This window comes from Bombina bombina, chromosome 1, assembly GCF_027579735.1.
Source record: "Bombina bombina isolate aBomBom1 chromosome 1, aBomBom1.pri, whole genome shotgun sequence".
Classification (NCBI taxonomy): domain Eukaryota; kingdom Metazoa; phylum Chordata; class Amphibia; order Anura; family Bombinatoridae; genus Bombina; species Bombina bombina.
Genome location: NC_069499.1, coordinates 1,152,343,270 through 1,152,610,070, shown reverse-complemented (window position 1 = coordinate 1,152,610,070; position 266,801 = coordinate 1,152,343,270). Strand labels below are relative to the sequence as shown.

General features: G+C 41.4%; 3 protein-coding genes across 6 annotated transcripts in view; all 3 read right to left on the bottom strand.

Moving 5' to 3' along the window:
* Positions 1-32,085: 32,085 nt before the first annotated feature.
* Positions 32,086-144,457, bottom strand: LOC128663638 (E3 ubiquitin-protein ligase DTX3L-like). The gene is made up of 3 exons (XM_053718066.1): positions 144,419-144,457; positions 35,792-36,000; positions 32,086-32,471 (listed from the first exon to the last, which is right to left on the bottom strand). Exons 1-3 carry the CDS (start codon positions 144,455-144,457, stop codon positions 32,402-32,404), a joined length of 318 nt encoding a protein of 105 aa, XP_053574041.1. The 3' UTR covers positions 32,086-32,401.
* Positions 144,458-144,468: 11 nt separating this feature from the next.
* Positions 144,469-217,983, bottom strand: LOC128663630 (uncharacterized). Its single transcript, XM_053718053.1, has 4 exons — positions 217,715-217,983; positions 194,449-194,630; positions 192,952-193,056; positions 144,469-147,369 (listed from the first exon to the last, which is right to left on the bottom strand). Exons 3-4 carry the CDS (start codon positions 192,967-192,969, stop codon positions 144,469-144,471), a joined length of 2,919 nt encoding a protein of 972 aa, XP_053574028.1. The 5' UTR covers positions 192,970-193,056; positions 194,449-194,630; positions 217,715-217,983.
* Positions 217,984-264,262: 46,279 nt separating this feature from the next.
* IFI35 (interferon induced protein 35) overlaps positions 264,263-266,801 on the bottom strand; it is a 202,666-nt gene continuing 200,127 nt past the window's right edge. For all 4 annotated transcript variants that reach the window (XM_053699580.1, XM_053699583.1, XM_053699579.1 and 1 more), the window contains one exon: positions 264,263-264,643. In XM_053699580.1, the coding sequence (XP_053555555.1) occupies positions 264,458-264,643 (186 nt within the window). In that variant the 3' untranslated portion in view covers positions 264,263-264,457. The remainder of the gene's footprint in view (positions 264,644-266,801) is intronic.

Below are 266,801 nucleotides of genomic sequence, written 5' to 3'. Positions count from 1 at the left end.
ACACATTTAGATAGAGAGCACTGTCCTTTGACAGGCCACAATAGGATTACAGTACTTAAGATAACAAGTTTACAAGTTCATCTTATCAATTAGCAGTCTGGCTCCAGAGGTGATTAGACAATAGTTTCTAAAAGCTGAAAAAAAAGAGTTAACTCTTTATGAAATGAAACTTGTTACAGTTTTCTTGGAGCCCTTCTTAGGCGCTGGCTTGCTGGTTCAGGCATTGCTGCTGGGAAATAAGCTCTTCATAACAAAATAACTAATGCTTCTGTAACATTGCTCCCTTTCTGTGGAACACTCTGGCAGACACGGTCTGACCCCTTTTCGGGGCAGACTAAGGCTGTCCAGACCGCTGGTTATGCGGGGCTGAGGTCGGTTTGTCTGGACAACCCGTCGGCGTTGCCATTCTGTTTCCCAGGTCTGTAAGTAATGGTGAAATTGAAGGTTTGCAACGATAAGCTCCAACGTAATAGCCTGCCGTTATCTCCAGAGACCCGGTTCAGCCACACCAACGGGTTATGGTCGGTGACCAGAGTGAACTCCTGACCATATAAATAGGGAGTCAATTTCTTTAATGCCCACACCAAAGCCAAACACTCCTTTTCGACCGCTGCATAGCTGACTTCGCGGGGCAGGAGCTTCCGGCTGATGTAGGCAACTGGATGCTCCCCTCCATCTTCGCCTACTTGGCTGAGGACGGCTCCCAGCCCGAACATGGAAGCATCTGTATGGACGATAAAACGTTTGTTAAGGGCTGGGGCCGCCAAGACAGGAGCGTTAATTAGAGCATTTTTGAGAGCCTGGAAAGCCGTTTCACAGTGGGGAGACCACAGGACCTGTCGAGGTAAGTTCTTCTTGGTCAAGTCAGTCAGGGGTTTGGCAAGTGTGCTGTAGTCTGGTACGAACCGTCTATAGTACCCTGCCGTGCCCAGGAAGGCTAGGACCTGAGTCTTAGTGATGGGGGTGGGCCAATTGGCGACAGCTTCTATTTTGGCCGGCTCTGGTCGCTGCTTTCCACACCCCACCCGGTGACCCAGGTACTGTACCTCGGCCATCCCAAAGTGGCATTTTTCTGGCTTCAGAGTCAGGCCAGCAGCCCGGATCTGATCCAGAACCATTCCCACATGAGCTAAGTGGTCCTCCCAGGACTCACTGTGGATCGCTATGTCGTCCAGGTAGGCGCAAGCAAAACTCTGGAAGCCATCCAGGAGCCTATCCACCAAGCGCTGGAATGTAGCTGGGGCATTCTTCATCCCAAACGGCATTACCCTAAACTGATATAAGCCGAATGGGGTGACGAATGCCGACTTGGGGATAGCCTCCGGGGCCAGGGGAATCTGCCAGTAACCTTTGCAGAGGTCAATAGTGGTCAGGTAATTTCCCCTGGCTATACGATCGAGTAGCTCGTCTACCCTGGGCATAGGGTAAGCGTCCGTCACGGTCTTTTCATTGAGCCTCCGATAGTCTACGCAGAACCGGGTGGTCCCATCTTTCTTGGGCACCAAGACAACTGGGGAGGCCCAGGGACTATCGGAGGGCTCAATTACCCTGAGCTGGAGCATCTCATCGATCTCCTTCTTCATTCCTGTCCTAACTGCTTCGGGGATTCGGTACGGAGCCTGGCGCAAGGGAGCTTGTCCCGGAGTATCTACCTGGTGGGTGGTTAAAGTAGTGTACCCTGGCTTCGGGGAGAAGGTGAGGTGTTTGGACTGGAGGAGTTGGTTGAGCTGCTCCCTTTCAGTGGGGCTAAGTCGGTCCCCTATCTGAACCTGCGCCACTATACCTGTGGGGAGGCTCTTTTCTAATAGGTCTGGAATGGGTAAACTGTCGGGGTCTTCCTGAGGGGAACAACATACGGCCGTCACGTTCTCTGGTCGCTCAAAATATTCCTTGAGCATGTTTACATGGAATGTCTTTCTAAGATTGTTGTCGTGGCAGCTAGCTATCACATAAGTGGTGTCTCCCCTTTTTTCTACGATCTGGTAGGGACCCTGCCAGGACGCCTGCAATTTGTCTGTCTTCACCGGCTTAAGTACTAACACCTTTTGTCCTATGGTGAAGATTCTCTTTCGGGCCCCCCGATCGTACCATACTTTCTGTCTTCTCTGGGCCAACTGGAGATTAGCCCGCACGGATTTGGCTAATTGCTCCATTCGGTCCCTGAGTTCCAGCACGTATGGCACAATTGGGACACCGTCAGCCTCCATCTCTCCCTCCCAGTGCTCCCGGATCAGGTTTAGGGGTCCCCGTACCTTTCTTCCGTAGAGCAACTCGAAGGGAGAGAACCCTGTCGTTTCCTGGGGCACCTCCCGATAAGCAAATAGGAGGTGCGGCAGGAAGCGTTCCCAGTCTCGGTATTCCTGAGTGAACGTCTTGAGCATTTGCTTGAGGGTCCCATTGAACCTCTCACACAGCCCGTTCGTCTGGGGGTGGTATGGGGAGCTTAGGAGGGACTTAATTTTGCAAACCTGCCAGAGTTGTTGGGTCAATTCAGCCGTAAATTGGGTGCCTCGGTCGGATAGGATTTCTTTTGGAAATCCTACCCGGGAGAACACCTGTACTAGTGCATTCGCTACCGTATCCGCTTGTATGTTGGATAGGGCGACAGCCTCTGGGTACCTGGTAGCGTAGTCCACTACGGTAAGAATGTATCGCTTACCGGAGGGACTAGGGGTAGCCAGTGGTCCCACTAGGTCAATAGCAACCCGGCTGAAGGGTTCCTCTACAATGGGCATATTTACTAGCTGGGCTTTAGGGTGATCGCCTCGCCTTCCTACTCGTTGACACACATCGCAGGTGTTACAGTAAGTTCTAACGTCAGCGTGCACCCCTGGCCAAAAGAACGTGTGAGTAATGCGGTGTAGGGTACGGGTAACGGCTAGGTGGCCTGCTAAGGGGATGTCGTGGCCTATTTTGAGGATTTCTTGACGATATTTGTGGGGCACTACCAGCTGTCGCCTACGCTGTCCCCTTTTCTCTGTCCAGCGGTATAGTTTCCCTTTTTCCCATAAGAATGTTTCGTTATCTGCCCCGCCCCCTCCGGTCTCTGCTCGTTCCCGGTACTTTTGTAAGGTCGGGTCAGTCTTAGACTCTGCCTCGAAGGCATCTGGGGTGTCCCAGGGTATGGGGCCTAACCTGTCAGGCAAGGTCGGGGTAGGTCTTACCTGTGTCTCCCGCACTGGTGAGAGCTCTCGCTCCGTCCGGGCTTGGGCCCGTGTAGTCACTGGGTCCGCCTCGTTGTTGCATACTGGAGCATAGGCAGAAGTCATGGGGCCCAAATCGTTGCCCAGTAGTACTTCGGCAGGTAAATTATCCATTAGGCCCACGTTCACAGCCCCCTTTCCCGCTCCCCAATCAAGATGCACTTTAGCTGTTGGAATTTTGTACACATCCCCCCCCGCCACTCTAACGGCCACAGTCTGTCCGGATCGCTTGTGCTCTGGCACCAAATGACTCTGTACCAGCGTGATAGTAGCCCCTGTGTCTCGCAATCCCTCGGTAGATCACCCCTCGAGCCATACCCTCTGCCGATGGTGCTGGCGGTTATCTGAGGCAGCATATACAGGGTCTGCCTCGTGAAGAGGCCCCACATATCCCTCCATAGGGGCCTCTTGGTTAACACAGAGGGCCCGGGCCGGACGATAGGACCCAGAGGGGTAATTGTAATTCCTGGGTGTCTGGTGCGTATTAAGGGGGCAGCTAGCCATGAAATGCCCTGGTTGCTTGCATCGGTGGCAAGTCGGTCTGGGACGCTCAGAGCTGTTATTGGGTGGTCCTGAGTGTCGGACGGGCCCTGTGGGCACCGGGGCTCGGAATTCAGCACGAGGGGGTGCACGGTAAACCTCTCTGGGTTCGACCCGTGTTGGAGCTCGGTAGTTCATGGGTTCGTGAAGACGGGAGTCATAATGTTCATCGGCCAATTTGGCTGCTTCTTCTAAGGTAGAAGGCCGCCTGTCTCGCAGCCATTCCTTCCCTTGCTGTTCCATGCCATTATAAAAATGTTCTAAGAGAAAAATTTTTAAAATTTCCTCCCCAGTCACCGCTTTACTTCCGCTCAGCCAGTGATTTGCCGCTCTCCGCATTCGGTGCGCCCATTCCATATGGGTATCGTTAGGCTTCTTTTCCGTGCCCCGAAACTGTCGGCGATACGTGTCCGGAGTTACAGCGTACCGTCGCAACAGTGTCTCCTTAACTAGCTCATACTGTGTCACTTCCTCAGCACCCAGAGTACGAAAGGCTTCCAGGGCTCGCCCGGATAGTTTCCCAGACAATATCGTGGGCCACTCTCTGTTGGGAATCTGGTGCAGGGCACATTGCCTTTCGAAGTCCGCCAAATATTCATCAATCCCTGTCTCGCTCTCTAGGAAGGGTCGAAATGCCGCATAGGGTATCTTGGGCCTCCCAGCATTTTCGACAGGGATGATTACCTGCGGGGCTTCAGCATTGCGGTGTGCGTTCGCTAGGTTGAGTTCGTGGGCTCGAGTCTCTCGTATATCCTCGTCCGCCTCCGCCATCAACTGCTGTACCAATTCCATGGAGGGGTTCGGCCCGTATAATGAGAGCCTTTCCCGAACAATCCTGGTTTTTTCGTCACTAATCGTGGTCGGTGTTTCCGCCATTGTGAAGCTCTGATCCAGTTCGGTCAATTCTGCGATCAGCTCTCTCCTCGGCCGGTTGCTGGCGTACCCCCCTCTGCTTTCAAGTAAATCCTTTAGGGTTGTACGCTTCAATTTTTCGTAAGCGCTCTCCATCCGTTCTGTACCTCTCCTAGGAAATCCAGGAAAATCCCGCCGCTGCCGCCAAATGTTACGGTTACCCTTAGTCTCGCTGAGAGATGGACCGCTTAGTAGCCTGGATCCCTATTGCTAAAGAGGGGAGAAGCTGCTTTCCATAGTATTCTATATGAGTCTCGCAAATATAGAATAATCTCCCTTAGCTGCAGTACAGCTAGGATACCCTTCTGCCCACAAAAACGAGTCAACGCTGCGAGTGAGGGTCAAACAAGAACTCAGGACTGGGATGCCCAGCCTGCTTTTTATTAAGGTTACATGCACACAGGGCACTCCCAGGGGGAGAGGGGGGGAAGCACAAAATCCCCCATCACACATTTAGATAGAGAGCACTGTCCTTTGACAGGCCACAATAGGATTACAGTACTTAAGATAACAAGTTTACAAGTTCATCTTATCAATTAGCAGTCTGGCTCCAGAGGTGATTAGACAATAGTTTCTAAAAGCTGAAAAAAAAGAGTTAACTCTTTATGAAATGAAACTTGTTACAGTTTTCTTGGAGCCCTTCTTAGGCGCTGGCTTGCTGGTTCAGGCATTGCTGCTGGGAAATAAGCTCTTCATAACAAAATAACTAATGCTTCTGTAACACCCCCGATCTGGGTTCGGATCAAGTTGGGGGCAGACTTTCTCAGTTCTCTCTAGCATGGATACGGGATGTTCCAGATCCTTGGTCCGTGGACATAGTATCCCAAGGTTACAAATTGGAGTTCAAAACTTTTACTCCAAGACCAGATAAAAAGAGGGGCTTTCTTGAAATGTGTACAGGATCTTTCCGACCTGGGAGTGAGTTCCAGTTAAGGAACAGGGTCTAGGATTCTACTCCAATCTGTTCATGGTTCCCAAAAAAGAGGGAACTTTCCAACCAATTCTGGACTTAAAATGTCTAAACAAGTTTTTCAGGGTACCGTTCTTCAAGATGGAAACTATACGTTCCATTCTTCCCTTGGTCCTAGAAGGTAAGTTCATGATAACCATAGATTTGAAAGATGCGTGCCTTCATGTTCCCATTCACAGGGTTGGGGAGCAGTCTGGGACTCGTTGAAGGCGCAGGGACTCTGGACTCAAGAGGAGTCAGCTCTCCCCATAAATATTTTGGAGTTGAGGGCGATTTTCAATGCTCTGATGGCTTGGCCTCAGCCTTAGCCCAGTCAGACAATATAACTTCAGTGGCTTACATCAACCACCAGGGAGGAACTCAGTCCCTAAGCCATGAAAGAAGTGCTTCGGATTATTCATTGGGCGGAAGCTCACAACTGCTGTCTATCTGCCATCCACATTCCAGGAGTGGACAACTGGGAAGCGGATTTTCTGAGGAGACAGACTTTTCATCCCGGGGAGTGGAAGCTCCATCCAGAGGTGTTCTCTAGCTTGACCCTCAAATGGGGGGTGCCGGAGTTGGATCTGATGGCGTCTCGGCAGAATGCCAAGCTCCCAAAGTACGGTTCGAGGTTAAGGGATCCGCAGGGCGCTCTGATAGATGTGCTGGCGGTTCCTTGGAATTTCAGGCTGGCATACCTATTTCCTCTGTTCACTCTCCTTCCACGAGTCATCGCTCGTAAGTAAGAGAGAGCGTTGATCATTCTCATAGCTCCTGCGTGGCCTGGCAGGATCTGGTATGCAAACCTTGTGGAGATGTCGTTGTCTTCCACCTTGGAGACTGCCTCTGAGGAAGGACCTTCTACTTCAGGGTCCTTTCCTTCATTCAAATCTCGTTTCTCTGAAGCTGACTGCTTGGAGATTGAATGCTTAGTTCTGTCTAAGCGTGGGTTTTCTGAGTCGGTCATTGAGACCATGATTCAGGCTTGCAAGCCTGTTACTAGGAAGATTTACCATAAGATATGGCGTAAATATCTTTATTGGAGTGAATCCAAGGGTTTCTCTTGGAGTAGGGTCAGGATTCCTAGGATTTTGTCTTTTCTCCAGGAACGTCTGGAGAAGGGTTTGCCAGAGAGTACTTTGAAGGGTCAGAGCTCTGCCTTGTTTATTTTGCTACATGAGCGTCTGGCGAATATGCCAGATGTGCAATCCTTTTGTCAGGCACTGACCAGAATCAGGCCTGTGTTTAAGTCGGTTTCTCCTCCTTGGAGCCTTAACCTTGTTCTTGAAGTTTTGCAGCAGGCTCCGTTTGAGCCCGTGCATTCCATAGATATTAAGTTGTTATCTTGGAAGGTTTTGTTTCTTGTTGCTATTTCTTCTGCTCGGAGAGTCTTGGAATTCTCAGCTTTGCAGTATGATTCTCCTTATCTTACCTTTCATGCTGATAAGGTGGTTCTTCATACTAAGTAATTTTTTTTTCCTTAAGTTGTTTTGCATAGAAATATTAATCAGGAAATTGTTGTTCCTTCTCTATGTCCTAATCCTCCTTCTCATAAGGAATGTTTGTTACACAATCTGGATGTTGTGCATGCTCTTAAGTTCTATCTAGAGGCGACTAAGGATTTTTGCCAGTGTTCTGCCCTGATTGTTTGTTTTTCTGGGAAACTTAAAGGTCAGAAAGCTACAGCTTCTTCTCTTTCTTTCTGGTTGAGAAATATAATTTGTTTGGCCTATGAGACTGCTGGACAGCAGCTTCCTGAGAGAATTACAGCTCATTCCACTAGGGCTGTCTCTTCTTCTTGGGCTTTTAAAAATGAAGCTTCTGTGGAACAGATTTGCAAGGCTGCAACTTGGTCTTCCCTGCATACTTTTTCCAAATTTTCTAAATTTTATACTCTTGCCTCGGCTGAGGCTTCTTTTAGGAGAAAGGTTCTTCAAGCGGTGGTGCCTTCTGTTTAGGTTCCCTGTCTTGTCCCTCCCTAATCATCTGTGTCCTCTGGTTCGGGTATTGATTCCCAAGAGTAATTGATGATCCCATGGACTCACCATATCTTAGGAAAGAAAACAAAATTTATGCTTACCTGATAAATTTATTTCTTTCCGGATATGGTGAGTCTACGGCCCGCCCTTTATTTTAAGACAGTTATTTTTAACTTTAACCTCAGGCACCTCTACAACTTGTGTTATTCCCTTTTCTCTATTTTCCTTCGGTCGAATGACTGGGGTTTTTGGGAAGTGGAGTGATACTTAACAGCTTGGCTGTGGTGCTCTTTACCTCCTCCTGCTGGCCAGGAGTGATATTCCCAACAGTAATTGATGATCCCGTGGACTCACCATATCCGGAAATAAATAAATTTATCAGGTAAGCATACATTTTGTTTTTTATTCAATAAAAAAAAAAATTGAGTTGACGCTCCCTTTTAATAATATCAGACTGCAATTGCCTGGGTTTATGTTGCAGCAAATATTGCCAGATTAATTAATTACTAGTCTGATATTGTATTGCAACATTATTGAACTGCAGGCAACCTAAAAGTAAATTTATTTTAGGGTTAAGGTTTTACATCCGACTCCACACCCAAGTATTTGGCAATTCTATTTAATTTTGAGGAAATTACGTTACCAGGAGCAAAGCAAGTGACCAATGAGAACCCAGAGTTTCCCCATTGGGTGATTTAAGAATGGAGGGAGGAGCTACATCAGACAAAAATAATCAACACTATGCAAGAGGGGTAGACTCACATTGCTTGGTGGCCTGAGACTGACACTATTTGGAGACTGAAAGAGATTGCAATTTGATTCTGGCTGGCAATTCACTTCTTGGCAATATTACCATTGGGGACACACTCTTTTGTGGAAAGAGAGATACAACTCTGTGATCATCTACTTCTTGCAATATAGTTGTATAATCCTCCATGTATGACTGTGAAGAACCCTGAGTATTGAAAAGCTCAAACCTTGCTATTTGCTAACTGGTAACGTATAGCGAGCAGTGTTAATTTTGACGGCAAATTTCAATTTAGTCTTAGTTTTAGTCTTTTGACTAAAATGCCGTTTTAGTCGCATTTTAGTCATCTGAATTGTTTTAGTTTTAGTCTAGTTTTAGTCAACTGAATCTCCAGTAGATTTTAGTCAACTAAAATCTAAGGGGTTTAGTTAAAGTGTAATGCATTATTTAAGCATTTATCTATAATTTGAAAACTGATGATATACTCCAGAGTAAAATTAACACCTGTTATTATTTATGGTATTAAGGTTTACAACATGCAATACAGACAGAGATTTACCCCTTGTGATATATAACATCTTAATTAAACTTAAAATGAAATAAAACCAAGTTTCATAAACAAACATAAGTGCAACTTTAAAATATAAAAAAACCCTGTAATCTATATTATCTGTACTGCACATATTACCCAATATAAAAATTTTAACAGTTCTCTGTTAATAATTAAAACAAGTATCAAGTTTCAGCAGCTAGCACAGGCACAGCATAACTTAAACCCATACTCGTGGGTTATGCTTATTTCTATAGGAAGAATCAATTCGGCAACGATATTAGCACTGCTCTAGAACTTCCAAACTCATTATTTATCTTAAAATGTAATAAAATTAAGTTTAGAAAATTTGACAAAAGAGCAGTAATTAGATATGGATTGATTATAACACCTTGCATAAAATGTTTTTGTCAGCAAATTTTGATTTAGTTTTAGTCTAAATGTCATTTTGATTTAGTTTTAGTCATAGTCTTTTGACTAAAATGCCATTTTAGTTTTAGTCGTATTTTAGTCATTACAATTTCTTTAGTTTTATACTCATTTTAGTCTAGTTTTAGTCGACGAAATTAACACTGATAGCGAGTGCATGTTTTATAGCTAAATATTCTTTATAGCAATTGTGTAATAGCTGAATCTTTGATTTGAAGGTGCATCTTTTATTTATAATCTAAAATTAAATAGTGTATTCTAGATAATTATATTAGCATTAAGTAAATTTATTATTGAGAAAAGTGGTTAAGTATTAATACTCATAAATTCATTATTCATTATTAATGCTGTACTGATAATATATTGATTTATTAATGGTGCATAAATCTCTATCGGCTAGATAACGAGTCTTGCGTTATGAGTAAAAAAAGCAGCATTAAGCCTCTTAACGCTGCTTTTTTTTTACTACCGCTGGTATTAAGCGTCTTACAGATTTAGGGGCACCGCACACTTTTTTGGCCTTACGCAATTTGCGTATAGTCTTTTTTTCAATGGAACTTCCATAGCGCCGGTATTACAAGCTTGTCCTGGGAGGCCAAAAAGTGAGCGGTACACCCTATCCTGTCAAGATTCATACCGCATTCTAAAGTCAGTAGTTATGAGTTTTACACTACAATGCCGTAGCATAAAAAATAACTAAAGTGCTAAAAAGTACACTAACACCCATAAACTACCTATTAACCCCTAAACCGAGGCCCTCCCGCATCGCAGACACTAAAAGAAAATTATTAACCCCCTAATCTGCCGCTCCCGACATCGCCGCCACTATAATAAACATATTAACCCCTAAACCGCTGCACTCCCGCCTCGCAAACATTAATTAAATATGATTAACCCCTAATCTGCCATCCCTAACATCGCCGCCACCTACCTACATTTATTAACCCCTAATCTGCCGCCCCCAACATCGCCGCCACTATATTAAATTTATTAATTTACTCTACTCTTGCTAAACGCACTACTATTCCTACGGCAGATAGTACTTCTTTTAAAGATCCTTTAGATAGGAAACTTGAATCTTTTCTAAGGAAGGCTTATTTATGTTCAGGTAATCTTCTTAGGCCTGCTATTTCTTTGGCTGATGTTGCTGCAGCTTCAACTTTTTGGTTGGAGGCTTTAGCGCAACAAGTACCAGATCATAATGTGTATAGCATTGTTAAGCTTCTTCAACATGCTAATAATTTCATTTGTGATGCCATTTTTTATATCATTAGAATTGATGTCAGGTATATGTTTTTAGCTAGAAGAGCTTTGTGGCTTAAATCTTGGAATGCAGATATGACTTCTAAGTCAACGTTGCTTTCTCTTTCTTTCCAGGGTAATAAATTATTTGGTTCACTTCTCAGTTGGATTCTATAATTTCAACTGTCACTGGGGGGAAGGGAGCTTTTTTGCCTCAGGATAAAAAAATCTAAGGGTAAATTTAGGGCTGCTAACCGTTTTCGTTCCTTTTGTCAGAATAAGGAACAGAAGCCTGACCCTTCCCCTAAAGGAACGGCTTCCAATTGGAAGCCTTCTCCGTCTGGAATAAATCCAAGCCTTTTAGAAAATCAAAACCAGCCCCCAAGTCCGCATGAAGGTGCGGCCCTCAGTCCAGCACAGCTGGTAGGGGGCAGGCTACGATTTTTCAAAGATGTTTGGATCAATTCAATCCAAAATCATTGGATTCAGAACATTGTTTCTCAAGGGTACAGAATAGGTTTCAAGGTAAGACCGCCTATGAGAAGGTTTTTTCTCTCACGCATTCCAGTGAACCCAGTAAAGGCTCAGGCTTTCCTGAAGTGTGTTTCAGACCTGGATTCTTCTGGGGTAGTTGTGACAGTTCCATATCTGGAACGGGGTCTGGGGTTTTATTCAAATCTGTTCATTGTACCAAAGAAAGAGAATTCTTTCAGACCAGTTCTGGATCTAAAAATGTTGAATCGTTATGTAAGAATACCAACATTCAAGATGGTGACTATAAGGACTATTCTGCCTTTTGTTCTGCAAGGGCATTATATTTCCACAATAGATTTACAGGATGCTTATCTTCATATTCCAATTCATCCAGATCACTATCAGTTCCTGAGATTCTCTTTTCTAGACAAGCATTACCAATTTGTTGCTCTTCCTTTTGGCCTAGCAACAGCTCCAAGGATCTTTTCAAAGGTTCTCGGTGCCCTTCTCTCTGTAATCAGAGAGCGGGGTATTGTGGTGTTTCCTTATTTGGACGATATCTTGGTACTTGCTCAGTCTTTACATTCTGCAGTATCTCACACGAATCAACTTGTGTTGTTTCTTCAAGAACATGGTTGGAGTATCAATTTACCAAAAAGTTCCTTGATTCCTCAGACAAGGGTAACCTTTTTAGGCTTCCAGATAGGTTCAGTATCCATGACTTTGTCTTTAACAGACAAAAGACGTCTGAAATTGGTTTCAGCTTGTCGGAACCTTCAGTCTCAATCATTCCCTTCAGTAGCTATGTGCATGGAAGTTTTAGGTCTCATGACTGCAGCATCGGACCTCTTCAGCTTTGCATGCTGAATCAATGGTGCCGGGATTATACAAAGATATCACAATTAATATCCTTAAATCCCAATGTTCAACACTCTCTGACGTGGTGGTTAAATCACCAGCGTTTAGTTCAAGGGGCCTCTTTTCTTCATCCAACCTGGACTGTGATTTCAACAGATGCGAGTCTTTCAGGTTGGGGAGCCGTCTGGGGATCTCTGACAGCGCAGGGGGTTTGGAAATCTCAAGAGGCGAGATTACCAATCAATATTTTGGAACTCCGTGCGATTTTCAGAGCTCTTCAGTTCTGGCCTCTTCTGAAGAGAGAATCGTTTATTTGTTTTCAGACAATGTCACGACCGTGGCGTATGTCAATCATCAAGGTGGGACTCACAGTCCTCAGGCTATGAAAGAAGTATCTCGGATACTTGCATGGACGGAATCCAGCTTTTGTCTAATCTCTGCGGTTCATATCCCAGGTATAGACAATTGGGAAGCGGATTATCTCAGTCGCCAGACTTTACATCCGGGAGAATGGTCTCTTCACCCAGATGTGTTTCTTCTGATTGTTTAGATATGGGGGCTTCCAGAAATAGATCTGATGGCTTCTCATCTAAACAGGAAACTTTCCAGGTATCTGTCCAGATCCAGGGATCCTCAGGGGGAAGCAGTGGATGCGTTGTCACTTCCTTGGAATTATCAACCTGCTTATATCTTTCCGCCTCTAGTTCTTCTTCCAAGAGTGATTTCCAAAATCATAATGGAACGTTCGTTTGTACTGCTGGTGGCTCCAGCATGGCCACACAGGTTTTGGTATGCGGATCTTGTTCGGATGTCCAGTCGCCAACCTTGGTCAGACCTTCTATCTCAAGGTCTGTTTTTCCATCAGGATCTCAAATCATTAAATTTGAAGGTATGGAGATTGAACGCTTAGTGCTTAGTCATAGAGGTTTCTCTGACTCGGTGATCAATACTATGTTGCAGGCTCGTAAATCTGTGTCTAGAAGGATTTATTACAGAGTTTGGAAGACTTACATTTCATGGTGTTCCTCTCATAAGTTTTCTTGGCATTCTTTTAGAATTCCAAGAATTTTACAGTTTCTTCAGGATGGTTTGGATAAGGGTTTGTCTGCAAGTTCCTTGAAAGGACAAATCTCTGCGCTTTCTGTTCTGTTTCACAGAAAAATTGCTAATCTTCCTGACATTCGTTGTTTTGTACATTCCAGGCCAGAGGGAGAGATCATACAGGAAGTAATAAAATGTATGGGAGAGGACGAGGTAGAGTAAGGGGACGTGGACGGGGGAATTATAACTCAAATAGGACACATTGTTTTAATTGTTGGGAGCAGGGTCACTGGAAGAATGAATGCCCAAATCCCCCCATTAATTCTGGCCCACCTTACAACCCTCGACAATATAACAGACATCCTTATGTCCCCAAACCCCCTGCGCTTGCAGATGCACCCAAACATAACATACAATGGCCATAGGGGTGCCCGGAAGGTAGCACTCCAATTTTTCCAGTGGTGTCCACAACTTATTGCGAGCAACCATACGTAGTCCTAGAGGTAGAGGGACAATCCCTACTGTTTCTAGTTGACACCGGAGCTACATGCTCCGCTTTATGCTCAGATATGTATGAGGGCACTACTGGAGAAACTGAACCTTCTCTAGGGATTAATGGAGTGCTGACTCAGACTTGCATCACACCACCACTTGATGTCAGGGTACCCAGTATTGGCCAATACATTTCTCGCCCGTTTCATATTATAACAGGGTGCCCCCTGAACCTTTTGGGGCGGCATCTTATGGGTCCCCTGGGAGTAAAAGTTACTGTCACTAAAAAGGGTGGGTTAGTTGTAAGCTTGGGAACCACTAACTTGTGTTTTTACAATGACTTATTGGGTGATGTCCCACCTTCAGTATGGGCATCTTCTAAACTAGATGTCGGGTTGATTAAATGTACCCCGTACAAGGCTAGGTTAAAACCCAATACCACTCGGTTTACATCAAACAATACCCATTATCCAAGGAAAAGATAGAGGGTATCAAACCTATGATAGAGGAATTCCTTGATAAAGGAATTCTTCGTCCAGTAGTTTCCCCCTATAATACTCTGATAAACCCAGTCCCAAAGAAAGATAATGAATATAGACTGGTGCAGGACTTAAGGGCCATTAATGATATAGTAATACCTATTGCCCCTATTGTCCCTGATGTTACAACCTTACTCACGGTCATTCCACATGACGCCCGTATATTCACAGTAATTGATTTAGCTAACGCATTTTTCTCTGTCCCATTGGACCCTGAGACATAATTACTTATGGCTTTTTGTTATGGTGGGCATCAACTAACGTGGGCCTGCCTTCCTCAAGGCTACGTGTCATCACCGGCGGTTTATTTGCTGGTGCTCCAACATTCCTTAAAGGGACAGTCTAGGCCAAAATATTCATGATTCAGATAGAGCATGTCATTTTAAACAATTTTCCAATTTACCTTTATCACCAATTTTGCTTTGTTCTCTTGGTATTCTTAGTTGAAAGCTTAACCTAGGAGGTTCATATGCTAATTTCTTAGACCTTGAAGCCCACCTCTTTCAGATTGCATTTTAACAGTTTTTCACCACTAGAGGGTGTTAGTTCACGTATTTCATATAGATAACACTGTGCTCGTGCCCAAGAAATTATCTGGGAGCAGGCACTGATTGGCTAGACTGCAAGTCTGTCAAAAGAACTGAAAAAATGGGCAGTTTGCAGAGGCTTAGATACAAGATAATCACAGAGGTTAAAAGTATATTATTATAAATGTGTTAATTATGCAAAACTGGGAAATGGGTAATAAAGGGATTATCTATTTTTTAAAACAATAAAAATTCTGGTGTAGACTGTCCCTTTAAGGTCATGGACACCCAGCCAAGGTTCCGTCCTCCTTCAGTACGTAGATGACCTACTGTTGTGTAGTCCTAATCAGGAGGCAAATACAGCAGACACCATCAGTCTACTAAAGCACCTTGCTGCTGAAGGTCACAAAATAGCTAAACAAAAATTGCAAGTAGGAGTGAAAAAAGTAGAATACTTGGGTTTTGTACTTTCCCAAGGTCACAGGTCCATTAGCTCCAAACGCATACAGGCCATACAAAGGGTCTTCAAACCGCACACCAGAAAGGAAATGCTCACCTTTCTAGGCATGATTAATTATTGCAGACAATGGATTCCTGAATGCTCCCATCACAATTCCATACTGAGACAGGTCACAATAGGGGACAGCCCAGAACACATACAATGGACCACAGACATGACTAAATCCTACATTGCGCTCAAAACCAGCATTATCAGTGCCCCTGCTTTAGGACTACCTGATTATTGTAAACCATTCCATTTGTATGTGAGGGACAATTGTAAAACCATGGCTGCTGTCTGTGCCCAAGAACAAGGCAGAGGCAATATGCGCCCCGTAGCTTTCTTTTCCAAAGTAGTCCCAATACCTGTGCAGGGGATGCCGGCGTGTCTCCGAGCATTGGTTGCATGCGCCATAGCTGTAGAGATGCTTGAAACAATTACACTAGGTCACTCGGTAGTATTACATACAAGTCACCAAGTCTTACACCTTGTAAAAAATGTTACAACTCAACACATGACGGCCCAAAGACTCTGGCTATTAATGTATATTGTTGAATAATACAAATCTGACTATCAAATATAGCAATATCAACTCGGGTCCAGCCCAGATCCTGAATGCCCTACTTTTAGGCTCACCAGATTTGGCAACTGACCATGACTGATTAGAGGTAATACATCATATTACTACGCCACAACCGTATTTAATGGACAAACCTTTTGACCATGCAGATACCGTATTTGTTGACGGCTCTTGTTCCCAACCTAGCGACGGGATTTACAAGACAGGATATGCCGTTGTGCAGCTACCAGACATTGTACTAGATTCAAACCCTATTGCTTATCCTTCTGCACAGGCTGTAGAGTTAATAGCCCTTAGGAAAGCATGTAAAATGGTTAAGGATAAATCTGTTAATATTTACACTGACTCTTGCTATGCTTTTGGGGTTGTGCATGATTTTGGAATGATATGGAAACAACGTGGGTTTGTTTCAGCAGATGGCAAGACCATCTCTTCTACCGACCTCATTAATGACCTTTAAGAGGTGACAAGGTATCGGTCACTCCTCACAGAGAAGAAGAGTGTGCCCTCCTAAAGACACAGACCACAGATAGACTGTTGATGGATGGTGGGGACAGTATTTTGGAACCTCATACTCGGCACCCTATTCCAACCACCCCGACACCAGATCTTTCTACGGTAGTGTGTGCACCGTGGGGAACAGATAACATTGATACTACCCCAAACGGGACACCACTTACAGTACCACCTATTCCATTCAATGAACTCTGAGCCCTCCCGACTATTCTACCTACCGAACCTCCATCCCCTAGTTTGGCAGATTTCAATATCGTCCCTCACGTATTTTTAGTCCCTAAAAACCCTCCCCCAGAGATCCCAGCGAAACCTATAGTAGCCACTACTTCAGCTGCACTTACCAAGTGCCTAAAAAATAGAGAGAAAGGGGCAAGGGGGTCCGCAAGCACTGCTGGGAAAAAGGTTAGACATAATTTGGATAGAGAAAGGAATGACCTTGGCTGTCAAGGGTATTGTGGTAGACTAAGGGAACTATTTAGCCAGGCCCAATATAACGGTTGTATTTTAGAGGCACAAAGGGACTGGCTGCTAAAGGAATTGGGACAGTGTTACAGAAGCATTAGTTATTTTGTTGTGAAGAGCTTATTTCCCAGCAGCAATGCCTGAACCAGCAAGCCAGCGCCTAAGAAGGGCTCCAAGAAAACCGTAACAAGTATCATTTCATAAAGAGTTAACTCTTTTTTTTCAGCTTTTAGAAACTATTGCCTAAATACACATTTTTGCTGGCCTCAGCTCTAAGTTTAGGGATAACCAATCCCATTGTCTAATCACCTCTGGAGCCAGACTGCTAATTGATAAGATGAACTTGTAAACTTGTTATCTTAAGTACTGTAATCCTATTGTGGCCTGTCAAAGGACAGTGCTCTCTATCTAAATGTGTGATGGGGGATTTTGTGCTTCCCCCCCCTCTCCCCCTGGGAGTGCCCTGTGTGCATGTAACCTTAATAAAAAGCAGGCTGGGCATCCCAGTGCTGAGTTCTTGTTTGACCCTCAATCGCAGCGTTGACTCGTTTTTGTGGGCAGAAGGGTATCCTAGCTGTACTACAGCTAAGGGAGATTATTCTATATTTGCGAGACTCATATAGAATACTATGGAAAGCAGCTTCTCCCCTCTTTAGCAATAGGGATCCAGGCTACTAAGCGGTCCATCTCTCAGCGAGACTAAGGGTAACCGTAACATTTGGCGGCAGCGGCGGGATTTTCCTGGATTTCCTAGGAGAGGTACAGAACGGATGGAGAGCGCTTACGAAAAATTGAAGCGTACAACCCTAAAGGATTTACTTGAAAGCAGAGGGGGGTACACCAGCAACCGGCCGAGGAGAGAGCTGATCGCAGAATTGAACGAACTGGATCAGAGCTTCACAATGGTGGAAACACCGACCACGATTAGTGACGAAAAAACCAGGATTGTTCGGGAAAGGCTCTCATTATACGGGCCGAACCCCTCCATGGAATTGGTACAGCAGTTGATGGCGGAGGCGGACGAGGATATACGAGAGACTCGAGCCCACGAACTCAACCTAGCGAACGCACACCGCAATGCTGTAGCCCCGCAGGTAATCATCCCTGTCGAAAATGCTGGGAGGCCCAAGATACCCTATACAGCATTTCGACCCTTTCTAGAGAGCGAGACAGGGATTGATGAATATTTGGCGGACTTCGAAAGGCAATGTGCCCTGCACCAGATTCCCAACAGAGAGTGGCCCACGATATTGTCTGGGAAACTATCCGGGCGAGCCCTGGAAGCCTTTCGTACTCTGGGTGCTAAGGAAGTGACACAGTATGAGCTAGTTAAGGAGACACTGTTGCGACGGTACGCTGTAACTCCGGACACGTATCGCCGACAGTTTCGGGACACGGAAAAGAAGCCTAACGATACCCATATGGAATGGGCGCACCGAATGCGGAGAGCGGCAAATCACTGGCTGAGCGGAAGTAAAGCGGTGACTGGGGAGGAAATTTTACAATTGTTTCTCTTAGAACATTTTTATAATGGCATGGAACAGCAAGGGAAGGAATGGCTGCGAGACAGGCGGCCTTCTACCTTAGAAGAAGCAGCCAAATCGGCCGATGAACATTATGACTCCCGTCTTCACGAACCCATGAACTACCGAGCTCCAGCACGGGTCGAACCCAGAGAGGTTTACCGTGCACCCCCTCGTGCTGAATTCCGAGCCCCGGTGCCCACAGGGCCCGTCCGACACTCAGGACCACCCAATAACAGCTCTGAGCATCACAGACCGACTTGCCACCGATGCAAGCAACCAGGGCATTTCATGGCTAGCTGCCCCCTTAATACGCACCAGACACCCAGGAATTACAATTACCCCTCTGGGTCCTATCGTCCGGCCCGGGCCCTCTGTGTTAACCAAGAGGCCCCTATGGAGGGATATGTGGGGCCGCTTCACGAGGCAGACCCTGTATATGCTGCCTCAGATAACCGCCAGCACCATCGGCAGAGGGTATGGCTCGAGGGGCGATCTACCAAGGGATTGCGAGACACAGGGGCTACTATCACGCTGGTACAGAGTCATTTGGTGCCAGAGCACAAGCGATCCGGACAGACTGTGGCCGTTAGAGTGGCGGGGGGGGATGTGTACAAAATTCCAACAGCTAAAGTGCATCTTGATTGGGGAGCGGGAAAGGGGGCTGTGAACGTGGGCCTAATGGATAATTTACCTGCCGAAGTACTACTGGGCAACGATTTGGGCCCCATGACTTCTGCCTATGCTCCAGTATGCAACAACGAGGCGGACCCAGTGACTACACGGGCCCAAGCCCGGACGGAGCGAGAGCTCTCACCAGTGCGGGAGACACAGGTAAGACCTACCCCGACCTTGCCTGACAGGTTAGGCCCCATACCCTGGGACACCCCAGATGCTTTCGAGGCAGAGTCTAAGACTGACCCGACCTTACAAAAGTACCGGGAACGAGCAGAGACCGGAGGGGGCGGGGCAGATAACGAAACATTCTTATGGGAAAAAGGGAAACTATACCGCTGGACAGAGAAAAGGGGACAGCGTAGGCGACAGCTGGTAGTGCCCCACAAATACCGTCAAGAAATCCTCAAAATAGGCCACGACATCCCCTTAGCAGGCCACCTAGCCGTTACCCGTACCCTACACCGCATTACTCACACGTTCTTTTGGCCAGGGGTGCACGCTGACGTTAGAACTTACTGTAACACCTGCGATGTGTGTCAACGAGTAGGAAGGCGAGGCGATCACCCTAAAGCCCAGCTAGTAAATATGCCCATTGTAGAGGAACCCTTCAGCCGGGTTGCTATTGACCTAGTGGGACCACTGGCTACCCCTAGTCCCTCCGGTAAGCGCTACATTCTTACCGTAGTGGACTACGCTACCAGGTACCCAGAGGCTGTCGCCCTATCCAACATACAAGCGGATACGGTAGCGAATGCACTAGTACAGGTGTTCTCCCGGGTAGGATTTCCAAAAGAAATCCTATCCGACCGAGGCACCCAATTTACGGCTGAATTAACCCAACAACTCTGGCAGGTTTGCAAAATTAAGTCCCTCCTGAGCTCCCCATACCACCCCCAGACGAACGGGCTGTGTGAGAGGTTCAATGGGACCCTCAAGCAAATGCTCAAGACGTTCACTCAGGAATACCGAGACTGGGAACGCTTCCTGCCGCACCTCCTATTTGCTTATCGGGAGGTGCCCCAGGAAACGACAGGGTTCTCTCCCTTCGAGTTGCTCTACGGAAGAAAGGTACGGGGACCCCTAAACCTGATCCGGGAGCACTGGGAGGGAGAGATGGAGGCTGACGGTGTCCCCATTGTGCCATACGTGCTGGAACTCAGGGACCGAATGGAGCAATTAGCCAAATCCGTGCGGGCTAATCTCCAGTTGGCCCAGAGAAGACAGAAAGTATGGTACGATCGGGGGGCCCGAAAGAGAATCTTCACCATAGGACAAAAGGTGTTAGTACTTAAGCCGGTGAAGACAGACAAATTGCAGGCGTCCTGGCAGGGTCCCTACCAGATCGTAGAGAAAAGGGGAGACACCACTTATGTGATAGCTAGCTGCCATGACAACAATCTTAGAAAGACATTCCATGTAAACATGCTCAAGGAATATTTTGAGCGACCAGAGAACGTGACGGCCGTATGTTGTTCCCCTCAGGAAGACCCCGACAGTTTACCCATTCCAGACCTATTAGAAAAGAGTCTCCCCACAGGTATAGTGGCGCAGGTTCAGATAGGGGACCGACTTAGCCCCACTGAAAGGGAGCAGCTCAACCAACTCCTCCAGTCCAAACACCTCACCTTCTCCCCGAAGCCAGGGTACACTACTTTAACCACCCACCAGGTAGATACTCCGGGACAAGCTCCCTTGCGCCAGGCTCCGTACCGAATCCCCGAAGCAGTTAGGACAGGAATGAAGAAGGAGGTCGATGAGATGCTCCAGCTCAGGGTAATTGAGCCCTCCGATAGTCCATGGGCCTCCCCAGTTGTCTTGGTGCCCAAGAAAGATGGGACCACCCGGTTCTGTGTAGACTATCGGAGGCTCAATGAAAATACCGTGACGGACGCTTACCCTATGCCCAGGGTAGACGAGCTACTCGATCGTATAGCCAGGGGAAATTACCTGACCACTATTGACCTCTGCAAAGGTTACTGGCAGATTCCCCTGGCCCCGGAGGCTATCCCCAAGTCGGCATTCGTCACCCCATTCGGCTTATATCAGTTTAGGGTAATGCCGTTTGGGATGAAGAATGCCCCAGCTACATTCCAGCGCTTGGTGGATAGGCTCCTGGATGGCTTCCAGAGTTTTGCTTGCGCCTACCTGGACGACATAGCGATCCACAGTGAGTCCTGGGAGGACCACTTAGCTCATGTGGGAATGGTTCTGGATCAGATCCGGGCTGCTGGCCTGACTCTGAAGCCAGAAAAATGCCACTTTGGGATGGCCGAGGTACAGTACCTGGGTCACCGGGTGGGGTGTGGAAAGCAGCGACCAGAGCCGGCCAAAATAGAAGCTGTCGCCAATTGGCCCACCCCCATCACTAAGACTCAGGTCCTAGCCTTCCTGGGCACGGCAGGGTACTATAGACGGTTCGTACCAGACTACAGCACACTTGCCAAACCCCTGACTGACTTGACCAAGAAGAACTTACCTCGACAGGTCCTGTGGTCTCCCCACTGTGAAACGGCTTTCCAGGCTCTCAAAAATGCTCTAATTAACGCTCCTGTCTTGGCGGCCCCAGCCCTTAACAAACGTTTTATCGTCCATACAGACGCTTCCATGTTCGGGCTGGGAGCTGTCCTCAGCCAAGTAGGCGAAGATGGAGGGGAGCATCCAGTTGCCTACATCAGCCGGAAGCTCCTGCCCCGCGAAGTCAGCTATGCAGCGGTCGAAAAGGAGTGTTTGGCTTTGGTGTGGGCATTAAAGAAATTGACTCCCTATTTATATGGTCAGGAGTTCACTCTGGTCACCGACCATAACCCGTTGGTGTGGCTGAACCGGGTCTCTGGAGATAACGGCAGGCTATTACGTTGGAGCTTATCGTTGCAACCCTTCAATTTCACCATTACTTACAGACCTGGGAAACAGAATGGCAACGCCGACGGGTTGTCCAGACAAACAGACCTCAGCCCTGCATAACCAGCGGTCTGGACAGCCTTAGTCTGCCCCGAAAAGGGGTCAGACCGTGTCTGCCAGAGTGTTCCACAGAAAGGGAGCACTGTTACAGAAGCATTAGTTATTTTGTTGTGAAGAGCTTATTTCCCAGCAGCAATGCCTGAACCAGCAAGCCAGCGCCTAAGAAGGGCTCCAAGAAAACCGTAACAAGTATCATTTCATAAAGAGTTAACTCTTTTTTTTCAGCTTTTAGAAACTATTGCCTAAATACACATTTTTGCTGGCCTCAGCTCTAAGTTTAGGGATAACCAATCCCATTGTCTAATCACCTCTGGAGCCAGACTGCTAATTGATAAGATGAACTTGTAAACTTGTTATCTTAAGTACTGTAATCCTATTGTGGCCTGTCAAAGGACAGTGCTCTCTATCTAAATGTGTGATGGGGGATTTTGTGCTTCCCCCCCCTCTCCCCCTGGGAGTGCCCTGTGTGCATGTAACCTTAATAAAAAGCAGGCTGGGCATCCCAGTGCTGAGTTCTTGTTTGACCCTCAATCGCAGCGTTGACTCGTTTTTGTGGGCAGAAGGGTATCCTAGCTGTACTACAGCTAAGGGAGATTATTCTATATTTGCGAGACTCATATAGAATACTATGGAAAGCAGCTTCTCCCCTCTTTAGCAATAGGGATCCAGGCTACTAAGCGGTCCATCTCTCAGCGAGACTAAGGGTAACCGTAACAGACAGGTCCAAGGCCTTAATAGAGCACTTATACGTACGTTGCAAGAACATTCTTGGATTTGCCATCTAATCTAGTGTCCAGAACTCACCGCTATTGATCTGTCTCCATCCCACCCAGTTGCCACGTTTGCCCCTATAATACCTGCGGCGGCGATACCGTCCCACAATATCAGCTACCTCATCCAATGAGCTCTGAGCCCTCTGTTACTCTACCTCACGAGTCTCCCACCCCCAGTGCGCCTCACGGACAATGTCTATGGACCACATGCTTCTTTAACTCCAGGGACATGCCACACCTGGTGACATTTCCTTTTGGAAGACCAAGGGATTATCTTTAGATGAGAATGGGTTGTTTTCCAAAGAGGGGAAGGTGGGTATACCAGAAAGCAGTGCACCACTTTTTATAGCACAAGCCCATGGTGTAGGACATTTAGGGATAAAACCAACAATCAACTTGCTGAAACAGTCTTTTATATCAGAAATATAGCTGAACATTCTGGAGGAATCTACACCTTGATGTCCGTGGGACTCCAGAGGCACCAGCAGCTTCAAATATCTGTTTGCTGCTATGTAATGGTATTTTAGCAGCTGCTCTCTTGATCCGATGCATGGATCTTCCTCAATGTGCCTTTATCTGCACAAACCCGTCTGTGCTCTGAATCAGCCACAAATCTCTTAATAGTGTAATGATCACGCTTAAGTTTTTGTGAAATATCTAATGTTTTCATACCTCGTCCAAGGCATTGAACTATTTCACTCTTTTCGGCAGCAGAGAGATCCTTTTTCTTCCCCATATTGCTTGAAAATGCTGCTCTGCTTAATAATGTGGAACACCCTCCTTTAGTAGTTTTTCCTTTAATTGGGCTCACCTGGCAATCTAATTATCACAGGTGTCCGAGATTGTTTTCAGTGATCAAAAGAGCCCTGAGACACAATGCCATCCATGAGTTAAACTGAAAAAAAAAAATGTAATCTTTGTGACACTGAAATAGAATTTGCATAATAATTTGGAACAGGGTGTATACGTTTTCTGTTCATCTTGTGAGGTAAACTTATCACCCAACTTAAGGTAAGAACAAGTTTTACAGCGATTACTCCCACAACTGAAAAAAACATATTTACTGGACAACCAGTGTCTTTTTTTCTTTCTCAGGTAGCATCGATGGTGATAACGAATTGCCCAATGTTTTTGCTCTCCTACTAGAGAAATTGAAACACAATTTTAGAAATTTGTGTATCTGTTCAAAGAATAGGTAAGGCATTCCTGATGATACCACAGATTATATTGTACTGTCTACTGTATGTAGTAACAAAATAAGGTTTAGATTCAGTTAATCTAGTTGTTTGTCTTTTCTTAGGGATTAATACAGCATCTCTATTCATTACATCAACTTTATTTTTAGCTTTTAATAATGGAACTTTTCCATAACCTCTATTTAGAAACCTGTTTGTGGTTTCTTCTGCCTGTTGCTCATATTCAGTTTGAGTGGTGCAGTTTCTCTTAACCCTCATGTACTGTCCCTTAGGAATCGCTTTAATAATATGCCTAGGATGACAAGATTTTGCGTTCAGCAGAGTGTTACCTGCTGTAGGCTTCCTATAGAGACTTACTTCAATTTTCTTTTTTTGACTGTCTGATTTCAGACTTACATCAAGATACGATATGGAGTCCCTATGAAAATCCATTGTAAAATCCAAATTCATTTGATTATTTTTCAACAATTTGAGGAATCTATGTATACCTGATTCACTGCCCTTCCATATAAACAACAGGTCGTCGCTATAGCGACCATAAAAACCAATATCTTCCCTGAATGGATTATCACCTCCAAAGACGTGGAACAGTTCCCACCAACCCAAATACAGATTGGCATATGTAAGGGAAAACTTTGCCCTCATAGCTGTTCCACGTCTCTGGAGGTAAAAATTACCATTAAACATGAAAAAATTGTGTGTTAACAAATACTCCAATGATCTTAGTATGAATTCTTTGGTCTCCAAATCGTATCCTGAGTATGTATCCAGGAAAAATTCTATGACCTTTATAGCTTGTGCGTGAGGAATGGAAGTGTACAAGGACACCACATCAATTGTTACAAAGTGATATTCCTCATTCCATTCAATTTTTTCTACCGGTCTTATTAAATCTGTTGTGTCCTGCAGAAAACTTCTCAAATTCCTCACAAGAGGTTGCAAATATACATCGATTATCTCCCCTAAAGATTAATTCAAAGACCCAATTCCGGCAATAATGGGTCTTCCCGGAGGACTGTCCAAACTTTTGTGAATCTTGGGGAGATAATGGAAGATAGCTGTAATAGGATGATTTTTAATTAGATATTCAGCATTCTTTTGACTTAGTAGTTTATATAATAAACTGTCCATATCTATTCTAGTTTCTTAAAACTTCTAAAAAGTAATAAGATAGTATGATTGTTGTATAGCAGCATATCTAAGTATACATAGCTTTCGTTAGAAAATGTAGGAAATTGTTTAAATACATATAGAGCAAGTCTACGTTTCCTCCAACTTATATGTGTGAAAATCATCAAAATATTATGATTATACAGAAACATTATGAGATTTGTATAAGTATTTATAAGAAACACATTGACTCTTGACATCCAATGGTTCTGCAGTGCTTTGGGCACAAGTGATTTAAAGAAAAATATGGAGGAGGGATATATTTTTATTACTTTGCATGGATACAAAGAGACAAAACAAAAACTGTTTATTTACCTATTTCATTCATTTATCCTGTAGTTCAAACATAAATTTGTTACGTCTCTCACTGAGGATATCTGACAGCTTAAAAATTCAATCAAATATAGATTTTTAAATAGGGTAAATACAGACTGCACTTTCTTTTATAGGGTAAATATAGAATGCATATTATTTCACAGAACAAATATAGACTCCATACAGGTAGAAATATGGGGTGAGAAATAATGTCAAGTTCAAGCAATGTAAAACAATTATTTCTCTATCTACATATACATAACATAGTTACATCAGGTGAGGTTGAAAGAAGACAGAAGTCCATCGAGTTCAACCTAGACTAGCTGATATACACTAATGAAGCCAGGGGCGTATTTATGCATAGGCCAACAAGGCCGGTGCCTATAGCTGTAGATTGAGAGGGCGGCACTGGCACTATGTTGCCAAGGTTGGCGTTAACCGGTTATTATTATTTTATTAAAAAACAAAAAGTCTTCCCCCCCCCCATTTCCCCCTCCCCTCTCTGTCTTCCTTGATGCCCTTCCCCTTCGCTGCCTTCCCCGCTCTCCCTCTCCCCCCCCCCCTCTCTCTCCCCCACCTCCTCTACTGCAACTGTCTGGAAAAATAATTAGCTGGAGAAGATAGGTCATGTATAATTAGCCTAAATCCCTCCCCGCTTAGCGGAATATCCCTTTTAATCAGCATATCCTGTAATTTTTATAACACTCCCTTAGAGGGTATAGCATTCATTACTGTAGTTTGCTGGCCTTGTATTGAAATAGCCAATAAGGCAGTATAGGCCCCCACAACTGGGGAATTAGTCTGCTGGTAGATGAAGTCGCGCCGCAACTTACTTGATTCGTTCTATAGTTTTTGACCAGGGACTTCAGAATGCAAGAAGTAATGGGGAGGGTCAAAATGACATGCTTTGGGATTTTAATTCAGAGCAACTTATATTGAGGGGTGGGCTGGCTACAGTCTGGGTGGATGTCAGAGTTATATGTTATCATTGTCCATGTTCCAGCCTAATGTGTATCGCGTGTATTGTCACATGCCTTTGTGTATTCAGATGTCTCTGACTTGTGATGTAACCCAAAGAGACATAACTGTTTCTCCTTTTTTTTTTTTTTTATTGAGTGTTGAAGATATATATACAGGTTTCTTATAGTAAGGTATATACAGTCATATGTCCTATATAACAATATATTATCAAAGAAATTATTAAAGACAATGGACACACCAGAAAAAGTTGTAACCCTTAGAATAGAAGGGTAGGAAATACCTGTTATGCAGAATATAGAATTTCACATGTCAACCCTCATAATTTTCCCGACCCCTTCAAACTAATGAGGCCACTTATGGACCCCTAGGCTAAACAAATTGTACATTAAGGGGGTGATAACAATATGAGGCCGCTTAAGGACCTCCTGAACGCTATTAAAACATATAAAAAATAATAATAAATGAATATGAATGCACCTCTAATGCTTCAACAGGCCCCTCATGGACCTATGTGAACTAATTGACTTAGATGAGGTGCTCTAGTATATAATACGGTCACTCATGGACCCTTAAAATATGGGTGTTTTGAACTATAATCACACTGAGAGCATACTATATCAATAAAATGACATGAAAAGTTCAGCAACAGTACAATATCAGATAGACATATAATAATAACCATAGGGGGAAAAATCAGCACCTAATATCAAACAGGAACAGTTGTTGGTAGCAGCTAATCTCCCCTTCAATAGTATATAGAAAGGACATCAATGTGAGCAGTCCAATGCTATAGGGACAGAGTGTTACTGAAGTGAATCTATTGCATCTAGCTGAATGAAACTATGCACCGAGAACACATTAAAATATGGGAGTAAGACAAAAACTTACAGACCAATTTTTGGATTTAAGTACAATCTGAATATGTACTCTGAAAGGGAGCTAATCCCCAATGTACTTATTTCTCAGCAGTCAGTAAATAGAATTAAGGGTAGGGTTAGACTTATAAACTAGGGTAGCAAATAATCTAAAGGCAAAGCACGAGGGTTATATAACAGGCATCAATATATGTTTGGTTTAACTTAGGGGGAATGGCTCTGGAACTTAAAGTAAACATAAAGTAGTATTTAATGGTACAAACAGGGGCCCTACTTACACAGTGAAAGATTCCATTTGTATTAACAGTGCTCTGGCGCTACAGGACAACAAAAGCCCCTCCTGAATAAATCCGTATTTGTAAAAGTGTTAGGTCGAATATGGGGATATAAAAACTGTAACCCGTATGATGGAGTGCTCCCTTATTAAACCATTCCCAGCCTCAAGAGATTGTATGACAAGGCAAATGATCCATAGATCGGGCACGAGGCGCTCTATAGCACATAACATTCACAGTTTACACTTTACACTTCAGAGGCGCGTTACTAACCTAAAACACATCAGATTGGTATTATTTAACTGCCTTCACACGGAAACGTCACTAATAAAGGAGGCATCAGGTTTGCCATTTTAACTAATTTCGCACATTTAGCATGAAGATAAACATAAAATGTTCACATATATGTAAAAATAACAGACATAAATGCACAATAATAAACACATCTTGGAGTAAGGGTTATTAGAGTGTTCAAGGACCGATATGGGGTTTTTTAGATGGCACGCAACCCTCTCACATTTGGCCTTAAATAGAGTAACTGGTTAATAACAATGGCTGGGAGACAAGCAGAAAAATTGACTCGTGGGTGTGTTAAAAGAGTATATGTTCCCAAACATACGGCAGCTAGACTTTGCCATCAGCCCATACTGTACCGTCTCAAGATTAACCCACTCCTGATTTCAGGCACGACACCGAAGTAGGCACCGGCTCTCCCACAGTGTTCAGCACAGATGAGTAGCGGACCTTTGAGTCTGAACTGTCCAGATCCGGGAAAAGGCTACTTGTCGCAATACTTAATTTTCTGGGATGTAGCTTACGTTGATCCAGGGGCCCACAATAGAAAGTATGTCCGGGGGCCATCTTGAAAGCGCTATGTGAGGAGGACATCTGAACCCACGAGGAGGGAGGGTGCCCTCTCCTAGTCTCCGCATCTATTACACCTGCCATAAGTCTATCTCGCTTCCTGCAAGAAGCACGATCTCGTCTCATCTTTGGGACACCCACTCTGTCGGCTGTGAGCACAGTTTTCTCCCCCCGGTCCAGTGCGGGTAGTTGATCACAACCCCTGCCTGGGTAAGTAACCACCTGTGTCTGCTGCTGAGTGGCAATGATAGCGTCCCCTATACTCTGTGCTTTATGCTCGCATTGGATGTTCAGTTGCTGCTTTGTGTTCCGCTGGTCCGCCATAAGAATATAGGACAGCTTGCTTTCAAGCTCCAAAAAGTGAGCGTTGAGCGATTTGAGCAGCGATTCCTGCTAACGCCATCTGGGTCATCATCAGGGCCAGTAGTAGCTAGTGTAGCTGAGGGCAGAATGTACACCTAAGGTTTTAGGTAGAAATGTTTTGCAGTAGTAGTAAATAGTACTACTCGTAACCCCAGTCTCCTAGGGGGGGAATATGCGGCAGCCCCGGCTCCACAAACCGGCAAACACTATGTGAATGCAGTAGCCGTGAGGCCTAACTGTAGAGCATAGGCAAAGATTAATCCTGAAAGTTCCTCCCAAGATTGACAAATTCTTGAGTGTTGTAATAGTTAGCTGGGTTCTAGGTGTGAAGTAAACTCAGTTTCAGAGGAAAACAGTAGAAGTTTCATGCAAAAATACAAAGTAGAGCCAGGAGCTCCCTCAAGACACGTCTTGCCGCTACAGCTGTAGGCTCCGCCCCCTGTTTCTCCTTTTTAATATGTTTGTATTCAGTTCAGTTTCCTTCAATAAAAGAAAAATATTCCTTAAAAAAAAAAAATAGAGATTGAGGGTGGAACTGTCCTCTATGTCAGGTTATTAGTTTTCTATAGTTTAATGTATACCACTTGATATTGTGCATTATATTTGTAGACACAACAATGTTTTGTCTGCTACAAAAGAGTTATAATGTTAAATGAATAATAGAGCCATCTAGTGGTATGTTAATATATAAGTAAGCAATATGTGTTTGTTTGGCATGGCATGAGTAAGGGATAAGACCCTGAAACGTTGCCTTTTTGTATTGTCTCTAACTATTGAATAAAGTTACTTTGCTGTAAAAAAAAAAAGAATTCTCCGTGCAGTGGTCACGTGACCCAGCTTTTGCCCACGCCATGTGACGCTTTCCTACTTCCGCCTGCCTTCCTGTCAGCTCACACGCCGCACATGTATGGAGGGCACCACACATGTGCACACGTGATCTCTGAGCACTGTGAGCAGGCAGGCAGGCAGGCAGGCAGGCAGGCATTGGACTCCATGACCTCCATCATGCGGTGACTAGTCACAGTGGTGACAGATGTGAGACGACGTCGACGGTGTGTGGAGCGGAGCGGAGCAGAGCCTGGCTGAGAGTGACAGAGGACTGGACATAGCTGAGAATCAGTGCACTGCAGACACAGACGGTCACGATGACTCATGATGCAGTACTAGAAAGGTATTTTTTGCTTTCATTGGGAGTCATTGCGCCTCGGCTCTATTCTAAGCTAATGAGTAGTACTAGTAAGTTTAAGGACAACAAAGTGTAAGTCAGAGACTGTGGCTAGCAGCTATTACAGAGATCATGGCTGCCGCTGCGCTGATGGCTCTGTCGGATGATCATGACAGACAGACTCTCTGAGTCACTCTGAAGTACACACAGTGTGTGACATGTACTTCAGAGTTCAGAGTGACTCAGAGAGTCTGTCTGTCATGATCATCCGACAGAGCCATCAGCGCAGCGGCAGCCATGATCTCTGTAATCGCTTAGAGCGATCACAATGTGATAATATAATTTATTAATAATTTCATTGTGACTTAAATTTTGTGTTTGAATTTTGAAAAAATGTGAGCCTGGGGGGGCCAAGGAAGGCGGCAGGGGCCGGGCACACAGCCACACAGGCATCATAATGGAATAATATGGGCTGTGGGCAGTCACTACACGTCTGTGTCTGGGGACCCCATCCTCATTTACCGACTGTGTTTGCTGGGAATGTCATTTATTTATAAAATACTTGTCCCTAGCTTGTATGTTAGATATATACATCTGGATTAATCAGTTACCAGTCTTATAGCCATATAGGACATATCTATGTCCATAAAGCTTGTATCATCTTTAACCGATTGCAGGTAGTAACCCAGCGCAATAGGAGTGACTAGTAACTAAGCATGGGGGGTAAACTAATCCTATTTAATATTACACTGTATGTGAATACTCTGTAGCTAAATGTAGAAATGTCCCTGCCAGAGAGAAGTTGTCTGCAGCTTGGTATTATTACTGCATTCAAAAAGTGATAATGCTTTAACCGTACGTGTTGTCTGCCAGGGAGGATGCCAGCGCCAAGATATTTATGCAGGAATAACAGAAGCCCACTAATAATTTACTTGTGATTTTTTTTTCCGAAATCCAGAAATATCAGTCTGAAACGTAAAACACTTGTGGCTAACTGATAATGATAGTAAAGTTTTGTTGTTAACATGTCTGTGTCTGGGAGGCCATGTGGTTAGAAGCTATCTGTAAACATTAATACTGCAGACTTTGATAGGGTGATCTTAACAAATGTCTTTTTTTTTATTTCATTGAGCAATTGTGAATGAGTATCATGTGTAAAAGGAGATATGAACGGTGTGTGAATGGCCGGTAACAATGGTTGAAGCCTTGCCGTGGCGTTACTGCTCACATGTATACTGTGTGTGTACACATGTGCTAATTCAACCTACCTGAGACTGTATGCAAGCTTTTACGAGCCCTGGCTGGGGAAAATGTAATTTTAAAATGCAGCAGCAAAAAAAAAAAAAAAACAACAACTCCCTAACCAAAAAATTATATGGCCAAAATGACCTAAATCCAGGGGGGGAGAGCAGGATTCCTAGGGCAGCACAAAACCTAAATACGCCCCTGAATGAAGCAAATAATTGAAATTACATTTAACAATTAGAAAACTGACCCATTTAACACCAGCAATCATATCCCTGAATTCTGTTTTTAGCTAGAAATATATCTAAGCTATTTTTAAATTTATCTAATGTATTGGCATTCCCTAATTCCTTAGGCAAAATGTTCCACAATTTGATTGCTCTTACCACTAAAAAACATTTACGTTGCTGGAGATTACATTTCCTTTAGCCTAAAATTGTGACCTTGTGTCACAAACAACTAGAATACACATATCTTCTGCCATCTCTGTATATGGGTCTTGAATTTATTTATATAAAGTAATCAAGTCACCTCTCAAGAGCCTTTTTTCTAGTTTAAACACTCTTAATTTGGCTAACCCCTCTTCATAGTTTAACCCCTTCCTGTCGGTACTTATTTGTTACATCAGAACAAGGTACCGATCTAAACAAATAAGTAAAAAATGTAAATCACGTAAACAATTACTAAACATACATTCGATTGCGTGATTTCAATAATGGGATTGGGTCTGGGGGAAGTGCCTATGATGCTAGGCACGCCCTCCAGTCTGCGATCCCAGTTAGGAAGCCGTATCTGCTTTAGTACAGCAGAACGGCTAGGACGTTCCTTGCCATCCTAACGGCCCTAAAGCTCAGTGCAGTTAGGACGGCATGGAACGTCCTAATGGCGGGAAGGGGTTAAATCCTCCTTTCCCCTTTTTAGTTTTGGGGTCCTTCTTGGTCCTCAGAACTGCGATACATACTCAAGGTCAGGTCTTACCAGGGATTTATACAACAACATAATTCATAATTATGCTTTCTTCCCTTGCATCAATGCATCTTTTAATACATGCTAGTATCTTATTAGCCTTAGAAGCCTCTGCCTTGCATTGTACTCTAATTTTTAGCTTGTTCTCTATAAGTACGCCGAAATCCTTTTTTCCCATTCAAAGAATGACAATTTTTTTTTAGGAAACTATTTTAATCTGTTATGTATAATTTAATTTGCTCACTTCAAAACAAAATTAAAAAAACAAGCAATTTAACATCACAAAATCAATTGATTTCCTCTTAAGTATTAAAGACATCCAACTGCTGCAAAGGAGTAAATTAAACACTTTATACAGTTGCTACCATTATATACATTCTATATTAAGGTTAAGTTATAGATATATAGATTTTATTCTGTAGAGCTTTAAATCAGGATTATACCAAAAATATGTTCATCCATGGATCCTGTACAGAAATATAGATTATAATGCTGGTTACGGTCATTTTTACTCAATTCCATACTGCTTTAACACCATTTTCAGGTTTTTCAAGTAGATGGAATCTGGGAACCCATTCCTAAGGAAACATAGGGAAAATTGTTACTTGTCTGATATTACTTGTGTAGAACATATATATATGTGAGACCGAGAGCAAGAGAGGAAGAGAGGGAGATATGATCCTTTTAAAATATATATAGACAGATAAATGTGGCACTATAACTTATGTTCAAAGTAATTTATTCTTGATATCTTTACTCATAACATAAGGTACATTTATATTAGTAAAAAACTCGTTAATTTAAATGATCATTGCATGTAAAGTAAGTGATCTGAAGAGAAAGATAGAAGGAAAGACGTAAGCAGTAGATTGGCATGAGAGATGGAAGTATTTTCCTTTTATGATAATTTAGGTCCAAAGGAAAACCGGCATTGGTAAAAACTTGAGCTTTATTCTTTGTAGTAAAACATAGCAACAGGCTTAAAAACAAGGCACAGACAAGGATAGACTAGTCTAACATGTTTCGGCCTTGGCTGGCCTTAATCAGCTGTGTGGCTTTATACCACTCCCTAGAACTTGATTGGCTGTCTGTGATTTAATGCTATTGTACTACTACCCTGAGTATCAGATAAAGCAATTTCCTATCAAGATGTTTACTAATTAAAGTGTGCTCATATAGCTCTATTAGACTTTGACCATATCCTGTCTATTATTGTACTCTATTCTCAATGTCATGCTTAACTTCAGTAACATTTGTTAGTGTAGAAATAGGTTAAGAATTAGAGGTATTTATATCGACTGTCATCGTTACTATACACATACCCTGCTGGTAATTGACAATAAAGTTACTGTGACTAAACTCAAATTTATGCCCAATTAATTCTTAGTTTTGTCTAACATTTAGATAACAATTTATACAGAATCAATGTGAGTAAAAAAACAAAGACAATAGTACCTATGTCAGTAAAGTTAAATGATTGGTAGATGTTTGATATTGCTGTTGTACCCAGTGTATATACATCTATATACATATTTCCTATCTGATTTGACAGATTACCAGCCTCATATTGCAATTTTAAGCATACTTGAAACTGCATTCATATATATGCATATATGTATATATACACATAGATACCCATACACCACTGTTAACAGCCTTAGAAGAACCCAATTTCAATTAGAAGTTCCTAAGTGTAATTCTTCATTACCAACTGTTCTAAACAGTATCAAACCATATCTAGACAGATATTTATGCTCATACATATGTGATTATTAAGTTTAATTTGAATACTCTTGTAATAATTTGGGGAGAGATGGGATTTGTTTTATTATACTTTAGCATCTTCAAATAGGGGAACAGATTATTGCCAGTAATTGATCAAATCTCCCTCAATGTTCATACCATTTGGACTGCGTGTATATAATTTGAAGATCCAAAAAGCCTCCTTTTTATATAGCTCCATAATCCTACTTCCTCCCCTTGGTTTATTCTTAATCAAATCTATAATCATCCAAGTGAATGTCTTGACGTTTCCGTCATGCTCATAAATTAAATGTTTTGACGCTCCTGTCGCTGTCCTCCCTCTCTGAATATCATTAAGGTGTTCACGTATCTGCTCACGAGCCTCACGTGTCGTACACCCTACATACTGCTTTTCACAAGAGGTACAAGTTATAACATAGATTGCAAACTCTGAGCGAAAATTAGGTGTCAGATTGTAGCCACTTGTACGGAAGGCTTGCATTATTTGTTTTATCAGTGCTGTACATTAGCACAATTTGTTAACATTAACTGCACAGTTCAGAATTATTGTGTAGTAGCAGGAAACATAGCAAAAGGCCTGTTGTGCCTGAGTAGCTCTGCATACAGTCATTTACTAAGCGACATAAAAGCAGACACTGAGAAAATGGTGTCACTTTATTAAACTAATCAATCACATTAACACATTTTTGAATAGTGAACTAATTGTGGTATATAAGACTCTTGCACACTGACTATCAACTTTAAAAAGCTTGTATTGCAATATCAAGATAGCACAGTTTTAATGCATGAAACTAAAAATGTAATTTAAAATTTAAATAAATGTTTTAATATTTTACGTGTAAGCTAGGGGGCACTGATGATGAGTTTATGAAACCAAGGGGCAGTGGCTGGGAAAAGTTTGGGAACAATTTCTAACAATAGAAGAGTTCAATTCAACAAAATTAATGGAGGGGGGGGGGACACAATATTATAGTAACAGAAAATGAGAGAGAAAAGGTCAAAAAAGAAAAGGAAAAAGGAGAACTGGGGCTATAGGGATGACAGAGGAAAATGAAAGTGTATGCAGATGTATGGGACATGATTTTCACAGGGTGGATGTGTGGCCAGGAGCAGTGCCCTATGGTGATTTGAAGGGTACAGGAAGATATAGGGTGCAGATGAAGATAACTGCAAAGGTTGTTGGGGGCTGGAGGGTGCAATGCAGAAAGGAGTTAATTGCAGTAAGGAGGATAATGTGATGAAAAGGTTTTGTCAAATCAGTGGATTCCCCCGATATGTTGAGATGTCACTTGTACTGCACAGATGCAAGTGCTTTTTTATTGGTGTATTTTTTAATTGTGGGCGGAGATGGTCCTTACAGATGGTTACTATAGCTACAAGAGAAGGACTATTATATTTCCATACATACTGTGGGCTATATTGTGTCCTTTTACCATCTTGACGATTATCTTGCTTTGGTCTAGAAACTTAGTCACTAAGAAAATTATTCCCTAGAGGGGCATTAAGCAATTTTCTTTTATCATTTTCATGTCCATTTTTTCATTTCAAGTCACTTATTTTTCATACTAACCATAATTGTCTAATGCTTTAATTATGCTTTTTCAGATGCACTTTGCAAGCATTAATCAACTCCTTCATATACCAGTAATTGAGAAATATTTAACTCTGAAGAGCTACATTTGTAATGAATATAGACTACTGTCTAAACAAAACATTTTGTTCTAAACACAGTTTTGACATTCAGCTTTTATACTACTCAATAAGGCGGTTTTCACTCTTCTACTGCAGCTCTAGACCAGATTACCACAGTTCTGCTGAGAAGGTGTTAAATTATTCTGGGATTTGTGATATCTTGAAGAAAATGTTATAGTGACATCTGGATCCAAGAATAAAATCATGTTCCTTAAACTCTCTATCCACTACAGTCCAAACCCAACCAGAGTCAGTTGTCACAGATTGAAATTTCCCTATGTGCTGCCTCTTGTAAAGTGCTGACTGGGTCCTGTAGTCCCACCTGGTTCAATTATAGAGCTGACCCTGGGTGACGCCATCCCAGAGTCCAATACTATAAGGACTTATTAATATGTAATCACTTTATATAGAACTGCAGTCTATATCCAGTAAACTAACTTACTTTTGTCTTCCACCATTTAGGGAAGTCTTATGTGGGATGCAGTTCCATGTCACACAGTCCACTGGATCTTTTTCCTGGATTTTGAATGTAAGCCCATGCTTAAGAGCTTTTTCCAATGGAGACAAAAGGTTCCTCGCTTCAGGAATATCTGGAAGATAAGCTTCAAATCTGCCACCTTGGTATACGCTTCCCGGGTGAGGGTGACCAACCTAAGCCAAATTAGAGTCAGTTGGTTAAATTAATGATTGATTCATCAAATTAACTTACTCTTCTGCAATTTCTTACATGTGCAGGACTAATGGAAATTTCTAGCTGTGTGTGTACAGTAAAAACAGAATTTATATTTACCTGATAAATTCTCCTACGGTGTGTCCGGTCCACGGCTTCATCCTTACTTGTGGGATATTCTCTTCCCCTACAGGAAGTGGCAAAGAGAACACACAGCAGAGCTGTCCATATAGCTCCCCTTAGGCTCCGCCCCCCCAGTCATTCGACCGACGGTTAGGAGAAAAAGGAGAACCATAGGGTGCAGTGGTGACTGTAGTTTGGAAAAATAAATTTAAACCTGACTAAATGCCAGGGTGGGCCGTGGACCGGACACACCGTAGGAGAAAGGAATTTATCAGGTAAATATAAATTCTGTTTTCTCCTACATTGGTGTGTCCGGTCCACGGCTTCATCCTTACTTGTGGGAACCAATACCAAAGCTTTAGGACACGGATGAAGGGAGGGAACAAGTCAGGCAACCTAAACGGAAGGCACCACTGCTTGTAAAAACTTTCTCCCAAAAATAGCCTCTGAAGAAGCAAAAGTATCGAATTTGTAAAATTTGGTGAATGTATGCAGTGAAGACCAAGTCGCTGCCTTACAAATCTGTTCAACAGAAGCCTCATTCTTGAAAGCCCATGTGGAAGCCACAGCTCTGGTGGAATGAGCTGTAATTCGTTCAGGAGGCTGCTGCCCAGCAGTTTCAGAAGCCAATCTGATGATGCTCTTTAGCCAGAAGGAAAGAGAGGTAGCAGTCGCTTTTTGACCTCTCCTCTTACCAGAATAGACAAACAAGGATGGTGTCTGTCTGAAATCTTTAGTTCCTTGTAAATAGAACTTTAAAGCACGAACCACATCCAGATTGTGTAACAGTCGTTCCTTCTTAGAAACTGGATTAGGACACAGAGAAGGAACAATAATTTCCTGGTTAATATTCTTATTAGAAACAACTTTTGGAAGGAAACCAGGTTTAGTACGCAAAACAACCTTATCTGCATGGAACACCAGATAGGGTGAACTACACTGCAAAGCAGACAATTCAGACACTCTTCTAGCAGAAGAAATAGCAACCAAAAACAAAACTTTCCAAGATAGTAACTTAATATCTATGGAATGTAAAGGTTCAAACGGAACCCCCTGAAGAACTGAAAGAACTAAATTTAGGCTCCATGGAGGGGCCACAGGTCTGTAGACAGGCTTGATTCTGACTAAAGCCTGCTGCCAAACGCTTGTGTAACAAAACAGACAGGGCAGATATCTGTCCTTTTAAAGAACTAGCTGATAGACCTTTCTCCAATCCTTCTTGGAGAAAGGATAGTATCCTTGGAATCTTAATCTTACTCCATGCGTAATCCTTGGATTCACACCAGCAAAGATATTTCCGCCATATCTTATGGTAAATCTTCCTGGTGACAGGCTTTCTAGCCTGGATCAGAGTATCTATGACTGATTCCGAAAATCCACACTTCGCAAGAATCCAGCGTTCAATCTCCAAGCAGTCAGTTGCAGAGAAACTAGGTTTGGATGTTCGAATGGACCTTGAGTTAGAAGGTCCTGCCTCAAAGGTAGCTTCCATGGTGGAACCGATGACATATTCACCAGGTCTGCATACCAAGTCCTGGCCACGCAGGAGCTATCAGAATTACCGAAGCCTTCTCCTGTTTGATCCTGGCTACTAGCCGGGGGAGAAGAGGAAACGGTGGAAAGACATAAGCTAGATTGAATGACCAAGGCGCCACTAAGGCATCTACTAATGTCGCTTTGGGATCCCTGGACCTGGACCCGTAACGTGGAACTTTGGAGTTCTAACGTGACGCCATCAGATCCAAATCTGGAATGCCCCATAGTTGAGTTAACTGGGCAAAAACCTCCGGGTGAAGTTCCCACTCCCCCGGATGGAAAGTCTGACGACTCAGATAATCCGCTTCCCAGATGTCCACACCTGGGATGTGAATTGCTGATAGATGGCAGGAGTGATCCTCCGCCCATTTTATGATCTTGGATACCTCCCTCATCGCCAGGGAACTCCTTGTTCCCCCTTGATGATTGATGTACGCTACAGTCGTCATGTTGTCCGACTGAAATCTGATGAATTTGGCCTCCGCTAGTTGAGGCCACGCCTGGAGCGCATTGAATACCGCTCTCAATTCCAAAATGTTTATCGGGAGAAGAGATTCTTCCCGAGACCATAGACCCTGAGCTTTCAGGGACTCCCAGACCGCACCCCAGCCTAAGAGGCTGGCGTCGGTCGTGACAATGATCCACTTCGGTCTGCGGAAACTCGTTCCCTGAGACAGGTGATCCTGAGCCAACCACCAGAGGAGTGAGTCTCTGGTTTTCTGGTCCATTTGTATTTGGGGAGACAAATCTGCATAATCCCCATTCCATTGTTTGAGCATGCACAGTTGCAATGGTCTTAAATGAATTTGAGCAAAAGGAACCACGTCCATTGCCGCAACCATTAGTCCTATTACCTCCATGCACTGAGCTATGGAGGGTTCTGGAATGGAGTGAAGAACTCGGCAGGTGTTCAAAAGTTTTAACTTCCTGACCTCAGTCAGAAAAATTTTCATTTCTACCAAGTCTATTATTGTTCCCAGAAAGGGAACCCTTGTAAACGGGGACAGAGAACTCTTTTCTATGTTCACCTTCCACCCGTGAGACCTTAGAAAGGCTAGAACAATGTCCGTATGAGCCTTTGCCTTGTGAAAAGACGACCCTAGTATTAAAATGTCGTCTAGATAAGGTGCTACTGCAATGCCCCTTGGCCTTAGTACCGCTAGAAGGGACCCTAGCACCTTTGTGAAAATTCTGGGAGCAGTGGCCAATCCGAAGGGAAGAGCCACAAACTGGTAATGCTTGTCCAGAAAGGCGAACCTTAGAAACTGATGGTGATCTTTGTGGATAGGAATATGCAGGTACGCATCCTTTAAGTCCACAGTAGTCATATATTGACCCTCCTGGATCATTGGCAAGATTGTCCGAATGGTTTCCATTTTGAATGATGGAACTCTGAGGAACTTGTTTAGGATTTTTAAATCCAGAATTGGCCTGAAAGTTCCTTCCTTTTTGGGAACTACAAACAGGTTTGAGTAAAACCCCCTCCCTTGTTCTGGTATCGGAACTGGGTGTATCACTCCCATCTTTAAAAGGTCTTCTACGCAATGTAAGAATGTCTGTCTCTTTATCTGGTCTAAATATAAGCGAGACATGTGGAACCTTCCCTTTGGGGGAGAGTCTTTGAATTCTAGAAGGTACCCCTGAGAGACAATTTCTAGTGCCCAGGGGTCCGGAACATCTCTTGCCCAAGCCTGAGCAAAGAGAGAAAGTCTTCCCCCTACTAGATCCGGTCCCGGATCGGGGCTAATCTTTCATGCTGTCTTGGTAGCAGCAGCAGGCTTCTTGGCCTGTCTACCTTGTTCCAGCCTTGCAATGGTTTCCATGCTGGTTTGGGCTGGGATGCGTTACCCTCCTGCTTAGTGGCTGAAGAGGTAGCAGCTGGTCCGTTCCTGAAATTGCGAAAGGAACGAAAATTAGACTTGTTTTTAGCCTTGAAAGGCCTATCTTGTGGGAGGGCATGGCCCTTTCCCCCAGTGATATCCGAAAAAATTTCTTTCAACTCTGGCCCGAATAGGGTCTTACCCTTGAAAGGAATGTTAAGCAATTTTGTTTTGGACGACACATCCGCCGACCAAGATTTTAGCCAAAGCGCTCTGCGCGCCATGATTGCAAAACTTGAATTTTTCGCCACCAATTTATCTAACTGAAAAGCGGCATCTGTAATGAAGGCATTAGCCAACTTCAGAGTGTGAATTCTGTCCATGACTTCATCATAAGAAGTCTCCTTCTGGAGCGAGTTTTCTAATTCCTCAAACCAAAAAGACGCTGCCGTGGTTACAGGAATAATGCGAGAAATTGGTTGAAGAAGAAAACCTTGATGAACAAAAATTTTCTTAAGCAAACCTAATTTTTTATCCATAGGATCTTTGAAAGCACAACTATCTTCTATTGGTATAGTCGTGCGTTTAGCTAGTGTTGAAACTGCTCCCTCTACCTTAGGGACCGTCTGCCACGCGTCCTTTCTGGGGTCAACAATGGGGAACATTTTCTTAAATATAGGGGGGGGGACAAAAGGTACACCTGGTCTCTCCCATTCCCTAGTCACTATATCCGCCACCCTCTTGGATATCGGAAACGCATCAGTGTGTACTGGGACCTCTAAGAATTTGTCCATTTTACACAATTTTTCTGGAACCACCAAAGGTTCACAATCATCAAATGTAGCTAGGACCTCCTTAAGTAGGGTGCGGAGGTGTTCTAGCTTAAATTTAAATGCTATGGTATCAGGCTCTGCCTGCTGAGAAACTTTTCCTGTGTCAGAAATTTCTCCCTCAGACAGGTCCTCCCTCACCGCCAAATCAGATTGATGTGAGGGCACTACAAATAAATTATCCTCTGCGTCTGCTTGCTCATTCTCTGTATTTAAAACTGAGCAATCACGCTTCCTAATAAAGGCTGGCAGTTTAGATAAAAATGCTGAAAGAGAGTTATCCATTACTGTCGCTAACTGTTGCATGGTAATCATCATTGGTGCGCTAGATGTACTGGGCAACGCTGGCGCTGGCATAGCTGGTATTGACACAGAAGGAGAGGATAGCGAGCTATCTTCACTACCTTCAGCTAAAGATTCATCTTGGGCTATATCTTTAAGTGTGATTGAATGGTCCTTAAGCTGCTTGGACACTATGGCACACTTCACACATAAATTTAATGGGGGAACCACCTTGGACTTTGAACATACAGAACATAGGCTATCTGAAGGATCAGACATGTTTGACAAACCTTAACAGAACTTCAATGCAATAAAAATAATTTTTTACAAAAACGTTACTGTCTCTTTAAATAATAAAAGTGCACACTTTATTACTGAAACATCAAAAAACCATTAAATACACATCCGATTTTAATGAAATTTTCACCACAGTGTCTTAATGCTTTGAAAAGATTGCACACAAATTTTCAGACCAATTAACCCCTCAGTGCCCAAACCGGAGCTAATAACAGTTATTAACCGGTTAACACAGTACAGTCCCCTGCCACAGCTTCCACTGTAGCCTTTACATTCCTTAGGGATAAATTTGGTAGCAAATAAACCTGTCTGGAGTCCTTTTCTGAGCCTCTGGACTCCCCACGTGAAGCTGCATGAACTGCCTAGTCAAAAAATGCTGCGCAATTGAGGCGCGAAATTGAGGCTTCCTTCCTCTTCATTCCAGAGTGGAGGGGCCTTTCTGACTAGAATAGGTGTCTAACCAAGTGCCAGGCGCAAATTAAACCCCAAAAGTTTTTTAAGTTTAAAAAAAACACCTTATTTATAGCCAAAAATGTGCTAAAAAGCAATCGATTAAGCCCACAATTAGTGTCAACCAGCATAGAGCCCTTAATATAAGCCATCTATTTATACTGTGTAAGAAAAATGGCTTACCTATCCCAGAGGGATTTTCTGACAGTCTTCTAGCATTACATGGTCTTGTTAGAAAAATGACTGATCATACCTGAAGCAGATAAGCCTGCAAACTGTTCCCCCCAACTGATGTTCTCTGGTTTCAACAGTCCTGCGTGGGAACAGCAATGGATTTTAGTTACTGGTGCTAAAATCATATTCCTCTTAGCAGAAATCTTCATCACTTTCTGCTGCAGAGTAAATAGTACAAGCCAGCACTATTTTAAAATAACAAACTCTTGATAGAAGAAATAAAAACTACAACTAAACACCACATACTCTTCACCACCTCCGTGGAGGTGCTACTAGTTAGAGCGGCAAAGAGAATGACTGGGGGGGGCGGAGCCTAAGGGGAGCTATATGGACAGCTCTGCTGTGTGTTCTCTTTGCCACTTCCTGTAGGGGAAGAGAATATCCCACAAGTAAGGATGAAGCCGTGTACCGGACACACCAATGTAGGAGAAACTGGGTTCACCTTAATCTGTTTACAATGACTTATTATACCAAAAGAAGAGTATAAAATGTATGAGATATTGCTTCTTTAGGTTTATTTTTGTATATACAATAGCTGTTTTTGTTATTTGAAACCGCAACCCATTAAGAGCCAACTTCAAAGATATTGGTTTATTGACCCTGTTTGTGCGCAACAGAAGTAGTGCAAATTAGAAGTTGAAAGTAAACGCATTTATGTGTGCGCAATTGAATTTAAACGCGTGTCGGGTTAGCTCTAGTTAACTGTTATGCTCGAATAAAATGTTGCACAAAAAACAAAGTACATTTAAAAGTACAGTTACACTCATAATAACACTATCTTGTAAAAAATTGCAGTAAAAAGTTATAAGGGCTCAAAGATATCAGGTTAGAAAAAAAAAAAAGGACTGCAAAGGGCTTTAACATAGAGATACATAAATACACGTCTAAATATGTATGTGTGTACATATGTATTTATATGTTTATTTACAGGAATTTATACACATATAAACACATAAATACATATGTATACATATATAGACATATATATAAGTGCACTGCAGCACTTTGCAGTTAAGTAGGTGAAAATATTTTTATGCAATATTCATATATAATAAAGTTTTTGTACTGTAAATATTTCAAATTCCAATGGTCTTTACGTAGGGGAATATATTCCTATATTTATTTTTATATATATATATATATATATATATATATATATATATATATATATATATATATATATATATATATATATATATATATATATATATATATATACACACAGAGAGAGAGAGGCAAAAGAAGGAGTGCACTCACCAGGACTTTTTCGTGGGTTTAGCCCTTTCCTCAGACATACAAAAACCAAATTTGTAGTAGTAGAAGAAGTGCTTGTCTTCTTCTTTGCATCTATATATACAGTATATATATATATATATATATATATATATATATATATATATATATATATATATATATATATATATATATATATATATATATATATATACACACAGGTAGCCCTCAGTTTACGCTGGGGTTAGGTTCCAGAAGGAATGGTTGTAAATCAAAACCGTTGTAAATTGAAACCCAGTTTATAATGTAAGTCAATGGGAAGTGAGGGAGATAGGTTCCAGGCCCCTCTCAAAATTGTCATAAGTAACACCTAATACATTTTTTTTAAAGCTTTGAACAGCATTATAAACCTAATAAAATAATCACACAACACAAAATATATAATTAAACTAAGTTAAATGAACAAAAACATTTGCTAAACAGCATTATAAACCTAATAAAATAATCACACAACACAGACTTCACTTGCATTTTTCTGCAAACAGTTCTTTCTATGCATTCCAATCTGGACTGAGTTATAGACAGGAAGATCTTGTTCCTTTGAAATCTGCTCGATAGCTCAGGTGTGGTTAAACTGATTAATTTCAGCTTGCTTGGCTTTGCTGCAACACAAGCAGACAGCTCCACCTACTGGCTATTTTAATAAATACACTGCTTCTCAATGCTTTTCAATAGCAGTCACATGACTGGAAAAAAACAGAATTTATGTTTACCTGATAAATTACTTTCTCCAACGGTGTGTCCGGTCCACGGCGTCATCCTTACTTGTGGGATATTCTCCTCCCCAACAGGAAATGGCAAAGAGCCCAGCAAAGCTGGTCACATGATCCCTCCTAGGCTCCGCCTTCCCCAGTCATTCGACCGACGTAAAGGAGGAATATTTGCATAGGAGAAATCATATGATACCGTGGTGACTGTAGTTAAAGAAAATAAATTATCAGACCTGATTAAAAAACCAGGGCGGGCCGTGGACCGGACACACCGTTGGAGAAAGTAATTTATCAGGTAAACATAAATTCTGTTTTCTCCAACATAGGTGTGTCCGGTCCACGGCGTCATCCTTACTTGTGGGAACCAATACCAAAGCTTTAGGACACGGATGAAGGGAGGGAGCAAATCAGGTCACCTAGATGGAAGGCACCACGGCTTGCAAAACCTTTCTCCCAAAAATAGCCTCAGAAGAAGCAAAAGTATCAAATTTGTAAAATTTAGTAAAAGTGTGCAGTGAAGACCAAGTCGCTGCCTTAAATATCTGATCAACAGAAGCCTCGTTCTTGAAGGCCCATGTGGAAGCCACAGCCCTAGTAGAATGAGCTGTGATTCTTTCAGGAGGCTGCCGTCCGGCAGTCTCGTAAGCCAATCTGATGATGCTTTTAATCCAAAAAGAGAGAGAGGTAGAAGTTGCTTTTTGACCTCTCCTTTTACCAGAATAAACAACAAACAAAGAAGATGTTTGTCTAAAATCCTTTGTAGCATCTAAATAGAATTTTAGAGCACGAACTACATCCAAATTGTGCAACAAACGTTCCTTCTTTGAAACTGGATTCGGACACAAAGAAGGCACAACTATCTCCTGGTTAATGTTTTTGTTAGAAACAACTTTCGGAAGAAAACCAGGTTTAGTACGTAAAACCACCTTATCTGCATGGAACACCAGATAAGGAGGAGAACACTGCAGAGCAGATAATTCTGAAACTCTTCTAGCAGAAGAAATTGCAACCAAAAACAAAACTTTCCAAGATAATAACTTAATATCAACGGAATGTAAGGGTTCAAACGGAACCCCCTGAAGAACTGAAAGAACTAAATTGAGACTCCAAGGAGGAGTCAAATGTTTGTAAACAGGCTTGATTCTAACCAGAGCCTGAACAAAGGCTTGAACATCTGGCACAGCTGCCAGCTTTTTGTGAAGTAACACAGACAAGGCAGAAATATGTCCCTTCAAAGAACTTGCAGATAATCCTTTCTCCAAACCTTCTTGAAGAAAGGATAGAATCTTAGGAATTTTTACCTTGTCCCAAGGGAATCCTTTAGATTCACACCAACAGATATATTTTTTCCATATTTTGTGGTAGATTTTTCTAGTTACAGGCTTTCTGGCCTGAACAAGAGTATCAATGACAGAATCTGAGAACCCTCGCTTTGATAAGATCAAGCGTTCAATCTCCAAGCAGTCAGTTGGAGTGAGACCAGATTCGGATGTTCGAACGGACCTTGAACAAGAAGGTCTCGTCTCAAAGGTAGCTTCCATGGTGGAGCCGATGACATATTCACCAGGTCTGCATACCAAGTCCTGCGTGGCCACGCAGGAGCTATCAAGATCACCGATGCCCTCTCCTGATTGATCCTGGCTACCAGCCTGGGGATGAGAGGAAACGGCGGGAATACATAAGCTAGTTTGAAGGTCTAAGGTGCTACTAGTGCATCTACTAGAGTCGCCTTGGGATCCCTGGATCTGGACCCGTAGCAAGGAACCTTGAAGTTCTGACGAGAGGCCATCAGATCCATGTCTGGAATGCCCCACAATTGAGTTATTTGGGCAAAGATTTCCGGATGGAGTTCCCACTCCCCCGGATGAAATGTCTGACGATTCAGAAAATCCGCTTCCCAATTTTCCACTCCTGGGATGTGGATTGCAGACAAGTGGCAGGAGTGAGTCTCCGCCCATTGAATGATTTTGGTCACTTCTTCCATCGCCAGGGAACTCCTTGTTCCCCCCTGATGGTTGATGTACGCAACAGTCGTCATGTTGTCTGATTGAAACCGTATGAACTTGGCCTTTGCTAGCTGAGGCCAAGCCTTGAGAGCATTGAATATCGCTCTCAGTTCCAGAATATTTATCGGGAGAAGAGATTCTTCCCGAGACCAAAGACCCTGAGCTTTCAGGGGTCCCCAGACCGCGCCCCAGCCCACCAGACTGGCGTCGGTCGTGACAATGACCCACTCTGGTCTGCGGAAGCTCATCCCCTGTGACAGGTTGTCCAGGGACAGCCACCAACGGAGTGAATCTCTGGTCCTCTGATCTACTTGTATCGTCGGAGACAAGTCTGTATAGTCCCCATTCCACTGACTGAGCATGCACAGTTGTAATGGTCTTAGATGAATTCGCGCAAAAGGAACTATGTCCATTGCCGCTACCATCAAACCTATTACTTCCATGCACTGCGCTATGGAAGGAAGAGGAACAGAATGAAGTATTTGACAAGAGTTTAGAAGTTTTGATTTTCTGGCCTCTGTCAGAAAAATCCTCATTTCTAAGGAGTCTATTATTGTTCCCAAGAAGGGAACCCTTGTTGACGGAGATAGCGAACTTTTTTCTACGTTCACTTTCCACCCGTGAGATCTGAGAAAGGCCAGGACAATGTCCGTGTGAGCCTTTGCTTGAGGAAGGGACGACGCTTGAATCAGAATGTCGTCCAAGTAAGGTACTACTGCAATGCCCCTTGGTCTTAGCACCGCTAGAAGGGACCCTAGTACCTTTGTGAAAATTCTTGGAGCAGTGGCTAATCCGAACGGAAGTGCCACAAACTGGTAATGCTTGTCCAGGAATGCGAACCTTAGGAACCGATGATGTTCCTTGTGGATAGGAATATGTAGATACGCATCCTTTAAATCCACCGTGGTCATGAATTGACCTTCCTGGATGGAAGGAAGAATTGTTCGAATGGTTTCCATTTTGAACGATGGAACCTTGAGAAACTTGTTTAGGATCTTGAGATCTAAGATTGGTCTGAATGTTCCCTCTTTTTTGGGAACTACGAACAGATTGGAGTAGAACCCCATCCCTTGTTCTCCTAATGGAACAGGATGAATCACTCCCATTTTTAACAGGTCTTCTACACAATGTAAGAATGCCTGTTTTTTTATGAGGTCTGAAGACAATTGAGACCTGTGGAACCTCCCCCTTGGGGGAAGCCCCTTGAATTCCAGAAGATAACCTTGGGAGACTATTTCTAGTGCCCAAGGATCCAGAACATCTCTTGCCCAAGCCTGAGCGAAGAGAGAGAGTCTGCCCCCCACCAGATCCGGTCCCGGATCGGGGGCCAACATCTCATGCTGTCTTGGTAGCAGTGGCAGGTTTCTTGGCCTGCTTTCCTTTGTTCCAGCCTTGCATTGGCCTCCAGGCTGGCTTGGCTTGAGAAGTATTACCCTCTTGCTTAGAGGACGTAGCACTTGGGGCTGGTCCGTTTCTGCGAAAGGGACGAAAATTAGGTTTATTTTTGGCTTTGAAAGACCTATCCTGAGGAAGGGCGTGGCCCTTGCCCCCAGTGATATCAGAGATAATCTCTTTCAAGTCAGGGCCAAACAGCGTTTTCCCCTTGAAAGGAATGTTAAGCAATTTGTTCTTGGAAGACGCATCCGCTGACCAAGATTTTAGCCAAAGCGCTCTGCGCGCCACAATAGCAAAACCAGAATTTTTCGCCGCTAACCTAGCCAATTGCAAAGTGGCGTCTAGGGTGAAAGAATTAGCCAATTTGAGAGCATGAATTCTGTCCATAATCTCCTCATAAGAAGAATTATTATTGAGCGCCTTTTCTAGTTCATCGAACCAGAAACACGCTGCTGTAGTGACAGGAACAATGCATGAAATTGGTTGTAGAAGGTAACCTTGCTGAACAAACATCTTTTTAAGCAAACCCTCTAATTTTTTATCCATAGGATCTTTGAAAGCACAACTATCTTCTATGGGTATAGTGGTGCGTTTGTTTAGAGTAGAAACCGCCCCCTCGATCTTGGGGACTGTCTGCCATAAGTCCTTTCTGGGGTCGACCATAGGAAACAATTTCTTAAATATGGGGGGAGGGACTAAAGGTATACCGGGCCTTTCCCATTCTTTATTTACAATGTCCGCCACCCGCTTGGGTATAGGAAAAGCTTCGGGGGGCCCCGGGACCTCTAGGAACTTGTCCATTTTACATAATTTCTCTGGAATGACCAAATTCTCACAATCATCCAGAGTAGATAACACCTCCTTAAGCAGAGCGCGGAGATGTTCCAATTTAAATTTAAATGTAATCACATCAGGTTCAGCTTGTTGAGAAATTTTCCCTGAATCTGAAATTTCTCCCTCAGACAAAACCTCCCTGGCCCCCTCAGACTGGTGTAGGGGCACTTCAGAACCAATATCATCAGCGTCCTCATGCTCTTCAGTATTTTCTAAAACAGAGCAGTCGCGCTTTCGCTGATAAGTGGGCATTTTGGCTAAAATGTTTTTGATAGAATTATCCATTACAGCCGTTAATTGTTGCATAGTAAGGAGTATTGGCGCACTAGATGTACTAGGGGCCTCCTGTGTGGGCAAGACTGGTGTAGACGAAGGAGGGGATGATGCAGTACCATGCTTACTCCCCTCACTTGAGGAATCATCTTGGGCATCATTTTCTCTAAATTTTGTGTCACATAAATCACATCTATTTAAATGAGAAGGAACCTTGGCTTCCCCACATACAGAACACAGTCTATCTGGTAGTTCAGACATGTTAAACAGGCATAAACTTGATAACAAAGTACAAAAAACGTTTTAAAATAAAACCGTTACTGTCACTTTAAATTTTAAACTGAACACACTTTATTACTGCATATGTGAAAAAGTATGAAGGAATTGTTCAAAATTCACCAAAATTTCACCACAGTGTCTTAAAGCCTTAAAAGTATTGCACACCAAATTTGGAAGCTTTAACCCCTAAAATAACGGAACCGGAGCCGTTTTTATATTTAACCCCTTTACAGTCCCTGGTATCTGCTTTGCTGAGACCCAACCAAGCCCAAAGGGGAATACGATACCAAATGACGCCTTCAGAAAGTCTTTTCTATGTATCAGAGCTCCTCACACATGCATCTGCATGTCATGCTTCCCAAAAACAAGTGCGCAATAGAGGCGCGAAAATGAGACTCTGCCTATGATTAGGGAAAGCCCCTAGAGAATAAGGTGTCCAATACAGTGCCTGCCGGTTATTTTACATAGTTCCCAAGATTAAAATAATTCCTCAAGGCTATGGAGTATAAAATATGCTTATATATAAATCGTTTTAGCCCAGAAAATGTCTACAGTCTTAAAAGCCCTTGTGAAGCCCTTTTTTCTCTTCATGTAATAAAAATGGCTTACCGGATCCCATAGGGAAAATGACAGCTTCCAGCATTACATCGTCTTGTTAGAAATGTGTCATACCTCAAACAGCAAAAGTCTGCTCCCTGTTTCCCCCAACTGAAGTTAATTCCTCTCAACAGTCCTGTGTGGAAACAGCCATCGATTTTAGTAACGGTTGCTAAAATCATTTTCCTCTTACAAACAGAAATCTTCATCTCTTTTCTGTTTCAGAGTAAATAGTACATACCAGCACTATTTTAAAATAACAAACTCTTGATTGAATAATAAAAACTACAGTTAAACACTAAAAAACTCTAAGCCATCTCCGTGGAGATGTTGCCTGTACAACGGCAAAGAGAATGACTGGGGAAGGCGGAGCCTAGGAGGGATCATGTGACCAGCTTTGCTGGGCTCTTTGCCATTTCCTGTTGGGGAGGAGAATATCCCACAAGTAAGGATGACGCCGTGGACCGGACACACCTATGTTGGAGAAAAGGTTGTTATTCTGAAACGGTGTAAATTGAACCGTTGTAAAACGAGGGGGAGAGAGAGAGAGAGAGAGAGAGAGAGAGGGGGAGAGAGAGAGGAGAGGAGAGGGAGGAGAGAGAGAGAGAGGAGAGAGGGGAGAGAGAGAGAGAGAGAGAGAGAGAGAGAGAGAGAGAGAGAGAGAGAGAGAAAGGGGAGAGAGAGAGAGGGGGAGAGAGAGAGAGATATATATTGGGGCATATTTATGATTGTGCAAGCGGACATGATCCAATATAGCGGATCATGTCCGCTGCACATTGATAAATGCTGACAGCATACGCTCTCTGCATTTATCATTGCACCAGCAGTTCTTGTGAACTGCTGGTGCAATACCGTCCCCTGCAGATTCGCGACCACTAGCAGGGGGTGTCAATCAACCCGATCGTATTCGATCGGGTTGATTTCTGTCCGCCGCCTCAGAGCAGGCGGACAGGTTATGGAACAGCGGTCTTTAGACCACGGCTTCATAACTTGTTTCCAGCGAGTCTGAAGGCTCGCCGGAAACACGGGGCATCAAGCTCCATATGGAGCTTGATAAATATGCCCCATTGTAGCTTCGGCTTTTTGTGTGCCTGGAGTTAGCCCACGAGGGAAAACATTTTACTTTCAACTTGTAATACGTGCGGTATTGGACACTAGCAAAACAACAAAGTCAAGTGCAGTTAGCTGGTGAGCAGAAGCAATAAATAGTCTAGCCCTTATACTTTTATTTTGTTAGCAAAATTTACAATGTTTTGAAAATCAAGATAATTTCAAGAATACATATCTTGAAAAAGCCTGGTGGAATGATAAGATACTTGTTCCACGCCTTGTTATATGAGATTGTATTCTGATCTAGCCAATCACTGGGTAGAATGGAGCCTGCATTTTAAAGCTAAGGCAGGCAAAATAAACAATAAATTTATATTGCATTGTTTTATTTACAAACAACTAGATTACAATTAGCTAATAGAATGAGAGTTGCTTAAATCCTATTGGCTGATTTGAACAGCCAATAGGATTTTAGCAGCCCTAATTCCTATTGGCTGATACAAATTTTTCAGCCAATAGGAATGCAAGGGACGCCATCTTGAATCGCGTCCCTTGCATTGAATATTCAGTGTACAGAGGTGACCGTATGAAGAGGGTGCTCCGCGCCGGATGTCTTCAGGATGGACCAGCGCCGGCTGGATGAAGATAGAAGAGGCCGCCTGGATGAAGACTTCTTGCTGCATGGATGATGACTTCCCCGGCTGGATGAAGATCCTTCAAGCGGGACTTCAACAACTATAAGTGGATCGTCGGGGGTTAGTGTTAGGTTTTTATAAGGTTTTTTATTTTAGGGTGGGTTTTTTTTTAATCGGTATTAGAATAGGAATAATTTATTTATTTTTGATAATTTGTTTGTTATTTTGTGTAATGTATTTTTTTAGGGGTGTTTTTTTTTTTAGCAAAAGTGTTGTTTAACTTAGGGCAATGCCCTACAAAAAGCCCTTTTAAGGGCCCCCCAAAAGTCCCTTTTAAGGGCCCCTGGTAGTTTGGGGGGTGGGGGTTTGTATAGTGTTAGGGGGTGTTTGTATTCTTTTTTTGCAGCAAAAGAGCTGTTTAACTCAGGGCAAAGCCCTACAAAAAGCCCTTTTAAGGGCCCCCAAAAGGCCCTTTTAAGGGCCATTGGTAGTTTATTTTAGAGTAGGGTTTTTTTATTTTGGTGTCTTTTTTTTAAAGGTATTAGAATAGGATTAATCTTTATTTTTTTGGATAATTTAATTTAATTTTTTTTTAATGATTTTTTTTTTGTAATGGAAGTTTTTTTTTTTTTGTAATGGTAGGTTTTTTTTATTTTTTGTAATGGTAAGTTTTAGTGTAAGGCAGGTTAGGTTTTATTTCACAGGTAAGTTTGTATTTATTTTAACTAGGTAGTTAGTAAACAGTTAATAACTATTTACTAAGTAGTCTACCTAGTTAAAATAAATACAAACTTACCTGTGAAAAATAAAACCTAACGGCTAGATTACGAGTCTTGCGTTACGAGTAAAAAAGCAGCGTTAAGCCTCATAACGCTGCTTTTTTACTACCGCTGCTATTATGAGTCTTGTAGGTACAGCTGTCCTGCACACTTTTCTTGCCTTACCGCAAATCAAATTATGCAATTTGCGTATAGTCTTTTTTCAATGGGACTTCCATTGCGCCGGTGTTACAAGCTTTTTTTTTTAGGCCAAAAAGTGAGCGGCACAGCCTATCCCGCAAGATTCGTAACACATTCTAAAGTCAGTAGTTATGAGTTTTACATTACAAAGCTGTAGCATAAAACTCATAACTAAAGTGCTAAAAAGTACACTAACACCCAACTAAATACTTACCTGTAAAATAAACCCTAAGCTAGCTTTAATATAACTAATAGTTACATTGTATCTAGCTTAGGGTTTATTTTTATTTTACAGGCAACTTTGTATTTATTTTAACTAGGTAGAATAGTTACTAAATAGTTATTAACTATTTACTAACTACCTAGCTAAAATAAATACAAATTTACCTGTAAAACCTAACCTAAGTTACACTAGCACCTAACACTACACTACAATTAAATAAATTACCTAAATTAAATACAATTAAATAAATTAAATACAATTACCTAAATTACAAAAAACAAACAAACACTAAATTACACAAAATAAAAATAAAAATTACAAGATATTTAAACTAATTACACCTAATCTAATAGCCCTATCAAAATGTAAAAGGGCCCCCCCCCAAAATAACCCCCCCCCTAGCCTAAACTAAACTACTAATAGCCCTTAAATTGGCCTTTTGCGGAGCATTGCCCCAAAGAAATCAGCTCTTTTACCTGAAAAAAAATACAAACAACCCCCCAACAGTAAAACCCACCACCCACACAACCAACCCCCCAAATAAAACCCTAACTAAAAAAACCTTAGCTCCCTATTGCCCTGAAAAGGGCATTTGGATGGGCATTGCCCTTAAAAGGGCATTTAGCTCTATTGCAGCCCAAAGCACTAACCTAAAAATAAAACCCACCTAATAAACCCTTAAAAAAACCTAACCCCCTGAAGATCCACTTACAGTTTTGAAGATCCGACATCCATCCTCAACGAAGCCGGGAGAAGTCCTCATCGAAGCGGCAAGAAGTACTCAACGAAGCCGGGAGAAGTCTTCATCCAAGCTGGGAGAAGTGGTCCTCCAGACGGGCAGAAGTCTTCATCCAGACGGCATCTTCTATCTTCATCCATCCAGCGCGGAGTGGGTCCATCTTCAAGACATCTGTCGCAGAGCATCCTCTTCGAACGAAGCCTTCTTCCTGAATGAAGGTTCCTTTAAATGACGTCATCCAAGATGGCGTCCCTTAGACTCTGATTGGCTGGTAGAATTCTATCAGCCAATTGGAATTAAGGTTGAAAAAATCCTATTGGCTGATGCAATCAGCCAATAGGATTGAACTTCAATCCTATTGGCTGATCCAATCAGCCAATAGGATTGAGCTTGCATTCTATTGGCTGTTCCAATCGGCCTATAGAATGCAAGCTCAATCCTATTGGATCAGGATTTTTTCAACCTTAATTACGTTTGGCTGATAGAATTCTATCAGTCAATTGGAATCTAAGGGATGCCATCTTAGATGACGTCATTTAAAGGAACCTTCATTCGGGAAGAAGACTTCGTTCGAAGAGGATGCTCCGCGCCGGATGTCTTGAAGATGGACCCGCTCCGTGCCGGATGGATGAAGATAGAAGATGCCGTCTGGATGAAGACTTCTGCCCGTCTGGAGGACCACTTATCCCGGCTTGAAGACTTCTCCCGGCTTCGTTGAGGACTTCTTGCCGCTTCGATGAGGACTTCTCCCGGCTTCGTTGAGGATGGATGTCGGATCTTCAAAACTGTAAGTGGATCTTCAGGGGGTTAGTGTTAGGTTTTTTTAAGGGTTTATTGGGTGGGTTTTATTTTTAGGATAGGGCTTTGGGCTGCAATAGAGCTAAATGCCCTTTTAAGGGCAATGCACATCCAAATGCCCTTTTCAGGGCAATGGGGAGCTTAGTTTTTTTTAGTTAGGGTTTTATTTGGGGGGTTGGTTGTGTGGGAGGTGGTTTTTTACTGTTGGGGGGGTTGTTTGTATTTTTTTTTCAGGTAAAAGAGCTGATTTCTTTGGGGCAATGCCCCGCAAAAGGCTAGATATTCTATATTATTAATGTTAGCCCAACTAATTACTACCTTCTAACTTAAAATCCTGGCCTGATTATTTTAATATTATTTTCTCTAAAAATGTTTTGCACTTGAATTTTTTAAATCTCTAAAGGGACAAGAAAATTTAAATTTTTCTTTCATGATTCAGATAGAGAATACAATTTTAGAAACAACTTTCCATTGTATTTATTTGATCAAATTTGCTTAATTCTCTAGGTATCCTTTTTTTTAAGTAGCAGCAATGCATTACTAAAAATTAGCTGAATACATATGACAATGACAAGAGGCATATATGTACAGCCACCAATCAGCAGCACCTAAACCTACAAAGGTATGCTTTCCAACAAAGGATACTAAACGAACAAAGTAAATTAGATAATAAAAGTAAACTGAAAAGTTGTTTAAAAATATAATTTATGCTTATCTGATAAATTAATTTATTTTATAGTGGTTAGAGTCCATGATCCATTACTCCTGGGACTCACACTCCTGGCTTCCAGGAGGAGGCAAAGACTCCCCCCCCCCCCCCCACGTTACAGGAAAATAATCTGACCTATACCCAAGCAAGAAAAAGAAGAAAAGTAGGAAAATAAATAAGAGCCACAAAAAAGGAGTGGGGGAAAACAGAGGTGCATAATAGAACTGCCACCAGAAAGAAAAATAATCAAAAAATATTCATAAATAATGGGTGAAGTCTCATGGACTCTCACCACCATGAAAGAAAGAAATGTATCTGGTGAGCATAAATTATATTTTCTTTCATACAGGTGGTTAGAGTTCACAATTGATTACTCCTGGGAAACTAATACCCAAGCTGTGGAGTCCATGAGTAATTTGTATTAGGCAAGTCTAGCAGGGCTGGGGTAAGTCTACATTGGATTTATAAGTGACAAGAATAATTGCATGATGTATAGATAATTCTATTTTATATATATATATATATATATATATATATATATATATATATATATATATATATATATATATATATATAACAGATTATGTAGCTTTTTTAATGCTAAAAATACATACACTATAAAATCTAATGACCAGAAACAACTGCCTGAAGGGCTTTCCTACCAAAGGATGCTTCAGAAGGATCAAAAACATAAAAATGGTAGATTTGGTAAAGGTATGTAAATAAGACTAAGTAGATGCCTTGCCAACTTGATCAACAGAAGCCTCATTCTTAAAAGCCCAAGATGTAGCAACTGATCTGGTAGAATGTCCAGTAATCCGTTTAGGAGGAGACTGACACCTGGCTCCAAGTAAGCCTTAACCAAGAATCCAACGAAACAGCAGTAGCTTTCTAACCTTTTACTAACCAGAAAAATAAACAAACAAACTGGAGGATTGTCTAAAATCCTTAGTAGCCTGCAAATAGAACTTCAGAGCTCTGACCAGATCCAGATTATAAAATAGTCTCTGCTTAGAATTATTAGGATTAGGACAAAAAGAAGGACCAACAATCTTTCGATGTATATTGTCAGAAGTAACAACTTAAGGCAAAACATCAAAATTAGTCCTCAAACCAGCCTTAACCTGATGAAAAACAAAATAAGGAGGGTCACAGCCCCAAGGCAGAACATGCAGTGATCTGAGATGTCATCGCAGAAAATGCATCATGTCTGCAGAAAGAACAGAACACATGCAGGAACTGTTAGCGCTTTAACTTTGCAGCGCTGTTCTCTTTAAACAGAGCTGTAATCTGGCTGCACTTTGTAAGTTCTCCTTAACACAGTGCATCCAGAGCAAAGTGCTGTTTGAAGTGAACAGTCCATTGATTTTTAACTGGCTCTCTGATTTTTTTTCAAAACCGCCCCCTAGCCTTTCCCAATTTGCAAAGCTGTTTTTTTTTTTAGTTTTTTTTTTTAATGTAAGACATTCGTATAAGCAATGCACTTTTTTATTACTTCATTACTATATTATAAAACTTTAAAAATTGTTTTATTCTCCAGTTAACAAACACATTGCAATTGTACTGGTGCTTTAGTGTAACTGCCTACTTTATAATTGAATTTTATTTAAAAATGACCTGCAGAAAAAATTTTACTTAACAAATTTCATTGCAGAAAGTGAAAAGAAGTTCTGCCTCTGGGGGTCACAGGAAAGGGTAGACGATACAGAATTTTTTCTAGCAGAAGAAATTGCCAAAATGAACAAAACTTTCAAAGATAAAAGCTGAATGTCCAAATTATGCATAGGTTCAAAAGGAGAAACCTGCAAAACCCTTAAAACCAAATTAAGATTTCAAGGAGGAGAAATTGGCCTTATCACTGGCTTAATCCTGACTAAAGCTTTAACAAAAGTTCTGAATATCAGGACGCTTTCCAATCTTCTTGTGAAATAAAACTGAAAGAGACGAAATCTGATCCTTAAAAGAACTGGCAGATAAACCATCCTGAAGAAACTGCAGAATTCTAGAAATTTTGAAAGAATGCCAAGAAAAACCATAATCCACACACCAAGAAATAAAAACTTTCCAAACCTTATGCTAAATCTTCCTTGTCACAGGTTTGTGAGCCTGAATCAAAGTCTCTATCACAAAATCAGAAAAAGTAAATTTATGCTTACCTGATAAATTAATTTCTTCTACGATACGACGAGTCCACGGATTTCATCCTTACTTATGGGATATTAACCTCCTGCTAACAGGAAGTGGCAAAGAGCACAACAGCAGAGCTGTATATATAGCTCCTTCCCTTCCCTCCACCCCCAGTCATTAGACCGAAGGTATAGGAAGAGAAAGGAAAAGCTAAAAGGTGCAGAGGTGACTGAAGTTATAAAAAATAAAATATAATCTAAATCTGTCTGAAAATGACAAGGAGGGCCGTGGACTCGTCGTATCGTAGATGAAATTAATTTATCAGGTAAGCATAAATTTACTTTTCTTCTACAAGATACGACAAGTCCACGGATTTAATCCTTACTTATGGGATACAATACCAAAGCTACAAGACACGGATGAAACGGGAGGGACAAGACAGAGACCTAAACGGAAGGCACCACTGCTTGAAGAACTTTTCTCCCAAAAACAGCCTCAGAAGAAGCAAAAGTATCAAATTTGTAAAATTTTGAAAAAGTATGAAGAGACGACCAAGTCGCAGCCTTGCAAATCTGCTCAACAGAAGTATCGTTTTTTAAAAGCCCATGTGGAAGTCAAAGCCCTAGTAGAATGAGCCGTAATTCTTTCAGGAGGCTGCTGTCCAGCAGTCTCATGTGCCAGGCGGATGATACTCCTCAGCCAAAAAGAAAGAGAGGTAGCCGTAGCTTTCTGACCCCTTCGCTTTCCAGAATAAACAATGAATAATGAAGATGATTGACGGAAATCCTTAGTCGTCTGCAAGAAAAACTTCAAGGCACGTACCACGTCCAGGTTATGTAACAGACGCTCCTTCTTAGAAGAAGGATTAGGACACAAAGAAGGAACAACAATTTCCTGATTAATATTCTTATTTGAAACAACCTTAGGAAGGAATCCGGGTTTGGTACGCAAAACCACCTTATCAGAATGAAATATAAGATAAGGAGAATCACATTGTAACGCTGAAAGCTCAGAAGCTCTACGAGCCGAAGAAATAGCAACTAAAAACAAAACTTTCCAAGATAATAATTTAATATCTATGGAATGCATGGGTTCAAACGGAACCCCTTGAAGAACTCTAAGAACTAAATTCAAACTCCAGGGAGGAGTAATTGGTCTAAATACAGGCTTAATTCTGGTTAGAGCCTGACAAAAAGACTGAACATCTGGAACATCTGCCAAACGTTTGTGAAGCAAAATTGACAAAGCAGAAATCTGTCCCTTTAAGGAACTTGTTGATAATCCTTTCTCCAATCCTTCTTGGAGAAAAGACAGAATCCTGGGAATCCTAACCTTACTCCATGAGTAACCCTTGGATTCACACCAAAAAAGATATTTACGCCATATCTTATGATAGATCTTTCTAGTGACAGGCTTACGTGCCTGTATCAAAGTATCAATGACTGAATCTGAGAATCCTCGCTTAGATAAAGTCAAGCGTTCAATCTCCAAGCATTCAGCTGCAGAGAATTTAGATTTGGATGTTGGAAAGGTCCTTGAATGAGAAGGTCCTGTCTCAAAGGAAGTTTCCACGGTGGCAGAGAGGACTTGTCCACTAGATCCGCATACCAAGTCCTGCGTGGCCACACAGGCGCGATCAGAATTACCGAAGCTCTCTCCTGTTTGATCCGAGCAATCAAGCGTGGAAGGAGAGGAAACGGTGGAAACACATAAGCTAGGCTGAACGACCAAGGTACTGCCAAGGCATCTTCAGTTCGGCATGGGGATCCCTCTACCTGGATCGGTATCTTGGAAGCTTGGCATTCTGACGAGATGCCATCAGATCCAATTCCGGTCTGCCCCATCGGAGAATCAGTGAGGCAAACACCTCCGGGTGGAGTTCCCACTCCCCCGGATGAAAAGTCTGTCGACTTAGAAAAACATAATTTATGCTTACCTGATAAATTTATTTCTCTTGTAGTGTGTTCAGTCCACGGGTCATCCATTACTTATGGGATATATTCTCCTTCCCAACAGGAAGTTGCAAGAGGATCACCCAAGCAGAGCTGCTATATAGCTCCTCCCCTCACATGTCATATCCAGTCATTCGACCGAAACAAGACGAGAAAGGAGAAACTATAGGGTGCAGTGGTGACTGGAGTTATAATTTAAAATTTAGAACCTGCCTCAAAAAGACAGGGCGGGCCGTGGACTGAACACACTACAAGAGAAATAAATTTATCAGGTAAGCATAAATTATGTTTTCTCTTGTTAAGTGTGTTCAGTCCACGGGTCATCCATTACTTATGGGATACCAATACCAGAGCTAAAGTACACGGATGATGGGAGGGACAAGGCAGGAACATTAAACAGAAGGAACCACTGCCTGTAGAACCTTTCTCCCAAAAACAGCCTCCGAAGAAGCAAAAGTGTCAAATTTGTAAAATTTGGAAAAAGTATGAAGTGAAGACCAAGTTGCAGCCTTGCAAATCTGTTCAACAGAGGCCTCATTCTTAAAGGCCCAGGTGGAAGCCACAGCTCTAGTGGAATGAGCTGTAATTCTTTCAGGAGGCTGCTGTCCAGCAGTCTCATAGGCTAAGCGTATTATGCTACGAAGCCAAAAAGAGAGAGAGGTAGCCAAAGCCTTTTGACCTCTCCTCTGTCCAGAGTAAACGACAAACAGAGAAGAAGTTTGTCGAAAGTAGAACTTCAGGGCACGGACCACGTCTAGATTATGCAAAAGACGTTCCTTCTTTGAAGAAGGATTAGGACATAACGATGGAACAACAATCTCTTGATTGATATTCCTGTTAGAAACAACCTTAGGTAAAAAACCCAGGTTTAGTACGCAGGACTACCTTGTCTGAATGAAAGATCAGATAAGGAGAATCACAATATAAGGCAGATAACTCAGAGACTCTTCGAGCCGAGGAAATAGCCATCAAAAACAGAACTTTCCAAGATAAAAGCTTAATATCAATGGAATGAAGGGGTTCAAACGGAACACCCTGAAGAACTTTAAGAACCAAGTTTAAGCTCCACGGAGGAGCAACAGTTTTAAACACAGGCTTAATCCTAGCCAAAGCCTGACAAAAAGCCTGGACGTCTGAATTCTCTGCCAGACGCTTGTGTAAAAGAATAGACAGAGCAGAAATCTGTCCCTTTAGCGAACTAGCGGATAAGCCCTTTTCTAAACCCTCTTGTAGAAAAGACAATATCCTAGGAATCCTAACCTTACTCCATGAGTAACTCTTGGATTCACACCAATATAAATATTTACGCCATATCTTGTGGTAAATTTTTCTGGTAACAGGTTTCCGAGCCTGTATTAATGTATCAATAACCGAATCCGAAAACCCACGCTTTGATAGAATCAAGCATTCAATTTCCAAGCAGTCAGCCTCAGAGAAATTAGGTTTGGATGGTTGAAAGGACCCTGGATTAGAAGGTCCTGCCTCAGGGGTAGAGACCATGGTGGACAGGACAACATGTCCACTAGGTCTGCATACCAGGTCCTGCGTGGCCACGCAGGCGCTATCAGAATCACTGATGCTCTCTCCTGTTTGATCCTGGCAATCAGTCGAGGTAGCAACGGAAAAGGTGGAAACACATAAGCTATGTTGAAAACCCAAGGGGCTGCTAGTGCATCTACCAGCACCGCACCCGGGTCCCTGGACCTGGATCCGTAACAAGGAAGCTTGGCGTTCTGGCGAGATGCCATGAGATCCAGATCTGGTTTGCCCCAACGACGAATCAGTTGAGCAAATACCTCCGGGTGAAAGGTCTGTCGACTTAGAAAATCCGCCTCCCAGTTCTCCACGCCTGGGATGTAGATCGCTGACAGGTGGCAAGAGTGAGACTCTGCCCAGCGAATTATCTTTGAGACTTCCAACATCGCTAGGGAACTCCTGGTTCCCCCTTGATGATTGATGTAAGCTACAGTCGTGATGTTGTCCGACTGAAATCTGATGAACCTCAGTGTTGCTAACTGAGGCCAAGTTAGAAGAGCATTGAATATTGCTCTTAATTCTAGAATGTTTATCGGGAGGAGTCTCTCCTCCTGAGTCCACGATCCCTGAGCCTTCAGGGAGTTCCAGACTGCTCCCCAGCCTAGTAGGCTGGCATCTGTTGTTACAATCGTCCAATCTGGTCTGCGAAAAGTCATTCCTTTGGACAGATGAACCCGTGACAACCATCAGAGAAGAGAATCTCTGGTCTCCTGGTCCAGATTTAGCAAAGGGGACAGATCTGAGTAATCCCCGTTCCATTGACTTAGCATGCATAGTTGCAGCGGTCTGAGATGTAGGCGCGCAAATGGCACTATGTCCATTGCCGCGACCATTAAGCCGATTACTTCCATGCACTGAGCTACTGATGGGCTTGGAATGGAGTGAAGGACACGGCAAGCATTGAGAATCTTTGATAACCTTGACTCCGTCAGGTAAATCTTCATCTCTACAGAATCTATAAGAGTCCCTAGAAAAGGGACCCTTGTGAGTGGTAACAGAGAACTCTTCTCCACGTTCACTTTCCACCCATGCGACCTCAGAAATGCTAGAACTATCTCTGTATGAGACTTTGCATTTTGAAAACTTGACGCTTGTATCAGAATGTCGTCTAGGTACGGAGCCACCGCTATGCCTCGTGGTCTTAGTACCGCCAGAAGTGAGCCCAGAACCTTTGTAAAAATTCTCGGGGCCGTAGCTAACCCGAAGGGAAGAGCTACAAACTGGTAATACCTGTCTAGAAAGGCAAACCTTAGGTACCGATAATGATCTTTGTGAATCGGTATGTGAAGGTAGGCATCCTTTAAGTCCACTGTGGTCATATATTGACCCTCTTGGATCATGGGTAGGATGGTCCGAATGGTTTCCATCTTGAACGACGGAACCCTTAGGAATTTGTTTAAGATCTTTAAGTCTAAGATTGGTCTGAAAGTTCCCTCTTTCTTGGGAACCACAAACAGATTTGAATAAAACCCTTGCCCCTGTTCCGTTCGCGGAACTGGGTGGATCACTCCCATCACTAAGAGGTCTTGTACACATTGTAGAAATGCCTCTTTCTTTACTAGGTTTGTTGATAACCTTGACAGATGAAACCTCCCTTGTGGAGGAGAAGTTTTGAAATCCAGAAGGTATCCCTGAGATATAATCTCCAACGTCCAGGGATCCTGTACATCTCTTGCCCAAGCCTGGGCGAAGAGAGAAAGTCTGCCCCCCACTAGATCCGTCTCCGGCAAGGGGGCCGTGTCTTCATGCTGTCTTAGGGGCGGAAGTAGGCTTTCTGGCCTGCTTGCCCTTGTTCCATGACTGGTTGCCTTTCCAACCCTGTCTGTAACGAGCAGTTGTTCCTTCCTGTTTTGGAGCGGAGGAAGTTGATGCTGCTCCTGCCTTGAAATTACGAAAGGCACGAAAATTAGACTGTTTGGCCTTTGATTTGGCCCTGTCCTGAGGAAGGGTGTGGCCCTTACCTCCAGTAATGTCAGCAATAATTTCCTTCAAGCCGGGCCCGAATAAGGTCTGCCCTTTGAAAGGAATGTTTAGTAATTTAGACTTAGAAGTTACATCTGCTGACCAGGATTTAAGCCATAGCGCTCTGCGCGCCTGTATGGCGAATTCGGAATTCTTAGCCGTAAGTTTGGTTAAATGCACTACGGCATCCGAAACAAACGCATTAGCCAGCTTAAGGGTTCTAATCTTGCTCAAAGATTCATCCAATGGTGCTGTGCGAATCGCCTCTTCCAGAGACTCAAACCAGAATGCCGCTGCAGCAGTGACAGGCGCAATGCATGCAAGAGGCTGTAATATAAAACCTTGTTGAACAAACATTTTCTTAAGGTAACCCTCTAATTTTTTATCCATTGGATCTGAGAAAGCACAGCTATCCTCCACCGGGATAGTGGTACGCTTGGCTAAAGTAGAAACTGCTCCCTCCACCTTAGGGACTGTCTGCCATAAGTCTTGTGTGGTGGCGTCTATAGGGAACATTTTTCTAAATATCGGAGGAGGGGAAAAAGGCACACCGGGTCTATCCCACTCCTTGCTAATAATCTCTGTAAGCCTCTTTGGTATAGGAAAAACGTCAGTACACACCGGTACCGCATAGTATTTATCCAGCCTACATAATTTCTCTGGGATTGCCACCGTGTCACAATCATTCAGAGCCGCTAACACCTCCCCTAGCAACACGCGGAGGTTCTCAAGCTTAAATTTAAAATTTCTTAATCCGGTCTCCCCGAATCAGAACCGTCACCCACAGAATGAAGCTCTCCGTCCTCATGTTCTGCAAATTGTGACGCAGTATCAGACATGGCTCTCGTGTCATCGGCGCGCTCTGTCCTTAACCCAGAGCTGTCGCGCTTGCCTCTTAACTCGGGCATATTGTATAATACTTCTTTCATAACATTAGCCATATCATGTAAAGTGATTTGTAAGGGCCTTGATGTACTTGGCGCCTCAATCTTACGCACCTCCCGAGCGGGAGACGAAGGTACTGACACGTGAGGAGAGTTAGACGGCATAACTTCCCCCTCGTTGTCTGGTGATAATTTCTTTATCGGTACAGATTGACTTTTATTCAAAGTAATATCAATACAATTGGTACACATATTTCTATGGGGCTCCACATCGGCTTTTAAACATAATGAACAAGCAGATTCCTCTGTATCAGACATGTTTAAACAGACTAGCAATGAAGCTAGCAAGCTTGGAAATTACTTCAATAAGTTTACAAGCAATATAAAAAACGCTGCAGCGCTTTTTTAAAAAACACAATTGAATAGCAAAGAACTAGTTCAGTTATAGTCAACAATTCTTTAAATGTATTAATTAGCAGAGGATTGCACCCATTAGCAAAAGGATGATTAACCCCTCAGTACCCAAAAAACGGATATCAAATTAAGATTTAACGCTTTTATCACAGTCAAACACACTGTCACAGGTCTGCTGTGACTGATTACCTCCCTCAAAAACGAATTTTGAAGATCCCTGAGCTCTCTGGAGACGTCCTGGATCAAAGAGGAAGAAGCAGGAAGACTGTGCTAGAATTTTAACTGCGCAACAAGGCGCTAAAAAAGGTCCCTCCCACTCCTATTACAACAGTGGGAGACCTGATATAACGGTTTCTATGCAGAAATATACGTTAGCCGTGTGGAAAAAAATCATGCCCAAAAAGATTTATCACCAAAGTACCTCACAAAACGATTAACATGCCAGTAAACGTTTTAAAAAACAACATTTCAGATGCTGTGTAAAGTTATTACTAAGCCTGCTACCAGTCGCTTCTACTGCAGTTAAGGCTCACACATTATATCAGTATTTACAGTATTTTTTCAGTCAAATTCTAGTCCCTAGAAAATAACTCTACTGTGCATACATTTATCAGCCTGATACCAGTCACTACTACTGCATTTAAGGCTGTACTTACATCATACGGGTAACAGCAGTGTTTTCTTAGTCAATTCCATTCCCAGAAAATATTGTACTGCACATACCTCATTTGCGGGAGACCCCGCATGCTATTCCCATTTTCTGAAGTTACCCCACTCCTCAGAATGTCGAGAACAGCCAGTGGATCTTAGTTACGCCTGCTAAGATCATAGAAAACGCAGGCAGTTTCTTCTTCCAAATACTGCCTGAGATAGAAAAACAGCACACTCCGGTGCCATTTAAAATAACAAACTTTTGATTGAAGAATAATTAAGTAAAAACTCCAGCTCCTCTCGCGACCTCCTTCTTTGTTGAGGGTTGCAAGAGAATGACTGGATATGACATGTGAGGGGAGGAGCTATATAGCAGCTCTGCTTGGGTGATCCTCTTGCAACTTCCTGTTGGGAAGGAGAATATATCCCATAAGTAATGGATGACCCGTGGACTGAACACACTTAACAAGAGAAATCCACTTCCCAGTTCTCTACTCCTGGGATGTAGATTGCCAACAGATAACAAGAGTGGGCCTCCGCCCATCGAATTAATTGATATAAGCTACAGTCGTGATATTGTCCGACTGGAATCTGATGAATTTGGCCGAAGCCAACTGAGGCCATGCCTGAAGCGCATTGAATATTGCTCTCAATTCCAGAATATTGATTGGAAGCAGAGATTCCACCTGAGTCCATACACCCTGAGCCTTCAGGGAATTCCAGACTGCACCCCAGCCCAGGAGGCTGGCATCCGTCGTCACTATCACCCATGAGGGTCTGCGGAAACACGTCCCCTGGGACAGATGATCCAGTGACAACCACCAAAGAAGAGAGTCTCTGGTCTCTTGATCCAGATTTATCTGAGGAGATAAATTCGCATAATCCCCATTCCACTGACTGAGCATGCACAGCTGGAGTGGTCTGAGATGAAAACGAGCAAACGGAATGATGTCCATTGCCGCTACCATTAATCCAATTACCTCCATACACTGAGCCACTGATGGCCGAGGAATGGACTGAAGGGCTCGGCAAGTATTTAGAATCTTTTGATTTTCTGACCTCCGTCAGGAATATTTTCATATCTACCGAGTCTATCAGAGTTCCCAAGAAGGGAACCCTTGTCTGTGGAACTAGTGAACACTTTTCTAGATTCACCTTCCAACCGTGAGTTCTCAGAAAAGACAACACTGTGTCTGTATGAGATTTTGTCAGATGATAAGTCGACGCCTGTATTAAAATATCGTCCAGATAAGGAGCCACTGCTATGCCCCGTGGTCTGAGAACCGCCAGAAGGGACCCTAGAACCTTTGTGAAGATCCTGGGTGCTGTGGCCAACCCGAAGGGAAGAGTCACGAACTGAAAATGTTTGTCCAGGAAGGCAAACCTTAGGAACTGATGATGATCCTTGTGAATAGGGATATGAAGGTATGCATCCTTCAAGTCCACGGTAGTCATATATTGACCCTCTTGGATCATTGGTAAGATTGTTCGTATAGTCTCCATCTTGAACGATGGGACTCTGAGAAACTTGTTTAGCCCCTTAAGGACAAGGCCATTTTTCAATTTCTTTCCCTGAAGGACCAGGGCTATTTTTAAATTTCTGTGGTGTTTGTGTTTAGCTGTAATTTTCCTCTTACTCATTTACTGTACCCATACATATTATATACCGTTTTTCTCGCCATTAAATGGACTTTCTAAAGATACGATTATTTTCATCATATCATATCATTTACTTTTAAAAAAATGATAAAATATGAGGAAAAAATGGAAAAAAACACACTTTTTCTAACTTTGACCCCCACAATCTGTTACACATCTACAATCACCAAAAAACACCCATGCTAAATAGTTTCTAAATTTCGTCCTGAGTTTAGAAATACCCAATGTTTACATGTTCTTTGAGGTTTTTTTTGCAAGTTATAGGGTCATAAATACAAGTAGCACTTTGCTATTTCCAAACCACTTTTTTTCAAAATTAGCGCTAGTTACATTGGAACACTGATATCTTTCAGGAATCCCTGAATATCCATTGACATGTATATATATTTTTTTTAGAAGACATCCCAAAGTATTGATGTAGGCCCATTTTGGTATATTTCATGCCACCATTTCACCACCAAATGCAATCAAATAAAAAAAATTGTTCACTTTTTCCCAAATATTTTCACAAACTTTAGGTTTCTCACTGAAATTATTTACAAACAACTTGTGCAATTATGGCATAAATGGTTGTAAATGCTTCTCTGGGATCCCCTTTGTTCAGAAATAGCAGACATATATGACTTTGGCGTTGCTTTTTGGTAATTAGAAGGCAGCTAAAATGCCACTGCGCATCACACGTGTATTATGCCCAGCAGTGAAGGGGTTAATTAGGGAGCATCTAGGGTTAATTTTAGCTTTAGTGTAGTGTAGTAGACAACCCCAAGTATTGATCTAGGCCCATCTTGGTATATTTCATGCTACCATTTCACCGCTAAATGCGATCAAATAAAAAAAAAAAGTAAAATTTTTCACAATTTTAGGTTTCTCACTGAATTGATTTACAAACAACTTTTGCAAGTATGGCATAAATGATTGTGCATGCTTCTCTGGGATCCCCTTTGTTCAGAAATAGCAGACATATATGGCTTTGGCGTTGCTTTTTGGTAATTATAAGGCTGCTAAATTCCGCTGCGCACCACACGTGTATTATGCCCAGCAGTGCAGGGGTTAATTAGGTCGTTTGTAGGGAGCTTGCAGGGTTAATTTTAGCTTTAGCGCAGAGATCAGCCTCCCACCTGACACATCACACCCCAGGATCCCTCCCAAACAGCTCTCTTCCCTCCCCCATCCCACAATTGTCCCCGCCATCTTAAGTACTGGCAGAAAGTCTGCCAGTACTAAAATAAAAGGTATATTTAAAAAAAAAAAAAAAAATTGTATAGCATATTTACATATGCAGCTGTGTAGGATCCCCCCTTAGCCCCCAACCTCCCTGATCCCCCCCCCCAAACAGCTCTCTAACCCTCCACCTCTACCTTACTGGGAACCATCTTGGGTACTGGCAGCTGTCTGCCAGTACCCAGTTTGCAAATAAAAATGTTTTTTGTTTTTTTTTTTCCTTTTTTCTGTATTGTAGCTCCCCCCCCACAGACCAATCCCCCACCCGCTCCCAGATCCCTTAGATTTACTTTTATTAGGGATTTTATCCCCCCTTACTGCCACTTATATCAAATGTCTTTTCTGTAGTGTAGCGGTTCCCACCCGCTCCCTCACCGTGCACGCGCCCGCCCGCCGCCCCCCGTGCACATGCACGCTCCCGACAACCCCGCCCCGATCTCGTCCCCCTCTCTCTTCAGTCTTTCATCGATGGCCGCCCACCCGCTTCCCACGTCAGCTCCCACCCACCAACGATTGCGGCCATCGATGCCGGTGCAGAGAGGGCCACCGAGTGGCTCTCTCTGCATCGGATGGGGGAAAAATGTTATTGCAGGATGCCTCGATATCGAGGCATCACTGCAATAACCGTAAAGCGGCTGGAAGTGATCAGGAAAGATTTGAGTAAAACCCCTGTCCCTGTTCCAGTCTTGGAACGGTACGAATTACTCCCATGGTAGAAAGGTCTTTTACACAGCGTAAGAACGCCTCTCTTTTTATCTGGTCTACAGACAATCGTGAAAGATGAAATCTCCCTCTTGGGAGACAATCGTTGAATTCTAGTTGATACCCGTGAGCCACAATTTCTAGTGCCCAGGGGTCCTGAACATCTCTTGCCCAAGCCTGGGCAAAGACAGAAAGTCTGCCCCCTACTAGATCCGGTCCCGGGCCGGGGGCTGCCCCTTCATGCTGTCTTTGTAGCAGTAGCAGGCTTCTTGGGTTGTTTACCCTTGTTCCAAGCCTGGTTGGGTCTCCAGACGAATTTGGACTGAGCAAAATTCCCTTCCTGCTTTGTGGAGGAAGAGGAAGCAGAGGGTACTCCTTTAAAATTTCGAAAGGAACGAAAATTATTTTGTCTACCCCTCATCTTAACAGACTTATCCTGAGGTAGGGCGTGACCTTTACCTCCAGTAATGTCAGAAATGATTTCCTTCAACTCAGGCCCGAATAGGGTCTTACCCTTGAAAGGAATAGCTAAGAGCTTAGATTTTGATGACACATCAGCAGACCATGATTTTAACCATAACACTCTATGCTCTAAAATGACAAATCCTGCATTTTTCGCCGCCAATTTAGCAATTTGAAAGGCGGCATCTGTAATAAAAGAATTAGCTAGCTTGAGAGCCTTAATTCCATCTAAAATGTCCTCTAAAGGAGATTCAACCTTTAGAGATTCTTCTAGAGCATCGAACCAAAAAGCTGCTGCAGCAGTGACTGGGACAGTGCAAGTAAGAGGGGGTACCACAATGACTTCTAAACACATAGAGCAATTAGTTTCCTCAATGTCAGACATGTTGAACAGACTAGCAATAACCACAATAGTCGTAAAACACCTTATTTATTGATTTAAACCACTTTTTGAAAAATGTGTACTGCGCCTTTCAGAAATAAAAAGCACACAATTTTTCTCAGATTGTCAAAAAAACAGAATTTATGCTTACCTGATAAATTACTTTCTCCAACGGTGTGTCCGGTCCACGGCGTCATCCTTACTTGTAGGATATTCTCTTCCCCAACAGGAAATGGCAAAGAGTCCCAGCAAAGCTGGCCATATAGTCCCTCCTAGGCTCCGCCCACCCCAGTCATTCGACCGACGGACAGGAGGAAATATATATAGGAGAAACCATATGGTACCGTGGTGACTGTAGTTAGAGAAAATAATTCATCAGACCTGATTAAAAAACCAGGGCGGGCCGTGGACCGGACACACCATTGGAGAAAGTAATTTATCAGGTAAGCATAAATTCTGTTTTCTCCAACATTGGTGTGTCCGGTCCACGGCGTCATCCTTACTTGTGGGAACCAATACCAAAGCTTTAGGACACGGATGAAGGGAGGGAGCAAATCAGGTTACCTAAACGGAAGGCACCACAGCTTGCAAAACCTTTCTCCCAAAAATAGCCTCCGAAGAAGCAAAAGTATCAAATTTGTAAAATTTGGCAAAAGTGTGCAGTGAAGACCAAGTCGCTGCCTTACATATCTGGTCAACAGAAGCCTCGTTCTTGAAGGCCCATGTGGAAGCCACAGCCCTAGTGGAGTGAGCTGTGATTCTTTCAGGAGGCTGCCGTCCGGCAGTCTCATAAGCCAATCGGATGATGCTTTTAAGCCAAAAGGAAAGAGAGGTAGAAGTCGCTTTTTGACCTCTCCTTTTACCAGAATAAACAACAAACAAGGAAGATGTTTGTCTGAAATCTTTAGTAGCCTCTAAATAGAATTTTAGAGCACGGACTACGTCCAAATTGTGTAACAAACGTTCCTTCTTTGAAACTGGATTCGGACACAAAGAAGGTACAACTATCTCCTGGTTAATATTTTTGTTAGAAACAACTTTAGGAAGAAAACCAGGCTTAGTACGCAAAACCACCTTATCTGCATGGAACACCAGATAGGGCGGACACTGCAGAGCAGATAACTCTGAAACTCTTCTAGCAGAAGAAATTGCAACCAAAAACAAAACTTTCCAAGATAGTAACTTAATATCTATGGAATGTAAAGGTTCAAACGGAACCCCTTGAAGAACTGAAAGAACTAGATTTAGACTCCAGGGAGGAGTCAAAGGTCTGTAAACAGGCTTGATCCTAACCAGAGCCTGAACAAAAGCTTGAACATCTGGCACAGCTGCCAGTCTTTTGTGTAGTAAGACAGATAAAGCAGAGATCTGTCCCTTTAGAGAACTTGCAGATAATCCTTTCTCCAAACCTTCTTGTAGAAAGGAGAGAATCTTAGGAATTTTTATCTTATTCCATGGGAATCCTTTGGATTCACACCAACAGATATATTTTTTCCATATTTTATGGTAAATTTTTCTAGTTACAGGTTTTCTGGCCTGAACCAGAGTATCTATTACAGAATCTGAAAACCCACGCTTCGATAGAATCAAGCGTTCAATTTCCAAGCCGTCAGCTGGAGGGAGACCAGATTTGGATGTTCGAATGGACCCTGAACAAGAAGGTCCTGTCTCAAAGGTAGCTTCCATGGTGGAGCCGATGACATATTCACCAGGTCTGCATACCAAGTCCTGCGTGGCCACGCAGGAGCTATCAAGATCACCGAGGCCCTCTCCTGATTGATCCTGGCTACCAGCCTGGGAATACATAAGCTAGGTTGAAGGTCCAAGGTGCTACTAGTGCATCTACTAGAGTCGCCTTGGGATCCCTGGATCTGGACCCGTAGCAAGGAACCTTGAAGTTCTGACGAGACGCCATCAGATCCATGTCTGGAATGCCCCATAATTGAGTTATTTGGGCAAAGATCTCCGGATGGAGTTCCCACTCCCCCGGATGGAATGTCTGACGACTCAGAAAATCCGCCTCCCAGTTTTCCACTCCTGGGATGTGGATCGCAGACAAGTGGCAGGAGTGATCCTCCACCCATTGAATTATTTTGGTCACTTCTTTCATCGCCAGGGAACTCCTCGTTCCCCCCTGATGATTGATATATGCAACGGTCGTCATGTTGTCTGATTGGAACCTTATGAATTTGGCCTTTGCTAGTTGAGGCCAAGCTCTGAGAGCATTGAATATCGCTCTCAGTTCCAGAATGTTTATCGGGAGAAGAGACTCTTCCCGAGACCATAGACCCTGAGCTTTCAGGGATTCCCAGACCGCGCCCCAGCCCACTAGACTGGCGTCGGTCGTGACAATGACCCACTCTGGTCTGCGGAAGCTCATTCCCTGGGACAGATGGTCCAGGGTCAGCCACCAACGGAGTGAATCTCTGGTCTTTTGATCTACTTGAATCATTGGAGACAAGTCTGTATAATCCCCATTCCACTGTTTGAGCATGCACAGTTGTAATGGTCTTAGATGAATTCGTGCAAAAGGAACTGTTACGGTTACCCTTAGTCTCGCTGAGAGATGGACCGCTTAGTAGCCTGGATCCCTATTGCTAAAGAGGGGAGAAGCTGCTTTCCATAGTATTCTATATGAGTCTCGCAAATATAGAATAATCTCCCTTAGCTGCAGTACAGCTAGGATACCCTTCTGCCCACAAAAACGAGTCAACGCTGCGATTGAGGGTCAAACAAGAACTCAGGACTGGGATGCCCAGCCTGCTTTTTATTAAGGTTACATGCACACAGGGCACTCCCAGGGGGAGAGGGGGGGAAGCACAAAATCCCCCATCACACATTTAGATAGAGAGCACTGTCCTTTGACAGGCCACAATAGGATTACAGTACTTAAGATAACAAGTTTACAAGTTCATCTTATCAATTAGCAGTCTGGCTCCAGAGGTGATTAGACAATAGTTTCTAAAAGCTGAAAAAAAAGAGTTAACTCTTTATGAAATGATACTTGTTACGGTTTTCGTGGAGCCCTTCTTAGGCGCTGGCTTGCTGGTTCAGGCATTGCTGCTGGGAAATAAGCTCTTCACAACAAAATAACTAATGCTTCTGTAACAGTGCTCCCTTTCTGTGGAACACTCTGGCAGACACGGTCTGACCCCTTTTCGGGGCAGACTAAGGCTGTCCAGACCACTGGTTATGCGGGGCTGAGGTCGGTTTGTCTGGACAACCCATCGGCGTTGCCATTCTGTTTCCCAGGTCTGTAAGTAATGGTGAAATTGAAGGGTTGCAACGATAAGCTCCAACGTAATAGCCTGCCGTTATCTCCAGAGACCCGGTTCAGCCACACCAACGGGTTATGGTCGGTGACCAGAGTGAACTCCTGACCATATAAATAGGGAGTCAATTTCTTTAATGCCCACACCAAAGCCAAACACTCCTTTTCGACCGCTGCATAGCTGACTTCGCGGGGCAGGAGCTTCCGGCTGACGTAGGCAACTGGATGCTCCCCTCCATCTTCGCCTACTTGGCTGAGGACGGCTCCCAGCCCGAACATGGAAGCATCTGTATGGACGATAAAACGTTTGTTAAGGGCTGGGGCCGCCAAGACAGGAGCGTTAATTAGAGCATTTTTGAGAGCCTGGAAAGCCGTTTCACAGTGGGGAGACCACAGGACCTGTCGAGGTAAGTTCTTTTTGGTCAAGTCAGTCAGGGGTTTGGCAAGTGTGCTGTAGTCTGGTACAAACCGTCTATAGTACCCTGCCGTGCCCAGGAAGGCTAGGACCTGAGTCTTAGTGATGGGGGTGGGCCAATTGGCGACAGCTTCTATTTTGGCCGGCTCTGGTCGCTGCTTTCCACACCCCACCCGGTGACCCAGGTACTGTACCTCGGCCATCCCAAAGTGGCATTTTTCTGGCTTCAGAGTCAGGCCAGCAGCCCGGATCTGATCCAGAACCATTCCCACATGAGCTAAGTGGTCCTCCCAGGACTCACTGTGGATCGCTATGTCGTCCAGGTAGGCGCAAGCAAAACTCTGGAAGCCATCCAGGAGCCTATCCACCAAGCGCTGGAATGTAGCTGGGGCATTCTTCATCCCAAACGGCATTACCCTAAACTGATATAAGCCGAATGGAGTGACGAATGCCGACTTGGGGATAGCCTCCGGGGCCAGGGGAATCTGCCAGTAACCTTTGCAGAGGTCAATAGTGGTCAGGTAATTTCCCCTGGCTATACGATCGAGTAGCTCGTCTACCCTGGGCATAGGGTAAGCGTCCGTCACGGTCTTTTCATTGAGCCTCCGATAGTCTACGCAGAACCGGGTGGTCCCATCTTTCTTGGGCACCAAGACAACTGGGGAGGCCCAGGGACTATCGGAGGGCTCAATTACCCTGAGCTGGAGCATCTCATCGATCTCCTTCTTCATTCCTGTCCTAACTGCTTCGGGGATTCGGTACGGAGCCTGGCGCAAGGGAGCTTGTCCCGGAGTATCTACCTGGTGGGTGGTTAAAGTAGTGTACCCTGGCTTCGGGGAGAAGGTGAGGTGTTTGGACTGGAGGAGTTGGTTGAGCTGCTCCCTTTCAGTGGGGCTAAGTCGGTCCCCTATCTGAACCTGCGCCACTATACCTGTGGGGAGGCTCTTTTCTAATAGGTCTGGAATGGGTAAACTGTCGGGGTCTTCCTGAGGGGAACAACATACGGCCGTCACGTTCTCTGGTCGCTCAAAATATTCCTTGAGCATGTTTACATGGAATGTCTTTCTAAGATTGTTGTCGTGGCAGCTAGCTATCACATAAGTGGTGTCTCCCCTTTTCTCTACGATCTGGTAGGGACCCTGCCAGGACGCCTGCAATTTGTCTGTCTTCACCGGCTTAAGTACTAACACCTTTTGTCCTATGGTGAAGATTCTCTTTCGGGCCCCCCGATCGTACCATACTTTCTGTCTTCTCTGGGCCAACTGGAGATTAGCCCGCACGGATTTGGCTAATTGCTCCATTCGGTCCCTGAGTTCCAGCACGTATGGCACAATTGGGACACCGTCAGCCTCCATCTCTCCCTCCCAGTGCTCCCGGATCAGGTTTAGGGGTCCCCGTACCTTTCTTCCGTAGAGCAACTCGAAGGGAGAGAACCCTGTCGTTTCCTGGGGCACCTCCCGATAAGCAAATAGGAGGTGCGGCAGGAAGCGTTCCCAGTCTCGGTATTCCTGAGTGAACGTCTTGAGCATTTGCTTGAGGGTCCCATTGAACCTCTCACACAGCCCGTTCGTCTGGGGGTGGTATGGGGAGCTCAGGAGGGACTTAATTTTGCAAACCTGCCAGAGTTGTTGGGTCAATTCAGCCGTAAATTGGGTGCCTCGGTCGGATAGGATTTCTTTTGGAAATCCTACCCGGGAGAACACCTGTACTAGTGCATTCGCTACCGTATCCGCTTGTATGTTGGATAGGGCGACAGCCTCTGGGTACCTGGTAGCGTAGTCCACTACGGTAAGAATGTATCGCTTACCGGAGGGACTAGGGGTAGCCAGTGGGTCCCACTAGGTCAATAGCAACCCGGCTGAAGGGTTCCTCTACAATGGGCATATTTACTAGCTGGGCTTTAGGGTGATCGCCTCGCCTTCCTACTCGTTGACACACATCGCAGGTGTTACAGTAAGTTCTAACGTCAGCGTGCACCCCTGGCCAAAAGAACGTGTGAGTAATGCGGTGTAGGGTACGGGTAACGGCTAGGTGGCCTGCTAAGGGGATGTCGTGGCCTATTTTGAGGATTTCTTGACGGTATTTGTGGGGCACTACCAGCTGTCGCCTACGCTGTCCCCTTTTCTCTGTCCAGCGGTATAGTTTCCCTTTTTCCCATAAGAATGTTTCGTTATCTGCCCCGCCCCCTCCGGTCTCTGCTCGTTCCCGGTACTTTTGTAAGGTCGGGTCAGTCTTAGACTCTGCCTCGAAAGCATCTGGGGTGTCCCAGGGTATGGGGCCTAACCTGTCAGGCAAGGTCGGGGTAGGTCTTACCTGTGTCTCCCGCACTGGTGAGAGCTCTCGCTCCGTCCGGGCTTGGGCCCGTGTAGTCACTGGGTCCGCCTCGTTGTTGCATACTGGAGCATAGGCAGAAGTCATGGGGCCCAAATCGTTGCCCAGTAGTACTTCGGCAGGTAAATTATCCATTAGGCCCACGTTCACAGCCCCCTTTCCCGCTCCCCAATCAAGATGCACTTTAGCTGTTGGAATTTTGTACACATCCCCCCCCGCCACTCTAACGGCCACAGTCTGTCCGGATCGCTTGTGCTCTGGCACCAAATGACTCTGTACCAGCGTGATAGTAGCCCCTGTGTCTCGCAATCCCTCGGTAGATCGCCCCTCGAGCCATACCCTCTGCCGATGGTGCTGGCGGTTATCTGAGGCAGCATATACAGGGTCTGCCTCGTGAAGCGGCCCCACATATCCCTCCATAGGGGCCTCTTGGTTAACACAGAGGGCCCGGGCCGGACGATAGGACCCAGAGGGGTAATTGTAATTCCTGGGTGTCTGGTGCGTATTAAGGGGGCAGCTAGCCATGAAATGCCCTGGTTGCTTGCATCGGTGGCAAGTCGGTCTGGGACGCTCAGAGCTGTTATTGGGTGGTCCTGAGTGTCGGACGGGCCCTGTGGGCACCGGGGCTCGGAATTCAGCACGAGGGGGTGCACGGTAAACCTCTCTGGGTTCGACCCGTGCTGGAGCTCGGTAGTTCATGGGTTCGTGAAGACGGGAGTCATAATGTTCATCGGCCAATTTGGCTGCTTCTTCTAAGGTAGAAGGCCGCCTGTCTCGCAGCCATTCCTTCCCTTGCTGTTCCATGCCATTATAAAAATGTTCTAAGAGAAACAATTGTAAAATTTCCTCCCCAGTCACCGCTTTACTTCCGCTCAGCCAGTGATTTGCCGCTCTCCGCATTCGGTGCGCCCATTCCATATGGGTATCGTTAGGCTTCTTTTCCGTGCCCCGAAACTGTCGGCGATACGTGTCCGGAGTTACAGCGTACCGTCGCAACAGTGTCTCCTTAACTGGCTCATACTGTGTCACTTCCTCAGCACCCAGAGTACGAAAGGCTTCCAGGGCTCGCCCGGATAGTTTCCCAGACAATATCGTGGGCCACTCTCTGTTGGGAATCTGGTGCAGGGCACATTGCCTTTCGAAGTCCGCCAAATATTCATCAATCCCTGTCTCGCTCTCTAGGAAGGGTCGAAATGCCGCATAGGGTATCTTGGGCCTCCCAGCATTTTCGACAGGGATGATTACCTGCGGGGCTTCAGCATTGCGGTGTGCGTTCGCTAGGTTGAGTTCGTGGGCTCGAGTCTCTCGTATATCCTCGTCCGCCTCCGCCATCAACTGCTGTACCAATTCCATGGAGGGGTTCGGCCCGTATAATGAGAGCCTTTCCCGAACAATCCTGGTTTTTTCGTCACTAATCGTGGTCGGTGTTTCCGCCATTGTGAAGCTCTGATCCAGTTCGGTCAATTCTGCGATCAGCTCTCTCCTCGGCCGGTTGCTGGCGTACCCCCCTCTGCTTTCAAGTAAATCTTTTAGGGTTGTACGCTTCAATTTTTCGTAAGCGCTCTCCATCCGTTCTGTACCTCTCCTAGGAAATCCAGGAAAATCCCGCCGCTGCCGCCAAATGTTACGGTTACCCTTAGTCTCGCTGAGAGATGGACCGCTTAGTAGCCTGGATCCCTATTGCTAAAGAGGGGAGAAGCTGCTTTCCATAGTATTCTATATGAGTCTCGCAAATATAGAATAATCTCCCTTAGCTGCAGTACAGCTAGGATACCCTTCTGCCCACAAAAACGAGTCAACGCTGCGATTGAGGGTCAAACAAGAACTCAGGACTGGGATGCCCAGCCTGCTTTTTATTAAGGTTACATGCACACAGGGCACTCCCAGGGGGAGAGGGGGGGAAGCACAAAATCCCCCATCACACATTTAGATAGAGAGCACTGTCCTTTGACAGGCCACAATAGGATTACAGTACTTAAGATAACAAGTTTACAAGTTCATCTTATCAATTAGCAGTCTGGCTCCAGAGGTGATTAGACAATAGTTTCTAAAAGCTGAAAAAAAAGAGTTAACTCTTTATGAAATGATACTTGTTACGGTTTTCGTGGAGCCCTTCTTAGGCGCTGGCTTGCTGGTTCAGGCATTGCTGCTGGGAAATAAGCTCTTCACAACAAAATAACTAATGCTTCTGTAACAGGAACTATGTCCATTGTTGCAACCATCAATCCTACTACTTCCATGCACTGCGCTATGGAAGGACGAGGAACAGAATGAAGCACTTGACAAGAGCTTAGAAGTTTTGATTTTCTGACCTCTGTCAGAAAAATCCTAATTTCTAAGGAATCTATTATCGTTCCCAAGAAGGGAACTCTTGTCGACGGAGACAGAGAACTTTTTTCTATGTTCACCTTCCATCCGTGAGATCTGAGAAAGGCTAGAACGATGTCCGTATGAGCCTTTGCTTTTGACAGGGACGACGCTTGTATTAGAATGTCGTCCAAGTAAGGTACTACTGCAATGCCCCTCGGTCTTAGAACCGCTAGAAGGGACCCTAGCACCTTTGTGAAAATCCTTGGAGCAGTGGCTAACCCGAATGGGAGGGCCACAAACTGGTAATGTTTGTCCAGAAAAGCGAACCATAAACACCAAAAAACTCTTAACCATCTCCGTGGAGATGTTGCCTGTGCAACGGCAAAGAGAATGACTGGGGTGGGCGGAGCCTAGGAGGGACTATATGGCCAGCTTTGCTGGGACTCTTTGCCATTTCCTGTTGGGGAAGAGAATATCCCACAAGTAAGGATGACGCCGTGGACCGGACACACCAATGTTGGAGAAAACGTTAATAAATGCTATACAATTAAATATTTATATTCAATTGGCCCAAACATTATTGCACCCTGTAAGGAAAATGGAAATTTACCCTCTAAGAGACACTTTTAAGCAAAGAAATATGTTTGACTGAAAAAATGACCCCTGCACCTCGCCACAACTCTGCTGTGGCGCCTACCTGCCCCCAGGGTAATTCAAAAAGACTTGACAATGATCCGGTGAACAGAACAGAAGTAAACTGCGCGTCTGAGCGCGAGAAATAGGCCACGCCCATCATGGACGTCGTGCTAACAGTCTGAACAACCGCATGGAAAGCGGTCTGAAAACAAGCCATGTGGTCCCTTAGTAAATAAAGAAAATTGCAGCCCTTGTTAATAAACTATAAATTCACAAGCTGCCTCTCCCAGTGTCAAGCCCCATATAGTATAACATTATATGTTAGACAATATGAATAAACATAGGTCTCTCAGTAACACCCTCAGTGTACAGGTCTACTGCTTACCCCTTCCCTTGCAGGGAAAAAATGTCAGCCGGCTCTGATATACCAAGTCTCCTCAGAATAAAAGACTGAACATACCTCAATGCTGCTTGTAGCATGACACCGTTCTCCACACTGAACATAGGTCTCTCAGTAACACCCTCAGTGTACAGGTCTACTGCTTACCCCTTCCCTTGCAGGGAAAAAATGTCAGCCAGCTCTGATATACCAAGTCTCCTCAGAATAAAAGACTGAACATACCTCAATGCTGCTTGTAGCATGACACCGTTCTCCACACTGAAGATTTCTCTTGCACTACCTTCAGAAGTTCTGTGGGAACCAACATGGATCTTAGTTACATCTGCTAAGATCATCAACCTCAGGGCAGAAATCTTCTTCTCATATCTTCCTGAGGAAAATAGTACTCACCGGTACCATTTAAAATAAAAAACTTCGGGGGCGGAGCTAGCCTGAGAGACGAGCAGACGTGACCTGAAAGAGCTCCTGCTTACTTTTATTATTTTCAAAGTCTGTAGGTAGTCTGCTGTATAGTTTTGGGGACACCTGCACACATATGGGTGTTTGATGAGCTGTGGAAGCAGAGCGCCTAGAAATTTACATTCTGTTCTCCCTGCTGGAGGAGATATTGGAACCGGCACTATAACTACCCATCTAGCAGAGCGGAACCCAGAGATCCCACAGACCCACCTGCCAATTCTAACTACAGAGAAAGCGGCTGACTGGGGGAGTATAGGTGAGCTGGAGCGGCACTGAGTAAGCTCATTCTCTACTTGTTATCCTCTCTGGCAGTGCGGGGCTGAAAGGGCGCGAAAAGCGCCATTACTCTGTGATGTCACGAAGAGGCACCGGAAGAGAAAGTGCCTGTTAATACCAGAGTGAGACCCAGCAGGGCAATCTAAGATCTAGCCTTGCGGCTACGAGACAGGAGACCTCCCGACACTCACACGTTACACTAGGTCATCCTGCTCCTAAGTGGAGAAATCCAACAGGTGCTACTTACACGCTCAAACCGCAGTACTGTCTGTTCCGGAGGGTCGGGGCTCCGCTCCGGAACGACATCTGCGCATTACAGCTGTTCCTGGGACTGGCTGAATGCCAAAAAGTTGCACAATACATTAAATCTAATAAAAGGTGTGTGTGCCACATTCTACTTACTGTCACCTGAATCAACACCAAGCACATTGACCTGTAAAACAAGTGAGACTTGCGGCCACCTACCCTCATATACAGCACACTAATAACAGGCTATTATCATTTCAAGGGCTCTCTCACTCAGCTAGACCCATATCTTGGCCCCTACATTCCCATGAGCCTTTTTGACAGGGTAGCCTTGCTGATATAATATAACAGGGCATAGCTTTGCTCCACATTTGAGAGAGTTCAACCCCCCAAGGGTGTTGCATATCCTCTGACCCTCCATCACCTCCAGAAGGACCAAAAGCTCCTTTATTTACACTTAAAGGCACATCATTTAATATTTTGGTCTGTTGGAAGTACTTTCTTTACTGGGGACCCTGAAAGACTCAAATAGATGTCCTAGCTTTAACAGCTCTAACAAACTGTAATAAATATTTCCGTGGGCGACAATCCATCTAGTGAACAGCTAGATTACGCTACCTGACAGAAGATTTAATAAGCTGAATTGTGCACACGGTCTGCAGCTCCCATAGCAACTGGATAGCTTCACATAACTCTCGCTGCATAACTACAGAGTTTGCTCACAGAGACACTAAACATTATTGAATGCAAAAACTCATTGCCGGACTGGTCTTTATCCCCTTCCTTTCCTGCTGAACGCAGTGTCAGTGGGTCATACCCTAATATCCTTGCCCGTCTCTGTCCAGTGGGGACAACTGCCCTGGGGTATAGAGACCAGTGGGGCTGTCCAGACCTCAAGCTACAAGATAGATGAACGCATGGAGACCCATGTGCACAAAACAAAGCCACTGAGATGTTAAAGAACTTGAAGATGTAAAGCTGTGTGTTAGAATGGTCCAACAATACCGCATAGACTAAGACAAATTAGTACAGATGTAAACGGAATAGTGCCTTTTCCACCTCACACTATTCGTCCCTCATGATATCACATATATATACCATTTAAAGCACTCTAAGAAGAAGGAGATGTAAGATAAATATACAGAATCACGCCCCTAACCATATAGAGGAGGAGGGTTCTGAAAAGGGAAATCAGTATTATAACCTTCAATACGTCAAAGAACGTCAAGAGATCCTAGTTTTTATTATCTCCTGCAAGATTCCCTAAACTACCTAATTGACCCACGGAAGGGGGTGGTCTGAAGAGATATTCAGAATGTCGACTAGGAAAGGGAACAAAGCAGATAAAGTGCAGAAATCCGCATCTATGGAGGCATTCTTTAGAACACCCAGAATCCATAAAAATAAAGAGCTTCTCTCAAATGAAGCTGAGGAAGATCCTGAATCTGAAAATGAGGGAGATCTTGAGGACATGACCCCTGTGACTAAGGCGGACCTCCATGCCTTGGTATCCAAGCAGGATATTGCGTCCAACTTCGATAAACTCTGGGAAAAGATGGATAACTTCCAAGAAACAATTACTAACAGTCTCACTGGTATCAAAACTGAGATCTCAGAACTAGGGACTCGGGTGGATTCCTTAGAAACCGCAACTGATGAAATGGGCGAAGAAATGGCTGAAGTATCTCAAACACTGACAACCCAACAACAAGCAATAACAGAGCTGGAAGAGAAAATTGAAGACATCGAAAATAGGAGCAGAAGATCCAATATTCGACTTAAAGGGGTTCCCGAGACAATCGGAGCCGAAGACCTATATGAATACCTCCAACAGCTATTCAGGGCAATATTGGGAGCACCAGCCGACTCTGAAATCCAAATAGAAAGAGCCCATAGGGCCCTCAGAGCAAAGCCTAAACCAGAGCAACCCCCGAGAGATGTGATACTTAAGCTTCTGAGATTTCCTGACAGAGAAAAAATATTAACAGCTGCCAGACATAATCCCACGTTTAAATTCCAGGGTAATGTTGTCCAGTTTTTCCAGGATCTCTGCATCAAAACCCTGCAAAGAAGATTTACCCTTCGACTGCTCACCCTCCTCCTCAGAAAGCACCACATTCCATATAGATGGGGTTTCCCCTTTGCCCTGCATGTTATGAGGAACGGCAGAACAGCCACGATCAAATCCACAGCAGAAATACCTGATATTTGCAAATTCTTGGAGCTGGACCCGCCAGAAACTGTAGAGGGGGAAGCAACAGCCGGCTCTTCGGAACCCTCTCACTCTCAAGCAAAACCTCAGAGACCAAGATGGAAAAAAGTTACTAAAAAGAAAGCCAAAACCTGAGACTCAGATATAAACAGAACAGTAACCCACTTGAAATTTTTTTTTATTTTCCTGTTATAGGAATATGAGCTATAGAGGAAGATTCTTAACCTCACGACAGAGAGAGGGGTTGAGGAGGCACTAGGTCTAAAGAACGACTGTATGTTCATTAATACTTGATAATTATTATTGTGGTTTTTGTTGTGACCGCGTACGGAACACACACCGTGGTGGTATTGACACATGTTGTGTAGTACATTATTTTACAATGTTAAGTTATTAGTTATATTAATGTTTATATTTTCTTTGTTGTTTGGAGTCACGGGATGCCTTACACGCACACAGAGCTCATCAATTATGAGTAGATCGGCGAGATTCTGGGAGAGGTCTCATCAGATGGTGATTAAGGTACCCTTTAAATTTTCAAATATCTGTAAGAAAAGAGTAGAGTACAACCATACCTTTAAGAATGTCATTACCTAGAATTACATTACTCTCACACAACGCGAGAGGCCTTAACACTGACATAAAAAGAAGGACTGCAATGACTAACTATAGGCGACTGAGGGCTAATGTCATTTTCCTTCAGGAAACACATTTCCTACACTCCACCATACCAAAATACTGGGCAAAGGATTTCCCACAGCAATTCCATTCCACAATAGACTCCAAAAAAAGAGGAGTTTCTATTCTTATTCATTCTTCCATTCCCTTCACACACAAAGAAACAATAGCAGACAAGGAGGGCAGGTACCTCCTGGTGTCTGGCCAAATAGGAGGAATAGATATACTCTTCTGTAATGTGTACGCTCCAAATGAGCAACAAGATAAATTCTTCCAAAACATATCCCACCTGCTGACTGATTGGTCTAGGATACGTATAGTTCTGGCAGGAGACTTTAACATAGACATACAAGCATTAACAAAAGACACGGCCAATTTGCAATCTAAAAAGAAACAAAGACAGAGAGGGGTAGCTAAAAACATAGGGGGAATGCTTGAGCAGCACACACTGCAGGACACTTGGCAGATACTCCATGGGGATGCCAGAGACACTACATTCTATTCATCAGCACACAATAGCTACACGAAGATAGACTATATATATACGAGTCAGATACTCCAATCAATATTACAACATATAGATATTCTTCCTTGTGTATGGTCAGACCATTCAATCACTAAACTCAATTTAGGTGACCTGTTAGACCCAAAGAGAACGAAATCTTGGACATATGATCCATCCTGTATCAAAAACCCGATCATCAAGGATAAAATCCTTAAAGATCTAGAAGAATATTGGCGGATTAATCTAGATACCACAAACAATCCTATCATACCATGGGCGGCACATAAGGCAGTGATTAGGGGTGTACTGATTAAAGAAAAGACAACAGCTAGGAAACAATATACCCTTCTATTAAGGCAGCTATACTCTGAGATTACTTCATTAGAAAAGACACACAGAATAACTAAATCCCAAAATATATTGACACAACTGATAACCACTAAAAATAAGCTACAAGCCATATTGAACGAACAATCCGTAAAGGCAGCACACAGATTGAAAACAAATTACTTCATTTTCTCCAACAAGCCAGATAAATACCTAGCGAAAAAAATTAGAGACAACTATCAGGCATTATCAATCCCAAACATACAGAATTCAAACGGTCATATGACATCCCACCCACAGGAAATTGTGGACACATTTGCACAATTTTATAGTGAACTGTACGATGGGACTAAAGTGCAACATTCCCCCCAGACGGACAAACTATTTGACTCTTTCTTACATAAAGCAAACCTGAAACCAATTACTGAGGCAGATAGAGAGACCCTTAATGCTAAAATTACTTATGCAGAGGTCCGAGCAGCTATCAAAGATCTTAAGCCAAGCAAAGCCCCGGGCCCAGATGGTTTCTCGGGGGAATATTATAAAGCTTTCAGGGACACTCTAATACCTCACCTAGTAGTATTTGCCAATCACATTATGGAAGGGGGAGATATACCTATAGAACTGCTTCAGGCCAGGATAGTGGTGATACCAAAACAGGGGAGGGACCCTCATTTTTGCGCTAATTATAGACCGATTTCCCTTATCAACCAGGATCTTAAAATAGTTACCAAAATCTTAGCCAACAGGCTGAAACACATCCTACCCTCAGTCATACACCCTGATCAAGTTGGATTTGTTAAAGACAGGGAGGCCCCTGATAATATTCGAAGGATGGTATCGGTCATTGACTTTCTCCAGGATAGGGGGATGCCTTCTCTGATCTTATCTTTAGATGCGGAGAAGGCATTCGACCGGGTTGATTGGAAATACATGCTGCGATTGCTGACATTAATGGGATTTAAGGGACGGTTTATGAACGCTATTGAAGGACTATATTCGACACCTACAGCCCAGGTCAGAACAATTGGACATCAGTCAAAAACCATACATATACTCAATGGCACACGGCAGGGATGCCCTCTGTCGCCCTTGATTTTTGCGCTTTGCATAGAACCCTTTGCTGCATATATACGCAACTGCCCGGATATCTGGGGACTAGAGGTAGGGACGATACATCATAAGATTACTTTGTTCGCAGATGATGTGCTACTAACCATCTCGAAACCACTGATCTCACTGCCACATGTATATCAGGCCATACAATTAATTTCTCAGATATCGGGTTATAAAATTAATGTGGATAAATGTGAAGCACTTCCCCTGTCGATACCTAAACATACCATTAAGACGATTGAGACAAACTTTGATTTTAAGTGGGTTTCAGAGGGGCTAAAATACCTGGGGATAAAATTGACCACTCACTCCTCAAAGTTATACGCCGCAAATTACCTTCCCATATACAAGGCAATTAGATCAGACTTAGGAAAATGGAGGAAGATGAGTTTTTCTTGGTATGGGAGACTATCTGCCGTCAAGATGACGATTCTGCCCAGAATCCTCTATCTATTTAGGGTCCTCCCAATTAAAGTCAATAACTTAGATTTAGATAATCTTCAACGAGACATACATAGATTCTTAAGGGACAACAAACACCCGAGGATTCCACATCAAATTCTGACGAGACACAGACAATTGGGGGGAGTGGGGGCCCCCAACTTACATGACTACTATAAAGCAGCTAGACTGGCGCAGGACTCAATACTTGCGAGAAGACAGAAAGATGTTCTCTGGCCTGCTTTAGAAGCAGCTTTGGAGGGGATGGAGGAACCTGACGATATCCTCTGGGGTATTCTAAAGAATAAAGACACAGGGGTTTATCAAAACAAAACTACACAAATGACCAAGCAACAATGGACTAAGATACAAAGGATAGGGAAGCTGATACCTAAACAATCTCTACTGATACCATTAAAACATTTGATAAAACATAATTTATGCTTACCTGATAAATTCCTTTCTTCTGTAGTGTGATCAGTCCACGGGTCATCATTACTTCTGGGATATTACTCCTCCCCAACAGGAAGTGCAAGAGGATTCACCCAGCAGAGCTGCATATACCTCCTCCCCTCTACGTCACTCCCAGTCATTCGACCAAGGACCAACGAGAAAGGAAAAGCCAAGGGTGAAGTGGTGACTGGAGTATAAATTAAAAAATATTTACCTGCCTTAAAAACAGGGCGGGCCGTGGACTGATCACACTACAGAAGAAAGGAATTTATCAGGTAAGCATAAATTATGTTTTCTTCTGTTAAGTGTGATCAGTCCACGGGTCATCATTACTTCTGGGATACCAATACCAAAGCAAAAGTACACGGATGACGGGAGGGATAGGCAGGCTCTTTATACAGAAGGAACCACTGCCTGAAGAACCTTTCTCCCAAAAATAGCCTCCGATGAAGCAAAAGTGTCAAATTTGTAAAATTTGGAAAAAGTATGAAGCGAAGACCAAGTTGCAGCCTTGCAAATCTGTTCAACAGAGGCCTCATTCTTGAAGGCCCAAGTGGAAGCCACAGCTCTAGTAGAATGAGCTGTAATTCTTTCAGGAGGCTGCTGTCCAGCAGTCTCATAAGCTAAACGAATTATGCTACGAAGCCAAAAAGAAAGAGAGGTAGCGGAAGCTTTTTGACCTCTCCTCTGCCCAGAGTAAATGACAAACAGAGAAGACGTTTGTCGAAATTCCTTAGTTGCCTGTAAGTAAAATTTTAGAGCACGGACTACATCCAGGTTGTGCAGTAGACGTTCCTTCTTTGAAGAAGGATTTGGGCATAAAGAAGGAACAACAATCTCTTGATTGATATTCCTGTTAGTAACTACCTTAGGTAAGAACCCAGGTTTAGTACGCAGGACTACCTTATCCGAATGAAAAATCAAATAAGGAGAATCACAATGTAAGGCTGATAATTCAGAGACTCTTCGAGCCGATGAAATAGCCATTAAAAATAGAACTTTCCAAGATAACAACTTTATATCAATGGAATGAAGGGGTTCAAACGGAACGCCCTGTAAAACATTAAGAACAAGGTTTAAACTCCATGGTGGAGCAACAGTTTTAAACACAGGCTTAATCCTGGCCAAAGCCTCACAAAAAGCCTGGACGTCAGGAACTTCTGACAGACGTTTGTGTAACAGAATGGACAGAGCTGAGATCTGTCCCTTTAATGAACTAGCAGATAAACCCTTTTCTAAACCTTCTTGTAGAAAAGACAATATCCTAGGAATCCTAACCTTACTCCAAGAGTAACCTTTGGATTCACACCAATATAGGTATTTACGCCATATCTTATGGTAAATCTTTCTGGTAACAGGTTTCCTAGCCTGTATTAAGGTATCAATAACTGACTCAGAAAACCCACGTCTTGATAAAATCAAGCGTTCAATTTCCAAGCAGTCAGCTTCAGAGAAGTTAGATTTTGATGTTTGAAGGGACCCTGTATCAGAAGGTCCTGTTTCAGAGGTAGAGACCAAGGTGGACAGGATGACATGTCCACCAGGTCTGCATACCAAGTCCTGCGTGGCCACGCAGGTGCTATTAGAATCACTGATGCTCTCTCTTGTTTGATTCTGGCAATCAATCGAGGAAGTAACGGGAAGGGTGGAAACACGTAAGCCATCCTGAAGTCCCAAGGTGCTGTCAGAGCATCTATTAGGACTGCTCCTGGATCCCTGGATCTGGACCCGTAACGAGGAAGCTTGGCGTTCTGTCGAGACGCCATGAGATCTATCTCTGGTTTGCCCCAACGTCGAAGTATTTGGGCAAAGACCTCCGGATGAAGTTCCCACTCCCCCGGATGAAAAGTCTGACGACTTAAGAAATCCGCCTCCCAGTTCTCCACTCCCGGGATGTGGATTGCTGACAGGTGGCAAGAGTGAGACTCTGCCCAGCGAATTATCTTTGATACTTCCATCATAGCTAGGGAGCTTCTTGTCCCTCCCTGATGGTTGATGTAAGCTACAGTCGTGATGTTGTCCGACTGAAACCTGATGAACCCCCGAGTTGTCAACTGGGGCCAAGCCAGGAGGGCATTGAGAACTGCTCTCAATTCCAGAATGTTTATTGGCAGGAGACTCTCCTCCTGACTCCATTGTCCCTGAGCCTTCAGAGAATTCCAGACGGCACCCCAACCTAGAAGGCTGGCGTCTGTTGTTACAATTGTCCAGTCTGGTCTGCTGAATGGCATCCCCCTGGACAGATGTGGCCGAGAAAGCCACCATAGAAGAGAATTTCTGGTCTCTTGATCCAGATTCAGAGAAGGGGATAAGTCTGAGTAATCCCCATTCCACTGACTTAGCATGCACAGTTGCAGTGGTCTGAGGTGTAAGCGTGCAAAGGGTACTATGTCCATTGCCGCTACCATTAAGCCGATTACCTCCATGCATTGAGCCACTGACGGGTGTTGAATGGAATGAAGGGTGCGGCAAGCACTTTGAAGTCTTGTTAGCCTGTCCTCTGTCAGGTAAATCTTCATTTCTACAGAATCTATAAGAGTCCCCAGGAAGGGAACTCTTGTGAGTGGAACGAGTGAACTTTTCTTTTCGTTCACCTTCCATCCATGTGACCTTAGAAATGCCAGCACTAACTCTGTATGAGACTTGGCAGTTTGAAAGCTTGAAGCTTGTATCAGAATGTCGTCTAGGTATGGAGCTACCGAGATTCCCCGCGGTCTTAGTACCGCCAGAAGAGCACCCAGAACCTTTGTGAAGATTCTTGGAGCTGTAGCCAATCCGAATGGAAGAGCCACAAACTGGTAATGCCTGTCTAGGAAGGCAAACCTTAGGTACCGATAATGATCTTTGTGAATCGGTATGTGAAGGTAAGCATCTTTTAAATCTACAGTGGTCATGTACTGACCCTCTTGGATCATAGGTAAAATTGTCCGAATAGTCTCCATCTTGAACGATGGAACTCTTAGGAATTTGTTTAGGATCTTTAAGTCCAGGATTGGTCTGAAAGTTCCCTCTTTTTTGGGAACCACAAACAGATTTGAGTAAAACCCCTGTCCCTGTTCCGATCGTGGAACTGGATGGATTACTCCCATTAACAAGAGCTCTTGTACGCAGCGTAGAAACGCCTCTTTCTTTGTCTGGATTGTTGACAATCTTGACAGATGAAATCTCTCTCTTGGAGGAGAGTATTTGAAGTCCAGAAGGTATCCCTGAGATATTATCTCTAGCGCCCAGGGATCCTGAACATCTCTTGCCCAAGCCTGGGCGAAGAGAGAAAGTCTGCCCCCCACTAGATCCGATCCCGGATCGGGGGCCCTCAATTCATGCTGTTTTAGGGGCAGCAGCAGGTTTCCTAGTCTGCTTGCCCTTGTTCCAGGACTGGTTAGGTTTCCAGCCTTGTCTGTAGCGAGCAACAGCTCCTTCCTGTTTTGGTGCAGAGGAAGTTGATGCTGCTCCTGCTTTGAAATTACGAAAGGAACGAAAATTAGACTGTCTAGTCTTGGCTTTGGCTTTGTCCTGAGGCAGGGCATGGCCTTTACCTCCTGTAATGTCAGCGATAATCTCTTTCAACCCGGGCCCGAATAAGGTCTGCCCTTTGAAAGGTATATTAAGCAATTTAGACTTAGAAGTAACATCAGCTGACCAGGATTTTAGCCACAGCGCCCTGCGTGCCTGAATGGCGAATCCTGAATTCTTCGCCGTAAGTTTAGTAAGATGTACTACGGCCTCCGAAATGAATGAATTAGCTAGTTTAAGGACTCTAAGCCTGTCCGTAATGTCGTCCAGAGTAGCTGAACCAATGTTCTCTTCCAGAGACTCAATCCAGAATGCCGCTGCAGCCGTGATCGGCGCAATGCATGCAAGGGGTTGCAATATAAAACCTTGTTGAACAAACATTTTCTTAAGGTAGCCCTCTAATTTTTTATCCATTGGATCTGAAAAAGCACAGCTATCCTCCACCGGGATAGTGGTACGCTTAGCTAAGGTAGAAACTGCTCCCTCCACCTTAGGGACCGCTTGCCATAAGTCCCTTGTGGTGGCGTCTATTGGAAACATTTTTCTAAATATCGGAGGGGGTGAGAACGGCACACCGGGTCTATCCCACTCCTTAGTAACAATTTCAGTAAGTCTCTTAGGTATAGGAAAAACCTCAGTACTCGTCGGTACCGCAAAATATTTATCCAACCTACACATTTTCTCTGGTATTGCAACTGTGTTACAATCATTCAGAGCCGCTAACACCTCCCCTAGTAATACACGGAGGTTTTCCAGTTTAAATTTAAAATTTGAAATATCTGAATCCAGTCTGTTTGGATCAGAACCGTCACCCACAGAATGAAGCTCTCCGTCCTCATGTTCTGCCACCTGTGACGCAGTGTCTGACATGGCCCTAATATTATCAGCGCACTCTGTTCTCACCCCAGAGTGATCACGCTTACCTCTTAGTTCTGGTAATTTAGCCAAAACCTCAGTCATAACAGTAGCCATATCCTGTAATGTGATTTGTAATGGCCGCCCAGATGTACTCGGCGCTACAATATCACGCACCTCCCTCTGAGCGGGAGATGTAGGTACTGACACGTGAGGCGAGTTAGTCGGCATAACTCTCCCCTCGTTGTTTGGTGAAATTTGTTCAATTTGTACAGATTGACTTTTAGTTAAAGTAGCATCAATACAGTTAGTACATAAATTTCTATTGGGCTCCACTTTGGCATTGCAACAAATGACACAGGTATCATCCTCTGAATCAGACATGTTTAACACACTAGCAAATAAACTTGTAACTTGGAAATACAATTCAATTAGAATAATATTAAAACGTACTGTGCCTTTAAGAAGCACAGAAGATCTATGACAGTTGAAAATTAATAAATTGAAACAGTTATAGCCTCAATCCTTGTAAATAACACAACTTTAGCAAAGGTTTAATCCCATTAGCAAAGATAACAAATTCTGAAAGCAGGAAACAAATTACAGAATAAACGTTTTTTATCTCAGTCAAACTATAATTCTCACAGCTCTGCTGAGAGAAATTACCTCCCTCAAAATAAGTTTTGAAGACCCCTGAGCTCTGTAGAGATGAACCGGATCATGCAGGGAATACAATAAGTTGCTGACTGAAATATTTGATGCGTAGTAAAAGCGCCAAAAAACGGCCCCTCCCCCTCACACACAGCAGTGAGGGAGAACAGAAACTGTCAGAAAACAGATTAAGCAACTGCCAAGTGGAAAAATAGTGCCCAAACATTTATTCACTCAGTACCTCAGTAAATGAAAACGATTTTACATTCCAGCAAAAACGTTAAACATAATCTCTAGTTATTAAACAGCTTTATGTATTTCTTACAGTGTAATTCTAGTGAAGTACCATTCCCCAGAATACTGAAGTGTAAAGTATACATACATGACATTATATCGGTATGGCAGGATTTTCTCATCAATTCCATTGTCAGAAAATAAAAACTGCTACATACCTCTATGCAGATTCATCTGCCCGCTGTCCCCTGATCTGAAGTTTACCTCTCCTCAGATGGCCGAGAAACAGCAATATGATCTTAACTACTCCGGCTAAAATCATAACAAAAACTCTGGTAGATTCTTCTTCAAACTCTGCCAGAGAGATAATAACACACTCCGGTGCTATTTTAAAATAACAAACTTTTGATTGAAGATATAAAACTAAGTATAATCACCATAGTCCTCTCACACATCCTATCTAGTCGTTGGGTGCAAGAGAATGACTGGGAGTGACGTAGAGGGGAGGAGCTATATGCAGCTCTGCTGGGTGAATCCTCTTGCACTTCCTGTTGGGGAGGAGTAATATCCCAGAAGTAATGATGACCCGTGGACTGATCACACTTAACAGAAGAAATAAGGAATTTATATACCATATAAAGAAATGGGAAAACAAAGGCCTATACAGGGTGGCAGATATGCAGTCACAAGGTAAATTATTGACCTTTACACAACTTAGACAGAAGTTAGAGCCTATACAGATACAATGGTTCCTCTACCTACAGGTCATTTCAGCTATACAACCATATATCAACAGGGCCAAGACACATAGTCAAAGGACGACTCTCGAAAACCTATGCTCAGCAGCCATTAGACCCAAGAAAGCAATTTCTAGGTTATACATATCACTACAAGAAAATAACAATGTAACTAAATCTACACTGCTGCTAAACTGGGAGGAGGATATTGCTGGAGAGTATGCGATTGACAAATGGAATGATATATTTTATTATGCTAGTAAAGGCCTTATGAGCGCAGACCTTAGAGAGAACGTACTGAAAACAACCTTTAGATGGTACTTAACACCCATGAAAACATCTCATATGACACCGGGAAACTCTAGACTATGCTACAGAGGGTGTGGGATCAGAGGAACATATCTCCATATGTGGTGGGAATGCCCTAGAGTCCAAACCATTTGGCGAGAGTTGTCTCTATTGCTGAGCACCCTGTTAACCGAACAGATCTCGCTCACACCAGCCCAGGCATTGTTGCATGAGACGGTCCCAAGACTAAACCCACACATAAACACTTTTATTCGAATTTTATGTACCACTACAAGAATAGCTATAGCTAAATATTGGAAAAGCGAGACACCGACGTGGACAGAGGTCCTTAATAGAATACAGATGGTTTACTTAATGTACGAGACAGCAGCTTATATACAGGACACAGGGCCTACGTTCCAGAAGATCTGGTTTTACTGGATAACTAAAGAGGGTGCAGAAATAAGGTAGGAAGAAAGACAGGGATTCCTTTAGAGGAAGATAGTCGCTGATCTGACACGAGAGATTATTTAATATAAGGAAAATTGATGAGGAAGCTACTAATAGCAATATAAGTGAGATAAAAGGCGTGAGGTACCCGTGACTCCATTAGTTTAATTTGTTATGTTATGAGAAATGTTGAGTTTTGTTTATCTGTTCTAATTAGATTAACGATAAAGCTAAAGTTATGTGAATCTGACCCCCCATGACTAGTTACTTCTAACAAAGAGTCATATATCCAAGGATGTATAAAAGAAGTAATGGAAGGAAAAATATGAAAAGGGGAGAAACCTCCATATACACTGAAACAGACTACAGCATAGGTAGCAGCATAATTTAATTGGAGATATCTTATAGACATGAGGATAAAAATAAATACAGAGGGTTTTATTGGAAACTCTGCTCAACTGTCTTCAGCTGGGAACCATTCGCACCTTATTATATAAGTATGAGTAAGGTATTCTTTATCATGCAGCCGAATGTTTTTCTCTGTTTTTTTTTGTGCTTTTCTTTGTGCTTGCTTAATGTATCCTACATGTAATGTATCTGAAGTGTAATGAGGAGGTTTGTGGTTTAATAAAAAAATATTTTATCTAAAATAAAAAACTTCTTGATTGAAGAATCTAAAACTAACACCTCGCTTTACCTCTTCCTATTACTAACACAGGCAAAGAGAATGACTGAGGGTGGAGGGAAGGGAGGAGCTATATATACAGCTCTGCTGTGGTGCTCTTTGCCACTTCCTGTTAGCAGGAGGTTAATATCCCATAAGTAAGGATGAAATCCGTGGACTCGTCGTATCTTGTAGAAGAAAACCTCTCTGTTTAAGAACTAAGCATTCAATCTCCATGCCATTGAGTTGAGAGACTTGAGATCCTGATACAAAATGGACCGAAAGACAGAAGGTTGTGGCGCAGAGGAAGAGGATAACTGGACATCTGCACCAGATCTGCAAACCAAGTTCTGTGAGATCTAGCTGGAGCAATCAGAATTACTAATGACTTCTCTTGCCTGATCTTGGCAGAGAGGAAATATGTAAGCCAGTTGAAACAACCAAGCAGCTACTACAGCATCCACAAACTGCCCCCAGGGTACTGCAAAAAGACTCGACAGCGATCCAGTGAACAGAACAAAAGTTTAGGCCCCACCGGAGCAAATGTCTGCTGCCTTCTCAGTCAGAGTAAACTGCGCGTCTGAGAGTGAAATAGGCCACACCCATCATGGACGTCGTGCTAACAGTCTGAACAACCGCATGGGAAGCGGTCTGAAAACAAGCCATGTGGTCCCTTAGTAAATAAAGAAAATTGCAGCCCTTGTTAATAAACTATAAATTCACAAGCTGCCTCTCCCAGTGTCAAGCCCCATATAGTATAACGTTATATGTTAGGCAATATGAATAAACATAGGTCTCTCAGTAACACCCTCAGTGTACAGGTCTACTGCTTACCCCTTCCCTTGCAGGGAAAAAATGTCAGCCAGCTCTGATATACCAAGTCTCCTCAGAATAAAAGACTGAACATACCTCAATGCTGCTTGTAGCATGACACCGTTCTCCACACTGAAGATTTCTCTTGCACTACCTTCAGAAGTTCTGTGGGAACCAACATGGATCTTAGTTACATCTGCTAAGATCATCAACCTCAGGGCAGAAATCTTCTTCTCATATCTTCCTGAGGAAAATAGTACTCACCGGTACCATTTAAAATAAAAAACTTCTTGATTGAAGAATCTAAAACTAACACCTTGCTTTACCTCTTCCTATTACTAACACAGGCAAAGAGAATGACTGAGGGTGGAGGGAAGGGAGGAGCTATATATACAGCTCTGCTGTGGTGCTCTTTGCCACTTCCTGTTAGCAGGAGGTTAATATCCCATAATTAAGGATGAAATCCGTGGACTCGTCGTATCTTGTAGAAGAAAATTTCTCTGTTTAAGAACTAAGCATTCAATCTCCATGCCATCGAGTTGAGAGACTTGAGATCCTGATACAAAACGGACCTGAAAGACAGAAGGTTGTGGCTCAGAGGAAGAGGCCAAAGAGGATAACTGGACATCTGCAACAGATCTGCAAACCAAGTTCTGTGAGACCTAGCTGTAGAAATCAGAATAACTAGACTTCTCTTGCCTGATCTTGGCAGAGAGGAAATATGTAAGCCAGTTGAAATAACCAAGCAGCTACTACAGCATCCACAAACTCTGCATAAGGATCCCTGGGCCTCGCCAAATATCTGTGTAGTTTGCTGTTTAACCGAGACCCCATAGATCCCCAATCTGTTTGGAAACATCTGTATGAAGGGATCACTCCCCTGGATGCAGAGATTAACAGCTATGAAAATATGCTTCCCAATTGCTCACCCCTGGAATATGAACTGCAGAGATTAAACAGCAATTGATCCAGGGGGGGATCGCAGCAGCGATCGGACGTGTTTTCCAGAGGCTCCCACTTATAACCACATTATATTTATTTATATTAAGAATCCTGTGGAAAAAATATACACTATCTTTTTAAAACATCACCTCCTAGAGCCTGTGTTTGCTAAGACGACATATTTGGGTGATTGTTCAGTACGGGAGCAGTGGCGCAGCACTCCTACATGAAGCGGCCCTGACAATGGGAAACAGCGTAAATCTCTTGCGGACTTACTCCTATCTGCTTGTAGAGTGGAAATACTACCTGGTGTGATCTCCCTTCATCTACAGTCCAAAGGACTGCTGTTTTTGCGAATAGGGCTGCTGAACCCCCTCCCTCTTCCTATTCTCCTGACAATTGGCACTGAATAATATACACAGAAAACCTAAACTGGTGAGCCCTATCATATACCCTATAAACAGATCGAAGGCCATCTAACTCAGCTACGCAGTAACATGAACTTGCTAGGCAGATGGGAAAGCTTAATCCTACAACACATAGAGAATCGTTTTGAAGGCATCAAACAGAGCCTAGATAGCATCCTGGAACATGTCCAGCAATTCTTAGAAATTATACTGCCTCCATCTAAATATGGCGATCAGCGTGACCAGCCCATCCCTGCAAGTATATCGGATGGAAAAAGAGACAATCTTATCTATCAGGATCTGTCATCTACAGCAGCTGATCCACCCTACACTTTGTTCTGGGTCCCTTGCTCTTAGGCCAACTCTCTTAACCCATACCGGACACTAGCTAATGAGGACACGTTGCTCTGCGGTTTCAGTGTCTCTGGAAGAGACCCTGCAATCTATCTCCTGGTGAGCAGGGGCAGAGAACTGGCCTAGAGTTAGAATCTATCTATACCTACATGAAGTGGCCCTGACAGTGGGAAACAGCGTACATCTCTCGCAGACTTACTACTATCTGCTTGTAGAGTGGAAATACTAAGGGAGATCACACCGGTTAGTATTTTCACTCTACAAGCAGATAGGAGTAAGTCCGCGAGAGATGTATGCTGTTTCCCACTGTCAGGGCCGCTTCATGTAGGTATAGATAGATTCTAACTCTAGGTCAGTAGTTGTGTCTGAAAGCATATATTACTTGCTTGTGAGATCAGTGCAGCATGTGTAGTTCCCTAAGTGTGGTAGTTCATAAGTGTAGGGAGTTATAAAAAGGGAGTTATTATTATATATGGATAACAAAATATACAGAACAGCGACTGGAATATAATTGGAACCTATCTGGAACATATTTGAAACCCTGCTTACAACGCTCTCTCTCTCTCCTCTCTCCCCAGGTATGTGTGAAAGGACAGAATCCATTTTAACCCTGCATAACACAATATAGCTGCCTTTTGCCCCTACAAATCTTAAATCTTTGGTATGTGTGAATTACCTTAAAAAACTTTCTTTTCTCTGTCTTCCAGTTTGATAAGAAAGGTGTCATCTGCATTTATTGATCAGGCCATGTTTGATCCTGCTTTAATTTATGACCTTTGCTAATTAGGCTCATACCTTACCTTTACATTGTACACTCTTAGCTTGTTACATCAAGATTGCTTGTGAGATCAGTGCAGCATGTGTAGTTCTCTAAGTGTGGTAGTTCATAAGTGTAGGGAGTTATAACAAGGGAGTTAGACAATGGAGTGGACAACACAGAAACAAGTGCATTTAAATCTCCCTAAATTAACTGCAAACATGCTACACTTTCTAATGTCTGCATTAACCTTTTCCTCCCTTCTCCTTAAAGTCACAGCTCTTCCTTTCACAAACAGCACTCAGACAATTCATATTTCTCCTTCTCTTCTCCCTTCCCCCTTCTACTACACATATGAACTCTATTCCTATCTCACATCCCTCAGCCAGCCATGCTTCACTGATCCTAAACTTAAACACTCACATAAGACATCTTTTGCTCACCATCTTTCTTCTTCTTGCAGCTGGGGATGTCTTGCCTAACCCAGGTCCCCCCTCTGCTTCCCTCAGCTCACTACCCCAAATGACACCTCATACACCTTACCCACGTAACCCTCTAAACCTCATTAACTGCACCTCTGTTAGTACACCCCAATTCTCGTGTGCCCTTTGGAATGCACGCTCTGTATGCAATAAGCTTACATCTATTCACAACCTATTTATTTCAAGTTCACTTAACCTGTTAGCCCTCACTGAAACTAGGCTTTCCTCCTCTAACACAACTGCTGTAGCCTCTCTGTCCTATGGCGGCCTGCACTTCAGCCACACTCCCAGGCCAGGAGACAAACAAGGAGGGAGAGTAGAAATTCTCCTTTTTCCACACAGTACCTTTCACTGCATTCCTTCACCCCGCTCTCTCTCCTTTTCATCTTTTGAAGTTCATGCTGTCATGCTGTCTAGCTCTTCGTGTTGCAGTTATTTATCTGCCCCCTGGCCCAGCATCACAATTTCTGGACCACTTTGAAGCCTGGCTTCCAAATTTTCTATCTTGTAATGTCCCTTCTCTCATCCTAGGGGACTTCAACATACCCCTTGACAATCCTAACATGCCTGCTGCCGCTAAACTTCTATCCCTTACCACCTCTTTTGGCCTGTCACAGTGGACAACATTTCCAACCCACCGTGAAGGCAACTCCATAGACCTGGTCTTCACTAATCTCTGTGCCGTTTCCAACTTCCTTAACTTTCCCTTTACTCTCTCTGACCACCATCTACTAACTTTCTCTCGTACTCTACCTGCTACATCTTTGCAAGCCCCCAAGAAACTGCTACCTGACAGAAATTTAAATGACTTGGATCTCATAGAGTTTTCCACTCAACTGAATCCTCTGCTGTCTGACTTTTCATCCCTCTCTTGCCCAAACCTGCTTTACAGTATAATTTGGCACTAAAATCTACAATTGACAAAGCTGCACCCTCCACTTTTCGTCGTACATCAATCACTCAATGGCAACTGTGGCACACCACACAAACCAGATATCTTCAGCGATGTTCACAGGATACTGAACGGCAGTGGAGGAAATCATGTACCTGTGCTGATTTCCGGCATTATAAATTCATCCTTAAGTCCTACAACTCTGCGCTCAGCCTGGCCAAACAGGTCTATTTCTCCTCCCTTTGTCATCTCATGCATCTAATCCCAGAAAGCTGTTCTCAACCTTTAACTCCCTTCTATGTCCGCCTGCACCCCTGCCCACTACCAACCTCACTGCTCAGATTATTGCTGATCACTTAAAAAATAAAATTGACACCATTAGAAAAGATATCTGCACCTCACATCCTTCATACACAGCAATCCTACCCACCTCTTCTATTAACAAAACTCTATGCTACTTCCCTCCTGTAACAGAGGAAGAAGTCTCTGTACTCCTATCCTTGGCTCATCTCACAACCTGCCCACTTGACCCTATTCCTTCACGACTTCATCCCTCTCTCTCTGCTTCACTAACCCCTACCCTATAACATCTCTTTAACCAATCTCTCACCACTGGCACATTTCCGGATACATTCAAGCATGTGTCAATCATACCAATCCTAAAAAAGCCTTTGCTTGACCCCTCCACGCCTTCTAACTATCGACCGGTCTCCTTACTTCCCTTTGCTTCAAAATTATTGGAATGACTGGTCTATAATTGGCTAACTCAATTTCTCAAACTAACTCCTTACTTGATCCACTACAATCTGGTTTCCACCCTAAGCACTCAACAAAAACTGCTCTTGCTAAAGTAACAAGCACTGACCAAATCCTGTCAATCACACCTACGCAACATTTCCAGAATTCATACCTTCCTTACTCAAAAAACTACAAAAAACAGAATTTATGCTTACCTGATAAATTTATTTCTCTTGTGGTGTATCCAGTCCACGGATTCATCCTTTACTTGTGGGATATTCTCCTTCCCAACAGGAAGTGGCAAAGAGAGCACACAGCAGAGCTGTCCATATAGCTCCCTCTCTAGCTCCACCCCCCAGTCATTCGACCGAAAGTTAGGAAGAAAAAGGAGAAAGCATAGGGTGCCGTGGTGATTGTAGTTTAAAAATAAAAATCACCTGTCTTAAAATGACAGGGCGGGCCGTGGACTGGATACACCACAGGAGAAATAAATTTATCAGGTAAGCATAAATTCTGTTTTCTCTTGTAAGGTGTATCCAGTCCACGGATTCATCCTTTACTTGTGGGATACCAATACCAAAGCTTTAGGACACGGATGAAGGGAGGGAACAAGACAGGTACCTTAAACGGAAGGCACCACTGCTTGTAAAACCTTTCTCCCAAAAATAGCCTCCGAAGAATCAAAAGTATCGAATTTGTAAAATTTTGAAAAAGTGTGAAGCGAAGACCAAGTCGCAGCCTTGCAAATCTGTTCAACAGAGGCCTCATTCTTAAAGGCCCAGGTGGAAGCCACAGCTCTAGTGGAATGAGCTGTAATTCTTTCAGGGGGCTGCTGTCCAGCAGTCTCATAGGCTAAGCGTATTATGCTACGAAGCCAAAAGGAGAGGGAGGTTGCCGAAGCTCTTTGACCTCTCCTCTGCCCAGAGTAAACGACAAACAGTGAAGAAGTTTGACGAAAATCTTTAGTTGCCTGTAAATAGAATTTCAGGGCACGGACTACGTCCAGATTATGCAAAAGTCGTTCCTTCTTTGAAGAAGGATTAGGACATAATGACGGAACAACAATCTCCTGATTGATATTCCTGTCAGAGACTACCTTAGGTAAAAACCCAGGTTTAGTACGCAGAACTACCTTGTCTGAATGGAAAATCAGATAAGGAGAATCACAATGTAAGGCGGATAACTCCGAGACTCTTCGAGCCGAGGAAATAGCCATCAAAAACAGAACTTTCCAAGATAAAAGTTTAATATCAACGGAATGAAGGGGTTCAAACGGAACTCCTTGAAGAACTTTAAGAACCAAGTTTAAGCTCCACGGAGGAGCAACAGTTTTAAACACAGGCTTAATCCTAGTTAAGGCTTGACAAAAGGCCTGGACGTCTGGAACTTCTGCCAGACGCTTGTGCAAAAGAATAGACAGAGCAGAAATCTGTCCCTTTAAAGAACTAGCTGATAAGCCTTTTTCCAAACCCTCTTGGAGAAAGGACAATATCCTTGGAATCCTGACCCTACTCCATGAGTATCTCTTGGATTCGCACCAATACAGGTATTTCCGCCATATCTTATGGTAGATTTTTCTGGTAACAGGCTTTCGTGCCTGTATCAAGGTATCAATAACTGACTCGGAGAAGCCACGCTTTGATAGGATCAAGCTTTCAATCTCCACGCAGTCAGTCTCAGACAAATTAGATTTGGATGATTGAAAGGACCTTGTATTAGAAGGTTTTGCCTCAAAGGTAGAGTCCATGGTGGACAGGACGACATGTCCACTAGGTCTGCATACCAGGTCCTGCGTGGCCACGCAGGCGCTATCAGAATCACTGATGCTCTCTCCTGTTTGATCTTGGCAATCAGTCGAGGGAGCAGAGGAAACGGTGGAAACACATAAGCCATGTTGAAGAACCAAGGAGCTGCTAGAGCATCTATCAGCGTCGCTCCCGGGTCCCTGGACCTGGATCCGTAACAAGGAAGTTTGGCGTTCTGGCGAGACGCCATGAGATCCAGTTCTGGTTTGCCCCAACGATGGACCAGTTGAGCAAATACCTCCGGATGGAGTTCCCACTCCCCCGGATGAAAAGTCTGACGACTTAGAAAGTCCGCCTCCCAGTTCTCCACGCCTGGGATGTGGATCGCTGACAAGTGGCAAGAGTGAGACTCTGCCCAGCGAATTATCTTTGAGACTTCTAACATCGCTAGGGAGCTCCTGGTTCCCCCTTGATGGTTGATATAAGCCACAGTCGTGATGTTGTCCGACTGAAATCTGATGAACCTCAGTGTTGCTAACTGAGGCCAAGCTAGAAGAGCATTGAATATTGCCCTTAGCTCCAGAATATTTATTGGTAGGAGTTTCTCCTCCTGAGTCCAAGATCCCTGAGCCTTCAGGGAATTCCAGACTGCGCCCCAGCCTAGGAGGCTGGCATATGTTGTTACAATCGTCCAATCTGGTCTGCGAAAGGTCATGCCCCTGGACAGATGGACCCGAGATAGCCACCAGAGAAGAGAATCTCTGGTCTCTTGATCCAGATTTAGTAGGGGGGACAAATCTGAGTAATCCCCATTCCACTGACCTAGCATGCACAATTGCAGCGGTCTGAGATGCAGGCACGCAAATGGCACTATGTCCATTGCCGCTACCATTAAGCCGATTACTTCCATGCACTGAGCCACTGACGGGCGTGGAATGGAATGAAGGACCCGGCAAGCATTTAAGAGTTTTGATAACCTGGCCTCCGTCAGGTAGATTTTCATTTCTACAGAATCTATAAGAGTCCCTAGGAAGGAGACTCTTGTGAGTGGTGATAGAGAACTCTTTTCCACGTTCACCTTCCACCCATGCGACCTTAGAAATGCCAGAACTATCTTTGTATGAGACTTGGCAATTTGCAAGCTTGACGCCTGTATCAGGATGTCATCTAGATATGGAGCCACCGCTATGCCTCGCGGTCTTAGAACCGCCAGAAGAGAGCCCAGCACCTTTGTAAAGATTCTCGGGGCCGTAGCCAACCCGAAGGGGAGAGCTACAAACTGGTAATGCCTGTCTAGAAAGGCAAATCTTAGGAACCGATGATGATCTTTGTGAATCGGTATGTGAAGGTAGGCATCCTTTAAATCCACTGTGGTCATGTACTGACCCTCTTGGATCATGGGTAGGATAGTCCGAATAGTTTCCATTTTGAATGATGGAACTCTTAGGAATTTGTTTAAGATCTTTAGGTCCAAAATTGGTCTGAAGGTACCCTCTTTCTTGGGAACCACGAACAGATTTGAATAAAACCCCTGTCCTTGTTCCGTCCGCGGAACTGGGTGGATCACCCCCATTACTAGGAGTTCTTGTACGCAACGTAGGAATGCCTCTTTCTTTATCTGGTTTTCTGATAACCTTGAAAGATGAAATCTCCCTTGAGGAGGAGAAGCCTTGAAGTCCAGAAGATATCCCTGAGATATGATCTCTAACGCCCAGGGATCCTGGACTTCTCTTGCCCACGCCTGGGCGAAGAGAGAAAGTCTGCCCCCCACTAGATCCGTTTCCGGATAGGGGGCCATCCCTTCATGCTGTCTTAGGGGCAGTAGCAGGTTTTCTGGCCTGCTTGCCCTTGTTCCAGGACTGGTTAGTTTTCCAGGCCTGTCTGTAACGAGCAACGGTTCCTTCCTGTTTTGGGGCGGAGGAAGTTGACGTTGCTCCTGCCTTGAAGTTTCGAAAGGCACGAAAATTAGACTGTTTGGCCTTTGATTTGGCCTTGTCCTGAGGAAGAGTATGACCCTTACCTCCAGTAATGTCAGTGATAATTTCTTTCAATCCGGGCCCGAATAAGGTTTGCCCCTTGAAAGGAATATTAAGCAATTTAGATTTAGAAGTCACATCAGCTGACCAGGATTTAAGCCATAACGCTCTGCGCGTCTGGATGGCAAATCCGGAGTTCTTAGCCGTTAGCTTAGTTAAATGTACAATGGCATCAGAAACAAATGCATTAGCTAGTTTAAGTGCTTTAAGCTTGTCCATAATTTCATCCAATGGAGCTGAGTGAATGGCCTCTTCTAGAGACTCAAACCAGAATGCCGCCGCAGTAGTGACAGGCGCAATGCATGCAAGGGGCTGTAAAATAAAACCTTGTTGAACAAACATTTTCTTAAGGTAACCTTCCAATTTTTTATCCATTGGATCCGAAAAAGCACAACTATCCTCCACCGGGATAGTGGTACGCTTAGCTAAAGTAGAAACTGCTCCCTCCACCTTAGGGACCATCTGCCATAAGTCCCGTGTAGTGGCGTCTATTGGAAACATTTTTCTAAATATAGGAGGTGGGGAAAAGGGCACACCAGGTCTATCCCACTCCTTGCTAATAATTTCTGTAAGCCTTTTAGGTATAGGAAAAACATCAGTACACACCGGTACTGCATAGTATCTATCCAGCCTACATAATTTCTCTGGAATTGCAACTGTGTTACAGTCATTCAGAGCCGCTAAAACCTCCCCTAGCAATACACGGAGGTTCTCAAGCTTAAATTTAAAATTAGAGATCTCTGAATCCGGTTTCCCTGGATCAGATCTGTCACCTACAGAACGAAGCTCTCCGTCCTTATGTTCTGCAAACTGTGACGCAGTATCGGACATGGCTCTTGTAGCACCAGCGCGCTCTATTCTTACCCCAGAGCAATCGCGCTTGCCTCTTAATTCTGGCAATTTAGATAATACTTCTGTCAGAGTATTATTCATAATAGTAGCCATGTCTTGTAAAGTGATTTGTATGGACGTCCCTGATGCACTTGGCGCCACAATATCACGCGCCTTCTGAGCGGGAGGCGAAGGTACTGACACGTGAGGAGAGTTAGTCGGCATAACTTCCCCCTCGTTGTCTGGTGATAATTCCTTTATAGATAAAGACTGACCTTTATTATTTAAAGTAAAATCAATACATTTAGTACACATATTTCTATGGGGCTCCACACTGGCCTTTAAACATAGTGAACAAACAGATTCATCTGTGTCAGACATGTTTAAACAGACTAGCAATAAAACTAGCAGACTTGGAAAACACTGTAAATAATTTTACAAGCAAGAAAGAAAAACGCTACTGTGCCTTTAAGAAGCACAAAAAACTGTCACAGTTGAAATAACAATGAACCAAATCAGTTATAGCAATCAAATTTTCACAGTAAATGTATTAAGTTAGCAGAGCATTGCAGCCACTTGCAAATGGATGATTAACCCCTTAATACCCAAAACGGTTTTTTTATAAGCAGTAAAGAAAAAAACGTTTTTTAATACAGTCAAAACCACTGTCACAGGTCTGCTGTGACTGATTACCTCCCTCAAAATGACTTTTGAAGTCCCTTAAGCTCTCTGGAGACGACCTGGGTCATGCAGGAAGAAGCAGGAAGACTGAGCCTGAATTTTTACTGCGTCAAAAAGCGCTAAAATAGGCCCCTCCTACTCAATATTACAACATTGGGAGTTTCAGTTAACTGTTTCTATGCAGAAATATCGGTCAGCCATGTGGAAAAAATGTATGCCCCAATAAGTTTTATCACCAATGTATCTCACAAACGATTAAACATGCCAGCAAAATCGTTTTAAACATCCTTTTTTTAAGGAGTATGTATCTTTATTGATAAGCCTGATACCAGACTTCCTACTGCATTTAAGGCTTATAACATCACTTCAGTATTAATAGCATTTTCTCAGTCAAATTCCATTCCTTAGAAAATTACTTTACTGTATATATTTAAATCAGCCTGCTAACAGTCGCTCTCACTGTATTAAAGGCTTTACTTACATTACATCGGTATCAGCAGTATTTTCTTAGTCAATTCCATTCCTTAGAAAAATAATTTACTGCACATACCTTGTTTGCAGGATACCCCGCACGCTATTCCCTTTCTGAAAGTTACCCCACTCCTGGCGAGAACAGCCAGTGGATCTTAGTTACTTCCGCTAAGATCATAGAAAATGCAGGCAGATTCTTCTTCTAAATACTGCCTGAGAACAAACAGCACACTCCAGTGCCATTTAAAATAACAAACTTTTGATTGAAGAAATAAACTAAGTATAAAAACACCACAGACCTCTCACAACCTCCTATCTAGTTGAGTTGCAAGAGAATGACTGGATATGACATGTGAGGGGAGGAGCTATATAGCAGCTCTGCTTGGGTGATCCTCTTGCAACTTCCTGTTGGGAAGGGAATATATCCCATAAGTAATGGATGACCCGTGGACTGAATACACTTAACAAGAGAAAATATATTTTTGCCAAATCTTATGGTAGATTTTCCTGGTGACAGGCTTTCTAGCCTGAATCCGGGTATCAATAACTGACTCAGAGAAACCATGCTTTGATAGAATTGGGCATTCAATCTCCAAGCAGTCAAACGCAGAGAAGTTAGATTTGGATGTTTGAAAGGACCTTGTATTAGAAGGTCCTGCCTCATTGGTAGTGTCCATGGTGGAACAGATGACATGTCCACTAGGTCTGCATCCCAGGTCCTGCGTGGCCACGCAGGCGCTATTAGAATCACCGAAGCCCTCTCCTGCTTGATTCTGGCAACCAGACGAGGGAGGAGAGAAAACGGTGGAAAAACATAGGCCAGATTGAAGGACCAAGGCGCTGCTAGAGCATCTATCAGCACCGCCTGGGGATCCCGGGACCTGGACCCGTAAAGAGGAAGCTTGGTGTTCTGACGGGACGCCATCAGATCCAATTCTGGAGTGCCCCATAGCTGAGTCAGCTGAGCAAATACCTCCGGGTGGAGTTCCCACTCCCCTGGGTGAAAAGTCTGACGACTTAGAAAATCTGCCTCCCAGTTGTCTACTCCTGGGATGTGAATTGCTGAGAGATGGCAAGAGTGATCCTCCGCCCACCTGATTATTTTGGTTACTTCCATCATTGCTAGGGAACTTCTTGTTCCCCCTTGATGATTGACGTAAGCTACAGTCGTGATGTTTTCCGACTGAAATCTGATGAATTTGGCCGCAGCTAGCTGAGGCCATGCCTGAAGAGCGTTGAATATCGCCCTCAGTTCCAGAATGTTTATCGGGAGAAGAGCTTCTTCCCGAGACCATAAGCCCTGAGCTTTCAGGGAGTCCCAGACTGCACCTCAGCCCAACAGACGTTACGATGATCCACTCTGGTCTGCGGAAACACATTCCCTGAGACAGGTGATCCTGAGACAACCACCAGAGATATAATCCCCATTCCATTGTTTGAGCATGCATATTTGCAGTGGTCTGAGGTGTATCCGTGCAAAAGGGACTATCTCCATTGCCGCTACCATTAGAATGATTGTCTCCATGCACTGAGCTACAGATGGCCGAGGAATGGAATGAAGAGCTCGGCAAGTAGTTAAGAGTTTTAACTTTCTGACCTCCGTCAGAAATATTTTCATTTCCACCGAGTCTATTAGGGTTCCTATGAAGGAAACTCTTGTGAGGGGGGATAGAGAACTCTTTTTGATGTTCACCTTCCACCCGTGAGACCTCAGAAAGGCCAATACAATTTCCGTGTGAGACTTGGCTCTTTGGAAAGTCGACGCCTGAATTAAGATGTCGTCTAGATAAGGCGCCACTGCTATGCCCCGCAGTCTTAGAACCGCCAGGAGGGACCCTAGCACCTTTGTGAAAATTCTGGGAGCAGTGGCCAACCCGAAAGGAAGAGCCACAAACTGATAATGCTTGTCCAGAAAGGCGAACCTGAGAAACTGGTGATGATCTTTGTGGATAGGAATGTGTAGATACGCATCCTTTAGATCCACGGTAGTCATATATTGACCCTCCTGGATCATAGGTAAGATTTTCCGAATGGTCTCCATCTTGAATGATGGGACTCTGAGGAATTTGTTTAGAATTTTGAGATCCAGGATTGGTCTGAAAGTTCCTTCTTTCTTGGGAACCACAAACAGGTTTCAGTAAAAACCCAGCCCTTGTTCCGCAATTGGAACTGGGAGGATAACTCCCATTGTATGTAGGTCTTCTACACAGCGTAAGAATGTCTCTTTCTTTGTCATGTCTGTAGACAGACGAGAAATGTGGAACCTTCCCCTTGGAGGAGAGTCCTTGAATTCTAGAAGATATCCCTGGGATACAATCTCTAAGGCCCAGGGATCGTTTACATCTCTTGCCCAGGCCTGAGCGAAAAGAGAGAGTCTGTCCCCTACTAGATCCTGTCCCGGATCTGGGGCTACCCCATCATGCTGTCTTGGAGGCAGCTGCAGGCTTCTTGGTCTTGAAGGACTTGTCCTGGGGGAGAGCATGGCCTTTTCCCCCAGTGATTTCTGAAATAATCTCTTTAAATTCAGGCCCGAAGAGGGTCTTTCCTTTGAAAGGGATGTTCAATAGTTTGGATTTTGACGACACATCGGCCGACCAGGACTTTAGCCATAGCGCCCTGCGCGCCAAAATGGCGAAACCTGAATTTTTTGCCGCTAACTTAGCTAGTTGGAAAGCGCCATCTGTGATAAAAGAATTAGCCAGCTTAAGAGCCTTAATTCTGTCCATAATGTCCTCATATGAGGTCTCCGTCTGGAGCGCATCTTCCAGCGCCTTGAACCAGAAAGCAGCTGCAGTGGTTACAGGAACAATGCACCCAATAGGTTGGAGAAGAAAACCTTGTTGAACAAAAATTTTCTTAAGTAAACCCTCTAATTTTTTTTTATCCATAGGGTCTTTGAAAACACAACTGTCTTCTATAGGTATAGTTGTGCGTTTAGCAATTGAAGAAACAGCCCCCTCCACCTTAGGGACCGTCTGCCAGGAGTCCCGTATGGGGTTAGATATGGGGAACATTTTCTTAAAAACAGGAGGGGGAACGAAGGGAATACCTGGTCTATCCCACTCCCTAGCAACAATATCCGCAATCCTCTTAGGGACCGGGAACACATCAGTGTAAACAGGAACTTCTAGGTACTTGTCCATTTTACACAATTTCTCTGGAACCACCATAGGGTCGCAGTCATCCAGAGTAACTAATACCTCCCTGAGCAATAAGCCGAGGTGTTCTAGTTTAAATTTAAAAGCCAACGTATCTGAATCTGTCTGAGGAGAAACCTTTCCTGAATCGGAAATTTCTCCCTCAGACAGCACATCCCTCGCCCCCACTTCAGAGTGTTGTGAGGGTATATCGGATACGGCTACTAAAGCGTCAGAATGCTCATTATCTGTTCTTAAAACAGAGCTATCACGCTTTGCAGGTAACACGGGCAGTTTAGATAAGAACACTGAGAGGGTATTATCCATAACTGCCGCCAGGTCTTGCAAGGTAAAAGAGTTAGACGCACTAGAGGTGCTAGGCGTCGCTTGAGCGGGTGTAACTGGTTGTGACACTTGGGGAGAGGTTGACGGGCTAACCTCGTTACCTTCTGTCTGAGAATCATCTTGGGCCACATTTTTAAGTGCAACAATATGTTCTTTAAAGTGTATAGACATATCAGTACAAGTGGGACACATTCTGAGAGGGGGTTCCACCATGGCTTCTAAACACATTGAACAAGGATTTTCCTTGGTGTCAGACATGTTTAACAGACTAGTAGTAATATAAACAGGCTTGGAAATCACTTTAATCAAATAAAAACACTTTGAAAAAACTGGTACTGTGCATTTAAGAAATAAAAAAGGCACACAATCTTGCAAAAACAGTGAAAAAATGCAGCAAACTTTTCAAAATTTTTACAGCATGTACCTAAATCATTAGTAAGATTGCACAACTAGCAATATAAGCAATTAACCCCTTAATGCCCAAACCGGATCGACAGTAGTCAAAAAAAACGGTTAAGAAATTTCAGCACCTTGCCACAGCTCTGCTGTGGCCTTACCTGCACCCTTAGGACCAGATTTGTGGGGAAAAAGCTTCTTATAGGCCCTCAAACTGTAGCAGGACCCTCCATGTGAAACAGCCTGAACTTCTAGTCAAAATAACTGCGCATCTGAGGCGTGAAATTAGGCCCCTCCCACCTTACTCCGGTGCTTGTGAGGCCTAAAGAAACACTCCCAAGTGTTCTAGTAATAGCCATGTGGGTAATAACCCCTGAAAGAAACCCAAAGGAACCTTCAAAGTGTCTCAAAAACGAAATTTTTCAATAAAAACCGTTTTCCATTAAGTAGTGTCAACAAGCATAAACTAGCCCTGTAATGTAAGCTTGCAATTCCATACTTAGTCTCTGAATACAGCTTACCCTTCCCTCATGGGGATATTATCAGTCTCTTCTAGCATTGTCACAGTCTTGTCTAGAAATAAATGACTGAACATACCTTATTGCAGCCTAACCTGCAAACTGTTCCCCCTAACTGAAGTTTTCTTGCACTCCTCAGTCCTATGTGGGAACAGCAGTGGATTTTAGTTACAACATGCTAAAATCATCTTCCTCCCCGCAGAACTCTTCATTCCTTTCTGCTAGAGAGTAAATAGTACACACCGGTACCATTTAAAATAACAAACTTTTGCCTGTAGAAAATAAAAACTACATTTCTAACACCACATTCACTTTACCCTTCCGATTGCTTAGAGCCGGCAAAGAGAATGACTGGGGGGTGGAGCTAGAGGGGGAGCTATATGGACAGCTCTGCTGTGTGCTCTCTTTGCCACTTCCTGTTAGGAAGGAGAATATCCCACAAGTAAAGGATGAATCCGTGGACTGGATACACCTTACAAGAGAAATACTTATTCACTAATTTTTTCACAAATTAATTATTGTAATCTACTCCTAAATGGCCTTCCAAAACACCGCCTCTCCTCCCTCCAATCTATTATGAATGCTTCTGCTAGATTTATCCACCTAAGTCACTGATCTACATCAGCTGCTTCGCTCTGCCAGTCTCTACACTGGCTCCCCATACACTCCAGAATAAAAATTTAAAGTATTAACCCTAACTTACGAAGCACTAAACAGTCTAGCTCCTAACTATATTTCCTCTCTCATCATGAAATGTTCCCCATTCCGTCCTCTTCGATCAACCTCTGACCTACGTCCCTCCACTCCTAACCTGTCCTAAACTTGTAGACTGTGACCTCTCCGGAGCAGGGCCCGCTTCCTCCTGTACTAGATTTGTTTAGTTTTGTTATGTTTTGTATTTTATCAAAAATCTTTGTTATTGTATACCCCTATCATTGTACCCAGCGCTACGGCAACATACTATACAATATAGGAGTAAGGTACATCAATGTTTGTTTTTTATTTTTTTGTTGTTTTCGTGGGGGGGGGGGGGGTTTGTGGGACTCAAATACCAGGTAAAGATGTAGCCCTTCCATCTAATGAAACCTCTCCCTGCAGTAATGTACATTTGTCCACCCTGAGCTCCATGCTGATATGTGATGTTTCTTGTTTTACTATATATTTTCACATTTTAGAAAGTTTCATGAGCTAGCATATATATTTATAGTCAACTAGGACTAAGTAATTTGTCTTTTATAAACTCTAGTGCTATCTAGGGACCATGTTACTAAATAGCAGCATTAGTTACATTTATGTTACTGGTTGAATGGGTACACCTTGACGTTATAACTTACAGTGTCCCTAAGCTTATAATAATTCTACATCTCTTTAATCAACATACTATATCAGATACAAATTATTTCTGCACTAAGGTCCAAGAGTGACCGTTATTAATGCTAACCTCCCTCTTTCTTGCATTTGAGCTCAGTCAGGTCCAAGAGTGGCCTTCCAAGAAGTATGGGGAGTGTTTACTAAAATAAAATAAAAAAGGTGGTTTCAACCTCACATATCTAATCCTATGTTTGGCACATATGGTAGTTAAAGTTCATAATATTGCTCACTTTAATGCATAGTATTTGTAGGTTATATTGGTTTTTATTATATACTCCATCCAGCCGGAATATTGTGTATGTTATCATTACATTTTGAGAGCAGTTTTCAGGGTGTATGTCATTTTTCTCTGGGTTAGTTTTCTATCCTGTGTACCGCTAACTTTTATGAGCATTCTAGACTATTGTGCTGGAATAGATATGTAACTTTGCATCTATTGTACCTGGATAAATATTTTATGCTGTATCTTATAAAAACCTCAATAAAAGATCTATAAAAAAAAATCATAAAAATAAATAAAAAAATATAGTGCATAAGTCTAAAGCATGCTATAATAATCTAGCATGCAGTAAAATTTGAAAAAGAATGTGGTGTCTTGATATCACATACTGCCAAGGGTGTAAGAAATTCACTTTAGTTTTGCCCAACCTAATAAAGTACTTGTGTTATAAAAAACAAAAAAAGACAAGATTTGAGACACTTCCCTCATAGCCAGGGAACTGATGATTTACATATGCCACTGTTGTGACATTGTCTGATTAAAAATGCAGATGAGTCTAATTTATCAGTAGAGGCCAACTCTGAAGAGCCATGAAAATTGCATGGAGTTCTAAAAGAATCTAAGGAGAACAGAATAGAGGGCGCCACATAGTGCAGATCATAAACAACTTGGAATAGGTAGCGATAGGAACTAAAGAATCCTACTCACACAATGTAAAGCACTGATGTGCAATACCAGCAGTCCGGAACCACACGTCGTCCGGTAGACCAGAAGAAGATGTCACCAGTAGGGATCCTCGTCTCACCAGGGAGAGTCCAAAGATGCCCAGAGTGGAATGGTCAGGATGAACCTGTATAGCAGTGGTCAGCCAGCAAGTCCAGAGACTCTGTGTAAAGTGTCCAGAAGGTCCGGAGGATATTTTGCAGGAACAGAATTAATAATTCAGCAGCAGATGGAGAGTTAAAAAGGTTTAAAATGTATTATAATAATAAAAACAACAGCAACGCGTTTCTCAGTGTAACACACTGTTTCATCAGGCTATACAAACAAATTCTCAGCTGCCATATTTAAAACCAGATAGAACCAATCATGGATCAGGAAAAATACACACCCCTAACAGAACATACCAAAATACATGTGGCAGGGGTGAAGAATTAACATGAATAAAGGTGATATATTGTAAAAAATCATTGTTGTAAATCATATAGGCAAAACAATGTTTTTTTTACAATATATCACCTTTATTCATGTTAATTCTTCACCCCTGCCACATGTATTTTGGTATGTTCTGTTAGGGTGTGTATTTTTCCTGATCCATGATTGGTTCTATCTGTTTTTAAATATGGCAGCTGAGAATTTGTTTGTATAGCCTGATGAAACAGTGTGTTTTATTATTATAATAAATTTTAAACCTTTTTAACTCTCCATCTGCTGCTGAATTATTAATTCTGTTCCTGCAAAATATCCTCCAGATCCTTCTGGACACTTTGCACAGAGTCTCTGGACTTGCTGGCTGACCACTGCTATACAGGTTCGTCCTGACCATTCCACTCTGGGCATCTTTGGACTCTCCCTGGTGAGACGAGGATCCCTACTGGTGACATCTTATTCTGGTCTACTGGACGACATGTGGTTCCGGACTGCTGGTATTGCACATCAGTGCTTTACATTGTGTGAGTAGGATTCTTTAGTTCCTATCGCTACCTATTCCAAGTTGTTTATGATCTGCACTATGTGGCGCCCTCTATTCTGTTCTCCTTAGATTCTCTTACCTGTGTTGTGGCACGACACCCTGGAGGAGCGGCCTACCATTCCTGGATGCACTTTATTTGAAACCTCCTGGAATTGCATCTAGCAGGACTGTTACAATATTATATATTATTCACTGGACTATTTAGTCTGTATATCCCTTTTTTCTCCCTGCCATTTGTCCTTTTTGTTTTGCTTTATATCCTTGTATATTATTGGAGTTTTATATCCTTGCATATTATTGTTGCTTCATAGAATTATTTAGTATCCTAACATACTGCTGTAGTATTCGTATTTTACAGTGTCACACTTATTTGCTCCTAGGCGCCTCTTAAAAGTACCCTGGTGACGCTTGCTGTCACTAAGTGTACCAGTTGTTGATATGGAGTTCTAAAACATTTATTTGTAACCTTGCTTCCCAAGGAAACCAAACTCCTTGTGCCTTCTGAGACCCCCAACCTGAAATACTTGCATCTGTCATGATCACAGTCCAAATAGGATGAACAAAGGAAGCCCCTTGAATAATGGATTAATGATCCATCCACCAAGACAGAGACTGGCTTGCTTTGAAATCCAACCAAATCTTTTCCGAAATCTGAGTATGATCCCTGCACCATTGAAGAAGCATACAAAGCTAAAGAGGCCTTATGTTAAACCAAGCAAACGGAATAGCATCTGATGCTGCTATCATTAGGCCTAACACCTCCGTGCAAAGAACTACAGAGGGAAAAAGAACAGGCTGAAGATTTAAACAATCTGAAATAAGCTTAATTCTCCTTCGATCTGCTAGAGCAAAATCTCATGGAGACTGAATCTATTATAACACCTAAAAAGGTGACTCTGGTCTGGGCAAAAGGGAAGTCTTTGGAAAATTGATTCTCCAACCATGCTGTTGAAGAAACAACAAAAGCTTTTGGTGTGAGATACTGCTGAATGTAGAGATAGAGTTTGAAGATCAGATACTGTCCAGGTAGATAACTGCTAAAGCACCCTGGGCTCTTATCACACACACACAAAATCCCAGAACATTTGAAAATGTCCTGGAAATAGTAACAAGACCAAATGGAAGAGCAACAAACTGAAAGTGTTTGTCTAGAAAGACAAATCTTAGAAACTGGTGATGATCCCTGTGAATAGGAACATACAGGTAAGCGTGCTTTAAATCTTTTGTCAAAATAAACTGCCCTCGTTGAACAAGAGGCAGAATAGTCTGAATAGTCTCCATCTTGAAAGAAGCAATCCGGAGGAATTTGGTTAGGGTTTTTAAATCTAGAACCGGTTTGAAAGTTCCTTCCTTCTTTGGAACATTGAATAGATTGGAATAAAATCCAAAAACCCTGTTCCGTAATTGGAACTGAGACAATTACTCCCATGGATTCCAGATCTAAGACAGACTGAAAAAGGCCTTTGCCTTCAAAGTATTCTTTGGAACATGAGACAAAGGAAACCTTCCTCTGGGAGGCCGCAACCTGAAACCTAATCTGTATCCCTGAGAATCTGTCAACGTTTAGATGGAAGGCTATTGAACAAGTAGTCACCCCCAAAATGGGTGGTGACAAAGAGAAACTCCTGTACAAAAGGGAGATGTATTGGATTTTCCATTTGGAAACCCGATACCCAGGGGGTCTAAATTCCTAGGAAGATTTAAATAACAACTGGGAAAAGGTTGTCCATTATTATACTGGGTACCCACATGCCCCACAAATTGGGCTATACTAACTACAATTTTTTATTGTACAATACAATCTCCATCATTAGAGCACTTTTCCTAATATGGCATTATTCACTATAGCAGCATCTAAATTGCCAATTGGCCATCCTTGTATTAACAATAATATATGTATCATATTATAGGTCTAGGTGTTCTACATTGTACATACTTTATTAATTTTGTTCATATTGCTGTGTTTTCTGATATTTTAATTTTTATATCTTCAGTGAAGTTGGTGTTCTTTGTTTTATATATTATTCCGCAGTGGATTATTAGTGTGTGTCAATGTTGCATTACACTAATGTATTTTGTGGACATCTACTTTGAATAGTTAGGGGCCCATTTATCAAGCTCCGTACGGAGCTTGTGGGCCTGTATTTCTGGCAAGTCTTCAGACTCACCAGAAACACAAGTTATGAAGCAGCGGTCTAAAGACTGAGCAGGCGGACAGGAATCCCCGGAAATCAACCCGATCGAATACGATCGGGTTGATTGACAGCTCCCTGCTGGCGGCCTATTTGCCGTGAGTCAGCAGGGGGCGGCGTTGCACAAGCAGCTCTTGTGAGCTGGTGGTGCAATGTTAAATGCAGAGAGCGTATTGCTCTCCGCATTCAGCGAGGTCGGATCAGGTCCGCAAGACCGATCATAAAAAGGCCCCTTAGAATTATATATATATATATATATATATATATATATACATATGAAACAGTTCAACATTAATGCACAGCAGAGTCGAACCTCAAGCCTATCAATACCAGATGGATAACTAGCAAGTTGTATGTTGTAATTTTTTAGTTTGCATCACTTTGTAACTACAACACATCTTATTAGGGAAAGTAGATTTTATCATTAATACTGGTATTTCTGTTTTTGTCTTTCTATACTTGTACCAGTATACAACAGTGTTCATTAGAATGAGTTGTGTATATAATAGTATGCCAAACACATTAAGTAAAGTACCTATCAAGGGTTAACACGCCAATTAAGTTTTAGACCAATCACAGCAATGCTAGTGTCTTTTAAACTCACAGTTGTGAATGTTCACAATGAGCTATGATTAAGGCTACGGCCGAAACACGTAAGCTTGACATTTAGGCATTCTTAACCCACCTACCCATGTTGATCGTTTGTGCTTTTTAAATATTTTTGGAATAAAGCACTGAAATCTTTTAACTACTTGGATTCTTGGACATCTTTTTGCAATCTTATACTTTGCCGGACCCTACCCAAGAATCCCCATGGAGCAACCACTATGCACTAGCAACCATATGGTTGTGTGAGAGTGTGTTTTTTTGCCTGTAACATATACGGTCAGGAATAAGGTGACCGGTGACATATGTGCTTCCATCCCATGTGATCGATCCGGAACTAGAGGGAGCATATCTGGACGAGCGGTGTGTAGGCGGATACAAGTATCCAGAGTGCTTTCCGTGAACAGCAAGTGAAGACGTCCAGGACCACCACAGTCGTCTAACTCCTACACCGGATGGACTGAGTGAGTAAGCCTTGTTAGGCTGTTTATTGTTTCGACGAGAGGAATACTGTTGCGATATGCTCACAAGCAGGCACTTGCTCAGATTGCTCAAATGAGCTTTGCTTCCTAAACCCTTTCTTCTCACAATCTCGGAGCATCAGAGTTATAACATATCATACTCACAAGGGATTGCACTAATGACTGCACAGAGACATATTTTAATATATGGTACAAATAACATATATCTGTTTTTCAGGCACACACTCGTCACACTAGCTAGCTAATTTTTTAGTTGGGTACCCCAAATCGATAACAGATTTTTTAGGGGATTGTATGAACACTCTCAGCCTTGCATCTTTCTCTCTTACTTATCCCTGAGAATCTATGCTTAGAACCCAGGGATTCTGACCAGACTGAAGCCAAGTCTTCTGAAAAAGGCATAATCTGCCCCTACCAGAAATTCTGGATTGGGGGCCACCCCTTCATGCTGATTTAGAAGAGGGAAGAGGTTATTATTTAGAAGAGGGAAGAGGTTATTGGGTTGCTTAGATCTGTTCCAACTCAATGTGGCTTCCAGACAAAACTGGAAGAACCCTGTTTCTGAGAGGAACAGGAGGATTTTTGGTTCCTAGACTGACAAAAGGAACGGAAATTATTAGAAGCCTTGAATTTACCCCTAGAATTCTTGTATTGAGAAAGAAAAGCTCTTTTACCTCCAGACCCAAATACATTCTTCCCTTGAAAAGGAAGAGATAAAAGCCTAGATTTAAAAACCGTATCAACTGACAATGAATTCAACCATAAGGCCCTATTGGTGAGTTCCTAATGTCATATTCTTGGAATTAAATCTAATATTGACAACAATAACATCACGAATGAGAGCACTGCCTGACTTCAAAAGACCAAAAAGGTTTAAAAAATCCTAATTTGCAGATTCATCCAAAAACTGCTCAGAAAGATTATCACACTAAAGAGACTGTAGCAACACAAGCAATACTAATTGCAGGCCTAAAAATGGAACCCACTTGCTGAAAAGCTATCCTATGAATGGAATATACTTTCCTATCCATTGGGTCTTTAAATTAAGTACTATCCTTTAAAGTACGCTTAGCCAAAGTAGAAAGAGCCCCATCTACCTTAGGGATAGTTTCCCAAAGCTAAATGTCAGATGTTGGTAAAGGAAACATTTTTGTAAACCTTAAGGAAGGATTAAAAGTACCACTCACGCCTTTGATAAATATCTAATTTTATAGATTTTTTTAAGGTGGAAGCGGAAGGCTTTAGCCAAGGACTGAATGTGAGGAGTGAAAGAAATGTCTGAGTCAAGTGTGACCCCAAGACATCGGGCATGCAGGGTAAAGGTAATGATGGAATTATCAACAGTTATAGAAAATTGGGAGGTGGTGAGTTTGGAAGAAGGGGGAAAAAATAAGGAGTTCAGTTTTGGAGAGATTTAGCTTAAGGTACTGTGAGGACATCCAAGATGAGATCTGAGAAAGACAGTTAGTGACACGGGTTAGTAAGGAAGGAGATAGGTCTGGTGCAGAGAGATAGATTTGGGTGTCATCGGCATACAAATGGTATTGTAACCTGTGGGACTTTATTAAGGAACCTAATCATGACGTGTAGATTGAAAAGAGAAGGGGACTGAGGACAGAGTCTTGAGGTACCCCAACAAAAAGTGGTAACAGGGCAGAGGATGCTCCAGAGAAGGCTACACTAAAGGCACGGTTAGATAGAAAGGAAGAGAACCACGAGAGAGCTGTGTTGCAGATGCCGAAGGATTGGAGAGTTTGGAGCAAAAGAGGGTGGTCGACAGTCTAAAAGCAGACAGATCAAGGAGGATAAGCTTAGAGTAGTGGCCTTTGGATTTTGCTGTATGTATGTCATTGGTAACCTTAACAATTGCTGTCTTTGTGGATTGATGGGGACAGAATCCAGATTGCAGTGGGTCAAGAAGAGAGTTTAGTGTAAGGAGATGGGATAGACGTGCATATACTAGCTTTTCAAGGAGCTTTGAGGCAAGAGGGAGTAAGGAAATAGGACGGTAGTTGGATGGGGAGGCTGGAACAAAGAAAGGTTTTTTTAGGTGTGACCAGTGCATGTTTTAGAGATGAGGGAAATATACCAGTGCTGAGGGAGAGGTTGAAAATGTGTGTGAGTATAGGGGTGATGGTAGAAAAGAGGGCTATGATATGAATGAATGAATTAAAATCAAGTGAAAAATCCTGCATTCAGACACATTAGACAGTCATTATCAAAAGTGAATTATTAAGCTGCATGTTTGTTTCTTTGAAGGTCTGTAAAAATCCTTGCGAGAAACCAATTAAAAATCCTGCAATGCAGCAGTTTATTATGTTTTTTTCTGTGTTTAACTAAAATTTGCAATTATATCATTTTCTAATTCAAACAATTTTTTTTTCTAATTCAATCTTTGATTGCTATACAATGATTTTGGGCCAGATTACGAGTGGAGCACAAATGTTTGTGTCTGAGCGATAAGAAGTATATTGCAAGGGTTTGCGCTCATCTGGCTTGCCACTCATATTAAAGTAAACAAGCAATCAAGATTTATGCTGTAATTATTACTGCAACTTCAGAGCTCTGGTTAAGTGTTTCAAAAAACATAAAAGTGTCACAAAATACATTACAAAAAAAAGTATAGTTACACTCATAATAACACAATCTAATAAAAATTATTAAAAAAATATTGTACACAAAAGTTCTAAAGGCTCAAATATAGGAGGCCTCAAATGTTAGAAAAAAAAAAGGCAGGCAAAGGGCTTAAACATTGAGATACATACATATACATGTATAAAGATGTACAGGGAGTGCAGAATTATTAGGCAAGTTGTATTTTTGAGGATTAATTGTATTATTGAACAACAACCATGTTCTCAATTAACCCAAAAAACTCATTAATATCAAAGCTGAATAGTTTTGGAAGTAGTTTTTAGTTTGTTTTTAGTTATAGCTATTTTAAGGGGATATCTGTGTGTGCAGGTGACTATTACTGTGCATAATTATTAGGCAACTTAACAAAAAACAAATATATACCCATTTCAATTATTTATTTTTACCAGTGAAACCATTATAACATCTCAACATTCACAAATATACATTTCTGACATTCAAAAACAAAACAAAAACAAATCAGTGACCAATATAGCCACCTTTCTTTGCAAGGACACTCAAAAGCCTGCCATCCATGGATTCTGTCAGTGTTTTGATCTGTTCACCATCAACATTGCGTGCAGCAGCAACCACAGCCTCCCAGACACTGTTCAGAGAGGTGTACTGTTTTCCCTCCTTGTAAATCTCACATTTGATGATGGACCACAGGTTCTCAATGGGGTTCAGATCAGGTGAACAAGGAGGCCATGTCATTAGATTTTCTTCTTTTATACCCTTTCTTGCCAGCCATGCTGTGGAGTACTTGGACGCGTGTGATGGAGCATTGTCCTGCATGAAAATCATGTTTTTCTTGAAGGATGCAGACTTCTTCCTATACCACTGCTTGAAGAAACTGGCAGTAGGACTGGGAGTTGAGCTTGACTCCATCCTCAACCCGAAAAGGCCCCACAAGCTCATCTTTGATGATACCAGCCCAAACCAGTACTCCACCTCCACCTTGCTGGCGTCTGAGTCGGACTGGAGCTCTCTGCCCTTTACCAATCCAGCCACGGGCCCATCCACCTGGCCCATCAAGACTCACTCTCATTTCATCAGTCCATAAAACCTTAGAAAAATCAGTCTTGAGATATTTCTTGGCCCAGTCTTGACGTTTCAGCTTGTGTGTCTTGTTCAGTGGTGGTCGTCTTTCAGCCTTTCTTACCTTGGCCATGTCTCTGAGTATTGCACACCTTGTGCTCTTGGGCACTCCAGTGATGTTGCAGCTCTGAAATATGGCCAAACTGGTGGCAAGTGGCATCTTGGCAGCTGCACGCTTGACTTTTCTCAGTTCATGGGCAGTTATTTTGCACCTTGGTTTTTCCACACGCTTCTTGCGACCCTGTTGACTATTTTGAATGAAACGCTTGATTGTTCGATGATCACGCTTCAGAAGCTTTGCAATTTTAAGAGTGCTGCATCCCTCTGCAAGATATCTCACTATTTTTGACTTTTCTGAGCCTGTCAAGTCCTTCTTTTGACCCATTTTGCCAAAGGAAAGGAAGTTGCCTAATAATTATGCACACCTGATATAGGGCGTTGATGTCATTAGACCACACCCCTTCTCATTACAGAGATGCACATCACCTAATATGCTTAATTGGTAGTAGGCTTTCGAGCCTATACAGCTTGGAGTAAGACAACATGCATAAAGAGGATGATGTGGTCAAAATACTCATTTGCCTAATAATTCTGCACTCCCTGTATATACAGTATATACTGTATATATATAAGAACTTTTTTGTAAATCTGTATATTTATAGTTGTTTTATTTTTCATTAGGTCCGTATTGGACTTAGTGTTGCCATGACTATGAACAACGACTACGCTGCTGCTAATGCTGAGTGTTAAGTATCGGGAGTAGGACGCGATCAGCACTATCTGTGTGAGCGCTTTATTTTTGTTTTTGCTCATTGTCATGGCACCAGACGGAGGGTGATGACGTCAGTACGTCTCATTCCGATCAGCTGCATTCAGCAAGCGTGTTTTTTGCGGTTCTCAGGTAATGACCTAGCTATTGATTAGGGGGTATATATATATCACTTCTCTGGGGTTATGTGGGATAGGTGGTGTGTTTTTTACATGTGACCAAGACCCTTGTGATTTATACTTGTGACACATTAAAGGTGTTGAATTCAATCTTTGTGTGTCTGCTATTACTTGGAGATCGTGTGGGATATACACCGAATCCTGATCCTCAGGTTAATTTCTGTATATATATATACTGTATGTGTGTGTGTATAGATATATATGTATATCATCAGATATATAAAAAATGTCATGTCTGGTTAGTGCAAATGAGAATATGCAAGGTGTTTCCCCCCCACACACACACTTTTTGTCTCCATTGAAATCTATGGGGCAACACGTGATTGCGCATGCAATATTCTAACTTCGGATTTTAGCGATCGTCAGGTTAACGCAAGAGTGAAAACAGTTTACTTTCAACTGATAATACGTGTGCAAAAATCGTAATTCTAGAACAATTAACGCTCAAGCGGGAGCATTAATTTGCGCTACACTCGTAATCTGGCCCTTTGTGTTTAAATTCAAACCAAGTAAGCTCCATTTTGTTAACAGTTTGTGAACACATGTTTATAAAGTCATGGACGCAGCACATACCAAAATTAAACTTATGACGAGTTTAGATAGTTATATCTCAAACCAGATTTCTAAATATATAGCCATATTCAAACCCACTTTTGCATTTTGCTAAGCTTGTTTTTACATAACTTATTACTTATTTTTACCTTATTTCTTTGCTAAATTGTAATATTTTTATATTGTTCAGTTAATATAGAGGACAAGAGCCAAGTGCATTATAGCGTATAAAAAAAACAGCACAAAAACATTAAAGGGATAGGAAAGTCAACATTAAACTTGCATGATTCTTATAGAGCATTTCATTTTAAAGAAATGGTAAACTCTTCAATATAACTTTAAAAAAAAATTAAAGTTCATGACATATTTTTTATAAAAAGCTCTTTTTTTTTAATTACTTCTTTTGAATACATTTTTTTTATTCATCTAATATCTTATAGATAATGCTTCCCTGCCAGCCTCTCTCCTCTGTTTTTTTCTCTTCCCTTTTTTCTGCTTAGCCATCTGGACCATTGAACATATGTATTTTATTACAAGCACAGTAACCACAGTCTGTCAGTGCTTGTTACTTTTCTGCATGAGTGGCACAAAATTTAGGATTTATAATTTACCTCAGCTTATTGATGTTCAACAAAATTTGAAATTTTTGTAAATGCTCTTTTTTTAAATTTTACTTAAAAATTACTGATGATTCTAGAAATGTGTTCAGCAGTCGCGCCTGCTATACACATCACTATCATCAGAGCCGCTCTCAGTACTTTTTATTTCCCCTTTCCCTCTTGACATTTTTGGGTCTCAAATAGTAAAGTGATGTGTACAGCAGTCCCGCCTGCTATACACATCACTATTATCAGAGCCGCCTTTAGTGATTTTTATTTCCTCTTTCCTTCTTGACATTTTTGGGTTTTAAATAGTAAAGTGATGTGTACAGCAGTCCCGCCTGCTATACACATCACTATCATCATACCTGCGCTTTCTTTACACAGGAACGCTTCCTCCGTTCTTCTATCTTTTTTGAGTAGACTGACGTGTACAGCAGTCCCTAGGATCCGAGCCGCGCGTTCAGAAAACAGGAACGATACCTCCCTTCTTCTATTTTTTTATTATCAGCAGATTGACGTGTACAACTGTCCCACCCGCTGTACACGTCACTAGGAAGAAACCTTTCACAGTAAATGGGCTATTTCAAATATTGGTTGCTTTTAGCCACCTCCCCTCCAATCTTATTGCTCTTTCAAGAAGATTGACGTGTACAGCAGTCCCGCCCGCTGTACATGTCACTGTTATGGGTAGAGCGTTCCCATTATAGCAGAGAACCCTTCTCATCATTCAATCGTGTGCGCTTTTTTTTCATAACGAAAGCGCATACCTCCAATCAGCTCTTGTCTAAAATGAGCTTGTAGGACCAACTAAACACCTGTTACTACACAGGAGCGATCAAGCTCCACTAGTAACAGGTGTTCACAAGCTCCTTATATTTCTATGCGGTCTGCTAAGTAAACAGATGATTAGAAGATTCTCTGTTTACTTGCAGAAAGTGTATTCTACTGAATAATCCCTAAGGAATATTACATAAACAATAAAGCCAAGTAAGTTGAATCATCACATCATCACACACACACACATATATATATATATATATATATATATATATATATATATATATATATATATATATATGTGTGTGTGATGATTCAACTTACTTGGCTTCTGCCTCTTACAATTCCCAGAGTAATGAACAAACAAGCTGGAAGATTGTCTGAATTCTTCAGTGGCTTGAAGAAATACTTCAATGCTATGACTTCATCAAGATTATGTAAAAGCCGTTCCTTAGAATTAGCAGGATCTGGACACAAAGAAGGAACAAAAATCTGATGATTGAACTACCTTAGTAAGAAAATCATATTTAGTACAAAGCACAGCTTTATCTTTGTGAAAAACTAAAAATGGAGAATCACAGGAAAAAGCTGATAACTCAGAAACTCTCCTAGCTGAGGAAATTGCTAACAAGAAAAATATTTCCAAGATAAGATATCAATGGAACGTATTTGTAAGAATACTGTTTCTTTAAATGGGGGTTTGGTTCTTTTATTGCCTCTCCCTATTTAAGCACGCCCCTGGCTTCTCCAAATTGCTTGGTAATGTTTGTGTTACATATGCTGTGTAATACTTGCTCCTAAGTCTAATTTCCTGAAAGGAAGTAATCCTAAGAAATTATAGATACCAGTTTGAACCCTATCTGATTTTGATTTGCAGCCTCCTCAACCTGCACCTTAGTGGAGTTACCTTTCAGTAACAAAATCTGCGCTGAGGATACGCAGCTCCTCGTCTCACGGAGCACCTGACTGTCACACACTCTTCCGACCTGCATCAAGCCTTCCGGTTAAAGCGAGGATCATCAAGTCAGCGTCTTGCCTTCCCCAGTAACGCTGCGGTAGGAATTGGCTCTGTTACAGCACCGGTGCCTGTCGCTAGACGTATACTTACCCTAGAAGTAAGTCCGGATAATGTAAGATCGATACTTGTATCTAGAAACTTTGTAGCGCTACTTGCAACAAACCATATGCGCATCTAACACTATCTGCCTAACATGTTGTTTAACAGGTTAACCCCTTCTCTCACATAAGCCTTCTTACTCTGCTTCTTTATTTGCTAACCAGTATCCTTTATCTAATCTGTGTCATAACAATTGTTATATTTGTTTAACACTTTGCAGCCCAAGGTTTGTGTTCACTTTTATTAATACCTAATCTTGATTAAGGTGCTATTAGAATATCTTGCCATTTATTGGAACTTATATAAAAGTTTATATTGGTGACATTAGCTGGCTACACTTATTTATATTACTTCTATGCTATACCTTAACTCTGGAAAAACAGATCCTATCTAAAACCAAACTCAGCATAACATATTACCAAGCCTTAATGGATCCTACAAAGTTATCCACATATGTGCATAATCTCAACCAGAGGGTGGAACATTTAGCACAAGGGTTGATGGAATTACTGATTCAGAATGAAACATTAAGGGCAGTTATTAAAGACACAGCTGCATACAAAACTCACTCCTCAGAAGTATTCCATGAACCCATTATCAGTCCCCCCCGAGAAATTCTATGGGGACAGGTCCCAGTTCAGGGATTTTACCAATTCATGTTATCTAATGTTTGACTTAAAACCAAAAACTTATGCCACTGAAAAACAAAAGGTGCTCACTGTGATTTCATATCTTCGTGCTGAGCCTAGGGCATGGGCCAACTCATTTTATGAAACCAATGATCCTATACTTAATTCAATTGATTAATTTTTTGCTGCCATGGCCCTATTGTATGATGACCCACTAAAACAATTGACAGCTGAAAACAATATGAGAGCACTTAAACAGCTTAGAAGACCGGTTGAAGACTATATAGCCGATTTTAAAAGATAGCGAATGGAATAACATAGCCCTAAAAACAGTTTAGAATTGGGTTATCTGATGCTATAAAAGATGAGCTCGCCAGAGTAGAGTCCCCAGACACCCTAGAAAATTTGATGTCCCTTAGTATCACTATAGATAGGAGATTACGAGAAAGAAAGAAAAACAGAATTTATGCTTACCTGATAAATTACTTTCTCCAACGGTGTGTCCGGTCCACGGCGTCATCCATAACTTGTGGGAATATTCTCCTCCCCAACAGGAAATGGCAAAGAGCACAGCAAAAGCTGTCCATATAGTCCCTCCCAGGCTCCGCCCCCCCAGTCATTCGACCGACGGACAGGAGAAAAAAAGGAGAAACTATAGGGTGCCGTGGTGACTGTAGTTAAAGAAAGAAAATTATCAAACCTGATTAAAAAACCAGGGCGGGCCGTGGGCCGGACACACCGTTGGAGAAAGTAATTTATCAGGTAAGCATAAATTCTGTTTTCTCCAACATTGGTGTGTCCGGTCCACGGCGTCATCCATAACTTGTGGGAACCAATACCAATCAGGTTACCTAAACAGAAGGCACCAAGGCTTGCAAAACCTTTCTCCCAAAAATAGCCTCCGAAGAAGCAAAAGTATCAAATTTGTAGAATTTGGCAAAAGTGTGCAGAGAAGACCAAGTCGCTGCCTTACATATCTGATCAACAGAAGCCTCGTTCTTGAAGGCCCATGAGGAAGCCACAGCCCTAGTAGAGTGAGCCGTAATTCGTTCAGGAGGCTGCCGTCCGGCAGTCTCGTAAGCCAATCGGATGATGCTTTTCAGCCAGAAAGAAAGAGAGGTAGCAGTAGCTTTTTGACCTCTCCTCTTACCAGAGTAAACGACAAACAAAGATGAGGTTTGTCTAAAATCTTTTGTTGCTTCTAAATAGAACTTTAAAGCACGAACTACATCTAAATTGTGTAACAAACGTTCCTTCTTTGAAACTGGATTCGGGCACAAAGAAGGCACAACTATTTCCTGGTTAATATTCTTGTTGGAAACAACCTTTGGAAGGAAACCAGGTTTAGTACGTAAAACAACCTTATCTGAATGAAACACTAGATAGGGCGGATTACACTGCAGAGCAGATATTTAAGAAACTCTTCTCGCAGAAGAAATAGCAACCAAAAACAGAACTTTCCAAGATAACAACTTGATATCTATGGAGTGTAAGGGTTCAAACGGAACCCCTTGAAGAACTGAAAGAACTAAATTTAGACTCCAGGGAGGAGTCAAAGGTCTGTAAACAGGCTTGATCCTGACCAAAGCCTGAACAAAAGCTTGAACATCTGGCACAGCTGCCAGTCGTTTGTGTAACAAGACAGACAAAGCAGAAATCTGTCCTTTTAGAGAACTCGCTGATAATCCCTTATCCAAACCTTCTTGGAGAAAGGAAAGGATCCTAGGAATTTTAATCCTACTCCATGAGAATCCCTTGGATTCACACCAACAGATATATGTTTTCCATATTTTATGGTAAATCTTTCTAGTCACAGGTTTTCTGGCTTGTACCAGAGTATCTATCACAGAATCCGAAAACCCACGCTTAGATAACATCAAGCGTTCAATTTCCAAGCCGTCAGCTGGAGAGAAACTAGATTTGGATGTTCGAATGGACCTTGTACTAGAAGATCCTGTCTCAAAGGTAGCTGCCATGGTGGAGCCGATGACATATTCACCAGGTCTGCATACCAAGTCCTGCGTGGCCACGCAGGAGCTATCAAAATCACTGAGGCCTTCTCCTGTTTGATCCTGGCTACCAGCCTGGGAATGAGAGGGAACGGTGGAAACGCATAAGCTAGGTTGAAGGTCCAAGGCGCCACTAATGCATCCACTAGTCGCCTTGGGATCCCTGGATATGGACCCGTAGCAAGGAACCTTGAAGTTCTGACGAGACGCCATCAGATCCATGTCTGGATTGCCCCATAATTGGGTCAATTGGGCAAATACCTCCGGGTGGAGTTCCCACTCCCCCGGATGGAAGGTCTGACGACTCAGATAATCCGCCTCCCAGTTTTCCAATCCTGGGATGTGGATCGCAGATAGGTGGCAGGAGTGATCCTCCGCCCATTTGATGATCTTGGTCACCTCTCTCATCGCCAGGGAACTCCTTGTTCCCCCCTGATGATTGATGTAAGAAAAAGTCGTCATGTTGTCTGATTGGAATCTTATGAATCTGGCCTTTGCTAATTGAGGCCAAGCCCTGAGAGCATTGAATATCGCTCTCAGTTCCAGAATGTTTATCGGGAGAAGAGACTCTTCCCTGGACCATAGACCCTGAGCTTTCAGGGAATCCCAGACCGCGCCCCAGCCTAATAGACTGGCGTCGGTCGTGACAATGACCCACTCTGGTCTGCGGAAGCTCATTCCCTGGGATAGGTGATGCTGGGTCAGCCACCAACGGAGTGAGTCTCTGGTCTTCTGATCTACTTGAATCACTGGAGACAAGTCTGTATAGTCCCCATTCCACTGTTTGAGCATGCACAGTTGTAATGGTCTTAGATGAATTCGCGCAAAAGGAACTATGTCCATTGCTGCAACCATCAATCCTACTACTTCCATGCACTGAGCTATGGAAGGCCGTAGAACAGAGTGAAGAACTTGACAAGCGTTTAGAAGCTTTGACTTCCTGACATCTGTCAGGAAAATCTTCATTTCTAAAGAATCTATTATTGTCCCCAAGAAGGGAACTCTTGTTGACGGAGACAGGGAACTTTTTCCTATGTTCACCTTCCACCCGTGAGATCTGAGAAAGGCCAGAACGATGTCTGTGTGAGCCTTTGCCTTTGAAAGAGACGACGCTTGTATTAGAATGTCGTCCAAGTAAGGTGCCACTGCAATGCCCCTTGGTCTTAGAACCGCTAGAAGGGACCCGAGCACCTTTGTGAAAATCCTTGGAGCAGTGGCTAGCCCGAATGGGAGAGCCACAAACTGGTAATGTTTGTCCAGAAAGGCGAACCTTAGGAACTGATGATGATCTTTGTGGATAGGAATATGTAGATACGCATCCTTTAGATCCACGGTAGTCATAAACTGACCCTCCTGGATTGTAGGTAGAATCGTTCGAATAGTTTCCATTTTGAACGATGGCACTCTGAGAAATTTGTTTAGAATCTTTAAATCCAGAATTGGTCTGAAGGTTCCCTCTTTTTTGGGAACTACAAACAGATTTGAGTAAAACCCCAGTCCTTGTTCCACAGTTGGAACTGGGTGTATCACTCCCATTTTTAACAGGTCCTCTACACAATGTAAGAATGCCTGTCTCTTTATTTGGTTTGAAGATAAACGAGAGATGTGGAACCTTCCCCTTGGGGGTAGTTCCTTGAATTCTAGAAGATAACGCTGATAGACTATTTCTAGTGCCCAGGGATCCTGAACATCTCTTGCCCAGGCCTGAGCAAAGAGAGAGAGTCTGCCCCCTACTAGATCCGGTCCCGGATCGGGGGCTATCCCTTCATGCTGTCTTGGTAGCAGCAGCAGGTTTCTTGGCCTGTTTACCCTTGTTCCAGCCTTGCATCGGTTTCCAAGCTGTTTTGGTCTGGGAAGCATTACCCTCTTGTCTAGAGGCTGCAGAGTTGGAGGCCGGTCCGTTTCTGAAATTGCGAAAGGAACGAAAATTGGACTTATTCTTAGTCTTGAAAGGCCTATCTTGTGGGAGGGCATGGCCCTTACCCCCAGTGATATCTGAAATAATCTCTTTCAATTCTGGCCCAAAGAGGGTCTTACCCTTGAAAGAGATATTAAGCAATTTTGTCTTGGAAGATACATCCGCTGACCAAGACTTTAGCCAGAGCGCTCTGCGCGCCACAATTGCAAACCCTGAATTTTTCGCCGCTAATCTAGCTAACTGCAAAGCGGCATCTAAAATAAAGGAATTAGCTAACTTAAGTGCGTGAATTCTGTCCATAACCTCCTCATACGGAGTCTCTCTACTGAGCGACTTTTCTAGTTCTTCGAACCAGAACCACGCTGCTGTAGTGACAGGAATAATACACGAAATAGGTTGAAGGAGGTAACCCTGCTGTACAAAAATCTTTTTAAGCAAACCCTCCAATTTTTTATCCATCGGATCTTTGAAAGCACAATTGTCCTCAATAGGAATGGTTGTGCGTTTGGCTAGTGTAGAAACTGCCCCCTCGACCTTAGGGACTGTTTGCCATAAGTCCTTTCTGGGGTCGACCATAGGAAATAATTTCTTAAATATAGGAGGAGAGACAAAAGGTATGCCAGGCTTCTCCCACTCCTTATTCACTATGTCCGCCACCCGCTTGGGTATTGGAAAAGCGTCGGGGTGCACCGGGACCTCTAGGAACTTGTCCATCTTGCACAATTTTTCTGGGATGACCAAGTTGTCACAATCATCCAGAGTAGATAGCACCTCCTTAAGCAGTGCGCGGAGATGCTCTAATTTGAACTTAAATGTCACAACATCAGGTTCTACCTGCTGAGAAATTCTTCCTGAATCAGAAATTTCCCCATCTGACAAAACCTCCCTCATAGCCACTTCAGATTGGTGTGAGGGTATGACAGAGCAATTATCATCAGCGCACTCCTGCTCTAAAGTGTTTAAAACAGAGCAATCGCGCTTTCTCTGAAATGCAGGCATTTTGGATAAAATATTTGCTATGGAGTTATCCATCACTGCTGTCAATTGTTGCATAGTAACAAGCATTGGCGCGCTAGAAGAACTAGGGGTCTCCTGCGTGGGCAAAACTGGTGTAGACACAGAAGGAGATGATGTAGAACTATGTCTACTCCCTTCATCTGATGAATCATCTTGGGCAACTTTACTATCTGTGGCAGTACTGTCCTTACTTTGTTTGGACGCTATAGCACAATTATCACATATATTTGAAGGGGGAGACACTTTGGCTTCCATACACACAGAACATAGTCTATCTGAAGGCACAGACATGTTAAACAGGCGTAAACTTGTCAATAAAGTACAAAAACCGTTTTAAAACAAAACCGTTACTGTCTCTTTAAATTTTAAACAGGGCACACTTTATTACTGAATATGTGAAAAACTATGAAGGAATTGTTCAATTTTAACCAAATTTTCACCACAGTGTCTTAAAGCATTCAAAGCATTGCACCCCAAATTTCAGGCTGTTAACCCTTAAAATGTGGAAACCGGAGCCTTTTACAGTTTTAACCCCTTTACAGTCCCAGCCCCAGCCTTTGCTGCGACTTCACCAAACCCAGGGGAGTATACGATACCAAATGAAGCCTTCTAGGAACCTTCTCAGCTAATTCCAGACCCACACACATGCAGCTGCATGTATTGCTCTCAAAGTAACTGCGCAGTATTGGCGCGAAAATGAGGCTCTGCCTACTACAGAGAAGGCCCTTCCTGACTGAGAAGGTGTCTAACCAGTGCCTGACGTAAAAAAACGTTCCCCAAAGTTATAAAGTGTGAATTTCAACATCAAACTGTATAAAATGCCTAAATAAAGCAATCGATCTAGCCCATAAAAGTGTCTACCAGTTTTATAGCCCATATTAAGCCCTTTATTCTGTTTGAGACTAAGAAAATGGCTTACCGATCCCCATGAGGGGAAAAATGACAGCCTTCCAGCATTACACAGTCTTGTTAGAAATATGGCTAGTCATACCTTAAGCAGAAAAGTCTGCCAACTGCTCCCCCCAACTGAAGTTATCACATCTCAACAGTCCTGTGTGGGAACAGCAATCGATATTAGTTACTGCTGCTAAAATCATACTCCTCTCACAAACAGAACTCTTCATCTTTTTCTGTTTCAGAGCAAATAGTACATACCAGCACTATTTTAAAATAACAAACTCTTGATAGTAGAATAAAAACTACAACTAAACACCACATACTCTTCACCATCTCCGTGGAGATGCTACTTGTTCAGAGCGGCAAAGAGAATGACTGGGGGTGCGGAGCCTGGGAGGGACTATATGGACAGCTTTTGCTGTGCTCTTTGCCATTTCCTGTTGGGGAGGAGAATATTCCCACAAGTTATGGATGACGCCGTAGACCGGACACACCAATGTTGGAGAAAAGGTTTTCTAGAACCACAGAGACACAAATCCTACTCTCCTACACCTACATACCCACCGACTACTAACGCTGAACCAATGGATGTGGGTTTGGCCCCCTGAAGCCTGAAGAAAAGGCCAGGAGAAGATTGCTGAATTTATGTTTGTACTGTGGTACAAAGTGTCATGAAGTAAAAGACTGCCCCACCTTGGCAAAGAATAAAAAAGGTAACCATAACTCTATTCAAAACAGCACAGGTTGTAATCTCTCTATTTCCCAATACTGTCATCTCTCTATTGCATTACAGTGGGAATATCACCAGATTGAAGTCACAGCCATTCTGGATTCTGGGGCCTCAGGAGTGTTTATTGATTCTTCATTTATCACTGTAAATAAAATACCCACTGTTAAAAAGTTAATTCAGGTTGTTTTGTGAGTCTTTGATGGTACTTCTTCCTCTAAAGAGCCTATCACACACCAAACAACTCCTTTATTACTTAACACTAGGGACGGACACAAAGAATATATAACATTTGATGTCACCTATTTCCCTTTATTCCCGGTAGTACTGGGGTTGACGTGGCTAAAGCTCCATCAGCCAACTATACATTGGGACACCTTAACTATCTACTTAGATTCTGATTATTGTAAAAGAAAATGTTTTTCTGACCACACCATAGCATCCACTTCTGAAGACACTATCAAGAAACAATACTCAGATTACACTGATGTTTTTAGTAAAAAGGAGGCAGAATCTTTACCTCCGCATAGGGCCTATGATTGTCCCATTGAGTTTATTCCTGGTTCACCTATTCCTGTAGGGCATGTATACCCCTTATCTCAGCCTGAGCTACAACATCTCAAAGAATATATCGATGAGAATGTTAGGAAAGGCTTCATTACACCCTCCACCTCATCAGCAGGTGCAGGCATATTTTTTGTCCGCAACAAGGATAACACCCTACGCCCAATCATTGACTACCGGGCACTTAATGCCCCTGCAACCTTTCAGTTTTTTGTTAATGATATTTTTCATGATTTACTAGATGTGTTTATTATCATCTATTTAGATGACATTTTAATATATTCGGATACTTTAGAGCAACATATAATTCATGTTAAAATTGTTTTGGATAGGCTCAGGAAGCATCAATTATTCGCAAAGCAGGAAAAATGTATATTCCACACAACCAAGTTATCCTTCCTGGGCTACAAAATTAGTCCAGAGGGTATACAAATGGAGGATAACAAGATATCAGCAATCACTAACTGGCCCACTCCTAACTCCAAGAAACAGGTCCAAAGATTTCTGGGTTTTTCAAATTTTTATCGAAAATTTATACAGGGATTCTCTGGTATTGTAAAGCCTTTAACAAGGTTAAGGGGAAAAACTGAAAAGTTTCACTGGACTCCCCAGGCACAACATGCTTTTGAGGTATTGAAGCATAAGTTTACCTCTGCACCTATCCTCCATTTTCCAGATCATAAGTTACAATACATCCTGGAGGTGGATGCTAGTGATCATGCAATAGGTGCAATCCTCTCCCAACGTAAGTCTTTGGACTTCCCTATGCATCCTATTGCGTACTACTCCAGGACTATGTCCCCTGCTGAACTCCGCTATCCCATCAGTGAAAAGGAGCTTTTGGCCATCAAAACCTCATTAGAACATTGGAGGCATCTCTTGGAAGGCACAGAAAAACCCATCATTATTTACGCAGACCATAAAAACTTGGAATACCTACAGACCACCCGAACACTTTCTGCACGACAAGTCCGCTGGAGCCTCTATTTCGCCAGATTCCACTATCTCATAATACACAGACCTGGATCCCGGAATAGTAAACCCAATGCTCTCTCTAGAATACCTTCTCCCACTATGGTGATTCCAAAGTCACATATAGTAGCCGTAAACAACACATTTCTACAACAACTACGTACTGCTCAAGATCAAGATACTAAAAAACCCATACAGAACTTGCAGAAACATCATGATGGATTATATTATCATGATCAATTGCTTTATATACCCCCTGAACTCCACAATGAAGTTTTAAACCTCGTCCATGATTCGATTCTCTCAAACCATCCCGGGGAAAAGAAAACTTTACAGTTATTACAAAGTAACTTCTGGTGGCCACGAATGTCTCATGTTGTTTCCAGCTATGTGAAATCATGTCCTATTTGTGAACAAACAAAGACTCAGCATAAAAAACCATATGGGTTCCTACTCTCTTTACCAATACAGACTAGACCGTGGACTGATATAGCTATGGATTATATTGTCGAATTACCATCTTCTTCGGGCTATACAACCATACTAGTCATAATAGATTTATTCACAAATATGGCTCATTTTATTCCTACACAAAAGCTACCTACAGCTTCAACTACAGCACACCTCTTCCTGACGAACGTTGTGAAACTTCATGGGTTACCGACTTCAATAACATCAGAAGGAGCTGTGCTTCCAATTAAGAATAAACCAAAGACTCAGTACTGCATTTCACCCTCAGTCAAACGGGCAAACTGAGGGAGCCAACCAGTGGCTAGAGCAGTATTTACGATCACATTTCAACCAGCAACAAGATAAATGGGCTGATTATCTACCATATGCAGAGTTTGCGTATAACAATTCAGTCAATTCCTCTACTAAATGTTCACCGTTTTATGCAAACTATGGGTACAACCCCACTTTCCATCCTTTCGCCGAGTCTTCAAACAAGATATTGAATGTTGAACAACTCAATAGAAATCTTTCCCACATACATGAGGTTTTGAGAAATAACATCCAAGAAGCTCAACAACCAAAAACATTATTATGACCTCAGAAGAACAGAACCTCCTGCATACCAAATAGGTGATAAAGTGTGGCTCTCAACAAGGAATTTGAATCTGCACGTTCCTTCCAGGAAGCTTACCTCTTTGTACATAGGACAGTTTGCAATAAGTAAAATAGTGAACCAAAACGCTGTTACTCTCGTTCTACCAGCAACCATGCGTGTTCACCCGACATTTCACGTCTCACTCCTAAAACCTTACCGCAACCTTAGAGGTGAAGCTCTGCAGATACCACCTACTAACCTATTAGATCTACCAGAATATGAGGTCTCCCGCATTCTAGATTCCAGAAAACGTGGCCGTACTCTGGAGTACCTTGTACATTGGAAGGGTTACCCCCATGATGAGAACTCTTGGGAACCCGCGGCCAACCTACATGCTGATCAGTAGGTATCACTTTTTCACCGGAGGTTTCCGGATAGACCCTCTTCTTGAACACCTCTGGCGTTCCTTGTGTGGGGGGTACTGTAAGAATACTGTTTCTTTAAATGGGGGTTTGGTTCTTTTATTGCCTCTCCCTATTTAAGCACGCCCCTGGCTTCTCCAAATTGCTTGGTAATGTTTGTGTTGCATATGCTGTGTAATACTTGCTCCTAAGTCTAATTTCCTGAAAGGAAGTTATCCTAAGAAATTATAGATACCAGTTTGAACCCTATCTGATTTTGAGTTGCAGCCTCCTCAACCTGCACCTTTGTGGAGTTACCTTTCAGTAACAAAATCTGCGCTGAGGATACGCAGCTCCTCGCCTCACGGAGCCTCTGACTATCACACCCTCTTCCGACCTGCATCACGCCTTCCGGTTCAAGCGAGGATCATCAAGTCAGCGTCTTGCCTTCCCCAGTAACGCTGCGGTAGGAATTGGCTCTGTTCCAGCACTGGTGCCTGTCGCTAGACGTATACTTACCCTAGAAGTAAGTCCGGATAATGTAAGATCGATACTTGTATCTAGAAACTTTGTAGCGCTACTTGCAACAAACCATATACGCATCTAACACTATCTGCCTAACATGTCGTTTAACAGGTTAACCCCTTCTCTCACATAAGCCTTCTTACTCTGCTTCTTTATTTGCTAACCAGTATCCTTGATCTAATCTGTGTCATAACAATTGTACAAAACAATATTTGTTTAACACTTTGCAGCGCAAGGTTTGTGTTCACTTTTATTAATACCTAATCTTGATTAAGGTGTTATTAGAATATCTTGCCATTTATTGGAACTTATATAAAAGTTTATATTGGTGACATTAGCTGGCTACACTTATTTATATTACTTCCATGCTATACCTTAACTCTGGAAAAACAGATCCTATCTAAAACCAAACTCAGCATAACAGTATTTGTTCAAAAGGAGGACCTTGTAGAACAGAAAGAACTAAATTCAAATTCCAGGGTGGTGAAATAGGACTTAAAACTGGCCTAATTCTTACTAGTGCCTAGTCAAAAGTCTGACATCAGGAAGTTTAGCTAACTTTCCTACAAAAAGAACAGATAAACCAGAAATTTTACCTTTTTATGGAGCTAGCAGACAAACCCTTGTCAAGATCATTGTCATATCAGAGTTTGTTAGCAGTTGTTGTTAGAGTGGAATCATTGACATAGGAAACTGCAATTTGATTTAACTATCAGTAGCAGTCAGAGTCTGAGAGAACAGACAAGACTGCTAGCAATAGTTGGTTAATTAAGGGTTAGCTGGCTAGCAGCTGATACTAATGTTGTGGGTAGATGTGAAATATTATCTGAACACAGGGGCTGCCATGAGATTAATGGAAAAATAAACAAACAATCTCTGTTTTAGATTAGTAGTTCATCAATAACAGTTAGAGACAAAGTTTGTTAATTGCAGTCCATTTAAGCAACAGGTTATAACAAGTTGATGATTAGTGTGTGTGCTGTTAGCAAAAAGAACTAGTAAGATTTGTTGTATTACATATTATAGCAAGCACAGACTTTGTGAGAGTTAATGAGCAGCACACATAAGCATAGATTGTAAGGGAAACAACTTATCTTATGGAAGGAATGCAGTCCTGTATAGGAGATCATAAGAGCAGTGATTGCCAGCAGTAATTCAGTAGTTAAGGTTAAAGGCTTTTCCAGACAGCAGGAGAGGAACAATGCAGCTTCAGTGTGGAGTGTCCTGCTGTTATAGAGAAACTGAAAGTGAATCCAGAAGCAGTGAAAAAGGCTGCAGCTCCTTTAAGTTAGCAACTGATACAGACTGAGGAGCAACAGCAGTCTGTAGTTGATTGGCTTCAGTAAGTTGCACAGGAAGGAAACTCTCTGCAATTGAAGATACCTAAGCAGAGTGTTAGAGGAAGTGCTGGCTTAAATAGGCTGAAGGAGGAGGGCCATACTTAAAGGGGCAGTAAGTTAGAGCATTACAGGACCCCCCGAGTAAGGCAGACCTCAGGGCTGCGAGGGTTTGAGAGGGTAACGTTTGTGGAAGTCAGAACGAAGACGAGGGGCTCTCAGGTCAGAGACGGGAATCCAAGAATCTTCAGACGAGTCATAACCCTTCCATCTGACTAAGTATTGGAGTCTCCCTCTACACAATCTAGAGTCCAATATTTGATCAACCTCATATTCCAAATCACCATCTATCACAACTGGAGCAGGAGGAGGAAGAGATCTCCCAGGAAACTTGTTCTCTAGGTATGGTTTAAGGAGAGAAACATGGAAGGTTGGATGAATATGGAGATGTGCTGGGAGTGTCAAGCGTACAGCATTTTGGTTTATCACCTTAGCGATGGAGTAAGGAGCAATGAATAAGGCGCTGAGTTTCTTTGAAGGAGTTCCAAGTTTTAAGTTCTTGGTTGATAACCAAACCCTGTCACCAACCTTAAAAGTTGGCGGATGGCGTTGATGTAGGTCAAAGTATCGTTTTTGTCTTAACTGTGCTATTTTAATATTTGAGCGTATAACTTCGAATCCGGATTTGATGGTATTTAGGGTTTCTGTGACAGTCGGATTATAGCTGGAGTCAGGTTTTAAGAAATGAAAAGTTGGATGATAGCCATAGTTGGCATAGAAAGGCGTAAGTTTAGTAGTGGAACTGAGAGTGTTATTGAAGGAGAACTCCGCCAAAGGCAAGAATGTAGACCAGTCATCTTGTAAATGAGAACAGTAACAACGCAAGAACTGCTCCAACCACTGATTAGTCCTTTCTGAAAGTCCATTTGATTGGGGATGGTAAGCACTAGTGAAGTTGTTCTGGATGGAGAGGAGTCTACATAGCTCTCTCCAAAATTTGGAGGTAAATTGTACGCCCCTGTCAGAAGTGATGGTGCTAGGTAAACCGTGCAGACGTACAATATTTTCAATGAAAATGTGTGCAGTTTTTAGAGCAGTTGGAAGTTCGGTTAAAGGAACAAAGTGTACCATCTTAGTGAATTGATCAATAACCACCAGGATGGTGGTGTAATCTGCAGAAGGGGGTAAGTCAACCACAAAATCCATTGAAATGGAGCTCCAAGGTTTCTCTGGAATAGGTAAAGACATAATAAGTCCATATGGAGGAACTCTCTGTCGTTTAGAGGTTGCACAAACTGTACATGTATTGATATAGTCATAAACTGTTTTGTACATATTTGGCCACCAGAAGTTCCTTTTTAGGAGTTCTAGGGTTTTGTAATGTCCAGGGTGTCCAGACAATGGGTTGTCATGTATTGTTTGGAGAATTTCAAGACGTAACTCAGTTGGGATATATAATTTATCTTCCTTATAGAGTAACTGATCAGATCCTTTTGTAAGAGTATGCGAAGACGGAAGGGAGTGGTCATTGAGCAAAGCTTGTTTTATCCTTGAGGGAAAATCAGCTACGAGAGCTATAATTCGTTCTGTGGGTATTATAGTAGTTGTGGTGGCACAATGAGGCCTGGGAAACATCCTGGAGAGCGAGTCAGCTTTACCATTGGCACTACCTGGACGGTAGGTAATTAGATAGTTAAACCTATCAAAAAAAAGACTCCACCTAACTTGTCTAGATGACAAAGTTTTGGTGGTTTTGAGGTATTCTAGGTTACGATGGTCAGTGTAAATTAAAATGGGCAAGTCAGTGCCTTCCAATAGGTGTCTCCAGTTCTCAAGAGCGACCTTAATAGCCAGCAACTCCTTTTCAGCGATAGGGTAGTTCATTTCGGCTGATGTGAGAGTTCTAGAGTGATAGGCGACGGGATGCACTGGAGTACTGATGGAAGTCCTTTGGGAAAGTATAGCACCAATTGCGTAATCAGAGGCATCTACCTCTAATATGTACTGTAGAGTAGGGTCAGGTAATTTAAGTATAGGCTCAGAGGTGAAGGCATTTTTAAGTTTGTCAAAGGCATGTTGGGCTTCAGAGTCCCATGTGAATCCTGTAGTGGTACCAGTGAGTCTTGTTAAAGGTTTAACAATGTGCGAGTAGTTCCTTATGAATTTTCTATAGAAATTTGAGAAACCAAGGAAACGTTGTAGTGATTTCTTATCAATAGGAGTAGGCCAGTTGAGTATGGATTTAATCTTATCATCCTCCATTCGGATCTCACCCGGTGTAAGCTTATAACCTAGGAAACTGATATTTTGAGAGTGGAATGTACATTTCTCTAGCTTTGCATACAGACGGTGTGTTTGAAGCCTGGCAAGGACCCATCGGACGTGTTTAATGTGTTCTTCTTCTGAAGATGAATAGATGAGGATATCATCTAAATAGATGACGACACAAATATCCAATAGGTCTCGAAAGATATCATTAACAAAAAACTGAAAAGTGGCGGGGGCATTGCAAAGCCCAAAAGGCATCACCAAGTACTCATAGAGGCCATATCTAGTGCGGAAGGCTGTTTTCCATTCATCACCACTCTTGATTCGCACTAAGTTGTAGGCACCCCGCAGATCAAGTTTTGTGAAAATTCTGGCCTTTTGTAACCTCTCCACTAGGTCAGGAATGAGTGGAAGAGGGTACCTATTTTTTATAGTTATTTTATTCAGAAGCCTGTAATCTATAATAGGGCGAATGGTGGCATCTTTATTTCTCACAAAAAACATACCAGCCCCAGCTGGAGAGGTAGACGGTCTTATAAATCCCTTGCGTAGATTATCATCTATGTAGGTCTTGAGTTGAGCGAGTTCTGGTTCGGACAAGGAGTAGACATGCCCGTAAGGAACACTAGAGCCGGGTAATAGGTCGATAGGGCAATCATAAGGACGATGGGGAGGCAGGCTTTCAGCTTCCTTTTTACTGAACACATCATGGAAATCTTGGTACTGTTCAGGTAATACATTAGTAGAAGGCTGTAGTAGTAGGTGGTGCTGTAGACAGGTTTTACTGCAGTAGTCAGAGTTAAAATTCACATGTAGGCTATCCCAAGATATGGAAGGGCAATGTAGTCTTAACCAGGGTAAACCAAGAATTAAAGGGTAAAAGGGCGAAGAGATAACGTCAAAAGTTATATGTTCAGTATGTCCAGAGGTAGAGCACATTTGTAATGGTATTGTGTTATGTGTAATAGGACCATTAGGGACAAGGGAGCCATCAAAGATTCTGAGAGACACAGGAGTAGATTTCTTAACAGAAGGAATTTCATTAACTTGTAACACAGATGAATCTATGAAGTTAGCAGAGGCTCCAGAGTCAATAATTGCTTCTAGATGTAGCAGCTTTTTGTCCCACTGTACAGACACGGGAAGTGTACAATAAGCAGAATGTGGGGAGTGTGTAGAGAAACAAGATACTGAATGGAGGCAGGTACCAATATTTTTTTTATTTAGGACTGGGCATGAGCGGACTTCATGGTCACTTGCAGCACAGTATAGGCATAGGTTTTGGAGCTTTCTCCTACGCCTTTCTTCAGATGTGAGAGGACCACGGATAACACTTTTTTCCATAGGTACAGGCGGATTGGCTTGAGGGGTTGAATCCTGGTGTGGTCTTCTCTTTCTCTTATAGGACTGTTCCAAATGGGAATGTTCTGCTCTTCTTTCCCTGAGTCTTCTATCGATGATGGTAGCTGTTTTAATAAGTTCTTCAAGAGTGGGGGGTAGCTCTGTCCTTGAGAGTTCATCCTTGAGGTTCTCAGAGAGGTTAAATCTAAACTGATTTCTCAGACTAATATCATTCCACTGTGAGTCACGGGCCCATTTTTTAAATTCTATAACATAATCTTCAACTGGTCTTTTCCCTTGTTTGACTGCCCTTAGAGCAGTTTCTGCTGTGAATTGACTATCCATATCCTGGTATAATGATGACATTGCTGAGAAAAATTGTTGCAAAGAATTTAGGATTGGCTCTTGGTTTTCAATAAAGGCGTTAGCCCAGGTTCTGGCATCCCCACGTAGGTATGATATGACTGTACAAACTTTAATGTGCTCAGAATGGTAAGTTTTTGGTTTCATCATAAACAATAGAGTACATGCAATTTTAAAATCTTTAAATTGGGATCTGTCCCCAGAGAATGTATCTGGGGGGCTAATTGAGGGTTCAGGGGCCTCTGGGATGTTGTGAGTAGAGGTTAATGTAGTAAGAGTTGCTTTTAAATGTTGAAACTCATGTTGTAGGCCCTGCAGGCCCTGGGTAAGTATGTCAACTGTGTGAGTCAAATTCAGAATGTGTGTGTTCATTTCAGCAGGTTCCATGTTGCTTAAATGTAAATTAAGAAAACACAATCCAAAAGTTTTTTTGTTTGTTTTTTTTTTTGTTGTTTTTTTTTTTTTTTACACAATATATATATATAGAAATATATATATATATATATATATTTTTTATTATTTTGGGCTTAGGTATTCTGTCATATCAGAGTTTGTTAGCAGTTGTTGTTAGAGTGGAATCATTGACAAGAGGCCACACCATAGGAAAGTGCAATTTGATTTAACTATCAGTAGCAGTCAGAGTCTGAGAGAACAGACAAGACTGCTAGCAATAGTTGGTTAATTAAGGGTTAGCTGGCTAGCAGCTGATACTAATGTTGTGGGTAGATGTGAAATATTATCTGAACACAGGGGCTGCCATGAGATTAATGGAAAAATAAACAAACAATCTCTGTTTTAGATTAGTAGTTCATCAATAACAGTTAGAGACAAAGTTTGTTAATTGCAGTCCATTTAAGCAACAGGTTATAACAAGTTGATGATTAGTGTGTGTGCTGTTAGCAAAAAGAACTAGTAAGATTTGTTGTATTACATATTATAGCAAGCACAGACTTTGTGAGAGTTAATGAGCAGCACACATAAGCATAGATTGTAAGGGAAACAACTTATCTTATGGAAGGAATGCAGTCCTGTATAGGAGATCATAAGAGCAGTGATTGCCAGCAGTAATTCAGTAGTTAAGGTTAAAGGCTTTTCCAGACAGCAGGAGAGGAACAATGCAGCTTCAGTGTGGAGTGTCCTGCTGTTATAGAGAAACTGAAAGTGAATCCAGAAGCAGTGAAAAAGGCTGCAGCTCCTTTAAGTTAGCAGCTGATACAGACTGAGGAGCAACAGCAGTCTGTAGTTGATTGGCTTCAGTAAGTTGCACAGGAAGGAAACTCTCTGCAATTGAAGATACCTAAGCAGAGTGTTAGAGGAAGTGCTTGCTTAAATAGGCTGAAGGAGGAGGGCCATACTTAAAGGGGCAGTAAGTTAGAGCATTACAATCATCTTGTAAAAACTGTAAAATTCTAGGAATCCTAAAGGAATACCAAGAAAAACCTCTGGGAGATGACCATTCAAAGTATGCCCTCTAAAGTTTATGATAATTTTTTTGGGTAACGGTTTTCTGACCCTCTGTTTTAAAACTAGGTGTTCAATCTCCACCCATTAAACTTTAAAATTTTAGATCCTGATGGGAATAGATCTTCTCTTAGAGGAAGAAGCCACGGTGGAGAAGAGGACATCTGCCCTAGATTATCATATTATATTCTGAGGAGCCAGGCTGGAGCAATCAAGATTAACAAAGCTTACTCCTGTTTGATTCAAGCAATTTCTCTTGGAAGTAGAACAGACAGAAGTAAAAAGGTATGCTAGATGAATAATCCATGGGCATGCCTAGGATCTAGCATTTGAGCCTTTGGATCTCTTTGATTTTGCACAATGCATTGGAAGATTGTGAATTAGATTGGAGGCTATCAGATCTATGTCCAGTAGACCCCATTTGATTACTAATTGATCAAAGATGTCCTGATGGAGAGACCACTCTCATGAATGGGCCAACAGACAGCTGAGATAATCCGCTTCACTCCTGGAATGTGAACTGCTGACAGGGAACATTGGTTACTCTCTGCCCAAGACAAAATTTAGGACACTTTTTGCATAGCCAGTGGACTGCGGGTACCCCCTTGATGATTAATGTAGCTCACTGCCGTGATATTGTCCGACTGGCAACGGATAAACATTTCCACTTTTAAGAGGATCCAGGACTGAAGAGCCAGAAGAATCACTCAGAGTTCCAGAATGTTGATTGGTAACCTCGCCTCCAGAGGTGACCAAACGCCTTGCGCTCTTTGAGAAATCCAGACCGTACCACAGCCAGAAAGACAGCCATCTGTCATCGATAGGTGAAGAAAGGACTCCCCATGAGTCAAAGAAGGACCTTTCCACCAAGAGAGAGATTGTCTGGCGGACACGTACAGAGCAATCTGCTATTCCAATTGCAGATAAATCTTTGACTTTTAATTGAGCATAGACAGACAAAGGGGTCGCAAGTGGAGGTAGGCAACAAAAACAGCGTCCAAAGCCGCAACCATAAAACCCACTACCCCCATGCGTTGAGCTACTGATGGAAATGAAGCACGTTGCAGAGACAGACATGCCTTCTAAAGTTTTATACTGTGTGATTCTGTTAGGAATAGACGTATTAGGACATAATCTATAAGGATTCCTAGAAAAAACACCCTTATAGTTGGAGATATAGAGTTCTTTGGAACATTGATTCTCCATCAATAGTCTTGGAGGAAAGACAGTAACCTTTGGGTATGAGCAATAGATAGATGCAGGGAAGGACCGTGCACTAAGATATCATCCAGATAAGGGGCAATTCAGACCCCTGAGCTCTGATCACCAACAATGCTCCTAGCACCATTATAAAGATGTGAGAAGCTGTATTCAGACCTAATGTAAGAACAACAAATGATAGTGTTTGTCTAGGAATGCAAACCTTAGCAATTGATGATCCTTGTGGATAAAGATGTGCAGGTTTGCATCCTTAAGGTTTTAATAGGCATTGACCCTGTTGGATTAAGGGTTAACATTTGCAAACCCTTAGGATTTTGTTTATGGGTTTTTAAGTCTAAGATGGTCTGAAAGTCCCTTCCTTCTTAGGAGAAAAAAACCTTGTCCCAGTTCTGAGCACGTTATCAATCCTGCACACTTAGGAAAAGGTGAATACCCCACTGATAACTATGATAAATACAGCATATAGGATCTTATAAGCAGAGAGTTTAAAAAGAGTATGAAACTCAATAATAGCTGCTTAATATTCTGCCATACCCTTGGGCAAGCTATTTTTAAACTAAGGGGTAAAGACAGTAGTAGCCCCCTGAGTTACATACAGGGGGCTACTACTGACATTTAATGGTTCTCTTAAAGGACTATTCACCAATATAATTAAAATTGAAAAATTAGGGGGTTCAAGGGCTGCCAAAGGATAAAATGAGCACTATTACCGTAGGTATATCTCAAAAGTGACCTAGGCCAGTCAGGTACCTGAAATTGGAAAAAATATGTGTCAGAAAGAGAGCAAGTCCCCGGGCTATGCTGTACCTATGTCAGAGTACCTTCTAATAGTCTCTGGGCTGTGTCTGTGCTGTGGCAAGTCACTTACCTGAGGTTGCACCCCTCCACCGACTTACCAAGCACCAAGCTGCAGCAGTATCCAGTAGAGAGCACATCCAGTGCTAGTACAGGTACCGTTAGAGAATATCTGAGTCCCCCAGAGGGAGGCTAAGGACAAGTCCCTGCAACGCCTTAGGGTAGTTGTGGCTGAAATCCCATAGGAAGATACTGCTCACATAACAGGGTATTCCTATGTCCCTGTATCATTCAGCTTGCTTGAAACCTCGTCTGTCTTCTTTGTGAATGATAAGTCCAAGGGCTAAGGGTCTCACATTGGTCTGAGCTCCCAATCATTAATCTATAAGCAAGTAGCTTTAACACCTCTATTCTCAACCTTTCTCCTGGAGGCCCAAAAAATAGAACTGAGGAGAGATGGGAGGGAATTTAAGCTCTTTTGTGGGTTCTTGGCCTCCTCCTAGTGGGACCAATTATATCCCACATTATGGAGCCCTATGGACTATCATCATTATAAGAGAGAAAATATGTACACAGCCTCCCCACAACAAGCCAGAGACCTGCTTCAGTGTAACCTTTTGCAGGATACCTCAGATCCAGCCCCAACACACAAGTTAATACCGCCTTGAAACTCTGAGCTGCAGACCAGAGTTGCAACCCCAAGGCCTAAAAAAAAAACAAAGATTAGACTGCTCTCATCACCATCTAAACCTTAACCATTGCCCAAGGGGAAGACTTGACCATATTTTTCCATTTCCTCTTTCTCCCAATGTTGCTATTCCGCTCTTTTTATCCTCAGTCACTTCTTCCTGCTATGAAGGTATGGGGACTACAACTTATCTGCCTGTGGAACTTATTGAAACCTTGATACTGTGGATTCTGCCTGGCCTTGGTACCACATGTGATAATTTGTACTCTAGACCAGGTAAAATAACCATGTTTACTAAGCAGCTGATTATTTTACATGTGCTCCAGTTCAGATATCCTCAAAATGTGGCCTGTTAAAAAGGCCTGAGGACAGGTTTGAAAACCAGTGCTATAGACTATGCTAATTGTTTTGGGGGGTTTTCTCACCTCTGTAGTTAATCAAAGTTAGAGTACCTATTTGGCCCATAATTTTAGACATATTGTTGCCTAATGAGGTTGACAACTGTTGCTCCTGTGTCATGGGATAATATTGCAATGATACCGAGGGTTTCTCCGGGCCTTTATTAGAATATTTTTCTATATATACATATACCACTTATAAGACTTATTATACTAGTTTCCGCTTGAGGGCCTATTCCTGGGGGTATTTTAATAAGTGGCGGGGAGGGTTAACCTTGTTTCTCTGTGCCTCTCCCTTCACTCTTTTTTATTTCTTCTAGCTTTCAGTATTGCCCCATCATTCCTTGTTTACTGCCATTACAGAATCATATTGCTGACTAGCTAGAGAGGTAAGAGGAAGAGGCGTTATCCAATTTATCTTTTATTCTTTCTTTTCTTATCACACCCTTTTTTTCTATTCCTCTAGTGATTGCCCTTTTCACCCTTATTCCTCCCTGACTTCCAGAGCTTGTTTCACATTTAGGGCTAGATTACAAGTGAGCGCTAATTTAATGGGCGCCAGTAAAGGAGAAAATTTGCCCGTAGCTGATTTATGCTACCGCAAGCTCGTGGTAGCAACTCTTGCTCTCAGTAAATTAACCAGAGGTCAGACCTCTGGTTAATTAAAAAAATGTCCCCCAAAATAAAGAGTATAGTTTGTTTTTACAAATAAAAGATATAAAACATCTTTCTTTTTTATTAATAAAACAGCACAAAGCAGTTATAAGGTGTTAAAGTGAAGCGAATCGGATGTGGGGTATTAAAAAAAAAAAAACATTACTGAACAGTGCCTTACATTGCATCCTATGTTTAATGTGACGTTTCGGGGTCTCCCACTTTATCAAACATAATACAGTGTATAATGCAATACAATGTATTGCATTTTACACTGTATATGTTTGATTAAAGGGGGAACCCCAAAATGTCACATTAAACGGTGATTTTCGTTTTGAAACAAGTCCGGTGCGTGTGGTCTCTATTGGATGTTTTGTATGGTTTATATGCACCTGCATTCATATATTTTTTTAAATATGCTGCCCAACGCTGCCGTGTCTATCGGCATCAGAACAAGGCTCCCATTGGAGCCCTATGGAAGCACGCTCTTTGTGAGCACAAATCTTCCATGCAATGCGAACGTGAGGTTGCGTTCGCATTGCACTCAACCTATAATACCAGCGCACATTTGGGTGCGCTTGTATTTTATTTACAAGTGGAGCACAAATATCGTGCTCGCAAAAGAATTTTGAGCTTTACTTGCCTTAGCTGTTTATGAGCTCCAGCTGGCTGCTGAGAGTGTAATTTACACAAAGCATTTATATTATATATACCCCTCTACAACTTGCCATAATCTAAAATATAACATGTTGACACTATGTGCCAGGGTAAGGAGTGGAGCACAAAACTGCATCTTTTTGTGAGTGCGATATTTGCACTCCACTCGTAATAACCAGTGCACGCAAATGTGCGCTGGTATTAGAAGTTGAGCTTGGGGTAGGATTAACCAGGCCACTCATTATGACTGGTTAACTAACGTGCGCCTGGTAAACTGACAAATATTGCCCGTTTATGGGCACACATTAAATTAGTGCTTCACTTGTAATCTAGCCCTATATGTTGTCATCTGCACACAATGAATTGCATTTTCTGTTCAATGCATTTAAACCAAAGTAAAACAAGATTACCTAATAATGGCGAGATCACAAGTGGAGCTCTAACTTTGGCGCACCACGAGTAAGGTGAGACAGAGAAGTTAGGGAAGCCTGTTGCTAAAAGTTTTGAATCCCACCACTACATATCTGCACCATGAAATTGACTCACTCATATGCAATGCTGTTTCTTAAACAAAGGATACAAAGATAATGAAGCAAATTAGATAATAGAAGTCAGTTGGAAAGTTGTTTAAAATTGTATTCTCTATCTGAATCATGAGAGACAAATTTAGTTTTTCAGGTCCTTTTAAAACAAGTTTCTAATTAACTTTTGTTCAAAATCTAACAAATTTACTTAGCTCTCCAGCTATCGATTGTTGAATAGATGGCTCATGAGCAGCAACACACTGCTGGGAGCTAACACATAACAATGGGCATATATAAGCAGCCACTAATCACCAGCTAGCTCCCAGCAGTGCATTGCTGCTCCTAAGCCTATCCAGGTATTCTCTTCAAGAAATGATATTAAGAGAAGATAGCAAATTTGATAATAGAAATAAATTGAAAAGTTGTTAGGAAAGAATGCTCTATCTGAATCATAAAAGTTTAATTTTGACTTTACTGTCCATTTAATAACATTAACACTTCATTGCCTGATGTGGCTGAGTGGGATCATCTGAGGTGCACTTTTTTAAAAAGAAAATATGGATTATTTGTATTGTTTTAATATCAATAAACACACTAATGATTGCTTTAAGCTCATAATGGAAACACAGTTACTATTGTTTGCCATAAGCACTTACCCTCTGAATTCCACCAGGTACGTCATATATGATCTTCATGATAGGCACGTTCAGAACCCTGATACTGTTAAATTCATAGCTACAGAACTCATGGTGGCATTGACAACAGAATTTGTCATTTCTGCTTCTGCAGAAGTAGTAACTTGGTACCCTTTACTAGAGATACAACGATTACATAAGTATTGATCCGGCAAAACCTCTATAGTTAGGTTATCTTTCTTACACTGGTCACAGAGTTTATTAGTCTTCTCTGCCTCTTGGCCTACGGCAGGACTTCTCATCTCAGAGAATTTGGATCCATCCCTATTTTCCAGCACACCTTCCTTTTCTGTAAGGTTGTTTCTTTCTATTGAAACATGTGTTGAAGAGTAGCTGGATTTTGATAAAGACTTGTAATCTTCATCCTGGATATGAAATTCACTTTTAAACTTCATAGTGATATCATCCACAATGTCTTTGCTGGTGTCCAACTGAAACCTACTTTGCAAGGCATTTGTAGCCTTGTGGGACTCAAGTTCCTTAGAAAAATGACCAATCTTTAATGAATCTTGAATTTCCTGTGGTGGTGAAGAACTGGTTTCTTCTTGAGAAAATACATTCTGATACTTCCAAAAATTGTTACCTTTCTTAACAGTACCTGAGGATGTTTCACTATCATCCACTAGCTGAAGATTCTGATGCCTTAGCTCTTCCAAGTATTTAAACTCTTCACTCATTTCAGAAGACTTTGTTGGCAGTTTTGATCCTTTATTTGCAACATCTCCATCATAAGAACTATTATTTGCATACTTCAAAAATGTGGAATTTTCGTAAGTTTTATCTGATGACTGGTTGTTCTCGCTCAAAGATTGTTTCTCATACTTAGGATCTATTAGGTTTTCTAACTCATGGCTTAATGCTAAGGGGACATCATGGGTTCTTGTGTTAATTAATGCTGGCAGCGACTGAAATTTGCCACCCATGGATTGTACGTTGATATCAGGTAAATTCCTCTGTTCAGTGTTCCAGATGCTTTCAATCATGGGTGCACTATGTGTTTCCACAGACAAAGAACGAAAACTCAGAGACTTTTTTTTATATTCTAAAAATCTAGTATATTCTTCTTGCACCTTTAGCTGTAACTCTTTTGGATATATAAGAAAAAAATTATCCTCATTCGGCCTAAACCAAAGCTTGCTAGAACAATTCCGAAGCAAACTGCACAGATCATCTACACTTTTGTCCCCTGGGCCGCTCAGCTGAAGGGTCTCATAGCTTAATGACTGTATGATAAGAATGTCTTTCTCTCTGTTATAAAGTGATTGAATATTTTCCCTTGCAAAGAAGAGCTTGGATTTGTTTGATGCCTTAAATATTAAGATAATAACATCATTGTTTTGCTCTTCAGTCAGCAGTACATCACCACACATATTTTCAATGTCAGACTTACAAATATCTTTCAGATAGGACCAGAGATATTGGTCCACAAAGATTCTATCTGTAACCATGGGATTCACCATTTCTGAAGTAGCATTGTCTTTAAATGTTGCCAACACTGTATCAATTTGTTTGTCTGTCACAGAGTTGTTCCTAGAATATACCCGAGAAAAGCTATTTGACCTTCTAAGCATGGGTTTGGCACCTGATATTGTAGAATCTATGGTAAAAGTATCAAGGAGACTTGAGTATTGATATTCACTTGATGCTCTTGGAAGAGGAACAGGCTTTACAGGACCTACACTTCTCAAAGTGCCAGTGCTTTGTTTTAGCTCCAACTTGCCAGAGTTCCGCTGAGGGACAACCTCGCCTCTTTTAAAAAATGCCAGGGGTTTCTCTCCAGGTTTTTCATCTGTTTCTACAATATCATTTTCTTTTTTTTTAAGCAGATGCCTTTCCTTGATGTAGTTAGGCAATGGTTCTGATTTCTGTTTCTCCTTTTCTTGAAATTGTTGCTCTCCATTTTTTTCAACAAGAGTCATCTGTTGGGTATAAACAAGTGATTTGGGATTGTTGAATTTAGCAGCTATCTTGCTTTCTCCACTAGCTTCCATGCTAGAATAACGATTAAGACGAGGCTTCTGATCTGATGACTCTCCTGCCTTACCCTTTTTAGTTTTCTCTTCTATTTGTACACCAGTGAAAGGTTCTGGATTTTTCTGCTGACCATGAATATCATTGAAGTATTGTTTGGCCTGGGCAACATCAACAGCACTACCTATAAAATACAGATATTGCCCATCTTCATGACAAAGAAGCAGAGGGCATAGTTTTTGGAAGTCTTTGAATATTTTTTTTAAAAATTGACTATCACACTTTATATCTTTTTTACTTATTTGTTCTTTTCTAAGTTTTAACTCCAGACCCTGGTAAAGACCCAAGAGGTCAAATCGAGCATTTAATAAATTGATACCTTTGCTGTTCTCATTTGCAGCCTGAAGGTACAGAGTAGTAATTCCATCTGCACTAGCATCCACTGCTTGAACCTGGTGCTTTTGTAATATGTGTTGATAATCATCCAAGTGAAATTTCTGTATGAATTTGTAGATATCATAATCCCAGACAAATGGTTCATCTGCAAGCTCAAAGGGTTCAACTCTTGGCAAATAGTTCTTGTGATCAGCAATTGCATAAAGAGCACTAAGGGTTTGGTCTTCACCCTGCGTATGTGAGATATCCATGAGTGCTTGGGGTGAAGAAGAGCTGTATTTATCTCTCAGCTGGCCAATATGAGCTTTACTGTGCATCTCTGATTGTTCATTCTTTGAGCTTTTACATCTTAGGTCTAGTGTGCTTAAGATCTCCTGAATCACAGTATGCACCTTAGTGTATGCCCCACTTACAATACAAGTCTTTTGCTTTTTGTCAAAATTGAAGCTGACATCCATGTGCTTTTTGCTCAAATGATGCATGATATTTTTATATCTTTCTGGAATTTTGTTGCAGTTTACAATGACTGAGGATTCCAGAAATACCTTAAAAAAAAGAAAATGTATGTAATTACAGACATGTCATAAACATATGTAATGATATTCTGTTTACAGACTATAATCCATCAACTTTCTGTAGTGTACCAACTCATATAGAAAACCACTGGCTGAGATATGGATGCATGAAAACTCATTGGTACGCTATGCTCTTTGATCCATAATGAAAACATCATATGTTCACATACAGACATAACAATATAAATTAAGATCTATAATGATAAGATAATAAAAATTATGAGAGACAATTTGGGATGCTTCAGTTTATTCTACGCACTGTATATAAGAGTCTGGCAAGAACTATTTATGTGTGCATTAACCAATGTTATGTAGACTTGAAATCACATAAAACATGAAGATGCAAAATATATTCTTATTGGTTAATGGATACTCCTAGTTTGTATCGAAGAAAATATCCAGGAACATATTTAAAAAAATCTCAGTCTGACAGCTATAAAAGACGTATTATATTTACTATTTATTTTCATTCCCTTATCTTGTTTCCTATGGGAAACAAGCATTATTAAATGTTGAAATTGTTACTTAAAAATACTTATCTTACTTTCTTATCTTCTGCGAGATATCAATATCCTGTACTGCTAATCTTCTTTCTCAGGGTTCACTGCTTGGACCTGTTTCATTTAACTCATTCATCAGTAATTTTGGTAATAGTCTTCAAGGGAAGGCATGTCTTCTATATGTATTGCATATTCAGATTAGCTTCATCTGGGGGGGGGGGGGGGGGGTAAAAACTGTTTTGCTTTATTTTTTTGTCTGGTGAAGCTATGAACACATGGCAGTGTTATCCCCAGGACCTTTATAATGGTTGATTTTACTGATTTAAATTATGCAATTAATTTGTGATTTTGATAGCAGAAAAAAAAAATTCTTTGGAGAGCACTACATGGCTATATACATGCTATTTCTGCCTTTGGTGGGTGTCCATATTTGATATCTTTTTCACACATTTTTGCCAATAGGCTTGATTTTGAACAGCACTGTATATGTAAGAACATGAGTAAATTTGAAAAATGCCATACAAAATATCAAGTGGCAGGATAGCTTATGTATTGCTACTGACTTCTATGTAAGAGTGTAGTGAGCTGAATCTTGCTGAAAGTACTTTTTTTTTAAATAGTTTATACTGAAATGTCCTCAACTTAAAAAAAAAATAAAAAATATATGTCAAGTTACAACAATGTAAATGTCAGACTTTTTCCATCTGTAATGTGATCTTTCCAACAAGCAAAAATCCAGATTAAAAAAAACAAATATTTAATCATTAGAACATTTTAATAAAATGAAAAAAAAATTTCCCTAAAAGAGCTGTTATCTTTAGGACAATGCCCACAAAAACAAAAAAGCCACCCCAAAATAAAAAACCCTAATCCACAATAAACTACCAATATCCCTTAATAGGTATTAAGGGATATTGGTAGTTTATTGTTGGATTAGGGTTTTTTATTTTGGGGTGGCTTTTTTGTTTTAAGGGGGTATTAGATTAAGGAATATATTTTTTATTTTGGATAATTTAGTTTTTTTTCCTGTAATGTTAGTTTTTTTATTTTTGTAATCTTAGCTTTTTTATTTTAATGGTGTATCTTAGCTTTTTTATTTTACTGTAATCTTAGTTGTTGTTTTTTTACTGTAATCGAGGGATTTTTTTATTTAATGTAAAGTTAGGATTTTTTCTTTTTGGTAATTTCTAATTAATTTTTAAGGTAGATAGTCTTTTTTTATTTTATGTAATTGTATTTTAATTTGGGTTAACTTAGAAAGGGGTGTGGTAAGGGGGCTTAGTTATAATATTAATGCATCGCGTTGTGGGGGTTGGCGGATTTAAGGGGTTAATAGCGTAATTAGTTAATTGCGATGTGGGTGGTTGCCGTTTTCAGTGTTAAGCACTTTTATTAGGTACTTTGCTTTGTTGCGGTTGGCAAATTAGGGGTTAATACTTGTAATTAGATATTTTGCATATGGGGGGCTGGCGGTTTAGGGTTAATATGTTTTATGAGTTAGTTTGCGTTGAGGAAGGGTTGGTGGTTTAGGGGTTAATAACTTTATGAGGTAGTTGCGATGTGGGGGTTGGCGATTAGGAGTTAATAGTTTTAATAGGTAGATTGCTTTGGGGGGGGTTGGCAGTTTAGAGGTTAATACATTTTATAGTTATTGCGGTGGGGGGATGGCGGATTAGGGGTGGATATTGCGCAGGTGCGTTAGGTGTTTGTTAAGGCTTCCAGGAAGTTACGGGTAATTTCATATTTTAATGCAAGGCTTGCTGCGCCTTGCCTATGTGTGGCGAGATGAATTTGGAGTAAAAATGTCTCCATTCTCAGCGTGTAATCCTTTAGCTGCATATGTGTATAAATTTATGGGAGTAAAAAACAGAGGGCGACAGGGTAAATATACGCGCCTAACTTGTATGCTGGCACCATATATGTGATCGCTAGATTCGACTAAAAATAGGCGACGCCGCATATGTAAATCTCGCCCTAAGTGTTTTTATTACAACAATGAAACACACTGTTTTATATTCCTTTAATACAGTTATAGGTAGTATTTTCCAAAGCCATGTTGATGGGCATATCCATGTAAATTTAATGATTCAAATGCCAAAATAATCCTTTTCCGCTATTCTTTGGGTCTGAAGAGATACTAATTATTGTCACTATGATAAGGCATTTTAGAAAATGTAAATAAATACAGTAATTATTGATATTTTGGCATCAATATGTGCAAGTATGAATATATCTATCAGGGCTCGACAAACTCAGGAGCCAGGGAGACACTGGCTCCTAGAATTTTATCCCTGGCTCCTAACTTTTTGAGTTATTCTCCATATATCTATATGCAATTAACTCTGTCTGGCTCCTAAAAATATGTCTGGCTCCTAAATATTGTTACTGGCTCCTAATTTTTAAACAGATTTGGTCGAGCACTAAAACTATATCTATATATACATCCTGAAAACAAGTAGGGTTCCTGGACTAGCCAAAAAAAAAACAAGATTTCTGAGCGCTCCAAATATTTGGTAGTAAAGGACTAATCACAATACGTGAAATATCCAAAAATATTATTGCACCCTTGCACACATAAACCTGCAGCTAATTCTAAAGACAAAGAGATACTCCTTGGATATCTCATTTAACAGTAATATAACAAAACAAGGGTATAGAGAAAGCGCTGGTTGTTACATATGTGCTAATACTGCATAAAAAATGATGATGAGCATAATAATATATGTGTTTAAATATTTGTGAGACCCTTATTTAGATATAAAATAAATGTACAGTCCCCTGGTCACAATAGAAAACCAAAGATTATCTCAAAAAGTCAGTGCTCCGTAACCAGATGTATGCAGATCCTCTTGGTTATTCCCCTTTTGGTGTGTCCACTTACTTTATGTTTACCTCAAGACAGTATGAGGGTAAGTTTTAGACATATCTGATATATCCGCCTTGTATTTGTTTTTGGCAGGGGACTATTTAGATAATGATGCCTCTTGTCAGTAGTAGAAACTTCCAGTCCTTTTACTTCTCAGGGTTGGTCACTGTGTGATCTCGCCGTTTTTTTATCAGCTTTTCTCAGTTCAGCTTGCAATGTCTCTCTCAGTCAGAAACACTCTGGAGGCTCTCTCTCTCTCTCTCTCTCAAGATATATATATATATATATATATATATATATATATATATATATAAATATATATATATATATATATATATATATATATATACACACACAGCTTTGAAAAACATTAAGAGGCCACTGCAAAATTATCAGTTTCTCTGCTTATTACTATTTGTTTGTCTTGGCATGATCTCAACCAGTCTTTCACATGCCTCAGCAATCTTTCCAGCCTTGATGAAGGACCTCCAGATCATCAACGATCCTCTACCAAATTTTACAGAGGGTACGAAACACTGTGGCTTGTTGGGCCTCTCCAGGTCTCTTTCTAACCATTAGACGACCAAGTGTTGGACAAAGCTGAAAATTGGAACTCATCAGACAAGATAACTTGGAATTCGGGCAGCCATGTACAAGGTTATCCTGGAAGAAAACTTGCTTACTTTTGCTATGCCACATAGCCAGGTCAATCAAGATGTAGATGGAGGACCACCAGATCAAGAACCCTATCATGGACAGGCCCAATCTCCAGATCTAAACCCCACTGAAAACCTTGGAATGTTATTAAGAGGAGATGGATGTCACCAAGCCATCAAACAAAGCCGAGCTCCTTGAATTTTTAAGCTAAGAGTGGCATAAAGTCACCCGACAGGCAATGTGAGAAACTGGTGGAGTATCATGCCCAAGACTCATCAAAGCTTTATCGAAATAAAGGTTCCAGCCAAATATTGATTTTGAACTATTGCTAAGTTTAATGCATTAGTATTTTGTTGTTTAAAAATAAATATGAACTTGCTTTTTGTTATTTTGACCAGTTGTTATTTTCTGCAAATAAATCCTCTAAATTTTAATTTGGGCATTTGGGAGAAATGCTGTCAGTAGTTTATAGAATAAAACAAAAATGTTCATTTTACTCAAACACATACTTATAAAATAGTAAACCAGAGAAACTGATAACCATGCAGTAGTCCCTTGATTTTTTCCAGAGCTGTATATTAGCACTCACCCATCAATATCAACAGCCCATGTGCTCTGCTATAAATGTATCCAGACTGAAATATGACAATAACAGGGTCTCGGCTATGTTCCCAAATGCAATTCTCATAAAGCAGGGCACAACTCGGGTAACGATCCAAAAAGCCGTTTAATAGCAATCAGGATATAACTTGAAGTTTTTCTCATATATGTTTGTTTTTGCATAAGATATATGTCAGTTCTGAACAAGATTGTGTGGTAACCTATCAGTTTAATGTTATTTTTATATAACTACCTAGAATTCTTTTTTTCCTTTAAAATATCTCTGAAACTGTCATTAAAACAAATTCATATATATATATGTTGTATCAGATATAAGAAGCCTAATTGCTCTAACTAGTTGCTAAGGCAATGAAATGAGTCCTGAATCTGATGTCAAAGCCCATTATTCTGAATCCACATAAAAAAAGAGAACAGAAAATCCCTGTCATATTAACAGACTTTGAACAGTGCAGGTTGCCGTGGTGATGAGGTGTGTTGGTTTAAAGTCTCAGCATTTGAATGACATTTAAAAGTATGAAAAGCTGTTTAAGTAATGCCTGATAGTTACTTCCAGAAATCCATCTGTCAATGCACTGGGGTGAGAAAGCAATGGCAATTTTAGTGTGTGTTAAAAACCATTATGGCACTTTGCTTATATCTTGTCATGTTTACGCTCAACTAGTGTTTTAGGGATATTGGAGAAAGGTTTATGAAGCAGTTTAAAGTGATAGTAAAGTTTACCGTAATGTCCATACGCTATAGCATTAACTGTGTTAAATAAACATAAGTTTAATTAATCAATTATTATATTATTCAGTATTAATTCAAGTTGTCACCTTTATGAATCAATTCCCGAACGTCCACAAATTCAACCCATTTTTTTTTTTTAACCTTTTGTCAGTGGGTCACATTTTTGTCTAATCCAATTGAAATGTCGCCGTTAGCGAAGCCGTCACTTCACGTCATCCGCCCCCTTAGTCGTAAGGAACATGCACAATTAAAATTTTCTTTAGATGGGAGAACCACACGCGCTCCCGTGCGCATTTGGAAATCATGATCGCCAATAAGCGCATGTGCAGTGGTTCACAAGCATCACTATTAGCGCATGCACAGTTTAGAGACTGCAGCGTGACAGCACATTAGAGAGCACAGAGAGTCACGAAAGATAAGAAGATGGATAGGTAGGGCAATGGGAGGAGTCGTGCGCTAAGCGGTAGGGATTTTTAAATATATTTTTTATGGAAAATATTGAAGTAATGGAAAAAAAACAACGTTGGCCTAGCGAGAGAGTGTGGGGCAAGAACATTTTTAGACAGAAATTAGGTAGTTTAATGTCCATTTAAATTAAAAAAGATGCATAAAATATTGTGAGCAATAAAAGCCGATTATTGTTATGGAGAGTTCATATATGAAACAATGGCAAAGGTTTTGAGATTTTTTGTTTTGAAAAAGGTAAAGAATAATAAAAAATTGTATTGCCCCATGTAAAAAATTTGTAACTTTGCATGCAAACCATAAAGAAACTATTACCAAGATATACAAGTTGTGTGCTAAACTGGGTGTGCGTATATAACGCAAAAAAATGAGCGGTATCGCACGCTCCATAGCGCTACCAATACAAGTTACTGAAAAAACTTCCGCCTAGATATTGAGTTTTGTCGGTAAAAAACTTGCGGAGCTAACGCTCCTTTTTTTTTTTCCAGCACACCCTTAAGCCAACGCTGGTATTACGAGTTTTCTGAATGGCTGCGTCAGCCTCAAAAAAAGTTAGCGTTGAGCCAATTTAGCTCCACTTCTACTCTCAATACCAGCGTTGCTTACGGTAGCGGAAAGCTGGAAAAACGTGCTCGTGCACGATTTCCCCATAGGAATACAATGGGGCTGAGCTGGCTGAAAAAAAACCTAACACCTGCAAAAAAGCAGCGTTTCAGCTCCTAACGCAGCCCATTGTTTCCTATGGGAAAATAAAAAATATGTCTACACCTAACACCCTAACATGAACCCCCGAGTCTAAACACACCCCTAACCTTACACTTATTAACCCCTAATCTGCACCCCCGCTATCGCTGACACCTACAATATAGTATTAACCCCTAATCTGCCGCTCTCCGGACACCGCCGCCACCTACATTATAGCTATGAACCCCTAATCTGCTTGTCCCTACATCGCCAACACATATATTATATTTATTAACCCCTATCTGTCCCCCCCCCCAACGTCGGCCACCACCTACCTACACTATTAACCCCTAATCTGCCGACCGGACATCTCCGCCACTATAATAAATGTAGTAACCCCTAAACCGCCCGCACTACCACCTCGCAAACACTATAATAAATTTTATTAACCCTAATCTGCCCTCCCTAACATCCGCCACCACCTACCTACAATTATTAACCCCTAATCTGCCGCCCCCAACGTCGCCGCTACTATAATAAAGGATATTAACCCCTAAACCTAAGTCTAACCCTAACACCCCCTAAGTTAAATATAATTTAAATAAAATGAAATAAATTTACTATAATTAAATAATTATTCCTATTTTAAAAATAAATACTTACCAATAAAATAAACCATAAGATAGCTACAATATAACTAATAGTAACATTTGTAGCTATTTTAGGATTATATTTATTTTACAGGCACTTTGTATTTATTTTAACTAGGTACAATAGCGTATTAAATAGTTAATAACTATTTAATAGCTACCTAGTTAAAATAATTACAAAATTACCTATAAAATAAATCCTAACCTAAGTTACAAATACACCTAACACTACACTATCAATTAAATTAATTAAATAAATTAACTACAATTATCTAAACTAAAATACAATTAAATAAACTAAACTATATTAACCAACAAAAACCCCCCCACATAAATTACAAAAAAATAAAACAATATTACAAGAATTTTAATCTAATTACACCTAAATTTAAGACCCCTAATGAAATAAAAAAGCCCCCCAAAATAATAAAATTCCCTACCCTATACTAAATTACAAAAGTAATCAGCTCTTTTACCAGCCCTTAAAAGGGCTTTTTGCAGGGCATTGCCCCCAAAGTAATCAGCTCTTAAAAAAAACCTAACACTACCCCATTGAAGATCACCCTACCTTGAACCGTGTTTACCCAGCCAGGCACCGATTGGCCAGAATAGGACATCCGGAGCGGCAGAAGTCTTCATCCGATCGGGGCAGAAGAGGTACTCCATCCAGCAGAAGTCTTCAACAAAGCGGCATCTTCTATATTCATCCATCCGATTACATCAGCCAATCGGATTTTTTCTACTCCTTAATTCCGATTGGCTATAGAATCCTATCAGCCAATCGGAATTCGAGGGACGCCACTTTGGATGACGACATTTAAAGGAAACTTCATTCGTCGTCAGTCGTCGGAAGAAGAGGATGCTCCGCGTCGGATGTCTTGAAGATGGACCCGCTCCTCGCCAGGATGATGAAGATAGAAGATGCCGCTTGGATGAAGACTTCTGCTGGATGGAGGACCTCTTCTGCCCCGATCGGATGAAGACTTCTGCCGCTCCGGATGTCCTATTCTGGCCCATCGGTGCCTGGCTGGGTGACCACAGCTCAAGGTAGGGTGATCTTCAATGGGGTAGTGTTAGGTTTTTTTAAGGGGGGATCGGTGGGTTTTAGAGTAGGGGTGTGTGGGTGGTGGGTTGTAATGTTGGGGGGTCTTGCATTTTATTTTACAGGTAAAAGAGCTGATTACTTTGGGGCACATGCCCCGCAAAAAGCCCTTTTAAGGGCTGGGTAAAAGAGCTGATTACTTTGGTAATTTAGGTATAGGGTAGGGAATTTATTATTTTGGGGGGGCTTCTTTATTTTTATTAGGGGGCTTAGATTAGGTGTATTAGATTAAAATTCTTGTAATATTTTTTTATTTTATTTTTATTTTTTTAGTGTTTGTTTTTTTTTGGTAATATAGTTTAGTTTATTTAATTGTATTTTAGTTTAGATAATTGTAGTTAATTTATTTAATTAATTTATTGATAGTGTAGTGTTAGGTGTATTTGTAACTTAGGTTAGGATTTATTTTACCGGTAATTTTGTAATTATTTTAACTAGGTAGCTATTAAATAGTTATTAACTATTTAATAGCTATGTACCTAGTTAAAATAAATACAAAGTTTCCTGTAAAATAAATATAAATCCTAAAATAGCTACAATGTAACTAATAGTTATAATGTAGCTATATTAGGGTTTATTTTATAGGTAAGTATTTATTTTTAAATAGGAATAATTTATTAAATTATAGTAAATTTATTTTGTTTTATTTAAATTATATTTAACTTAGGGGGGTGTTAGGGTTAGACTTAGGTTTAGGGGTTAATAACTTTATTATAGTAGCGGCGACGTTGGGGGAGGCAGATTAGGGGTTAATAATTGTAGGTAGGTTGCGGCGACGTTGGGGGGGGCAGATTAAGGGTTAATAAAATGTATTATAGTGTTTGTGAGGCGGGATTGCAGCGGTTTAGGGGTTAATACATTTATTATAGTGGCGGCGAAGTCCGGTCGGCAGATTAGGGGTTAATAAGTGTAGATAGGTGGCGGCGACGTTGGGGGGGCAGATTAGGGGTTAATAAATATAATGTAGGTGTCAGCGATGTTAGGGGCAGCAGATTAGGGGTTCATAGCTATAATGTAGGTGGCGGCGATGTCCGGTCGGCCTTTTGATTAGGGGTTAAATAATTTTTATATTAGTGTTTGCGATGTGGGGGGGCCTCGGTTTAGGGGTTCATAGGTAGTTTATGGTTGTTAGTGTACTTTGTAGCACTTTACTTAAGAGCTTTATGTTCCGGCGTTAGCCCATAAAACTCTTAACTACTGACTTTTAAATGCGGTAGGAGACTTGGAGGTAGAGGCTGTACCGCTTACTTCTTCCAAGACTCGTCATACCGGCGTTAGGCAAATCCCATTAAAAAGATAGGATACGCAATTGACGTAAGGGGATTTGCGGTAGCCAAAAGTCGCAGAAGAAAAGTGAGCGGTACACCTGTACCTGCCATACTCGTAATACCAGCGGGCGTTAAAAAGCAGCGTTAGGACCCCTTAACGCTGCTTTTTAAGGCTAACGCAGAACTCAAAATCTAGGCGTTCTTTTTTGTGCGATATGGTGCGATAAGCTCCATACCGCACAAAACGCAAGGCCTGACTTTACGTGCTCGTGCACGCTTTCCCCCATAGACATCAATGGAGAGAAAGTGTTAGAAAAAAACTAACACCTGCGATCGCGGAATGGCGATCGCCGTAACGCAATCCCCATTGATGTCTATGGGGAAAAAAAAGTTTATTATAAATCTCACACCCTAACATAAACCCCTAGTCTAATTACCCCTAATCCGCTGCCCCCTGACATCGCTGACACTAAATAAACGTATTAACCCCTAATCCACCGCACACCCACATCGCTAACACCTAAATAAACCTATTAACCCCTAAACCGCCGCCCAGACACTAAATAAACTTATTAACCCCTAAACCGCCGCCCACATTGCCAACACTATATAAAGCTATAAACCCCTAATCCGCCGACCCCCCACATCGCTACTCCTATAATAAACCTATTAACCCCTAAACCGCCGGCCCCCACATCGCTAATACTAAACTAAACCTATTAACCCTTAAACACATTGTAAATCACTAAATTAAACTATTAACCCCTAAACCTAACAACCCCCTAACTAAATTACATTTACAGGTAATCACAGGATGTCCACAGCACCTCTTAAATATAAATGACTTTATTCAGACATATAAAAGATAAGCTTATCTTTTATATTTCTGAATAAAATAATTTATATTTAAGAGGTGCTGTGGACATCCTGTGATTACCTGCATTTGGAGGGGTCAGGCAGTTAAAGGGACAGTCTAGGCCAAAATAAACCTTCATGATTCAGATAGAGCATGTTATTTTAAACAATATTCCAATTTACTTTTATCACCAATTTTGTTTTGTCCTCTTGGTATTCTTAGTTGAAAGCTTAACCTAGGAGGTTCATATGCTAATTTCTTAGACTTTGAAGCCCACCTCTTTCAGATTGCATTTTAACAGTTTTTCACCACTAGAGGGTGTTAGTTCACGTATTTCATATAGATAACATGGTGCTCGTGCACGTGAAGTTATCTGGGAGCAGGCACTGATTGGCTAGACTGCAAGTCTGTCAAAAGAACTGAAAAAAACAGAATTTATGTTTACCTGATAAATTTCTTTCTCCTACGGTGTATCCGGTCCACGGCTTCATCCTTACTTGTGGGATATTCTCAATCCCTACAGGAAGTGGCAAAGAGAGCACACAGCAGAGCTGTCCATATAGCTCCCCTCAGGCTCCGCCCCCCCCAGTCATTCGACCGACGGTTAGGAGAAAAAGGAGAACCATAGGGTGCAGTGGTGACTGTAGTTTACAAAAAATAAATTTAAACCTGACCAAAATGCCAGGGCGGGCCGTGGACCGGATACACCGTAGGAGAAAGAAATTTATCAGGTAAACATAAATTCTGTTTTCTCCTACATTGGTGTATCCGGTCCACGGCTTCATCCTTACTTGTGGGAACCAATACCAAAGCTTTAGGACACGGATGAAGGGAGGGAACAAGTCAGGTAACCTAAACGGAAGGCACCACTGCTTGCAAAACCTTTCTCCCAAAAATAGCCTCCGAAGAAGCAAAAGTATTGAATTTGTAAAATTTGGCAAACGTATGCAGTGAAGACCAAGTCGCTGCCTTACAAATCTGTTCAACAGAAGCCTCATTCTTGAAAGCCCATGTGGAAGCCACAGCTCTAGTAGAGTGAGCTGTAATTCGTTCAGGAGGCTGCCTTCCAGCAGTCTCATAAGCCAACCGGATGATGCTTTTCAGCCACATCAAGATTGTGTAACAGACGTTCCTTGTTAGAAACTGAATTAGGACACAGAGAAGGAACAACTATTTCCTGGTTGATATTCTTATTGGAAACCACTTTTGGAAGAAAACCAGGTTTGGTACGTAAAACGACCTTATCTGTATGAAACACCAGATAGGGTGAATTACACTGCAAAGCAGACAATTCAGAAACTCTTCTAGCAGAAGAAATAGCTACTAAAAACAAAACTTTCCAAGATAGTAACTTAATATCTATGGAATGTAGAGGTTCAAACGGAACCCCTTGAAGAACTGAAAGAACTAAATTTAGACTCCATGGAGGAGCCACAGGTCTGTAGACAGGCTTGATTCTGACTAAAGCCTGTACAAACGCCTGAATATCTGGCATGGCTGCCAGACGCTTGTGTAACAAAACAGACAGAGCAGATATCTGTCCCTTTAAAGAACTAGCTGACAGACCTTTCTCCAATCCTTCTTGGAGAAAAGATAGTATCCTTGGAATCCTAATCATACTCCATGAGTAACCCTTGGATTCGCACCAGCAAAGATATTTCCGCCATATCTTATGGTAAATTTTCCTGGTGACAGGCTTTCTAGCCTGGATCAGAGTATCTATAACTGATTCCGAAACCCCACGTTTAGCTAGAATCAAGCGTTCAATCTCCAAGCAGTCAGTTGCAGAGAAACTAGGTTTGGATGTTCGAATGGACCTTGAATTAGAAGGTCCTGCCTCAAAGGCAGCTTCCATGGTGGAACCGATGACATATTCACCAGGTCTGCATACCAAGTCCTGCGTGGCCACGCAGGAGCTATCAGAATTACAGAAGCCTTCTCCTGTTTGATCCTGGCTACTAGCCGGGGGAGAAGGGGAAACGGTGGAAAGACATAAGCTAGATTGAACGACCAAGGCGCTACTAAGGCATCTACCAATGTCACCTTGGGATCCCTGGACCTGGACCCGTAACGTGTAACTTTGTAGTTCTGACGTGACGCCATCAGATCCAGATCTGGAATGCCCCATAGCTGGGTCAGCTGAGCAAAAACCTCCGGGTGGAGTTCCCACTCCCCCGGATGGAAAGTCTGACGACTCAGATAATCCGCTTCCCAGTTGTCCACTCCTGGGATGTGAATTGCTAATAGATAGCAGGAGTGATCCTCTGCCCATTTGATGATCTTGGATACCTCCCTCATCGCCAGGGAACTCTTTGTTCCCCCCTGATGATTGATGTACGATACAGTCGTCATGTTGTCCGACTGAAATCTGATGAATTTGGCCTCCGCTAGTTGAGGCCATGCCTGGAGCACATTGAATATCGCTCTCAATTCCAAAATGTTTATCGGGAGAAGAGATTCTTCCCGAGACCATAGACCCTGAGCCTTCAGGGACTTCCAGACCGCGCCCCAGCCTAAGAGGCTGGCGTCGGTCGTGACAATGATCCACTCCGGTCTTCGGAAACTCATTCCCTGAGACAGGTGATCCTGAGACAACCACCAGAGGAGTGAGTCTCTAGTTTGCTGGTCCATCTGAATCTGGGGAGACAAATCTGCATAATCCCCATTCCATTGTTTGAGCATGCACAGTTGCAATGGTCTTAAATGAATTTGAGCAAAAGGAACCACGTCCATTGCTGCAACCATTAGTCCTATTACCTCCATGCACTGAGCTATGGAGGGTTGAGGAATGGATTGAAGAACTCGACAAGTGTTCAAAAGTTTTAATTTCCTGACCTCTGTCAGAAAGATTTTCATTTCTACCGAGTCTATTATTGTTCCCAGGAAGGGAACCCTTGTGAACGGGGACAGAGAACTTTTTTCTATGTTCACCTTCCACCCGTGAGACCTTAGAAAGGCTAGAACAATGTCCGTATGAGCCCTTGCTTTGTGAAAGGACGACGCCTGTAATAAAATGTCGTCTAGGTAAGGTGCTACTGCAATGACCCTTGGCCTTAGCACTGCTAGAAGGGACCCTAGCACCTTTGTGAAAATTCTGGGAGCAGTGGCCAATCCGAAGGGAAGAGCCACGAACTGGTAATGCTTGTCCAGAAAGGCGAACCTCAGAAACTGATGGTGATCTTTGTGGATAGGAATATGCAGGTACGCATCCTTTAAGTCCACGGTAGTCATATATTGACCCTCCTGGATCATTGGTAAAATTGTCCGAATGGTTTCCATTTTGAATGATGGAACTCTGAGGAATTTGTTTAGGATCTTTAAATCCAGAATTGGCCTGAAAGTTCCTTCCTTTTTGGGAACTACAAACAGGTTTGAGTAAAATCCCAGTCCTTGTTCTGCTGTTGGAACTGGGTTTATCACTCCCATTTTTAAAAGGTCTTCTACGCAATGTAAGAATGTCTGTCTCTTTATCTGGTCTAAAGATAAGTGAGACATGTGGAACCTTCCCCTTGGAGGAAGGCCCTTGAATTCTAGAAGATACCCCTGAGAGACAATTTCTAGTGCCCAGGGGTCCGGAACATCTCTTGCCCAGGCCTGAGCAAAGAGAGAAAGTCTGCCCCCTACTAGATCTGGTCCCGGATCGGGGGCTACCCCTTCATGCTGTCTTGGTAGCAGCAGGCTTTTTGGCCTGTTTACCCTTGTTCCAGCCTTGCAATGGTTTCCATGCTGGTTTGGGCTGGGGTGCGTTACCCTCTTGCCTAGTGGCTGTAGAGGTAGAAGCCGGTCCGTTCCTGAAATTGCGAAAGGAACGAAAATTAGACTTATTTTTAGCTTTGAAAGGTCTATCCTGTGGAAGGGCATGGCCCTTTCCCCCAGTGATATCTGAAATAATTTCTTTCAACTCTGGCCCGAATAGGGTCTTACCCTTGAAAGGAATATTAAGCAATTTTGTTTTGGACGACACATCCGCCGACCACGATTTTAGCCAAAGCGCCCTACGCGCCACTATTGCGAAACCAGAATTTTTCGCCGCTAATTTGGCTAACTGAAAAGCGGCATCTGTAATGAAAGAATTAGCCAACTTCAGGGCGTGAATTCTATCCATGACTTCATCATAAGAAGTCTCCTTCTGGAGCGAGTTATCTAATTCCTCAAACCAAAAAGCAGCTGCAGTGGTTACAGGAATAATGCAAGAAATTGGTTGAAGAAGAAAACCTTGTTGAACAAAAATTTTCTTAAGTAAACCTTCTAATTTTGTATCCATAGGATCTTTAAAAACGCAACTGTCTTCTATTGGTATAGTTGTGCGCTTAGCTAGCATTGAAACTGCCCCCTCTACCTTAGGGACCGTCTGCCACGCGTCCCTTCTGGGGTCAACAATGGGGAACATTTTCTTAAATATAGGAGGGGGAACAAAAGGTATACCTGGCTTCTCCCACTCCTTATTCACTATATCCGCCACCCTCTTAGGTATCGGAAACGCATCAGTGTGTACTGGGACCTCTAAGAATTTATCCATTTTACACAATTTGTCTGGGACCACCAAAGGGTCACAATCATCAAGAGTAGCTAGGACCTCCTTAAGTAGAGCGCGGAGGTGTTCAAGCTTAAATTTAAATGCTATGGTATCAGGCTCTGTCTGCTGAGAAACTTTTCCTGTGTCAGAAATTTCTCCCTCAGACAGGCCCTCCCTCACCGCTAGGGCCGCCACTAGAAATTTTGGGGCCCCTGACTTAACCATTGATCAGGGCCCCCCTTTGACATGTGCAATTTTTGACCAAGTGACTAAAACGTATATGCACTTTATTCTTAAGTGTCTATTTAAACTTGGAAATGTTGTAAAGGTAGTAACATACAAACACACAGACACACTCATACACTGAAACACACACACACTCACACATAAGGATTCACATATAGACACTCTAGAAACACACTCAGACACAGAACCCAAACAGACACTCAGCACTTGTTTACATTGACCTGACAAGTAATGAGGTAAACTACAGTTTTGTAAAAAAAGGAGATTTAGAAAACAAAATATGGAGTTCTGATTATCTTTTTGTAAAGGAAGATGCCAACTAAATGATGCCAACGGCATGCAGTGGCTACCACACTGAAGTTACAATCTGAAATTGCACAAAGAAATAAAAAAAACATTTGCTAAGTAAGTCCTACCTCCTCTGCAAATTAAAGTGATCTACACTGTACAAACAAAGTGCCTAGTCTTTCTCACACTGTGCATAGTGGTTGAGTGCACACTCAGAAATCCTCTCAAATGTTAATACTTTACTCCTTGTAATAACATCTACCATGCTCAATTAGCACTCTGCTGTAGTACCCACTGGTGGCTGCCAAAATGTAAAAAAAAAAAAAAAAAAAAAATTTTTTTTTTTTTTTTTTTAGTTCTTGCCTCATGGGGCCCCCCTGGCCCATGGGGCCCCTGACAGGAGTCACCCCTGTCACCCCCTGATGGCGGTGAGTCACCGCCAAGTCAGATTGATGTGAGGGCACTACAGATAAATTATCCTCTGCGTCTGCTTGCTCATTTTCTGTATTTAAAACTGAGCAATCACGCTTCCTAGGAAAAGCTGGCAGTTTGGATACATACAGAACATAGGTTATCTGAAGGGTCAGACATGTTTGACAGACTTAAACAGATCTTCAATGCAATAAAAATTATTTTTGACAAAAACGTTACTGTGTCTTTAAATAATAAAAGTGCACACTTTATTACTAAAACATCAAAAAAACATCAAATAAACATCCGATTTTAATTTTCAGACCAATTAACCCCTTAATGCCCAAACCGGAGCTAATAACAGCAATTAACCTGTTAAAAACACTACAGTACTATGCCACAGTGGCCTTTACCTTCCTTAGGGATTATTTTAGTAGGAAATAAGCCTCTCTGGAGTCTTTTCCTGATGCGTCTGGACTCCCCACGTGAAGCTGCATGAACTGCCTAAGCAAAACAACTGTGCAATTGAGGCCTGAAAATGAGGCCTCCTCCCTCTTCATTCCAGAGTGGAGGGGCCTTTCTGACTAGAATAGGTGTCCAAATAAGTGCCAGGCGCAAAATAAAACCCCAAAAGTGTTTTAAAGTCTGAAAAAACACCTTATTTATAGTGAAAACATGCTAAAAAGCAATCGATTTAGCCCACAATAGTGTCAACCAGCATAGAGCCCTTAATATAAGCCATAATTTTATACAGAGTCTAAGAAAAATGACTTATCTATCCCAGAGGGGATTGCTGACAGTCTTCTAGCATTACTAGGTCTTGTTAGAAAAATGACTGATCATACCTGAAGCAGTTAAGCCTGCAAACTGTTCCCCCCAACTGAAGTTCTCTGGTTTCAACAGTCCTGCGTGGGAACAGCAATGGATTTTAGTTACTGGTGCTAAAATCATATTCCTCTCGGCAGAAATCTTCATCACTTTTTGCTGCAGAGTAAATAGTACAAGCCGGCACTATTTTAAAATAACAAACTCTTGATAGAAGAATAAAAAACTACACCTAAACACCACATACTCTTTACCACCCCCGTGGAGATGCTACTAGTTAGAGCGGCAAAGAGAATGACTGGGGGGGGGTGGAGCCTGAGGGGAGCTATATGGACAGCTCTGCTGTGTGCTCTCTTTGCCACTTCCTGTAGGGATTGAGAATATCCCACAAGTAAGGATGAAGCCGTGGACCGGATACACCAATGTAGGAGAAAGGGGCAGTTTGCAGAGGCTTAGATTCAAGATAATCACAGAGGTTAAAAGTATATTATTATAACTGTGTTGGTTATGCAAAACTGGGGAATGGGTAATAAAGGGATTATCTATCTTTTAAAACAATAAAAATTCTGGTGTAGACTGTCCCTTTAACCCCAGTCTTCATGAGCACCACCACAGTAGTGCTGGCCCATACCTTTGTATTAAATTAAGTTTACAATATAACTATCTTACAATAAATAAAACCTTACCTGTGAAATAAAAAATATGAAACTATAAACCTAACATAACTATTTTAATAAAATAAAATAAACTACAAATAAAAAAAACATAATTTATGTAAGAACTTACCTGATAAATTCATTTCTTTCATATTAGCAAGAGTCCATGAGCTAGTGACGTATGGGATATACATTCCTACCAGGAGGGGCAAAGTTTCCCAAACCTTAAAATGCCTATAAATACACCCCTCACCACACCCACAATTCAGTTTAACGAATAGCCAAGAAGTGGGGGTGATAAGAAAAAAGTGCGAAAGCATATAAAATAAGGAATTGGAATAATTGTGCTTTATACAAAAAAATCATAACCACCACAAAAAAAGGGCGGGCCTCATGGACTCTTGCTAATATGAAAGAAATGAATTTATCAGGTAAGTTCTTACATAAATTATGTTTTCTTTCATGTAATTAGCAAGAGTCCATGAGCTAGTGACGTATGGGATAATGACTACCCAAGATGTGGATCTTTCCACACAAGAGTCACTAGAGAGGGAGGGATAAAATAAAGACAGCCAATTCCTGCTGAAAATAATCCACACCCAAAATAAAGTTTAATGAAAAAACATAAGCAGAAGATTCAAACTGAAAACGCTGCCTGAAGTACTTTTCTACCAAAAACTGCATTCAGAAGAAGAAAATACAACAAAATGGTAGAATTTGGTAAAAGTATGCAAAGAGGACCAAGTTTGCCGCTTTGCAAATCTGAACAACCGAAGCTTCATTCCTTATCGCCCAGGAAGTAGAAACTGACCTAGGTAGATGAGCTGTAATCCTATGAGGCGGAGTCTTACCCAGACTCAAAATAGGCAAGATGAATTAAAGATTTCAACCAATGATGCCAAAGAAAATGGCAGAAGTTTTTCTGGCCTTTCTTAAAACCGGAAAAAGATAACAAATAAACTCTTTCGGAAGAGACTTAGTAAGCTTCACATAATATTTCAGAAGCTCTAATAACATCCAAAGAATGCAACGATTTCTCCTTAGAATTCTTAGGATTAAGACATAATGAAGGAACCACAATGTCTCTACTAATGTTGTTGGAATTCACAACTTAGGTAAAAATTCAAAAGAAGTTCGCACCACCGCCTCTATATCCTGATGAAAAATCAGAAAAGTGAGACTCACAAGAAAGAGCAGATAATTCAGAAACTCTTCTGGCAGAAGAGATGGCCAAAAGGAACAAAACTTTCCAAGAAAGTAATTTAATATCCAATGAATGCATAGGTTCAAATGGAGGAGCTTGAAGAGCCCCCAGAACCAAATTCAAACTCCAAGGAGGAGAAATTGACTTAATGACAGGCTTTATACGAACCAAAGCTTGTACAAAACAATGAATATCAGGAAGAATAGCAATCTGTCTGTGAAAAAGAACAGAAAGAGCAGAGATTTGACCTTTCAAGGAACTTGCGGACAAACCCTTATCTAAACCATCCTGAAGAAACTGTAATATTCTCGGTATTCTAAAAGAATGCCAAGAAAAATGATGAGAAAGACACCAAGAAATATAAGTCTTCCAGACTCTATAATATATCTCTCTGGATACAGATTTACGAGCCTGTAACATAGTATTAATCACAGAGTCAGAGAAACCTCTTTGACCAAGAATCAAGCGTTCAATCTCCATACCTTTAAATTTAAGGATTTCAGATCCTGATGGAAAAAAGGACCTTGAGACAAAAGGTCTGGTCTTAACGGAAGAGTCCACGGTTGGCAAGAGGCCATCCGGACAAGATCCGCATACCAAAACCTGTGAGGCCATGCCGGAGCTACCAGCAGAACAAACGAGCATTCCTTCAGAATCTTGGAGATTACTCTTGGAAGAAGAACTAGAGGCGGAAAGATATAGGCAGGATGATACTTCCAAGGAAGTGATAATGCATCCACTGCCTCCGCCTGAGGATCCCGGGATCTGGACAGATACCTGGGAAGTTTCTTGTTTAGATGAGAAGCCATCAGATCTATTTCTGGAAGTTCCCACATTTGAACAATCTGAAGAAATACCTCTGGGTGAAGAGACCATTCGCCCGGATGCAACGTTTGGCGACTGAGATAAACCGCTTTCCAATTGTCCATACCTGGGATATAAACCGCAGAGATTAGACAGGAGCTGGATTCCGCCCAAACCAAAATTCGAGATACTTCTTTCATAGCCAGAGGACTGTGAGTCCCTCCTTGATGATTGATGTATGCCACAGTTGTGACATTGTCTATCTGAAAACAAATGAACAACTCTCTCTTGAGAAGAGGCCAAAACTGAAGAGCTCTGAAAATTGCACGGAGTTCCAAAATATTGATCGGAAATCTCACCTCCTGAGATTCCCAAACCCCTTGTGCCGTCAGATACCCCCACACAGCTCCCCAACCTGTAAGACTTGCATCTGTTGAGATTATAGTCCAGGTCGGAAGAACAAAGAAGCCCCCTGAACTAAACGATGGTGATCTGTCCACCATGTCAGAGAGTGTTGTAAAATCGGTTTAAAGATATTAATTGAGATATCTTTGAGTAATCCCTGCACCATTGGTTCAGCATACAGAGCTGAAGAGGTCGCATGTGAAAACGAGCAAAGGAGATCGCATCTGATGCGGCAGTCCTAAGACCCAACATTTCCATGCATAAGGCTACCAAAGGGAATGATTGTGACTGAAGGTTTTGACAAGCTGATATCAATGTTAACTTCTCTTGTCTGACAAGGACAGAGTCATAGACAACTGAATTTATCTAGAAACCTAAAAAGGTTACCTTGTCTGAGGAAATCAATGACTGAATGGTAAATTGATCCTCCAACCATGAATTTGAAGAAAACAACACAAGTCGATTCGTATGAGATTCTTCGAAAATGAGAAGAGCTGAGCAAGTACCAAGATATCGTCCAAATAAGGAGAATACCAAAACCCCTATTCTCTGATTACAGAAAAAAGGTGGCACCGAGAACCTTTGAAAAAAAATTCTTGGAGACTGAGGCTAGGCCAAAACGGTAGTAGCCACAAAACTGGTAATGCCTTGTCTAAAAAGAGAATCTTAGACACTAAAAGTGATCTGGATGAATCGGAATATGCAGATACACATCCTGTAAATCTATTTGTAGACATATAATGCCCTTGCCTACAACAAAAGGCAGGATAAGTCCTACAGTAACCATCTTGAATGTTGGTATCCTAACATAACGATTCAATAATGACAGATCCGGAACTGGTCTGAAGGAATTGACCTTCTTTGGTACAAATGAAGAGATAAAATAAAACCCCAGCCCCTGTTCCAGAACTGGAACTGGCATAAATACTCCAGCCAACTCTAGATCTGAAACACATTACAGAAATGCTGAGCCTTTACTGTGTTAACTGGGACACGGGAAAGAAAAGAATCTCTTAGCAGGAGGCCTTAACTTGAAGCCAATTCTGTACCTTTCTGAAACAATGTTTCTGAAACCAGAGAATAAGAACGGAATTGATCCAAATTTCTTTGAAGAAAACGTAATCTGCCCCATACCAGCTGAGCTGGAATAAGGGCCGCACCTTCATAGGTACTTAGGAGCTGGCTATAGGTTTCTATAAGGCTTGGATATATTCCAAACTGGAAATAGTTTCCAAACTGATACCGCTCCTGAGGATGAAGGATCAGGCTTTTGTTCCTTGTGAGGAAAGGAACTAAAATGATTATTTACCCTGGAAAGAAAGGGAAAGCAAAGATGACTTAGAAGACATGTCAGCATTCCAAGTTTAATCTATAAAGCTTCTATAGCTAAAATAGCTAGAGACATATACCTGACATCAACTCTAATGATATCAAAAGATGGTATCACCAATAAAATTATTAGCATGTTATAGAATAATAATAATGCTATAAAATTATGATCTGTTACTTGTTGCGCTAAAGCTTCTAATCAAAAAGTTGAAGCTGCAGCAACATCCGCTAAAAATATAGCAGGTCTAAGAAGATTACCTGAACATAAGTAAGCTTTTCTTAGAAAGGATTCAATTTTCCTATCTAAAGGATCCTTTAATGAAGTACTATCTGCCGTAGGAATAGTAGTACATTAGCAGGAGTAGAGACAGCCCCATAACCTTAGGGATTTTTGTCTCAAAAAACTCTAATCTGTCAGATGGCACAGGATATAATTTGCTTAAACGTCTAGAAGGAGTAAATAAATTACCCAAATTATTCCATTCCCTGGAAATTACTTCAGAAATAGCATCAGGGAGATAAAACACTTCTGGAATAACTACAGGAGATTTAAAAACCTTATTTAAACGTTTACATTTAGAATCAAGAGGACCAGAATCCTCTATTTCTAATGCAAATAACACTTCTTTAAGTAAAGAACGAATAAATTCCATCTTGAACAAATACAAAGATTTATCAGCATCAACCTCTGAGACAGAAACCTCTGAACCAGAAGAACCATTATCAGTATCAGAATGATGATGTTCATTTAAAAATTCATCTGAAAAAAGAGAAGTTTTAAAAGACTTATGTATACTAGAAGGAGAAATAACAGACATAGCCTTCTTAATGGATTTAAAAAAATAAAATCTCTTATGTTATCAGGAACACTCTGAAAATTAGATGTTGACGGAACAGCAACAGGTAATGTAACAGTACTAAAGGAAATTTTATCTGCATTAATAAGTTTGACATGACATGCAATACCAAATAACAGCTGGAGGAAACAGATACCAAAAGTTTATAGCAGATACACTAGCTTGGTAGCTCCAGCACTGTGCAGTGATTTTCCTGAAGTAACTTCTGACTCAGTTGCAACGTGGAAACAATCTTGCAATATGTAAAAAGAAAAAAAAACAACAGTATAAAGGCAAAATTGATCAAATTCCTTAAATGACAGTTTCAAGGAGATGGGAAAAAATGCCAAAGAACAAGCTTCTAGCAACCAGAAGCAATAAAAAATTAGACTTAAATAATGTGGAGACAAAAGTGACGCCCTTATTTTTTCGCGCCAAATAAGACGCCCACATTATTTGGCGCCTAAATGCTTTTTGGCGCCAAAAATGACGCCACATCCGGAACGCCGACATCTTTGGCGCAAAATAACGTCAAAGAATGACGCAACTTCCGGCGACACGTATGACGCCGGAAACGGAAATAGAATTTTTGCGCCAAAAAAGTCCGCGCCAAGAATGACGCAATAAAATGAAGCATTTTCAGCCCCCGCGAGCCTAACAGCCCACAGGGAAAAAGTCAAATTTTAAGGTAAAAAATGTTAAATTAAAATGCATTATCCCAAATATGAAACTGACTGTCTGAAAAATAAGGAAAGTTGAACATTCTGAGTCAAGGCAAATAAATGTTTGAATACATATATTTAGAACTTTATAAACAAAGTGCCCAACCATAGCTAGGAGTGTCACAGAAAATAAGACTTACTTACCCCAGGACACTCATCTACATATAGCAGATAGCCAAACCAGTACTGAAACGAGAATCAGCAGAGGTAATGGTATATATAAGAGTATATCGTCGATCTGAAAAGGGAGGTAAGAGATGAATCTCTACGACCGATAACAGAGAACCTATGAAATAGACCCCTTAGAAGGAGATCACTGCATTCAAATAGGCAATACTCTCCTCACATCCCTCTGACATTCACTGCACGCTGAGAGGAAAACCGGGCTCCAACTTGCTGCGGAGCGCATATCAACGTAGAATCTAGCACAAACTTACTTCACCACCTCCATCGGAGGCAAAGTTTGTAAAACTGAATTGTGGGTGTGGTGAGGGGTGTATTTATAGGCATTTTAAGGTTTGGGAAACTTTGCCCCTCCTGGTAGGAATGTATATCCCATACGTCACTAGCTCATGGACTCTTGCTAATTACATGAAAGAAAAACTAAATTACAAGATTAAAATAACACTAAGAAAAAAAAATTTACAAATTTAAAAAAACCTAACACGATTTGAACAGTCAATATTATTTAAGCCGCTCTCATCCTATTGGCTGATTTGAAATTGTCAGCCAATAGGAATGCAACGGTACCCCAATATAAAAGGGGTACCTTGCATTCAAGCTTCAGAGTGCAGTGGTCGATCACATGAAGAGGACGTTCCACGCTGGATGTTGCAGCCGGTCCTAGACAGCTCCGTACTGCCACAGCTCTGCACCACCTTGATGAAGATAGAAAATGCCCTCGCAATGGAGGAAGATGCCGCCGCCTGGATGAAGACTTCTCGCCACCTACATGAAGATGGATGTCCGGACTTCAGGAACTGTGAGTAGATTTCCTGGGGTTAGTGTGAGGGTTTTTTCGTTTTTTTTATTTTTTTTAGATTAGGGCTTTTTTATTTTAATGGGCAGTAAAAGAGCAGAATGCCCTTACAAATACCCCTTTAGGGGCAATGGGTTACTTTTAAACTTAGGTTTTTTTATTTTGAGGGGTTGGTTGGGTGGGGGGGTTTACTGTTAGGGGGGACTTTGTAAATTTTTAATGTAAAATAGCTGTTTACCTTAGGGCATTGCCCTACAAAAGGCCCTTTTAAGGGCTATTGGTAGTTTATCGTTAGGTTAGGGGGTGTTTTTATTTGGGGGGGGGGCTTTTTTGATTTTATAGGGCTATTAGATTAGGTGTAATTTTTATTATTTTGGATAATTTTATTATTTTTGTAATCTTAGTGTTTTTTTATTTTTCGTAATTTTAGTGTTTGTTTTATTTGGTAATGTTAGATTTTTTTTATTTTTTTGTAGTGTTAGGTTTTTTAAATTTGTAAATTTTTTTATTTTTTTTTATTAGTGTTAGGTTATTTTAATCTTGTAATTCAGGTTTTTTTTATTTGTAGTTTATTAAATTAAAATAGTTATGTTAGGTTTATTTATAGTTTAATCTTAGTTTTTTTTTTATTTACTGCATTTCAAGACAGTTATATTGTAAATTTAATTTAAAGTTAGGGGTTGTTAGGTTTAGGCGTTAATAGTTTAATTTAGTGATTTTCGATGTGGGGGGCCGGTAGTTTAGGGGTTAATAGGTTTATTATAGAAGTAGCAATATGGGGGCTGGCGGTTTAGGGGTTAATAGCTTTATATAGTGTTGGCTATGTGGGTGGTGGATTAGGGGTTAATACGTTTAATATAGCATTTGCGATGCGGGGGTGGCAGTTTAGGGGTTAATAGGTAGTTTATTGGTGTTAGTGTACTTTGTAACATTTTAGTTTTGAGTTTTGTGAAACATTTTTGTTTTGCAAAATCCATAACTACTGGTTTCAGATCGCGGGAATGGATCGTGGCGGTATAGACCATACGCAAGCACTTTAGCTGGAACGTACAACCTGTATTAGGGTGCTATGAAACTCCCGCACTCAAAAGTCATTTTTTGAGTGCGGAATGGAGAGTTGCGTTACAGGCTAAAACGCTTGCGGTATAGCTATACTGCCACGACTTGTAATACAGGAGACCTGCCATTCCACGCGCAATGACCAATTTTTCAGCGGGATAGCCATACCACACCATACCGCAAAACTTGTAATCTAGGTCTATGTAATTTCAGATGAAAACCAAAAATAAACAATTCTGTAGGGAAAATCTGCAAAATAGAATCCATATTTTATCAAAAGAAAAAAAATTTTTTACATTAAACAATGTTGTATACATGTACTGTATATTAAAAATGTGAAACTGCAATAACTATTGCATGATAAATATTGCGGACCAGATTACAAATGGAGCGCTAATTATTGCTTTCATGAAAGCGATAATTGTGCTCCACTGTGAAATACCAGCGCATTACACGTCATCAGCAATGCGTTTGCATTGGCAGCAAATTTAAATATATATGTATGTATATGATTATATTCATATATATGTGTTAATATGTGTATTTACACAGTTCCCATAGACCACATTGTAAAGGCACTTTTCAGTGCCGTTTTTTTTTCTAACACCCCACTCCTGGTTAATTTTATAAGCGCCAATTACTACTGCGAGCTCACAGCAGCAATAAACATCCACTTGTAATGGCTTTAATTATCGCACGCAAGCAAATAGCAAATTTGCCTGTTTGCATGCAGGCAATAATTTAGCGCACCACTTGTAATCTAGCCCCGTGTGTTTTACTAAGGTATTGACTAAGCTGTTCTGATTTTTAGTGGGAACATTGTAATATTGCTTTCTTTTATTGTACTTATAATAAACTGTGCCCTTTTAAGCTACATGCATTAGAAAATACTTATTTCTCAATCAGTGCCATAAAATAAAAATAGACACATTTTCTGTGTGTGAGGCTTTGGCCTATTTGCTCCTTTGATTAAAATTGAGTTTTCCAGCAAGTAGTGGATTTTTGTGGGGCAGATAATTATTCTGCTTTTTTTTATAGCAATTCCAGCTATGTTTGCCTGTATTTTAAAAATGTGCAACTCCATATTGTTTTTTTTGGGTATGTAAAGAGGGTTTTAGCCATAACTGTTGAATAGCAACAAAAAAATAATAATAAATAGATCTGCACAAGGACCTAAGTGTGAGGAGGGAGGGGCAAGCAGTAAAAATGAAATCTATAATGTTTTAGTTAAATAAAACTATTTAAATTGTTATTATTAAGTTAATGATTATTTTTTTTTCCTTCCAGTAATGTACAGCTGAAAAGTTGATAAAATATTGATGATTGGGGGGGCGGAGCTAGCCGTTATACAGATCAGACGCACATCCAGGAGGCTCCTAGGCCAAATAGAATCTTTTAGTCATTAAAGTTGGCAATTCTTGGAAAATAACAATTCAACCTAGCTAGAAACCTGCCAGAGTCCTGATCGGAACACAACATATCAGGCACTAAGTTCCGGTAGCAACTTCAGAGGACAAAGATCTTGCCACGCTACATCGGACCACTATACTACTGATAGAACTCCGGAGGGTCGGGGCTCCGCTCCGGAGTTAGCTCATACTCACTCACAGGTTACATCAGTAACATTGGTCCCTGGAACGTCTAGACTACGATCCTTAAACTTACACATCAGGGGCACAAGTACGCCTACATCGTCGGACCATCCCCGGTGCACAGAGACTCAGACCATAAGCAGCAAAAAGTACAGGTACGGCCAACACATATTGTCTAACTGTCGGCAACACGAAACCTTACAATACCCGGCCATAGTCCAAGTGTAGACCTTACCGATCAGGTGCAAAATTAAGGCGCCCACACAGGAGGCAATTTTCTGTTCCTCGCTCCTACAAGAAGAGCCGCCATATTGTCCAGCTAGTGCGTACTATATTGTAGATGAAGCAGCTGCCACACACACACTTACAGCTGCGTTAAGCAATAACTCCTGTCACACTGATCTCAGCTCAAATTAAGGTTACACGCTGGGGACTGTCTTAGCCTGTCTTAGCCTGCCTAGAGATATAAGTACCGCTAAAGGAAATCTGTGCATACAGTTTAGCAGGTCTCCTCCATCCCACTCCATAACACACTGGTTATATATCAGACAGCGGATGCAGCAACACAGTTAACAGGGGCCAACAATTTTGATTTTTGAAGACACAAGTGACCCCCTTTGCTTTTGTGCCTGATAACCCTGAGTACACTGCATTACCGACCACGATTCCCGGCAACGCTGTGACCCTGAGGCTAACTCCCCGCACTAAGGCTACTTTCCATGCAAAGAGGAAAGACTCTTCCCCTTTGTCAGTCGGTGGCCGCCATATTGCCTTGCTGATGCGTAGTAAGCTCAGGCCGTTAGAAGCCGGTAGCTCCATATACCTACACAGGAACCTAATAAAAACTGCACGGCTCTCTCACAGCTACATGAAGTGAACTTTGTCATTCCACTAACCACTATCCCCCATCAACTCCCTGGAAAGAGAACCTTTACTCAAAGTCCTCCTATAAACAGCTTTACAGGGTCATTTCAGCCTAATTGACTGTGTTCCAGATAACTAGCAGGCTGAGGGGATAACAATTTAGATGACACAGGCCGCCAACTTTAAAACTACAGGAGGTCTTTATTGTATTTGTGCCTGATAACTTCAACCCTGAACAACATTATATCTGTCTGTGCAGATTCAGTGACATTCTGGAGACACACTATATGCCCTAACTCATTATGGAGGATACCATATTAGCCACATACTATTAGACACAGGGTGTACAAGGAATTATACAGTATAATACAGTATTCTTCAGCAACCTGCTTTACGTGTGAAACCAGGGGTGTACCCATTTAACTTCCCTTGAAAAGGGAACCAAAGTGCCTCTCCTCCCCTTTCCCGCTCCCAGTCCTAGAGCGGGTCATATCCCTCCTCCTTTTCCCGGCTGGGCCCAGTGGTGGCAATATCCCTGAGGAGAGACACACCTCCAGGTCTAATAAACTCCAAAGTACACTCTCAACTACATCAGGGCTCCATGTTATTCTCGCCATATCTGTAAAACAAGGCTAAGTCAGCTCACTATCTAACCCAAACTACTGATCTTTAGCCTCCAGTGGAAAACTTGTGGACTATACTCATTGACACTTAGGTTGTACCAGGGTACTCAACAAGGGACCTCCAGGCCTGCCATAGACCACTATCTTCTAATTCCAGACTGCAGCCTCAACACCCTAAAGCTTGAGCGCGGTGTGTCAACACCCCAGGAGGATAGTTGGGGTACAGATTTCTTCGTTTAACTACAGCTCTCTCACAGGTCTCTCCCCTCCCTTTCCCGCCGGCCCAGATTGCCTGCGGGTCATACCCTTATACCTTCTCCCACATCGTCCTAAGGGGGCAACCCCCCAGGGGAGAGACTAGACTAGAATATACACCTTAGTGAAAACCACCTCAGCTCCCAAGCCTTACGACACAGCTCTTAACTAGCTTAGCCTCAATTTATACGTGATGTCAGGAACTGTGTAAACAATGTGCTAGCTCTATGCACTGATGCCATAGCCCCAGTCGGCCTTGAAGCAGATATCTTTATAGTGCAAAACAGTCTTTTCCTTTTCCCACTATTTGCCTTCTATATCTCATGCCACTACAATTGCAAAAGCACAAGATGCCACAATCCTTTAAAAGAAAACAAAATTCCCACAAAACTCCGAAGAGAACAGTGGCAGACCACTTTAGCCAACACACATCCAGACAACAATCTGGTTCGGAAGAGGATGCCTCAGACACAAGCAGCCTTAACGATGCTCGCATCAGAACAACACTATCCCAGGCCACAGGCCGTCTACCACACCAAGATGCTGACACAGATAACAACATAATGGACTCTATCAGGTCGCTCCTAGCCTCGCATCACGACTCCCTCTCCAAGAAGTTTGATAAGGGACATGCTGATCTGAAAAGGGACATAGCCCTTATAGGAGAAAGAACAGATGCGTTGGAACGCAAGCAGGAAGATCTCAGGGTAGACCACGGCAATCTCTTAGATTACTTGCAGAGTCTGGCAGAGCAGATCACTGACCTCGAACTTAAACTTGCAGACCTTGAAGACAGGACTCGCCGCAACAATATTAGGGTGAAGGGTATCCCTGAATCTGTGCCCCCACAGGAGCTTGAAAAATTCCTCCAAGATTTTTTTGTTGCAGTCCTTGGTCCGGAGATTGAGAAAGAGATGCTCCTCGATAGAGCCCATAGAGCCCTGAGGCCGAGGACGGCCGAGGGCGATAAACCAAGAGATGTTGTTGCCCGTCTACATTATTACACATTTCGAGAGAAACTTCTGAGAACCCTGGCGGGGGACAAGTCACTCCCGGAGCAGTATGCTGGCATTCAGGTATTCCAAGATCTCTCTCCCCACACTCTCCAGATAAGAAGACATTACCAACCCTACACTAAAATCTTGAGAGACAAGGGCATTAAATACAGGTGGGGCTTCCCTGTTAAGCTCTACATCAATAAAGATGGACAACAATATGCGGCATCCTCACCTCAACAGGCAAGGGAATTACTCCAAAGATGGAGCCTACTGCCACAAGACCCACTGATACCACCCCAAGCAATCGTACCTGGTAGAGGCCTGAGAGCATCAGCCCCTGAGTGGGGCTCCCTTCCACAGAGACCCAGCAGTGACCAGAGGAATACCTCAATATCTAAGACTAGAGACGCTCCCTCGTGAGATACTCCATCCTGGTCATTGCTCTGATGTGCATATAGTTATCCCCCCAATTGGGGACTTATAATTGAGAGACTCTTTACTACTACAGAGACTGACTCGTGTGTACCGAGGGTACACGAAGATTGGTGAGACTGCTAAGGCATAATGGATGTTTTCTCTTGTTTACATTAATGTTCTCTGGCTATCTCTCCTCCTCGTCTCCCCTCCACTCCCTTCCTGTTTCTCTTTTCTTTTCCTTCTTTACACTACTCTCCTTCTCTTCTTCCTTTTTCCCTCCCTTTCATACTCTACCTCTATGTGCCTGTAATTATTCGTAAATTGTACTTATCTAACTCATTAAGGTCAATCAAGTGATGTTGTAGCTTGTGGCTTACTATGTTCTAGCACTTTACTTTGATGACCACTGCCTAGAGAGGCACATGCCCTAATTACACTAAAGAGATATCCCACGGTAGTAGAGTACATTAACAACAGCTCTACACTCCCACTCTAGACTGCCTACTCCCTCTAGATTAACGAGTGCTACGAAAGGGAGTGAATCCCCACCCCTTTTTACCCCAACGCTTAGGTGTGCGCTATCCAGAGCCGCGCTTGCCTTAATCTTCAGTTGAGAGACACAACTAAGAAGTAACGTGTACAGTAAATAGCTTTACACCCCCGCCTTGGGTAGCATACCGCCTAGAATTAAAAAAGACTACACACGCTTGAATACCCATGCCCCCCTAAACTACAACTATTGAAGCAGCCGTCTTTCTCCTTACTGGGGTAGGCAGGAGTTGGGTCACTTGAACACCTATTTGACATTCATCTCCCATCAAATAGCAGCCTGAGTTCCCAGAACTATATAATCCCTAAGTTGGTTTTTTTTGGGCTGATGGTTATCACTATGTGATGTTATTTGTATCCATGTTGTTACTGTTTACTCTGTTGATGTTTTTTCTGATGTTTATGTATGTACCTCAAGTTATATAAGATGTACAGTAACCAATATCTACCCAGAAACGATATCACCTGTGGTTTAATATGTTTTCGCCTAAAGTGTAGATTGCCGCCACCAAGCGTTGCACATAATTCAACCCCCTCTTGTGACCAATATTGCAAATTTTAAGTACAACGTTTATAGCCACTCACTATCGTCTTCGAATATATACCCTCTTACCTGAGACGATCTTATGCCACTTAAATTACCAACCACCCCCGCCTCTGCCTGACTAATCAGGAATTTGATTAGTCCTCAACCTGGCGACCACCTGTCCCCATGTTGTTGCTGTTCTAACTGATATTTATGTATATACCTCACAAAGGTTAGATGGCTATCGTCAGGAGCTACACACTTTTTAATCCCCACTTGTGACCAATATCCCTAATGTTAAGTACACCATTTATAGCTGTTCATAATCACCTTCAATATATGCCCCATCAACAGTCTTGATCTCATACCATGTATACTAACAGCCCCCCCCACTTGTACCTGACCAACCAGGTATTAGATTAGTTCTCAACCTGGCGACCATCAGACTTACATGAGAAATTAGCGCTAAGGTTCAAGATCGACACCCCCCCCAACCTTAACCCCTGCGAACTGACGATGGCCATCATATATTGTCTGTTTATAAGGATGTTGATGTTGTTTATGGTTGTTTTTCTTTTTAATGCTTTGGACTGTCCATCCTAATACCTCTGTTCACAATAGCGGAAATTTGGGGCCTGGAATGCCTCCCCCCACAAGAGCACCTTGTATGCACATAACCTCCCCTGAGGAGACATTATATACAGAGAACCATTAATACAGTCTAACACACGAGTCTTCCACTCTCTCCCCCAATCTTCATTCTGGCTAAACTGAGACTAGACTTCCCTTACCCCAATTTTTTCTTTTTTTTTTTTCTTCTCTCTTAGCCTTATACCAGAGATAACGATATGCACCCACTACAGTAATATAACATAAGACCCTCGCTTACAGCGAGAAAATTACAATAGTGACTGGAGGCGTGAGAGAGGGGGGGGGAAGAGATTTCTCTTTTTCTCTCTTTCCCTCTCTCTCTCTCTCCCTATTCTTGCACGTTTTAAACTGACTGACTGGGGCTCGGCTATCTCTGCTGGCCTCTCCCCCCCCACACATCTATAGTTGTGCTCTCCAACTGTTAGTTGCGAGATCACTCATTGTGATAGTGTTTATATACACATCGACATACGCTAGTAGTGTTTGAATCTCAAGACATCCTGTTCGTGGCCTGAAGTGCTCCAATACCCGCCTCCCTCCTTTTCCCACCCATACCCCCTCGTCCCCACTTACCTGCGCCACCCGTCTTAAAACCTTTACCCTTACCCGCAACTGAGGTCCTCACTTGTTACCCAGGAGGCGCACGCTCATAACATGGCTCCCGTTTTGGCTGCCACCCTGAACGTCCAGGGACTTAACACACCTACTAAAAGGAGTCTCCTGAATAACTACCTATTCGCCCACAAAATACACTTAATGTTTTTACAGGAGACCCACTGGGAAAGGGGCTCTAAACAGCCCAGGAGTTCCCCTTTATATCCGATCTGTGAAACTGCCTCCTATACGAAAAAAAAAAGAGGAGTTGCCATAATGATCCACCGCGATGTAAGTTGTAAGATAGACCATATTGAACGAGACCCTGAGGGTAGGTTCCTCATTCTAGTTTGCACCCTGAATGGAGCCCTCTACACGTTGGCATCCATCTATGCCCCGAATTCGGGACAGATCCCCTTTCTCCGAAAATTCTTGAACAAGCTAGATCCAATCAAGAGAGGACATCTCTTGGTGGGGGGCGATCTGAATCTGGTCTGGAACCCAGTGCTAGACAAGAAAAAAAACACAAACCACCCAACTGACCGCAACCTAATCTCACTGTCATTGGCCTTTCGTAGGCTAATGTATCAATTTGGGCTGTTTGATGTCTGGAGATGCCTAGCTCCGACCGAACTAGACTACACACACCACTCGGTGCCCCATAATTCATACTCTCGGTTGGATTATCTGCTCTGCGACTCATGGACACTTGACATATTTGCTATGTCAAAAATCAGGCCCTGTCCGTGGTCGGACCATGATATGGTTAGTGCCCAACTCTTAGTCTTGCAGTCCCCTGAATGTAGGCCGTCCTGGAAACTTCCAGACCAGTGTCTCGCGGAAACAGAGATTCCACTCCTAAATGAAATCATCCTAGATTTCTTAGCACACAATGACACTGGGGATACGAGTCTTGAAATAGTCTGGGCCTCCCTTAAGGCGTACCTGAGAGGTCATTTCATAAAGAAAAGGGCCCAATGGAAAGCGGCTCATAAGACTCCCTTATCAAAACTGTATGCCGAACTAAGACTCCTAGAGATGGCCAACAAAAAAGCCCCGGACCCCGCTCTTGCCACCCAGGTGGGCGCGATAAGGTCTGAGATCAACAAACGAGAGCTTTTAAAAGTGCAGACCAACCTATTCAAATTAAAACAAATATACTATAGCAAAGGGAACAAAGCCGATAGGCTTTTGGCCCGCAAACTTCGTAATAGGGCGGTTGCCAGTAGGATCCCGGCCATCAATTCTGTCCGTGGCATGGTCTGCTCTCCTTCTCAGACTATTATGCTGCCCTCTATGATCTAGACAGCGGTTCTAATGGCCCACCGGTGAGCGGTGGGGAGTTGGGGCAGTTCCTAACCAAGTTACCTCTACCACAACTGAGTGAGGAGTCTGTTGCAGACCTGGATAAACCATTCACCCTAGAGGAAGTGAAGGCGGCCGTCCTGTCCCTTAAACCTCACAAGGCCCCTGGTCCGGATGGCTTCTCCACCCTCTTCTATAGAACATTTGTCTCGCTTCTTTCTCCTCTTCTACTCCGAATGTTTAACGAAGTGGCTAAAGGAGGCAAGATGTTAAGGGAATTCTTGGAGGCTAATATTATGACCATCCCTAAAGAAGGGAAGGACCCCAAGGAATGCGGGAGCTATAGACCTATTTCCCTTATCAATGTCGACATCAAGATATATTCTAAAGTTCTTGCGACAAGACTAGGGAAACACCTCCCTTCTATAATCCATCTGGACCAAGTCGGGTTTGTTCAAGGCAGACAGGGCTCTGACAATACCCGTAGACTGCTGAACATCTTCGCTGAATCCCACGACATGGGCTTGCCCCTTCTCACCCTGTCATTAGATGCCGAAAAGGCCTTCGACAGGGTGAGATGGGAGTATATGTTTGAGACTTTGAGAACATTTGGGATCCCGCTCTCTTTCTGTAGGGCTGTTGAGGCCCTATATACCCTTCCCACAGCGGTGGTCAAGGGGTTAGGTTTTTGCTCCCCTAAAATACACATACGAAATGGAACGAGGCAGGGATGCCCCCTGTCGCCGCTCCTCTTTGCGATGGTTATGGAGCCATTAGCGGAAGCCATTAGGCAAGATGCCCAAATCCAGGGTTTGTTACTACATGATTCAGTACAAAAGGTAGCATTATTCGCTGATGATCTTACACTTTTCATTGCCGAGCCGACCTTATCGCTCCCACCGCTGATGGCTCTTATTGAAAGATTCGGTGTACTCTCTAACTACAAAATAAATGTAGCCAAGACGGAGGCGTTCCCGATTCATCTGGACCATCAAGAACAGAGAACTTTGCGACAGCAATACTCCTTCAAATGGTCTACCAGAGGTATCCGGCACCTTGGGGTCTTCTTGTCTCATGACAAGGAGACGGTTCTCCATGAGAACTACCACACCTTGTTGAAGGTAGTTGACAAACACCTGAGAGCAAAGAAATATGACGAACTCTCCTGGATGGGCAGAATTGCAGCCCTGAAAATGATGCTATTACCCAAGCTAACGTACATTATGCGATGTATTCCTCTCCCAGTCCCAGATAAACTTCTGAAAAATTTTCAGACCCTTTTTAATAGATATGTCTGGAACAACAAGAAACCCAGAGTGGCGGCCTCAATCTTACAGTCCCCCTTAGATCAGGGAGGGCTGGGATTGCCAAGCGTGAAGATGTATTATGAGGCGGCAATGATCTCTCATGTCTCAGCTTGGGGACGAGACCTCCCTCCCACGAGATGGAGGGACCTGGAACAGGCATCATTGCCCGCCTATATAGATCTATCTGATTTGCTGTGGTTCCCCCCGCATCTTGCTACCGTACACACCATCTCTAACTCCATTGTTAGAGGATGCCAAATGCTATGGTATAAATTGCGACACCACACTCAGATCGCCCCCCATCCTTCTCCTATCCAACCTGTGCTCCCCATACTCCAGACCCTCCCCAATATGAGACTGAACTGGTGGCGGCAGATCGGAATTTTGACAGTAGGCGACTTTTACGTAGAAGATCGGCTTCTAGCGCAGGACGAGATGGTGGCAAATTTTGAGGTCCCGCGGCAATTGGAATTTGAACTCCTAAGATTAAGATCTCTACTAAATGCCTGGGGGTTCCTGAGAGATGCCCCACGGCCTCTCACGGCTTGGGAAGCTCGATGGAAAACGGGCCTCCAGACCTATAAACCCCTCACGGCACACTATCGATGCCTACTAGTTCCCCCCACAATTCCTAAGACGAGACACATGCTCTCCTGGGAGGCAGAGCTACAGACGGTATACTCCCCTAAGAAATGGACTCTGGCCATCGCCAAGACCAAGGCTGCCTTACATTGCACCACGATGTACGAGCTCTACTTTAAAATGCTCACTAGGTGGCATCTGGTCCCAACCAGGCTGCAGACCCTCTATCCTAATCACCCCCCCTCCTGTTGGAGAAAATGTGGTGGCATTGGCACCCCACTGCACACCTGGTGGACTTGTCCTAACCTAAAGACACTCTGGGGTAAGACCAGTAAGATCTGTTTCTCGATGGGTCTTCCAGAGATAAAGGACCCCGGAATGGCTCTTCTACACTTGGGTATGGAGAAAGTGCCTCCGCACCAGAGAACCCTTCTCATATACATACTCACCTCAGTTAAAATGGCAATTGCCAGGAACTGGAAAAAAGTGCACCCTCCAAAATGGCAGAGTGTAACGGAATACCTGAATTATGTCAAGTCCATGGAAGACTTTGTCTACAGAGTCAGGCGCAAGTCGGATACTTTCTGTCTTGTCTGGGAACCCTGGGAAGCTTACCTACAGAGCCTCAGAGCTAAATCTTAGGATTCCCTGCCCCTTAGTGTCACTGGCCCCTGATACGGGACCAGACGGTCTGTCCACCCCTCCCCCCCTCCACCCCACCCCCCCCTCCACTCAATGAGCCCCTCCCCCCTCCCCCCCCCCTCATCTAATATCCTATCCCCCCTCAAAGGGGGTACTTTAGCCACGACAGCGCAAGGACGGCTGAATTTTGACTTCACTCCTTTGGAGCAGTGGCCCTTGTTGGCCCCCTCGCGTCCGCCCAACTGCCTATATAGGCAATACCCACATAACAACCGACTACTAGCGTAATTCCGCTTTTAAAAAGCAGATCAAAAGGCGGAAAAAACGCCAAAACCTTAACCTATCAACTGACAACGACTCACCTACCCTGTAAACGCTCCTACTCACTCCTCATTTCACCTCCCACTCAGGTATAGTTTGACCTTTGGATCTGTTAAGAATGGAGATGAAAACCTGGTTATATTATGTAATATCTATGTCATATCAATGTAATGCGAGATACCATTCTTGTGATTTCTGTGTTTACTTCATATTTGTAACGTTTGAAAGAGTTGTGATACCCTATGTTTATAATAAAAAAAAAAAAAATATTTAATAAAAAAAAAATATTGATGATTGATGTTTTAAACTATAGAACTCCCAATAATTTGATAATTAGCTATGTATTTCTAATGTATAACTAAATCAGTAATTTTTCTGATAACAAAAAATAATAATCGGAAAAGTTATTATCTTAACAATGAAACCTTTATGTAGAAGTTTTAATTCTAAAAATGAAACCTTTATGCAATTTTGGATTTCACACTTAACTATCAACAGAGACAACAATCATTAAGGTTACTAATTACCTAATTTTAGCAAAATCAAAAGGCCACTTCTCTCTGTTAATCTTCCTCGATCTGTCTGCAGCCTTTGATACTGTTGAACACCTTCTCTTGCACCAAACCCTCCATCCTTAAAGGGGACAGTTTACTCAAATATTTTCTCCCCTTTAATTTGTTCCCAATGATCCACTTTACCTGCTGGAGTGTATTAAATTGTTTACAAGTAGCTCCTTTACCCTTATATTGGCATTTGAAATGGTTAATTTAGCATGTGGTATCCCCACCTATTCTGAAAGTTTGTGGCCGCGCGTACCAGCTATAGATAAGCTTTGTAAACACAGCCAGCAGAAGAAATTACACTCCCAGTGTGATAAAGAAGAGATAAGGTAATAAAATGTTGATTTTCCATTGTTCTCTCAAAGTATTGGTGATTGTTTTAAGGACAGATATAAGATAAGAAGCAGGTATATGTGCACAATGTGATACAGTAATGAGATCTGATTATACCTACAAGCTCAACCTATTTTATTAGGCTGTGGCTTCAAAACACAAAATCAGAGCTTTAATATACACAAATAAACCTTAAAAAGCTAATTTTCATACATTTTTTACTCTGCAGTTGGTAAAAAAAGCAATTGTAAACACATTAAGGGAAAAACTATTTTACAGTATACTGTCCCTGACACAGCCCTCTTGTGGTTTTCCTCCTACCTGTCTAACCGTACCTTTATTGTAGCCTTCTCTGGCGCATCCTCTGCCCCTTCAACACTTTCTGTTGGGGCACCACAAGGCTCTGTCCTTGGTCCCCTTACCTTTTTAATTTATAAATCATCCTTAGGTTCCTTAATAAAGTCCCACATGTTTCAATACCATTTGTATGCTGATGATACCCAAATATACCTCTCTGCACCAGACTTATCCCATTCCTTGCTAACTCATGTCAAAATGTCTTTGTAATATTTCATCCTGGATATCCTCTCACTACCTTAAAGTGAATGTAAATTTTTATGCTAAAGTGCCCAGTTTTTAAAAATTTGATTAAAAACAGGGGCACTTTAATTCATCAAAATTACATTTCACTCGTGTTGTGAAAAAAAACTTACCTTTTAAACTTGACAGCAGCTCCAGCTTCCTCCGGTCGTCGCAAGCCATTTCTGATGTCAGAAATGATAGATAGGTCATCCTCCAATCACGGCTTCCCCCCGGGGGAATCAGTGTCTGATTCAATGCCGTGATTGGAGGAAGCCGGATTCCTCATTTTAGACCCAGGAAGAGGCTTTGCGACGGGTGGAGGAAGCTGGAGCTGCTGTCAAGTTTAAAAGGTAAGTTTTTTTTTTTCAACAGGAGTGAAATGTACATTTTGATGAATTAAAGTGCCCCTGTTTTTAATCGAATTTTTAAAAACCGGGCACTTTAGCATCAAAATTTACATTCACTTTAAAGGGATAGTCTAGTCAAAATTAGACTTTCATGATTCGGATAGAGCATGCAATGTTAAGCAAGTTTCTAATTTACTAATATTATCAATATGTCTTTGTTCTCTTTGTATCTTTATTTGAATGTAAACTTAGGAGCCAGCCCATTTTTTATTCAGAACCTGGGTAGCGCTTGCTGATTGGTGGCTACAATTATGGGCCGGCTCCTATGCTTACATTCTTGCTTTTTCAAATAAAGATAAAAAGAGAAGGAAGAAAAATTAATAATAGGAGTAAATTAGAAAGTTGCTTAAAATTGCATTATCTATCTGAATCATGAAAGTTTAATTTTGACTAGACTATTCCTTTAAAGTGAAGGTCAATTTTGATGAATCAGTGCCCGGTTTTTAATAATCCTATTAAAAACAAGGGCACTTTAATTCATCAAAATTGACATTTCACTCGTTTTCTTCAAATAACTTACCTTTTAATCTTCACAGCCGCTCCAGCAATTCCCTGGCGATCGGAAAGTTCTTCATAAAGAAAATGACAAATCATGGCCTGAGGCAATGCCGTGATTGGAGGAAGCCGGATTCGTCATTTTGGACCTGCGAAGAGGGCTTGCGACGGGCGGAGGAAGCGCTGCAGGGGCTGTCAGGATTAAAAGGTAAGTATTTGAAGAAAACGAGTGAAATGGCAATTTTGATGAATTAAAGTGCCCTTGTTTTTTAATAGGATTATTAAAAACCGGGCACCGATTCATCTAAATTGACCTTCACTTTAAGCTAAATCCTATCCCCAATTTTCCATAACATCATTAACTCAACCCCGCATGCCGATGTCTTGGGAGTCACATTTGACTCAGATTTTTCCTTCACTCCCCATATTCAGTCTTTGGTCAATTCCTACCGTTTCCCCCTTAAAAAATCTCCAAAATATGCCGACAACATAAAAACACAGAAGCGCCACATAGCCCAATATTGTAGGAAAAAATTACAAATATTTATGTAGTAGATACACTCACATTGGTGCAGCCCCCCTAATGGTGCGGAAGAAGCAGACCTGGGATCTATTACAGTCACCCAGCAGACTGACTTCTGGTAAACAATCAGCAATCTGTGAGAGATGTAAACACAAGTGAACGCCAATATGGCCTAGTATTGTTTGGGTGCGTGAGATTAGATGTAGTAAAATTGCACTCACATTTAGAAGAGCACCTCCCTTGGTTCATTAGAAGCAAACTGGGATCAAACAGTCACCCAGTAGACTGACACCAGGTGTAGCAGGAACTCTCAGCAGGTTGAGGACCAGATGGTAGATAGGATAATAAAATGTACGGCAGCAGGTGGTAAGTGTAACAACTTACTTTATTAAAATGTATAAAAAATAGCAACGCGTTTCTCAGCCAACTTACGCCTGATAAAACAGCCACTGGTTGGCTGAGAAACGTGCACCTATGTGAGTGTATGTACTACATAAATATTTGTCATTTTTTTCCTACAATATTAGGCCATGTGGTGCTTCTGTCTTTTTATGTTGTCTGCAGATTGTTGATCCAGGATCGTGACTAGGGCTGCAACTAACGATTATTTTCAAAATCGATTAATCGGCCGATTATTTTTTCGATTAATCGACTAATCGGATAAAAAGAGAATCAATAATAGTTTTCTATGTTTTAAATAAAATCCACATAATGAGTGTTACAAATATAAACTTCAGACTAAAACTTTACATTAACACAACTGTTTTTTCAATTTTTAAGCTGCAGAGCACAGTTTTATAATTAAACAAAACCAAACCACAAACTGTTTGAAAAGAGGTAGGACTAGAAAGAGTTAGACTATCACTGTTAATAAAATTCTGTTATTCACTCTTTCAGAAACTTTGCATTGAAATGCAAAAATCTCAACATGTCCACATGCTTCTGGCTAAGGCTGGTTCTCTGTTTGCAGGTATGTTTCCTGCAGCAGAGAAAAGGCTGTTGAGGTGTATAAGTAGGGTTTTGCCAATTTCACCAAAGTGGGATATTTATCTTTGTTAGCTCTTCACCAATGCTAAGTGTTTTCTACCTTGGCAAGGGGCCTCTCAATAAAGTAACCCTTGACTTCATTCTAACATAAAAATATCTTGAATATCTATATGCAATGGTAAATAACCAGCTATAAGGTTAGGGGAAATATCTAGTCCGCTCTAAAAATAACGAATATACACTTATAAAGGTTGAAAAACCGATTAATCGATTATGAGATTCATTGACAACTATTTTCATAATCGATTATTATCGATTATGACAATTAGTTGTTGCAGCTCTAATCGTGACCTTTATCCTTACACAGATAGCTGCCTTGACCTGAGATTTTTCCATTGCCTTTGTGAGCTAATCATCTTTGGATGGGACCTTTACTAATACTAATACTGATATATGTATGTGTTTGTTGGTTCTACTATTATAGTCACACCTGTCTGTATATTATCATTGCAACATTATATATATACAGTATATATACAGTATATATATATATATATATATATATATATATATATTACATATCTCTTTAGCATTTACATTCAGTTGTGGTTGACTGAGGGCGCCCCCTATTTATATTTTTCACTCATCTCCAAAAATTTGTCACTTCCTCACACAAGACACAACTAAGATTTTAATCCACTATCTCATCATCTCTCATCTTTGACTATTGGCAACTCAATCCTTTTCCGGCCTCCCTAGCTGCCGTCTATTTCCCTTACAATCCATAGTAAATGCCTCTGCCAGGCTGATCTTCCTTACACGCCACTCTTCATCTGCTACACCTCTCTGCCAATCCTTTCACTGGCTTCCTCTGTCCTCAACAATAAACACAAAATCCTAATTCACACATTCAATAACAATGCTCTCCCCTATATCTCAGAATTAATCTCCAGATATTCTCCCTCCCGTCCCCTTCGCTCGACTCATAACCTCCTTCTACTTCTCTCTTTTTACCTCCTTACATTCCTGACTACAGGGCTTCTCCAGATTGGCCTATATCTTGTGGAACTCTATGCCTTGCTCCACAAGATTTCCCATGATTTTCAAAGTTTCAAGTGCTCCTTAAAGACTCTACTGATCAGGGATGTATATAATATACACTAACATGTTACCTCAATTCCTCTCCTGCTTCATCCCCTGAACCCCCTTAGCATGTAAGCCTATGAGCCCAGCTGTCTTGTAGCTCACCTTCATGAGAGCTGATTTACAACAGTGCAACTCCTAGCAGGACCCTCTACCTATTTGTCTCCCATAAATTCTACCTTGCATATTAAACCTATGTTTATAGTGCTGTGGAATCTGTTGGCACACTAAAAATAACTGATAATAATAAGTAGAAAACCATGATTTAAATTGAGTCCTACTGAGTAGTGAATTAAATTGTGGTTTAAATGGAATTGATTTAAATCAAATCCACCCTGAGAGCATGTGCACATATTGTTTGTGTTTCTCACAGGTTTTTGCCTATACACTTTTAAATAGCACCGTTATGCAGTGCATAAGTTTATAGAAGTGGAAAACACCCTGGCCCTTGGCACTTAGGACATTATAGAGAAGGGTTACAGATACTATAATAAGCATAAAACCACTTTCCTATGAAATGTGATTTAAGGAAATGAAATACCTTCACCACTAATTGTTACTAGTCCAATTATGTATTTTTACACACACACACACATATATATTATATATATAATATATATATATATATACTAGATATATATATATATATAATATATATATACACACATATACACACAGTAGATATATATATATATATATACACACACATATACACACAGTAGATATATATATATATATATATACACACACACATATACACACAGTAGATATATATATATATATATATATATTCTATATATACACACACACACATATACACACAGTAGATATATAGATAATATATATATATACACACACACATATACACACAGTAGATATATATATATATATATATACACACACATATATACACAGTAGATATATATATATATATATATATATATATACATACACACACACATATACACACAGTAGATATATATATATATATATAATATATACACACACATATACACACAGTAGATATATATATATATACACACCACACACACACATACACACAGTAGATATATATATATATACACACACACACACACATATACACACAGTAGATATATATATATATACACACACACACACATATACACACAGTAGATATATATATATATATATATATACACACACACACATATACACACAGTAGATATATATATATATATATATATACACACACACACACACACATATACACACAGTAGATAGATATATATATATATATATATATATATATATACACACACATATACACACAGTAGATATATAATATAATATATACACACACACACACACACATATACACACAGTAGATAGATATATATATATATATATATATATACACACACATATACACACAGATATATATATATATATATACACACACACATATACACAAAGTAGATATATATATATACACACACATATACACACAGTATATATATATATATATATATATATACACACATATACACACAGTAGATATATATATATATATATATACACACACATATACACACAGTAGATATATATATATATACACACACACATATACACACAGTAGATATATATATATATATATATACAGGTAGCCCTCAGTTTACGCCGGGGTTAGGTTCCAGAAGGAATGGTTGTAAATTGAAACCGTTTGTAAATATGAAACCCAGTATTATAATATAAGTCAATGGGAAGTGAGGGAGATAGGTTCCAGGCCCCTCTCAAAATTGTCATAACACCTAAAACATTATTTTTAAAGCTTTAAAATGAAGACTTTAAATGCTAAACAGCATTATAAACCTAATAAAATAATCACACAACACAGAATATTTAATTAATCTAAGTTAAATGAAAAAAAACATTTGCTAAACAGCATTATAAACCTAATAAAATAATCACACAACACAGACTTCACTTGCATTTTTCTGCAAACAGTTCTTTCTATGCATTTCAATCTGGACTGATTTATAGACAGGAAGATCTTGTTCCTTTGAAATCTGCTCGATAGCTCAGGTCAGGTTAAACTGATTAATTTCAGCTTGCTTGGCTTTGCTGCAACACAAGCGGACAGCTCCACCTACTGGCTATTTTAATAAATGCACTGCTTCTCAATGCTTTTCAATAGCAGTCACATGACTGGAAAAAAAGGGTGTTATTCTGAAACGGTGTAAATTGAACCGTTGTAAAACGAGGGCCACCTGTATATATACACACACACATATACACACAGTAGATATATATATATATATATACACACACACATATACACACAGTAGATATATATATATATATATATATACACACACATATACACACAGTAGATATATATATATATATATATATATATATATACACACACATATACACACAGTAGATATATATATATATATATATATATACACACATATACACACAGTAGATATATATATATATATATATACACACACACACAGTAGATATATATATATATATATATATAAATGCAAGTGTGTGTTAAATTGAAATTTCACTACATTGATACAATGCGGCTATGAAGCTTTGTATTTCCTTTTTTGTTAAAACACAAAACAGCTGTTTAACTGTGATAACTTAATCTTTCTTATTTCAAGCTAATTTAGACAAATACATGTATGTTTTAAGAAAATAAAGAACATCCTATTTCCTATGCACATGCTCATCCTTATCAGAAAAGCTACATTCAGATTCTGTCTCTAAACAAATCCTGTTTTTTTAGCAGATTAGATAGATGGCAGGAAAGAACCAAAATGCTCCTCATGCTGATGATAAAATGCAGTGATATATTATAAGGTATACTATACTGCTGCACCCACAAAATGCATTGTTTGCTTCCTGCCCTCTAAATCCCACTCCTGGATAGTGATAAACCAAAACATACACATACAGACCCCCTAACAAACCTCTGTAAACCATACAGGCTCCAGGTATACAACACCAGAATGCTCTGCAATACACACTGACACATACAGTATACTCCAACCCACACATACTGATACAGTTCACATAGTGATACAGTTTCACTAGTTTCTATTTAATTCCATGTAGCTGATTCACTATATAATAAAGAAAAGTATAAACTTTAGCAAATCAGCCGCCCAGAATAACTTAAGAACTGGTGAAGCTGTGAGACTCGTGAGGACAGTGAATAGACTAGAAAGACATTCTACTGAATTTTACAGAGTGATTCTTTTATGGTATTTGCTATTTCTAGGACCAAAGTGACCTATCAAAAGAACATGTTTAGAGGTTAATGGGACATAGAGAAGAAATAATATGATGCTGTATTTCACTAGTGCATTTTAAGATTGCATTATTGCTTGAAAGGAACAATGTGTTTAATCTCAGCAAAGGGGTTATGCACAGTCAAAGACAGCATTGGAGAAGCAATGCCAATCCTGAGCTGGTGATTGGTGGCTATGCACATATGCCACCCCTGATTGGTTAAGCAGCTTCCTTTAACTCAAAAAAGTAGTGTATTGCTGCCCTTTAAAGGGACACTGAATCCACATTTTTTCTTTCATGATTCAGATAGAGCATGCGATTTTAAGCAACTTCGTAATTTACTCCTAATATCAATTTTTCTTTGTTCCGCTTGCTATCTTTATTTCAAAAGAGAAGGCATCTAAGCTAAGGAGCCAGCAATTTTTTGGTTCAGCATCATGACAGCACTTGTTAATAGGTGCTGTTCAATCAGCAAGGACAACCCTAGTTTGTTCACTCAAATATGGGGGGGCCCCGGGATCTAAACTTACAGTCTTGCTTTTCAAATAAACATAACAAGAGAATGAAGAAAATTTGATAATATGAGTAAATTAGAAAGTTGCTTAAAATTGCATGCTCTATCTGAATCATGAAAGAAAAAAATTGGGTTCAGTGTCCCTTTAAGTTTGCGTTTAACCCTTTAGCGGAACTTAAACAGTTATATGGCATCAATAGTGCAAATAATACAATGATCTATTACAGTAGAGTATTTTATTATTGCTCCTATATGTACCTTTAACTTCTTGCAGCGGGTAAGATGTGCAGTGGCATGCATTAGGGGCCAGTTATTCTACAGAAGTACGTACACGTAGATAGTACTGTTTAAATACCAAATTCTGCAGAACAGAATATACCCAATAAAATTCCATTCAGATCCCTCCCTAACAGATGCAAATTAGCTTTTTGTTACTCTAGGCAGTGACTGCCACCTGATCCCCCCAAAATTTCAGCTGATATTTGTCTCATATACAGCCAGATGCCATGAGCGAGTGGAAAAGTCAAGTATCTCCATTGACGCAATCAGGTATCATTGATTTGTAATGAAATAATTACATCATTTGTAGAGCGCAGGAATGGGAATGCCTCATGCCTTACCCCTAAATCCTGCTGCCAAAATACATCCCACTCACTGAAAATACTACTAATAGTAATTGTAAAAAAAAAAAAAAAACAAATGTATATTGACCTATATTTTCAAAATAATAAATAAATAATACATATGATTGTGGGTGTGAATGCTTTTATCATTTATAGATAATGCTTCCTTGGACATCCTAGGTCATATTACCTCATCAGGCTCCAACATAACTGAGACTTCACTAACTCTTAGAGAGTATGTCTTGCCATTAAGTATTTAGCACGTGGTCCTTGATCGTCAGGACTCTTTTGGCCACTAAAGAAAGAAAAAGAGAATTTATCAACTCAACTATCTCAGCATTTTCTATAATTAATATACTTCTTTTGTTTTCTCCATTCAATTTTTTCTATACTATTTATCCTTTGTATCGCAAAAGTTTTTTTTCCGCTTATTTTCTAACAATGTATTTAAATAGATCCGACATTCAAATTTGGTATCCAGTCGTGATTTATCTCCATAACAAATGACATGCGCTCTAACATACTCATCATTCTTTTTAATAAAAAAATATTCCCCCTAAAAGATGCTTGTAGAGAATTAAAGGGATACTAAACCCTTTTTTTCTTCTTTCGTGATTTAGATAGTGCATGCAATTTGAAGAAACTTTCTAATTTACTCCTATTATCAATTTTTCTTTGTTCTCTTGTTATCTTTATTTGAAAGCAGGAATCTTAGCTTAAGAGTCGGCCCATTTTTGGTTTAGCACCTTGGTAGTGCTTGCTGATTGGTGGCTAAATAAAGATAGCAAGAGAACAAATAGAAATTTGATAATAGGAGTAAATTAGAAAGTTGCTTAAAGTGAAGGTAAAGTGAAAGGCTCTATTCTACATAATTACTGTTATCAAGCAAAATAAATATAACTTTCATTCATCAATTTTTACAAATCTTTAGATTAACCTGAGATATCGGATATTATTTTTCGTGTAGTCGGCTTTCCGAAAATCAACCCGTGCAATTCTTTTTTTTTATAAACAACGATCACGTTGTTGAGCCATCCAATTGATTCTTAGCCGTTAGGCGGCCGTCAATTTACGTCATCATTACATGGCTCTTGATGCGCATGCGTGACATCTTCTACTTCGCATTTGCCAAGCGCGCGTCCACGTTTTGCGCAATGCGCAGTAAAAACTTGAGTTTGTGGGCAGATTTTGTACAGCATAGGAACTCAGACGGCAACTAATTTGAAGCATTTTGTAGCGCTCCGATTACCGCAAGCATCTCTTTTTTATTGTAAGTCTAAAACAATCAATGATCAATTCAAAGATCAATTGTAAAAAAATGATGCGCATGGCGCGATTGTTCCATGCTCGATGTGCACGAGCTTAGTAGAACACATATAGAGCGGGTTGGACCGCTCTATACGTCACAGAAACCCGGAAATGGAGGATGGGAGGAGAATCAACAGGGGAACGGTAATAGAAATATAGTTTGAAAAATACCCAAATAAATAATTATTTTTTAAAATAAACCTAGCGACTGTTCTTGATTTAGTAAAAGGATCATAAATATGATTGCTGGTTAACAAAACTTTACCTTCACTTTAAAATGGCATGCTCTATCTGAATCATGAAAGAAAAAAAAATTGGGTTTAGTGTCCCTTTAATCTTCATAGACTCCATTTTTTTTTTTATTTAGACATTATTTTACCTTTGTCTTCTTCAAATGTTACAAAAGCATAACTTGGAGGTCCATGCATGATGTCAATCTTCTCAATCTCTCCACCTCCATTCCGATTCCTCAAGAAGTGGATGGTGAGTTTATCTCTGACCCGCTCGGCTGGAATATCCTCTGGAATTCCATCAACTTGTATCATATTGCTGTCCATGGATCTAAAATATAGGACATAACAGTGAGAGCAGATCAGTTTATGTTTCCATTTTGTTCTAGACATTTACTTCTATAACTACAAGTAAGCAGTAGACTGTAAGTTAGATTTTCACATTATTATCTGGAATTAAAAATGACAACCATTTTTGATGAAATTGGATTGGGTTGGCTCTTTATCTCCCAATAAAAAAATAACTTGTAATTACAATATTTTATGAAGCCTTGTAATAAATTAGCATACAAAGACAGAGATTACAAGTTGTGCGGCATAGCCGTAGCGTACACACTATGCGAAATGGGTCAGTACCGCTATTTCTATACCACAGCAATTACAAGTTACAAAAAAATTTTTTTATCTTTTGTTGTGCGTTATGGTGCGGTAAGCCCCATACCAAACAAAAAAAAGTTTTGACTTTGCATGCTTGTGCACGTTTTCCCCATAGAGATCAATGGAGAAAAAGTGCTGGACAAAAAACCTTACACCTGCGATTGTGAAATGGCGATCTCTTTAACGCACTCCCCATTGAAGTCTACGGAGAAAGGAAAGTTGTTTAAAAACCTAACACCCTACCATAAACCCCTAGTCTAATAACCCCTAATTCTCTGTCGCCCCACAAGCGCCAACACTAAATAAACCTATTAACCCCTAAACCGCCGCCCCCACATCATTACTACTAAAATAAACCTATTAACCTCTAAACCGCCGGCCCCCACATCGCCAACACTAAATAAACCCATTAACCCCAAAACCGCCGACCCCCCACATCGCAACCATCTAAATTAAACTATTACCCCTAAATTTAACACCCGCTAACTTTAAATTAAAGTTACAATATAACTACCTTAAAATAAATAAATACTTACCTGTGAACACTACGAAAAAACAAACAAACCTAACAGTCCCTTTAATGAAGACACTCCCTCATTAGTTTATGAAAAAATTAAGAAGACTAAAGCTGCTAGCTGCATCACCCCCAAGGATTTAAAGGGATATGAAACCCAAAAATGTTATTTTGTGATTCAGATAGAACATACACTTTTTAAAAGTTTCAAATTTATTTCTATTATCAGATTTGCTTTGTTCTCATTGTAGTCTTTGTTGAAGAGATACCTAGCTAGGCATCTGGAGCACTACATGTCAGGAAATAGTGCTGCCATCTAGTGCTCTTGCAAATGGATAACATTCTTGCAAAACTGCTGCCTTATAGTGCCCCAGAAATGGTCCGGCTCCTAAGCTTACGTCTTTGCTTTTCAACAAAACATACCAAGAGAATGAAGAAAAAATTATAATAAAAGTAAATTAAAAAGTTGTTTAAAATCGCATGTTCTATCTGAATCATGAAAGAAAAATGTGGGGTTTCATATCCCTTTAAGATATTACTTAGCTGAAAGCTGAGTCTTAAATTTTTGGGTAATAAACTGTTTCCAAATAAACATCATTTAAATCTATATGTCTCTGCCTTGTTCATTTTCATATAATAACGTTCTTTAAAAAGACAGAGTAAAGTCAAAATGAAGAGTTCATGATTCAGATAGAACATGCAGTTTTAAACAACTTTCCAATTTACTTCTATTATCAAATATACTTTGTACTCTTGATATCCTTTGTTGAAGATTAAACCTAAGTGTGTCACAACTATGGCCTCTAGTTATCAAGCCGTCAACCACAAATACGCTGGAATTCCGCAGCGTATTTGTGGCAAGGCTGATTCGCTGTAGTTATCAAGCCCTACAGACCGGCAAAAGTAGAATTTAGTGACGTAACATACGATCCGCCGGACTCAGTCCGACACAGATCGATGGTTACGTCACTACAGATGTTCCGAACGCAAGTTACGCACAATCTGACTACTTTTGCTAGTTATCAAAGAACTAGAAGGTACGCTCGCCACTATTCCGGGCCAGCGTACCTGGTTTTCAATCCGCCGCCCTGGAGGCGGTGGATCCCATAGGAATCAATGGGAGTCTGACAGCAGCGAAAGCTCATGTTCGCTGCTGCCCGATATCCCATTGATTTTATGGGAAGTGTCTGCACCTAACACCCTAACATGTACCCCGAGTCTAAACACCCCTAATCTTCCCCCCCTACACCGCCGCCACCTACTTTATACTTATTACCCCCTAAACCGCCACTCCCGGACCCTGCCGCAACTATAATAAATATATGAACCCCTAAACCGCCGCTCCCAGATCCCGCCGCCACTATAATAAATATATGAACCCCTAAACCGCCGCTACCGGACCCCGCCGCCACCTACATTATACCTATTAACCCCTAATCTGCCGCCCCCTACATAAAGTTATTAACCCCTCTCCTGCCGATCTCGGACCCCGCCGCAAATAAATTAATTGTTTAACCCCTAAACCGCCGCACCCGGAGCCCTCCGCCACCTACATTACATTTATTAACCCCATATCCTGCCCCCCCCCACACCGCCGCCACCTACAGTACATTGATTAACCCCTAATCTACCCCCCTACAACCGCCGGCCAATATATTAAATTGAATTAACCCCTAAACCTAAGTCTAAACCCTAACCCTAACACCCCCTAACTTAAATATTATTTACATTAATCTAAATAAATATTCCTATAATTAAATAAATTAATCCTATTTAAAACTAAATACTTACCTATAAAATAAACCCTAAGATAGCTACAATATAATTAATAATTACATTGTAGCTATTTTAGGGTTTATTTTTATTTTACAGGCAACTTTGTATTTATTTTAACTAGGTACAATAGCTATTAAATAGTTAATAACTATTTAATAGCTACCTAGTTAAAATAATTACAAATTTACCTGTAAAATAAATCCTAACCTAAGTTACAAATACACCTAACACTACACTATCAATAAATTAATTAAATAAATTAACTACAATGATCTAAATTAAAATACAATTAAATAAACTAAACTATATTACAAAAAAGAAAACACTAAATTACAAAAAATAAAAAAATATTACAAGAAGTTTAATCTAATTACACCTAATCTAAGCCGCCTAATAAAATAAAAAAGCCCCCCAAAATAATAATATTCCCTACCCTAAATTAAATTACAAATAGCCCTTAAAAGGGCCTTTTGCGGGGCATTGCCCCAAAGTAACCAGCTCTTTTACCAGCCCTTAAAAGGGCTTTTTGCGGGGCATTGCCCCAAAGTAATCAGCTCTTTAACCTGTAAAAAAAAAAATACAATACCCCCCAACATTACAACCCACCACCCACACACTCCTACTCTAAAACCCACCCGATCCCCCCTTAAAAAACCTAACACTACCCCATTGAAGATCACCCTACCTTGAGCCGTCTTCACCCAGCCGGGCCGAACTCTTCATCCGATCCGGGCATAAGTGGTCCTCCAGCTGGGCAGAAGTCTTCATCCGATCGGGGCAGAAGAGGTCCTCCATCCAGCAGAAGTCTTCATCCAAGCGGCATCTTCTATCTTCATCCTTCCGGCGATGAGCGGCTCCATCTTGAAGACCTCCAGCGCGGAGCATCCTTCCAGCACGACGGACTAACGACGAATGACGGTTCCTTTAAAATATTTCCATTTTTCCTACCTTAATTCCGATTGGCTGATAGAATCCTATCAGCCAATCGGAATTCGAGGGACGCCATCTTGGATGACATCATTTAAAGGAACCGTCATTCGTCGTTAGTCCGTCGTGCTGGAAGGATGCTCCGCGCCGGAGGTCTTCAAGATGGAGCCGCTCATCGCCGGAAGGATGAAGATAGAAGATGCCGCTTGGATGAAGACTTCTGCTGGATGGAGGACCTCTTCTGCCCGATCGGATGAAGACTTCTGCCTGGCTGGAGGGACCACTTGTGCCCGGATCGGATGAAGACGGCTCAAGGTAGGGTGATCTTCAATGGGTAGTGTTAGTTTTTTTAAGGGGGGATCGGGTGGGTTTTAGAGTAGGGGTGTGTGGGTGGTGGGTTGTAATGTTGGGGGGGGGGAAGGTATTGTATTTATTTTTTTTACAGGTAAAAGAGCTGATTACTTTGGGGCAATGCCCCGCAAAAAGCCCTTTTAAGGGCTGGTAAAAGAGCTGGTTACTTTGGGGGCAATGCCCCGCAAAAGGCCCATTTAAGGGCTATTTGTAATTTAGTTTAGGGTAGGGAATTTTATTATTTTGGGGGCTTTTTTATTTTATTAGGGGGCTTAGATTAGGTGTAATTAGATTAAACTTCTTGTAATATTTTTTTATTTTTTGTAATTTAGTGTTTGTTTTTTTGTAATAAAGATTAGTTTATTTAATTGTATTTTAATTTAGATCATTGCAGTTAATTTATTTAATTAATTTATTGATAGTGTAGTGTTAGGTGTATTTGTAACTTAGGTTAGGATTTCTTTTACAGGTAAATTTGTAATTATTTTAACTAGGTAGCTATTAAATAGTTATTAACTATTTAATAGCTATTGTACCTAGTTAAAATAAATACAAAGTTGCCTGTAAAATAAAAATAAACCATAAAATAGCTACAATGTAATTATTAATTATATTGTAGCTATCTTAGGGTTTATTTTATAGGTAAGTATTTAGTTTAAATAATATTTAAGTTAGGGGAGTGTTAGGGTTAGACTTAGGTTTTGGGGTTAATTAATTTAATATATTGCTGCAGTGTAGGGGGGGGTAGATTAGGGGTTAATCAATGTACTGTAGGTGGCGGCGGTGTAGGGGGGGCAGGATAGGGGTTAATAAATGTAATGTAGGTGGCGGAGGGCTCCGGGTGTGGCGGTTTAGGGGTTAAACAATTAATTTATTTGGGATCGGCAGGATAGGGGTTAATAACTTTATGTAGGGGCGGCGGTATAGGGGGCGGCAGATTAGGGGTTAATAGGTATAATGTAGGTGGCGGTGGGGTCCAGGAGCGGCAGTTTAGGGGTTCATATATTTATTATAGTGGCGGCGGGATCCGGGAGCGACGGTTTAGGGGTTAATATATTTATTATAGTTGCGGCGGGGTCCGGGAGCGGCGGTTTAGGGGCTAATAAGTTTATTTAGTTGCCCCTCAGTATAGTATAGTGTGGGTGTTTAGTGACAGGCTAGCAAGAAAGCTGCCAAGAAGCCGATGAGCAGCGAGATCGATGACTGTCAGTTAACAACAGCCCGTGCTCATCGCTCCGTACTTGGTGCGCGGCTTCTTGACAGCTTTTTTGATAACTATGGCGAACGTATTCAGGTTTGCGGCGGCGGCGATGTTAGGCGAGCGTATTGGGGCCGTCGAATGCAGGTAAGTTGACGGCTTGATACATAGGCCTATGTATAACATTGCTATACACATTGTTGCAAACACTGCTGCCAGATGGCTAAAGACACGTGCACTCTCCTGAGCTCACCTAAAATTACTCTTACAAAAACTAAGGACAATTTATAGTACAAGTACATTGGGAAGTTATTTAAAACTGCATGATCTTTCCAATCCATTTAAGTTTCCATTTAAGGTGTCTGTCCCTTTGAGTTTAAGAAATGTATCTACTTTATGCAGCCTTTTTTAATTCTCTTAAAGGGATACTGAACCCAATTTTTTTATTTCATGATTCTGATAGAGCATGCAATTTTAAGCAACTTTCTAATTTACTCCTATTATCAATTTTTCTTTGTTCTCTTGCTATCTTTATCTGAAAAAAGAAGGCTTCTAAGCTAAGGAGCCAGCCAATTTTAGTTCAGACCCTGGACAGCACTTGTTTATTGGTGGGTGATTTTATCCACCAATCAGCAAGAACAGCCCAGGTTGTTCACCAAAAATGGGCCGGCATCTAAACTTACATTCTTGCTTTTCAAATAAAGATACCAAGAGGATGAAGACAATTTTATAATAGGAGTAAGTTAGAAAGTTGCTAAAAATTGCATACTCTATCTGAATCACGAAAAAACATTTTACGTCCCTTTAAGAAAAATCCAGTTATAGTTATTGTGAATTCTGTCAATAGAGAGTTGATAGGTGCTGCAAATATCTCTAAGTAAGTAATGGAAGATAAACAAGAATCTAAGCATTTCACTATTTCCCTAATGCTTGCTTCAAACGGTGTGTTTACCCCCTAGGAGTAACTAGTGCAAAAAATAAAGGTACTTTCTGTATGCGTGTTTTATACTTAATGACAGAAAGTCAACTTTATGTATAGCACCGGTAAATCCTAGCATTTATCGTTACTTTAAATGCATAGTTAAAGAACCTCAGCACGACAGCTGCCAAGCTGGTTCTGAAAAGACGTAACTATATATTTAACCCCTTTGCAGTTCATCTGGTTTGGTTTGTGTGCGTCTTATTTTCTGCTGAAATTGTCATCCAGTCATGGATGTTTTGTTAAAGGGATATGAAACCTGAAATTTTTCTTTGGCGATTCAGATAGAGCACTGGTTTTCAAACCTTTCCTCGGGTCTCCCTAACAGGCCAGGTTTTGAGTATTACCTTGGATGAGAGCAGGTGAAATAACTAGGTTTACTAATCAGCTGATTTTATTCACCTGTACTCCAGTTCAGATATCCTCAAAATGTGCCCTGAGGACAAGTTTGAAAACCAGTGAGATAGAGCATGTGATTTTAAAAAACGTTCTAATTTACTAATATCACATTTTCTTAGTTCTCTTTATATCTTTTGTTTAAAAGCAGGGATGTATGCTTGGGAGCCGGCCCATTTGTGGAGCACTATATGGCAGCAGTTTTGCAAGAATGTTATCCATATGCAAGATGAGTACTAGATGGCAGCACTATTTCCTGCCAAGTAGTGGTCCAGATACCAACCTAGGTATCTCTTCAATACAGAATATCATGGGAACAAAGCAACTTTGATAATAGAAGTAATTTGGAAACTTTTTTTAAATGGTATGATTTGTCTGAATCCCACAAGTTTTGGGTTTCATATCCCTTTAATAGGATAAGCGCAACGTAACATTGGCACAAACACGTATGTGTCTGTACATTCTAACATTAGAGTTTGCATTTACGCATTGCAGCTTTAATGCTCATGTGATAACGCACTTTTATTATTTATTTTGCCTGTTTTTGCTGCAATTTAAATCTGAAAATTGTAGTTTGTTTTTACACTTCCCCTGGAGTGCATTCAGTGGAATTAAGAACTCTGACCCTCCACCAGAGACTGCTTGATGTCTACAGGAGCCATTTATATCCGTCCCTAATCAGACCCACAGCAAAGAAGGCATGAGAAACAAAACTTGAGAGGTTTTTTTAAGGGGTATGCCCATGGAGTGCAAACAAATTCAAACAGTAAGTATTCAATGGTTATAAAACATTGATTTTGTATGCAGATAGTTTGTAATGCATAGATTCCGTAATGATGCACATATGCTATATGACTTTAAAGGGACATTAAACACAAAATAAATGCTAGATAGAATGATGTTTAGTCGGATAATATTATGTGTTAGATGTAATTTTTAAAATGTAATTTGCTGTTTAAATATTGACAAAGCAAGTGTAAGGTTTTAGCTACATTAAAACAATGGGAGCTGCCATGTTGTGACTTAGGTTGCATTCTCTGCTGTGGCCAATTAGGGACAGTTATAAAACATAAATTATGCTTACCTGATAATTTCATTTCCATCGAGGGGAGGAGAGTCCACGGCTTCATTCATTACTGTTGGGAATTAAGAACCTGGCCACTAGGAGGAGGCAGACACCCCAGCCAAAGGCTTAAATACCTCCCCCCACTTCCCTCATCCTCCAGTCATTCTGCCGAAGGAACAGTAGGAGAAATATCAGGGTATAAATGGTGCCAGAAGATTAATTCAATTTAGGTCCGCCCACCCGAGATATGGGTGGGAGCCGTGGACTCTCCTCCCCTTGATGGAAATGAAATTATCAGGTAAGCATAATTTATGTTTTCCACGGCTTCATTCATTACTGTTGGGAATATATACCGAAGCTCTATAGGACACTGAATGATACTGGGAGGGCTAAAGGCAGATCCTAATCTGAGGGCACTACAGCCTGCAAAACCTTTCTCCCAAAAACAGCTTCCGCAGAAGCAAAAACGTCAAATTTGTAAAACTTTGTAAAAGTGTGTAAGGAGGACCAGGTAGCCGCCTTACAAATTTGCTCCATAGAGGCCTCATTCTTGAAGGCCCAAGACGAAGCCACAGTTCTAGTAGAATGAGCCGTGATCCTCTGAGGAGGCTTATGTCCCGCTGTATCATAGGCCAAGCGAATCAAGCTCCTCAACCAAAAGGACAAAGAAGTAGAAGAGGCTTTCTGCCCCTTGCACTTCCCAGAATACACCACAAAAAGAGATGTAGAATGACGGAAATCCTTTGTAGCCTGAAGATAGAACTTTAAGGCATGAACCACATCCAGGTTATGAAGTAACCTCTCCTTAGAAGAAGAAGGATTAGGACACAAAGAAGGAACAACTATTTCCTGATTGATGTTACGGTTAGACACCACCTTGGGAAGAAATCCCAAACCAGTGCGAAGCACAGCCTTATCCGCATGAAAAACCAGATAAGGAGGCTCACATTACAAGGCAGCCAGTTCAGATACTCTGCGTGCCGATACAATGGCCAACAGTTAGAGAACTTTCCAGGACAGAATCTTAATGTCAATGGAATGCATAGGCTCAAACGGAACCCTCTGCAATACCTTAAGGACCAAGTTCCATGGGGGAGCAGACTGTCTAAAAACAGGCCTGATTCTAGACAGAGCCTGAACAAAAGATTGTATATCAGGGAGCTCAGCAAGTCTCCTATGCAACAATACTGATAATGCCGAAATCTTTCCCTTTAAGGAACTGGCAGCAAGACCCTTCTCCAAACCCTCCTGGAGAAAGGAGAAAGGACAGAATCCTGGATACCTTCACCTTATGCCAAGGATATCCATACTTCTCACACCAGGACAAGTAAGTCCTCCACACCTTATGGTAGATGCGACGAGTGACTGGATTCCTTGCCTGAATTAGCGTATCAATCACACTTTCAGAAAAGTCTCTCTTGGCCAAGACTAGGCGTTCAATCTCCACCCAGTCAGCCTCAGAGAATCGAGATTTTGATGTTGAAAAGGACCCTGTTCCAGCAGATCCCTGCGACAGGGTAACCTCCACGGCGGAGAGGATGACATCCCCACCAGATCCGCAAACCACGTCCTCCGCGGCCACTATGGAGCAATCAGAATGGCCGAAGCTCTCTCCTGTTTGATGCGTGCCACTACATGAGGTAGAAAAGGTAATGGTGGAAAAATGTAAGCTAGGCTGAACCACCAAGGCACCACCAAGGCATCTATCAGCTCTGCCTGGGGATCCCTGGACCTCGACCCGTATCGGGGTAGCTTGCAATTGATCCGAGACACCTCCCTCATGTCTAGGGAGCTCCTCGTACCCCCCCTTATGGTTGATGTAAGCCACCGAGGTAATGTTGTCGGTCTGGAATATGATGAAGCTGAACGACCCCAGAGGAGGCCAAGCCTTCAGAGCATTGTGAATTGCTCGGAGTTCCAGAATATTTATCGGAAGGTCCATTTTCCTTGTGCTATCCTGGCACCCCAAACCGCTCCCCATCCTGCCAGACTCGCGTCCGTGGTCACAATCTCCCAGGACGGTGTCAAGAAAGATGTCCCCATGGACAGTTGCTCCGGATGGATCCACCAAAAGAGGTAGATCCGAGTCCGAGCATCCATGGATATCTGCTGTGATAGATCTGAATGATCACCGTTCCACTGTCTCAACATGCACAATTGAAGAGGTCTGAGATGGAACCTGGTGAATGGAATGACGTTTATGCTGGAAACCATGAGTCCAATCACCTCCATACACTGAGGGGCTTGAGGAGGACTGAAGGGCAAGACAAGAGGACACAATCTTCCTGCGTCGTTGGTCTGTGAAAAATATCGTCATGGACATAGAGTCTATGATCGTGCCCAGGAACTCCACCCTGTTGCTGGGAAGCAGGGAACTCTTTCCTGAGTTGATCATCCAACCCTGAGTTTGGAGCAAAAGAAGAAGAGTCCTCGAATGATCCTCTGTGAGACTGAACACGGCACCTGGACTAGGATGTCGTCCAAATAGGGCACCACAGCAATGCCTCTGGCTCTGGCCACTGCAAGTAGCGCCCCCAGAACCTTTGTGAAGACTCTCGGGGCCATCGCCAGACCAAAGGGGAGGGCCACAAACTGGAAGTGTTGGTTCAGAAACGCAAATCTTAGGAACTTGAAGTGGTCCCTGTGAATTGGCACATGAAGGTAAGTGTCCTTCAAGTCTATAGTTGTCATGAACTGTCCCTCTTGAACTAGGGGTAGAATAGATCTGATCGTTTCCATTTTGAACGATGGAACACTCAGAAACTTGTTTAAACACCTTAGGTCCAGAATCGAGCGGAACGTGCCCTCCTTCTTTGGAACCACAAAAAAGATTTGAATAGTACCCTAGACCCCTTTCTGCTTGGGATACTGGTACGATAACACAGAGAGAGGAGAGATCCCTCACACACTCTAGAAAGGCTATTCTCTTTTCCGGTTTTGAAGACAGGTTTGACAGGAGGAATCTGCCCCTGGGCGGATGGGATTTAAACCCTATCCTGTAACCCTGGGAGACAACCTCCAGAACCCAAGGGTCCTGAACGTCCTGTAACCAGGCTTCTGAGAAGAGAGATAATCTGCCCCCTACTTGGTGCAGAGACCGGTCAGGGGCCGCCCCTTCATGACAATTTTGTCTCAGCGGGCTTCTTGTTCTGCTTAGACTTGTTCCAAGAATGAGCCGGCTTCCAAGTTCCCTTGGACTGGTCTGCTTTTGCGGCGGGCTGCTGACGCTGGGCCTTGTCCACACGAAAGGGACAAAAAGTAGATCCTTTAGGCTTAACCTTCTTATCCTGCGGTAGGTAGACTCCCTTGCCTCCCGTAACCGTGGATATGATCGAATCAAATCCTGGACCGAACAGAATCTTTCCTTGAAAAGGCAGGGACAACAGCCTCGACTTAGAGGTCATGTCCGCACACCAAGACTTTAGCCACTGAGCCCTGTGCGCTAAAACGGAAAAACCTGACACCTTAGCGTTCAGGCGAATAATTTGCATATTGGCATCACAGATGAAAGAATTGGCGACCTTCAACACCTTAATCTTATCCTTTATCTCGTCGATGGAAGTCTCCCCCTCAACCATTTCACACAGGGATACACACCAATATGTCACAGCTCCGGCAACTGCGGCTACGGCTGCTGCCGGCTAAAAAACAAACCCCGTGTGTTGAAACATCTTCCTTAACATGTTTTCCAACTTTTTATCAATGGACTCTTCAAACGACAAACTATCCTCGAGGGGAATAGTTGTCCGCTTTGCGAGCCTGGAGATAGCACCATCCACCTTAGGGACAGTACCCCACAGCTCAAGCTGAGAGACCGGAACGGAGAACAGTTTCTTAAAGGAAGAAGAAGGGGAGAAGGAAGAACCTAATTGCTCCCATTCATTCTTAATAATAGGCACCACCCTGTCCTCATATACCTTATCAAGCTTAGGAATCACAGGTTCCTCCGGAAGCTTTGGTTCCGGAACCTCCAGAGTAGCAAGCACTTGCTTTAGCAAAAAGCGCAAATTCTCTATCCTGAACCTAAAGTCAGGCTCCTCCGCAGTCCAGAAGGGGCCTCCTCCAAAGAGTCGGAGTGGGCCTCGTCATCGTATAACGCCTCTGATATTTCCATAGGCGTAGACAACCCCTGGGCCAGGCCGCCATGATACGCCCTACACTTGCACTTAGCAGAACGTGGTAAGGCATGGGTCACTTTCGATACCGCCGTTTGCAGTTGATCCGCAAAATCTGATGGCCAACGAATCTCTCCCGCAGGAGTAATGGTTGGAACCTGGGGCGCTGCATGTGCAATTGGAGATGAATGCAGGGAACGCACCTCATGGGACGGGGAACCCTCAGAGGTGGACGGCTCAGTAGTACTAGACATCCGTTTATTTTTAGATGTCGTAACTTTATTAAGGCATGTAGAACATAGTTGAGCAGGCTGTTCTACCATAACCTCCTCACAATAAACACAGGAATGAGACCTTGTTGAAGAGGGAGAACCCTCTAACGCGTCAGAGTCCTCCATAGCTTGCACTGTTATTACAGACTATAATAACTTAATAAATAGGCACCTTTATACCTCCAATGGCCGGGGCACTCACCACCTCCTATGACCCGGACTACAGAAACCATTTTGTCTCCTGTGCCGCTGATCAACAGAGGAAGAGAGATAGCCACATCTGGTCACATGGAATGCCTGGCAGGACCGCCCCTGCCTAAGGAGAAAACGAGCCAAAAAAGGGCCGCGCAATACTCCCGTAAGTCACCTGAAAATTCCACACATAGCCAGAGCCTCATCTCGCACATAACGCAGCAATGACACAATAAAAAATATCATGTATAAACCCCCCTGTTCAATAATCCCCTTTCCAGGAATATTAACCCTTGATTCTTTAAAGATAAAAGGCGTCACACTGTGACCATGTCTTCCGTGTTTCATTACATAATAAAAAATTAAACAATCTTACCAGAATCTACACCGTGGGACAGGAACAGGGCCCTTCAAGTGTGACAGGTTAGTAGCTTCGCTCCTGACATGGACTTGAGTGTGAAAAGCAGGCAGCGAAAATTGTCAACGCTGATTGCTTGTGGAGCTGTTAATATGAGTTAGGATGGTTTCGCAGAAAGACTCTCCCTGCATCTCCGGACTCTAACTTTCACCCAAGCTCTCACTGACAGGCTGACAGGACTACTTAAAACTCCAGTCCCAATGCGAAGAGTACTACCCTCCATAAGAAACTACTCCGATCTTCAGGCACTTCTCTGCCCTCCTCCTGTGAAGAAAGGCAAAGAATGACTGTGTGATATACCTTTAAGGTATATCCCGCCTACCTTTCCTCCACCCTATATCAAGCACACCTGAACCATCATTCCTTGCCTGAAAATTGTTTTCTCTTTGGAACTTATCTGATCGCATCCCTCATGCTGTGATTCTACTTTTGATATTTCCTAACTTGCTTCATTGTTTCTTTCTCTCTGAAACAGCAGTAGTAAGTGAGGATCTTTTGCTGTACACTTTACTTTCAAAAGTATTTCATTATTTCTCCAATTCTACCGGAATCCTATTATTTCATCAAACCGGATCAAGGAGCCACCGGATCTACTTGCAGCGTCCCGGAAGCCGCACTCACACCAACACAGTATACCGGTCACAGAGGTAAAACCGTTCTCCTCAAACCTAAGGTAATATTTAATCCATTTACAAAGGATCCGTTCTTACCTTGTCACTCTCTGGAAAGCATCCGCATTACCATGCTAAATCTACCGGTTACTACCATAGTCTGACTGTGCTGTATATATTTTATGTATGATTGTGTGAGTGCGTGAAGTCATTCCTGAAGAATTGTTACAATAAGGATACAACTACTGATGTTTTACTAAGTGTAACTAAATACACATTTACTCTATCATATCTCTGAACTGATTGCTTTATGTTCCTTACCTATATTGCAACAATTGTTTCTACTCAAGTATTCCTTGCTTCTGCTTGGCATCTACGAAGTTTTCTTTCAGTAAAAGTCTCACCAGTGATTTAACAGGAAGTTCAAACCATACTGCCTGTTTTATTCATTAAAAGAGCAACAAACCCTTAGCTTAAAAACACTGCATAAGTTCCTGCATAAAACAGGACATCACATAATTTTCAGGCCACAGTGTTCTAAGGGTTTGTTACTGGTAAACAAAACTTTGTTATTATGGATGCAAATGAAATTAAAACTGAGTTCTCTAACATACAAAGAAAATTAGATTATCTTGCACAAGGCTTAACAGAAGTACAAGCAGATAATACCGCATTAAAAGCTATTGTTAAAGAATATATGTCTCACAAAAGTACTGATGTACCTGAACCCCATATTCAATACCCTCAACCTTTCACTGGTAAAAGACATGAATTCAGAGATTTCAAGACTGCTTGTAAACTTCTTTTTACCATGAGACCCCGCACATATTATTCAGACCGCATCAGGGTTTGCACCACTATTTCATTTCTACAGGGAGAGCCCAGAACCTGGGCTAACAGGTTTTATGAAAATAATGACCCAATTTTGGATTCACTACAGGATTTCTTTCAAGCTATGTCTAATCTATATGAAGATACAGATACACAAATAACTGCAGATTCTAAACTACGCGCACTCAAACAGGGTAAGCGCACGGTGGAGGAGTACACAACTGAATTTCAAATGTGGGCAACAGACTCACTATGGAACCAAGTTAGCCTTAAGAATCAGTTTAGGCTGGGCCTATCTGAAAACCTTAAGGATGAACTGTCTCGCCAGGAAATGCCTGATTCTCTTCCAGCACTTATTAAATTAAGCACATCCATAGATAGAAGACTCAGGGAACGGCGAGCAGAGAGATCCACTTCAGACACAATACCCAGACGTCAGGTCACTTATCCTACAACATCTGAGAAATCTCAACAAGTAGACAACAAATCAGAATTATTTCCTGTAGCTTATTATTCAAGAAGATTCACACCTGCAGAAAATAATTATAGTATAGGAGATAAAGAACTCCTTGCTATCAAAGTATCCCTTGAACAATGGAGGCACTTACTGGAAGGTACACAAAAACCATTTAAAATCTTCACAGATCATAAGAATCTGGAATATTTGAAGAAAAGCAAAACTCTAACTTCCAGACAAGTAAGGTGGTCATTATTCTTAGATAGGTTCAATTTCTTGATCACTTATCGACCAGGAAGCCTGAATACCAAGGCTGATGCATTATCCAGAGTACAGGAAATGAAACCTCAAGAGACCCTGACTCCAATAGTACCAATCGAAAAATTTATTGGAGTCCTAACACCTTTAGAGGAAGAGATTAAAAGGGCACAAGAAAAAGAAACCAATACACCTGTCACAAAAACCTAAATACTGGTTTAATAAACCATAAAGATCAATTGTATATACCCTGTTCATTAAGAAAACAAATATTGAAACACACTCATGATGAACCTTTATCCGGTCATACCGGAATACAAAAAACCATTGGAAAAACAAGAAGAAACTTTTGGTGGCCCCAAATGAATCAAACCATCCAAGATTATGTCAATTCCTGTGACACTTGTGATAGAAATAAAATAGATCATAAAGGGCCCATCGGATTGTTGACCCCATTGCCAGTTCCGGATAAACCCTGGTCCATGATCTCGATGGACTTTATTGTAGAGCTACCAAAATCAAGGAACTTTAACACTATATTAGTTGTCATAGATCATCTAACAAAATTGGGACATTTTATACCCCTAAAAAGGTTACCCTCAGCTTTTACTACAGCAAATGTTTTCCTTAACCACATAGTGAAACTCCACGGACTACCCACTGATATAATAACAGATAGAGGTACACAATTCACCTCATCCTTTTGGAGATCATTATGCAAATTGTTAAAAATCACACCAAGATATTCAACAGCCTTCCATCCCCAAACCAATGGGATGACTGAGAAACTAAATCAAACATTAGAACAATATCTTCGTTGTTACATTTCCCATTTGCAGGATGATTGGATAGATTATTTATCAATGGCGGAATTCTCTTACAACAATTCGGTATCATCCTCAACAAAAATGACACCGTTCTATGTAACCTATGGCTATCATCCGACAACTTTGACACTATCTAAAACTGACGTAAACTCACCAGCTGCTAAAGACTATTCTTTACAACTTGAAGCAAGACTAGCCCTAGTCAAAAAACATTTATCTGATGCAAAGAATTATCAGAAAGCTTATTATGATAAACGTCACAGACCCAGTCCAGTCTATAAAGTGGGTGACAAAGTGTTATTATCTGTAAAGAATTTAAAACTACATGTACCCTCTAAGAAATTGGCGAACCAATACATTGGACCTTTTGTAATCAATAAAATTTTGAACCCTATGACGGTATGTTTAACTCTTCCTGCAGCTTATAGGATTCATCCCACTATACATGTGTCTCTGATAAAACCTTATAATTCTACTGTACAAACCAGTCTTCAGACTCCAACTGCGTTACAAATAGATGACCACGACGAATTTGAGGTGGACCGTATTCTAGATTCTAGGATCAAGAATCGTCACCTAGAGTACTTGTTAAAATGGAAAGGTTTTGGTCCTGAGGACAATTCTTGGCATCGTAGCGCTGACATTTCTGCTCCCCGTCTGATTAGATCCTTTCATCGCAGGTATCCTTTGAAGCCATCCCTCTCGTCAATTGGGGGACCCCTTAGCGGGGGGAGTGTGTGATATACCTTTAAGGTATATCCCGCCTACCTTTCCTCCACCCTATATCAAGCACACCTGAACCATCATTCCTTGCCTGAAAATTGTTTTCTCTTTGGAACTTATCTGATCGCATCCATCATGCTGTGATTCTACTTTTGATATTTCCTAACTTGCTTCATTGTTTCTTTCTCTCTGAAACAGCAGTAGTAAGTGAGGATCTTTTGCTGTACACTTTACTTTCAAAAGTATTTCATTATTTCTCCAATTCTACCGGAATCCTATTATTTCATCAAACCGGATCAAGGAGCCACCGGATCTACTTGCAGCGTCCCGGAAGCCGCACTCACACCAACACAGTATACCGGTCACAGAGGTAAAACCGTTCTCCTCAAACCTAAGGTAATATTTAATCCATTTACAAAGGATCCGTTCTTACCTTGTCACTCTCTGGAAAGCATCCGCATTACCATGCTAAATCTACCGGTTACTACCATAGTCTGACTGTGCTGTATATATTTTATGTATGATTGTGTGAGTGCGTGAAGTCATTCCTGAAGAATTGTTACAATAAGGATACAACTACTGATGTTTTACTAAGTGTAACTAAATACACATTTACTCTATCATATCTCTGAACTGATTGCTTTATGTTCCTTACCTATATTGCAACAATTGTTTCTACTCAAGTATTCCTTGCTTCTGCTTGGCATCTACGAAGTTTTCTTTCAGTAAAAGTCTCACCAGTGATTTAAAGTGAAAGTAAACTTAAGTAGACTGCAATATATGTTGATATAAATCATTAAAAATTAATATCACTTTCATTCATCATTTTTTTTCCAATTAAATTATAGACCTGTTTATTCTAATGAAACCCATCTGTCTTGTTAGCCGACTCTCCTCCCGCATTATAAAAAAAATTCTGTTCGTTGTGACGATTTACTATTGCCTAAATCTAATTGGTCCCCCATGGGCGTCTAAAACTGTTAGTTTCACGCCCACATGTTGCTATGCGCATGTGGCAATCCTTGAATTTTAATCCTGTATCGGATGCGCGTTCACAACAGCCGCATGCGCATAGGAAGGCACAACTTGATTGATGATATATATTTTATACTAATTACTCATTGCTCGTTAGAGTCATCGGGGAATGCACAGCATGCAAACTGCTTATACGATCCTAACTATGATACTAAACAATGAATCCAGTGTTTAGTATCGTAGCGTAGCTCGTGTTATCGCGCATGCGCAAAAAATTGGGCTCACGAGAACGAGCACGGCTAATGACGTATAGAGCGGGTGGGACCGCTCTTACGCGTAACAGTAAAAAACCTGGTATCGAGCAGGGGGCGGAGGAAGCCATGAAAAGGTGCACATAATAAAATATAAAATATATTCTTTACTGAACATTTTTAAGAAATATAAAGTTAGCGACTGTAATATATGCAAGTAGGAGAATCTATAACTGGCTTGGGGTATTGCAAAATTTACTTTCACTTTAACAGGTAGTTCAAACCATACTGCCTGTTTTATTCATTAAAAGAGCAACAAACCCTTAGCTTAAAAACACTGCATAAGTTCCTGCATAAAACAGGACATCACAGACTGGGGGATGAGGGAAGTGAGGGAGGTATTTAAGCATTTGGCTGCAGTGTCTTTGCCTCCTCCTGGTGGCCAGGTTCTTAATTCCCAACAGTAATGAATGAAGCTGTGGACTCTCCTCCCCTTTCGATGGAAATAGTTTACTAGAGTGCGCAGCCAATGGCTGTGTGGAATATAACAGTGTTCTGCACTTTCAGTTCTAATGATAGCGCACACAATAAAGAGGCTCGCTTGTTGTGACACTTTCATATTACAAGTCCATGGTAAGGCTTGTCTGGTTAGTGTGGCCGACTTTGCTCGAATGAAGCCTATACTTTTAAATGGAGATTGTGACCTCGCTAACTTGAGCTGGTATTACAAGTTGAAAGTTATAGTTTGCGCTTGAGCGCAAGCCAAAGCTGAAAAAAATAAAGTATTACACACACATATATATATATATATATATATATATATATATACACACACACACACACACACTTTTTAACTCCTTCACCACCAAAACTTTCAGAGAAGAATTTGCCCAAAATACGGGAGAATGTTTATTATTTTTGCTATCACTCCTTTTAAACAGAAACCTATCGGCTAGATTACGAGTTTTGTCGGTAAGGCTGTGTGGTGCTAATGCTCCTTTTTTTCTTACCGCTCCCTTTAAACAACACTGGTATTACAGGTTTTCTGTAAACCGGCGTTAGCCTCAGAAAAGTGAGCAAAATTTAGCTCCACATCTCACTGTAATACCAGCGCTGCTTACGGTAGCGGTGAGCTGGCTAAACGTGCTCGTGCACGATTTCCCCATAGGAAACAAGGGGCTGAGCTGGCTGAAAAAAAAACCTAATACCTGCAAATAAGCAGCGTTCAGCTCCTAACGCAGCCCCATTGTTTCCTATGGGAAAATGAAATTTATGTCTGCACCTAACACCCTAACATGAACCCCGAGTCTAAACACCCCTAATCTTACACTTATTAACCCCTAATCTGCCGCCCCCGACATCGCCGCCATCTGCATTATATTATTAACCCCTAATCTGCCACTCCGGACACCGCCGCCACCTACATTATACTTATGAACCCCTAATCTACTGCCCCCTACATCGCCGACACCTACATTATATTTATTAACCCCTAATCTGCCCCCCCCAACGTCGCCGCAACTATATTAAATTTATTAACCCCTAATCTGCCGCGGCCAACACTATAATAAAGGTATTAACCCCTAAACCTAAGTCTAACTTAAATATAATTTTAATTAAACAAAATAAATTTAACATAATTAAATTAATCCTATTTAAAACTAAATACTTACCGATAAAATAAACCATAAGCTAACTACAATATAACTAATAGTTACATTGTAGCTAGCTTAGGATTTATATTTATTTTACAGGCAACTTTGTATTTATTTTAACTAGGTACAATAGTTATTAAATATTTAACTATTTAATAACTTCCTAGTTAAAATAAGTACAAAATAACCTGTAAAATAAACCCTACCCTAAGTTACAATTATACCTAACACTACACTATCATTAAACTAATTACCTAAACTACCTACAATTAATTACAATTAAATTAAATAAACAAAATTACGGGGGGAAAAAACACTAAATTACAGAAAATAAAAAAAGAATTACAAGAATTTTAAACTAATTACACCTACTCTAATCCCCCAAATAAAATAACAAAGCCCCCTAAAATAATAAAATTCCCTACCCTATACTAAATTACAAATAGCCCTTAAAAGGGCCTTTTGCGGGGCATTGCCCCAAAGTAATCAGCTCTTTCACCTGTAAAAAAAAATACAATACCCCCCCCCAACATTAAAACCCACCACCCACACACCCAACCCTACTCTAAAACCCACCCAATCCCCCCTTAAAAAAACTAACACTAACCCCTTGAAGATCACCCTACCTTGAGACGTCTTCACCCAGCCGGGCACAAGTGGTCCTCCAGAGGGTCCGAAGTCTTCATCCTATCCGGCCAGAAGATGACATCCAGACCGCCAGAAGGCTTCATCCAGGCGGTGAAGTTCAATCCTATTGGCTGATCCAATCAGCCAATAGGATTAAGCGGTCAATCCTATTGGCTGATTGCATCAGCCAATAGGATTTTTCCTACCTTAATTCCGATTGGCTGATAGGATTCTATCAGCCAATCGGAATTCAAGGGACGCCATCTTGGATGACGTCACGTAAAGGACCAGTCATTCAGTCGTCAGCCGTCGGATGAAGAGGATGCTCCGCGTCGGATGTCTTGAAGATGGACCCTTTCCGCTCCGGAAGGATGAACATAGAAGATGCCGCCTGGATGAAGCCTTCTGCCGCTTGAAGGACCACTTCTGGCCGGATCGGATGAAGAATTCTGCCCCTCTGGAGGTCCACTTGTGCCCGGCTGGGTGAAGACGTCTCAAGGTAGGGTGATCTTCAAGGGGTTAGTGTTAAGTTTCTTAAAGGGGGGATTGGGTGGGTTTTAGAGTAAGGTTAGGTGTGTGGGTGGTGGGTTTTAATGTTGGGGGGGTATTGTATTTTTTTAAAGTAGTAAATTTATTTCGTTTTATTAGGGTTAGGGTTAGACTTAGGTTTAGGGGTTAATAAATTTAATATAGTAGCGGCGATGTTGGGGTCGGCAGATTAAGGGTTAATAAATGTAGGTAGGTGTCGGCGATGTTAGGGACGGCAGATTAGGGGTTAATAAAATTTAACTAGTGTTTGCGAGGCGGGAGTGCGGCGGTTTAGGGGTTAATAAATTTATTAAAGTGGCGGCGATGTCCGGTCGGCAGATTAGGGGTTAAATAATTTTATTATAGTGTTTGCGATGTGGGGGGGCCTCGGTTTAGGGGTTAATAGGTAGTTTATGGGTGTTAGTGTACTTTGTAGCACTTTAGTTAAGAGCTTTATGTTACGGCGTTAGCCCATAAAACTAAAAAATGCAGTAGGAGTCTTGGAGGTAGAGGGTGTACCGCTCACTTTTTAAAGCGATCGTAATACCGGCGTTAGGCACATCCCATTAAAAAGATAGGATACGCAATTGACGTAAGAGGATTTGCGGTATGCTAAAATCGCGGAAAAAAAGTGAGCGGTACACCTGTACCTGCCTGACTCGTAATACCAGCGGGCGTTAAAAAGCAGCGTTAGGACCCCTTAACGCTGCTTTTTAGGCTAACGCAAGACTCGTAATCTAGCCGTATATTTGTTAAAACTATATATATATTTTTTAAATAGACAACCCAAGGTACTGATCTAGGCCTATTTTGGTATATTTCATGCCCCTATTTCACCGCCAAATGCTATCATATAAAATAAATCAAAAATATATTTATATATTATATTCAAAATTTAAAAAAAAATCGTTAAGTTTTTACAAACTTTGGATTTCCCACTGAAATTTATTTACATATCTTGCTTGTGCATTCATAGCACAAAAGATTGTAAAAGTTTCTCTTGGATACCCTTTGTTCAGAAATAGCAAACATACGTGGCTTTGCCATTGCATTTTGGTAATTAGAATGCTGCTAATTGCAGCTGCACACCACACTTCTATTATTCCCGGAAGTGAAGAGGTTAATCAGATAGCTTGTAAAGTTAATTGAAGCTTTAGTGTAGAGATTACCCTCTCACCTGACACTTCCCACACCCTGAGCCCTACCCGATTCCTCCCTCACCCTGCACTGGTCACAACAATCTAAGGTACTGGCAGACAATCTGCCAATATGAAGATTTAAGGCCTTGTTTTAAATAAAATTATTTTATTCAATGTAATTGTGTTTTAATGTCTTTTGAATAGAAATACTTTAAATTCCAATATTCTTGACTTAGGTGAAAAAAATATTTTTATTTTAAAATAAATATTTATATCTGTATATACTGTACTATATATTTCTATATGTGTATATATTCATATAGATATATAGGTACAGATACATATATATATTTATTTTTAATTTTAAATAATCAAAAATATATAGAAATATATATAATTTAAAATAAAAAAAAACATTTTCTTTTATATAAAGAACATTGGAATGTATTCATAACTACGTTCGGCTGTAGCACGGTTGGTCTAACGCGGTGATGGGTTATCACACGAACAATAAGTGTTAGGGTTTTTAACAGCGCTCCCCATAGAAGGGGAGAAGTTAGCGTGGTCACGATATAAGAAGTCCTGAAGTTAGTGCACATCAGTCTTTCACTCTTGAGCTAACTTTATACTTGCAAATTTGTAATAAGCGCAAAAACATGGCAGTGTTAAAATTTTGCTTTGAGTAGAGTTAGCACGCCACTTGTAATCTGGCTCTTATTGTTTAACTTACCTTTACTGTAAGTCCTCTGCAAGGAAAGTTAAACCATGTTTGACAGCTGTGTTTCTGTTTGGAGCTGAAATCACGATTATCTACACTGCAACATTACTGTAGTTTATTTCTGTGTAACAGAAGCATCACTTACTACCTGTGACAGGAAATGGAAAGCTAACTTTTCACAATATCATGGGTTAAAGTACTTACATAGGTTAAAATGCTATTTAATTATTTTGATGCAGTGGGTTATATATAAGGACAATGAGAAGTTTGATATCTTATAATTAATTTATGGAAAATGTCTCCTGATGGGTAACTAAATTAAAAACACAAACTGTATGATGGTTTGCTGAAGAACAATATGTTTGCTGACACCATGTGACCTTATAGAACTCTATTATAGATTGCATATCCTGAGGGGTTTTACAGCACTGACCTAAACAGGTGGGAAGAACTGATAGAGTTGTTCATAGCTGCTTTGATGTCAGAGCTCTGGCAGTTTTATGACCACCTAAAAATATTGTAATCCCATGAAAGTTCAACCAGTTGTATAAATAACGAATTGCACTGTCTAAAAATATTGTGACAATGATATTATGGTTTAAGGTCTGTGCAGTTAGTATGCAAATATATCCATAACTTCTTCCTGTTTATTTTTATCTAACGTCTCTGAAACTTGCTATTTGCATGGACGTACAAAGATGTCGTTTAATGGTTTAGCATTACAAATTTCCTCATGCAACGTTTCTAAAAATTTAAGTATTAATTCTTAAATATTTTTCAGTAGTATTTGTTGAGTGAATGCTCTTGGTTTTCAGGTTGCAACGATTTGTAAACTTTCCTCTGTCTAAACAGGAAGTAATCCTTATACTACGTTTTTTTACCAAAATGGGTTACACTAACACTTAACACATGATTATTATATTACAAAGAAATAATTATTTATATTTTACATACCTTTTAGAATGCAGATTTGTTTTTCTGTTGTAATACCAGGAGGTTCTCTGACGTAAATGTGAAATTTCAAAGTTCCATGATTCTTTCTCCTATTATCTGCTGCACCACTTTTTCTCTCTCTACCTCTCACACTACTTATTTTTCTGTTATGTTTTAGTTTTATTTTATGTTTTTGCTCCGTCTCTTTGTATCTTCTTCGTTTTCTTCAAGGAGGAGCAAAAATCAGTGAATTCAGAAATGAAAGTGAAAGATATTAACAGTGCAGTACTACTCTTCTGCCACAGGGTGGGGACGGTGCAATGAGAGTGATTTTTTTTTTATTTTTTTTTTGTATTGTGACACGCCTGGCATAGTATACATTTTTTTTTGTATTGTGACACGCCTGGCATAGTATACATTTTTTTTTTGTATTGTGACACGCCTGGCATAGTATACATTTTTTTTTTGTATTGTGACACGCCTGGCATAGTATACATTTTTTTTTTTGTATTGTGACACGCCTGGCATAGTATACATTTATTTGTTTGTATTGTGACACGCCTGGTATAGTATACATTTATTTGTTATTTATTTGTTTGTATTGTGACACGCCTGGTATAGTATACATTTATTTGTTATTTATTTGTTTGTATTGTGACACGTCTGATATAGTATACACTTATTTGTTTGTATTGTGACACGCCTGGCATAGTATACACTTATTTGTTTGTATTGTGACACGCCTGGCATAGTATACACTTATTTGTTTGTTTTGTGACACGTCTGGCATAGTATACATTTTTTGTTTGTATTGTGACACGTCTGATATAGTATACATTTATTTGTTTGTATTGTGACACGTCTGATATAGTATACATTTATTTGTTTGTATTGTGACACGTCTGATATAGTATACATTTATTTGTTTGTATTGTGACACGTCTGATATAGTATACATTTATTTGTTTGTATTGTGACACGTCTGGTATAGTATACATTTATTTGTTTGTATTGTGACACGTCTGATATAGTATACATTTATTTGTTTGTATTGTGACACGTCTGATATAGTATACACTTATTTGTTTGTATTGTGACACGTCTGGCATAGTATACATTTATTTGTTTGTATTGTGACACGTCTGATATAGTATACATTTATTTGTTTGTATTGTGACACGTCTGATATAGTATACATTTATTTGTTTGTATTGTGACACGTCTGATATAGTATACACTTATTTGTTTGTATTGTGACACGTCTGGTATAGTATACACTTATTTGTTTGTATTGTGACACGTCTGATATAGTATACATTTATTTGTTTGTATTGTGACACGTCTGATATAGTATACACTTATTTGTTTGTATTGTGACACGTCTGGCATAGTATACATTTTTTGTTTGTATTGTGACACGTCTGGCATAGTATACATTTGTTTTTTTTATTGTGACACGTCTGATATAGTATACATTTATTTGTTTGTATTGTGACACGTCTGATATAGTATACATTTATTTGTTTGTATTGTGACACGTCTGATATAGTATACACTTATTTGTTTGTATTGTGACACGCCTGGCATAGTATACATTTTTTGTTTGTATTGTGACACGCCTGGCATAGTATACATTTATTTGTTTGTATTGTGACACGTCTGGTATAGTATACACTTATTTGTTTGTATTGTGACACGTCTGATATAGTATACATTTATTTGTTTGTATTGTGACACGTCTGATATAGTATACACTTATTTGTTTGTATTGTGACACGTCTGGCATAGTATACCTTGTTTGTTTGTATTGTGACACGCCTGGCATAGTATACATTTATTTGTTTGTATTGTGACACGTCTGGTATAGTATACACTTATTTGTTTGTATTGTGACACGTCTGATATAGTATACAATTATTTGTTTGTATTGTGACACGTCTGATATAGTATACATTTATTTGTTTGTATTGTGACACGTCTGATATAGTATACACTTATTTGTTTGTGTTGTGACACGTCTGATATCCAGGGATAGGCACAGACAAAGGCTTTGGCAGACATTTTCCAAAGTACAGACTTTAGTGAAGGACACCAAGGTACATTTGGTGTTATTATACTGATGCAGATACCACTGATCCTATAACCAGCCCTCCTCTGGCTATACCCATGTGCCAGTGTCACTACTGTGTCATTATATAGCACTGGGTGTTATTATACTGATGCAGATACCACTGACCCTATAACCAGCCCTCCTCTGGCTATACCCATGTGCCAGTGTCACTACTGTGTCATTATATAGCACTGGGTGTTATTATACTGATGCAGATAGTACTGACCCTATAACCAGCCCTTGTCTGGCTATACGCATGTGCAAGTGTCACTACTGTGTCTTTGTATAGAGCTGGGTGTTATTATACTGATGCAGATACACATCCAGTATTTCACTCAGGCTTTATTTATTCCATAACTTATCACCCAATATCGCTAGCAGTCTCTTTACAAGCCACTAACTTTATTCACACTACATATTTTTTTTATTCCTATTATTTAATCAGAAAGAAAATATATACTAAGGTTGTGGCGGACACTGCAAGGGCTAGTCACGGACACCAGTGTCCATGTACGGAAACACCTTGCCTATCCCTGCTGATATAGTATACATTTTTTTGTTTGTATTGTGACACGCCTGGCATAGTATACATTTATTTGTTTGTATTGTGACACGTCTGATATAGAAAGAGAGAGTACTGGCCCTGCGCCAACCAAGCCCCTACTGGCCTGAGGGTGGTGGTACCTAGTTACCACCGGGTAAGTGTAATCTAATAATGTGGAGTCCCTCAGGCGCCTAACCGAAAGGCAGAGGGGAATAAAATAGGATCATCTAGCCCACGGAGAAAATGCAACGATAAGCAATAATAACGATATGCAATAATAAAATATGCAATGGATAATCAAAATGGAATATTAAATACGGGATATAAAAAATTGTTACAATTTATTATAAACAATCTATCTGCACATATTAAATTCATGGATCCATGATACAAAATACACAATAGCATAAAACAATAGGAAATTAAAACAATGTATAAAATCAATGGGCTATCAAATTACAATAATATCTAGAATATAAAAATAAAAACCAAATACAAATATCTAAAATTGTGTAGTAATGTGAGTGACGACTTGTGATAAAATATCTGTCAAATTCTTCTTTGATGAATAATTCCTCTAGTTGTGAATAAGCTTCAAAAATAAGTGTCAAAATAAAGTCCCCAAAATTAAGTCCAAAAGTGATAGATTTGATTGAAGATAATCCCAAAATAAAAAGTGAGGTAGTGTTAAAAAACAATAGAAAATGCGATATTGCACAAAAAAGGCAGTGAAAAAATTATTTGGAGTGCAAAAAATAAAAAAATGTGTCCAATCAAAAAATGTATCAAAATATATCCAACACTTTAAGTATAGTAGAAAAAGAGTCAAACCAAAGAATGAAAAAAGTGTGTCCAACCAAAACAGTGTGTTTCAAATATATCCAGCAGTCAAATGTGTGGTTTGAGGAGTGTGTCCTGCGGTGTAAAACAATGAGACCACAATAAACAGTGAATGTATATAACTGAAAGTGCTGTCACAATTCCTCTAGTGGTTTAAAATGTCCCAAAAGTGATAAAAACGTCCAAAAACGATACCTATAAAAAGACAAATAAAGAAAACATAGCTCAATAACGTCTTTACAATGATAGTAATGTTGAAATATAGCTTACCAATCAGCCAACGCGTTTCGGCCCATAGTAGGCCTTTATCAAGAGTCAAAATGCGTTGGCTGATTGGTAAGCTATATTTCAACATTACTATCATTGTAAAGACGTTATTGCGCTATGTTTTCTTTATTTGTCTTTTTATAGGTATCGTTTTTGGACGTTTTTATCACTTTTGGGACATTTTAAACCACTAGAGGAATTGTGACAGCACTTTCAGTTATATACATTCACTGTTTATTGTGGTCTCATTGTTTTGCACCGCAGGACACACTCGTCAAACCACACATTTGACTGCTGGATATATTTGAAACACACTGTTTTGGTTGGACACACTTTTTTCATTCTTTGGTTTGACTCTTTTTCTACTATACTTAAAGTGTTGGATATATTTTGATACATTTTTTGATTGGACACATTTTTTATTTTTTGCACTCCAAATCATTTTTTCACTGCCTTTTTTGCGCAATATCGCATTTTCTATTGTTTTTTAACACTACCCCACTTTTTATTTTGGGATTATCTTCAATCAAATCTATAACTTTTGGACTTAATTTTGGGGACTTTATTTTGACACTTATTTTTGAAGCTTATTCACAACTAGAGGAATTATTCATCAAAGAAGAATTTGACAGATATTTTATCACAAGTCGTCACTCACATTACTACACGATTTTAGATATTTGTATTTGGTTTTTATTTTTATATTCTAGATATTATTGTAATTTGATAGCCCATTGATTTTATACATTGTTTTAATTTCCTATTGTTTTATGCTATTGTGTATTTTGTATCATGGATCCATGAATTTAATATGTGCAGATAGATTGTTTATAATAAATTGTAACAATTTTTTATATCCCGTATTTAATATTCCATTTTGATTATCCATTGCATATTTTATTATTGCATATCGTTATTATTGCTTATCGTTGCATTTTCTCCGTGGGCTAGATCATCCTATTTTATTCCCCTCTGCCTTTCGGTTAGGCGCCTGAGGGACTCCACACGTCTGATATAGTATACATTTTTTTGTTTGTATTGTGACACGCCTTGCATAGTATACATTTATTTGTTTGTATTGTGACACGTCTGGCATAGTATACATTTATTTGTTTGTATTGTGACACGTCTGATATAGTATACATTTATTTGTTTGTATTGTGACACGCCTGGCATAGTATACATTTTTTTGTTTGTATTGTGACACGCCTGGCATAGTATTCATTTATTTGTTTGTATTGTGACACGCCTGGCATAGTATACATTTATTTGTTTGTATTGACACGTCTGGTATAGTATACATTTATTTGTTTGTATTGAAACGTCTGGTATAGTATACATTTATTTGTTTGTATTGTGACACGTCTGGTATAGTATACATTTATTTGTTTGTATTGTGACATGTCTGGCATAGTATACATTTATTTGTTTGTATTGTGACACGTCTGGTATAGTATACATTTATTTGTTTGTATTGTGACACGTCTGGCATAGTATACATTTATTTGTTTGTATTGTGACACGCCTGGCATAGTATACATTTATTTGTTTGTATTGTGACACGTCTGGCATAGTATACATTTATTTGTTTGTATTGTGACACGTCTGGCATAGTATACATTTATTTGTTTGTATTGTGACACGTCTGGCATAGTATACATTTATTTGTTTGTATTGTGACACGTCTGGCATAGTATACATTTATTTGTTTGTATTGTGACACGTCTGGCATAGTATACATTTATTTGTTTGTATTGTGACACGTCTGGCATAGTATACATTTATTTGTTTGTATTGACACTTCTGGTATATGATACATTTATTTGTTTGTATTGTGACACGTCTGGCATAGTATACATTTATTTGTTTGTATTGTGACACGTCTGGCATAGTATACATTTATTTGTTTGTATTGTGACTCGCCTGGCATAGTATACATTTATTTGTTTGTATTGTGACACACCTGGCATAGTATACATTTATTTGTTTGTATTGACACGTCTGGTATAGTATACATTTATTTGTTTGTATTGTGACACGTCTGGCATAGTATACATTTATTTGTTTGTATTGTGACACGTCTGGTATAGTATACATTTATTTGTTTGTATTGTGACACGTCTGGCATAGTATACATTTATTTGTTTGTATTGTGACACGCCTGGCATAGTATACATTTATTTGTTTGTATTGTGACACGTCTGGCATAGTATACATTTATTTGTTTGTATTGTGACACGTCTGGCATAGTATACATTTATTTGTTTGTATTGTGACACGTCTGGCATAGTATACATTTATTTGTTTGTATTGACACGTCTGGTATAGTATACATTTATTTGTTTGTATTGTGACACGTCTGGCATAGTATACATTTATTTATTTGTTTGTATTGTGACACGTCTGGCATAGTATACATTTATTTGTTTGTATTGTGACTCGCCTGGCATAGTATACATTTATTTGTTTGTATTGTGACACACCTGGCATAGTATACATTTATTTGTTTGTATTGACACGTCTGGTATAGTATACATTTATTTGTTTGTATTGTGACACGTCTGGCATAGTATACATTTATTTGTTTGTATTGTGACACGCCTGGCATAGTATACATTTATTTGTTTGTATTGTGACACGTCTGGCATAGTATACATTTATTTGTTTGTATTGTGACACGTCTGGCATAGTATACATTTATTTGTTTGTATTGTGACACGTCTGGCATAGTATACATTTATTTGTTTGTATTGACACGTCTGGTATAGTATACATTTATTTGTTTGTATTGTGACACGTCTGGCATAGTATACATTTATTTGTTTGTATTGTGACACGTCTGGCATAGTATACATTTATTTGTTTGTATTGTGACACGTCTGGCATAGTATACATTTATTTGTTTGTATTGTGACACGCCTGGCATAGTATACATTTATTTGTTTGTATTGTGACACGTCTGGTATAGTATACATTTTTTGTTTGTATTGTGACACGCCTGGCATAGTATACATTTATTTGTTTGTATTGTGACACGTCTGGTATAGTATACATTTATTTGTTTGTATTGTGACACGTCTGGTATAGTATACACTTATTTGTTTGTATTGTGACACGTCTGATATAGTATAAATTTTTTTGTTTGTATTGTGACACGCCTGGCATAGTATACATTTTTTTGTTTGTATTGTGACACGTCTGGTATGTTTTTGTTTTTTGGGGTAATTTTGGATACACTGTAGGAAACCATCAGCCTATATGTTGTTATACATTTCTACAGGTTTTTATACATTTGTAACGGTTTACAGTACACAGCTGCTCAACCTCAGTCAGTAACTACTGTACAAACTGCTGAGAAAATAATGTGCACACATCACCACAGCAGCCCTAAATGGCAGCTCAATGCCTAGTCACACTGTCTTAAAGGGACAGGCAAAAGCCCACACAGCATTTAAAGGGTCAACTCCCACCACACGCACACAATCTTAAAGGGACAGATCACAGTAATCTTCTTAAAGGGCAGCTCAGCACCTTCTAACTGTCTTAAATGGGCAGGCACACACACAACCATTGGTGAGTAAACTTACACCACATGCACAGTCTTAAAGGGAGAGTATGCATCCTTACGCAATGCACAGAGTCTTAAAGAGACGCTCTGTCTTAAAGAGACAGAGGCACGTGCGCACACAGCATTTACAGCCTTTAAAGGGACAACTTGCACCACACACACACACACACAGTCTTAAAAGAACAGCTCACACCATACACAACCAGTGCAGCCTTAAAGGACAGCTCACCGCCTGCTCACACAGTCTGAACCCCTTAGTGACCAGAGCACTTTTCCATTTGTTGACCGTTTGGGACCAGGGCTATTTTTACATTTCTACTGTGTTTGTGTTTAGCTGTACTTTTCCTCTTACTCATTTACTGTACCCACACATATTATATACTGTTTTTCTCGCCATTAAATGGACTTTCTAAAGATACCATTATTTTCATCATATCTTATAAACTACTATAAAAGAACTTATAAAATATGATGAAAAAATTGAAAAAAAAAACCACATTTTTTCTAACTTTGACCCCCAAAATCTGTTACATATCTACAACCATAAAACACCCATGCTAAATAGTTTCTAAATTTTCTCCTGAGTTTAGAAATACCCAATGTTTACATGTTCTTTGCTTTTTTTGCAAGTTATAGGGTAATAAATACAAGTAGCACTTTGCTATTTCCAAACTATTTTTTTTTACTCAAAATTAGTGATAGTTACATTGGAACACTGATATCTGTCAGGAATCCCTGAATAACCCTTCACATGTATATATTTTGTTTAGTAGACAGCCCAAAGTATTGATCTAGGCCCATTTTGGTATATTTCATGCCACCATTTCACTGCCAAATGTGATCAAATAAAAAAATCATTCACTTTTTCACTAACTTTAGGGTTCTCACTGAAATTATTTACAAACAGCTTGTGCAATTATGGCACAAATGGTTGTAAATGCTTCTCTGGGATCCCCTTTGTTCAGAAATAACAGAGATATATGGCTTTAGCATTGCTTTTTGGTAATTAGAAGGTCGCTAAATGCTGCTGCGCACCACACTTATTACGTATTATGCCCAGCAGTTAAGGGGTTAATTAGGTAGCTTGTAGGATTAATTTTTGCTTTAGTGTAGAGATCAGCCTCCCACCTGACACATCCCACCCCCTGATCCCTCCCTGACCCCCCTTAAACAGCTCTGTACCCTCCCCCACCTCACAATTGTTACAGCCATCTTAAGTACTGGCAAAAAGTCTGCCAGTACTAAAATACCTAGTTGCCACCATATTGGGTACTGGCACCTGTCTGCCAGTACCCAATTTGTTGAAAAAATTTGCCTTTTTTAAATAAATAAAATCCCCAATTTTCTGTAGTGTTGCCTCCCCCCCCCCCCCCCTCAATACCCTGCACTCAACACACACACCGCTTTAAAGGGACACTCTGTCTTAAAGGGACAGGGGTGTGTGCAAACACACAGCAAACATTTTTAATGGTACAGGGGCACAAAAACAGGGCACACAGCCTTAAAGGCACAGATCACATCACACTTGCACAGCCTTAAAGGCACGGACACACTCACAAAATACACACAGCCTTAAAGCACACCCAAATGTGCTCCCAAAGGGAGCATGTCACAGGAATGTGACAGGAAAACATACACAACACACACCAAGGAACAGCTCACACCATGTACACACAGTCCTTAAGGCACTGTCACACACACAACTCACACAGCGGGACAGTCCAAAAAAACTTTCATGTTTCAAATAGGGCATGTAATTTTAAACAACTTTCCAATTTACTTTTATCACCAATGTTGCTTTGTTCTCTTGGTATTCTTAGTTGAAAGCTAAACCTAGGAGGTTCATATGCTAATTTCTTAGACCTTGAAGGCCGCCTCTAATCTAAATGCATTTTGATAGTTTTTCACCACTAGAGGGTATTAGTTTACGTGTTTCATATAGATAACATTGAGCTCATGCACGTGAATTTACCATGGAGACAGCTTTGATTGGCTAAAATGCAAGTCTGTCAAAAGAACTGAAATAAGGGGGCAGTCTGCAGAGGCTTAGATACAAGGTAATAACAGAGGTAAAACGTGTATAATTATAACTGTGTTGGTTATGCAAAACTGGGGAATTGGTAATTAAGGGATTATCTATCTTTCAAAAAACAACAACAATTCTGATGTTGACTGTCCCTACTCCCTTTAAATAAATTGAGATAGCCCATGCTATATGCACAGCACACAGACTTAAAGGGACAGATCACAGCACTCTCACAATAAACACAGATTTAAAGTCTTAAAGGGACAGCTCATAGCATGCAGACAACACATAAGATAAGCTCATAGCAAGTATACATTCAATTAAAAAATGCATTATTTGATTTGTTTTGTGCAAAAAAACATGTTCACAACAACCTAAAGCATTTGGTGCAGTTCTTGTGTGTGTTGTGTATGTTTTCCTGAATACTGTGACCTGCCCCCTTTAAATCTGTGTTTGGTGTGCATGTGGAGTGATCTGTCCCTTTAAAGGCTTTGTGTGTTGTGTATGCTTGTACCTTTAAGACTGTGTGCATGTGGTGGGGATTTTTAAGACTCTTTGTATGTGTGTGAGAGCCTGTAGCTTTAAGACTTAAGGGACAAGCTGTCCCTTTAAGGCTGTGTATGATGTGTTTGTTTATAAGTTCTGTATTTGGTCCATGTGTTTTGTATGCTGCGGCAATGGTGCAAGGATTATATTAAGAAATCACAAGTGAAATTCTTAGATCCCAGCACGCACCTATCCCTGACTTGGTGGCTGAATCACTAGTCTATTATTCAGGGGGATTCTTTTGCTCGTCCTATCTGGTCTGTGATCACCCCAGATGCAAGTATTTCAGCTTGGGGAGCTAATTGGGGGTCCCTAACAGCACAGGGGGTTTGGAATCCTCGGGAGGCGAGGTTACCAATCAATATTTTAGAACTCTGTACAATTTTCAAGACCCTTCAGGCTTGGCCTCTATTGAAAAGGGAGCCTTATCTCCGTTTTCAGACAGACAATGTTACAGCAGTAGCTTACGTTAATCATCAAGGGGGAAACTCACAGTTCCCTGGCTATGATAGAAGTGTCTCGAATCCTCTCTTGGGTGGAAGCAAATTCTTTCCATATAACTGTGATTGATTCACATCCCAGGAGTGGACAACTGGGAGGCAGATTACCTCAGTTGTCAGTCTCTACATCTGGGAGAGTGGTCTCTTCACCAGGATGTGTTTTATCTGATTGTGAAATTATGGGGCCTACCAAAAATAGATTTGATGGCCTCTTGTTTGAACAACAAACTTCCCAGGTATGTACCCTGCGAGGTCCAGGGATCCTACGGCAGAGGTAGCAGGTGTTTTAGTAGTTCCTTGGTCTTTCCAGCATGCTTAAAAGGACAGTCTAGCATAAATTAAAATTTCATTATTCATATAGGACTTTTAATTTTAATCAACTTTCCAATTTACTTTTATCATCAAATTTGCTTTTTTCTCTTGGTATTCTTAGTTTAAACTAAACATAGGTAGGCTCATATGCTAATTTCTAAGCCTTTAAGGGCTGCCTCTTATCACATGCTTTTTAAATCTCTTTTAAACACAAAGAGACAGAAAGTACACGTGGGCCATAAAGATAACACTGTGTTCAGGCACAGGGGGTTATTTAAGATTTAGCACAAAACAATGCAAAATTTAAGACAATAGATAATAAACAGTCATGTGATCGGGGGCTGGAAGAAGGTTCCTAGATACAAGGTAATCACAGAGGTAAAAAGTATATTAATATAACTGTGTTGGTTATGCAAAACTGGGGAATGGGTAATAAAGGGATTATCTATCTTTTAAAACAATAACAATTCTATGGTAGACTGTCCCTTTAACTATTTCCTCCTCTGATCCTACTTTCCAGAGTAATTTCCAAGATAAAATTGGAACAATCATTTGCAATCCTGATTGCCCCAGCATGGCCTCACAGGATTTCGTTTGTGGATCTTGTTTGAATGTCCAGTTGCCTGCCATGGCCTCTTCCTCTAAGGCCAGACCTTCTGTCTCAAGGACATTTTTTCCATCCAGATCTAAAGTCTCTGTACTTGATGGCGTGGAAATTGAAAGCTTAGTTCTAATTCATAGAGGATTCTAAGATTCTGTGATTGACGCTCTGATTCAGTTTCTAGGAAAATGTATCATTCTTGGTGTATTGACCATGATTTTTCCTGGCATTCTTTTAGAATTCCTAGGATTCTTCAGTTTTTGCAGGATGGTTTATATAAGGGCTTATCTGCCAGTTCATTGAAAGGAAAATTTCTGCTATTTCTGTGTTATTTTATAGGAAAATTGCTAATCTTCTTGATATTCATTGTTTCATTCAGGCTTTAGACCAAATTAAACCTGTTATTAGGCTTATTTCTCCCCCCTTGGAGTCTTAACCTAATGTTAAGGGTTTTGCAGGCTCCTCCTTTTTAGCCTATGTAGCCTATGTATACATTTTACATTAAACTACTTTCATGTAAAGTGTTGTTATTTCTTTTGGCTATCTCTTCTGCTAGAAGAGTTTCTGAATTGTCTGCTCTCTCCTGTGAGTCTCCTTATTTGATATTCCAGCAGGACAAGGCTGTTTTGCAAACTACTATTACATTCTTACCTTAAGTTGCCTCCTTATGTCCTAACCCGAAAAATGCTTCTGAAAGATATTTGCATCTTTTGGACATTGTTAGAGCATTGAAATATTATGTTGATGCTACTAAAGATTTCAGACACACTTCCGGTCTGTTTGTTCTTTTTTTCTAGTCCTAGGAAAGGTCATAAGACCTCTGCAATTGCTTTAGCCTCTTGTATAAAACTTTTTAATCACAGAGCTTATTTGGTGGTGGGCCAGCCTCTGCCACAGAGAATTACAGCTCATTTTACTAGATCAGTTGCCAAATATGAGGCTTCATTTGATAAAAATTGCAAGGCAGCCACTTGGTCTTCTTTGCATACCTTTACTTTAATTAATGTAATTCATGGTGGCGAGAGTCTACGAGCCCCACCCTTTTGGGGTTAATTTGTTTTAAGCACATCCTTTTTCTTTGATCCTTTGGTTCTTACTCCTTAAACCTCACCGCTTGGCTATACAGCAAACTAAGGTATGTGTGAGTTGGGAGGGGTTTTATAGTTTTTTGGGGTCGGGAAACGTTGCCTCCTCCTAGTACTAATGTATATCTCATACGTAACGGATCGTGGACTCTTGCCACCATGAAAGAAATTAATTTATCTGATGAGATATCATTTATGTTATATGTCAACATTCTTCAACCAAGCAATGCTATACCTAGATATATAAAATAATTTGGGTTTGCAAAAGTACCAGTAGCTACCTGACAACATCATGCAGACAGGAATAAAGGCCAATAGCTGTCCTTAAACGTTGCCCTTTGTTACCTTGGACCCCAAATGCAGTGAGAAGGTAAAGGTCTATTTTATCTATAAAAAAGGAACATCAAACACTACATTTTTCTTTCCTGATTAAGATAGATCACTGGTTTTCAAACCTATCCTCAGGGCTCCCCAACAGGCCAGGTTTTCAGGATTACATTGGATAAAAGCAGGTAAATTAACCATTTACTAATCAGCTGACTGTTTCACCTGTGCTCTAGATCAGATATCCTCAAAATCTGGCCTCTTAGGGAGGCCTGCGAAAAGGTCTGAAACCAGTGAGATAGATGATGCAATTTACACAAGTTTCCAATTTACTTCTTTTAATACATTTGGTACATTCTATTAGTATCCTTTGCTGAAGAAGCAGCACTCCACTATTGGGAGTTAGGTGAAAATATTGAGTGAGCCAGTGAAAAGAGACATATATGTGCAGCCACCAATGAGTAGCTAGTTCTCACAAGTGCATTGCTGTACATGAGCCTACCAAGGTATGCTTTTTAACGAAGGATACCAGGGGAACAAAGCAAATTAGATATCTGAAGTAAATATGAAAGTTATTTAAAACTACATGCTCTATCTGAATAATGAAAGTTTAATTTTGCAGATTTTAGCACTCCCTTTAGCCCTAAGAAATAACTTTGCGCTATTGAATGCGTTAGAGCACTGGTTTTCAAACCTGTCCTCAAGTCTCCCTTACAGGCCACATTTTGAGGATATCTGAACTAGGTTAGTAAAGTTAGTTTTGCGTTAGAGGCTATGCGGTGCTAACGAGCAGTTTTCCCTCACCGCTCACTTACCTGCAGCACTGGTATTCCGAGTTTTTACAAACCATCGTTAAAAGACAAGAAGTGAGCGTTGAGCAAAATATTGCTCATTACCGCACTCCAATACCAGCACTGCTTAAGTCAGCTGTTAGCTGGTCGTACGTGCTTGTGCACGATTTCCCCATAGAAATCAACGGGGAGAGCCGGCTGAAAAAAAGTCTAACACCTGCAAAAAAGCAGCGTAAAGCTCCCTAACGCAGCCCCATTGATTCCTATGGGGAAATAAAAGTTATGTTTACACCTAACACCCTAACATGAACCCCGAGTCTAAACACCCCTAATCTTACACTTATTAACCCCTAATCTGCCGCCCCCGACATCGCCGACACCTACATTATTTTTATTAAACCCTAATCTGCCGCTCCGGACACCGCCGCCACCTACATTATATTTATGAACCCCTAATCTGCTGCCCCCAACATCACTGACACCTACATTATATTTATTAACCCCTAATCTGCCGCCCCCAATGTCGCCGCCACCTACCTACACTTATTAACCCCTAATCTGCCGCCCCAAACGTCGCCGCCACTATATTAACCCCTTAATGACCGGACCATTTTTCAATTTTCTTACCCTTAATGACAATGGCTATTTTTACATTTCTGCAGTGTTTGTGTTTAGCTGTAATTTTCCTCTTACTCATTTACTGTACCCACACATATTATATACCGTTTTTCTCGCCATAAAATGGACTTTCTAAAGATACCATTATTTTCATCATATCTTATAATTTACTAAAAAAAAAAGATAAAATATGAGGAAAAAATGGAAAAAAACACGCTTTTTATAACTTTGACCCCCAAAATCTGTTACATATCTACAACCACCAAAAAACACCCATGCTAAATAGTTTCTAAATTTTGTCCTGAGTTTAGAAATACCCAATGTTTACACGTTCTTTGCTTTTTTTGCAATTTATGGAGCAATAAATACAAGTAGCACTTTGCTATTTCCAAACTACTTTTTTTCAAAATTAGCGCTAGTTACATTGGAACCCTGATATCTGTCAGGAATACCTGAATATCCATTGACATGTATATATTTTTTTTTAGAAGACAACCCAAAGTATTGATCTAGGCCCATTTTGGTATATTTCATGCCACAATTTCACTGCCAAATGCGATAAAAAAAAAAAAAAAGTTAACTATTTCATAAATTTTGTCACAAACTTTAGGTTTCCCACTGAAATTATTTACAAACAGCTTCTGCAATTATGGCACAAATGGTTGTAAATGCTTCTCTGGGATCCCCTTTTTTCAGAAATAACAGACTTATATGGCTTTGGGGTTGCTTTTTGGTAATTAGAAGGCAGCTAAATGCCGCTGCGCACCACACGTGTTTTATGCCCAGGAGTGAAGGGGTTAATTAGGGAGCTTGTAGGGAGCTTGTAGGGTTAATTTTAGCTTTAGTGTAGTGTAGTAGACAACCCCAAGTATTGATCTAGGCCCATTTTGGTATATTTTATGCCACCATTTCACCGCCAAATGCGAGCAAATAAAAAAAAAAAACTTTACATTTTTCACAATTTTAGGTTTCTCACTGAAATAATTTACAAACAGCTTGTGCTATTATGGCAGAAATTGTTGTAAAAGCTTCTCTTGGATACCCTTTGTTCAGAAATAGCAGACTTATATGGCTTTGGCGTTGCTTTTTGGTAATTAGAAGGCCGCTAAATGCTGCTGCGCACCACACGTGAATTATGCCCAGCAGTGAAGGGGTTAAATTAGGTAGCTTTTAGGGAGCTTGCAGGGTTAATTTTAGAGATCAGCCTCCCACCTTACACATCCCACCCCCTGATCCCTCCCAAACAGCTCTCTTCCCTCCCCCACCCCACAATTATTACCGCCATCTTAAGTACTGGCAGAAAGTCTGCCAGTACTAAATAAGAGGGGTTTTTTTTTTTTTTTAATAAAAATAATAAAATATTTTAGCTGGGATGGACCCCTGCCTTAGCCCCAACCTCCCTGATCCCCCCTCCAGCTCTCTAACCCTCTCCCCTACCTAATTACCGCCATCTTGGGTACTGTCTGCCAGTACCCACTTTGGCCCCAAAAAACAAAGTATTTTTATTTTATTTTTCAATTAACTCTTTCTGTAGTGTAGCAGCCCCTCCACAATACCCCCACAATAACCCCACCCCCCTCCCCCTCCCAGATCCATTTATATTTTTAAAAAAAATTTTTACCTTTTCCTGGCTTTTTGCCCTCATTGGTGTCAGTGTGGCTTATGCGCGCGTGCACATGCACGCGTGCCTCGTGCACGCGCGCATCGTGCACACACACCGTGCACGCACACTATTTTCACGTGCACACGCGCGCACGCTCCCTCCCACCCGGAAAACGGCACCATCACTACCGGTGCAGAGAGGGCCACAAAGTGGCTCTCTCTGCATCGGAGGCTTGTAAAGGGGTATTGCAGGATGCCTCCATATTGAGGCATCACTGCAATACCCTCAGAGCTGCTGGAAGCGATTGTGATCTCTTCCAGCACTCTGTTAGACAACTGACGTACCAGGTACGTCCATTGTCATTAACTGCTTGTTAATGCATGACGTACCTGGTACGTCAGTTGTCATTAAGGGGTTAAAGTTATTAACCCCTAAATCTAAGTCTAGCCCTAACCCTAACACCCCCTAACTTAAATATAATTTAAATAAGTCTAAATAAAATTCCTATCATTAACTAAATTATTCCTATTTAAAACTAAATACTTACCTATAAAATAAACCATAAGCTAGCTACAATATAACTAATAGTTACATTGTATCTAGCTTAGGGTTTATTTTTATTTTACAGGCAAGTTTGTATTTATTTTAACTAGGTACAATAGTTATTAAATAGTTATTAACTATTTAATAACTAAATAGCTAAAATAAATACAAAAGTACCTGTAAAATAAAACCTAACCTAAGTTACAATAACACCTAACACTACACTATAATTAAATAAATTAACTAAATTAACAACAATTAAATCAATTAAATTAAATTAGCTAAAGTACAAAAAAAACCCACTAAATTACAGAAAATAATAAACAAATTACAAGATATTTAAACTAATTACACCTAATCTAAGAGCCCTGTCAAAATAAAAAAAAAACCTAGCCTAAACTAAACTACCAATAGCCCTTAAAAGGGCCTTTTGCGGGGCATTGCCCCAAAGTAATCAGCTCTTTTACCTGAAAAAAAATAATACAAACAACCCCCCAAACAGTAAAACCCACCACCCACACAACCAACCCCCCAAATAAAATACTAACTAAAAAAAACTAAGCTCCCCATTGCCCTGAAAAGGGCATTTGGATGGGCATTGCCCTTAAAAGGGCAGTTAGCTCTTTTGCAAGCCCAAAGTCCCTAACCTAAAAATAAAACCCACCCAATACACCCTTAAAAAAAACCTAACACTAACCCCCTGAAGATTAACTTACCGGGAGAAGTCTTCATCCAAGCCGGGCCAAAGTCCTCAACGAAGCCGGGAGAAGTCTTCATCCAAGCCGGGCGAAGTGGTCCTCCAGACGGGCAGAAGTCTTCATCCAGACGGCATCTTCTATCTTCATCCATCCGGCATGGAGCAGGTCCATCTTCAAGACATCCGGCGTGGAGCATCCTCTTCCAATGAAGTCTTCTTACCAAATGACGGTTCCTTTAAGTGACATCATCCAAGATGGCGTCCCATAGATTCCAATTGGCTGATAGAATTCTATCAGCCAATCGGAATTAAGGTAGAAAAAATCCTATTGGCTGATGCAATCAGCCAATAGGATTGAAGTTCAATCCTATTGGCTGATCCAATCAGCCAATAGGATTGAGCTTGCATTCTATTGGCTGATTGGAACAGCCAATAGAATGCAAGCTAAATCCTATTGGCTGATTGCATCAGCCAATAGGATTTTTTCTACCTTAATTCCGATTGGCTGATAGAATTCTATCAGCCAATCGGAATCTAAGGGACGCCATATTAGATGACGTCACTTAAAGGAACCATCATTTAGTAAGAAGACGTTGATTGAAGAGGATGCTCCGCGCCGGATGTCTTGAAGTTGGTCCTGATCCGTGTCGGATGGATGAAGATAGAAGATGCCGTCTGGATGAAGACTTCTGCCCGTCTGGAGGACAACTTCGCCCGGCTTGGATGAAAACTTCTCCCGGCTTTGTTGAGGACTTCGGCCCGGCTTGGATGAAGACTTTTCCTGGTAAGTCGATCTTCAGGGGGTTAGTGTTAGGTTTTTTTAAGGGTGTATTGGGTGGGTTTTATTTTTAGGTTAGGGACTTTGGGCTTGCAAAAGAGCTAACTGCCCTTTAAGGGCAATGCCTATCCAAATGCCCTTTTCAGGGCAATGGGGAGCTTAGGTTATTTTAGTTAGTATTTTATTTGGGGGGTTGGTTGTGTGGCTGGTGGGTTTTACTGTTGGGGGGGTTGTTTGTATTTTTTTTTTTCAGGTAAAAGAGCTGATTACTTTGGGGCAATGCCCCGCAAAAGGCCATTTCTTCTGTTAAGTGTGATCAGTCCACGGGTCATCATTACTTCTGGGATATTACTCCTCCCCAACAGGAAGTGCAAGAGGATTCACCCAGCAGAGCTGCATATAGCTCCTCCCCTCTACGTCACTCCCAGTCATTCTCTTGCACCCAACGACTAGATAGGATGTGTGAGAGGACTATGGTGATTATACTTAGTTTTATATCTTCAATCAAAAGTTTGTTATTTTAAAATAGCACCGGAGTGTGTTATTATCTCTCTGGCAGAGTTTGAAGAAGAATCTACCAGAGTTTTTGTTATGATTTTAGCCGGAGTAGTTAAGATCATATTGCTGTTTCTCGGCCATCTGAGGAGAGGTAAACTTCAGATCAGGGGACAGCGGGCAGATGAATCTGCATAGAGGTATGTAGCAGTTTTTATTTTCTGACAATGGAATTGATGAGAAAATCCTGCCATACCGATATAATGTCATGTATGTATACTTTACACTTCAGTATTCTGGGGAATGGTACTTCACTAGAATTACACTGTAAGAAATACATAAAGCTGTTTAATAACTAGAGATTATGTTTAACGTTTTTGCTGGAATGTAAAATCGTTTTCATTTACTGAGGTACTGAGTGAATAAATGTTTGGGCACTATTTTTCCACTTGGCAGTTGCTTAATCTGTTTTCTGACAGTTTCTGTTCTCCCTCACTGCTGTGTGTGAGGGGGAGGGGCCGTTTTTTGGCGCTTTTTCTACACATCAAATATTTCAGTCAGCAACTCATTGTATTCCCTGCATGATCCGGTTCATCTCTACAGAGCTCAGGGGTCTTCAAAACTTATTTTGAGGGAGGTAATTTCTCTCAGCAGAGCTGTGAGAATTATAGTTTGACTGAGATAAAAAACGTTTATTCTGTAATTTGTTTCCTGCTTTCAGAATTTGTTATCTTTGCTAATGGGATTAAACCTTTGCTAAAGTTGTGTTATTTACAAGGATTGAGGCTATAACTGTTTCAATTTATTAATTTTCAACTGTCATAGATCTTCTGTGCTTCTTAAAGGCACAGTACGTTTTAATATTATTCTAATTGAATTGTATTTCCAAGTTACAAGTTTATTTGCTAGTGTGTTAAACATGTCTGATTCAGAGGATGATACCTGTGTCATTTGTTGCAATGCCAAAGTGGAGCCCAATAGAAATTTATGTACTAACTGTATTGATGCTACTTTAAATAAAAGTCAATCTGTACAAATTGAACAAATTTCACCAAACAACGAGGGGAGAGTTATGCCGACTAACTCGCCTCACGTGTCAGTACCTACATCTCCCGCTCAGAGGGAGGTGCGTGATATTGTAGCGCCGAGTACATCTGGGCGGCCATTACAAATCACATTACAGGATATGGCTACTGTTATGACTGAGGTTTTGGCTAAATTACCAGAGCTAAGAGGTAAGCGTGATCACTCTGGGGTGAGAACAGAGTGCGCTGATAATATTAGGGCCATGTCAGACACTGCGGCACAGGTGGCAGAACATGAGGACGGAGAGCTTCATTCTGTGGGTGACGGTTCTGATCCAAACAGACTGGATTCAGATATTTCAAATTTTAAATTTAAACTGGAAAACCTCCGTGTATTACTAGGGGAGGTGTTAGCGGCTCTGAATGATTGTAACACAGTTGCAATACCAGAGAAAATGTGTAGGTTGGATAAATATTTTGCGGTACCGACGAGTACTGAGGTTTTTCCTATACCTAAGAGACTTACTGAAATTGTTACTAAGGAGTGGGATAGACCCGGTGTGCCATTCTCACCCCCTCCGATATTTAGAAAAATGTTTCCAATAGACGCCACCACAAGGGACTTATGGCAAACGGTCCCTAAGGTGGAGGGAGCAGTTTCTACCTTAGCTAAGCGTACCACTATCCCGGTGGAGGATAGCTGTGCTTTTTCAGATCCAATGGATAAAAAATTAGAGGGTTACCTTAAGAAAATGTTTGTTCAACAAGGTTTTATATTGCAACCCCTTGCATGCATTGCGCCGATCACGGCTGCAGCGGCATTCTGGATTGAGTCTCTGGAAGAGAACATTGGTTCAGCTACTCTGGACGACATTACGGACAGGCTTAGAGTCCTTAAACTAGCTAATTCATTTCGGAGGCCGTAGTACATCTTACTAAACTTACGGCGAAGAATTCAGGATTCGCCATTCAGGCACGCAGGGCGCTGTGGCTAAAATCCTGGTCAGCTGATGTTACTTCTAAGTCTAAATTGCTTAATATACCTTTCAAAGGGCAGACCTTATTCGGGCCCGGGTTGAAAGAGATTATCGCTGACATTACAGGAGGTAAAGGCCATGCCCTGCCTCAGGACAAAGCCAAAGCCAAGACTAGACAGTCTAATTTTCGTTCCTTTCGTAATTTCAAAGCAGGAGCAGCATCAACTTCCTCTGCACCAAAACAGGAAGGAGCTGTTGCTCGCTACAGACAAGGCTGGAAACCTAACCAGTCCTGGAACAAGGGCAAGCAGACTAGGAAACCTGCTGCTGCCCCTAAAACAGCATGAATTGAGGGCCCCCGATCCGGGATCGGATCTAGTGGGGGGCAGACTTTCTCTCTTCGCCCAGGCTTGGGCAAGAGATGTTCAGGATCCCTGGGCGCTAGAGATAATATCTCAGGGATACCTTCTGGACTTCAAATACTCTCCTCCAAGAGAGAGATTTCATCTGTCAAGATTGTCAACAATCCAGACAAAGAAAGAGGCGTTTCTACGCTGCGTACAAGAGCTCTTGTTAATGGGAGTAATCCATCCAGTTCCACGATCGGAACAGGGACAGGGGTTTTACTCAAATCTGTTTGTGGTTCCCAAAAAAGAGGGAACTTTCAGACCAATCCTGGACTTAAAGATCCTAAACAAATTCCTAAGAGTTCCATCGTTCAAGATGGAGACTATTCGGACAATTTTACCTATGATCCAAGAGGGTCAGTACATGACCACTGTAGATTTAAAAGATGCTTACCTTCACATACCGATTCACAAAGATCATTATCGGTACCTAAGGTTTGCCTTCCTAGACAGGCATTACCAGTTTGTGGCTCTTCCATTCGGATTGGCTACAGCTCCAAGAATCTTCACAAAGGTTCTGGGTGCTCTTCTGGCGGTACTAAGACCGCGGGGAATCTCGGTAGCTCCATACCTAGACGACATTCTGATACAAGCTTCAAGCTTTCAAACTGCCAAGTCTCATACAGAGTTAGTGCTGGCATTTCTAAGGTCACATGGATGGAAGGTGAACGAAAAGAAAAGTTCACTCGTTCCACTCACAAGAGTTCCCTTCCTGGGGACTCTTATAGATTCTGTAGAAATGAAGATTTACCTGACAGAGGACAGGCTAACAAGACTTCAAAGTGCTTGCCGCACCCTTCATTCCATTCAACACCCGTCAGTGGCTCAATGCATGGAGGTAATCGGCTTAATGGTAGCGGCAATGGACATAGTACCCTTTGCACGCTTACACCTCAGACCACTGCAACTGTGCATGCTAAGTCAGTGGAATGGGGATTACTCAGACTTATCCCCTTCTCTGAATCTGGATCAAGAGACCAGAAATTCTCTTCTATGGTGGCTTTCTCGGCCACATCTGTCCAGGGGGATGCCATTCAGCAGACCAGACTGGACAATTGTAACAACAGACGCCAGCCTTCTAGGTTGGGGTGCCGTCTGGAATTCTCTGAAGGCTCAGGGACAATGGAGTCAGGAGGAGAGTCTCCTGCCAATAAACATTCTGGAATTGAGAGCAGTTCTCAATGCCCTCCTGGCTTGGCCCCAGTTGACAACTCGGGGGTTCATCAGGTTTCAGTCGGACAACATCACGACTGTAGCTTACATCAACCATCAGGGAGGGACAAGAAGCTCCCTAGCTATGATGGAAGTATCAAAGATAATTCGCTGGGCAGAGTCTCACTCTTGCCACCTGTCAGCAATCCACATCCCGGGAGTGGAGAACTGGGAGGCGGATTTCTTAAGTCGTCAGACTTTTCATCCGGGGGAGTGGGAACTTCATCCGGAGGTCTTTGCCCAAATACTTCGACGTTGGGGCAAACCAGAGATAGATCTCATGGCGTCTCGACAGAACGCCAAGCTTCCTCGTTACGGGTCCAGATCCAGGGATCCAGGAGCAGTCCTGATAGATGCTCTGACAGCACCTTGGGACTTCAGGATGGCTTACGTGTTTCCACCCTTCCCGTTACTTCCTCGATTGATTGCCAGAATCAAACAAGAGAGAGCATCAGTGATTCTAATAGCACCTGCGTGGCCACGCAGGACTTGGTATGCAGACCTGGTGGACTTGTCATCCTGTCCACCTTGGTCTCTACCTCTGAAACAGGACCTTCTGATACAGGGTCCCTTCAAACATCAAAATCTAACTTCTCTGAAGCTGACTGCTTGGAAATTGAACGCTTGATTTTATCAAGACGTGGGTTTTCTGAGTCAGTTATTGATACCTTAATACAGGCTAGGAAACCTGTTACCAGAAAGATTTACCATAAGATATGGCGTAAATACCTATATTGGTGTGAATCCAAAGGTTACTCTTGGAGTAAGGTTAGGATTCCTAGGATATTGTCTTTTCTACAAGAAGGTTTAGAAAAGGGTTTATCTGCTAGTTCATTAAAGGGACAGATCTCAGCTCTGTCCATTCTGTTACACAAACGTCTGTCAGAAGTTCCTGACGTCCAGGCTTTTTGTCAGGCTTTGGCCAGGATTAAGCCTGTGTTTAAAACTGTTGCTCCACCATGGAGTTTAAACCTTGTTCTTAATGTTTTACAGGGCGTTCCGTTTGAACCCCTTCATTCCATTGATATAAAGTTGTTATCTTGGAAAGTTCTATTTTTAATGGCTATTTCCTCGACTCGAAGAGTCTCTGAATTATCAGCCTTACATTGTGATTCTCCTTATTTGATTTTTCATTCGGATAAGGTAGTCCTGCGTACTAAACCTGGGTTCTTACCTAAGGTAGTTACTAACAGGAATATCAATCAAGAGATTGTTGTTCCTTCTTTATGCCCAAATCCTTCTTCAAAGAAGGAACGTCTACTGCACAACCTGGATGTAGTCCGTGCTCTAAAATTTTACTTACAGGCAACTAAGGAATTTCGACAAACGTCTTCGCTGTTTGTCATTTACTCTGGGCAGAGGAGAGGTCAAAAAGCTTCCGCTACCTCTCTTTCTTTTTGGCTTCGTAGCATAATTCGTTTAGCTTATGAGACTGCTGGACAGCAGCCTCCTGAAAGAATTACAGCTCATTCTACTAGAGCTGTGGCTTCCACTTGGGCCTTCAAGAATGAGGCCTCTGTTGAACAGATTTGCAAGGCTGCAACTTGGTCTTCGCTTCATACTTTTTCCAAATTTTACAAATTTGACACTTTTGCTTCCTCGGAGGCTATTTTTGGGAGAAAGGTTCTTCAGGCAGTGGTTCCTTCTGTATAAAGAGCCTGCCTATCCCTCCCGTCATCCGTGTACTTTTGCTTTGGTATTGGTATCCCACAAGTAATGATGACCCGTGGACTGATCACACTTAACAGAAGAAAACATAATTTATGCTTACCTGATAAATTCCTTTCTTCTGTAGTGTGATCAGTCCATGACCCGCCCTGTTTTTAAGGCAGGTAAATATTTTTTAATTTATACTCCAGTCACCACTTCACCCTTGGCTTTTCCTTTCTCGTTGGTCCTTGGTCGAATGACTGGGAGTGACGTAGAGGGGAGGAGCTATATGCAGCTCTGCTGGGTGAATCCTCTTGCACTTCCTGTTGGGGAGGAGTAATATCCCAGAAGTAATGATGACCCGTGGACTGATCACACTACAGAAGAAAGGAATTTATCAGGTAAGCATAAATTATGTTTTTAAGGGCTATTGTAGTTTAGGCTAGGGGTTTCTTTATTTTGGGGGGCTTTTTTTATTTTGATAGGGCTATTAGATTAGGTGTAATTAGTTTAAATATCTTGTAATTTGTTTATTATTTTCTGTAATTTAGTGGGGGGGTTTTGTACTTTTGCTAATTTAATTTAATTGATTTAATTGTATTTAATTTAGTTAATTTATTTAATTATAGTGTAGTGTTAGGTGTTATTGTAACTTAGGTTAGGTTTAATTTTACAGGTACTTTTGTATTTATTTTAGCTAGGTAGTTATTAAATAGTTAATAACTATTTAATAACTATTGTACCTAGTTAAAATAAATACAAACTTGCCTGTAAAATAAAAATAAAACCTAAGCTAGATACAATGTAACTATTAGTTATATTGTAGCTTGCTTAGGGTTTATTTTATAGGTAAGTATTTAGTTTTAAATAGGAATAATGTAGTTAATGATAGGAATTTTATTTAGACTTATTTAAATTATATTTAAGTTAGGGGGTGTTAGGGTTAGACTTAAATTTAGGGGTTAATACATTTAGTATAGTGGCGGCGACGTTGGGGGCGGCAGATTAGGGGTTAATAAATGTAGGTAGGTGGCATCGATGTTAGGGACAGCAGATTAGGGGTTAATCATATTTAACAAATGTTTGCGAGGCGGGAGTGCGGAGGTTTAGGGGTTAATATTATTATAGTGGCGGCGACGTTAGGGGCGGCAGATTAGGGGTTAATAAGTGTAGGTAAGTGGCGGCGACATTGGGGTGGCAGATTAGGGGTTAATAAATATAATGTAGGTGTCGGCGATGTTGGGGCAGCAGATTGGGGGTTCATAAATATAATGTAGATGGCGGCGGTGTCCGGAGCGGCAGATTAGGGGTTAAAAAAATTATTATATCGTTTGCGATGCGGGAGGGCCACGGTTTAGGGGTCAATAGGTAGTTTATGGGTGTTAGTGTACGTTTTAGCACTTTAGTTATGAGTTTTATGTTACGGCGTTGCACCATAAAACTCTTAACTACTGACTTTAAAATGTGTTAGGGATCTTGGAGGTATAGGGCGTACCACTCACTTTTTGGCCTCCCAGGACTTACTCGTAATACCGGCGCTATGGAAGTCCCATAGAAAAAAGACTTTACAAAGTATCCGTAAGTCGTTTTGCGGTAAGGCCAAAGAAGTGTGCGGTGACCATAAACCTTCAAGACTTGTATTAGGACCTGTTAACGCTGCTTTTTCAGCCTAACGCACAACTTGTAATCTAGCCGCTAGTTATTTTACTTGCTCTCATCCAAGGTAATTCTGAAAACTTGGCCTGTTGGAGCGGCCTGAGGACAGGTTTGAAAATCAGTGCGTTAGAGTGATGTTAACTCACAATGATGCTAATTGTAATCTAATAATAATATTACCACTCAAGCACAAAATTACCTGCTTAATCTCCCAATTTTAAAATCCAAAAACTAATTCAGAGAATTAACAAATACAAGGGCAAGTGTATGTTTGAAGCAAAAGAGCTGTAAGGGCTATTGGTAGTTTATTTTTAGAATAGGACTTTTTTTTTAAGGGGTATTAGAATAGTATTATTATTTTTTTATTTGGTAATGTCGTTTGATATTTTTTGTAAGGGTAGATTTTTTTATTTTTTGTAATGGTAGGGTTTTTTGTATTTTTTTTTGTAATTGTTAGTTTTGTTTTTTGTAATATAGTTTTTTTTATTTTTTGTAATGTTTTTATGTTGTTGTTTTTAAGTAATGGTAGGTCTTTTTTAGGGTAAGCTTAGGTTGTTTTACAGGTATTTTTTTTAAGGTAGTTAGAATATTTTTAGTTAATTTATGGGTATTTGAATTGGGGTTAAGTTAGGGGGTGTAGATGTTAATGACTTTGAGTTGTGGGGGGAAGTGGTTTAGGGGTTAATAGTTTAGTTAGTTTGCGTTGTGGGGGGATGGCGGTTTAGAGGTTAATAGTTTTATTTAGGGTTGGCGATGTGGGGGGATGGCGGATTAGGGGTTATTAGGCTAGGCGCTTATGATAGGGTGTTAGTTTTTTTTCAATTTTGTTGTCGTTTTCAAAAGTAGGGTGTTAGTTTTTTTTTTTCTCCATTGATTTCTATGGGGGAACACATGCACACACAAAAATCAGCTAGCGATTTTTGCGCTTCTTGGGCTACCGCTAGTGCAAAATAAGGATTTTTTTTAACTTGTAATATGAGCAGATCCCGAGCATTTCACTAGTGGTGTTTTCACTAGCGAAAAATCAAATTGCAAGTCACTACAAGTGGGGTTAAATGTTGATTACATCAGAGGATGATAGTCACATTGTAGTCATATAGTGATAGCTTAAGGGGAATCTTAATATTGCAGAATATTCAGGCAACATGTTAAGAATCCCTTTATTAAAAGGACAGGAAACCCAACTTTTTTTTTCATGATTCAGAAAGAAAAACATAATTTATGCTTTCCAGATAAATTCATCTCCTTCCGGATAGGGAGAGTCCACGGCTTCATTCCTTACTGTTGGGAAATACAACACCTGGCCACCAGGAGGAGTCAAAGACACCCCAGCCAAAGGCTTAAATATCCCTCCCACTTCCTCATTACCCCAGTCATTCTGCCGAGGAAACAAGGAAAAGTAGGAGAAACATTAGGGTATAAATGGTGCCAGAAGAATAACATAAATAATAGGGGACGGCCCATAGACAAGAAAAATACGGACGGGGTCGTGGACTCTCCCTATCTAGAAGGAAAGGAATTTATTCGGTAAGCATAAATTATGTTTTGCTTCCTAAGATAGGGAGAGTCCACGGCTTTATTCCTTACTGTTGGGAAAACTATACCCAAGCTCCAGAGGATACTGAATGAATAATGGGAGGGAACAAAAAGGAAGAGCAGGAACCTATTCTGAGGGCAGCACAGCCTGCAAAACGTTTCTCCTGAAAGCTGCTTCAGCCGAAGCAAAAACATCAAACTTGTAAAATTTTGAAAAATTATGTAAGTAGGACAAGGTAGCCACCTTCCAAATCTTATCCATAGAGGCCTCGTCTTAAAGGCCCAAGAGGAAGCCACTGCTCTAGTGGAATGAGCCGTTGTTTTGTAAGTTAAGTGGATGACACTCCTTAACCAAAAAGATAGGGAAGTCGAAGTAGCCTTCTGCCCCTTACACTTCCCCGAATAGACAACAAACATAGAGAAAGATTGTCTAAACACCTTAGTAGCCTCAAGAAAGACTTTCAAGGTGTGAACCACATCCAAATTGTGAAGTAAGCGTTCCTTCAATGAAGAAGGATTATGACACAAGGAAGGAACCACAATCTCCTGATTGATATTGCGATCTGACACAACCTTAGGAAGAAAACCTAATTAAGTACGTAAAACTGCCTTAGCTGCATGAAAAATCAGATAAGGAGGCTCACATTGTAAAGCAGAGATCTCAGAAACTCTGTGCGCAGAGGCAATAGCCAATAAAAAGAGAACTTTCCAAGATAACAATTTAATGTCAACAGAATGCAGAGACTCAAACAGAACCTGTTGCAAAACCTGAAGAAAAAGATTTAGGCTCCAAGGAGAAGCCCCAGATCTAAACACAGGTCTGATCATAATCAGAGCCTTAACAAAGGACTGCACGTCTGGAAGCTCAGCCAGTCTCTTCTGCAATAAAACCGACAGGGCCGAAATCTGTCCCCTCAGGGAACTAGAAGAAAGGCCCTTCTCCAGCCCATCCTGGGGAAAAGATAAGATCCTGGCAACCTTAACTCTGTGCCAGGAAAAAAAACACGCTCTTCACACCAAAATAAGTAGGTCCTCAACACCTTGTGGTAGATACGCCGATGACCGGTTTACGAGCTTGAATAAAAGTATCAATGACATTATCAGAGAAATCTCTCTTGGCTAAAACTAAGCGTTCAATCTCCACGCAGTCAGCCTCAGAGAATCTAGATTTTGATGAACAAATGGGCCTTGTGTCAGCAGGTCTCTGCGACAAGGTAACTTCCACGGAGTAGATAAGGACATCCCCACTAGATCCACAAACCACGTCCTTCGCGACCACGATGGAGCAATCAGGATTACTGATACCGGCTCCTGCTTGATGCGGGCCACCACTCGAGGAAGAAGCGGTAATGGAGGAAAAAGATATGAGTTTGAACCTCCAGGGCGCACCCTAGAAAGGCATCCCTCTTTTCTGGTCTGGTAGACAGATTTGAGAGAAGAAATCTGCCCCTTGGCAGATAAGATTTGAAGCCTATCTTGTATATCTGATATACCATCTCCGGGACCCACAGATCCTGTACGTCCTTGAACCAGGTGTCTGAAAAAAGAGATAGTCTGCCCCCTACACTATCCGATCCCGGATCGGGGGCTGCCCCTTCATGCTGATTTGTTTTCGGCGGGCTTCTTATTCTGCTTGGATTTATTCCAGGACTGAGCCGGTTTCCAAGTAATCTTGAGTTGCTCTGTCTTGGAGGAGGATTGTTGTTGTTCAGAACGAAAGGAACGAAAATTAGAAGATTGTCGTCCCTTAGACTTGTTCTTCTTATCTTGCGGTAGGAAGGTACCCTTTCTTCCGGTAACCGTAGAAATAATGGAGTTCAGGCCTGGACCAAAAAAAAATCTTTCCCTTGAAGGGAAGAGAAAGGAGTCTGGACTTAGAAGTCATATCCGCGGACCAAGACTTCAACCACAGCGCCTGGCGGGCTAGGACCGCAAAGCCAGAGGCCTTTGCATTTAGGCGAATAATTTGCCATGTTCGTATCACAGGTAAAAGAATTAACAATTCGCGGAGCTTTAATTCTGTCTTGAATATCCTCGAGGGGAGACTCCACCTCAATGAGTTCCGACAAAGAGTCGCACCAGTAGGTAGCCGCTTCAGCAACCACAGCAATTGCAGCCGCCGGTTGAAACAAAAATCCTGTATGTTGAAACATCTTTCTCAGAAAGGTTTCCATTTTCTTATTCATCAGCTCTCTGTACAAAGAACTATCCTCAAGAGGTATAGTAGTACGTTTAGCAAGCGTAGAGATAGCACCATCCACCTTAGGAATGGAGCCCCACAAATCCAGTTGAGAGTCCAGGACCGGAAACAACTTTTTAAAAGTAGACAAGGGCGAAAAGGAAGAATCAATTCTTTCCCATTTGTTCTTAATAATGTTCGTCATCTTAACCGGCACAGGAAAAGTCAAAGGAACTTTCCTATCTACGTAAACTCTGTCTAATTTAGGAATCATAGGTTCTTCAGGCAGTGCGGCCTCTGGAACCTCTCATGTAGACAGAACCTCCTTTAATAAAAAACGCAAGTGCTCAATTTTAAATCTAAAGGACGGTTCCTCAGCAGCAGGAGGTTTAGACGCTAAGGACTCCGACCCAGAAACTTCACCCTCTGAAGCTACAGAGGTTAACTCATCATCGGATAACTGGGATAGCTAAATCCAATAAATATTTAAATGACTCAGGGTCAGGAGAGCTATGTTCAGGACCGTCTTTAACACAGGGCAAAAGGGGCAGCTGCCCAGGGCCCAGTCTCTGCTGATGTGACATGGGGAACACACACATTCAGTCCTAATACTGTCACAGTCAAAAGTACTCTGCTTATATTTAAAAAAAAAACCTGTGCCAGATCGTGCCGGTGTCATGTGTCATGCCAAGCTATTGCCATGTGCTGTTTTAGATGTGCACTGTGCAGCACTGAATGCAAAGCCCTAACTCGGCATCCAGCCATTCCCACTGCATCAGAAAAGGTCCTACTGGAGTTACCACTGTTACCAGGTAACTGCTCTGGTTGTGGGGATTGTTTCTGGGTAGGGCTGACTGTAGGCGCATGCAGCAAAAAGCTGGAGTGGCAGGCACGTGAGGATTTGAGCATCTGTGCAGCTGCATACACTGCTCTCTTCAGTCTTGAGGCTGTGTGACTCATCTCACACTGTATCCATGCAGCCATGGACAGACAGCATCCAGTCTGCTGGTCCCCTTAGCCCTGCTCTTTCTGCTGTGGCCCTAAGATCAACTAACTGAAGTTTGTTAGGGGAACAGTGCTTTGTAGAAAGGTGTCAGTGGGAAGAATAAGTGAGTGCACACACGCCCCTCCCCATGCAGCATTGTCTAGTGCAGGGTGAGAGGGAACTTGTTCCTAGCAAAGAAGTGACATGTGCTGTTGTGGCTGATGTATAGTGTCATGCTGATACTTCACACATTAATGTAAGGTTTATTTTTATAGTTTTTATTTTCTCTCTGTCTCAGATTTTACAGCTTCCCATAGTAGTTCTGCTGTTCTAGTCAGTAAACTTATATTTGTCTGCACCTCCATGCTTCCTCCTCAGTCTTTACTTTGCTTTGTTCCTGTTGGCTGCCCTAAATCTCTTTAACCAGCTAACCTCACACCAGAATCACATTCAAAAGAATATTAAATGAATCCACAGTGGAGGAATTTATATATTTATTTACTTATTAGTACTGCTTAGGTCAAGTTTCACATATTGCAATTTATTTCATTTTTTAAATGATTAGCCCAGCAGTGGATGATCCACCGCTGGGCTAATAATAATAATAAAAAAAAATTGATTTAGTTGTTTTTTGGGATGTTGGGTTGGAGAGCGAAATTGCATGGGGTAGGGGGGGGCCAAGAATTTTTTTGCCCAGGGTCCAGTCAATATTAAAGACGGCCCTGGCTATGTTTAACCTTTCTCTTGCGTTTGTTAGAGCGAGGTAATGCACTGAGGGCCGCAGACACCGCCGTTTGTAACTGCGTGGCAAAGTCTGCAGGAAGAAGGCCACCTCCGGAAGGAGGATTAGATGTGCTACGGGGGAACTGCATGTGGAGTGGATAATGTATCAAGGGTAGTAAAAGGAGCTGTGCAACACTTTCAAGAACGAAAGTGAAACTTAAAAGTGAAACCTGTTTGTTCCAGCCAAAAACACACAGTCTATCAGCCCAGGAAAAAAATCACACAAAGCAGCATGTAAATAATTAATACACTGATTAATTAACCCCAACTGTTCAATAAACCCCCTTCAGCGGATATTAACCCTGGATCCTATCAAGGTATAAAGGAGCCACACTGTGACCCTGTTATAGCCTTTTATTTTTAAATTTAAATTATCTTACCTCCAGGATCCATGCTGTGGAACAGAACACAGCCTCTCAAGTGTGACAGTCTTATAGCAGCGCTCCTGACATGGACTTGAGTGAGAGAAAGCAGGCAGTGAAACTCGTCAACACTGATTTCTTAGGAGCTGTTAGCAGTAGTCTGTATGGTTTCGAGTAAAAAACTTTTCCTGCATCTCCAGAATCTAGCTTTCACCAATACTCACACTGAGAGGTTGACATGACTACTTAAAACTCCAGTCCTATCTCGAAGGGCAGATACCCTTTTCTTCTGTTAAGTGTGATCAGTCCACGGGTCATCATTACTTGTGGGATATTAACTGCTCCCCTACAGGAAGTGCAAGAGGATTCACCCAGCAGAGTTGCTATATAGCTCCTCCCCTCTACGTCACCTCCAGTCATTCTCTTGCACCCAACGACTAGATAGGATGTGTGAGAGGACTATGGTGATATATTTAGTTTTTATATCTTCAATCAAAAGTTTGTTATTTTATAATAGCACCGGAGTGTGTTATTCCTTCTCTGGTAGAATTTGAAGAAGAATCTACCTGAGTTTTTCTATGATTTTAGCCGGAGTAGTTAAGATCATATTGCTGTTTCTCGGCCATCTGAGGAGAGGTAAACTTCAGATCAGGGGACAGCAGGCAGATTAATCTGCAAAGAGGTATGTAGCAGTTTATTATTTTCTGACATGGAATTGATGAGAAAATCCTGCCATACCGTTATAATGTAAACTCAGCCTTGAATGCAGTAGATGTAGCTGATATCAGGCTGTCATGTATGTATATTTTACACTTCAGTTTTCTGGGAAATGGTACTTCTCTGGCTTTTAAACTGTATAAATAGACTTAACCTATTTTGCAGGGACTTGCAATAGGTTTTAAATGACAATTAATTATTGAGGTAAAACGTTTTTTTGCTGGCATGTAAAAACGTTTTTTTCTCTGAGGTACTGGGTGAAAAAATGTTTTGGGCACTTTTTTTCCACTTGGCAATAGTTTTGATTTAAATTAGAGCAGTTCACTGATCCCTCTCACTGTTATGTGTGTGGGGGAGGGGCCATTTTGGTGCTTTCACTATGCATCAGAAAAACTCAGTCAGAGGTTCATTTTCTTCCTGCATGATCCGGTTCATCTCTACAGAGTTCAGGGATCTCAAGAGTCTTTTTTGAGGGAAGTAATCATTCACAGCAGAGCTGTGCTGATTGTATTGACTGTGATATAAAAAACGTTTATTTGTGTATTTTTTTCTGCTGCCTGGGTTAGTTATCATTTGCTGAGGGGAACAATCCTTTGCTAAAACTGTATATTCTGACAAAGATTGATGCTATAACTTAATTATTTTATCTGTTATAATATTTTCTGTGCTTCTTAAAGGCACAGTTCGTTTTCATATTATTTGTAAATTACTTTGAAAAGTATTTCCAAGTTGCTGTTTATTTGCTAGTGTGTTAAACATGTCTGATTCAGAGGAATATCTCTGTGCTATATGTGTTAATGCCAAAGTGGAACCCAATAGAAATTTATGTACTAAATGTATTGATGCTACTTTAAAAAATAGTCAATCTGTACAAATTGAACATATTTCACCAAACAACGAGGGGAGAGTTATGCCGACTAACTCGCCTCACGTGTCAGTACCTGCATCTCCCGCTCAGGAGGTGCGTGATATTGTAGCGCTGAGTGCATCTGGGCGGCCATTACAAATCACATTACAAGATATGGCTACTGTTATGACTGAAGTTTTGGCTAAACTACCAGAACTAAGAGGTAAACGTGATCACTCTGGGATGAGAACAGAGTGCGCTGATAATGCAAGGGCCATGTCTGATACTGCGTCACAGTTTGCAGAACGTGAAGACGGAGAGCTTCATTCTGTGGGTGACGGTTCTGATCCAAATAAACTGGACTCAGACATTTCAAATTTTAAATTTAAGCTTGAGAACCTCCGTGTGTTACTAGGGGAGGTATTAGCGGCTCTGAATGATTGTAACACAGTTGCAATCCCAGAAAAAATGTGTAGGTTGGATAAATATTTTGCGGTACCGACGAGTACTGACGTTTTTCCTATACCTAAGAGACTTACTGACATTGTTACTAAGGAGTGGGATAGACCCGGTGTGCCTTTCTCACCCCCTCCTATATTCAGAAAAATGTTTCCAATAGACGCCGCCACACGGGACTTATGGCAAATGGTCCCTAAGGTGGAGGGAGCAGTTTCTACTTTAGCTAAGCGTACCACTATCCCAGTGGAGGATAGCTGTGCTTTTTCAGATCCAATGGATAAAAAATTAGAGGGTTACCTTAAGAAAATGTTTGTTCAACAAGGGTTTATATTGCAACCTCTTGCATGTATTGCGCCTGTCACGGCTGCAGCAGCATTTTGGTTTGAGTCTCTGGAAGAGACACTTCAATCATCCACACTAGATGACATCACACACAAACTTAAATTCCTTAAGTTAGCTAATTCATTTATTTCAGATGCCATAGTACATTTAACTAAACTTGCGGCTAAAAATTCAGGATTCGCCATTCAGGCACGCAGAGCTCTGTGGCTAAAATCCTGGTCAGCTGATGTTACGTCTAAATCTAAATTGCTTAATATTCCTTTCAAAGGGCAGACCTTATTCGGGCCCGGCTTGAAAGAGATTATTGATGACATTACAGGAGGTAAAGGTCATGCCCTGCCTCAGGACAAGGCCAAAGCCAAGGCTAGACAGTCCAATTTTCGTTCCTTTCGTAATTTCAAAGCAGGAGCAGCATCAACTTCCTCTGCACCAAAACAGGAAGGAGCTGTTGCTCGCTACAGACAAGGCTGGAAACCTAACCAGTCCTGGAACAGGGGCAAACAGGCCAGAAAACCTGCTGCTGCCCCTAAGACAGCATGAATTGAGGGCCCCCGATCCGGGACCGGATCTAGTGGGGGGCAGACTTTCCCTCTTCGCCCAGGCTTGGGCAAGAGATGTTCAGGATCCCTGGGCGTTAGAGATCATATCTCAGGGATACCTTCTGGACTTCAAATCCTCTCCCCCAAGAGGGAGATTTCATCTGTCAAGGTTGTCAACAAACCTAACAAAGAAGGAAGCGTTTCTACGCTGCGTACAAGATCTTTTATTAATGGGAGTGATCCATCCAGTTCCGCGGTTGGAACAAGGACAAGGGTTTTACTCAAATCTGTTTGTAGTTCCCAAAAAGAGGGAACCTTCAGGCCAATCTTGGATTTAAAGATCCTAAACAAATTCCTAAGAGTTCCATCGTTCAAGATGGAAACTATTCGAACAATTTTGCCCATGATCCAAGAGGGTCAGTACTTGACCACAGTGGATTTAAAGGATGCTTACCTTCACATACCGATTCACAGAAGTCATTACCGGTATCTAAGGTTTGCCTTTTTAGACAGGCATTACCAGTTTGTAGCTCTTCCATTCGGACTGGCTACGGCTCCAAGAATCTTCACAAAGGTTCTGGGCACTCTTCTGGCGGTACTAAGACCGCGAGGAATTTCAGTAGCTCCGTACTTAGACGACATACTGATACAAGCTTCAAGCTTTCAAACTGCCAAATCTCATACAGAGATAGTACTGGCATTTCTAAGGTCGCATGGATGGAAAGTGAACGAAGAGAAAAGTTCTCTCTTTCCACTCACAAGAGTTCCCTTCCTGGGGACTCTGATAGATTCTGTAGAAATGAAGATTTACCTGACAGAGGACAGGTTAACAAAACTTCAAAATGCATGCCGTGTCCTTCATTCCATTCAAGAGACCAGAAATTCTCTTCTATGGTGGCTTTATCGGCCACATCTGTCCAGGGGAATGCCATTCAGCAGGCCAGACTGGTCAATTGTAACAACAGACGCCAGCCTACTAGGTTGGGGCGCTGTCTGGAATTCTCTGAAGGCTCAGGGACTATGGAATCAGGAGGAGAGTCTTCTTCCAATAAACATTCTGGAATTGAGAGCAGTCCTCAATGCTCTTCTGGCTTGGCCCCAGTTAGCAACTCGGGGGTTCATCAGGTTCCAGTCGGACAACATCACGACTGTAGCTTATATCAACCATCAGGGAGGGACAAGAAGCTCCCTAGCAATGATGGAAGTATCGAAGATAATTCGCTGGGCAGAGTCTCACTCTTGCCACCTGTCTGCAATCCACATCCCGGGAGTGGAGAACTGGGAGGCGGATTTCTTAAGTTGTCAGACTTTTCATCCGGGGGAGTGGGAACTTCATCCAGAGGTCTTTGCCCAAATACTTCCACGTTGGGGCAAACCAGAGATAGATCTCATGGCGTCTCGACAGAACACCAAGCTTCCGCGCTACGGGTCCAGATCCAGGGATCCGGGAGCGGTCCTGATAGATGCCTTGACAGCACCATGGACCTTCAGGATGGCTTATGTGTTTCCACCTTTCCCGATGCTTCCTCGATTGATTGCCAGAATCAAACAGGAGAAAGCATCAGTGATTCTAATAGCGCCTGCATGGCCACGCAGGACTTGGTATACAGATCTGGTGGACATGTCATTCTGTCCACCTTGGTCGTTACCTCTGAAACAGGACCATCTGATTCAGGGTCCTTTCAAACATCAAAATCTAACTTCTCTGAAGCTGACTGCTTGGAAATTGAACGCTTGATCTTATCAAAGCGTGGTTTTTCTGAGTCAGTTATTGATACCTTAATACAGGCTAGGAAGCCTGTCACCAGAAAGATTTACCATAAAATATGGCGTAAATACCTATATTGGTGCGAATCCAAAGGTTACTCTTGGAGTAAGGTTAGGATTCCTAGGATATTGTCTTTTCTACAAGAAGGTTTAGAAAAGGGGTTATCCGCTAGTTCCTTAAAGGGACAGATCTCAGCTCTGTCCATTCTGTTACACAAGCGTCTGTCAGAAGTTCCAGACGTTCAGGCTTTTTGTCAGGCTTTGGCCAGGATTAAACCTGTGTTTAAAGCTGTGGCTCCACCATGGAGTTTAAACCTTGTTCTTAACGTTTTACAGGGTGTTCCGTTTGAACCCCTTCATTCCATTGATATAAAGTTGTTATCTTGGAAAGTTCTATTTTTAATGGCTATTTCCTCGGCTCGAAGAGTCTCTGAGTTATCAGCCTTACATTGTGATTCTCCTTATTTGATTTTTCACTCGGATAAGGTAGTTCTGCGTACTAAGCCTGGGTTCTTACCTAAGGTAGTCACTAACAGGAATATCAATCAGGAGATTGTTGTTCCATCCTTGTGCCCAAATCCTTCTTCGAGGAAGGAACGTCTTTTGCACAATCTGGATGTAGTTCGTGCCCTTAAATTTTATTTACAGGCAACTAAAGATTTTCGACAAACGTCTTCCCTGTTTGTCGTTTACTCTGGTCAGAGGAGAGGTCAAAAAGCTTCTGCTACCTCTCTCTCTTTTTGGCTTCGTAGCATAATTCGTTTAGCTTATGAGACTGCTGGACAGCAGCCTCCTGAAAGAATTACAGCTCATTCCACTAGAGCTGTGGCTTCCACTTGGGCCTTTAAGAATGAGGCCTCTGTTGAACAGATTTGCAAGGCTGCAACTTGGTCTTCGCTTCATACTTTTTCCAAATTTTACAAATTTGACACTTTTGCTTCCTCGGAGGCTATTTTTGGGAGAAAGGTTCTTCAGGCAGTGGTTCCTTCTGTATAAAGAGCCTGCCTATCCCTCCCGTCATCCGTGTACTTTTGCTTTGGTATTGGTATCCCACAAGTAATGATGACCCGTGGACTGATCACACTTAACAGAAGAAAACATAATTTATGCTTACCTGATAAATTCCTTTCTTCTGTAGTGTGATCAGTCCACGGCCCGCCCTGTTTTTTAAGGCAGGTAAATATTTTTTAAATTATACTCCAGTCACCACTACACCCTTGGCTTCTCCTTTCTCGTTGGTCCTTGGTCGAATGACTGGAGGTGACGTAGAGGGGAGGAGCTATATAGCAACTCTGCTGGGTGAATCCTCTTGCACTTCCTGTAGGGGAGCAGTTAATATCCCACAAGTAATGATGACCCGTGGACTGATCACACTACAGAAGAAAGGAATTTATCAGGTAAGCATAAATTATGTTTTTCAGGACTTTCCGAATCTTCTGACACTTCTCTGCCACCTCCTAACGTGACGAAAGGCAAAGAATGACTGGGGTAATGAGGAAGTGGAGGGATATTTAAGCTTTTGGCTGGGGTGTCTTTGCCTCCTCCTGGTGGCCAGGTATTTCCTAATAGTAAGAAATGAAGCCGTGGACTCTCCCTATCTTAGCTAGGAAATACAATTTTAAAATAGTTTCCAATTTACTTCTATTATCAATTTTCCTTTGTGCTCCTGTTATTCTATGTTTATGAGATATCTAGATAGGTAGTAGGTGTTATTCTATGTTTATGAGATATCTAGATAGGAGTTAAGTGCACATGTCTGGAGCACTACATGACAGGAAATCTAGTACTCTTGCTAATGTATAACATTGTTGCAAAACTTCCACCATATAGTGCTGCAGACAAGTGCACACTCCTGAGCTTACCTTCCTGCTTTTCAACAAAGGATAACACAAAAATGGGAAAAAAATGATGATAGAAGTAAATTGTAAAGTTGTTTAAAATATTACTGTATGTTTTGTCTGAATCATGAAATATTTTTTTTGTCACTTTAAATAAAACAACAACATACAAACTGCTACTATCACCAACAGCATCTGATGCATTTTGTGTGAGAAAAAGAAAATAGACGCACTAAACTGAGACAGAACAAAAGCTAGAAAAACGTCCATGCTTGTCCACAAGGCCAGTGCCACTCAGTGTGCAGTCTCTTTTAGCACACTATACCTTTCACAGAGAAAAAATATCCTGTAGCATCAGTCTGACCCTGCCCAATGACAGTCCAGCGCCGAAATGCTAGGCAATTCTTCTCTGAGCAAGAGAAAACAACAAACCCCAGACGTTTGTTTCGGCCTCTCTTGGGCCTCATCAGTAGTGTGCAGTTGCATCTCTCTAGGGCATATGTGCAAGGAGTCCACGTCTGGTTTACCCTTTTTACTTATAGGGAGACCTAAGAGTAATTTGCATAAAAACAAGAAAAAGTAAATTTATGCTTACCTGATAAATTAATTTCTTCTATGGTACGAAGAGTCCACGGATTTCATCCTGCTAACAGCAAGTGGCAAAGAGCACCACAGCAGAGCTGTCTATATAGCTCCTCCCTTAACTCCACCCCCCAGTCATTTGAACGAAGGTACAGGAAGAAAAAGGAGAAACTACAAGGTGCAGAGGTGACTGAAGTTTAAAATAAAAAAATATAATCTGTCTTAAAATGACAGGGCGGGCCGTGGACTCGTCGTACCATAGAAGAAATGAATTTATCAGGTAAGCATAAATTTACTTTTCTTCTATAAGGTACGACGAGTCCACGGATTCATCCTTTACTTGTGGGATACAATACCAAAGCTACAGGACACGGATGAACGGGAGGGACAAGACAGATGGTTAAACAGAAGGCACCACTGCTTGAAGAACTTTTCTCCCAAAAATAGCCTCCGAAGAAGCAAAAGTATAAAATTTGTAAAATTTGGAAAAGGTATGAAGCGAAGACCAAGTCGCAGCCTTACAAATCTGTTCAACAGAAGCATCATTTTTAAAAGCCCATGTGGAAGCAACCGCTCTAGTAGAGTGAGCTGTAATCTTTTCAGGAGGCTGCTGTCCACCAGTCTCGTATGCCAAACGGATGATGCTTTTCAGCCAAAAAGAAAGAGAGGTAGCCGTAGCTTTTTGACCTCTACGTTTTCCAGAATAGACAACAAAGATGTTTGACGAAAATCTTTGGTTGCTTGCAAGTAAAACTTCAAAGCACGAACCACGTCCAAGTTGTGCAACAGACGCTCCTTCTTAGAGGAAGGATTAGGACACAGAGAAGGAACAACAATTTCCTGATTGATATTCCTATTAGTAACAACCTTAGGAAGGAATCCAGGTTTGGTACGCAAAACCACCTTATCAGCATGGAAAACAAGATAAGGCGAGTCGCATTGCAATGCAGATAGTTCAGAAACTCTTCGAGCCGAAGACATAGCAACTAAAAACAGAACTAAATTCAAACTCCATGGCGGAGCAACAGGTTTAAACACAGGCTTGATTCTAACTAAAGCCTGACAGAACGACTGAACGTCTGGAACATCTGCCCGACACTTGTGCAGAAGAATTGATAAAGCAGATATCTGTCCCTTTAAGGAACTAGCTGATAGCCCCTTCTCCAATCCTTCTTGGAGAAAGGACAAAATCCTAGGAATCCTGATCTTACTCCATGAGTAGCCTTTGGATTCGCACCAATTAAGATATTTACGCCATATCTTATGATAAATTTTCCTGGTGGAGCCTGAATCAAGGTATCTATGACCGACTCAGAGAACCCCCGCTTGGATAAGATCAAGCGTTCAATCTCCAAGCAGTCAGTCGCAGAGAAACTAGATTTGGATGCTGGAACAGACCTTGAATCAGAAGGTCCTATCTCAGTGGCAGAGTCCATGGTGGAAGAGATGACATGTCCACCAGGTCTGCATACCAAGTCCTGCATGGCCACGCAGGTGCTATCAAAATCGCGAAGCTCTCTCCTGTTTGATTCTGTCAATCAAACGAGGAAGGAGAGGAAATGGTGGAAACACATAAGCCATGTTGAACGACCAGGGTACTGCTAGAGCATCTATCAGTACTGCCTGAGGATCTTGACCTGGACCCGTAACGAGGAAGTTTGGCGTTCTGACGAGACGCCATCAGATCTAATTCTGGTGTGCCCCATTGCTGAATCAATTGTGCAAACACCTCCGGATGGAGTTCCTACTCCCCCGGATGAAAAGTCTGACGACTTAGAAAATCCGCTTCCCAGTTCTCCACTCCTGGGATATAGATTGCTGATAGATGGCAAGAGTGAGTCTCTGCCCATCGAATTATTTTGGTAACCTCTATCATCGCTAGAGAACTCTTTGTTCCCCCCTGATGATTGATATATGCTACAGTCGTGATATTGTCCGACTGGAATCTTATGAATCTGGCCGACGCCAGCTGAGGCCACGCCTGAGGCACGTTGAATATCGCTCTCAGTTCTAGAATATTTATCGGGAGGAGAGCCTCCTCCTGAGTCCACAAACCCTGTGCTCAGGGAATTCCAGACTGCACCCCAGCCCAGTAGGGCTGGCGTCCGTCGTCACTATGACCCACGCTGGCCTGCAGAAACACATTCCCTTGGACAGATGATCCTGTGACAACCACCAAAGAAGAGAGTCTCTGGTCTCTTGCTCCAGATTTATCTGAGGAGATAAATCTGCATAATCCCCATTCCACTGTTTGAGCATGCATAGTTGCAGTGGTCTGAGATGCAAGCGAGCAAACGGAACTATGTCCATTGCCGCTACCATTAAGCCGATTACCTCCATACACTGAGCCACTGACGGCCGAGGAATGGAATGAAGAGCTCGGCAGATGGATAAAATTTTTGATTTCCTGACCTCCGTCAGAAAAATTTTCATGTCCACCGAATCTATCAGAGTTCCCAGGAATGGAACTCTTGTGAGAGGGATAAGTGAACTTTTTCTTACGTTCACCTTCCACCTGTGAGATCTTAGAAAAGCCAACACGATGTCCGTGTGAGACTTGGCTAGTTGGTAAGTCGATGCCTGGATTAAGATATCGTCCAGATAAGGCGCCACAGCTATGCCCCGCGGCCTTAGAACCGCCAGAAGGGACCCTAGCACCTTTGTGAAAATTCTGGGAGCCGTGGCCAACCCAAAGGGAAGAGCCACAAACTGGTAATGCTTGTCCAGAAAGGCGAACCTGAGGAACTGGTGATGATCTTTGTGGATAGGAATGTGTAGATACGCATCCTTTAAGTCCACGGTGGTCATATATTGACCCTCCTGGATCATCGGCAAAATAGTCCGAATGGTCTCCATGCTTGTCCACAAGGCCAGTGCCACTCAGTGTGCAGTCTCTTTTAGCACATTATGCCTTTCACAGAGAAAAAATATCCTGTAGCATATCAGTCTGACCCTGTCCAATGACAGTCCAGTGCCGAAATACCAGGCAATTCTTCTCTGAGCATTTTGTGTGAGAAAATCATGCACTGCCTAACAGACTGATTCACCTCTTCAGTGAGACAGTATTTAAAGGGACATGAAATCCAAAAATTTTGTTTCATGATTTATGTTGAACATACAATTTTAAACAACTTTCCAGTTTATTTCTATAATCAAATTTGTTTTATTCTCTTGGTATCATTTGTTGAAGGAGCAGCAATGCACTACTGGTTTCTAACTAAACACATGGGTGAGCCAATGACAATCTGCATATATATATATATATATATATATATATATATATATATATATGCAGCCACTAATCAGCAGCTAGAACCTAGGTTTTTTTTCTGCTCCTGAGCTTACCTAGATAAACGTTTCAGCAAATGATAACAAGAGAAGGAAGCAAATTAAATAATAGAAGTAAATTGGAAAGTTGTTTAAAATTGTATGTTCTACCTAAACCATGAAAGAAAAATGTTGGGTTTCATGTCCCTTTAAGAGTCGTAATATATGAAAGAGCAACATTTAACATGAGCATTAGTAGGAAGTAGTAATTTTTAGCCAATGAGCATTAGCAGTATGCTGCTGTATGGAATGCAATGGCTCAAACAGAGGGGCAACATATTTAAACACAGGCCTAATACTGACCAAGGCCTGACAAAAAGATTGCATATCTGGCATGTCCGCCAGACGCTTGTGCAGCAAAAAAGGTAATGCAGAACTCTCTGACCCTTCAGAGAACTGACTGAGAAAACCTCTCTCTAGACCTTCCTGTGGAAAGGACAACATTCTAAGAATCCTGACCCTACTCCAAGAGTAGCCCTTGGATTCACACCAATAAAGATATTTACGCCATATCTTATGGTAAATCTTTTCCGTAACAGGCTTGCAAGCCTGAATCATGGTCTCAATCATGACTCAGAAAAACCACGCTTAGACAGAACAAATCGTTCAATCTCCAAGCAGTCAGCATCAGAGAAACAAAATTTGGATGAAAGAAGGGACCCTGAATCAGAAGGTCCTTCCTCAGAGGAAGTCTCTAAGGTAGAAGAGATGACATCTCCTCTAGGTCTGCATACCAGATCCTGTGAGGCCACGCAGGGACTATTAGAATAACCGACCCTCTTCTACTGTTTGATACAAGCAATGACTCGTGGAAGGAGAGCAAACGGAAGAAACAGGTATACCAGCCTGAAATCCCAAGGAACCGCCAAAGCATCCATCAGAGCAGCCTGAATATCTCTTGACTTCGAATCGTACCTTGGCAGCTTGGCATTCTGCCGAGACACCATCAGATCCAACACAGGCACCCATTTGGGGGTTAAATCGGATGGGGTTCCCACTCCTCAGAATGAAAAATCTGCTCAGGAAATCTGCTTCCCAGTTGTTTCTTGGAATGTGGATGGTAGATAGACAACAATTGTGAGCTTCCACCCACTGAACAATCCAAGTCACCTCCTACATGGCTAAGGAACTCAGAGTTCCTCCCTAGTGGTTGATGTAAACCATTGAGGTGAAATAGTCTGATTGGAATCAAGCTGACGACTGAGACCAGGTCATCAGAGCATTGAAAATCGCTCTCAACTTCAAAATGTTTACGAGGAGAGCAGACACTTCCAAGTCCATAATCCCTGCGCCTTAAACAAGACCCAGACTGCTTCCCAGCCCAGCAGGTAGGCGTCCGTGGTCGCATCACCCAGGAATGTCTCTAGAAGCATGCGCCCAGAGACAGATACTCCTGAAACATTTTATAGAACACAGTAAAGGGAAGGATGTCCATGGTTAACCATCAAACCTCCTAGATAGAAAATCTATTAAGGTCCCCAAATAATCACCCTTGTAGATGGAATAAGGGAACTCTTCTACAGATTTATTTTCCATCAATGGGAAAGTAGATTGGACAAGATCTCTAGAAAGAGAGTTTGCCTGAAGTAAGGATGATACCTGAACCATATATTGTCCAGAAAAACACCCTTGCAATACCCCAAGACTTAAAAGTCTGTCTAGGATGACGAAAACTCAAAAACTTGAGAAGATCCCAATCAAGGGAACAATAAAACCTTCAGGTCTATGTTCGATATGAACAGGCCCTCTTAAAACAAAGGAGAAAGGATACTACGTTGAAGGTCAGAATCTGAGTTACTAAAGGTAATTACCTAGATCCCATTCCCAAACTGGGACTGGAACTATCACTGCCAGAGAGTAAGATCCTGAACCCCGTCCAAGGAATGCCTCTCATCATGCCTGGATTGGAGATACTCAAGAAGAGAAATCTGCCCCGGGAGGAACTTAGATTGGACTCCAAAAGGCATGACTGACCCTGCAGAAAGAGGAAAAAGAATCTTTCCTTTAGTCTTACTCTCTTGACGTGAGGTAGGAAAACCCTTTTTTTTTTACCCTTAAAGTCAGAGGATAATTCTGCTAGACCAAGTCCAAACAAGGTCTCATCCTTAAAAGGAGACGCCTGAAGTGTGGATTTGGAGGAAACAAAGTATTGGCCCTGCAACTGCAGAACTATAAAGCCTAGGTTGTACCACTAAACTACAGTTAGGCTTCTCAGCTGACCGAAAATTCAGCCACAATACCCGGCAGGAAGTACAGCAAGTCTAATAAGATAAAACATTGCTCTAAATGAACAACAAATGAACCTCCAGCTTCTTATCTATGGATCCGTAAAGGATCAGTTACTCTCCATAGGGATCAAAATTCTCTGAGCCGTAGTAGAAAACCTATTTTCTACTTAGGGCACTGTGTATTCTAATGGGGTCAACAACAGGAAAATCCATTAAAGGATGGGAGACAGGGAGAAAGGTATCCCTAGCTTCTCCTACACCTGTGAAAATTTCCATTGCACGTCACAAAACATTTCCGCAAAGGAAGGAACATCATAGAAATGATCAAGTTTACAAAACTTCCAAGGGTTGACAACGACAGGGATATCGATGTCGTCCAAATAGCTAAAACCTCCTTTAACAGTACACAAGGTGTGCAAGCATACATCTTTAGGAGATGACTTCAGCATCAGATGAAGGAATTATACTGTCCAAATCTGATATTTCACTCTCAGAAACTACCTGCAAATCTTTCTCATCAGACTTAGGAGAAACACCTGCGTAGCAAAAAGTGGAGCAGAAACCATACTATCTGAACTAAATGTCCCGTTGCATTTTCCCTGTAGGTAAGAAAAAACAAATAAAGCCACAGATACTGCCGAGGATAACTGAGCTGCAAAATCTGTAGGCAAATACACTCCAGGAGATAACGAGGAACCGCAGGGTACTGCATGTGACACCATAGAGGCTTGGGACGTATAAGGAGGAAGCTGTGGCATTGCCTAAATAGCAAGGTCTTAGAGGCAACGCTAACTCAAGAGATCCAGCGAGGAACAACACATATAATTGCATATTTAAAAACAATATTTAGTGTCTGAGAACCAAACAGAATTAATTGGAAAAGAAAAATCTTAGAGGACATGATGAATTCACCATTTAATATTTTAATATTTAATATTAAAAAAACAAGCTGTCACTAAAATGAAAGACAGAGAGGTCATGTAGAATTCACCATATAATATTTTAAAAATGCAAAATACTATTATTAAAGACAAAACTGTCACTTTAAATCAACAGATAAATAAAGAAACAAGTACATCCTAGACTGACTCTCCATGATGGTATCGGCTATAGCATATACAAATAAAGGATACAGTATATGGTGGAGATAAAAAATAAATAAATAAAACGCTCCCATAGATATGGAACGTTCCAAATGCACTATGAACTAAGCGTTCATAGAAATCTCCCAGAGACAGTTTAATTTAAATCCATAGATTACATTTTTTAGTTCAGTATCCATTAAAAAATGTAGTTCCTAAGTTCACACTGGAGATCTCAGTCTGCTGTTTTAGATGTAGTTTGTAACAGGGAGATCTATCGGAGCTCCGATTAACAGCTGGAGCAGACTGAAAATGGGGTGAGTCACATGATCAGACCCGGCGAGACAGTAATGGCACCGCATCTCCTGCTCAGAGAAAGAACCAAGCCAGGGCCACGGCAGTAGCATAGGAATAAAGTGCGAAAAATATATTCAACATTGCGCTTCAATCTCTATGCACAGAACCACAAAAAAAACAGCTAAATAAAGGTAAAACGTCTCACCCCCATAACTTGCGCAGTTAAACATCTCCTCCTCTGGAAGAGCGTGCACACAAATCTTTCTCTGTAGAGCTTGCTATATCCACAATATCGTTTATGCACTCTCAAAATAATATGATAAATAAATAAAAGAAACATTAACCCCTTAGGCACTGTCTGTGCCTCTAAACCAAATACATGAGCCTATTTTTAATAAATAATTAAGAAGTTAACCCCTTCCATCCCTGAAGGGAGTTAACTCTCAGTCTCCTGCCACATGCATCTAAGTGCCTGCATAATGCCTTAAAATAAATCCTTAACTAAGGATTCTATGTCCCACTAAAAATTTGCAGAGTCCTTGATTTTAAAAGACTCTGAGGTGCCAGCCACAATAGGCACTTACCTGCATCTAGCTGTCCGGCATGTAGACAGCTTACCCGGTATGAGAGGAAGCCACTCCTCACAGAGACCTGTAGAGAAAAGAAAGAACAGAGTAAACCTACTCAGGCTTTCTATACCAGGGCAGCAACATGTTAGGAAAACGAAGCAAGGCCCACTTTACAAGTTCCTAACTGCTTTAAAGCCACCACTGCCCTACTGAAGATACTAACATGGAGTACGGCTATACCCAATCTTGAAAGAAAAGGTCAGAGCAAACCTACTCTGGCTTTCAAAATAATAAAATATTGATTGAAGTTAAATAAATCTAATCTTCTTCAGAAACTAAAAACTTCACCTCCTCCTTGCACCGAAGGCAAAGAGAATGACTGGGGATTGTGGGAAGGGAAGTAACATTTAGCAGCTTTGCTGTGGTGTTTTTTGCCTCCTCCTGCTGGCCAGGAGTGATATTCCCAACAGTAAATGATGATTCTGTGGACTCACCGTATCTTAGGAGAGAAAAAGATGCTTCATTGGGAACAATGATGATTCTGTGGACTCACCGTATCTTAGGAGAGAAAAAGATGCTTCATTGGGAACAGTAACATCTAGCTTTTAATTTTTTTTTTTTATACTTTAATGATTCATAAACAGACATTTTAGTCATTTATCATAGAGCATCAAATAAGCACTGCATTGCAAAATATTAGCATAACAAATAATTATAAAAATCATTTAACACTGTCAGTTTTTTAGCACATTTTACGTTTTGCAAATCAAGAGCACTTCAGAATAGCCTGGTGGAATTAATGTTCCTGGTATCCTTTGCTTAGGAACAGATGAAAATGAGATCTAACCAATGACTGTGTAGAATATTACCAACTACATTTCACCATAAGTAAGATGGAGGGAGTGGAAAAAAGCACACTTTTCAGATGTGTTTAACAAAAAGCATGTCAAATAAATCATGAATATATTTTCCTTTATTAACATTTTACAGGGAATTTAACTTTAAGTTTACTGTCCATTTAAATGCATATTTGTGCTGGTGATTAATAAACACACACCCATCACCACAAATAATGTGTTTTTCACACACACATATACTGTATATATATATATATATATATATATATATATATATATATAAATTTAAATTTTCAATCATCTTCAAAAATTGCTACAGCACGTTTTCCGTCTGGGACATATTCGATGGCCAACACTTCTCCTCCACCATTGGACTCTTTTTGGAAGTGCATTTGTAGATGATCCTGCAGGTTGTCTGGCTCTGTAATATCTGGGATCCCTGTGATTTGGATAGTCCGGTTACATATAGCATTCCTCACCTGATTTGAAAAAAATAAAACACTGATAATGGATCATGCATAGCATAGTTTATAGATTATGATGTACATACATTTACTAAATTAATGTCACAGCCAGCCTGCGATTATTCTGGTTTCACCACTGTACACCAAAGGGGCATATCAATTTAAAGGGATGCTGTATAAAGGTGCAAAAAGAAAATCCTCAAATGCGTTACATGCAAGCAATACTATAATAATAACAACATGCTCTAACTATGTGTTAACCCCTGCAAAGCTTTGAAGCAGCAATGCACTACAAGGGCCTCGGTAAACACATCTGGTGGGCATCCGTTGATTATAGACTTGGTTAGTGATGCGTTACCATAGCAGCGAGTCAACAATGCGTATGATTGGTGGACCGGCGGTGTGTGTCTCCACACTGATAAATCATTGGCCGGTTACGCACAGAAGAAAACAAACACTGGCCTGACATATATAGTGGACAGCGAGATTCTCTCTGCTTATTAGTGATGTGGGTATAGTGCGGTATTGTGGCGAGCGTGACATGTGTGCGCTCCCGGTAGTCATGGTGACATCACTTTGGGTTTCCGGCGTGCAATTACTGACATACAGATATAATGGCTTTGGGGTTCTGTGAGTGACCGGTAATCCTATATTTGGGTACATCAATGTGAGAGCCCGTTGTATAGGCTAAGATCTATAATTGGATACACAACCTGATTGACCAATATTGTTCAGAGGAGATGTAATCTCTAATGTGGTTCTCAAGAATAATGCACTACTTTGAACTATTTCACATTATCCCGCATATTTAGAGACTATTTATAAAAGCATTGGGATAACCTTGCACCTACTCACTGCTTCCTCCCATATGTTTTTTAGGGTAGTGTATACCAGTTACTCTGAGATTAGGCTGCAATCATGTTGTGTCCCTATCTTTTGCACACATAACCTTTAATACGTTTTATAATATAGAAGTTTTATGAACACAGCGCCAGATCTCCGTCCTTTAACAACATTATATACAGTGTATATATATATATATATATATATAAAACACTCTCCAGATTTGATTCAAAATATTATCCTTTAATCACGTTGATTAACAGATAATATCTTGAATCAAATCCGGAGAGTGCCTTCTTATCATTGGGATTATTTACTTGCTGTTGAGCACCCTGGAAATTAGGGGGAATGCCTCCACTGCTGCAACTTTATATTCATTTGAAGCAGCTATCAATTTAAAAATTACTATGTTTAAAATAAAAAAAAAACTCAATCAGAACATTTGCATGCGAGGGGGGGGTGGAGGAGGGTAGTCAATATCCCTTATTTTCAAAAAATTAGCAACCTTAAGCCTAATGGTATTTGGGAAGCGGAACCTCACTGGTTAGTGTGAGGCTACAGGTTTGCTGTAGGTGGAGTCTGTAATTGGTTGTGTTGCACAGAATTAGGACATGCAAAAAAAAGAGGTTTATGGAAGGGGTACTATGGAAGTAGATAGGCCGTAGAAGAGGGTAAGGCAGTTGGAGGAGGGCAGGGCCAAGGTGATTAGGGATGTAGATCGGAACATGTATAGGATGATAGAAACTTTGCGAGGCAACACTGGTCAGGTCAGGGAGGCAGAAGGGGGGGCGGTAGTGGGAGGGCTACAAGAGTGCAGCAGAGGGTGCAAGAGCCTCAGAGAATGTTGCACAAGGAGAGGGTTATTAACAATAACATTAATCCATTGCAGACAACCAATGAGCAAATGGAGCAGGAGAGGAGGCTGGTCCAGGAGGCAGGAGTCATGGCTGGACTGAATACAGAAAAACATAATTTATGCTTACCTGATAAATTTATTTCTCTTGTGATGTATCGAGTCCACGGATTCATCCATACTTGTGGGATATTCTCCTTCCCTACAGGAAGTGGCAAAGAGAGCACCCACAGCAGAGCTGTCTATATAGCTCCTCCCTTAGCTCCACCCCCCAGTCATTCGACCGAAGGCTAGGAAGAAAAAGGAGAAACTATAGGGTGCAGTGGTGACTGAAGTTTTTTAAATAAAAATATACTGCCTGTCTTAATAAACAGGGCGGGCCGTGGACTCGATACATCACAAGAGAAATAAATTTATCAGGTAAGCATAAATTATGTTTTCTCTTGTAAGATGTATCGAGTCCACGGATTCATCCAT

Coding starts and splice junctions, on each gene's coding strand:
- LOC128663638 (XM_053718066.1), bottom strand. CDS start 144,457: ATGAAGATCATATATGACGTACCTGGTGGAATTCAGAGG. Junction 36,001..144,418: donor TACCTGGTGGAATTCAGAGG/GTAAGTGCTTAT, acceptor AATTTGGCTTAG/GTTGGTCACCCTCACCCGGG. Junction 32,472..35,791: donor CTAAATGGTGGAAGACAAAA/GTAAGTTAGTTT, acceptor ATGTTTCCTTAG/GAATGGGTTCCCAGATTCCA.